The sequence below is a fragment of the Rhynchophorus ferrugineus genome, unplaced genomic scaffold (genome assembly GCF_030347505.1).
Source record: "Rhynchophorus ferrugineus isolate W39M unplaced genomic scaffold, kcgeb_rfMv2 rfM1, whole genome shotgun sequence".
Classification (NCBI taxonomy): domain Eukaryota; kingdom Metazoa; phylum Arthropoda; class Insecta; order Coleoptera; family Curculionidae; genus Rhynchophorus; species Rhynchophorus ferrugineus.
In genome coordinates, this window is record NW_027472580.1 from 95,758,400 (window position 1) to 95,989,536 (window position 231,137).

General features: G+C 33.7%; 15 protein-coding genes and 3 long non-coding RNA genes across 28 annotated transcripts; 12 read left to right on the forward strand and 6 right to left on the reverse strand.

Annotated features, from left to right (window-relative positions):
• The first annotated feature begins 48,337 nt into the window (after positions 1 to 48,337).
• LOC143193212 (baculoviral IAP repeat-containing protein 7-B) lies at positions 48,338 to 63,539 on the forward strand. 4 transcript variants are annotated; one of them, XM_076399272.1, is made up of 4 exons: positions 48,338 to 48,469; positions 53,637 to 53,652; positions 53,741 to 53,865; positions 62,295 to 63,539. In XM_076399272.1, exons 3-4 carry the CDS (start codon positions 53,837 to 53,839, stop codon positions 63,289 to 63,291), a joined length of 1,026 nt encoding a protein of 341 aa, XP_076255387.1. In that variant the 5' UTR covers positions 48,338 to 48,469; positions 53,637 to 53,652; positions 53,741 to 53,836; the 3' UTR covers positions 63,292 to 63,539. The 4 variants fall into 4 exon arrangements, with proteins under 4 accessions (XP_076255387.1, XP_076255397.1, XP_076255378.1 ...); XM_076399282.1 differs by lacking the exon at positions 53,637 to 53,652; XM_076399263.1 differs by lacking the exons at positions 48,338 to 48,469; positions 53,637 to 53,652; positions 53,741 to 53,865 and adding an exon at positions 61,112 to 61,345.
• On the reverse strand, positions 52,483 to 53,112 carry LOC143193253 (uncharacterized). The gene is made up of 2 exons (XR_013004973.1): positions 52,839 to 53,112; positions 52,483 to 52,740 (listed from the first exon to the last, which is right to left on the reverse strand). It is a non-coding gene; the product is annotated as an uncharacterized LOC143193253 (long non-coding RNA).
• Positions 63,540 to 64,397: 858 nt separating the features above from the next.
• Positions 64,398 to 68,729, forward strand: in (inturned planar cell polarity protein). Of its 3 annotated transcripts, XM_076399047.1 has the most exons (11): positions 64,401 to 64,716; positions 64,766 to 64,995; positions 65,043 to 65,359; positions 65,410 to 65,587; positions 65,644 to 65,724; positions 65,803 to 65,995; positions 66,051 to 66,261; positions 66,314 to 66,577; positions 67,582 to 68,046; positions 68,108 to 68,377; positions 68,436 to 68,729. In XM_076399047.1, exons 1-11 carry the CDS (start codon positions 64,598 to 64,600, stop codon positions 68,682 to 68,684), a joined length of 2,577 nt encoding a protein of 858 aa, XP_076255162.1. In that variant the 5' UTR covers positions 64,401 to 64,597; the 3' UTR covers positions 68,685 to 68,729. The 3 variants fall into 3 exon arrangements, 2 of the variants coding, with proteins under 2 accessions (XP_076255153.1, XP_076255162.1); XM_076399038.1 differs by having other exon boundaries at positions 64,398 to 64,716; positions 65,644 to 65,995; XR_013004938.1 differs by having other exon boundaries at positions 65,644 to 65,995; positions 68,113 to 68,377.
• Positions 68,730 to 69,904: 1,175 nt separating this feature from the next.
• Positions 69,905 to 71,955, reverse strand: LOC143193272 (uncharacterized). The gene is made up of 2 exons (XR_013004978.1): positions 71,314 to 71,955; positions 69,905 to 70,100 (listed from the first exon to the last, which is right to left on the reverse strand). It is a non-coding gene; the product is annotated as an uncharacterized LOC143193272 (long non-coding RNA).
• Positions 71,956 to 75,752: 3,797 nt separating this feature from the next.
• Mms19 (MMS19 nucleotide excision repair protein) lies at positions 75,753 to 79,456 on the forward strand. The gene is made up of 10 exons (XM_076399028.1): positions 75,753 to 75,911; positions 75,967 to 76,169; positions 76,227 to 76,407; positions 76,457 to 76,662; positions 76,713 to 76,856; positions 76,906 to 78,148; positions 78,449 to 78,692; positions 78,750 to 78,894; positions 78,948 to 79,118; positions 79,171 to 79,456. The coding sequence occupies exons 1-10, from the start codon at positions 75,812 to 75,814 to the stop codon at positions 79,357 to 79,359; spliced, it is 2,826 nt and encodes a 941-aa protein (XP_076255143.1). The 5' UTR covers positions 75,753 to 75,811; the 3' UTR covers positions 79,360 to 79,456.
• A 2,876-nt stretch (positions 79,457 to 82,332) lies between these two features.
• Positions 82,333 to 87,742, reverse strand: GCS1 (mannosyl-oligosaccharide glucosidase). Its single transcript, XM_076399060.1, has 8 exons — positions 87,398 to 87,742; positions 87,182 to 87,339; positions 86,950 to 87,127; positions 86,555 to 86,890; positions 85,058 to 85,720; positions 83,262 to 83,395; positions 83,016 to 83,204; positions 82,333 to 82,960 (listed from the first exon to the last, which is right to left on the reverse strand). Exons 1-8 carry the CDS (start codon positions 87,614 to 87,616, stop codon positions 82,375 to 82,377), a joined length of 2,463 nt encoding a protein of 820 aa, XP_076255175.1. The 5' UTR covers positions 87,617 to 87,742; the 3' UTR covers positions 82,333 to 82,374.
• A 294-nt stretch (positions 87,743 to 88,036) lies between these two features.
• Positions 88,037 to 90,400, forward strand: LOC143201558 (nicotinate phosphoribosyltransferase). Its single transcript, XM_076412684.1, has one exon. The coding sequence runs from the start codon at positions 88,379 to 88,381 to the stop codon at positions 90,035 to 90,037; it is 1,659 nt and encodes a 552-aa protein (XP_076268799.1). The 5' UTR covers positions 88,037 to 88,378; the 3' UTR covers positions 90,038 to 90,400.
• A 1,358-nt stretch (positions 90,401 to 91,758) lies between these two features.
• Pdhb (Pyruvate dehydrogenase E1 beta subunit) lies at positions 91,759 to 97,479 on the reverse strand. 2 transcript variants are annotated; one of them, XM_076399241.1, is made up of 9 exons: positions 97,274 to 97,479; positions 97,091 to 97,216; positions 96,800 to 96,972; positions 94,163 to 94,316; positions 94,020 to 94,104; positions 93,783 to 93,963; positions 93,621 to 93,726; positions 92,174 to 92,346; positions 91,759 to 92,115 (listed from the first exon to the last, which is right to left on the reverse strand). In XM_076399241.1, the coding sequence occupies exons 2-9, from the start codon at positions 97,201 to 97,203 to the stop codon at positions 92,012 to 92,014; spliced, it is 1,089 nt and encodes a 362-aa protein (XP_076255356.1). In that variant the 5' UTR covers positions 97,204 to 97,216; positions 97,274 to 97,479; the 3' UTR covers positions 91,759 to 92,011. The 2 variants fall into 2 exon arrangements, with proteins under 2 accessions (XP_076255356.1, XP_076255365.1); XM_076399250.1 differs by having other exon boundaries at positions 97,091 to 97,231; positions 97,274 to 97,412.
• A 1,887-nt stretch (positions 97,480 to 99,366) lies between these two features.
• LOC143193243 (glutathione S-transferase D1) lies at positions 99,367 to 100,828 on the forward strand. Its single transcript, XM_076399326.1, has 3 exons — positions 99,367 to 99,497; positions 99,645 to 99,795; positions 100,127 to 100,828. Exons 2-3 carry the CDS (start codon positions 99,655 to 99,657, stop codon positions 100,634 to 100,636), a joined length of 651 nt encoding a protein of 216 aa, XP_076255441.1. The 5' UTR covers positions 99,367 to 99,497; positions 99,645 to 99,654; the 3' UTR covers positions 100,637 to 100,828.
• Positions 100,829 to 101,556: 728 nt separating this feature from the next.
• Positions 101,557 to 104,505, forward strand: LOC143193130 (uncharacterized). Of its 2 annotated transcripts, none has more exons than XM_076399110.1 (8): positions 101,557 to 101,780; positions 101,910 to 102,532; positions 102,589 to 102,967; positions 103,029 to 103,182; positions 103,239 to 103,446; positions 103,570 to 103,748; positions 103,809 to 104,000; positions 104,059 to 104,505. In XM_076399110.1, exons 2-8 carry the CDS (start codon positions 101,914 to 101,916, stop codon positions 104,182 to 104,184), a joined length of 1,857 nt encoding a protein of 618 aa, XP_076255225.1. In that variant the 5' UTR covers positions 101,557 to 101,780; positions 101,910 to 101,913; the 3' UTR covers positions 104,185 to 104,505. The 2 variants fall into 2 exon arrangements, with proteins under 2 accessions (XP_076255225.1, XP_076255234.1); XM_076399119.1 differs by having other exon boundaries at positions 101,615 to 101,754.
• Positions 104,506 to 105,365: 860 nt separating this feature from the next.
• LOC143193117 (uncharacterized) lies at positions 105,366 to 108,014 on the forward strand. 2 transcript variants are annotated; one of them, XM_076399097.1, is made up of 8 exons: positions 105,366 to 105,465; positions 105,645 to 106,267; positions 106,317 to 106,695; positions 106,750 to 106,903; positions 106,959 to 107,163; positions 107,356 to 107,534; positions 107,595 to 107,786; positions 107,842 to 108,014. In XM_076399097.1, exons 2-8 carry the CDS (start codon positions 105,649 to 105,651, stop codon positions 107,974 to 107,976), a joined length of 1,863 nt encoding a protein of 620 aa, XP_076255212.1. In that variant the 5' UTR covers positions 105,366 to 105,465; positions 105,645 to 105,648; the 3' UTR covers positions 107,977 to 108,014. The 2 variants fall into 2 exon arrangements, with proteins under 2 accessions (XP_076255212.1, XP_076255204.1); XM_076399089.1 differs by having other exon boundaries at positions 105,378 to 105,495.
• Positions 108,015 to 109,271: 1,257 nt separating this feature from the next.
• On the forward strand, positions 109,272 to 174,329 carry LOC143193104 (soluble guanylate cyclase 89Da). Of its 2 annotated transcripts, XM_076399069.1 has the most exons (14): positions 109,272 to 109,428; positions 112,898 to 113,097; positions 131,983 to 132,176; positions 132,286 to 132,422; positions 137,938 to 138,090; positions 138,917 to 139,009; positions 153,055 to 153,311; positions 154,355 to 154,462; positions 168,019 to 168,187; positions 168,245 to 168,388; positions 170,716 to 170,869; positions 171,208 to 171,317; positions 173,943 to 174,035; positions 174,110 to 174,329. In XM_076399069.1, exons 1-14 carry the CDS (start codon positions 109,387 to 109,389, stop codon positions 174,170 to 174,172), a joined length of 1,917 nt encoding a protein of 638 aa, XP_076255184.1. In that variant the 5' UTR covers positions 109,272 to 109,386; the 3' UTR covers positions 174,173 to 174,329. The 2 variants fall into 2 exon arrangements, with proteins under 2 accessions (XP_076255184.1, XP_076255193.1); XM_076399078.1 differs by lacking the exons at positions 171,208 to 171,317; positions 173,943 to 174,035; positions 174,110 to 174,329 and adding an exon at positions 170,961 to 171,094.
• Positions 118,564 to 192,583, reverse strand: LOC143193260 (uncharacterized). Of its 2 annotated transcripts, XR_013004974.1 has the most exons (3): positions 192,443 to 192,566; positions 191,736 to 191,779; positions 118,564 to 118,881 (listed from the first exon to the last, which is right to left on the reverse strand). It is a non-coding gene; the product is annotated as an uncharacterized LOC143193260 (long non-coding RNA). The 2 variants fall into 2 exon arrangements; XR_013004977.1 differs by lacking the exon at positions 191,736 to 191,779 and having other exon boundaries at positions 118,743 to 118,881; positions 192,443 to 192,583.
• LOC143193142 (soluble guanylate cyclase 89Db) lies at positions 178,460 to 192,506 on the forward strand. Its single transcript, XM_076399132.1, has 11 exons — positions 178,460 to 178,623; positions 181,893 to 182,286; positions 182,348 to 182,484; positions 184,150 to 184,389; positions 184,444 to 184,637; positions 184,694 to 184,801; positions 186,926 to 187,094; positions 187,147 to 187,290; positions 191,871 to 192,024; positions 192,079 to 192,188; positions 192,246 to 192,506. Exons 1-11 carry the CDS (start codon positions 178,582 to 178,584, stop codon positions 192,378 to 192,380), a joined length of 1,827 nt encoding a protein of 608 aa, XP_076255247.1. The 5' UTR covers positions 178,460 to 178,581; the 3' UTR covers positions 192,381 to 192,506.
• A 215-nt stretch (positions 192,584 to 192,798) lies between the features above and the next one.
• Positions 192,799 to 194,461, forward strand: Ugalt (UDP-galactose transporter). The gene is made up of 5 exons (XM_076399305.1): positions 192,799 to 192,972; positions 193,030 to 193,100; positions 193,198 to 193,320; positions 193,393 to 193,791; positions 193,844 to 194,461. Exons 2-5 carry the CDS (start codon positions 193,091 to 193,093, stop codon positions 194,302 to 194,304), a joined length of 993 nt encoding a protein of 330 aa, XP_076255420.1. The 5' UTR covers positions 192,799 to 192,972; positions 193,030 to 193,090; the 3' UTR covers positions 194,305 to 194,461.
• Positions 194,449 to 195,558, reverse strand: LOC143193231 (peroxisome assembly protein 10-B). The gene is made up of 3 exons (XM_076399317.1): positions 195,193 to 195,558; positions 194,898 to 195,140; positions 194,449 to 194,844 (listed from the first exon to the last, which is right to left on the reverse strand). The coding sequence occupies exons 1-3, from the start codon at positions 195,454 to 195,456 to the stop codon at positions 194,509 to 194,511; spliced, it is 843 nt and encodes a 280-aa protein (XP_076255432.1). The 5' UTR covers positions 195,457 to 195,558; the 3' UTR covers positions 194,449 to 194,508.
• Positions 195,559 to 195,590: 32 nt separating this feature from the next.
• Vang (Strabismus domain-containing protein Vang) lies at positions 195,591 to 200,068 on the forward strand. The gene is made up of 2 exons (XM_076399145.1): positions 195,591 to 196,056; positions 197,146 to 200,068. The coding sequence occupies exons 1-2, from the start codon at positions 195,929 to 195,931 to the stop codon at positions 198,686 to 198,688; spliced, it is 1,671 nt and encodes a 556-aa protein (XP_076255260.1). The 5' UTR covers positions 195,591 to 195,928; the 3' UTR covers positions 198,689 to 200,068.
• Positions 200,069 to 201,351: 1,283 nt separating this feature from the next.
• Positions 201,352 to 204,465, forward strand: LOC143193198 (uncharacterized). Its single transcript, XM_076399227.1, has 2 exons — positions 201,352 to 202,544; positions 204,094 to 204,465. The coding sequence occupies exons 1-2, from the start codon at positions 201,409 to 201,411 to the stop codon at positions 204,347 to 204,349; spliced, it is 1,392 nt and encodes a 463-aa protein (XP_076255342.1). The 5' UTR covers positions 201,352 to 201,408; the 3' UTR covers positions 204,350 to 204,465.
• Positions 204,466 to 231,137: the final 26,672 nt, after the last annotated feature.

The following is a 231,137-nucleotide window of genomic DNA, read 5'->3' on the forward strand; positions in this document are numbered from 1 at the left end:
GAGCTCATTTTTGACCGAGAACAACGACGAGTTGATGATTCGGAGCAGTGTTTGGAGATAACTAAGCGTAATAAACCAGAGTTTTTGCGTCGATATGTGACAATGGATGAAACATGGCTCCATCATATCACTAAGAAGTCCAATCGAGTGGACTGTATACGAGAAACCCGCTCCAAAGCGTGGGAAAACGCAACAATCGGCTGGCAAGGTTATGGCGTCTGTATTTTAGGATGCGCATGGAATCATTTTCATTGACTACCTTGAAAAATGAAAAACCATCAACAGCGACTATTATACAGCGTTATTGGATCGTTTGAAGGACGAAATCGCCGAGAAACGGCCGAATTTGAAGAAAAAGAAAGTGCTGCTTCACCAAGACAATGCACCTTGTCAAAAATCCATGAATTGGGCTTCAAATTGCTTCCTCATCCACCGTATTCTCCATATCTGACCCCCAGCGACTATTTCCTGTTCTCAGATCTCAAAAGAATGCTCACTATGAAGAAATGTTCGTCGAATGAAGAGGTGATCACCGAAACTGAGGCCTATTTTGAAGCAAAAGACAAATCGTACTACAAAAATGGTATCGAAAAGTTGGAGGGTCGCTATAATCAGTGTATCACCCTTGAAGGGAATGTTGAATAAGAAGAACTAATTTTGCCAAAAAAATGTGTTTTACTATGGTAGGCCGGTTAAAATATTTAATATTAAAAAATATTGTCTTATCATTGTACCACAAAATCCGACAGTCTGTTGTTTCAATAATATTGGAGAAACCAAATCCAAGACTGAATCTTTTTGACTGTGTGTATGGGTACAATGTTATATTTAAATATGGCACTGTTTGGAAGCCATATATATAGAACTTCGGCCATTGATGTGAATGTGACAACGAGCTGAATACATAATATTGCCCCCCAAACTATAACAGAGATTCCCTCACGCTTGACTATAGGAAGCAGATAGTCCGGATCATAGGCTTCATTTGGAGGTAAAATAAGTAAACCCAGCGGTTTGTCAGAAACAACGTAAACCATGATTCACCGGAACTTGCTCATTCTTGCAATCAACAAGTGTTCAGAATTTATGATCATTGTACCACTTCTTCCACAACTTCACGCTTGTTTCCGTTACAAAAGGTTTCACAATCTCAACCGTTCGATTAATGTTAGCTTTATGGAGCTATTAGTTAACTTTGTGTTTCCATATTGTCGCTCTTGGAACGTTAAATAACATCTGAAAGATTACGTATATTTCACAAATCATTTATTGTCAGCATATGTGGTGATCATTTCCTATTTCTGCTCTACATGTCACTCTTGTGTTCACTATATCTCTCGTGTTTCGTCTTTATACCAATGTCTTCTACGATTGAGTGTTCATTTCTGCCTTTTAGTAACGACAAAGGTCTTTTACATTATCACTTACGTGCAGACACAGTTACTGAAGCCTGAAGTGATTCTACAGCAGCATCAATTAATGTTAAATAGTGAACATTCATTTAAATTTCAATCGCAATAACTGAAAATTAATTCTAAATGAGTTCATCTTTTAGTGAGCAAAGTATGATGAAAGGGAAGTTATACTATTTTCATCGAATTTCCTGTTCTGTCATAAAACTTCTCCGGATGTGTGGATGAACTAATTAAATCAAATAAAAGATAAATCAATCTACTAGCGTAAATATCAGTGAGTAATTAAAATGAATATAGGTAATTTTTTACATTTTAATATTGATTTAATGGAAATATTTATATATATTAAGGAAACTTTCATCAGGAGCTAAACTGAAAAAAGGCATTTTGTTGGTATGATGTTCACAAATTGATATTCTAAATTGTAAACAGCGATGAGTACAAAGGAAACGAAGGTTTTGACATTATTCTAAGAAGTTGGAATTAAGTTTTTAGAAAATGTGCTGGGTTGTTTGTAAATCAATTATTTTTTAATGTAATTTTTAATTAGTATTGAAAAATACAAATACTTGACGCACTAAGACAAATTTCTGCCAACTTCAACAACCAACAACCAGATTAGATCGACTACAGGATTATAATTTGAAGCATTTTACTGTTAATCACAACTAAAAGAGAGCTTAGAAAGAAATTAATAAGATATCAAAAATGGAGTTTGAGTTAGTCAAACGAAATGCAAAAAACTTTTACGCTAAGTTTGTTTTCTTTAGCAAATTTTATTTATTCCCCAATAAGAGACTGTTTCTTTGATTGGGCATATTTAAAAATGTAGTGTACATAAAAGAAAATTCTGATTAAATAATAAGCTGGGCTGAATTAGTTCTGTTCTATTTACGTAACATCCTGACACATGACTGTATTTTGTTGTTTGATTGTAAAATAGTTAAAATTACTGTATTTTGTTTTTTTTCCTTTATATTTCGAATATACGACTCCTTATAAGGAAATATTGCACCAAAGAAGACAAGGACTAAACGTAAAAAGGTAAATATGCTCTCTAATGAAAGTAAAATACATTACTTATTAATATATAAAATTGTTAATTATAATCTATCCAAAGTTTCTTTGCATATACGTCATCAAGTTGTTTAATGCATTGCCTGTCGCAATTTGAAAATTTGTTTTAAAATCAGACACTATTTTCTTTTCATTTTATTCTAGTTAAAAAGACACACAATGTTGTCTGATAAGTTTGAACGCGTCAAATAACTATCCTGTCAAAGTCGTCCTGTTGTTAAAGGTATGCAAAATTCTTCAAAATAATAGTGATAAGAGATTATAAAGAAGCCAGACATAACAGATTGCGTCTCTAATGAGTTACTTTGAACAGGAACGAGATGATGGAGGGCCTCTCTTACCAGTAATCTTCATTTGAGAGGTAAGCATTTTTACACAACCCTAACCTACCTACTACAACTCTGTACTTAATTGTAGTTTTAAGTCCTTTGATAATATATGCATTAGATTTACTATAATATTAAAATAAATTATGTTTGATAATAGTATTTTTGTTTAATTATTTTATTTAGATTAGAATTTGGTTGTATGTCCAAGCCAAACTAAAACTCAGAGTTGATAGGGCAACATTGCGATGTTTTGACGTCACAAATTTATGTGACGTATGTACAAAATAACTTTGGATAGACTATAGTTGGATTGCGTCCGCGGTGGATACCACTACATAAGAAAAAGAACATGTAAATGTAAATATAATAAAACATAACTTTAAGTTTAAGTGCTTCAATAATATATGGAATAAACGTACTATAATCTTATAATAAATTATATTTGACAAAAAAAGTTTCATTATTTTATTAAGAATAGAATTTCGTTATATTAGAGTGAACTAAATTTAGACGACGTAAGTTCACTGTTTTATTGACCGGACTATATAATAAAATATATTTGGATCTATAAATATTTACAATTGTATTGACGATAGAAAATTTAACAAAGTTCATTTTTCAAAAAAAATTTAGATTAGTTTATCTCTTATCTCTAATAAAATGTGTTGCGTACGATTCGGATTTGCGGACCAGAATGAAAAAGAAATGAATATAATAGTGGCATGAACACATAGTGGCACAATGGTCTGTGCCAGTTGGTGCGAATAACAGATCGGAAGGGCCCGAAGGACCAAAGGCGACCGTCTTGAAAAGCGTCAGATGGCGAGGGGCAGCTGCGCCTCCACCTGCCCAACCATCTGCCCGGCCGGCTCGTGCCTGTGGGAAGGCATCGGTTACCCCACCGGAATTTTCAGACAAATTTATTTCACCATTTTCGAATCGTGTCAATTTGTTTCAATAGAAAATACTTTCTCGTCAATTAATTCTTAAAAATAAAAACAATAATAAATTACTTCACAACATTTCTACGTATTTATCTAAGAATAATCGTGTTATCTTGAAAAAATAAATAATCTTGAAGGAGCTATAATTTTAATGGCGCCTGAGCGTGATTTAACATTTTCGTAAACACTTAAAAATTTGTATGTTTACAAGTTTGTGCTGATACATTATTATAATAGTAGCTAGTTCTGGAGAATCCCAACCGTATTCGGTACACTTCGTTAGTTTCCGCCTGATTGTCCGACGTTGCCATTTGCAAGCAATCGAGAGATTATAAATAGTGAGCTGTAATGGATAAATCATCTATTTGTGAATATTATAAAAAACTATTATTACGATACTTTTAATCTGAACAGACATAACTTTGCAAATTGGATTCTATATCGAATTATTTATATTTTATTAAATATATCTCATCAGAATCACTGCTCTTAGATTATATTGTCAATCTACAGCATTAAAATTGAACAAGAAACATTGAAGTTTGGCTCGCTTGAAGATTTTTAAAGTTCGGGGTTCCAATTTTGGTAAAAATATTACCACTTCTAAATTAGGAATTCATAAGAGTGTATCAAAGAGTAGAACGTGAATGTTATTAAAATCAAATTAAAATATGATTTCAACTAAACTAGCTGCTAAAATTCAGATGGATGCTATTATATAGGATGAAACACGAGCTAATTTAAGTAGTGGAAATTGGAAAAAACTAGATTTATTGACTCATAAAGATTTATATAATACTAGCGACCCGCCCCGGCTTCGCACGGGTGCAATGCTGATACTAAATTAAGTACACTACAGAAAAAATATGAACGTTGTATATAAAAACATAGCGGCCCGCTCCGACTTTGCACGGGCATAAAATATATATGCCTATGTCACTCAGTGAAAACATGATTAAAATCGATCCAGTATTTTTGGTTCATTCATTACTGCCCTTGGCCTGCACGCATTAAATTTGGAGTAAAACAATTCCTCTTCCCCTATACTTACTATGGAGATTTCCTATCTTTGGAATATCTAAATTCATACAATTTTTATTACATTACACATTTTTAAACGCAAATTTTAAATTTGTAATATCTCCGAAAATATTTGTTTAATTTACATGCTGTAAGGAACCATATTGATCTATATTAATTGCACACTGTATTTAAGGTACTTAATTCGATAAGGATTAATGCCGTATTGCTTAAAATAGCTTCGTAAATAAGCCATTTTCTCACGTAAAAAGTAAACAATAAAAATGGTTAATGTGGGTTATCCCTAAAAGTTAAACATATACCATCACGGACTTTTTTGTAGACCTTTTTATGGTGTACAATACTGTAGTACATTAATTTGATCTAACTCGTAGGGTTAGGCAGCGTTTTTGCTAATTGCTAAATAAGCCTAAAAAAATAGGTTAATTTACGACATCACGTTAGAAACCTCTAAAATTAGCAATGTTGCCTTAGTATATTATGCATGTATTATACATATAAACCTTCCTCTTGAATCACTCTATCTATTGAAAAAAACCGCATCAAAATCCGTTGCGTAGTTTTAAAGATTTAAGCGCACATAGGGATATAGGGACAGAAAAGGCGACTTTGTTTTATACTATGTAGTGATTCAGCAAGAAAACGAATTGAATTTCACAGGTACAAAATATATAAGTGACGATGTGGTGTTGAAGCATGGATATGCATGGCCCATAATCATGGGAGGTCCAAAAAATACAGAATGTGATAAGAAATAGGCTGAAAACTCTCTCTTTTTTCAAAACTAGCTTTATTCATCAAACGTAATCTCCATCAAGAGATCATCTAACATTTTGATACCACTTTTGTAGAATGATTTATGTATCTATGTATCTATCTATATATTTATGTATGTATTATGCGTTTGCTCACTACATTAACTTAAACTTAACCGGCTTAACCGAAAACAAGAGCATATTGATGATTCTGAGCAGTGTTTGGCCATGTTTAAACATAACAAACCAGAACTTTTACGTCGATATGTAACAATAGATGAAACATGGATCCATCACCTGGCTTCACCCCGGAATCAAAATAATCCTCATCTGAGTGGACAGCAACTGGTAACAGACCTGCCTTAAGCAAAAGATAAATCGTTTTACAAAAGTGGCATTGAAATGTTAGAGCAGCGCTGAAAAGATTGTACGGCTCTTGATGAAGATTACATTGATGAATAAAGCTAATTTTGAACAAAAGAAAACGCGTTTTCTTCGTTACACCCGCGACTATTCAGTCCATGTCTTAATATGGGATGAACCTAATAGATGTTATGGAAATTCTTATAAAATCAATGGAAAATACTAAACTCCGAATTCTTAAATAACCTAATAAAACGAATGACGAATGGTAACGAAATGAAATGAAAATTTGTGAACAAGTAATTTTTTTTTATTATTTAGAATATTTAATTTGTTATCTATTTTTACAAGATATATTTAAGTATCTTCAAGTAAAGATTTGACTGGAATTTGAATGTATGAAGTCATAACTTATCTATTCTATTGTTTTTTATAAAATTGTTTTATTGTTTCCAACATTCTGAACAATAATATATTTACAAATTATTGATGTGGCGTTTATGAAAACGTTACAATAAGGATGCCAAAAAATATTGATATATCGATTTTTTCCAAGAAATATGGAAATTTTTGAGCAATATTTTTGGCCTATATATCGTTATTTATTTTAAAAAAAATTAAAGGTATTTCTTAAGCATTATAAAAAAAACCTTATTTATTTTAAAAATTAATTTTAATGAACTTTAATTTATATATGTTAATAAAATGCCAATATATGTTAATATATATAATGTTAATATATATAATGTTAATATAAAATGTTTGAAAGTCAGGAATGTATGATAATTGCTTTGTTTTCCACTAAAATACGTTTTAAAGTAATTATACGATTATCATTGTATGCATTATTGAAACGTGCGCTTAAATATTAATAGAAATGCATTTGTACTGATCCCCCATCTCTGTCGCCTAGTAACTAGATTAATTGATAAGTTTGTTTTTTCGCAAATAAATATAATACAATGGAACAGACTCTTGGAACTGTGCACGATTAGAGATTAAAATAAGATTGGCAGCGTTACATTGTGTTTTTGGAGTGCATAGAGTATCTCATCAAGATAAAATTTCGTAAAAGAACAAAACACATAATCAACATAGCCTAAAATGTCAACGAATATCACGTTCTTTTAAAGCCAATCAGGATCCACTAAGGTCGAACTTTCGTCTCGTCTATCGTGTATATTATAGACATTTGCAACCTAAACAAAACGACGGTTCGGTTGGCATTCCCAAGTCCAGACAGCAATCCAGAAAGGTTCGGGGATAGCAAACCTGCTATCTTCTCTGATCTGCCCTTCTATCAGACTTCCCATCTCCATAAAATGCTTATTTTACAAGATGTAAACTCGGTCCGTACTCCTCTACGGATCTAATGTCTACTTCAAGTTTGTTACATCCAACCAGGTCAAACGGCTTCAAGTTTTCCAAAATAAGCTCATAAGGAGAATCTTAAACGCTCCATGGTTTGTCAGAAATAATCGAATCCATAGGGAAACTGACACTCCAGAAATCAAGCACTTCATGTCTCAATCATTCCACAAACAACAACCGAGCTCAAGTTTTTCTGAAAGTTGGGAGCTAACCGTCACCGCTAACCTCCCCCCCTTTCCAGGCTAAAACGACCTCATCCGTCGCTGCAGTCGCAACTTTTGCCGCCATACGACAGTATCCAGTCGTGTGTTAACTCAAGTTCGCGAGTACCCAATAACGGCTGCCCGATCAGCGGGTGCAATATCACCAAATTTAATGCAGTAGCAGTAGCGATCCACAGGGGTCAACTGTGAGGCCGTTTGGGTTTAGTGTATTGTAAGCCTAGAGGCAGTCGCGTATAACCCAGTCCAACTTGTCACTCCGGGGCAAATCTCTGCGTCATGCATTCCACCCCCCGATTTTAGGCCAGAATAAAAAAAAGACACTCTAATATAGCTATGTTTCTTCCTATCCTTGATTGAAGCGTATCAATTCATCTGCCTAGGTCTCAAATTGCCTTTGAAAATTATTTTTGCCATCAAATGTAATATTTTTAACCTTTTCTAAATCACTCACAATTTCTCCCTTTCATATTAATCTCGCCAGAGCTTCTATGAAGCAATGTTGATGTGCTTCAGTTTGCTTTAAATTAAATGACACAAATATAGACGGTTTTGAACACGAGCTATCAAAAGGTATTTATAAGATAAATAGGGGGACTGATTCCAAATCAGCAGGCCGTTTTTAAAATTGGTTCTAGTTTTATAAATATTTAATAAATGAAATATTTTACTATTTTTCATCATTAAAGGCAATTTATTGAATTAAAAAGTATAAATCGGAAATGTGCCGCTATTTAACTGAGTTTTTTATACTGGTCGGGATGTATTGACCAGGTTGCGTGGGAAAGAATCAAGTTGGGAATGGAGAAAATCTATTTTGAGAGACATTCAAGCTCCAATTTGGTGGAACGATGCCCATGCTGCTGTTTCATCAAGCGTTAAACATTTTGTCAACATTGCATGAGCCATTACTTCTCGAATATCAGGTCCAATAAGTGTTCTTTAATATAACTAAATGCTTTTTTTATAACGAAATTATTTTCAATGCTCACCGGTGATGAAGACGATGCATTTTTGCACTTTTACCTATACAAATTGGCAAAGGATCACTCTCCGTACATGCAAGAGATTTATATATATATATATATATATATATATATATATATATATATATATATGTCTATATATATATATATATATATATATATATATGGGCACTTGTTTTCAGTAATATTAATCTCGCAGTTCCCCAGTGGGGATTATGCTATTATTGTTTGCATTTATTAATTTTCTTGTCAAATGTTATGCTGTTAGTATTTTTACTTAATTTTCTTCAATATTATCACATTTCATAGTTAGTGTGTCTTCTCTTCTAGTATTTTTTTAAAGTTATTATTTCATTTATGGTAACACAGTACAGTCATTATCGACGAATCGATTGTCGGCAAATTTAGGTTATTTTCCTTCATAAATCAGAGTTCAATTTATCTTTTGTTCTTCGTAGTGCTTCTGATAGGTGACTTGACAAGGCGAATTTTGAAATTATCCGTTTGTAATTCCGCAAAAATCTGTGATTTTCTATTACAGCATCTAGCTTATTATACTAAAAAAGAGACCACGAACAAAATCAAGCTATACGTCAACGAAAACACCAACTTTTCAGCAACTAACGTTGGAGAAAACTAAATTAAAATATTTTGAAGAAGGTTATGATCCTGGTAACTCAAGTACAAAAAAAATTATAGCTGGACTTGACAACGAACTGGGCAAAATAATACAAATGCTTCATAAAATGAAGAAAAATTAACTGTTAGAAACACCGCCAGTAGATTGAATATACAACATAATAAGCGTGAATCATTATGTACTCAGGAATCCTATAAATATAGAGATAAATATAAAATTTATTGTGTCTTTCCGCGTTTAACAATTCGCAAAGAATGACACAAAAACTCCCTCCGCTTTGTAGATGACGTTCTCGTGAGACAGCTGGCATATGCGACCTTTGTCTCAAGATTTTACGGTATCTACCGTTGTTAATACCAATTCCTTGCTCAATTGGGAACGAAGAGTCTCCGGTAACTGGCAATTTCACGCGTAATTTCGCGAATTTCACACATTACGAAGATTCGACGGTATTGTATGGGAAGAAGATGGGAACGACAGCTCTTAGGGAACGCGTAAACGTTTTGAAATAATCTTCGGCAGTGGCAAGGTAATATTTCGGTCTAGAATAGGCTAAATTACTTTATGACCTACGTAGACTATTTTCTACGTATTTACTTTGCCCAGGATAAAAGTTATAATTGACGTTTGAAATAGCGAAATTTTAAATACCCTCGAAAAGGTTTCAAATCTGCGCGTGACGTACTTCTTTTAGTCACACTGTACGATTTACCATTGCAAATCCTATATATACAACATTTTAATAACTTTATGTTATAAATAGACCCTTTATCTTGTATCGATAGTGTCAGGGCGCCTAATGTAATTATACATCGCTAAAAATCCAAACAAGTTGTGTATTTTCGTTCCAAGGCAAGAAAATTTGGAAGGCAAGACACATGGGCTGAAAAGTCCCAGCGTTTTTTTTTTGTTCAAAATTTTCTTCATTAATCAACGTAATCTCCTTCAAGGGCCTCACAATTATTCCAACGTCGTTCTAACATTGCAACAGCACTTTTGTGGGACGATATAATTTTTGGACGCTTTAAAATAAGCCTGTCATCAGTTGCTGTCTACTCGGATGACTGTCGATTGGACTTGGAGTGTTTGTGTGGATCCATGTTTCATCCATTGTCACACATCGACGCATATATTCCGGTTTGTTACGTTTATAAACATGACCAAACATTGCTCAGGATCATCAACACGTTCTTGTTTTTGACCAACAGTGCCCAAACTTTGAATAGAGCTTTTTATTTGTCAAATGCTCATACAATATAAAACCAACATGTTCTTTTAATATTTTTACGATGTTAGGTAATACAGGCAACTTCAAGTTTTGATCATTAAAAACGATTTTGTAGTTTTTTTTAACGTTTACGTGTTACCCCCTCATTTGGACGTCCACTGCGTTCTGCATCATGATGTCACGTTTGAAGTCATCAATCAACGTTTGATTGTTGTTTCTGATGGGGCGAAGGTATCTGACGGTACGGTGTTTTTTCTCATCAAGAAGCAGTGTGAAATTAAAACTAGTGTAGAACGAATTTTATTATGTGGGCGTAAATAAAAAATATAAATTATTTTTCAACGATATTTGTTTATTTTAGTTACAAGAATATATATACACAATAAAAACACACATCATATAAAGTAAACAGGTGGTAAACGTCTATTGAGGAAATAGTCGGGCGACAGTTCTGAAATAGATAAAAAAGTACCTGAGCAACCAATTTTCTAGAATAAGAGTAAGATATAAAGAACTTTAAATCAACCGTATAATTAATAAAGGAATTATCCGCCAGGTTGATTACCAACGGTGATGATACTGATAATTAAGGCCAATCGACTGGTAATTGAATTTGTACGTCGATCTGTTGAGTTTTCAATGCCGATAGTGACAACAATGCTTAAACGTGTCATTAGACAATAATGATAAAAGACAATAGCGATATCTGATAGCAGTGATGAAGTATGGTCGGATGAAGTATGACATGTGCACACGGTACGAAGGGATAGCACGAGACGTACCAACTTATGTCCCACTATGTAACACTAACAATAATTACGTGCAATGTGATCACGGGATAAAGCGCGAGATCTACTGTCACTAAGGTTTGTAGGCCTCGCTAGGATTAAGCCGTATTTTTAAAATAACTAAACAAATTAACAAATGAACAGTACTGTTACTAGTGCACTCACTTCTCCAGCTACAGCTACGATGGACGTGCAATGCGTACAAGGAAGAAAGCTAAAAGCCACACGCTTGATACGCTGCCATCAAGAGCCAGTAGAAACCACTTTCGGTGGCGTTCATGTATGCTTCAAATTATCCATAGATCATAGCTGTACATCAGAAACTCTGGCCACTATGGCATTAGTTTCTGGTTTATAAAATAGCTACAATTTATATTTACAGTTGCAAACATAAAACTATTATCTTTGATTCATAGTGATTATGAGTTATAATAATTAAATAAATAAATAGCGGAGAATAAATTGATAACTGAATAAATAAATGAATAGATAACTGAATAGATAAATGAATAGATAACTGAAGAGATAAATAAATAATTAAATGAATAGAATAAAAATAAAAAGAAAACTGGAATACTCTATGAAAAACTCACGGTTTTGAAAACTCGGGTTGTGCAACATAAACTAAGTTATCACATTTGGCAAATGCAGTTCGAGGAGAGGGCTAAACATGTTGCCAATTATGGCAATTGTTTTTTGTGCTGGGTGTCTGCAAGGGTGGCAGATCCCAATCGAGCAGAGGTAACAACCTCGCTCTTTTAGTTTCTTTACCGGTATCTCAATTTTCCCAGAAACATAAAACACACCAATAAAATATCAAATTGCCCTTAAAATATGATCGATGTTTTACCGTTAACGTAAACTTTCTAACGGTCGATTCTGGGATTTCCAATTCCTCGAGCCACAAGTGTTTCTTTTTGGTTCGTTTTTTTAGAGATGAATTTAAAAAATTATATTAAAAAATAATTCGCTTTTACACTAGAAATTGTTTTTGATCCATTGTTTTGAATAACAAAATTAGAGCCACTTTTAGCACAATAACTCACAATCTTATGAGTACAATATCATGAAATTTTAACAGCTCTCTTTTGAAGGTTAGTACTAACTAAAAAAGCGACGAATGCAATAATTTTCAGCCCATGTCAATGTATTTTTGTTTCATTGCTAGCGCATGCAGTGCCTGAATATAAATGAATGTTGTTCGGTTGAGATAGCACATTAAATGTTGTTAAAAGCTTACAATGGATGTACAGTTTCAATAAAAATGTGTGATTAATTTAAAATTGGTGCTATCAATACAGATCACAAGGAATTGATCCGTAATCGAGAGAATAATCCTTTCAGTTAATACTCAATCCTTATATTGAAACAAAGCATTAAGTATTTACGTGTATTTTTATCAGAAATATATATATAAAATGCGAATTAATAACTCAGTCAATGACTGTTTTCCATTTAATGTACAAATGAGTTACGGCATACCATAGAAAAATTATATGATACTTAGAGGGGGATCTTAAATGAGTGACCGTGGGAATATGTTTGTATATACTTCAAAAACCAGAGCGTCGGAGACATAAAGGGCGACACAATTGACAGATTTATCTTATTTTGTCCTATATTTTGGTCTGGAATTTAAACGAAGATCTTGTTTTATTAGAATTTTGTTTTATATGATCGTTTTGATATATTTTGTATTATTTATTAATTTTACTTTATATCTTTTAGTAAAAATTATTACTTGAAAAGAAATTATTATTATTATACTGACAAGAGATTCTGTAGGGACTAAGCTTTTAGGAATCAACAGTTTGTTTCATCACACCATTTTTTGCAGCAGTTACGGTAAAAATGATATATTTTAGTGGAAAAATGAAACAAAGATGCTCCGTTCAAAGATAAAAAGGTTTCAATAAGACGCAAAGATTAACAAACGGTCCTGATATAAGCTTGAAATAGCTTTTTTTTTAGAGGACTATAAATCCAGATGTGGAGCATTGCTTAATAAAAATACAATTCCTAACTGCATTTTAAATAGTAAGTCATTCACTATGGTCTAGGTACATTCAATTGAAATACATAGACTGTATTTATTCACCAGAAATTCTTTCCACACTAAAATCCTTTAAACAAAATTAGATTTTTTAGTTTATTCTTATTTATTAATGCCAAGCTTTAATGCTTTAATATTAAACCATGATGCCACACGTGGAAGGCCCAAATCAAATCCAAGAACACTGGCTCCATGGAAAGTACGTTTTACTTCGCCTTGGCACGAGATCCAAACTGCTCATCTTGGATGAAGTTTTTCGTTTTAGCAGCTTCAATGAAAGCGTAGACAACATCTCTAGCCAATTTTTGATACTGAGTTCAGAATGCTGATTGGAGGGTAGTTGGAGGATTCCGATTTGTCTCTTTTTTCGAACTAACAGCAATATGGACGTGTTTCCAGTTTGTGATGTTGGTTCGGTGAGTCGTTTTAAGGACTTTGAAGTTGTTGGATGATAATACCCTCGGGACCAGGGGATTTTTGAAGAGTGAGCTTCTGTATTATTTTGACGATAAATTCATGTCAAGTGAAAGAACGGTGCCCACAATGACCAAGCAAAAAAAGAATGAAATTGAAATGAAAATTGAGTATGTGCTACAATTCCAAACGCAAGCAGTCATGAGTTAGTCCAGGGCAGCTAATTACTAAGCTTTTGCTGAGATTAACAGAATATAGTGTATTTAAAACTTTCCACACTGAATGAAACTATTATTGCGGATGTTTCTACGAATTTCTGCTATAAATACTAGCAAGTGTTGCGGATTTTTTCCTCTCGAATGTATAGAGAAAAGCTTGGAAGTAAAACTACCTTGTTTAAACTAAACCTAACTTACAAAAGTATAGATGGATACAATCTTGACATTATCAAGTGACACCAATTGTGCGTTTCCTTGATTAGGTATTTAAATATTGGGAATATTGTTGAAGACTGTGGGGAGACTCGGAAAATGATCCCAGTCCCGCCAGTAACCAGGCTAGGTAAGACCGGACGTTTCCTGGGATGATCTTCAAAACTGGTCTCTCGTCAGTCGGTACGATTAATGCCGGGGACCATGGTTCAGAGCCAACGTTAAACAGTAGGTCCAGTACAAATAAATCCTAGTTGTTAAACAGGGGACGTAAAAAATATACAAAAAAAAGAACAGTAGTATAAATTAATTTGTAAATTAAGGTTATACTAACTATATCTAATGTAAGTTGTAACTATTAAAAAAATGATTATAAAATTCTAATATTTATATTTCGGAATACCGTTTTATTAACGTCAATTTAAAAGTCCCCGGCCTACCATAGCAAAACACATTTTTTTGGCAAAATTAGTTCTTTTATTCAACATAATTCTCTTCAAGGGTGATACACTGATTATAGCGACCGTCCAACTTTTCGACACCATTTTGTAGTACGACTTGTCCTTTGCTTCAAAGTAGGCCTCAGTTTCGGCGATCACCTCTTCATTCGACGAAAATTTATTCCCAGCGAGCATCTGGAGGATATGGTGGATGAGGAAGCAATTCTAAGCCCAATTCATGGATTTTTGACACGGTGCATTGTCTTGGTGAAGCAGCACTTTCTTTTTGTTCAAATGCGGCCGTTTTCGGCGATTTCATCCTTCAAACGGACCAATAACGCTATGTAATAGTCGCTGTTGATCCTTTCCCTTCAAAAAGCAATATTTTATCAATACGCGAAATTCCTTTTTATCCACTTTTTTCACAATAGCAAAAGTTGCTTTACTCAAAATACTATAATTCACAAACTAATGATCCGACAGCTGTCAAATTTTTACACGCATTTTCTGAGGGTTAGGGCTAACTAAAAAAACATATGGATTTAATTTTAGTAGCGCCATCTATGTGTCAGGCCTGGGACTTTTCAATTGACCTGTTATATCTACACTTTTGTAACTTTATGACGGTACGTTTGGGTATTCATGGCAAATTGACAGTCATTGTGTGATTACGTTTTATTGCCGGTGTCTGACCTCTAGTTTATTTAGTACATTGGAAAACCCTTATAACTGTCTATTAATGAGAAGGGAAGATATCGGCAGGTACAGTATGGGTTTAGAGTAGAAAGAACAGAAATCAAACTCCGCCAATAACCAAGGACAAATAGTATACTTAAACTTAAATCAAACTTTAACTGACCTTAAAGCGTGACTAAATCGTTCCGGTACCGTCACTAAGAGCAAAAAAATCCACTTGTACGGTACCCCTCAAAAGTGGCTCAAAGTCCAACGCGTGTACCGGTACCATCGAAAGAAAAAAATAAAACTATCGTAATAAAATAGGAATGTTAAAGAGGTCGCTGCTGTGGTGGATTTTCTTTAATATTATAATGTATTCCTCAAGCTATGCTATAAATAAAAGCGGGCATTTTTCCATGTAGGTGAAGGCAATTTAGAAGGACATTTTAGTATGATAGAAGATTGTAAAAGTATGAATGAACGGAGACGGTGACTATTAGCACCGAATCATTTCCACTAACGTATCGAGAATGTTGTTCCGAGTCGAAAGCGCGACACCGCCAAGTAGACTAGGCGGTGATCTGATTAAATATTTATCATCCATGGAAAAAACACTATAATAAAGTTAAAAATGAATTGTTATCTGGAGTCAGACCTAACATGACAGACCCTCATTATCCTTCTAGCTTAATTTGAAGAGAAAACAATTGCAATCACTACATAGTATAAAACAAAGTCGCCTTTTCTGTCCCTATATCCCTATGTGCGCTTAAATCTTTAAAACTACGCAACGGATTTTGATGCGGTTTTTTTCAGTAGATAGAGTGATTCAAGAGGAAGGTTTATATGTATAATACATGCATAATATACTAAGGCAACATTGCTAATTTTAGAGGTTTCTAACGTGATGTCGTAAATTAACCTATTTTTTTAGACTTATTTAGCAATTAGCAAAAACGCTGCCTAACCCTACGAGTTAGATCAAATTAATGTACTACAGTATTGTACACCATAAAAAGGTCTACAAAAAAGTCCGTGATGGTATATGTTTAACTTTTAGGGATAACCCACATTAACCATTTTTATTGTTTACTTTTTACATGAGAAAATGGCTTATTTACGAATCTATTTTAAGCAATACGGCATTAATCCTTATCAAACTAAGTACCTTAAATACAGTGTGCAATTAATATAGATCAATATGGTTCCTTACAGCATGTAAATTAAACAAATATTTTCGGAGATATTACAAATTTAAAATTTGCGTTTAAAAATGTGTAATGTAATAAAAATTGTATGAATTTAGATATTCCAAAGATAGCAGGAAATCTTCATAGTAAGTATAGGGGAAGAGGAATTGTTTTACTCCAAATTTAATGCGTGAAGGCCAAGGGCAGTAATGAATGAACCAAAAATACTGGATCGATTTTAATCATGTTTTCATTGAGTGACATAGGCATATATATTTTATGCCCGTGCAAAGTCGGAGCGGGCCGCTATGTTTTTATATACAACGTTCATATTTTTTCTGTAGTGTATTTAATTTAGTATCAGCATTGCACCCGTGCGAAGCCGGGCCGGGTCGCTAGTAAGTAAAAAAATACAGTTTTCTGTAACTGACCGTGAAAACAGGATCTCGTGTAACAATCTAGAAATAAAAAACAATGTTTAGTCTAGAAAAACCATCTGTATGCTATCAAAAAATTGAATAAACACGTAAAAGACATAGTTCTCGCATCATGGTATTGTAGTGTCGCCAGAGAGATGAAGGAATTATGGAAATATTTTTATTACATCTAAGCTATATCATTTTTTCAAAAAAACATAATATAAACTCACTATCATTACGATTTGGCGAGTTTTGAAACGATAATGCCCGAAATAACGTCCGATATGCAAAGACAGTTGGTTACGTCAATGGTGCAGTGTTAATGCAGCCGGTACCTTGGTGAGATGGGACCAGGTGGGAGAGGGGGGTTTATATAATGGTTCTCATATTCTAAGAACAATCATTTTTTCTTCCAATCCCTGTTTTTCATTGATAGGAAATATACTAGGACCGATGAGAAAATATTGATATTTGAGGTGAATCTTTTGGTGAAAATATTGAATATATATCATATATCATTTATTGAATGAGGAATCTTCGAAGCTAGATTCTTTCAATTTTATTGCTTGGCAAAATTAGCTTTTTATTCAACATAATTCCCTTCAAAGGTGATACACTGATTATAGCGAACCTCCAACTTTTCGATACCATTTTCTAGTACCATTTGTCCTTTGCTTCAAAACAGGCCTCAATTTTGACTATCACCTCTTCATTCAACGAAAATTTCTTCCCAGCGAGTATTATTTTAAGATCTGAGAACAGGAAATATTCGATGGGGCCAGATCTGGAGAATACGGTGGATGAGGAAGCAATTCGAAGCCCAATTCATGGATTTTTGCCGTCGTTTTCACTGACTTGTGACATGGTGCATTGTCTAGGCGAAGCAGCGTTTTCTTTTTCTTCAAATGCGGCCGTTTCCATTACGATCCAATAACGCTATGTAATAGTCGCTGTTGATGGTCCTTCCTTTTTCAAGGTAGTTAATGAAAATTATTCTATGGGTATCCCAAAATAGAGATGCCATAACCTTGCCAGCCGACTGTTGCGTTTTCCCACGCTTTGGAGCGGGTTCATCATATGCGGTCCATTCGGATGACTGTCGATTGAACTTCGGAGTGAAATGATGGAGCCATGTTTCATCCATTGTCACATATCGACACTAAAACTCGGGTTTATTACGCTTGATCATCTTCAAACACTGCTCCAAATCATTAACTCGTCGTTGTTTTTGGTCAAAAGTGAGCTCGCGCGGCACCTACTTTGCACAGAGCTTTCTCATGCCCAAATATTCATGAATAATATGATATAAACGTTCAGTTGATATCTTTAGAGTGTTTGTTATTTCATTCATTTTCAATTTACGATCATTGAAAATCATTGTGTGAATTTTTTAAATGTTTTCGTCGGTAACAACAACATACATTTACAACTACACCCCAGCAGGATTCGAACCCACGACTATCGCAACACCAGGAGGATCGTCCTGTGGCCTTTACCACTGTGAGAACCAAGCTGGCAAATAATTATCTATTATATAATACATTTTTATGAATTCTTTTAAAATTAGCTTTTCCTTATATCTAAAAAATTACTCAACTCAATCTATAGTTGGCATGCGTGAATTATTTTGTCATCTCCTTGGGAGAGTCTTCTTTAAGTTTCATAGCTCAAAATGTTTGTGGATTTATTAATTTTCAATGTTCTTATGATATTGTCTATAATGAAAGAATATGTTTAAAATTAGATATTAAAGTTAAATAAAAATGTAAAAGGCTCCTTTCTAATCATGCTTACATTGTATGTTAATCAAAATTTGTCAGTGTTAATCCCAATCATTATGAAGTTATTCACTGATTGTAAACAAAAAGTTAGAAGAACACTTTCAGAGTGTTAAGGAACTTTATTAGTTAGTCGAGAGATACTCCCTAATTGACCTGAGATTAATTGATTTATCTAACGATAATAAAACGTATTAAGCAGACTAGCAATTCAAGGCTCTTAAAACAAAATTCCTCGACTAATTATTAATGCTTACCGCTACGTATTCGACGAAGAACTAATGACCTTGAAATAAAATGGAATTTATTCAAAACTGCACCGGAATGAAGCTCACAAACATGGAAGCCATACAACTACTGGGTATCTGAAGAACCAAACCACACAAACTTGAATAAAGTTCAATAAGTGTTGTTATTAGTTACTAATATATTTATCATAATTTTTTGTTATTGTGTGTCTGGTTTAATTATGTTTATGTGTGAACACTACTGTTTTTTTTCTATTAAATGGCATACGTTATCGGAGGCTTGTACTACATCTAAGAATAAATCTAGACATAATTTTTTTATCTTCATAGGCTTTTTCAATGACATGTGTTATTCTATGTACTTGATCAAATTTTAAGAAATGATCCAATATAATACAGTGCCATATCTCCAGAAATACTTATTCTACAATATATAACGCATTTGAGAGGTAAGACTAATTAAAACATTGTAGATATAGAGGTAGGGCTATTCATTTACCCAGTCAAAAGTTAATGGGAATGGAAAAAGGAAAAACGTGAAGCACGTTTATTGAAAATTACATGGTATCACTTATATGAGACTGTATATCATAAAATGTTTTTAAAAAATTGAATCGGCTTGAAAAAATAAATAAGGATCTCACTAAAATATAAGAAATAATCAAACATAGATATTTAAAAAAAACGTTTTAAAATAAAATATATATATAATATTTATTATTATAACTAAATAAAAATAAACCTTATTTAAACTATCTACTACACGTATTTTATATTCCACTGTGTTATATATACAATTTGGCTTAATACCTACGTAAACCTATGCATTTATTTACAATTTTATTTTAACTGCTACCAAATGATTGGAATCGAGATGTTTGTACGCCTCCATAATATTTCAAGAAATATCTTCTAACTACTAACCATTGAGGTGTTGTGTTTTCCATCATAGCAGCTCAGCTAAAACATTATACACAAATATCTGAATATTCTATATAAAAAAATATGTGAAAACATTATAGGTGACTCTAAAATTTGAGGGTTTCCCTCGATTTCACCAGATTCGACCATCAGATCCTAACTTGGTCCCAAATGGACCTCGGAAGTGCACCCTTCCAAATAAAAAAATAATTTTGAAAATCGGCCAACAGTTAACGGAGAAATCGGTGATCATACATTAAAAAATACATATACAGTCGAATAGAGAAACTCCACCTTTCGAAGGCGGTCAAAATGAAGCTCGATGTTTGAATTTCACATTACACAAGAATATTTAATGGGCCAAGTTTACATTTGTTATCTGCTAGTAAATCGAAACGAAATGGAACCATTTTTAAAAGTTAATTGTGGGCCATGAGATGTGCATCAAAGAAATCTTACAAAAGCTTGTTAACCTATTCAGAGTAATGTCTGGCACTGTAGAGCTGTAATCAGAACTAGCTTTTGTACCGTTTGTAAACATGGATGCATACAAAAAATCAGTCATATATCCAAGGAATAATCAAAGTGGGTTTCTCCAAGTAAACATGCACCAGAATATGCCAAATTGTGTCTGTCGATCGGCCACAATACTTAAGGATGTACAGGATGTCATTCATATCAATTATCTTGAAAAGTAACAAAACTGTCACCGAAAATATTATTCAGAGCTTTTGGGTAGATTTGGTATTGATTTGAAGCAAAAAAATTACATTTGAATAAAAAAAAGTGTTATTCCATCAAGACAATACACGAATAGAGTCACCATGGTAAAAATTCATCCAAAGTCGGCCATGAACTCCAGTAAATTCTCCAGATTTAGCCCCCTGCGACTCTTTCCTGTTTTCAAACCTGAAGAAATAGCTGAATGGTAAAACACTTTGGTCGAACGAAGAGATCATCACTGATACATACGTTAAAAGGTGATTTTGTTGAAATCAATTCATTCATACTTTCAACATGAATAATATAAAGCAAAATAAAAATACTTTTCGACCAAAAATTCTAAAGATCAAACCTATCACCAAAATAAAACATATATTTGAAATAATTATCTACGTTGTTTTTTAAAGACTGATCACCTTATCAGTTTAATCTTTGTATTTAATAAGAGATAATAAACGTTGATACAAATTTCTTATCTAAGATCTATGTTATTTTTATAAATCCAGCGAAAATTGTTCAAATTCCGATCCGAAAGTCAGTTGCTTTTTAAATGATACTATCAAAATAAGACTTAATAGAAATGCTAAAATTTTCATTTGACTAGATTTTTTTAACATTTTTTAAGTATTCTAACTCACAATTCCTACTTCAATCTTACGTTCGAGTTATTTATAACCATTATTTTGGTTCCTGCGCATGCGCGAAAATACGGGGCACACTATGTTGCATAGAATAAATAATAAATTATATATAGTCTTCCCTTTCTAACCAGAGTCATGGAGTTAAAACAAGACGAAAATCTAGAATGTTTAAATTTTGTGTTACAACTTTAACTCTATAGGAATAAAGATTACCTTCTTTATTATTCTTAAGTTTTTGAAAATTATAAAAATCAAACAGCATCAATTTTGTTTATAATGCGAAAATGTATCCAGTGGCAAATGTGGATAAATCAACACATGCCAAAATTTCAACCCTAGACTGCAAGAGCTGCAGGTTTCAAAAAGATACCAAGAAGAAGAGAAGAAAATTATTCTTGTTCGCATAAACAAAAGGTTGAAAAGTGTATCAGTGAAATAATATACAATTGTGCTAGAAACGATACTAAAGGTACCTATTACTTTTATACACATGTTGTAATTAACCATCCATTCATTTTAAGTGAAAGAAACTAGAAGAAGTCAATTCATTAATAGACTTTGTCAATCAAGAATAGTATAATAGATATCCAGTATAGTAGAATAGTAGAACATCCAATGGGATTCTCTTTTTAAATATTTGGCCGAAACTATTCAAGAAAATGGACTGGAAAAAAATTGATACAGCTCTTAGGTTTATAAAAGACATCTACGACAAAAATAAATCTTTAAATATACAAAATTGAGGCATTATAATCTACAGTATAATAATACAACACTATAATCAAGCCAGAATGTTTTTACGGACTGAAGCTCTCATTTACAACACAAAGAGGGACATATATTAGACATTCGCGATATATTTTCGGATTTAAAAAACGTAGGCTGAAGTTTTATGGGTATACTAAAAGAATGGAACCAAGCAGATTGACCAGACAGGTGGTGGAATTCTATGAAGCTCGCAGTAAAGTTAAAGTCGAAGCAATGATATGGATCGGTGCAATCAAAGAGAATCTGAAAGGAGCCAAATTAACACAACAAGAAATATAGGATAAAAAGGTTATTAGACGGAAAATCTGAGACTTGGAGCTGAACCAGACAGGGAAACCCATGATATCTGGAACAAAGTGGTCAGATGAAAGAAAAAAAACCCCAGAGAATGAAAGCAATATGGGGCAAAAGAAGAGAAACAACAATACTAAAATATCCCTTTGTTGTACTTTTCGTGTATAATTAATATCCATCTCAGGTCTTGTTTTCTCTTCTTCTATTTCTTGTTCCACCAACTAAACTCAGTTACTACGCTAGCATATATATATATATATATATATATATATATATATATATATATATATATATATATATTCTAATAATAAATGAAGATGTATATATAAATAACGTATCTTCTCTAGAAGAACGAATAACAGTACTCATAAAAAGAGTTACAACCGATTCCACAAATTATATGCCATTTATCATAAATTCCTTAAAATTAAAAATAATCTCTTCTAATAATTAGTATCCACGACAACATAATATTCCAGCCAATAATCATAAAATTGTTAAAAAAAAGAATTCATCGGACTTAAAAAGCTTGTTCCCATCCATCCAACATCCAAACCTCTGTACCTAAGTGTATTTATTAGAAAATTCCTATGAGAATGTTACACTCAGTCGGCATGCTGCAAAAAGGTCTTCATTCAGTGAGAGGCAATTCCCAGGGCCTACATCCGGTACAGTCCGGTCAGAAACGGCCCCGACCGTTGCATTCCATCGCGAGGCTTCAGGGATTGTATCGAACGCGCGACGTTGCCGCCTCTGATCACAGACATTTTTAGATATTTTGCAGACGTATCAGAACGAACGGCCAGAATTTTTCTAAAAATATTTTACTGAAATTTCTATTAGCGCCTTTTTTTTATCAGACTAGGAGACAATATACAGTAATACAAGCTAAGATAATATTATAAGATGTAATTATCATGCAAGGAGCAAACTCATTTACTGGCCCACCAACTGTAATAAAATGCCAGACCTACTGGATTCTTAACATTCATTAATTCATTTTTTTGCCAAAATTAGTTATTTTATTCAACATAATTCCCTTCAAGGGTGATACACTGATTATAGCGACCCTCCAACTTTTCGGTGCCATTTTTGTAATACGATTTGTCCCTTGCTTCAAAATAGGCCACAGTTTCGTCGATCACCTTTCTATTCGACGAAAATTTCTTCCCAGCGAGCATTCTTTTAAGATCTGAGAACAGGGAATAGTCGTTGGGGCCAGATCTGGAAAATACGGTGGATGAAGAAGCAATTCAAAGCCCAATTCATGGATTTTGAGGTTAAAGGCTAACAAAAAACATATCGATTTAATTCTTGTAGCGCCATCTATGTATCAGGTCGGGGACTTTTCAATTGACCTGTTACATTTCGAAAGGTAATATATTTTTCATCAAGTCAAATAACTTGTCATAAATAACATCTGATCACACTCCAGAAATTTTAACACTATGTGAGATACTCAGGAATATTGCAGGGTAGTCTTTTCTTCAGATGCCTTTTCAACAACTGCTGTTACTCTATGTACTTGGTCGATTGTTGAGTGGTGATTTCGAAATATAAAATGCAAATCTACCATTTCTATAGATGTTCAATAAATTTTAACAGTTAAACAGTTTCTCAAATAATTTTGATATGTAGGTAAGAGCGAAATAGGCCTGTCAAAATTATTATTATAACCCTGATAAACCGACAAAACAAGTCGGATCTTACGGGCCTATTTCGCTGTTACCTACAATATCAAAATTATTTTAGAAACTGGGGCATTCTTAATACTTGAAACTCTTGTATCTGCTCTGCATATCTGATTTCCAACAGCAAAAGAAACAGTACTTAGAACATTTGCCAACGACTCAGTTATCATGGCAAAAGATGTATCTCTATCTAAGGCTGTAAAAAAAATACAAGCGTCAGTGCCAAAGACTGGAAAATACAGCTTTATATCTCCAAATCTATACATGTTAATACTGTGGCAAATTATCGGGTACCCGGGTACCCACCTATAGTATTAGTTACTATATATATATATATATATATATATAATATATATATATATATATATATATATATATATATATATATATCATTAGTGTACTGAATAAAAAAAATTTTGTGTATAAACTGGCTATGTGGCATATGAAAAAGCTATAGGAACACAGATTATAGTCCTCATAGAAATAACAATAGCGGAACGCCAAGCCAATCAATAAAAAGGCAATTTAAACATATACAAATTATAATGAAAAACATCCAGAAGAAAATCAATTGGAGTCGAAAAAATGAAAAATCTCGAGCTGCAGGAATTGTATGCATTCTTGGCTATTTTGATAACATCTGGCGCTAATAACTCCCAGTACTGACAATGCAAAGGAAATGTGGCAGCCGTATTCATATCTATTGTATCGTGCAGTAATGGGTATCAATCGCTTCTGGAATATTATTCATTTTATTCGATTTTATGATGCCAATACTCGAGCTCAGCGCTTGGAGAATGATCAAGCTGCTCCGATACGATACATTTGGACAGTGTTAAATAGTCATTTAGCAAAACATTATAAACCAACAGAATACCTGACAATTGACGAGCAACTTTATCCATACCCAGGTCGAATTAGATTCACTCAGTATATTCCGTCAAAGCCAGCTAAATATGGAATTAAAGTATGGTGGATATGTGATGTTGAAAATTCGTATCCACTTACTGGACGGCTTTACATTGGAAAATCGAAAGATGGTCGTGAGAAAAACGTTGGTGAAAGAGTCGTCAAAGACTTGGTGGCACCGTATAGAGGATCCGGTAGAAACATTACAATGGATAATTTCTTCACGACTCTTCCACTGGCAAAATTTTTACTATCTTGGAACTTGACAACTGTAGGCACCTTAAAGAAAATAAAGCATACATTCCACCAGCAATGGCTGTATCAAAAACGCGAGAAGAATTATCCACTGTGTTCGGATTTCATGAAAAAGTTACCCTATGCAGTTATGTGCCGACAAAAAACAAGCTAGTAAATACGCTATCATCAATGCATCATCAAGCTAAAATTAGTGACAGTGCAAATAAAAAACCCGAAATTATTGAGTTTTATAAATGGTCTAAAGCTGGAGTAGACAAGATGGATAAAATGCTTGGTAGATATACTACAAAAAGATCAACTCAAAGGTGGCCTCCAGCATTTTTTTACAATATTCTCGATATTGCCTGCCTTGCATCATATATTCTGTATTATGAGAATAATAAAATGATTGTTAAAAAATCGTATGAACGACGATTATTTTATCGGCAATTGGGCAGAGAGCTATGTACTCCATTCGTTGAAAGTCTTTCGAATAATGCACAAATCATAAGGCATTTCTCAACGAAAGTTGCGATTCTTGGTCGAGCAATCATGTATCATAGACTCAGACGCAGCTCGATTCAACTGGGAGGAAAAAGATTACTGGTGTACGCTGTGAATGTCTCCAAACTGAATTTAAAAAACGTCGCAAAACTAGAAAAATATGTTCGGTATGTGAGAACCCTATTTGTGACGAACACTGTATTATAACCACGACATGTGAAGGATGTACGAAATAGATTAATGTACTTCAATTTTTATATGGCATTGTATCATAATAAATAAAATAATGTAAATAAATAAATAGTAAAAGTAGTATCAAGTTTGATAGTTAATATTTATTAATTAATTAATTGTTAAAAATTTGACGAAAAATGGGTGTCAAATTATTTCAATTTTGGAGATCCAGACGGCCATAAAAAAATTTAAGGAGAATTTAATATATTTTACCTGGGGATTGAAATGGATACCCCGGTGCCCGGTCATTGACCGGACGGTTAATACCGCTGAATGCGATATTCGATAATATTAATATCGATATTTTCATATAGAACTCAAAGTTCGATACTCTATATTACAACTATCGATGCATCTGATTAATGTATTTAAAATACGAAATGCAAAATATTGTTTAAGCCACGTATTGGAAGTACGGTATTTCAACTGTTTTTGTTTAAAGCAGAAGATATAAATTGTAAAATACAGTCAGCTTGTTTAATAATTATTATTTAAAACACCAAAGTAATGGGTTTCCCGCTTTTACTAATCGTTGAGGATCACAGATTTCAGGAATCTCCATTTAAGTCAATAAAAAAAAATCGATTCGAAATTGGTTCGAGATATATTATGAAAATCGGGTCCCATATCCAGTGATACCCAAAATGCATACTCCCAAACCATATGAACAATCGAAATTCCAAATCGTTTAAGAGTGACTGTATAGGCAAAATTGGTTACAAATGATCGGACTAAGCTACTGGATACGATGAACAATGTCTTCCAAAATATATTTTTAGGATTTTTTTTAATAATAAAACAATAACTTGTAACGAAGGAAGCGAGAAGTTATTCGAAAATTCAGTCGCAATACCGTAAAAGTGAACAATGAAACGCATCGTTATTGGTGACATATTTACCTCTCTCGGCTTTCTCTTCTTGCTTTCTAATTGTCTTTGTTAAGATCCTCAACGGGGTTCACGATGGTGTTGTCTATGAATATAACATAAGTAAAAATTGGAATACTTGAAACGATATTACCCTGTGTTTAATTTTAAAGATGAATGGATTTGTGGATGTAAGAAAATATAATTAACAGGTCAATTAAAAAGTCCCCGGCCTGACACATAGATGGCGCTACCAGAATTAAATCCATATATTTTTAGTTATCCCTAACCTTCAGAAGATGAATGTAAAAATTTGATAACTTGTCGGATCGTTAGTTTGTGAATTATAGCATTATGAGTGAAGCAACCTTTGTTATTGTGAAAAAAATAGATAAAAAGGAATTTGGAAAAGGGAAAAAAAACAGTGGAGGCAAAAACTTGGCTTAATGCCGGGTTTCCGGACACTGTCCCAGGAAAATCAACCGTCAAGGATTGATATACTAAGTTTAGATGTGGTGAAATGAGCACCGAAAACGGTGAACGCAGTGGACGCCCAAAAAAGGTTAATACCGACGAAAAAATTTTAAAAATCGACAAAATAATTTTGAATTAACGTAAATTGAAATTGAATGAAATGGCAGGTACTCTAAAGATATTATCTGAACGTGTACATCATATCATTCACGAATATTTGGGTATGAGAAAGCTCTGTGCAAAGTGGATGCCGCGCAAGCTCACTTTTGACCAGAAATAACGACGAGTTGATGATTCGGAGCAGTGTTTAAAGATGATCAAGAGTATTAAGCTCGAGTTTTAGTGTAGACATGTGACAACGGATGAAACATGGCTCCATCATATCACTCCGAAGTTCAATCGACAATCATCCGAGTGGACTGCACATGACGAACCCGCTCCAAAGCGTGAAAAAACAGTCGAGTGGCAAGATTATGGCGTCTGTATTTTGAGATACGCATGGAATAATTTTCATTGACTACCTTGAAAAAGGAAGGACCATGAACAACCACTATTATAAAGCGTTATTGAGCAGTTTGAAGGACGAAATCGCCGAAGAACGGCCGCATTTGAAGAAAAAGAAAGTGCTGCTTCACCAAGACAATTCACCATGTCCAAAATCCATGAATTGGGCTTAGAATTGCTTCCTCATCCACCATATTCTCCAGATCTGCCCCCCAGCGACTATTTCTTGTTCTCAGATCTCAAAAGAATGCTCACTGGAAAGAAATTTTCATCGAATGAAGAGGTGATTGCCGAAAGTGAGGCCTAGTTTGAAGCAAAGGAAAAATCCTACTACAAAAATGGTATCGAAAAGTTGAAGGGTCGCTATAATCAGTGTATCATCCCTCAAGGGAATTATGTTGATTAGAAAAGAAACTAATTTTTCCAAAAAAATGTGTTTTACTATGATAGGCCGGGGACTTTTCAATTGACCTGTTATAGTTGTGATAAATTTTTGACGGAAAGCGTCTTTTGTACCATGAAGTGGTGTAAGTACTGGCATATCTAACTTAATTTATTCAAATTTTTCCTCCAGATCTTCGTTCTCACTCGTTAGTTTTGACATGTTCCACATTGTTATCCATACTTTTCTGATATTTCCGGTTTGTCACGTTTCCTGAGATCCGTCCTTCAGTTTCGTCACTAGACTCTCCAACTCTCTATGTCTCGGCATTAATAATTTTAACCTCTTGATTTACATGCCCCGTATCTTCACCATATCATCCCTCTATTTATTATCAATTTTCAGTCTTTACGGTTTGGACCTTCTGTTAACACTTTATTATTTATTTTTCCTTGTATTGAGCTCTGTTCCTTAGACATGTCCTTATTAATATATATTTATCAGTCAATTCTAAGGCCAATTTGAACTCATGGGATGTAAATATGGAGTTATACTAAAACATCAAATCAACTAGTAATTCAATGCCTACTGCTACGTAACCAACGAAGATGCCCTCGAACTTAAATGGACTTACGAAGTTAGCCAATACTTATCTTAGCTTTTTTATATTTTAAAGTCTCCTTTTTACCAACGAGGGTTTATTTGGCCTGGATCTACAGATTACGTGGTATTAACGGGGACTCCGAACCGTTGTCCATTCACCCTGAACTGCAAGTCTCTGTGTAAAGTCCTGCAAGCTACATTGGTTCACAGCAACTTTTCATTTTTTCAATTTCATCAATTGCCAATCCAACGTCAACCTGTCTTCTTTCCTTAATAATTAATTTGGTTCCTGTTAAGTGGATGAATTCAGAAGAGAACAGCTTTATGATCTCCACGAAATCCCACCGACTGCGTCCGTTATAAGGGGAAATGGGAACAAGACACTCGAGAGGAGGAGAGTTTAGGCAGCAAGAGCCAGATGAAGCAATGCATAATAATGAGATAAGTGGAATTGGTTAAGATTTCAACCCCTTGAAGAATCTGGTGCAAATAAATCCGTAGGGAATATGTAGGAAAAGTAAATCTCAGGGTATTTTTTAGGCCTGAAACCGGGTAGGGGTTTCTGTTACGGATACCTGGTCGTGGAGACGCGCAGGAATAAGCGGGATGGACTGCTTATGCGGAGATCGCCTCTGGGCTACCCACTAAACTTCACTCTATCAGCTGATCCAATGACCCTAACTTATACTTCTTACTGTGTCAGGGTATTTATGGGCGTATATATTTATGTATACAGGGAACTCAGGTCAAGTAGTGCGAGAAATAGTTAAGACAGCCTACACCATTTGCAGAAGGTACCCAAGGGAGGAGGAATGGGGAATAAAATACGTTGTAGCCGTCCAGTTAAGTACGAGTCTGCATACGAGTCTTTAAGAATATTAAGATACCTGGTCAGGGAAGAGTACATTTGTGTCACTTGCTAGAGTGAAGAATGTCGCCAGTAACCATTTGTACTCTATATTTTGTCTATTTTCTTATGATAATTTCATGTCATCTATTTTGTAATTTAAACTCCTCTATTTTGTATTAAATTTTTTTTAATTGCTCTTCGTGAGTCCACAATCTGCCCTATTGGCAATAAGTATTTCTTCTGCCTATATTATATATACATGGCATGTAGAAAATCACTTCATTAAGCAATCTTCTGTATAAAATATTATCTTAATTAATTAGTCTTATTCTAATGCTTATTCTAAAGTCTACATATGTCCAGTAATCAGATCAAGTGGTGTTAAACGTTTTAGTCTACGCACTTCACTATCACGTCGCATATTTAGCTGATTAGCGAGTACAATGGGATGCACTGACACTCTTTCGAAGTACTTCACACAAACACGTTGAATTACACTCGTTATAGGTTCTAGAGGAATATCGCGTTGTATCACTTTATTTGAAATATAGTACGGAGCATCAACAATGGCACGCAACACCTTATTTTGGAACCGTTGAATGATGGATATATTAGATTTGCTAGCGGTACCCCATAGTTGAATTCCATATGTCCAAATGGGCTTGAGTATAGACTCATACAGCAATACCTTGTTATCTAATGATAACTTGGATTTGCGCCCAATGAGCCATACATTGATATACTTTTAGTCCCAGTTGTTTCCGTTTAGAGAGTATGTGCTTCTTCCAGATTAGGCGTCGATCTAAATGCATACCAAGATATTTAACATGCTCTGCTTGGGGGAGTTGACGATGATTGATGTTCACTGTTCTTCTACGCAGGGTAAACGTTATATGCGTGGATTTTGATTCATTGGCTTTAATACGCCATGTCTTCAACCATAATTGTATTTGCTCCAGGTGAGTTTGTAGGTTTATTGATGCTGTGACTGGATCTTTATGGGATGCTAAGATTGCTGTATCGTCTGCATATATTGTCACAGCAGTTATTTTTGTAGTGGGCAGATCAGCCGTATACAGAAGATACAGTATTGGACCCAGTAGTGTACTTGCGGAACTCCTGAATATATGGGATTTAATTCGGTATGTTCATCGCCTTGATTTACAATAAAATAGCTGTCAGTGAGATACGATTTTAGTAGCTGATAGTCCGGATGAGGGAGAAGTTTATTTACTTTAACCTGCAAGCCCGTATGCCATACTTTGTCAAAAGCCTGAGATATGTCTAGGAAAGCAGCCGAACAATATCTTTTGGCATTTAGGTCAGCGTTTATTTTGTTTACCAGTCTATGCACTTGTTCTATAGTCCCATGCTTATTGCGAAAGCCAAACTGATGTTCTGGAATAATTTTTCTTTTTTCTATTATATAGTTTAGCTTTTTTATGTAATTTCTCGAAAACTTTCGAGATTATTGGTAATAGTATTAAAATTTGCCCGTTTATCATTAAACATTATTTACAACTATTTTACGACTATCGACCATTAACTACTACTGATACCAACTACAACGCTACTTGAAACTATAATTTAAAAAGCGTGTATTACTTTTTCAACCGCCTAACAATTACGGAGGTCTTTAGAGACCCGGAGCCATTACATTAAATGGGTGTAAATTTTGAATGGGCACGTTGTTTCTCATTATAAAGCAGAAAGAACGAGACCTATTGAATAGCTCGGGCACGGCGACGAACAACAGGCCGATAGGACCTGGAGGAGTTAGCGGGCGTACGGGCCGTTATGCGCCGGGGCCGCGATGGTCGTCTTCGTCGGCGGCGGCGGCATTTCCTTCGAGAAAAAAGCCGATTCATAATTGAAAAGAACCGAGGTTGAGAGGCGGTGGAATGCGTGGCCCGAGGCGCAGCGCTCGGTGCTGTGGGAATGTGGCCGACGCATTCGGAGACTCGAACCGCGTTCTCGTATTTCATAAGCCGGTGCTCGGGCCGAGGAAGAAGGAATGCGCTCCATGGGCGCAGGTACCGGTCCCTTCTCGGATTCTTCCCGCCACCGAACGCAAACTATAGTCTATTCTAAATAACAGTGAACTCACGTCATCAATATGTTTAATCTATTACCTGCCACAATTTGTAAATTCGTTTTACAATCAGACAATATTTTCCTTCACATATTGTTCTAGTTAAAAAGAGACACAATGCTGTCTGGTACGTTCAAACATATAACCGAAGCCATCCAGTTGTCAAACGTCTGCGAAATTCTCTAAAATGTTGATTATAGGATACATTATTCCTCAATATCTCCGAAATTGGCGCATGCCCATATTGGCTCCATTTAATTTGAATACAGAAAATAATCCGAGTTTGGCATATACAGCTTTATTTACTTATGTTTTATCGTGATTATTGGATTTAATGTTAAATATATTAAGCAGGTAAATAAAAATGATAACATTTTGATAATACCATATTTTATTTTAAAAAGTATTGAATAAAACGAAATAATAAAAATATAATTAATATATGTCCAACTATTCTATTTTTATAAAAATATCATATTACACATTATCATTATTTTTCGTAAATAAAAATACACAAATATGATAAATAATTGATTTAATGTTAAAACTATATATAAGGAGAGAGATAAACATTGAAAATTTTTTTGAAATAACACATTTTATTTAAAAAATTATGAATACAATGAAATAATAAAAATAATTTTTATATTCCTTTCTATTTTTATAAAACACCATATCTAAATTAATTTATACATTTCAACAATTAACAAGAGCTCCAAGAACCATATAAATAAACATTACCATAAAAAAGACCAAAGTTGTTTATATCAAATACAGCCAATATAGTTAAAACGAAAATCCCAATCCAATTTAACCTTATGTTCTGCACTTACCCTTGTTCTATCATATTTTAAAACCAATGTATGTAGACCATCATAACAATAACATAACAATTTAATTATTATTAGTATAGAATTATTTATGTAACACAAAATCTAAATATTCTAGATTTGTTTGTTGTTTTGATCTCGACCGTGCCGATCGACCCGAAAAGAATGGACCGCCGTTAGAAAAGAAAGACAATATAGTTTCATATAGTTTATTCTTTTCTTTGATTTATTCTATACAGGAGAGTGTGCATACGCCAAATCTGGAGATGTTGAGGAATAATGTATCATGTTAATTATAATAACTACAAGTTATAAATCAACAAACGTTGTTTTAACGCTTTGCTTGTTTTTAAATTAATTTACAAGACAGTTAGAGTGGTAAGCATTTTTACTGTTACTGTAAATAGTAAGTTACTGCGGTTTTTATTGAAAATATTTATGAGCGTAATGCAGTTACACTGAATATTAGTAGTCACTGAAATATCTTAAGAATCATTTCAGACGAATCAAGATCAGCTTGATGTTAACTCTCTATCAGAGATTAAATATATGAAATATATAAAAACACTGAGTGGTTTTATCAATATAAACATAATTTAATATAATTATTTGAAAGGAAAGTGTTAGTCTGGGAAGTATCCATAAAAAAACTTCAAAAGATGCAGCTCTTTGAGGGATGTAGAACATCCCTTCATACACTGTTGTGTAATATAGAATTTAAATGGTGTAAAGTTAAACAACGAAGAAGTCTAGTGGAACTTCCAGGTATTGAATACAATTTTGAAAAGCATATAATAAAATCAACGAAGACTTATTTCAATTTGTGTATTTAGATGACATAGATATCATATTATGGCAGGATGATAATAACTGTTGATGAAATAAAGTGAACGTTGAAATAACAATTCATTGCAGGTATATTCTGTTGTTCTTATGCTGAAAACAGGAAACTTTCTGAATATGGGATTATGATTCAGATTATGATGCAATGCTGACAATTTGCAAGATAGGATGATGAGAGTGGAAACAACTAAAGGTGTGTATATAATTAATATACGATAACTGTAGGAAATCTTATTGCAGAGTGTGAAAGATTTGTGTCCACAGATATGTGCGTAATTTTTCAGAATATATATGCTTGTGTATTGTGAGGAGATAAATAATACTAACAGTTTTGTAGATATGGCAAACGCATTAAGGATAATGCGGTAACTAAGTCTAGTTTTATCAAGAAAAATGTATACAAGTAGTAACAGAATAAAATAAGGAGACATACAGTGATATCAAAAACTCATGGGTGGTGTGGAAAAGAGTTCAATGTAAATATAATAAAACTCAAACCTAACCTTGAAACTATATATAAAACTAAATATATAATACTAAATATTAAATTAAATTATATTCGATAACAGTATTTTTGTTTAATTATTTTATATGGATTAGAATTTTGTTGTATGTTAAAGCCAAAATAAGTTAGAATGGATGCGGCAACATTGCGACGTTTTGGTGTTATCAATTTAGATGACGTATATTCGCTGTTTTATTGAACAGTAATCCGGATGTAATTTTCGGTTTAGAACATGCGCATTTTACAGAGTTACTTCGAAAAATATGTGGGTGAATTAAGCCCGAAAACAGACAAAGACTACTCGCTATGGAAAGCAACTCGGAATTTTAAAGTACAAATTATTAGAGTACTGCCTATTAAGAAAAATCGAAATGAATGGGTTGGACACAACGATGAAAAAGCTGAGCTATTCACAGAATATTTAGCTAACGTATTCCAGCTGAATGATATAGAATCTACAATATTAATATTCAAAGTCTAGTGTTACGGACAGCAACATATTGGTTCAAAAGTAGATATTCCCCCAGGGCCATAGGCTATGAATTGCTGATGGTGATGATGATGATGAACATGTGTTTTATGAACTGATGTTGTAGTTTGATATGGTTGTTGTTTACAAATAAGTTACTAGTAAAAATGCAAAAGATTGTGAATTACATGATTTTATGAAAAGTAATGTGGCCCTCAATCAGTTCAATTTAATTTCGCCAAAAAATAATCTTTTTATTGATTTTATCTAATTTTCATGTTCTTTTTGTCGGAACAAGGATACTTATTACTTAAATAATTCGTTAAACAAAACAAATATATAATCAAAAATACAATATTTGCGTGTATATATTGCGATGACGATATTACCTGTTGTAGCGATTGAAAAAAACAAGAGATAACGTAGGTAATTAGCAGTAAAGCCAATATTGCATCTATCACGTTTCATTCAGCTTACAACAAACCTACGCTCTATGCCAACGCATTTACGGGCTCGATTATCTTTTGTTTGCTTAGAGCCACGTTCAATACCCGTCCCTAATATTTGAATTATAGCAGATATAAAGTATCTGACGAGATAGCGTAGTTAGTAACTGAATGACGCCATTCAGTCGCACTACAGGTAGGTCTGTCTCGCCCATGCAACTAAGATATTTACTATCAACGCCTTGTCGTATACGTACAATTTGTCAAAAAATGACTGGAAATTGTTCTATAAACTTTCTGCAGTATTTTCATATATTCGACATACCCAAAATCCCGTCTACAGTTCAAAACTTAAGAAAATGGCTTTGTTCGACGAAGATCATTGCACTGCAAATGATCCAAATGGCAGATGATGTCCAAAATCTACGTCAGTGTAAGTCTTCTCGCCGAATACCCGCACAATTGAATCCCATATGGGTTTTATTTAGTGTTGGAAACTATCGACTGTTTAGTAATTGACTACTTTTTACTATCGACTGTTTCGGTCGCTATTTTTGGTTTGACTGATTTTACTACTTTTTGTTACGAATCACTTTTGATTCGGGACAGGACGTCATTAATAACACTGGCTCTTGTATCAACACAAGTCATGTATTTAACACTTTTTACCAGTGACTGGTTCAGTCGACTGTTTTCAGTCACTATTTTCGGTCCGACTGATTTTGTTACTATTTACTATAGACAGTTTCAGTTGTGTGATCATTCGACTGATTTTAAACGTACTGGCTATGGGCGTTTTCACATTTGCCGGCACCGACACGACTATGTCCAAGAATATAGCTGAGCAAACTTATTACTACTTATTTTCTAAGCTTTTTCAATAATATCTGTCATTCTATGTACCTGGTTAATTATTGAATGGTTCTTCATAAAACTAAACTGATGTGTTGGTGTTTTTGTTGTGGATATTGTCTATCAGTGACAATGAACGTTTTTAACAAAATCGATTAAATTAGTCGACGATATTTTACGTCATTTGGTGGTTTCTAGGTTTCGGAATCATAGCTTCAGCCATTTTATGAACATCCAAGACACTCTTCATTAAACAAGTTGGTGAGTTTTATAATTCTCTTTCTTTTTTCAGCACTTGTCCGTTTATTAACTCATAACCCAGCGCTTTCCTTGGGTTGGTGTCACTTTTCAGGACTTTGGAACCTTCTTTTGGTGTAACAAATTTAACGGGAAAATGTTCGAACTCACTGGTTAGGAGATTATAATTGTTCTAAATGATCTATGAATATATCAGCGTTTTGTTGATTGTTGCGTGTCCAATTTCCCCTTAGGTATCTTATAACATTGACACTGGCCCAAGAAAATAAACCATTAAGGATTGGTATGCTAAGTTTAGACGTGGTGAAATGAGCACCGAAGACGGTGAACACAGTGGACTCCCAAAAGAGGTTTTTACCGACAAAAACATTTTAAAAATTCACAAATTTTGAATTATTGAAAATTGAAATTGAATGAAATAGCAGATACTCTAAAGATATCAACTGAACCTGTACATCATATCTTTCAGGAATATTTGGGTATGAGAAAGCTCTTTCAAAATGGGTGCCACGCGGGCTCACTTTTGACCAAAAACAACGACGAGTTGATGATTCGAAGCAGTGTTTGAAGATGATCAAGCGTAATAAACCCGAGTTTTTGCGTCGATATGTGATAATGGATGAAACATGGCTCCATCATTTCACTCTGAAGTCCAATCGACAGTCATTCGATACGATGAACCCGCTCCAAAGCGTGGGAAAATGCAACTGAGGCCTATTTTGAAGCAAATGACAAATCGTACTACAAAAATGGTATCGAAAATCAAACAAAAATTGTATCACCCTTGAAGGGAATTATGTTGAATATAAAAAACTAATTTTTCCAAAAAAATGTGTTTCGCTATGGTAGGTCGGGGACTTTTCAATTTACCTGTTATAATTCGCAAACTAATGATCCGACAGCTGTCAAATTTATACACGCATCTTGTGATGGTTAGGGCTAACTAAAAAATATATGGATCTAATTCTAGTAGCGCCATCTATGTGTCAGGCTCGACTTTGATTTCCAATAGTTCTCTTTTCAATATTTGTGTTATATTGTTCCATATATTTTATTTCAAGTGCCTAATTCCGACTATTTTAATTTTTCTTAGTTTTCGTTTTTCAGTTACCATTTGCTTAATTTCTTTGGGATTAGTGAATGACGATTATTCAGAAAATATAACCACATCCTCAGAGTGAACTAAATTAATCATCATTAATCAAAAAAAATTATTAGTACCTGATAAATAGCTTGTCACATTCCCTGAGTAGTTATCGAGAAAGCGCTATAAAACATTTGTATTATCAGCTCAGAGATAGTTAGGAATTGTCTGTATCTATTGACGTATCTATTTATAACACGCAATAATAATGAAACATACAATAATTTACAATTTTGAAATGGATATTATAAACTGTAACATATATATGACGATATATCGCATCATGCAACCGCGAAATGATACAACAAACCACTTTATAAACAGTTAAATCAACAATATGAAACATTTTAAACAATATGAAAGCTTGTGGAATTTATTCATAGGCTGCTATTAGTTATAGAACTGGCGATTAAGCCAGTAACAAGCATTTTGAACGGATATTTCTCCTGTATGTTGGTTTCAAGATTGAAAAACTCTTCTTCTTTGGGCCTTCCTCTTCCCTTTATGTACATACGATATGGTGGATGTCGATTATATTCCTGCAGAGCAATTGATGCAAGTATCATCAGAAGCTGCATGCTCAATACGATCGACAATGTGAGTACCATATATTATATTTTTACTATTTATAATTTAATTACTTATATTATCGTAGAGAGGTCCGACAGGGGCGATCTCTCAATTTTTAAATTATCTAATATATTGAGAGGTGCCAAAACAATTTTGAATGATACTTTTTTTGTTCATTGATTAATATAAATTTAGAACATTAATCAATGATCAACCGTTTTGATGACCTTTTTGCCACTTCTCTTGCCGAGAAACTGAACCAAATGGTTTTATCAAGCATCTTTGAAATCACCAGTAACATAGATTTGTAAAAAGCAATCGAACGGGGCAAAATCCGGTCTATATGGCGGATGTAACAAAACTTTTCGGCCAATCTCTCTCAATTTATGCCGAGGCGGTAAAGGTATCTGTAATCCTTCTTGTTGATCATATCAGGACTTTTTAATAGCCTGTTTCAATCGCATTAGTTGAACATGAAAGTAGAGACTATTCCCATGTCTATTTGCGGTTATTTTAATTTCCTGAGTAACAGTCAGTATCTAAAAGTCTCGATGGACCTTGTTCTGATTTTTTAATTTTATTCTCCATAACTAAATTCCATAGATCCATATAGGTTTCAGAATCTGCTAATACAACAGCAACTTGTTATATACGGATAAATAAGATATTCTTCCTAGTAACCAATGCATTTTTTATATTTCAATGTCACTTATTTTCTTTTCCAAAGAAGTCTTGTTCACCCATCTGGCCGCACACATCCATCATGCTATTGGCCAACGTAAAAAGCTCGGAACAGTCCTCCTGAACCTAACCAAAGCTTTAGATAAGGTCTGATACGACGCTTTGATCGCAAAATGCGTGCAAGATTTCATTTCATTTGGTGGTTATTCTGATTCTAGAATCATAATAATTTCAACCATGTTCCAAACATCTGGGACATATCTTACACGAGTATTTAGTCTGCGGCATTAACCAAGTTAGTAAGATAAATAATGCCATTTCTTGGTAAATTTGGTATCACTTTTTTGGGTTGATGTCAGTTTTTTAACATCGCTAAGTCTAATCGTCTCCCGGTCATCTGCTAGATCTTGCAGATAGCTAGTTGTTTATGAATTCGTCCTCAACTTCCAACATTTCTCTTTTTAATATCTATTACATTTTTATTTTCCGACATTCGGTTTTGTTGACATTTTTTTCTACTACCACATCATTCCGCTACCATTTCCTTAATATTTTTAGAATATGTAACTCCGTTAATTATATTTTTAAAAACAGCTTACTGAATACCTACAAGTTTCTCTACTCCTTAATGTAAATCTTCGGAAAAAGATCTTGTAATAAGGTCTTCATTTCATTAATAAATTCGCGTTTTATATGGCATTTGTTATTTTTTTTAAACAAACAAGATATAATAGATTAATATGTTGAAGCTTTTGATATGAAACACTCATTATTTTTATTTGCTCTACGGATGTCGGGCCGCTATTATGGAGATAATAAGGAGATAAGAAGTAAGGTTAACTTAATAATCAGAAGACAAATATCAAGTAACGTGTATTAAAAACACATAACACATATATGGCGCTAGTTTTATTGGACTTGGTTATAAGGACTCTACTCCATCAGAAATAATAATAAAACGTTGATTCGCTGACTTCAAACGTGATCGTAGAGACACTGATGATGCAGAATGCATTGGTTATCAAAAAGAAATCCAGAAATTATCGAAAGAACTTGTTGGTTTTATATTGCATGAGCATTTGACTATGAAAAAGCTCTGTTCGAACTAAGTGCCGCGTTTACACACTGTTGACCACAAAGAAAAACATGTTGATGATTCTGAGCAGTGTTTGGCCATGTTTAAACGTAACAAACCGGAATGCGTCGATATGTGACACTGGATGATATATGTATCCATCATTTCACTCCGGTATCAAAATGATCGTCATCTAACAGGACAGCAACTGGTAAACCTCGTCCAAAGCGGCCGAAAGCACAATAATCGGCTAGAAAACGTTGACAAAACTACATGAATTAAACTTCAAATTGCTCTCAGATCCATCGTATTCGCCAAATTTGGCTCCCAGCGATTACTGGATGTTCGAAGAGGTTATCGCTGAAACTGAGGCAAAAAATAAAACGTCCTACAAAAGAGATATTGAAATGCTAGAGCGGCACTGAAATGATTGTGTGGTTCTTGATCGAGATTACGTTGATGAATAAAGCCAATTTTGAACAAATAATAAACGTGCTTTCTTTTTTACGCCCGGGATTTTTCAGTCCATGTGTTATACTCTCAAAAAATCGACCTTTCTTGTAGTTTCTTCTCATAAACTATTGCTTAGATTTTAAAATTTTAGAAATATTAATGCTTTAATGCATAGTTCTTTAATTAAATCAGTTTGTGAAATGTGATCGGTATTAAATTTTTTAGTATTTCTATTTTACTTTAAAAACGATTTTATTTTACGCAAAGAAGTAGCAAATATTAAACGGCGAGTATAAAACGATACTGAGGTTTAAATATATACTAATCTACCGGTTCATCACCTGAGAGACCACCCGAGAAGGCATTCGGTCTTACCCAGCTTGGTTACTGAAATACTTAATACTTGACGGATTTTACACTGTTGCCTAGAGAGAATTTCAATCACAAACATGTCATAGTTTCAAAGTTGAATCCTTTAAAAATATACCGTTAGGAAGATAGTTCAAAATATAAGTCATTTTCGGCTGTTTTAGGTGAACCTTCCCTATTTTTTTTCATCCAATTACGGCTTAAGTTGGGTTTTTAAAATATGAAAGACTATAATAACCTCTTAAATAATATTTTTAAAAAGAGGTCATGAAACTAAAATTCAACATAATCAAATAACATAAGACATGGATCACTTTTTGATGTTTCGTTTTCTTATTGCTCGGCTCATTCTTCAACTTGTTTCCCTAGCCGCATAGTAGGCACTGGAATATTGCCCAACGTTAAATGTGGGATTTAATTGAAAACGTGTGTAGTAAAATTTTATTGTCCCATAAAGGTTGAGCGGCAATTTTACAATTTCACCATTGTTCCGATGTCGTGATTAAAGTTCGACAATGGAAAGCGAAAATAAAAATTCAAACGACCTGATATAATACGTAGTTCTATAAGTTTTGCGGCTTTATAGATTATACAATAGAAAAAAATGACCGTCATACTGCAATAGAAAATAGAAGAACAAGGAAGTTTTTTTAAATAAAATCGCAGTACAGATTATTCATTGTGGAAGGGAACACGAAAACTCCAAAGGCCCCAGCAGCATAACTCTCCTATTAAAATAGATAAAAACAATTGGGCTGGAAACAATAAAGAAAAAGCCGACATCTTCGCAGAGTATTCAGAAATGTCTTTAAACCCTTCCCGTCCGAGCTATCTCAAGATGATGAAAATAAAATTACTAGCTTCCTAAATTCGCCATTTCAAGTGGAGTTACCACATAAAAAATTCGCCGTCAAAGAATAGGATCTGGAAAGGATATGGTCTAATAACCGGAAGAATAATACAGAAACTATTAGGGAAAGGGGTAAAAATAGTAACAGTCATATTTAATGCTATGTTACGAAGTAATTATTTTCCTAGCATCTGGAAAGTAGCTTAAATAATAATGATTCTCCAACCAGTGAAAACACCAGAAGATGTCACATCCTACCGGCCTATAAGTTCATTACCGATAATCTCAAAAGTTTTTGAGAATTCAATTGTACTATAGAAAAAAAATTGAGTTTCGCAATAAGCATGGAACAATTGAACAAATGCATAGACTTGTTAACAAAATAAATATGGACTTAAACGCCAAAAGATATTGTTCAGCAGCGTTCCTAGACATATCTCAGATCTTTGATAAAGTATGGAAAACGGAATTGCAGGTTAAATTAAATAAACTTCTCTCTCATCCGGATTATGAGCCACTAAAATCTTACCTAAGATCGTCATTTTACAGTAAAATAAGGCGATAAACGCACCTAATTACATGCAATATATTCAGGAGTTCCACAAAGTAGTGTACTGGGTGCAGTACTATATCTTCTGTATACAGCTTATATACCTACAACAAAAATAACCACTGTGACAACATATGTAGACGAAACTGTCGCCATGAACATCCAGCTATAGCATTATAGCGACCTTGAGGCATGTCGAATTTTACATCGTGGAATAACTGTCTACAAAATACCCAGAAATATAATCCTAGATGTTAAACACAGGGTGCCAGCAGCGCCAACTAGAATACGATAACGAATATCTGGCAACCCCGAGACGTTTATCTGGAAGATTATTGAAGGGTACTTTGGATTCATTCAGTAACCGACAATCGTTTGGTTTAAACGTACCACCATGGACTGCCCATGCCTAGTCACCAGGTAACACCGCTGCCAGCCATTTTCTCATCACTTGTATTTTCACATTTTTATATTACTTCAATAAATAATGGTCACATAATGTAAACACCACGGTTTCATTTCGTTTTACTTCCATTCGCCGAGTCATTTACCCTAAAGCATCAGTTAACCTACAAATATATAAATCAAATACTAATGTAGCTGAAAAGATGACGTATAAAAGCCGACGAAACAAAATCCAGTAATATAACTTCTACGCTGCGTAGAAGAACATGTCCACCAGTCTATATCAATAATTGTCAACTCCCGTAAGAGGATACTAAATGTTATATGTATGTACCTAGATTGACGCCGAATTTGGCAGAAGCACATACTTGCCAAACGGAAACCACTTGGACATAATCAAATGTATTGGCTTATCGGGCACAAATCCAATTTATCATTAGATAACAAGTTATTATTGTATAAATCTATAGTCAATCCTATTTGGTTATATGGTATCCAATTATGAGGAACTGCTAGCAAGTCTAATATATCCATCATACAACGGTTCCAAAATAAAGCGTCACGTGTCATTGTCCATGCTCCGTGCTGTGTTTCAAATGAAGTGATAGAACTCGATATTCCTCTAGAACCAAAAATGAGTGTAATTCAATGTGTTTGTGTGAAGTACTTCTAAAGTGTGTCAGTGCATCCCAATGTACTCGCTAATCAGCTAAATATACGAAGTGACAGTGAAGTGCGTAAACTAAAACGTCTAACACCATCCCATATCATTATTATACATATATAGACTTCAGAATAAGCTTTAAAATAAAAATAATTAATTAAAATAGTATTTTGTACAGGAGATCACTTAATGAAGTGATTTTCTATATGCCATGTATATATAATATAAACACAATAAATAGTTATTGCCCGCTGGGCAGATTGTGAAACTACTAAGGGTGATAAAACAAAATTAAAAGCACATGGCACACATATTACAACTGGTTATTAACTATGTAATCATTTTTCCTTCATATTGTTCTTAAAGTCCAGATATAAGATTTTAGACCTAATAAACTTAATTAATAATTGATGGATATACTCCACATTCCTGTTTTTTTCAGGCAATCTATGAGGGGGAACCGGAATATATACGGTATTTAAATTTTATTATTTAGCTTAGCACGTAATTCCGATCTAGAGGATTCGATGCTCGAATGTCCTTTGGTTTATGAGGAGGGAGGAGACTGGTATGAGTAGTAGCTGTGCTCGGTTCTGTCCGCAGTACAGCCATGACTTCGTATCACCGACAAGAAGAGGAGGATTTTTTGAAGCGTATTGTCACTTGTGATGAGACGTGGTTCATCATTGCACTCTCGAATCAAAGGTAGAGAGTAAGGAGTGGAGAAGAAAGGATGTAGGCTGCCCATTCAAAGCCAAAACCCGTCCCCCAGCCGGAAAGGTGTTTGCGGCTGTTTTCCTTAACTCAGTAGGAGTTTTACTCGTTGATTTTCTTAAATTCTGAGTTATTACAGTCGACAAAAATCGTGTATCGAAGCAAACCACGGGGTATACCCATTCGAGACGTCATAATCCATCATGACAACGCCTGGCCACACACCGCAATTTTACGTATACCACTGATCAACTAATTTTGTTGATCAGTTATATTTGATTCCCCCTCGTATCTTAGTCGTTTTTTTTTCGGGAACCGTGTAATTTCTTCCCTGACCGTTGGTACCATTAGATCTTTTATGCCCTCTTACCGTACCTGTACCATTGGACATCAAGAACTTTGTTTTGATAAGTTTGGATCTTGTTAACAATGTAGGTCTACAATGTCTTAAATAATAACACTTTATTGTAGAATGTTAATTTGAGTTGTCTAGTACATTTGTTTAAGCAAATTGTTGAACCAAGTTCTGCTCGTTTCTTTTTAACATACTCTTTCCACCTGAACCTGCTTGGTTGATTTAGGGATATCACTATCTTGTAATACTCCCTCATAGATGAATTTAATATCTGACTATTCATCACTATATCTTATTCTGAAGTATAGGATTTGAGGATCTGGTACTGCTGGATCTGCCTAGGTAATTTGTTCGTCTATAGGTTTGTATTCGATGCCGTCGCCCGTTTATCAGAGGCTTTGGCCAAATCTAGAAATATGGCTGAATAAACTACCTTTTTTTTAAGATTTCTCAGTTACATCAATTGTGGAATACTTTGTTTCTAAATCCATACTAACAAGCCAGAATGAGATGCTTTTCTTCAATAATTAGTTTGATGCCTTTTAAGAATATCTTCTGGAATCAGTTAAATATAATTGGTAGCAGTGATATCAGTCGATATGATGTTTTATCGTTGGGCGATCTCCCACTGCATAGATACATATTTCTACTATCTATTTAGTAGTTATTATGTCCTTGTCTTGACAGTTGTTTAAGTATTTGACCACTTACATATTAAAACGTACTCTGGAACTTTTCTGACATTGAAAATGTTCTGAATTTTATTGGTGATTTCCTTCGCAATTGTTGGTATATATCATATCGGCCAGCAAGGTCCTCAGTGTTCCCCATGGGAATATATTGGTTAATTTTTTCTTCTACATCCCTCGTCAATCGAACAAAACGTTCTACAAGACACATATGTTTTGAAGTTTGTGAAATAGACGACAAGACTTATTGAACAACCTCGTAGAACGTAATGAAATTAAACTTTGCCCGGCGTCGAGTTACTCGCGAGGTATCACATACACACACACACACACGTTCACGCAGAATAAAAGGCAAGCCTTTTCGACGCCAACTTGGTATATTTCTTTCCTTTTTTTATTCGTCTTACGACAATAACGAACGAAAATATGTAGATTACCTTTTGTTTTACACTGAAACAATACAATTACGAGAATAGTCGGCGCTGTTACCACCGGTTCGAGTTTTGGTTGGTTGAACACACGAATTGTTTGTTAAAATTTCGCTACAGAAAAGAAACGAATTATATATAAATAAACGGCTATGTCTGTAGATGTATGTGTCATCGTTTCGACGATCTTCCGTTTTTTCTGTTTTCGTTTAGAACAACGACTTCAAACTTTGGTCACTGCGAACAAAGCATGATACGACACACCAAGGATAATTAGGTTTTTTTATTCGATAAATGATGCGTCTGAATCTCTACTACGGAAATCTCTAAATCTGCCAGGCTCTGCTATTAACATGACTAATATCACGATTAAACCAAATTGTTAGTATTTGTGTATTTGTACATCAGTGTTGATCACCATTATTAATCCACAACCGATTCTCGAAGAGAGTATCCATTTCTCAACTAATACTAACAGGTGTCAATTGGAACGTCCCCGGCCTGTTCATAATACAGTTGAAGCAAGAACTTGGCTTGATGGCGAGTTTCCGGACACTGTCCCAAGAAAATCAACCATCAAGGATTGCTACGCTAAGATTAGAAGTGGTGAAATGAGCACCGAATACGGTGAAGTCCGGCACACGGCAGTGGACTCCCAAAACCGCTTATTACCCATGAAAACATTTAAAAAATTGTCAAAAAATTTTGAATGACCGTAAATTGAAATTGAGTGAAATAGCAGACACTCTAGTGATATTAACAAGAACAACGATGAGTCGATGATTCGGAGCAGTGTTTGAAGATGATCAAGCGTAATAAACCCGAGTTTTTGCGTCGATATATGACAATGGATGAAACATGGCTCCATCATTTCACTCCGAAGTCCAATCGACTGTCATCCAAGTGAACTGCAAATGATGAACCCGCTCCAAAGCGTGGGAAAACGCATCAGTCAGCTGGCAAGGTTATGGCGTCTCTATTTTGGGATGCGTATAGATGAATGTGAATAATTATCATTGACTACCTTGAAAAAGGAAGGACCATCAACAGCGACTATTAGATATTTGAAGAAAAAGAAAGCGCTACTTCACCAAGACCATGCACCGTGTCACAAGACAATGAAAGCGACGGTAAAAATAAATGAATTGGGCCGAAGCCATTTGAAAATTGCTTCCTCATCCACCGTATTCTCTAGATCTTGCTCCCAGCGACTATTTCCTGTTCTCAGATCTCGAAAGAATACTCCCTGGGAAGAAATTTTCGTCGAACGAAGATGTGACCTCCGAAACTGAAGCCTATTTTGAAGCAAAGTACAAATCGTATTACAAAAATGGCATCGAAAAGTTGGAGGGTCGCTATAATGAGTGTATCACCCTTGAACGGAATTATGTTGAATGAAAAAAAAATTTGCGATAAAAAAGTATTTTACTATAGTAGGTCGGGGACTTTTCAATTGACCTGTTATTGTTTATATCACATGTTGGAAATCTGTGAGAAATTCGTCCACCTTTCATTCAACAGACATGTCAAACCATTGTAAGCTGCATCTCTGAATTTCTTCCTCTATTGTGCAATTGTCTTATTTTAAACGAATGACTTCGTTTCTAATATGATTTGGAAGAGAAATGGATCGGATTCCATTTACATTTATTAATACTTTTTACGTATTTTCCCTATTAGCTCCTAATGTTTAAGTTTTAGGTTTACACTGTTTTGGACTTGAATCAAAAGCTGTTTATAACTAATTGTAACAAAGTCAGCAACTCATTTTTAAAAATTGGTTTTTTCGAACTATTCATTAAAATCATTATTTTACTATTATTGACCATTAACGTCCATTTATTGAATTAAAAAGTATAAATCAGAAATGAATGGTGAACTAACTGGTCTTTTATACTGCTTGAGATTTGTTTTGTATATTTTAAATTCCCCTATTTTACCTACTAGGGTTTATCTGGACTGGACCTACTGTGGAGTTTGTAGATCATCCCAGAAAACATCCGGTCTTACCCAGACTGATTACTGGCGTGAATGGTATCATTTTCCTTTTCGGATCTTGCACTCTTTCCTAAAGACAATTGCAAATGTTAAACAATCACAAACATAACGACCATACCACAGCAGGATTTGAACCCGCGACTATCGCAACAGCAGAAGGGCCGTCCTGTCGCCTTTACCACTGCGCCACCAAGCCGTCCGCTTGGGGCCTGTTTTACGTACTAGGCAACAGCTACTCCAACAGCAATCGTTATCATGCTTTTTTAATTTCGCTATATGATGGTATAGGCTCGTCACTCGTATCTCCTAAGTTTTGTGGGAAAAAACAAGATGCGAATGTAGACTTTTAAGACACCTTCGAGCACCAATTTTGTGGTAATTAAGCAAAAAAGTATCGATTACGTTATTGTAATCCAGTAATCATCCAAAACACCAGAACAGTAAAACATCAGATCCGACAAATATTTCTTCGTTGGTTTTTGAAGTTTTGGAAATAACTTGGTTAAGTACTGGAAAGCTGGTTTGACGAAATTCTTAAAAAGGTCAAGTTTAATATGAAGACGTGGCAATAAAACGTTCGCACCTTCTTCACATAATGATGATCAAGTGTACGGCAGTCCCACGGACACAAGAAGCAACAAACTGTAATGAATAAATAAATGTAATCAATAAACTGTAATGAATATATAAATCAATTAGTATTTTAAATAAAATATTTCTAACAAACTCAAATAAATAAGGAGCTCACTAAAAATAATCAAACTTTTAAACACAAAATAAAAGCTTTAAAATAAAATTATGTACATATAATCGTTGCAATAACTAAATAAAAATAAACAAAAACTTATTTAACCTATCTTAAAGTAAGAGGAAAAATAGCAATAAAATAAACGATGATTAAAAATAAGGAACGCTTCAGGACCCGGGGTCCACTACCTAGTTTAGGTGATCTGACAAATTTTCCACCCAAATTAGAACAAAAAAAAGTTGCTGCCCCGGTGAGAATCGAACCCCCGACCTCGGCGTGTGAAAACAATATTCTAATCGTTACCCTGTACAAACAGTTGCCTACTTTGTTTCCACACGTCTCTCATATCATAAGGTTAGTGCTTAAAAAGCAAACTGAATGGTTTTTACACTAAATTACTTCCGATTTTTTGGTCACATCAGCTCAGCAATAACATTATAAACAAATATCTGATTATTTTAGATAAAAAATATGTGAAAATGTTGTACGTGCCTTTGGAATTTGAGTGTTTCTCTCAATTTCTCCCCCCCTTCCCCCGACACATCCTGATATTCGTCCAGTGGGATTACCTCGGAAGTGCACTCTTTCGAATAAAAAAAGAGTTTTGAAAATCTTTGAAAAAAAATATTGGTTCTTGGTTTTGTCCAATGCCCGAATACCCATAGTTTGAATTCATAATAGAACTTGAAGATATTTTAGAATTGTAGACCGCCATTTATCTCGACTGTCAATGATGTTCATTTATGGTTTTTATTCAATAAAACCACACATCACATGGTTTTTTTTGTAATCACAATTATTGCGTTACATCCTAAAATAATAATTTATCGTAAACACTTGCCAAACGATTTTTATATAATGTTAATTGTATTGTTATTACAAACAATGGTTGTTATATATATTATAGACTATTGGACAAAAATTAAAGATAAACTGATAGATAAATATTAAATTGTTGTAATTAAAAGGTGCAGTGCTTTATCTGAGCGCGTCGGTTTAGTTTGTGAAGTCATCGTGTTTTTTGTTCACGATCAAACAGTGCGAGTGAGAGATGAGACTGGTCGAATAAACGTACGTACAAAATACATACACTAGAATTGTAATTAGGGTTCACTCTCCTTATTCGCTAGACTTAATAATGTGTAACTTTTTCAATTGTATATGTACGGTATAAAGAAGAGACTAATATTACCATTAGTTTTTGGAAAATAAAGTATTATTCGATTATATTCTATATCAAACGATAATATCAAACAAAGCCAGATATTAAGATACGTAGCGATTGTATGTGATGGAAGTACAAGTACATTGAAACAAAATACAAAACTACTGGAAATGGAAATTTTAAAGATGATTTTGAGGAACCTTGATCTGATATAAGCACTCATAATATTCATATTGTGACTAGAATGCATTTAGTAGCCCAGCAAAAAATTTAAAAAATATAACCATGAAATCGTTCATTAAACCTAGATTGTTACACTTTGCCTTTCAGCCAACTCCTGCTGAAGCTATCCTTTCTTTATCTACTCTATTATAGTTTATAAATTCTTGGCCTCGTAGTACATAGCTTAGGAGCCTATATTTGGTTTAACTTTTTTAAATTCCAAAAGATCTTTCCAAACGCAATTGTTCTCATTGATGTAATAAAAGTTACACCATATTTTGTAAATTCCTTCAATTTGATATCGGAATAATTCCACAAAACTAAGGCAACAATTCGTCTTTATTTTTGTGAGTCATACTCAAATGAAAATGACAATGATAACAGTTATTATATAGTTAATGTTTTCTTAAATTCGTTGCAGTAAATATTTATTTCCTTTTCATATAATTTCTTATCTCTCTATTAATATTGACGGACAAATAATAATGTCGTTTCTTCTTTTGGTCCTAATAATCTATACTACAAACTAATATATCATGGAGATAACAGCAAGAGAACTATAATTTTTACCAACAAATACAAATAACGAGACTGACTTCACGGTATGGTACATTCTTGTACATTGATTTGCAACCTGATTACCAAGATAATAATTTAGTTCATGGAGTCTGATCACCCAGCTGATCAGAAGAAACTATACGGCTATATGTTGGTCCGTGAAAATGCTAGTGCTGGTCTTTTTGCAACAATACTGATATCTAGACATTTGCAACAATTTAATTCATTATTTACAGGCTATTAATTTACAATGCACATGGCTATCCTGGAATGACCCATGAGTTTTCATTTGAGATTGTGTTAATAGATACATTTTTCATTTCCAGTCACCATCACAAAGAACTCTTATTTTTTGCCTCGCAAGCAATGAAACTATTATACTGAAAGTTCCCTGAGAGTTTGATCTGGGTTTTCGTAAAGTAAATCTTGCAATATATTGTCTTCAAGCTTTTTGGTCATCCAGGTCTTCCGACATCAATATCACCACTTTTATGACTTTGAATCCAAAACAGACAATAGAGATGTGACTATAATATAAACATAAGTCTCTAAAAGTGTTTGATGGGCTTCGGCAACAGATTCCTTCAAATAAAACATCAAAAATAATTAATACGGAAAATATTATTTAGAGTCCATGGAAATATCAACAATACTAAATGGAAAAACTGTTATTTTCAGTAAGGAAGTGTTAAAAGCCGTTCAATTTAATAGTTAGGTTAGACCGTTTAATATTTGTTCCGCATATATTCGCATTTTCACCTATAGACATCGGTAATATCTATATATCTATGTACGCACGTAACAAATTACACCATATTTAATAAATTCCTTGAAACTAATTTATAGCACTTGCAACATGACGTCACAATAATTCCATAAAATTAAGCAAACAATTTTTATTTTAATGAGTCATACTGCACCAAAACAATAGTAATAATAATTCCAGATTATTTTCAATTAGCTACTGTTTTGTGGAACAATAAATATTTACTGTTGATAGAAAATGTCCGTATAAATTTCCGAAGAATCTATTAGTCCTATCTCTCAGTAATTAAGGAACAATAGGTTATTTATAATCAACAATGCTAAATCGTATGTTAAATAATATATCAGATAATATATAATATCTTGAAGATATACTAATAATTTTTAGTGTTATCTATGATACACGAACAAATACTACTAGCAGGACTGAATTCACGATTATATGGTTTACATTCTTTGGTTTACTGATTTAGTTTCCGACAAACCTACTTATTTTTACAATAACAATTAAAACTAGGTATATATCCTGAAGAGCCCATCGACCGTTGCTTAGTCTCTATACTATTAATGTTTACATATCAACACCGTTTTTTTTTCTTTTAAATACAATTCCCTGCACTAGATCAAGTTGTTTGATCCTTGATCAAATGATTAACAGATTATTTGTTTGATTTTCTTGAGCCTATATCTGAAGATTTCGGTGCTGAACCCAAACAATATAAAAATGATAATATAATTTTGTGACATATACACAAAATCAAATTACCAACGGAAATTCTTTTCATAAACATTTCGGTAATTGAGATTTGGAAGATTGGGAATCGTTCTCAACATCTTATTTTAGAACACTTTCTTTATTTCTAACATTTCTTAACATTTTGTTTTGTTTCCTTTCAGTAATTTATGCGATTAAATTCCATTTGATTGAATGTTATTTGAATGTACGTTGTCAACATCTTATTTTGGAACACTTGTAGTTTTCTTTATCTTGGAATGACCGGTTTTCCATGAGTATATTAGGTTTACGAGATTACTAGGAAACCAAGCAATGAATATTACTTTGTCGAAGGCCCTAGTTACAGAGGAGATGAGTTCAGCATTATGAAATTTTGTTCATAGTGTTATATTGACACGATTTTTTAGTTTCCTATGAACATATTGACTATTTACTTATTTTACCAGATGTTGAAAGAATTACACTGAAGTTTTAGCTCTGTTTCCGATATTTTTAAAGCAATGGATCAGAGAATTTACACTAATTTTTTTATAAAAATGATACGTGCAATAATATCTCGAAAATGTTAATTGTTAAAAGTTTGAGAATAGGATAAGCGTGTTCGAAATGAACGCCAAAACACGAAAAAAATTAATGAATTGAGATCACAATTAAAGAAGCTTCTGATGGTACTGGAAGCTTCCCAATTGGCTCACGTCATAATATTTGTAATGCACCTGCTGGCACTTCATTGCTTGTTCCCACATTTTTAACAAAAAAAACTTGAAGGATTGCCGTTTTGCAAAACGCAGATAAGATCGAACAGTTTGAAACAGAATAATATCTATGATTTCGTAGAATGTATGTTGAGTAACCGAGTATGTCACATATTGATTAAAATTTAGAAGCTATAAATAATGTCTTAGACGATGTCTCGATAACGTGAAATAGTTCAATAAAACTGATATAAAAAAAACTACATTCAAGGCTTGATGGGATATTTTGACTCCATGCTTTCTAAGTAATCTTAAGCCACACCTCGGATTAGGACACTTATCTAAACCATATCCAAAGTTTTTTTAGTAATGCGTCATGGATATTTGTGACGTCGAAACATTGCAATGTTGCCGCATCAACTCTGAGTTTTAGTTCAGTTTGATTTTGACATACAAGAAAATTTTAATTCAAATAAAATTATTAACAAAAATGTTATCAAATAAAATTTCTTTTAATATTATAGTACATCTAATACATATAGTATCGAAGGACTTAAGACTACAATTAAGAACATAGGTTTGAAGAACATTTGTTTTGTTTACATTGAACTCTTTTTCCACAACACCCATGAGGTAGAATTTCTAGGCGCGTTTTTTATGTAGTGGTATCCCCCTGGATGCCTAATCCACCTAATTAACAATGGTGTATCTGAGAAACGTATTTTACATGTTTCCTTCGATGGTGTGTTTACTTGTCAAGTCATCTTGGTATCACTGTATATTTTATTTCTTCTGCAACTATCGGTGTACACCATTTGTTTACCTTTTATTAAACATTTAACAAAAATTTTGTTATATTATCGACGTGGCGACATAGCTCAAACACCTTCCTGATTCTTGCCTCAGATCAGTCTCAATTTGTGGGTCTACTGATTTATTCATAATTGTATGTAAACAAAAATCACACTTATTTCTTTTTTTAAAAAGTTTTACTAAATAACCTGTGATGTACACTACTGTATAACGTAAAACTTTGTTTGCTCTTATAGGAACATCTGGACTGAAGTTATAGAATCAAGTAATTAACGGTAAGAAAGAGTAGAAAGGGGCATACTGACTGAATGAATACAAACTTTACCATTACCTTCTGGACTTTGTTCAAATGTCGATGATATTTCCTTCGAACACCCTGGTTGTGGGCCTAAAACGATGAAAATAGCCACTACAAATATACTAAGACAGTTTAGAAATTAATGGTAACAATTATGAACAGAAATGTGACTGACTCGTTCAATTTACCTTCTATATCAATTTGATTTTGATCCACTTCCACTTGTACATATTCTGGACTCGTGGCATTATTTTGACCATCACTAAATTGTTCATAAGTACTTAAAGGAAAGTTTAAATGTACTACAAAAATGTCTGACATGGTAACGATCATAAATCTGTTTCATGTTTAACCCAACCTGTTTAGGATTTTTAATGTTTTCTACTCATTTCTTATAGACCGCCTGGTATTTTTTAAACCGAAAGCAATGATGCATTTCCTCACTATCTGTGCATCCGGGCACACAACACTTCCTAGAACGAGAATGCATTTCAACTACCAACTTGTATATACTAATAAAATAATAATTATTTTATATAATAATAATATATACGTTATAACAATCTAACCACAGTGTTTTCTATATAGGGCACATTGAAAAAGGCGTGCAAAATAAATAAACCATAGAAGTACTATGTTAAAAGTAGTGACATCTATTCATTAGATACGAAATTCTACATATTTAATTTTTATGCAATAGTAACAATATATAGAATAACATATTTTTTAAATAGTCAGGAAGTTTTATATTATTTAGTCTGGAGCTACTGATTCACAATGAATGATATTGTCACATGACGATTAAATCTGTTACAGCTTATCGTGTTGTTATTCATACACTAGCGCGACCACAGTTCATTATGTCAATTTCTTAACATTTTGTTTTGTTTCCTTTCAGTAATTTATGCGATTAAATTCCATTTGATTGAATGTTAAACCAAAGAACAATGTTTCAAACTAATATTAATTTCAATGTTCTTTTACAGATCTATTCCGTAGAAAGTGAGTTCTTGGCGGTCTGAGTTGTTAATTTCTACACGATAAACTTGTGGATTAACGGTTGGTTTTGGTATATTTTTTCTTTTATTAGGTATTCTTTCTACGCCTTTACCTTTGCCTTTGCCAAGCTATTTCCATTGACCAGGTCTGTATTAGGAGGTCTGTATCGCCATCGATCCGCTGTTTGATGTCTCCTGAGGAAAAGAATTTAATGATGTAAGTACCTTTTCTTGAATTATTATTAATTTTTTAACCGACTTCGAAAAAGAAGGAGGTTCTATGTTCGGCTGTATATTTTTTAAATGTATGTTCGGCGATTCCTCCGTCAACCGACTTTCAAAATTATTTTTTCACTCGAAAGAGTGCACTTCCGAGGTGATCTCATTGGAACGAAATCAGGATATGATGGGAGAAAAGGGGGAAATCGATGGAAACGCTCAATTATCAAAGGCACGTACAAAGTTTTCGCGTATTTTTTATCTAAAATAATCAGATATATTGGGGTATGATATTACTACTGAGCTGATGTGACCGAAAATCGGAAGTCCTTCAGTACAAAAGCCATTCAATTTTCTTTTTAAACACAAACTATAACGTATAAGACCTCGTAGAAATAATGCAGCCTATTTCTTCTATGGTGTAATTGTTAAAGCATTCAACTCTCAGTGGTAGATCATGAGTTCGATTCCCAGCTGGAAAATTTTTTTTTTATTTTATTTTTTATTATTTTAAAAGCCCATCAGCCTCTTGGGCTATTTAGGGTCGGGTTACAATGTAGTATTTAAATAAAGTAAAATATGACATATAGTAATTACATAACATACGGTCGATAATAGTCTGATTTCTCTGAAGATATCATAAGAGCTGTATCATCCCCGCCGCTCTCAAAAAGCTGATACGCATGTCCAAGTGCTTTGGTTGGACCAGTTGCTCTAATGACCTTGGCATCCCGAGTTGCTGTTTTAGTATTTCAAGCGTTCTACAGTCCAGAAGGATGTGCTTGACTCTTCCTTTTAACGAATGCTCGAGTTAGTCTGCTATGTCCTATTCGCAGCCAAGCAAGGATCCTCAGTTGCAACATGCTAAAGTTATTAATATTAGGAGATTGATGAAAGACCCTCTTGATCTCCCACGACTTGTTATTTTCCATAAGGAGATCCCAATTTAGTTGATCCATTTTTTTATATAGAGTCCCTATGTATGTTTTAGCAGATTCCTTACTAAATAGAACGCTTAGTTTAATTTAATCTTCCTGTCAGCTCTTTCGTTACATTGTATTCCCCTATGAGGGGTAATCCACAGATAATTTATCCTTACTCCCCTCCTCTCCAGTGCTGTATGTAGCTCTCTAATGGCTATAACTAGAGGGTAGACTGTCTTTATTAAAATCAAACTATCCAAAGAACTCATTGAGTCCGATATTATAGGTATTGGTGCGCCTATCCAGGCATAAATGGTCAAAACCTCCACAGAAAAAATGCTTATAATAGTAGGAAGCCAAAAGTGCTGCTCTAATAAACTTGAAGTGTATGCGGGCACCGACGAATTCTTCCTGTTTAGAACCATCCGTGTAAATGGTAAGGTGATTTGGGTAATTCTCCTGAAGTGTCTAGGTGAAGAGTTGCTAAACAATATATAGTTTAGTACCTTCATGGATACGTATTGAAGTACTGCCAGGGTAGTATTGCCGTAGTTCTGTTGACTACAGTAGGGATTGTTGTTTTTAGTCGATCGCAAGTCCTACGAAATATTAATGATGGACTTTTTTCAACCGTTTTGGTACAAGAATGGGACAACAATCCATTGAAAACTATTCAGATATTATACAAATCTATTAGCGCGAAATATTGTCTTGAAATCAAATCATAACCTCAACACATGTCAAATGTTATTACGTATAATTTTGTTCATCCCCTGTAGCATGGATTCAATGAATTAGTGTCAATATAGATATGCGGAGTTGAAAAGGTCTATTAAGAAAAACCGCAAATACTTTTACTCCAACCCTATCATATTTCCGGAAAAAAAAACAAATGACAAAATTTACTTCCTAATAAAACGCAAGTAAAATCTATTTTTCGCGCGACACAATATTTCGAAATTCCAAAACGAATTAACGATATTCGCAACGTAATTGTTGTTGTTGGTCGTAGAAAACATGATTTTACGTAAGTGGCGTGCGCGGGTTACGAAATCGCCGCATAAAAACCAAAACTAGTCGTCCCTCACGGCCGAATTGCCGAAATCTACGCGCGCGGGCCTCTTTTCCTCATGGCCGCCTGCGTCACTTTTACTTTTCGCGACGGAGAACCATAATAAAAACGAGACGGGTATCCGATTCGGATCTTCACTTGGTTTGACGCCGATCCCATGTCGCTGCGTTTATTTAAATCCGACCATAAAGGAGCGGAAACTCCCCGCTATCGGCGAGGGAAAATAACAGGCTTCCGGTACTACTATTTACAAACAAAGCCCGTTCTATCGTAGACTCGTTTATAATGGTTTTAAAATTATCCAGCTGATGTTGAGAAGCAGGCCTTGTTGGATAGTAACAGGGCATTTAAAAAGTAAAACACTTTTTTTGGCAAAATTAGTTTTTTTATTCAACATAATTCGAAATAGTCGCTGGAGGCCAAATCTGGAGAATACCGTAAATGGGGAAGCAATTTGAAGCTCAATACATGGATTTTTGCCATCTTTGTCTTGGTGAAGCAGCACTTTCTTTTTCTTTGTCCAATGAAAATTATTCCATGCGCATCCCAGAATACAGACACCATAACCTTGCCAGCCGATTGTTGCGTTTTCCCACGCTTTGGAGCGCGTTCATCGTGTGCAGTCCACTGATGAGTGAAATGATGGAGTCATGTTTCATCCATTGTCACATATCGGCGCAAAAACTCGGGTTTATTACGCTTAATCATCTTCAAACACTGCTCCGAATCATCAACTCGTCGTTGTTTTTGGTCAAAAGTGAGCTCGCGCGGCACCCACTTTGCACAAAGCTTTCTCATACCCAAATATTCGTGAATGACATGATGTAATGACTTATCTGCCTGACATCCTGAACGCTCAGCAATATTATAATGCGTTAAAATACAGCAGTGAATCTATCGGGTTATTTTATGCCGGTGGAAAAATAAAATGATCACAAGCGGTCACCATCAGATGGGATAGGACATAATTCTAACCAACTTCTTGACCAACATTCAAAAATATTAGCGTTGGGAAATATCGACTGAAAACAATCGAAACAGTCGATAGTCGTAAATCACTCGAAAAACAGTCGATAGTCAAACTAACGACTGAAAATAGTAATCACTATACTAACTGCACGTTTCGACTGTTTTTTTTTTTCAATTCGTAAAGTCAGACGAAGATGTACGAAAACTTTCCTATCCAAATTGTGAGAGAGGGCAGGACGTCGATAATTGCTTGAATCAGTTAATTTTATTTGTGCTTATATTATCCAACGAAGTATAAGCGAGACGGATATGTACATATTCCTTCACGTACTAACTTTAAAAAAGAAAAGGAAAAAAATACTGAATACAATTAACATGCAATTAATAATTTAATTTTAAAGGAAATAGAATTACTTTTATATTTGAATGTTCTGTGGAACTGTAAAAAGGAATGGAATTTTTCTATGGAATGGAAAAATACCCCACAAATGTTTTATCATATTTTAATATGTTAATTGCTATTTTTAAATAATATACTATAATAAATATAGACAATACAGTAGAACTTAAACAAATGCTTAATGTGTTATTGAACGGAAATATTTTTTAACAAAAATCGAGTGAGTAATCGAAATATTACCTATTATTGCCATAAAAACCGTCAAAAGTATTTTATTAGCAATAAAAGGATTTTATTACATTAACAATCTTGAAAAATATCGTTCCAAAATACTGCTCTATTAATATACAATATATTGTTGTAAAGAAACAAACCACCAAAAAAATCATAAAACTATACATATTACATATAAATTTATTTAAGCATAAATTGGGTACATTTTTGTCAAGGTCGCGGCTAGAACGACGGAGCCAGAACATTAACAATCAGTTGAATGAAACTAGCAAAACTAAAAATAGGGACTGAAACAGTCGATAGTAAAAAGTAAATTACTAAACAGTCGATAGTCGATTTCAGTCGATAGTTCCCAACACTAAAAATATAATAGTTGTTTCCATATGACGTCGTTTGGCACAACGCATATTGTACAGGACAATATCATGCGCACTTTCAAGAGATTATACCATAAAACTTTTTTGGTAACATTCAAATTTATATCAGAAATAAATCAACAAAATCTTAAACAATTGCAAATATAAAAGCAAATGTTAACAATTCCTAGAAGCGGTTAACAATTACAATTACTCATGCGGAAATTGATAAGAATTGTGGTCACAATTCAACAGTGAAGCGAACTACTAAGGTTCAAAAATTACAAACGTTTCTTCACCCGAACAACGATTTAGTCAAAAACTTCAAAATAGCATTGTATCGAATGTCATCTGACAATCATAATATCCCTGACAAAGCACCTGCCGGTGAGCACCCAAGAAGGTTTCATTCACCGACAATCGATGAAGTGGCTTGGTCAATTGTTATTGTCGGAGAAAATTTGCTAAATAGATCTAGACTTTAGAGTCGCATTTTTTAATAATACTTATTCAATAGTACGCTTCAAAGGCAACTAACTATTGCCCAAACATTGGCTTTTTATTTGGATAGATGAATATTTTTTAACAAAAATCGAGAGAGTAATCGTAATATTACCTATAATTGCCATAAAAACAGTCAAAAGTATTTGACTATTCATCAATAACAATTTTAATCTTTTTGACCTATTACATTAACAATCTTGAAAAATATCGTTCCAAAATACTGGTATATTAATATACAATATATTGATATTTACAAGCAAACTACCAAAAAATCATAAATAATAAAAAAATACATATAAATCTATGTAAGCATAAATTGGTTACAATTTTGTCAAGACCGCGGCTAGGACGACAGTGCCAGAACGTTAAAAATCAATTGAATGAAACTAGTACAATCAAAAATAGTAACTCAAAAGTTCACGACTGAAACAGTCGATAGTAAATAGTAACAAAATCAGTCGGTTCGAAAATAGTAACTGAAACGGGCACTGGTAAAAGGCAGTAAAAGCAGTCGAACCAAAGATAGCGGACTGAAACAGTCAATAATAAAAAGTAGTCATTTACTTTTCCCGACTCCTCCAAGTACTGAAATGGATGACAAGCTTCTGTTTCAGATATATGATCGTGTAAAAGTCACTTGTAAAATCACTTGGTTCATTTTTTGTCCAGAACCCCAACAAGTTCTAACGATAATGATTCCCATTTGGCTTCAAGGTTCAATAAACTGTTATCAAACCGCACGATAAAGATCGAGATAGTAAGTGACGCATTAAATTATATTCAAAATTCTCATAATGGCTTAGTGATTGACAGTGATCATAGTGAAAAAAGATGTTAGTAAAAAACATATCATCTGGTTCTATGAAAAAAGAAGTCACTTACGATTCGAGAAATCACTTTTTGAAGTCCTCAATGAGATAATCAGAATACAATTATTCGTAGAAGTATTTTGTCATTCTGACGTCGATGCAATTCTTTCAAGTCAAATATTAAAGGGCAAAGTTAATCGAAATAATAATTTAAGTGACGTATTTTATTATTTGCAAAAGTATGATAACAAACGTCATAATTTGACCAAGCCAAACCAAACCAAACAAGATTTTAATTTAAAAAAAAAACATGTTATATTGTTCTATGAAAGGAAACAATTATATGCATTTGAGAAACCAGACTTTGAGCAATTAATAGAAGTACTTTGTCATTCTGACACCAATTTACACAACGGCTGATGCAATTTACAATTTTCTTTTTCAAATGTTGAACAACAAATATCGTCGAAACAATAAGTTAAATCGCTTCATAGAGTAGAAAGACTATTTCTATTATACTATTTCGCTATTTTATGAATAGCTTTTCAGGTTATTATAAAATTGTCATGGTGACAGTGGCCAATATCCGCGAATTATGATAAGATTTGTTTGAAAAAAGTCCACAATAATTGAAAAGATGAAAACAAAACACGATAATGAGGTGAAACAGATGTAGAAAATGTATGGGAGATGTGTACATTAAATGGAAATTATTTAACGTTGGAATAAAGGCTTCTGAAAAAAAAACATATAACTAAAAACAGGTAACTTTGTGTAAAAAATATAAATATAAATTCAAAAGTATATGTCACAACTTATTATCTTTAATATCTTATCTGGAAAACAATTAGCACGAAAATCATCTAATATAATATAATAAAAGAATTTTGTTGGAGTGTGGATACATGATATATTGCCTCACTTTCTATATAATTAGATGAAAAAACGTACTTATGATGAGGGCTTTAAATTATTTTTTACATATGCTTGTTGACGGACGAACATTTTCCTGAAACCATAAGCTCTAATAGATCCAAAAATATGTCCAAACTATCTCGGTTAGGTAACTTTAACCCAGTATATTTATTCGGATACTTGCTCAAAATATTAAACCCCCTCAAGATAGTATTATAAAGTTGAATCTCAATTTTCTCTGAGACTATAATAAGCAAGCGAGAAATCACAGTAGGCTATTGCAATCATTCAGAAATTTTAATACAGTGTTTGATGATGTATTACCATCGACACTAGCACACGGCAATGGAAAAAAAACGTACTCTATTTCAGCAAACGCAGTCAAAACGAATTACTTAGAAGGAATGATATTTTCTACGATAAAGTCTGCTAAATACTTAGCAAATGTTGTCATTAAAATTGTCTATTCAATTATATTAAACAACTGTTAAATTATCTTGGATCATTGACTAACGTTTCCATACGTTTAAGTATTGAGAATCATCGTTGCGCCTCTGATGTTTTCCTAGCCGTTGTTACCACAATTTCCAACAATTTTCTACCATCATTCAACGTATGTCCTTCCGATACTTGGAATATAGAACTAATAAAAACTGATTGTTTGAGGAAATCGATATTTTTTCAGTAACCCTACAAAAAGTAGTCTAGTACAGCTGTTCATTAGCAGGTCTGTTTTATTGATATTTCCCATAATACCACCGAAATATCCCACTGTTTAAAATTAAATAATTTTTTCCAGTCTCTAATCAATCGATAATAATACTATAGAACCACCGAAATGTCCCACTCTTTAAATATTTTTTCAAGTTTCTTATCAATCAATAATAACTTAACAGTAATTATATATTTCAAAAATCTTAAAATCCAAATCAGTCTGGTGATATGCTGTATTAATAATATTAATTAAAATCCTAATATCCCAATATTTCCATTCAATTACGGCACCAACGCATACCAAACCAATGTGATATGATCATCCCCACCTAATTCCCGCCATGAAACTACACAAACCAAACGGCTGCTCCGCAGTTCACGACGATCTCTCGTGTTGTGTCATAAAATTGTTTGTACTAGTCTAGCGTTTTTCGAGCAGTTGTATCCTAGTGTTCGAATCGCGTTTCATTCATTCATAAATAGAGACGGTGTATGTGCGTGAGACAGAGAAAGCTATAGACGAACTACTCTGTTTTCAATTCTTCCACTTATGCGGGATATATTGATTCCAGGAAAATATGCGTAAGTTTTATTTATTTTTCGATTACCTACCGCCAACCCCAAATAACGTATATCGCAAATAAAAGCACATTTTAATATAATTCTCCAGCTGACAATAGAGTTAAATGACGTGACGTTGCCAAGTGTTTCCTATTTTTATCGATGTATTCGAATTTCGACGAAAGCTAATCATTCTGTAATCGTTTTAACGGGAATCGATAAATACCTTAATTTTCGATAAAGAATATCTACGAAACGAACGTTTCAGTTACGTTAGCCAAGTAAAAAACGGGTTTCACGAGTGAAACTGCTCGATTGATGATTTGGCAGCCCCGCCATATTAGTTGGCATATTGGTGCTGAGTTTGCAGTTTGTTTCGAAGTGTTAAATCGAAAATGTTCAAGAAACAACCACGATGAGGCAATAGTTTTCTTGTAAAACATTTCGTTCGATAGTATCGCAGGTCAGTAATCGTGTAAAATATGGCATTTTTATCGGTAAAATATCCAAGCTGTTGAGACCATATGTTGAAATTTATTGGATTACTGTATGCCGTAAAGTCGTTATGCGTGGGAATAGTTTTAAATTGCTATACGAAATAGCTGGCAAGAGGCTTTTTAGGCCTTGTCTGTGGTAGGTACTCGACAGCCGGCTTTTCTAGGAATCCGTCTGGAAGGCTCTAGCCGTCTCCGTCTTCGACTAAGGCCCTCTCTCGCTTCCGGCCGCCGGTCATTGATGTGATCTCGTTGGAATGTGGTAAGGCTGGTTGTGTGGCCTGTAAAGTCGTGCGGGGAGGCGCGGGTTCATTGGAATGCTGGAAGTCGTGAATGGTTTCGAATTCCAACCGCACAAAACACCATAGTAACACATCGCTCTAGCGACATACGGCCTAAAAATGTTTTTCCTTACATTTACTAGATATATTATAGATATCGATGATGAGTGTTAATGTTTATTTTCCTTGTTTCAGGTCATTAGTAATGATGTCATCGTGTCTGCAAACGTCTCATACACAGACTGATAATCCTACAAAAGCTGCCATTTCTTCCAGTTCTCATCCCCCCTATCAATCGTACACAGAAAGGCTAAAATCATACGACACTTGGCGCAGCCTACAAGTACCTAAAGAAGACCTAGCCAGGGCAGGATTTTTTTACAAGCAACATAGTGATGTCGTGCAGTGTCCATATTGCCTGATCGAAGGTTATAATTGGGTGAAAGGCGACGATCCTATGAAAGACCACAGGACCTGGAACCCAAACTGTCCATTCGTCATGAACAGTATAGAACACGATAATCAAATACCGACAAACGACACGTGTGGCTTGTATGGAATACAAATTTTACCCAACTCGGAACCAGAAGATTTAACGCAACTTGGAATCAAGAGGACAAACGGTCCCGTACAACCATCAAAGCACAGTATAGAAAGTAGATTAGAAACCTTTAAAGAATGGCCCAAATCAATGCGCCAGACACCGCAGCAATTAGCGGAGGCCGGGTTTTATTACCTCGGCGTCGGCGATCAAACGATCTGCTTCTATTGCGGGGGAGGTTTGAAGAACTGGGAGGAGACCGACGATCCCTGGGAAGAGCACGCCAAGTGGTTTCCTCGTTGTTCTTATGTCTTTATGAAAAAAGGCGGCGAATATATAGACTTGATAAAGAAACAAATGCAGGCCAGTGTGGCCGTGACAGAAACCAAAGAAGCTCCACCTGCCGTGGTCGCCAGCAGTTCCATCGCGGCCGAATCGCAGTGTTACGCGAAAGACAGCCAAGAATGCCCCTCACCTACGCCTCCCAGCGATTCCAAATCACTGTGCAAAATATGCTACAAGAACGAGGTGGGAATTATTTTCTTACCTTGCGGCCACGTGGTCGCGTGTGTGGACTGCGCTACAGCTCTAAGAAGCTGTCCCATATGCCGAAAACCATTAGAAGCTACGGTTCGAGCGTTCCTATCTTAATCGCAGATGAAGTTTCTGTATTCTACTATTTTATTTCCATAAAATTTAGTCTAGTCACAGTATGTATATATAGTATTACAAAAATTCGCGTGCGTTATTTTTTTACAATGACTTTGGGATTTAGTATGAACTTTAATACTTTGTCCAAACTTCACCAGCTGAAATTGAGAAAATCTTGTACAGTAAACATTAATATTAACTTGATAATAGAATATAAACGTAGAATTTTAATAAAAATTATTTATTCATTTGTACTTTTCTATTACCCCATCAATCTTACCTGTTTTCTGTCAATAGTTTGTTCATTTCTATGATTTATACGTTATATATATTATAAATCACTTATATATCCAATAAGACTTGATCTATACTGTTTTAGTAGAATCTAAACAATTTTTGAGGCTGATTTAGAATTAGTTCTTTAATAAATATTTGTATATTCTACTTATTTTCTTTATAGCCAGTCAAACTTTCACATATTTAAAAAAAATTTGATTGTCAGTATTACTGAAGCTAAAATTTTAAGTCAACCGAGATTTGGTTTAATTATCTTATATTATTTAAGTAAAGTAATTACTATGACTTATCTAATTAAACAATTTAAAAATAGCGTAAATCTAATTTATTATGGAATATTTATCAAACTATTCCAAGTATTTTACATACCACTTTAATATCTTGCCTTACTTTTTTGTTGTTATTCTGAACACTTCAAGAGAAATTATTGAATATGGAAAAAAGTAGGTTTACTGTCACAATAACATGTAATGAAAATTATATAGAATACAAGCAACTTAGAAAACCATAAATAATTTAAACAGAAAATATATATTTTACCAATTATAAGGCATATTTATTATGATGCAACACAAATATATATAAAAAAAAACCAAAATTGGTTTACAATATTCACCAACCTTTAATGAAATTGAAATTATTTTAAATATTAAAATAATCAACTGTAAAATTTTGAGAAAGTAAGTTTATTCTCACATTAATATATTATATCCAATATAGGCAACTCAATAAACGAAAATATATTAATGCTAAAAGTTATAACCTTTAGCATTACAAAATTATCTTTACATAATAAAAATCTTTTTAGTCAAATTAATAAAATCAGTTTAAAAGTCAACATATTTCATTATTCTTTTAGCCAACGATTGTCGACCTGGCTGTCATGAAATGTCATCTACTGTGTTTTGAGAAAATATTTATACACTTGTTTAGCAATGTTTTCACGTTAAATTAACTATCATGAAAAGATCTGTCGGTATTTTGTTGTCCTTGCTAATACAGAGATGACATGGAGTCCCAACGATTGCTATCGTCTAAAGAAATCGTCGACACCCAAGACGATGAAAGTTTTGATGAAGAATGGATGGATGGTTCCAGTGCAAGTTCTTATTATTCAGATTCCGACAGGTACTTCAGTAAACTATAGTACATTGTAGATAAAACTTTCTTGTTTTAGTACCGTTCCTGATTGGGAACCTTATATAGATGATACATCAGGAGAACTACTGTATATTGATTGTCATCCATTTGTAACCCATAACAAGGACCATATCAAAACAAATAACAAAACTGAGCCTTTCTCTAAAACTCAGTTGCGACGAAGCACCCGTGGAAAATTTCTTAGATTGATCAGAAGGAGAGAAAGTGGAAGAAGAAGTAAAAAAGGTGTCAGGGCATCAGATGAAGGTAAAAGTGCATGAGGTTGTAAACTTTAACTGTTCGTTGTTTTTTAGGCAATGATTTCAATACTCAGAAGGTAAAGTTTCAAGATTTCCAGGAAGGTGAACAAAAAATTGTAACATTAGAGATTGACTCTGAAAACAGATACAATCTTTCAAGTGACAAGTCCCTTGCAGAATCGCTACTGGGTCTGATTGTTAGTACTTTATCTGATGGTAATAGAGTTATGGTTGCTGGATTTTCTTTTGATAGTAAGGCGAAGCATGAAAGAAATATAAAAATTGGAGACTGGTTGAAAAGTATTAATAACATTGATGTAAATGTACACAATCTAGATGATATTTTGCAAAAGTTTATTAACCATAATGAGGTATTAAGTAAAAAAATTGTTTTTTCCTAAATTAATGATTCAATTTCAAGGTATTATTAACTCTTCAAAGGGTGGCAGCTACAGAGGTCACCAAAGATCCCCCTATTAATGAATTGAGTGTGGAGTCAGATTTTGTTCGAGAATTATTAAGTTCTGGAGGTAATGATGGTGACCTCTTATCTCAGAGGCTATCCTCATTGCCTGTTGGGGTTGTTTTTCTAAATACTGGTGAGTTTTGGTCATATAAAAAATTACTTTAAATAAAGATGATGCTCTGTTACCAGATAATTGTAATGAAAATAATAGTGATGTTTTATATTTATATCCAAAACCCTTACATCATAACTCTTTGTGTAACAGCAGAGGTATGTATATAACATTAAACCATCTACTACAAGATCTAACTGATAACAAACCAAGAACAAGTTCAGTTTTGTTTAAAGATAAACTGGCTCATGTTGTTTACACACAAATTAATAATCACTTATTACTGTTAATGCTTCCTGATATGTGTGTTAGCATTAAGGAGGTAACTAAAATGAACCAAGAATTAATTCGATATCTGGAGTTTATTTTCGAGTCAGTCAGTCGATGTTTTTTACAAGATGTTAAACAGTTGGATTCTTTATTTTTACGGTAACACATGAAAATTAATTTTATCGAATTGAATATATATATTTTTTTAATATAGGTATTTCGTAAGGATTTTAAACGGTTGTAAGTGGACGACGACCAAAGATTTTTTCGAGAATTTCGATGTCGTCGAGAGAGATTTAAAAAAAGCCGAGTCTTTTTTCGATGAAGTGATGCTGGTAGTACCTACGCTGAGCCTACACGATGACGCATTGATGCAGATTGACGATGCTTTAGCCGAACTGGAGGCGAGCGATTACAGGGAATGGGTAAGTCGTTTTAAGTTGCCTCTGAAATCAAACTGACACGGATATGTTGCAGAACGAGGAACCACTAGATTGCCAAAGACTGTTTACCATACTGGGCAGTGCCATCTTTCATTCAGGATATCTTTTAGCTTCTCATCTCGTGTACGAAGATTTGGTGGATGTGTATAACTTTTGTAAGCACCAAGGCATTCTTCATTTGTCCAAAACGGAGCCGGTGAAGTCGTTGATCATGTGGAGGGAGGTGTATCCGAAATCTTGTCGTTCACCGCACGCCATCGACGGTCGAAGATATCTACTTGTTGTCGGCGCTGGAAAGGTAATATCGACGATGTTTGGTGCACGTAATCCTCGTTTTTGATATTAGACTTTTCGGTTTTAAATCAACGAATCGTTCTTTTTTTGAGACTGAGAGTGTGATTTACTTGCCCGTTATATCGGTAACGTTCAGCTTGATTGATTGAACGTCCGTCCGTTTTGATAAGAAATCGATAGTTTTCCATGGTTCACTCGTAATTTTCAATGATTGACATAAAAACATATTCCATCATCACTGTTTACAAACAGTACGCCACAGAAGTCTCCCAACAAATCAAAAAACGGTTTAACAACTATTCATCTCATTCATCAGCTTCAACCTTGGCTGTCCAGGGTGGCGCAAAATTGGAAGCAGCGTAAGTCACGGCGATATTTTGTGATTTTATGCATGATCCTGCGAAACGAAGCGTTCTTATCGCAGTTTTTCGCCTAAAGTCACGGTGAGTGTTCAAAAATGGAAGGAGAATTAATCGATGCTGTGCGGACTCGACAAGATTCTTACGATACAAGTCATGTAGACTACATGAGGATTAAATTATTTCATTAAAATTCTTCACTAAATTATATAGTTAAAGTAAATTCTTCGCGAGTCTTTCTTTTTTTTAGATAAAACTTCTCAGTTACCGATTACTAGCAATCTGGGAGATAAACATTACCATATCAGATTCGAATTCGTCTTCCGAATCAGATTCAGAACTAATATCCAGTTCAGTCGTTATTAGTGAAGTATGAATTTACATTGTCCAAGCTTACTACTGTGTACAGCTTTACTGCAAAGCGAGAACTGCAGTCGTATTTGCGCGGTTTCGGTGCCTGGCAGTTTTATCCCGCGTACACTCGCCGAGACCCTCACTACGTCATTTCACCAAGCGGCTTCCCATATTGCGCCTGGCCTAAACCACCGGTTATGATCATCAAATATATAATTAGAAAAGCAACAAAATCCTTTGACTGACGTTTTTATCATTTCCAAACATTTAATTTCCTACCATTTCACCATTTCAGGATTTGCTTGTGACCATAATGGAAGCTGGTGGCTGCACCGAACCCCCCGAAGATAATCTGGGGCCGGACGCCTTTTACGTAGAAGAGGCCCAAGCTACGCTGGCTCACGTCCAAGAATTGGGCCTAAGCGTCGTAGCGCAGAGAAGTTTACTGGCCAATGGTGGATATGAAATAGCCTCTCCCGCACCTTTCCTAAACAAAAGAAAATCTGATTTTAGAGGCTCCTTGAACTTGTCGAAATCGACACCGCCGCCTCCGAAGGATTGCGCGCAAGGTGGCAAGAAGAGCGAGGTTACGTCGATTTTGAAGAGGAGGAGCGTGGAACAGCATCTGGCGAACGACGACGTGTACGACGCTTATTCCGAGGAGTCGACGGTTTATAGCGAAACTAGCGATGATTCCGGCAGCAGGAGAAGACAGCGTTACGATTCGAATGAAGACGAATCCGACTTGGATGATTTTGGGGTAATTTCCGAAAGCGAACGTTATCCTCGACCATCAAAATCGTAATCTCTGTTACTTTTAGGGCAGCAGTCAGATGAGCGGAAGTAGTTTCGATATATCCGAAGTACGTCAGGCTTTGCTATCCGATTTGGGTGATTACATGCCGACACAAGTGACCTCAGGCCCTCATAACGTTCTCTATCACTTCATACACCTTGATTCGACCGAAGGGACACTAATCAGTCCCGTAGAGTATACAGCACAATCCCAAACATATGGCCTTATCTTAAACAACTTCAAAAAATGTTGTCAGAATATCCACACCATATTCCAAAACACCCTACGATTCAAAGTATATACTCCGCCCCTCATTTATCGAGATGCCACCGTTAAATTCCTACTTTTTTTAGAGTATGCCCGCTCAGGATATTGCCAAAAGCTTAATGAACAAGAGCCTGATCGCCATCAAGGAATACGGGATGTTGTTTGAGTGTTCTTACCTAGACGATAGAGACAAGAAAGGGCGGGTACCTTATTGGGTGGTCGGGAGACTGTTTTACATGCCCCATCCTAAAGAATTATATGTGTGCTATCAGGACAGCATACCTCAAAATATCGTGGAGCTAGCTTTTAAAATAAATTTACAAAATAAAATCTAAAAATATGTTTTGCTAACAAATTGACAATAAATATTTTTTATACTACTTTGGTATTTTCGAAAATAATCTATTATATCAAAACATATCACTTGACCAAAATAATTATGATTTATGGTGATATCATAACCAAATGGTGAAGGCGATAAACATATTTGAAAATGATTAACCTTTGGAATAAATTTTATAAACACATTAATTTTCACCAGTTATGTAATAAAAAAATGCACTTTCACGGTTCTAAAACAGTTTCACAGTCTATATCTAATTCATCAGTCGTAAAAAAAATTTCAGAAAAGGTGAAGGTAAGTAAAATATTTCGAGGTTCGGCGATTAAAAGCCACAGATTAATTTGATTTAGGTAAAGTTCATAAATAAGTGTAGTTCTATTTTTATATTAGATAATTGCAGAAGGAACTTGAAGATCAATCTCAATCTTAATATTTTCTTTCTCTATAAACGTATTCGCCAGGAAGCTAAATAAAGGCAGAAATAAGTTATACTCGTGTGTAGTATTGTCCCAACAAAATGGTGAAGGTAATTAGACAAATTTCAATGTTTACATTTTCCTTACTTTAAAGCAATATTCTTAAAACGATTTAAATTTTTAGTATTTTAGGAAAAGTAACCTGAAATAAATTAATGTTAATCTTTTCATCACTTTTCACCAGAAAGGTAGAAAATAATAATAAATACCAAATATTGAGGGTACACTTATTTAATTTTGAACCAATTATAAGGATCAAACCTAAAATACGTCAAGACTACAGCGAAATAAAGTGGTTTATAACCCTATATAATTTTTGTTAATGTTAATTAAAAGATGCCTTAATCTTTGTATATATGCTAGTAAAAAAACTGAGTTAAAATGTATTAGAAAAACTTACTCTCAAAAAAGATACATACAATTCTATTTAAAAATCTAAAAATCCTCTAGACAAAGTTACAGTTTTCTACTTGATGGAAACATATTTACAGGAATCTAACATCTTTTATAAAACTAAGACTCCCTCCCACAGCGCCATCTGTTATATGAAACCTAAAATAACTCTGAGAATCTTTTCAATGGAATGGAATGTAATTTTAATTGTAAATACTGAGACTAATTAAGTCATTAATTGTTTAAATAGTCTTATTAGTTTTCCGTGGTGTCAGTAAATTTAACAGGGAAGCACTGTAAAATTATGGATGTTTGGATGGGTTTGAATTCCTCTATAGGAACGTTATTATCTAGATGGTCTTTATTGATTGATATGTTTATTATCCAATTATATATTGTTAAAAAAATTAAGGAACACAAATAATTGAGGACATGCCTGGTCCATCCAATAAATAGTATGTCCCGTTCGCATGACGTTCCTGAAAATATTCCAAAGTCAATGTAAAAATTCTGCCACAGTTAAATTTTCAGTTGGGTGCCTAAAAAAAGCAAATTTGTTGGTAGTATTTCGAAAACAACAGCTTCGGTTACAGACTTCATGGATTAAATAGAAAACTGAGTTTAAGAATAAAAGAATGCCTGGAGAATACGAAAAGGCAATAGGGAAAATCAGCCAAAAGCATTCACACTTCTTCCTTATATTGTTAACTCTTTACATATATTATGACCAGCGATAATTATTGGGAAAAATTCGAAGGACTAATGGAAGGAATTGTTAAACAACTTAACCTAACTATTAAATTTTATGGTTTTGACATTTCCCTACATAAAATAACGGTTTTCCGTTTAGTATTTCATTTAGAAACGCCAAACGTCCGAATTTGAGTACTTTCAGCAAAGCAAAACTAAACCAATCACCGATTCTCTCCAGATTTTGCATACAAAATAATCAAACACTAGTACCAAATTCCGACAAAAATAAACAACTAGTGAAATACTCATGCACAAATCATCGTAACCAAAAAAAGATTCATCAACCACATCATATAGTCTCCCAAAAGAAAGAAATAATAATGGCATAGGAATATTGGCTACTCTAACGGGCGCCTAACCGTTATTCAGTAAACTACAGCAGTTTACGCTGTATTTCGAGGCGTTGCCATTTTACATATACTGTTATATTACGAGTTAATTGATTACTTTTTCATTGTATAAGTAGGGTTAAGAAGTTAATTAAGTTAAAGAAGTTAAGAAGTCGATTGTTATTTGTTCTTTACCGTTCTATATTTGATTGACATCAATCAGGTTTTATAAGATTATATCAAAGGTTGGGATGCGTTTAAAACTCCCCAATGGTATTATGTATATATCTATAAACATATATACATATATTTATATGAAAAATAATTTTGGTTTATCATTGTAATGTTTATACATAGATAAATACATTATCTTTGTTATACTCTACATATCGTTTTATTTTCCTTTTTCCAAATAATAAGAAATAATTTTAAAAATAAATATTTTTATAAAAATTTACATAAATTTATCAAAATTTGGACATGAATTTAGGAGGGATATTTTAGGTTGATCCAAGGTTTGTATCCAAGAAGTATATTTTATATATATTATATTCTTAAAATGCATGTATAATGTAAGCACACATGGCAACGTCGCAAAATCATTTTAGTTAGGCGTCCCTATGAGTCGACTCTCACAGAAATATTCTCCAGGCACTGTCCCAAACCTTACCAAGACTTTCGAAAAGGGTTCCTCTGATTATTAAAAGCGAACATCTGATCTTGTCACACTAAACTGGTCGAAATCAAAATCCTAGAGCACTTCCAAAGCTCTCTCCTTATACTGACTCGATTGACGGTTACCTCATGACGAGAAATATGGTTACTGCTCCGTATATCGCCAGTTATCACCACTCAGGCCTTAGACTCCATTGATACTGTTCAGTAGCTCAGATTCTGTGGATTCCATATTGGGACCAACACACAAGCACTTGTCGCTTATCCCTAAACTTAAAATACTCATATTGTTTATTTATCCTTTAATGCTTCTAAAATGATCATCCTATATATCCCTTTCTTCAACAGAAATACTATTTTCATAGCATCCCACCCCAAATGTTAGTCGATTTACTAAATAACACACCATCTTGGTTTATGGGAAGAAGGATGTTGAATTGAATGGGCTATCAATCAATTGATTATAAGGTTACTAAAGAAGCCAAAGATTTAACAGTGCAGTGTTACAAAATTAAAAATACAATAATGTCAGTGCTAAAGTGGTGCTAAAATGTAAAGCTTAAGTCAATGCTAAAATAGTGAAGCGCTCTTAATTAAGATCAAGTATTTTTTATCTCATTTGTATTAAAATAATAATAATAGTAATAAAAACAAAATAGAAAGTAAGCTGCTCAAAACCCTACGGTAAAAAACAGATCTAAAGATGATGCATCAAGTAACTGACCGCCTATTATAACACTTCTAAGTAGATGAGTGGTTAAAATACATATGATAGCATAATTAGGGGATATTCTAGCCTTGAAATTTGCAGGATTCTTCAAAATTTAATCTATTTTCGGAGATATAGCTGTATAGATGACATGGCGTCTAAACCGGCTCGGCCGGAACGGATCGAATCTTACGTACTCTTTTTTTCTTTTATGTATTTTTAAAACGCTAACAAACATCTACAACAGTAAAAAAATTGATAAAACTCTAGACTGGAATAACCCCTTAACAAAAACTGCAATAAATAGATAAGGTCGGGGGAAAAATTATCTTCGTTGTTTCCTAATCGATGGCTTTCAAATAAAAGGATTCATGAAGGCCATAGAATATTCTAGATATAATCGAGTTTCCATTTGAGACGAAACCAAAAAAGGGTATTATTTTCCATCATGAGAATGCTAGAGATATAAGAGATATAGCTGAGAAGATCTGATGGTTCCACCGTATAGCCCTGATTTTGCCCCGCCCGATTATCATTTGGTCCGATGTCCGCAAATTATATTAATGGTGTAAAGCTTCAAAACATATTTACAAAAACTTGTGAAAATCTCTTGGAAATCTTAGAAGTTCTACAGCGACAATAACATGAAAAAAGAAACCGAAAAAATTTTTCCCCGACCGTTTATTATGACCTCAATAAAATTACCTCATAATGTTCGCTTATCATCTGTAAAAGATAATTAATTAATGTTATATTTCATGGTATTATTTTATATTATTATGCTAATACTATTTTGGTTCATAATGTATCAGGTAACACATAAATAATAATGTGTTGAACGCCTTCTATTTAACTTTTTTATTATGCATTTCTTTAAGATATTACTATGTATAAATATTAATGTTACCTACACATTATTCGCTTATGATCTGCTAATAAACTTAATAACCAATGTTGCAATTGTATTTTTAAAATGATTTATGTGAGTAAAAATTATTAACCAAAATAATAAAACCTAGATAATAATAAAGATATTTAGACAGAATACAGTTTGTTTTGTAGACTGCATAAGCTTCGATAAAAGATAATATTAAACATTGATAATACAATAAATAGATGCACTTAACATCACGGGATGGCAGCACTTTATCGGATCAAACATGTTTCGCAATATTGCATCATCTCCAAAATGGAATACGCCAGAACGGGAAAAAATGTCACATAGAAATAGATTCTAGAATTTGTAATAAAAAAAAAATCTCACCTATGGAAGCGGCGAATCACAACACGGATGCTTTGTAAATATATACATTCCCTTGTATCCCTTTCGGTAATTGTGATACTCATATTCCAGAACATTTCTTGTAACTCGTCACTATTCACATACAAGACTAGACGGCTCGCCCAAAGAAGCAACGAGCGATAAGTAATCAGCGATGATAATATTTTAGAGACAACACAAGCATTAGAACAATATAAATCGCTTTTATACCGAAATATCTCGCCGGTTGCTTATTGCTTTTATCTAATTACTTCAATTTGAGACCCGTCTTAAGAGTTTATAATGTTTCTTTCACTTGTAACACTTTCTAGGTAATAAAATGGTTGCACGGGAAGAACAACACATTAAAATCGATCGATTTGATAAAATAGGTGGGCCTCGGGTTTACCGGCACAGGTAACTCATCATTAGCCGAATTATCTTCTTTATCACGGCCACTGATTACTCAGAAGATGTACGTCGCAATAGATAGGTGGTACGATACTGCCCTCTTATTTCTAGAACTCTCGTCGGTACTATGTATCAATCTGTTAATCAGCAAAAATTTGACAGATAACTTGCAAAAAAAGAAGAAAAATAATTCGCTAAGACGATGATGCGCGAACTCCAATCTCCCACTCGTTATTGCGATAGAAAAGGCAAAAGATAATTGGGTATATTAAAATACCTAATAAACTAAAATTCAATATATATTCTGGCGTGAGATTTGAATATTTTCAAATGGAATTTTTAGTTTTAAGGAAAGAAGATAACATATACAAACAAAATGCGTTATTACAATGTATTTGAGACCTATGATATTTATTTCCTTTATATAAAATTAAGAAATAAATAAAATATTTTCATTTTTAAAATATAAAAGTATTATTAAATAGTTCTCCTAATTAGTAGGTGCCATGATTGGCAAACCAACGAACAATTTTAGTGGCTTTTGGTGGAAAATCTCAAGACTTCTTTTGAAAGGTGCCTAGTAGTCCTTCCATTAAAACAGCTAATGCGGGTCATGAACTTTTATAATGCAACGTTGTCGCACCAAAATTAAGTTTTCGTCTATTGTGACTCTGACAACAAAATACTAATGTAAATAAAATAATGAAACAAATATAACGTTATAAAATACTACAGTAAATACTTTGTTAATTCTATGAATCTACAGTTAATTAAACAGGCATAATAGTTGTATAGGTTGAGTTCCTTATTATATTGACATATGATAAAGGTGTCGACCAGTAGCAATACAAAATGAACTTTATGGACCCATTTGGTGACATTTTCTGACGCTTTAGACTTTATTATGCCTCTATTGAACTAATATAACGCTAATTAGTAAATGAGAAGAACTCTCCGAGTTTGAAAAGGAATTTTACGTTTTTATAAACTGAATCTAGAAATACGTTCAACCGTGTTGATGACGTACATTGGCTGTTTTAGAAAGGTTCTGTAATTACTCTTTTTTCAGCACTAGTTGTGACAAGTTTTAGAATATTCTTTTTTTACGATTAAATTTTATTATGATTAAATTTCGATTTTTATTGAAAGCAGAGCTCGAAGTAATTTCAATGAACGTCTAGTAGTATCGCTGCGACCTATAACCTGCCTAATAAAACAGCCAATGCACGTCATCAAAATGTATGACGTCAGCACGTCGCAATCTTGCCGCATCAACTTTGAATTGACTGCATTTTCAGAATATTTGCAAGAAAATTAAAGAATTTTGCAAACATTTCGCAACATGGCCCATCGGTTACATGTTCCGACTCTCTGATACCATCTAAACTCTCAATCTCATTTAACTAGGATAAAATGACTACCTTTCAACACACTCTCCACTATTAGCATTTTTACTTTTACTCAAAACTTTCTTAAATATCTTCTAATATGTAGTTTTTTTGAGAGTCTATTACCTATTTCTTCTAGAGGAACTTCAAGAATCCTTAACTATTACCCCTTTCATATTTCAAAATTTGAAAACATTTTGACAGAAGGGATTGTGGAAGTGCCGATGTCTTTGAATGTTATCACTGGAAATAGGTATTCTTTATATTACGCAGATATTAGTATTATGCATTTTATTGTTTGCAAATCTAGCCTTAGAAATTATAGTGGTAGACGAAAGCAAAGAAGATCTCTATGAGCAACGCACTTGCAACTCTGGAAAATCTTTTATATCACTATCCTTAACTTAGACAAAATTAACTCCATATATTCTCAGAAACTCATTTCAAAATATGAACATTTTGGAGGTCACCATTGATCATCATATACATTTTGCTGCTGCATGTATATCCTGCTGTTTATATATTTGATAGTTGATGCTTTTTTGATATATTATTCCTGTACAATTATTTTATAAAATATATTAAAAATAAATTTTATATTTAGATTGCCTTAAAAACAAAAAGAAAACGAACATATGAGGTTAGTGTCTCTCATAGAAAATGATAGATGATGTCTCTATTGAGATGTTTGAAAAAAGTCAGGTTAGAATAGGACATTGAAAATATGGAAAATAATTTACTTGGTTACCTAAACAATGAAACTTTGGAGAATTTGGAGAAAGAAGAAAAAAAATATCTCCAAATTTCAAAGGAGATTACCAGAGGTGGCTTTCGATATTTTTATAGACTCGGAAAAAATCAACTTAATTTTTATTTTAGATATCAAATGCAATACATTGTCTATAGTTAATTTAATAGAACATTTAAGATGTCTTTTACTAAATAATTTGTATACTAGACGTGAAATGGGTGTTTTAATATTGTGTGAAGTTTTAAAAGGATTGGAAACAAATATGATAAATACGGAGTATATTGATGTTTTGTCTTCATACTTTGCCGAGAAACTAAAAGATCATCATCAGGTATTTTTACCATTTATTAATACAAGTAGTATTTTCTATATGGTTATATTTTATTAGGTAGCAACTTCAGCGTTACAAGGGGTATTAACTCTAATTAGTTTTCCAAATTGTTCAAGTAAATCTGTAATACAACTAATAACTAGTATTTTTAACCATATTATGTGTCAACAGCAGCAACAGCCAGATAGATATAAAATATATCAAATATATGAAATGGTTTTAACACAACATGGACATGGTTTGTTTTTTTTTGAAAATGGTTGTTGGGTCTGATTAGTGTTGTTTAGTTGTAGACACAATGCAAAACGAATTTGTTTATGGGGTAATATCTTCAATTGATGGTGAAAGAGACCCCAAGAATTTAGTATATTTATTTAAATGGATTCAACTTTTCCTAAAAAAAGTTAAATTGGCCCATCTAACCGAAGAAATGTTTGATGTTCTAGCTTGTTATTTTCCAGTTGACTTTAAAGCTCCACCAAAGGATACTAATGTAAGTAAAAATGTGTTATTAATAGCAGAAATGAGCAAAATATTTTATAGAAAATCACCAGGGAAGATTTGGCCCAAGGTTTATGTGAATGTTTAACATGCATACCAGACTTTGGGCCCCATGCCATTCCATTAGCTCTAGAAAAACTTGATTCAGCATTAAAAATTGCAAAAGAAGATGCCCTCGAGATATTGGTAATATAATTATTGAAAGTTATGCAGAAAATTTGTAGTTGTTTTTTAGAGGAAAGGTTGTCAAAATTATATGGTTGAGACCTACAAACAGTTTTCTCTGGAAATTTTGAATCAGTTACAGAAAGATATATTTACGGTTGATGATGAGGGCTTGAGAGAAAATTGCAAGGAAACATTAAAAGCTATCATTAATAAACTGGAGTCGGACCATGATTTTAAACAATCTATTTCAGATTTAACCAGTTCGCTAAAATCAAATCTGGCACCTGGTTTAAAAGTCTTCCATAGAACCACTGAATTTCTCTTGGCTATAGCTGAAGCTACGGCCATTTCATCTCTTGTCGTGGTGCAAATAGCTGGCGGCTTTTTACGGGATTCTTACGAAAGCACCACAGATTCCGCGGATAAATCACAGCAACTCAGGGCTTACATCAACTTTATCAAGAGTGCTATGAACAATAATTCAAAGTCGATTCTCCATGATATTGAAGAGATTCAAAAAGCGCCGCTATTATGTCTGGATGCTCTCTTAGAAGGCGATGAAATACTCAAAACCGAAGGTCTCAAAGGATTTTCTGAAATCGGCGGTTATATATCGGAAGATGTCAGGGGAATTTTGTTTAAACATATTAAAGAAAATATTGTCGTAACTCAAAGTGACGCGACTAGAAAAAGTGCTTTGTTCCTTTGTTTTGCAAAAATGTCAGAACAATATCCTGTGGAAGTTGACAATAGTGTTTTATATAAGAATAAAATACAGTCCTGTGAAGAGCTAAATATATATATCGAATATCTATCACATAGTTTAGTAAATGTACAATATTTTGAAGATTATTTAATTAACACTTTTATTGGTTACGCTGTGTCCGACGTGGATTGTAGTAAAGTAATTTTCGATCACTTACGATATTTTTTAGAGCAAAACACCAGGTTTATAGGTGTATTAATAGAAAAACAGTTTATACCAACATTAACCAACTTCTTAAGCAACATTGATAACCCAGAAGTTAATTGGTTATTAAATATTAAACACGTCCTGACAGTGATCTTGCGAGATCAGAGCACCGAAGTTCAAAAACAAATTTACGAGAACGAGACCATTAAAGTTTATCGAAATGAATTGATGTTCAACGCTGTCTTGATCGGAATTATTGTAGGACTAAAAAAATCCGTTTTCATAGATTCAGACAAAATTGATTTTCTGTTAAATAACGTTTTGAACAGTTCCGATTATTTTATAAAAGACGCGTCTTTACAATGTTTGGCCAGCATTTTGAATAAAATCAATCAAGGTACTCTAATTAAGGTGCAGTTGTTTGAAAGTTACATTTTGGTTTGACAGCTAAGAAAGCGATCCAACCCACATTTACACCGGTGCAATATACTCTAACTCATCAATAATTCTGGAGTAAAAGAACATGAACGATGTATTTTAACAATAGTATATTTATTCAATACCATAACAAATATAAACATTTTTGTTTCTGTTTTTTTATTATGTCAGGTTTTATGGTCGCGGTGTAAATGCATCAAAACGTATTTTTCAAACAACTGAATTTTCGTGTAAAATGTTTCAAATAATGGAGTTTCAGACCTACTGGAAGGATATCTGAATAAGATTCAGCAGTGTTGCAACGTAATAACGGGAGACGATAAAATTTTGCTGATGTCTTGGGTGACGAAAAGTTTAGTTACCAGAAATCATTCGGCTGGATGGAACTGGACAAATGAGCTCGTCAACTTGTTGAATGATAATATAGATTGCTCATCGGGGTTTAGATTGATTGTACGAGATGAACAAAATCCATTATCCTTGCAAAATGACTCCATTATTATGTAATAAATGTGTAATTTTTTTCGTGACTTCAAATTAAATTGGTCGTTTTTTCTCAGGCCTTTGTATAAACAAAAGTTCTTTGTATATGCGACAAATAAACTTTGTGAAGTAAACAATATCGACAAAGCCCCGTATTTCAAGACTGTAGGATATTTAATAGAGAACGCTCCAAGGCAAGCAGTGTTAGGACAATTTAAGAAGGTATGTCAAACGCATTTGTTTCACTAAGATAATGAATTCTAACGTTATTCCAGGTAACTAGATTAGTATTTCTATGTCTTGAGAAATCCACGGAGGCGGAAGTCCTGGAAATAATCCTGTTACGTTTAACCGAATTTATGTCCAGTAAGGAATCGGTGATCGAAAATTGTTTAGAGGACGTACTGCTTCGAATTCTAGATTTAACTACGTTCGAATCATCAATGGTACTGATAAATAGGAGAGAAGGATATCGGTTAAATATACATGTGTTTTTAGAGGGTCCGAATAGCTGCGCTTAGAGGTTTGAAAGAGATCAGCAGGAATTATCCGATTTATAAACTGGTACCTTTGCAACAGAGGGTAATACGGAAATTGGGTGTTTGCATAGATGATAAGAAGAGGATAGTAAGACGAGAAGCCGTCGACTGTAGAACTTTGTGGTATTTGCTTGATGCCGATTTATAGACTTTCCATTTTTTAATGTAGTCAATATGTTATGTAATTGTTAAATAAAAACACAAAAACATCTGAATTATGATATATAAAGTAAGGAAAACAGTAATTTCAGTTTTTTTTTAATACATAGTTTCAAGTGCATTTCTCAAGTAATTGTTTGAAGAAGCCACACAGTTTGAAATATAATCCATAGGATGTTGTAGATGTCAAGGTAGAGGTTTTCATAGATTGAGTTAAAAGTTATCCTAGAAAGCCTTTTCCGAAATGAACGATGAAACTAACTAACTGACTGAGAACTGCTTGAAGTTTTTTAAGTTTTTGCCTTGTATCATACATTTCCTTCTATTGTTCCAACTTATCTGCCTCCATTTCCTTGATATTTAAACTTGTTCTAACTCTTGTGCACTGCCAAGAAAGGGTAATACCTTTTTTTAGAGTCATTCCAACTCTCCTTACTTCTATATCTTTTATTATTCTGTCCCAATTTTTGTCATTCTGTTATTATTTTAGCTTATTTTCTAGACGTGTTCTTTTAACTATTACGACTACGTACACATAAAAAAGAAACAAAGTTTGTCAAAAAATTTTATTGGAAAAAGTTTTGTACAGTATCTACATTTTATTTATGAACCCCGAGAATTACTATGTTTTGGAATCTGTGTTCAAAACGAAAACTGGAAGACTAACTTGAACTGTTAAACAGCTAAATGTTTTAAATTCAAAGTAAGGGTCTATCCCAAAAGTTTCCAGAAATTTTAGTTATTTTTTTAGACAATCTGTTGTAGTTACTTCTGATTCTCTCTGCTTTTAAAGCCGACAGATGTCCAGTGCGGTTGTGAAACTGGTATAGACTGGGCTATATAATTTCGCCACCGAAACCATCTCTAATCATAGCTAATTCTGAAAGCTTTCGAAACAGACCGTGTAGGCAATTCCAACCTTTGTAAGATGAACAATATTTTTATACCACGAAAAAATGCATCTGTCTTTTATACAGTCAGGTGATTAAGAACTCTGTACACTTCTCTACTGTTTCCATAAATAAGAGTAATATCTTTCAGGAATGTGAAAGTCTTGTTCCTAAATAGGATAGTGTAAGAGGTGAAATGGGACAGTATTATCATCACCAATTAGCATCGATAAGAGTTTGCGTAATATCTCTGAATTCTCTCTGTGAGTTTCCATTATGATCTGTTGTTCTGTCCTGCTCGATGCTCGAATACAATTTCCTACAACACACTTAATACTCGTTTCTACTTCAACAACTTTCTAGTCCATCGATTATCATGTATTCAATACCTGATTTCATTAAATATAAACGTTAAAAATGCGGGTAACTTTTTCACGTACTAACAAAAATTGTGCCATATTTCGACAAATACAAGAAAAAAAGTGTCCAATTTTCTTTGTATAGCTGCCAGGAAAGAGAAAGATCAGTTATATGAAGTTAAACATCAGGTAGTATAAGTGAGCTCTTTTTCTGTTGGATGAAAATGCAGTTACTTTAAATTTATCGAGTCGACCAAAATATAGGGTTGTGGAGCCAACAACGAATCAACAACTAGAAGATATTGAGAGTTTACAATTTAGAATTTCCTCAATTAAATCCCCTATGATTCAATTGAATTAGTTGAAGAGTCCTGGTATGGTCTGTCCCCCATAGCCATCTCAAATATATGTTATAAATAGAATAGTATTTTCATGCAATTGAAATATATTAAATAGTTCAATGAATCAATGTGTTCTTGGAAATAAAGCTAAAAGGGCCCTGTTGCTGGTCTATTTAGAAGCTATCGTGGATGTTCTCCATAGTTGGAAGGAGAACATATTAGAGAAATATCCACGAGAATAATTTTTTTATCAATGTAGCATATGTGCATCCTGTTGGTATTGAGAATAACCAACTGTAAATTCAGACAGAACTGTTACAATTACTACAGGTACTTGGTATTATAAATACAGAAGAATATAACAGCATTCACGACTAAAATAGTTCTACCTATTTGCTACTGAAACCACAATAAAAACGAAGCCATTCCAATCAAAGCATAGTCCAAGTCTTGGCCATTTTTGGATACGGGATGCAACGATAAACATTTCAAGAATAAAAGATTAATAATCTGTGAAGCCGCAGCAGTTGCGCTACAGGGTTTGGTGTAGAATGTTTCTCCTCTGAGTGCCAATTAAAGTTTGATAAAAATTATAAAATAACTAACGCAAGTGGACGACAGATTTCAAACTACAAGGAAGTAATCGTTGAAATGCATACAATGCTAGTAAAATACTACCAAATTAAATATATACAGTCATCCGATCTGTTTAAAGGACAGATATGAATCTTACTCACACAATAATTTTACGTATTACTTACACAATAAAAATCACAAGAAACATTTAAAAATTACACTGCCCAACAATGAAAATGTTTCAGACTTAAAAATAGCTTGTGTTGATCTTAATTAAAAAATTATCACAAAAATACCATTAGCTCTAGTGTTAGAGATACTAGTGACATTATATATTTTCTATGTTTAACATTTTCAATTTCTGGGAAATTTGTTAAATTAAAAAATATAAATAATCTAACTATAGAGATATAAAAGGCAATATTATTGCTTAATGGTAGATAATATATTTTTTGTTGTAAATGGTGTAGAATACCTTACAAAAAAGAAGTAAAAGATGGTGATTTCATGAGATACCAATTTTATTATTATTTTTTAGATGCAATTAGATGCAACATAAAAGAACAATAACCTTTTAAATGTTGTTAGCATACCTATTTAATAATTATCATTATTTTAGGCGACAAATTTTCATCTATTGTATATCAGAACAACTAGAGCTAATAAAATATTGTCTTTGTTATTTTCATTTCTCTTAAGGCAACATTAGTAAGAACAACTAAAGCAAACAGTCTATTTTTTCTGTTGGGCAATGTTACCTACTGGACCTAACTAAAGATAATAAAAAGCGTATAAATAGAAAGAAATTATTGAAATTTATCTTAATAAAGAAACTAAGTTAAAAACGCTCGCTCATTAACAAGACAGTTAAAGCTGACCATCCGGTGAATGGTCTACAACCACTGCCCTCGCCACTCTTGTCACTGTACTGCTCCCATATATACCCCGTTCTGTAGTACTGCCTAATGACGTTGTTGATGACGTTGGATCGCAGCTCCCCGTACACTCTCCGCGCCTGCCTCTGATTGGGTCCCTTGATTTTCGAGTAGTGGGCCAACGCCTGCACGGCCAGGAAGTTAATATTGATCCACACCTGTCCCCGCCAGTAGGGGGGATCGTGCTCGGTGTTTCTCGTCATGTACAGCGGGGAAGTCTTGGCCAGCGACCTGAGGCCGTAATCGCTCCACAACAGGTCTGGATCGCGGATGTCAGTTAATATCTTGGAGAGTTTCGGCGAATCGGCGTCCAGGATTTGCAGTAGAAACGGGAAAATGTTGACGTAACCGAAGGTCGTGTCCACTAAGCGGTACTCCGGCTGCTTCAGTACTTTTCTCGTCATTTCCAGGTTCTGATGTTGTTGCCGCGGTAGCGGTTTGGGACGTACCAACTTAACCGCGTCGGTATGAAGTCCATAATCTGCATAACTATAAGAAGAAGCGAAATTATCCATAACTGTTCGTTACCATTCAAACTTCGTACCTCTGCGAAAAGTTAGACCAATGCAGTCTGTCCATCATATCGTTATTTAATAAATAATCAGCGGTCTGTTGATACTTTAGATATGAGGATCTTCCCAATAGCAGTCCTAGACGCGCCATAGCTTTGGACGCTACCGCCATCCAACAGTATATATCGATGTGCATTTCCAAGTCGGTAGGATGAGAAGCCCTGTGAGACAAATATCAGTTTTATTCATTGACCTATCACGTAAAATCTGCAAATGACCTTGGGAAATCATCTAATCCAGAAGTGAGAGTTTTGGGATTCAATTCTCTCTGTGCTAAGGGATTGCGCCCTCTCCATCTATACGAGCCCGGGACTGGTCCAGTTTGTGTTGTGTTGAACCAATAGTACCAGGCCTGAAAATATCTGTTCTTATAACAAATTCCTCTAACAATTGGAGAACGCACGATAAAAGCAGTGTGATTTATTAACATTAATGTCCACTGAGAACCATCATATTTGAAACTTAGAATCAGAGATACAGGTCTGATAAATACAGCTCATCCCTAAAGATGGAACACCAAGCGTCGTATCAAGGTTTATTTCTTTCATCATCTTCGGACCATTGGCTGCCGAAGGAACGACAAATATTGTGGATATTTTAAGTGTCGGTATTTATTAAATTACATGGATATAAGTATGAAAATGAGGAACAAAATTTAAATAAAATGAACTTAATGGATTCATAGTAAAAATGATTTGTATTATAACAGGTCATTTGAAAAGTCCCCGGCCTACCATAGTAAAACACATTTTTTGGCAAAATTAGTTTTTTTTATTCAACATAATTCCCTTCAAGGGTGATACATTGATTATAGCGACCCTCCAACTTTTCGATACCATTTTTGTAGTACGATTTCTCCTTTGTTTCAAAATAGGCCTCTTCATTCGACGAAAATTTCTTCCCAGCGAGCATTCTTTTGAGATCTGAGAACAGGAAATAGTCGCTGGAGGCCAAATCTGAACAATACGGTGGATGAGGAAGTAATTCGAAGCCCAATTCATGGATTTTTGACATGGTGCATTGTCTTGGTGAAGCAGCACTTTCCTTTTCTTCAAATGCGGCCGTTTTTTCAGCGATTTCGTCCTTCAAACGGTCCAATAACGCTATGTAATAGTGGCTGCTGATGGTCCTTCCTTTTTCAAGGTAGTCAATGAAAATTATTCCATGCGCATCCTAAAATACAGACGCCATAACCTTGCCAGTTAACTGTTGCATTTTCCCCCGCTTTGGATCGGGTTCATCGTGTGCAGACCACTCAGAGGACTGTCAATTGGACTTCGGAGTGAAATTATGGAGCCATGTTTCATCCATTGTCACATGTGTCAAAAGTGAGCTCGCGCGGCACTCACTTTGCACAGAGCTTTCGCATACCCAAATATTCATGAATGATATAATGTACACGTTCAGTTGATATCTTTAGAGTGTCTGCTATTTCATTCAATTTCAATTAAGGTCATTCAAAATTATTTTGTGGATTTTTTAAATGTTTTCGTCGGGAACAACCTCTTTTGGGCGTCCACTGCGTCTAGAGTCTTCGGTGCTCATATCACCACGTCTAAACTTAGCATATCAATCCTTGATGGTTGCTTCACTCAAAATGCTATAATTCACAAACTAATGATCCGACAGCTGTCAAATTTATACACGCATCTTTTGAGCGTTAGGGCTAATTAAAAAACATATGGATTTAATTCTAGTAGCGCCATCTATGTGTCAGGCCGGGGACTTTTCAACTTACTTGTTACACCAAAAGATGAAAGTGGAGATAATAAATCACCGTTAAAAATAAAAATGAATTTCAAATATATGAAAACTAAAAAAAAATTTAGTGTCTATTTCATTGTTTATGAAATGCTCTCTTAAAATTGCGAAACCCAATTAATTCACCAACCAATTATGCTTGATTTCACAATCAAAACCAAAAAAATCAAAATATGTACACCTGGATCCAATTATACTGCTTTTACCTTACGTTTTCCTGACGCCACTATCACACTGTTTATCATGACAATACCTGTAGCCTTGGATACAATCTTTCTAACAACGCAAATCTCTCATAGGACAAGTCCTCTTCGTATCTATCTAATATATAGTCCAGTGTAAGGAAGAAGGTTGGTGGGTTAGCATTTGTGTTACGCTGAACTATAAATTCCGAGGGCACCTTCGCCAAAGACTCCACTCCTAAGATTTGTTCTCTAGGGATCCACCCTTCCACGTTCATCAAATCGAACCAGTGTCCCATGATGTCCAACTCCGTGTCCAAATCCCACTGGCAAATCAGCAGTCCGTGGAACCCCTCGTCCCAAAGGAATCCTCTGGGGAAAAAGCTTCTGGAAGGCACCGCAGTGAACAGCGGCGCCATCCAATAATTTACGGGGTCACTGGTGTAATAGCTTTGCACCTTCGAGCACCCGTAAAAGTATCCTATGCCTCCGACCAGATTACTCAGCGCAGCTTGGGCGAAATAAATTTCCCGTTTTTCATAGCCTTTCGATTTTAATCCGAAGGTAGCCTCGAATCTCTGATTAAATCTGTTTTGGTGCCACTCCATTGTTTTTGTATATACATCTCCTATTAATTTTTCGTTTATATTCAAATTACTTTTAGATTCGTACGCTACATCAACGATAAATGGAAGCTTGGCTGTGAGCTGTACTGCTACGAAGTTCGTCTTTTTCTACAACACAAATACATTAGAAGACTTTTTTTGTTAACTTTATTAATGCTACTAAATGCCGAGACAATGAAAACGCTGTAATTTTACTACGGATATACCTATATATGTCTATTTAAAATGTCTAAATTATATATGAGAGGGCAATAAGATAAAACGCTAATAATTTCAATAAAACTCCAGGGTTTAGTTTTTTTGAATGTAGAAATCGACAGGCCAGTCATATCTTGGGTAAACATTTAGCACATCTTTATCGACCATCCCACGTATATATTTGTTATAGTTGCTAAAAGCGGCAAGAATATCGATCATATTATAATGTCGATAATACGTATTTATTTCAAATATTTACTACTTGGACGATCAAAAAAAAATCCTGGGTATGAAAATATGTTTGGATTTTTACTCTTTTTAGATATTCTAATTTTTATACCAAAATATGAAAATAAAAAATATTGATATGAAGATATATTTCAACAACATTAAAAGCAAAGTTAACTCTTACTTACACGCCTAATTATTTATAAAAAACATTTAAAAATCAACAGTTATTAAAAATGTTCAGTATTGAAGCATATATACAATATATCTCTAGTACCCTCTCAAATATTTAAAATGAGTATTACAAAAAAACTTTAGTGATGAAGCTGTAATTTTTATTAATATATTTTATTTATTATTAATATTTAGATTTTATTAATATAAGCTAATTCAAAGTATTAACTTGTATTAATAAAAATTTAACCCAAATTTAAAATTCTCAGCAAATTTCTGGCCATATTTGGAATATTTCTGAATGACTCGGCATTTAGTAATATTTCGGAAGTTTTAAAATACCTTTTCTGTTCCAACAGGAATATATTCACCACCTAGAATTAATTTCTTAGGCGATGTTGGATTGTCTTGAGCAATTTTTAATGAAGATATCACAGTTTCTTTTAAGTGGCTAAGCCCAGGAGCTACAGTACTTAAGAAGGATTCATGATCAACTGAACTTTTGTAGGGATACAATTTCATATTAAATTGCCCTAATAATAATGTTTCTCCCCTTATACCGGTAATATCAGTACCTAAATTGGTGGGAGCTATATTGCTTTGGGTTTCTTCATCCAATGCAGCATACCAAATAAGGGACACTTGTTCATTTACATTAACTTTTCCCTTGTGTGAGGGCTGAATTAAAATTATCACCAGTCTTAACTACTAGTTTACTATATTTTAATAATACTCACATGAACATCCACAGATATTCGAGCTGTCCATTCTCCCCCATTATCACCACCTGCCCTTTTTACAAATGATGTGTTTAAAATAAAAGGACCATCAAGAATTTCTTGCAGGCCAAAGTTATTACCATCATGTTGTAACCATCCATATTTACTTAAATTATCCCCTTGTTCACACCAATGTCTAATAATTTAATATTCATCCTTATCAACCTTAGGATAAAATAAATGTACTTACCTTATGCCATCACCACCTACTTCTAATCTATGAGGAAAATACCACATTAAACCAGTAACTAAAGAAAATGGATCCCTAGTTTTTAAACCAAAGTATGTTCCGGGCCTGTAAGACCCCCAAAATAGCTCTGGAACACTCAATCCTCTTTTCGAAACTACCTAACAAATATTTGTTTTTAACATTGGTAAATGAAATTTTTATCATATCATTTATCACCTTTTTACTATCAAAGGGTGTATTTACTCTAGTTTCCAAATATCCTATATATCCAAACACTACTGCGATACCTATAACTATAATTAAAAGTAGTTGTCTCCAATAGAAATAATTCTCCTGCAGGCTCCTAGCAATCGACGAACTACTACCGCTACTACTACTATATCGGCCTTTTCCTTCTTTATTTGCTGCTGACAAATGTTTTCGTTGTCGAGCCATTTTAGAATTGTTTTACTTAAAGTTCGAAATTAAAACTAAGTGATCTTATTCATAAATAATAGAGGTAACGATTTGTAACATGTTAAACAGACTTAAAATCCAAATAGGCAACTTAATTAGTGTTGTTGGATTAAAAAATATCGATGCGATCAAATATCATTCGGTTATAGTAAAAGAGATGTTCTGGTTTGAATTAAAATGTCAAAATTATTGTAATATGTTCAAAATACAAGATTTCTAGAATTGATGAATTAAAAAAGTATTCTGTACAAACTAAATTAACATCGCTAAAAATATGGCTAAATTGAGCGAATATTACGTTTAGTATTCCGACAATATTTCTTAGATTATTTAATATATCGATCAAAACATTACTACTTATTTACCCATCACTACTGTCACTAGAAATTATTTAATGTCAATTTCACCCTTCAGAATATCTACAATCTTATTGCAATCTCAAATGCTAATAGTTTAAATGTATTTTGTGACAATGGCCTCAAACTAGAAAGAAGATTTTGTGCTTTATCTCTTTCCAACTTGCATAAAGTATCGATCAAACCTATTTTTCTTAGTAAATCCCTAAGACATTGATAAGCGCTTCGGGTAAATTTAATAATGTCAACACAATATATGTGTTTTCTATTTTAAAATGCCGAGTTCCTGTTTGCGCGGTCATTTCATTTTTAAACTGTTAGGTCTACGGTATTTTTAGCCTGATTCGTGCTCCGCTTATCGCCGTTATCAGATCAGATTAAAAATATGTCGACTGATTTAAATCACAAGAGTGAACAGATTCACGCGAAAAAAATGGGTCAAAACGGAATTGTGCAACCCCTTCTAACCGATTTATATCAGATTACAATGGCTTATGCTTACTGGAAAGCTGGAAAAACAGAGGCAAATGCAGTCTTTGATTTATTTTTCCGCAAGAATCCATTCCATGGAGAATTTACGATTTTCGCTGGCTTGGAAGAGTGTTTGAAGTTCCTGGAGAAATTTTGTTACTCACACAGTGATATTGAATATATTAAACATATTTTACCAGCAAGCATTGAACCGGAATTCTATGAGTATCTGGGATCTTTGACTGCAAAAGACATCAAAGTGTATGCTATAGAAGAAGGGACAGTTGTTTTTCCCAGAGTTCCTTTATTGAGAGTAGAAGGACCACTCATTGTTGCACAATTACTGGAAACTACTTTGCTGACTCTGGTTAACTATGCTAGTCTTATGGCTACTAATGCTGCGAGGTATAGGATGGCTGCAGGTAAATTAAAGTTATTTGAATTTGGTCTTCGAAGAGCTCAAGGGCCTGATGGGGGGCTCTCTGCCTCCAAATATTCATATATTGGAGGCTTTGATGGTACCAGTAACGTTCTGGCTGGCAAGTTATTTAATATTCCTGTTAAAGGAACCCATGCTCATTCATATGTAACATCATTCAGTGATTTTTCTGAGCTCACAGCAAGAGAACTGCAGCCTAAAAATGGAGGATTTCCAAAAAATTTACTAGAGCTGGCAGTACATTTCAGGAAACGTCTTGTCTCAATTTTTAGCGTGCTTCTATCTGAAGTTAATGATGGTGAATTAGCGGCGTTTGTATCGTTTGCGCTAGCTTTTCCTGAAAATTTCATGGCCCTGGTGGATACATATGATGTTAAGAAAAGTGGGCTCATCAATTTCTGTGCTACAGCATTAGCACTGCATGAATTGGGATATAAAGCTGTTGGTATTCGACTTGACAGTGGAGATTTGGCATACCTTTCTGTTGTAGGAAGGACATATTTTAAGAAAGTCCAGGAAGAATATGGCATTCCTTATTTTAGCAGCCTGATGATTATGGCATCAAATGATATAAATGAAGAAACAATTTTAAGTTTGAATGAGCAAGGGCATTGTATTGATTCCTTTGGTATCGGGACTCATTTAGTTACTTGTCAAAAACAACCAGCTCTTGGATGTGTTTATAAGATGGTGGAACTAGATGGACAGTTGAAAATTAAATTAAGTCAGGATGTGGAAAAGGTGACGATACCTGGAAAGAAAGATGCCTATAGATTGTTTGGTGAAGCGGGTTTTGCTCTGATCGACATATTGCAGAAAAGTGAAGAAGACGCTCCTTCGATTAACCAAAAGGTGCTTTGCAGGCATCCTTTCCAGGAATCGAAACGAGCCTTCGTGAAACCATCCAAGGTAACTAAGTTGCATGTCCTATGTTTCGACAAAGGAAACATCTGTCAGCCCCTGAAAAACCTGCAAGAGATTCGGAAGAACGTAGAAGACTCATTGAAGATACTAAGGCCTGATATCAAAAGAAATCTCAATCCTACTCCATATAAGGTATCGGTGAGTGACAATCTTTATAACTTCCTCCATACCTTGTGGCTTCAAAACGCTCCCATTGGAGAACTCTCATAGGATTAGGCGGCCTCGATCACGCACATATTTTAACGCTTTTTTGTTTGTTTTATAATTTAATGTTGTTATCAAAATGTTATGTAACAAAAGTGTTATTTTTATTACATATATTTTATATTTACAGATATTAAAAGTACATATTTGATTAGCGTTATGCTAATATTTTTTTGGTGTAATGTTTTAGACTGTAAGCGAATATTTTAACTAACAAGCATTTATATTATATTTTACATATTTTTGTAATCATTCTTGTAAGGCATCTCCAATAATTGCAATACATAAGATAGTACAAATTTATAATGTTAACAAATATATAACGCTCTTAATATATATTACTCGAATAAAAGTAGTTTTCAGCACAAATATGACCTTTCTTTCATCACCAAAAAAAAAAAGTTAAAAATTATATCTTTTAAACCTCCACTTTTTACTATAAGGTGGCTTTTACTATAAGATTTTAGGTAACTAGGAATTTTAGGCCTACTATAGCGCTTTCAAACACTTCATATGCGTCTTTACTAGTTTATTCTATGAACACTCCGGAGAAATATACATATATAGCTTAAACAAATTTACTGCTCTAGTTTTAGTCTTCCCAAAATATTACAATCGGAAAAGGTTTAATCACGAATCAACGAAGGAAAGAGATTCACAGATGATGTGAAATGAATTTCATTTATGATGACTTCCAGTAATAAAATGAATGAAAAATTTAAACGGCAACAAATAAAAATATATATCAAGTTTGGAAGAAAATAATGGCAATAATATACTAATTTTAAATGCCAATTAAAGCATCATTAACCAAAAGCTATTACTTGATTTGCGCTGATCATTAACAAAGTATGCTTGAAATGTCTCAGAATGATCAAATCTGATAATAAAGTCTCGCATTCATGCAAATACTGATGATAACAGAACAAATATGTATTTCCCTATTATGAACAGTTTTTTTGAAATAATTATATAAAACAAATAAACGTTTTATCATATATTTACGATGAAATGGCGGAGGATCTCATGGAGTAAACAATCTGGGTTGTTTACATACATTTCCTTTTTATTATTATCACACATTATCTACAGGGCCTTAGATAGTCGGCGTTTCTGATTTTTTTTTTAAGTTTGCAACGACGTAGTAAGTTCTTCGACCATCTTCAAGAATCGCCAATCGATTATGGTAGAGATCATACGGATATGACGTATTATACAAATTAGGTGACTTTTTAAATTATTTTTTTGCTTACAATTTCCAGTATTTAGGAACATAGTTTCTCTGTAGTTTAGGATTTTCATATAAAAGAGAAACTAAAAGTTAAGAATAAAACAGTTGGCGAAAGTGGTTAAACCTACAGAAGAAAGCAGTGCATAGAAGTGATAACTAATATTACAGTTTTTGAAATGAATGTAAAAAATAAACAAATGATTTACTGGATATTTACCATCAATTGGCGGAGGAGCAAATTAACTAGAGCAAGCTCTCTGGATAGCTTTTCATCGAATTTAGGTTTAGTATTTATTTATAACCGTTCATTTTGTGGAGGGTCTCGGGTAGTAAGAATCACTAACTTTTAATCAATTTCATAGCGACTTGATTAATTCTTAGGTCGTTTTCGAGAAAAGATCATCGGAAGACGTGTTAACGTTGTCGGAGGGTTAATAGTAACCTGTAGACTAGGTGAACCTGAAAAAAAATTAGATACATCGAAGCAAAAAGCCAATTATAACAGAACAAATATATATTTCCCTATTTTGTACAGTTTTTAAAATAAATATATAAAACAGATAAACCTTTTTACAAAATCGATCAACAAAAAGAAAGTGTCGGGACACCGTGATTTACATGTAGATTAAAAAAACAACAGTATTAAAAAAATAATAAAATATATCGTATTGTCTGGACAAATTATGGGACCCTTATTGTATCGTGCTGTATTCGTGAGTTGTTAAAGGAACTGTGTCGGGATGGGTGTCTCATTTGACCTTGAGGAGTCGTTTCACGGCGTCGACGACGTCTTCGGGGCGAGGAATAGCGGCGGCTTCCAAACTCTTGGTATATGGCATGGGGATATCGGCACCTGGAACAATTCGAATAGTACAACTAGCCATCTTAGGGAGATACGAACGGGTTATTACCAGTTAATCTGACGGCAGGTTGGTCCAGGTGATAGAAGATCTCGCTTTCCATCAGTCGGGCTAAAATTTCAGCGCCGATACCGCAAGTTGGCCATCCTTGTTCAACGGAAAGCAAGTGGTTGGTCTTGGCTACAGACTTGGTGATGGACTCCATATCCAGAGGTCTCAAAGATCTATTTGGGTTATAATAAATATGTTAGGGGAAGGAGCAGCTTAAGTAATTAGAGAAACATATATTTTCACAAATTTAATTCAAGTGCTTATTTTTATTTTAATGTGAAATCCCAAGTCTGTATACAGCGCCATCTTTGAATTAGCGAATTAAATGTGAAACTTGAACAAATTTGCCTAAAATAAATATATAAAAAATCCAATTACCGAACTATTTATCGCTACATAAAGTGAAAATATAACCATTTTTCTAGTCATTGACAATCATTTACTTAATTGGCCGGTAATATGTAAATGATTTAATTAGTTTATGTGATAATTGTCCAATAATAATATGAGCAGTAGCAAAGCTAATTGATAAGTAGGATTAGAAAGTCGTTGAAATGTATCTACATTATACAAGTCAAATGAGAAATATATTTAACAAAGTTAGAAAATAACGGGAAAAAATGCTGTAACTATACCGGCTGTCTATATTATTATGGATAGTTGAAGAAACCAATTAGAACAAAGAAAATTAATAAGATTTTAATGATCTTTTTATTACGAATAAAATACTAAATTACCGAATAAATTATTATTCAATTATCAATTATTCTGAAATTATTTTGAAATATGGAAAAAAGGCTACAGACACATAAGACAAATTAGATATTCCGATGGATGATTTATTTTTGGTCAATAAGAACTTTCAGAGAAAGATACTGTTGAATAATGACATTGTTTTTTAAAACTATATATAATAACTTATTAAATGCTAAAAAATATTTCTTATTGAAATTCTATTCATTTTTAATTTTCATAAGATAATGATTTTGAAGTGACGAGAAAAAGAAAACAGAAACTTCAAATGAAATCGTAGGGCTTTGTAACAACACTCAGTACATATTCAAGATACTAAATTATTAAATTTGAAAAAATGTTTTATTTTAAGACGTTTTTTTTTTCAAAAAATTGATAACCCCAACTAAACAAAACTACTTGCCAAGAAATGACGATGGGCAAAATCTAATTTCTTCATATTTTAATAATATTTAGTTAAGTTTGAATAGAATTAGGATTGATAACTAGATAATTGATACTAGATCCTATCATGGGTAGATCTCAGATTATCTATGGATTTTATTTCCTTTTCTAATGGTCCAAGTGAAGCTTGGACTTGTGGTAATATACATGGACTCCCATGTATTATTTTTGTATAATATTTTTACCAGATTGGTGAAATTATACATAGAAATATTTCCAAGAACGCTAGACTAGATAGAAAAAAAATTACCTTAAATTGATAACTTCTGCTTCAATACCTTCACCAGCCAATAGTTTAGCGCCTTCGAGAGCCGTCTCGACTGCTTTAGAGTGGGCAGTGATTGTGATGTGTTTACCTTTAATACGATTCTCATTAAACAACATTCTACCCTAGTACCACGCTAGATCTTACCAGGCTTTTCGATTTTGGCTTTTCCGATGGGGATGAGGAAGTCTTTCTCGAGGGCTTCGTCCGACATGGGGAAAGCAGTACCGTATAAGATTTCGTTCTCGAGACACACCACTGGATCGGGATCTCTGATGGCGGTCTTCAGGAGACCCTTGTGGTCTTCTGAGGAGTATGGCGACAGTACCTGTTGTAAAAATACTGTTTTGATGCTATGTTGAGGGGGTTTATTAAAAGGCTTACTTTCAATCCTGGACAGTGGGCGTACCAGGCACCGAAACATTGAGAATGTTGTGCAGCGACACCGGAAGCAGCGCCGTTGGGACCACTATGAAAAAATATGATTCGTGAGAAGTTGATGAATTTGGATTCCGCGGTGTACATACCGGAATACAATGGGTACATTAACTCTACCAGCGGACATGTAAAATGTTTTACCGGCTGAGTTGATGATTTGATCGATGGATTGCATAGCGAAATTGAAGGTCATGAACTCGCAAATGGGTCGTAAACCGGCCATGGCTGCACCAGCAGCAAGACCTGAAGATGACAATACGAAGTTAACAGACGTAGCAAACGTTATCTTAAATAGCTGATTTGACACTAGTATAATTCATATTCACATCCATCAAAAGATATCCTGTTTTATCAAATAATTAATTATAATTTCTCTTATTTGTTATAACATTATATTTATAATGTCAATTATAATCTCTCTCACCAATTGTAACCACAAACAAGTGACCAAAATAAGAATTTAAGTCATTATAATAAACGAACGTTTATTCGAAACGAACTATTTTCATCAACAGTGAAAAAACATGTGAAATTTGTATACAAAAGTATATGAACTCATCATTTGATACCCTGGAGCCGTTCCAAAATATACAACACGATTTTATCTACTTCAAGCGTATTATTAGGTGTAACTTAACTTTTAAAGCGCTTAAAATTTTTGTCATTTATAATAATAAATGAGATGTATAAATTACTATATAAACAGAACTATAAAATGTAAACAAATAGTTATAGTTGTATAAATAATAAACAAATTAATTATTTCCAAAGACGCTTTGACGAATATCTCTGAGATTTCTCAAAATGAATTGAATGAAAAAAAGTTCTATTTCTCAAACTTCTCTGTAACCTAACCTAACTTCAATGCAAAACATCAAATGTCCAAAATTGACACGCTAAAGGTACTGAGTTAAAAACCATATATTTTAGTTCCAGACAAAACCATTTTGTGAGGCCCAGTTTAATTGGTTATTTTTAAATTGTATTAAATTAAATCTCTGTAAATTATGATAAAAATTATCTGTCAAACGTCATGTTGAAATATTGGACATGTGTCAACAACATAACCTTAAAATATTAATGACGAGCCACCTACATTTTTTATCACAAAATTGTGGAGCCTTTTTAATTTGTACGAGATTTTAAGTTAGGTAAAAAAAAAATAAATTTGACATTGAAGTTAAAGATCGTAAGGAAATACGCTGAAATTCCTGCTAAATACAAAAGGAACCCGCATTTAGATTAACTGTTACCACAATACTGTCCAATACATGGGAACAATCTTTTTTGCAATTGGTGTCCGATTTTTGTTAAATCTCTAATCCCCATATATTTGATACACGTTAATTAGTCTATGATAGTAAAACATCATTTTCATATTCATATAGATCACTCAATTAAAACGTGGTAAGTCGACGATAACAAATAAAATTAATTTTAGAAATTATTTTTTTAAAGATGTTTTTCTTTAGACCAGTTATCTTCCTTATTCTAATTTTGTCCAAAAATGTAAGCACATTTCCAAAAAAAGAGAAAAACAAGTCAATTAATAGGAAATGATAAAGCCGGCTTATTATTCTTAATTTTGTTGATATTTTGAAAAATATTTTTCGACTAGATAGCGGGCCTAAAAATAATTAGGGTAGATAAAAAGCCAGAGACATGAACTACAAACCATTTAAATATATAATATATGTAAAAAATATAAACACGACCTGATAGCTTTAAATGTAAATATAGATAATAAACGTATGTGTAACGTTATTAAAAATAATAACAAGTTTGTTAACTCGGTATTGTGATAGTGATTGTTTTTATCTAGTAAAAAAATAATTGTAATAACATTATTATTTGTGTTATTTAATTTGTTATTGGACGCCTAGTCTAAACTATTACTTAACAAAAATCTGAAAACAGATTTTTCAATTAAATTAAACGGTAAACGGAATAATGACATAATTGTCAATTTGACATTGACAGAATAAAACAGTGATCAACAATTATACATCTAGAGCGCCATCATAAAACTCCGCTTTATAGTTGCCATGATATCGCTTTGTTATTCTTATTATAAAGGCCAATGATCTTCCAGGGACGGTTTATTTAAAATCGAATTTTATAAAACATATATTAAAGAAATTATATTAATATATGAGTTTAAAAATTACTGTATTCACAAATACTTAACAATAAAACAACAGTTACACATTAAAATAGATTGTTATGAATTAAGTCTCATTAGATATAACTTAGAGGAGATTTATTCTTCAAAATAGGTTATATTATCTGTTTAAGACTGGAAAAATATGTAAGATGTATGATCAATATTGTCAGAAGGTGGCGTTTAATATTCGCCGTATCTTCTTAAGCACGTATTTTTTTGATAAAAGTATAAGCAAATATTGAAAACAATTGTTGAATGGTGAACATCATTTTTGTTTTCAGTTTTTCTACTTTGTATTTTTTTCTACAAAAATTGAAGGTATTTATACCGCGTCAGGATATAAATAAAATATTAAAAATTAAGTAATACATCCCTGACATTCTGTTTACACTGTGTTATTATATAATCAATGTGAAAATAACATTTGATATTTTATTATTCCTATTCCATAATTAAGCACCGTTTTTTATGTCATTTTGAAATTAATGCCCTAATTCCAGATGTCCAGCGTTTCGACATTTTTGAAATTTATTTTTATACTAAATATATATGGTTTTCTCACCTGTGAATCCCATTTCGGAGATGGGAGTATCAATGACCCTTTTGTCACCATATTTCTTCCATAGTCCTCTGGTAACCTTGTAAGCACCATCATACTGAGCGACTTCTTCACCCAAAATGAAAACTCGCTCATCCCTTTCCATTTCTTCGTCAATAGCTTGATTCAAGGCATCTCTAAAAAAATATCGGAAATTAAACCCACTTACGTCTGGCAAAGGGTTTTTTTCGACGCATATTGAAACTTAGGTTATACCATGAATGAAAGTGAATGTAAAACAAAAGGCAGCTTTACCTTACGGTCATTTGCTTGGCCGCCACAGCCCTGGAGGTGGAGAAGGCCCTCCTGGCGAGCATTTTTCCGAAGCCACTGGCGCTCAACATAGTCAAAGTGTTTCTCGATGCCATGTCTTATGGATCTCTGTAAGAATGAAGTCTTGAAAGAAAAAGTAGTGCTATTTAGCTTTATTATCACTACTTTTTTTCAAGGTGACTGCGGACGACTTGAACTACTGTTTATCGACGGAACGGCTTAAGAACTATGTGAATGAGAATACGTAACCGGGCATGTGACGTTATCACAATTTTCATGCGTCAACGGAGTGCTTTTCAAAAAAAACCTGCTGCCAAATTTAGGTTATAAGAAAATTCGTGTAGCCTTATTTACTACCACCCGGTGACTATAAATATTAGTTTTTTTCTAAATATTGACAATAGGAAAAATATTATTTAACATAATTCCAAATCTTTAAGATAAAGATAACTATACTCATTTGACGTGGAGCCATCTATCCCGGAGAACATGAAATAGAAACTAAGATTGCTATATTTTCGTCGGTGGTCCCATCTATAATAACTATAATCAAATGATATTACAGTTTTCTTTATTATTCAAGAGTAAGTTTTATTTTTATGTGTGTTATGGATCAAAATAAATAAATACATAACAATAATTTACTTGAATATTATTAATTATTTAATTTTAGTAAACCATAACTTTGTTGATTTTGAAATTATCGTTTACACAGATATCTGTAATCGACTTATAGAGTGTCATCTGTTATAGGAAGTGAGAAAGGTGGACTAAGATTCTTATAATTGATTCGGTATTTGAATAATATATAGAACCTGATATTACAGTTTTCTATCAGTGAAAAGACAAATTTATATCAATTTTTTATTGGATGAATTAAATTAAAAACGAACTATATATCTAAAAAATTATTTCTGTTTATCTATGCAACCAAATATACGATAATAGATTTTCTGGAACACATTATGAAATAGTTAATATCCTTAGTAAAAGTAATGTAAATAACTTTGATGTTTAAAGGATATATTTCTAGGAATATGACGTGATCTTATCAAACAATTTTTCGAACTGACCTTAGCCATGCTTGTGATAACTCATTGGCTTCATTTTACAAAGAGTACTAAATATAAATTATATCAGGGAATAAATACATATAAAATATAAATCCATTATGCATCTATTAAAATTAATTGTGGTTATAAAAATACATATTAATATCAAGTTGTTTTATATATGTAGGTTTTCTTTGTAGGATATTTTTATTTATATTTAATACAATTTAAAATTTTTAAGGAATAATAATAATGGAGATATACTTGTTATATTTATTAAAATAAAACGTTGAATATAAAAAATATAATAACACAGTGTTCATATTTACATGTAAATTAAATAGATATTAGAAATAAATATGCAGAGGTGAAAAATAGTTGTTTGCTTTTGTTTTGGTTATTGATAAAAAAGAATGTAGGTAACGTAGGCATCCAGTCTATAAAGTTTGATCGATTCGTAGGTTTTCAATAGGCGTAAACAGGTCATTTTCCAACACAAACAATATTTTTTTCATTTAATTAAGAAAATAGCGTTACAGGGCAAGGTCTCGCTCGGCCAACCATGAAAATACCTTGGCGGTTAACTACCAGCCGGAAGGTGGAAGAGGGATTCATAATTTCTTAAAAAGTCTTATATTTCCGAATAAATTATTTTGTAATATAATATAACATCTTGTTTAATAGTTAAAGCAAAGTCGCCGCAGTGACTAGGCATAATTTCGTATTTGGTGGTGGTGTAATAAGAACAAATTGATGATTGGTTTGGTTCCAAGGTCGTTCTTATTGAAAGTTGTACTAGATCTAGTACAAAATAATGCGATAAAAACCCTCAGATTTTAAAACAGTTTAGAATAAATCTCAACTACTTTCAGGACTTAAATTAATAAACACGAAATCAGCAGTGTAATTATATGTATACATTTTTATTACAAATGTCATGTTTTATATGTGTGACATTCATGTATAGGATTTTATATTTTATGAAGTTGTTATTTTTTAAGAACACAACATATAATAAATGGTTACACTGTGATAAGTTAAAGTCATTCTGATCTTAAATTAGGTGTATAACAATATAGTTATTTATATTACATTATTATTATTGGTGTTAAGTGTTGTTTATAATTTGTGACACTAAAAATCAAAAATGTACTAACATTCAAACCAATGTACTAAAAGTAGTACAAGTGTAAAATAGTTGCTGTGATGTCAACCATAATGGAATGCGACTGGAGGGGTTTCGTATAAAAACAAGTTTCGATATACCGGCCGGTATTTTAAAGTTTGTTGGGCTCAGGCGGTGTCAGTCTGTATATCCACTGAAAATATACGCTCTGGTAAGCCGACGCCTATATAATCTTAGTTGGCTATCTAGCGAGCTCCCGATTTTTCTTTACTCTCATCCGAAACTCCCACGGCCTCCTTTCCCGAAACGATCGCCAAAATAAGACTACCGGACGCCAACGATTTTATTTCGTTTTCAGATCTAGCATCATGACTATCGATTTCTATTACTTACCCGGATCAGCCCCCTGCAGATCTGTACTTCTCACCGCCAAGGCCCTGGGTTTGGATTTGAATCTGAAACTCACCAACCTTCAAGCCGGAGAACATTTGACCCCAGAATTTTTAAAGGTATGTTTTCAGTTCGTTTCACGCCTTTGTTATTTTTAACTTAGTTATCTACGACTTTCACAGATATAATCAAAACATTTTTTCAAATAAATTTTTTTAGAAGTTGATGTATGTTGGGTTGCGTTTTATAAAGTTTTTGTGGTTGTTTCTTTTGAATCAGAGATGCGGAAATCGTTATGAGTTGATTTGGTGATAGTAAAGTTAATACTCACTTCCTGTTTGGAAGAACGAGAAGTCAGGACAATATAGTGGTTGATAAGTGCGTCTAATTACTATATTAAGTCGATTTAATGAAATCACATTGTTAACAAATTTTTTTCCATGCTTATAGATTAACCCACAACATACCATTCCTACCATTGATGATAATGGGTTCTCCTTGTGGGAGAGTCGTGCTATTATGGGCTACTTGGTGAACGCTTATGGCAAAGATGACTCCCTGTACCCCAAGGATGCTAAGAAGCGCGCTCTTGTCGACCAAAGGCTGTATTTTGATATCGGCACTCTCTATGCCCGTTTTGCCGACTACTATTATCCAGTTTTCTTTATGGGAAGTTCCTACGATCCCGCCAAGTTGGAGAAAATCAACGACGCTTTTAAATTTCTGGATACCTTCCTGGAAGGACAAGATTTCGCCGCCGGTAGCAACTTAACCATCGCCGATCTGGCTCTGGTAGCCACCGTTTCCACCTTCGACGTGGTCGAGTACGACTTGTCGCCATATAAGAACGTCACCAGATGGTACAACAACATCAAAGCAAAGGCTCCGGGCTACAAAGAAGCCAATGCCGATGGCTGCATTGCCTTCAAACAGTTGGTGGATAGTCTCACCAAGAAATGAGTGATTAATATAGAACGATATTATTCCGCTGTTTTGTATCTACTCGATTTTTCGCACCTAGAGAAGACTGTCCAAAAGTATTCTGTGTACAATTTTATGCATTTTTATCCACGAATAAAATTGTAAGCACCGTTTTGTAACTGTACCCCAATATCAAAAAGAAATATTAATAAAAGGCTTGATTCATATAAATTCTTGGTTTTATTTAGTCTGTTTATCTGTTAATAAAGGATAGATAATAAGAAATAATTATTTAAATAAATGTCCGCAATTAGAGGGCACAACAACATAAAGCGCATTGTACATAATCAATATTATTAGTGAGAGTAATCCTCAAATATCAGTGCTTAAAAAGGGTTCATACCCATACATTTTCTATCTTACTTAGCTTAGCTATGGTTTTCAAAATAATAGACATGTGACATTAGTCGTACGAATAAATATAAATAGCTTGTACGAATAAAAAATTGCTATGGTTAGTACCTTTAACGCTTTTTTGTTGCTAATTATATTATAATATAATCCTAACTAGTTAATACCATGCTACCATGCCAATCAGGATATGAGCAATTATTTATGCACCTATTTAAACAAGATATATATGAGGGCTATATTTATGAACCTGAAAGAAACTAGTAAACATAGACGAAATTATTATAGAAGAAAATACTTATACAAATGAAAGAAACAACTAATTATATATGATGATATCTATAATCTTTTTTTATATCTCCTTACATAGAAAAGACCATCCTTAAAAGATGTCCTTCGTTTTATGTATTTTATATATATCATACAAATTACACATCATCAATTACATCATTACATTCGCATTATATCTTTAATCTTCTCTAATTTATATATTAATACTCTCGAAATATATTGGCAACGTTGCAAACAAGTTTTTCGGGGAAAATCGCACTGTATTGCACAATGTAAAACTATCAAATATATATAAGCACTGTTGACAAACAATATGTTTAGTTATATAAACCAGGTGTGTGTGTGTAAACGGATTATTTCCGTTTGTTTTCACGTCTTTTAATAATCTGTCAAGAGCTTGTTTTGTTGATATAAAATAGTGTTTAGCTACTGGCGCATTCACCATTCTCTATTAGGTTATTTAACGAATAGAAAGTTTTAGGTATATATATATATATATATATATATATATATATATATATATATATATATATATATATATATATATATATATATATATATATATATATATACTAAATATATGTGTATATACAGAAATATTATGTTTTAGAGCCATGGCTGATGATAATTCTCAAGATGTTCAATTAATTAGAGAAGAAGCTATATATAAACTGATATGGCTTAGTGCCCAAAATAATAACGATTTTGAATGTTACATGAAGTACTTTCACGACGCCATAAGAGACGATAGTGAATATACTTACCTGGCGTGGTTGAAAGATGAGCGCTTTAGTTCACATGTTAAACTCGCTATATATGTTGAACTATTCAACCCTTGTCTATATTATCTCGCTGAGACAAGGCTGGATCATGCTCAGGCAGATCAGGATATGAATAAATATTTGTCTGATCATCTCAATGCTACCAGTTATGTTGCGTATAGGAATATGTTAAATAGTTTTCTAGAATTGATGGGGAAGCTCATGTGTTTTGATTATCCCACCAAAACTTGTCAGAAGATCGTGGACATAGCTCAGAATCCTGAATATTTTAACAAACATCAAGTGTGCTGTGCTTTGGATGTTTTACGATGTTCTCATTATAGATTCGAGGTGACTTGGTTGAATGGCGGACAGTTTTATAAAGATATGGCGGAAAAATGGAAAAACATAATTTTGGATACTGATGATGTAGATATATGTACTGAGGGCCTTTTTTATGTATTGAATAAAGGTGATTAAATTAAATATATGAATAATATGGTATAGAGATGGAAGATTGTTTTTTAGGCAACTTGGAATCAGCTGATTATAGTGCTTTAGTTGAAAAGTTATGGGAAAAACATCCGCATGATGGCGTTAGCGTTGCCTTGTTTAAACGATATTTAAAACCTTGTGTGATGTCGTTGGCTTTTGATTGTTTGAATCCTCTAAGGAAACATGATACTAATCTGAGTGAAGAAGCTCTGAGATACTTTTCAAACTTTGTGTCAACATCAGAGTTCTTACACAGTGTAGATTTTGATGTCAACAACGAACTGATACAGTTTTGTATCTCTAACAAGGAAACTCTGAAATATTTTGTTAAGGGAATGGACGAACACTATTACAATGAAGGTTATTTCAAAATAATTGATATAGTGCTCAGCATATATTTAAATCTGGAAAGGTATCTTAAATAGAATGGAATAATCACCGTTACTAATACATTTACATACATTTTATTCCAGCTGTTCTCAATTAAAAATAACCTGTTTAAATATAATGACTAAAACTGTTCGTAATCACAGTTATTCGAAACGAAAGAATGCGTTCGATGCTTACTTGGATATGTTGAACAGTTATATTGAAAAAATAACAAACAATTGTATCTCCAGTTCGCAGGTAACACGCACATGAAGTGCATTATTCAGATTCACTGAAGCATGTTGCTTTTATAGAATGTTACGAAACAGTTACGATGTGCTCAAGCGCTGGCTTTGTTTTTCCGCAATATAAAAATCCACGATCGGGTCAAGAAAAAGTTAAAGGATTCAATTTTTTTGATATTGTCAAAGGAAGCTAAATTTAAGAGAGGAAATATTGCAGTTAGACAAATTTTATTGTACACTTATTTAGCGATGCTCAAAATTCCTATAAAGTATGAAGGTAAATTAAAAGAAGTCACTGCTAAAACTCTCTACAATGTTTTGGTGGTTGTCTATAAACTGGGTGCACAAACGTACACGTTTTGCTATTTACAAATTTTGTTTTTCATTTTTTTATAAACAGATATTGAAGAGCTATTGGATAAAGTGAAGAATACACCTGAACTGTACGAAAGTTACTTGCTAGTTCTCTACCACGTGTTGTCCAATTTGAAATGCTCTGAAGAGGAATTAAACTCGCTATTTTCCGTAGTCGGCGAACATAAAAATGATACCAACATCAGCAATCAGGCACTGACTCTGGTAGTGTTTACCATTAATTGGGTGTTAATAATGATTTTTATAATTTTTGAATTGTCTTAGATTTTGCGCAATAAACTTGTCGCTTTTTGTAAAAGGAAACCTTTTAAAAATGTGGAATTGCTACAAAATGAACTTGATGTTGTATCGAATGAGTCAGAATTAGGGCCGGATATTGTGTTTCTGAAGAGTTTGAATCCATACTCTGGCGTTTCAGTAGAAATAGTTCTGTATTTGATACCAAAATTGAACAAGGTACGTACATTTGCCATTGGTGAAAGAACAATTAACATTCCGAGGTTTTTCTTTTTAGATCGACTGTGATGAATGGAAAAACAACTTGAATGATGATTATTTTTTTATTGGATTGAATAGTAAACATAGGTCTACTGTGGATAACTTCAAAACATCAGTAGATCAATTTCTTTTGAGCAAGTGATTCTAAATATAGAATTGTGATTTAAATAGGATCGTATCGTTCTCATATCTTTTAATTTGTGATATTTTTAATTTGTGATAATTTAATCCTCATTTTTATGACACTAAATTCACAGATTAAATTATAATTACTATTTTGTTTGATTATACAGTTGACATAGATAACCTACATTACACATAACTATATCTCTAAATTATAAGTCTTGGAACTGATATGGATGGCGCCACCTAATACGTTTTCCTTAACTAACTTAACCTAGCGATTTTAACCTTTAAGTGACAGGTGTCAACATTTCATAACAAATTAGAGTTTAGTTTAAAAGTCTAGTAGTTTTAATAAAAATACCCTTTTATTTTCAAAACAATGCTCGGTATTACTTGACATCCAATAAAATATCAAAATTTTACCAGTTAGTTTCCGGTTTTTCTTAATTTTTCAGGGAATTATATTAAAATGTTTTCGATATTTTATTATGACCTTTTCACATTGTCGATATGATTGTGGTATAAAGTTTAAAAAAAGTAAACGTACCTTTTATGGAAAAAATAGAGTACAGATGTTCGGAAAGCAGGTTATAATAATTTTGAAATCCTGGAGATATTGTAATAATTAAAATAAATATGTAGAGAAGTCACCAATGAATTGTAACATAAAATGACTGTGATAATTAGTGGAAATAATTCTTACCAACATTCACAGTCCAATGTGAAACACTGATGATACATGTGTATCTTTTAAAAGTTAACCCCTAAAAAGTATAAAAAAGTGGGTAGGTGAGATTCCCATCAGAAGACAGAATTACAATGCTTATTTCTGCAAGTTTTACAAGAGAAAAAGTAAAATTAGTGGCTATAGGCAAGGAAACAAACCAAGGTGTTTTCAATTTTGTCCAATTTGTGTTCCAATTTGACGCATGAACAAAAACGCCGAAAATCTTCATAGATTTTTTAAAAAAATGAAAATGAGGCCATCAATTAAAAAATTATTTCAAAAAAGATAAATTTATTAATTCGTTGAATTGTCCAGCTGGTCCTACGTAAATTTAGGAGTTGGCATAAAATTGTCATAACTTTTCATAATGGCTATCTTATAATTATTTTTTATTTATAACTCGACACCAATTTACTCAAAAATATAAAAAAGTTAATAATTTTGAGGAGTATCGGCAACATCGTATCTGGCTGGTTTCTCGGGGGGAATCGCGTAGTATTGTGCAATGTGAAGTTATTGAATATATAAAACACATTGTCGTTAAACGGTTAGTTTAGTTTTATAAGTCAGGTGTGTATTTATAGATTACAAGTGCAAAAGGTAAATATTGCTATCATAATCTGTCATAGCTAAACGATTATTGATTAATGAGCCCGGCGCATTCACCAACCGATAGTGAATTGGTCGAAATAAAAATACTTAGTCAAATATAAATATACGTGTTTATAATGAAATATTATTTGTTTTAGAATCATGACTGATAATAACTGCCAGGAAGTTGAAACAACCAGAGAAGAAGATATAGAGAAGCTGTTAGAATTGAGCGCACAAAATAATAATGATTATGATTGTTATATGAAATACTTTCATCACGCTATCAAGGGTGATACTGAATATAGTTATCTGGCGTGGCTGAAAGATGAACGCTTTAGTCCGCATGTTAAACTCGCTATTTATAAACAACAATTCACTTCCGGTTTATATTATATTGCTCAGACAAGACTTGATCAGGCTCAGACTGATCAAGATATGAATGACTATTTGTGCCACCATCTCAATGACACAAGTTACGTCCCATATAGGGATATGTTAAATAACTTTCTGGAATTGATGGGAAAAGTTATGTGTTTCGATTACCCGATAAAAACGTGTCAGAAAATCGTGCACATTGCTCAGAATCCCGAGAAATATAATAAATATCAAGTGTGCTGTGCTTTAGATGTATTATGTTATTCCTATTATCGATTTGAGATCACTTGGTCGAACGGTGGACAGTTTTACAAAGATATGGCGGAAAAATGGAAAAAAATTATCCTAGAAACTGATGATCCTGATATATGTACAGAAGCTCTTTATTATGTATTGAAAAAAGGTAATTGAATGAACTCCCTGAATGATATGGTATAGAGATTGTTTTTCAGGCAACTTGGAATCAGCTGAATACAGTGACTTAGTTGAAAAGTTATGGGACAAACATCCGCATGATGGCGTCAGCATCGCATTGTACAGGCAATATTTAAAACCCCGTGTGATGTCGTTGGCTTTTGATCGTTTGAAACTTTTAAGTGAATGTGATACGGATCAGAATAAAGAAATTTTGAGATATTTTTCAAATGTTGTATCATCATCAGAGTTCCTACACAGTGTAGATTTTGATTTGAGCCATGAAATGATACAGTATTGTATCTCTAACAAGGAAACTCTGAAATATTTTGTTGAGGGAATGGACGAACACTATTACAATGAAGGTTATTTCAAAATTATTGATATCGTGATGAACATATACCTAAATCTGGAAAGGTAACTAGAGCGAATTACCATAACCATTAATGTTTATTAAAATTCTACTTGCAGTTGTTCTGAGTTAAAAATAATCTGCTTGAGTATAATGATTAAAATCGTCCGTAATCACAGTTATTCCAAACAAAAGAATGCATTCAATGCTTACTTGGATATGTTGAATAGCTATATCGAAAAAATAACAGACAATTGCATTTCCAATTCGCAGGTAATAGGCGTAACGAATTATTGTTACGATTCACTGATTTCTGTTGTTTTTACAGAATGACATTAAACAACTGCGAAGCGCTCAAGCACTGTCACTGTTGTTCAGCGACTTAAGGATCCACGATAGCGTCAGGAAAAAGTTAAGGAACTCTATTGTTTTGATATTGACGAAGGCTGAAGTTAGTGGAGGACATTCAGCGTTCAGACAAATATTATTGTACGCTTATTTGGCGACTCTTAAAACTCCGATAAAATATCAAGGTAAACTAAAGATAATCAAGTGGTTTGAATTGTAAAACTTGGGCTTTAAAGGTGTTTTGGTAGTTGCCTATAGACGGGGTGAAATTTTAATCAAAATTAGAGAATTATATACTGTACGATATTTACCAATAATTGTTATGTGTAAACGATTGTTTTATATATTTTATTTACTATTTTTTTTATTCTAAATAGAACTCGAAGAGCTGCTCAAGAACGTAAAGGATATACCCGAATTGTATGAAAGTTACTTGTTAACTTTGTATCATGTGTTATCCAATATTAAATGTTCCGAGGATGAGTTAAACTATTTATTTTCTGTAGTTGTCCAACGTGAAAATGATGATAATATCAGGATTAAGGTATTGACTAAGGTAAACTACAGGGTCTACACATTTTTAAGTGTAGTTTATATGGCTTTTTCATTATGTTAGATGCTGTATGACAAACTTGCCGATTTCTGTAAAAGAAAACATTTTAAAAACGTGGAATTACTCCAAAGTGAACTTGATGTTGTCTCGAACGAATCGGAATTAGGATCAGACACTGTGTTTTTGAAGAGTTTAAATCCATTCCCCGGTGTTTCTTCGGAAATTGTTCTACGTTTGATACCGAAGTTAAATCAGGTTTGTGAATTTGTTAAGAGTCGCAGATTAATATTTCCGATGTTTTTCGTTTCAGGTTGATGGTGATGAATGGAAGAGCAACAACAACGATAATTATTATTTTATTGGATCGAACAGTAAATTTAAGTCTGTCGTGGATAATTTTAGTAAATCTGTAGACGAGTTTCTTTCGGACAAATACTGTAAATAATAGTATTTTTTTATTTAAATAAAAATATTTATACGTTTCCTATGATGTTTCATTATTCCTATGTGTTTAAGCAAATTCGAGGGTTGTCTTTTATATTTCGGAATTGTTTGATGCCATAACAGGTGGCCAGTTGGTTGTTAATATATTGGTTTTTCCATTTGCTGTGAAAGGTGCTTGAAATCTCAACATGTATATCGGAATATAGCGCTATCATCAACATACATCTGATCCGTGAAGAAGTGTGTAGCATTATACTGGATGTTTTCTTTTATGAATTTTTTGACGTATGAGCGTTAATTGTTTTTGTGGTAATTAGAATAGAACATTTGTGGATACTACGCCGCGATACCGTTACTGAGATTGAATCACACCAAATTAGAACATTGTCTTACATATCTTTGCACGGCTCATAAATTAATAAAAAATAAAAGCCTTCCGATCGTTTTAACCTAATTTTTGGATTTAATGTTTTGAGTTTCGTCTTTCGGAAAAGACAAAGGTATGCTAAAGGTATACCAAAAACCGTGATAGGTGAAGTTAACTTAAACTATCAGGCGTTTGCATGCATTTTGATCAGCGAGATATATTGGTGAAAAGCGTATTAATATTGTATACAGATGCTAATTATGGAACGCTCAAAATTACTTTTTCGACATTCATAACTTTTGTTTTTTTTTGTAAGCACGTAACATCAGATTTTATTCAAGCTTGGATTTATTTTGTTATAATTCAGTTTTTCGGTATATTTATTAACGCATATCTAATCACTGTAATCTACTTTTTGGTAAATATGAATACATTTAGGGGAGGATGTGCTTACAGTGGTACCGATCTATTGTGCGTGTGACTTACATCCACCTACAACTTTCCACTGTTGTTCACCGTAATTTTTCCATTAATGAAGACGATATCATTGTTTGATTGTGAAAGTTATAGGATTTTGCCAATTAATGGTGAAATAGAGCTCACAGTGCCCTGTACAGAGTGGGAAATTAGATTTATTAAAAAGATAATAGAACGAATCCATCGACCTTGACTGTACATTCTTATATTAAAAACTGCCACAGCGTTTCGCGAAAGGAGTTATGGTGGATCGTAAAAACGTTCGACACCCCCGCCGGCCCTACCCCGAAGCGGTTAACCAATTTAACAACAAAAAAGTGATTCCTTTTCTTAAGCCGGAACCCGCGAGGCTCTTATTGGAAGTGCGAGATCGCGGCGCGACTTTTCCCGCCCTTTTCCGCAACCTGTTGAAGGTCGTCAAACGGCAGGAAACTCTCGGCGTCCGCACCATTTGCCTCAGTTCCTCTCCGACTTTGACTGTGAGGACGCGGCCAAGAGAAGACAGAGTCGCGAATATCGTGTGGTTTTTCGCGAACTTGCAACGCGGGTGGAATTGACTTCACCACGATGTACGGCATGTTATTGGAGAGCGTACAGCATTTCGTACAGGTAGGTAATTATTTTCTTCTTGGAATAACTAATAATTTACTCAAAACTCAAGACAAGCGACCTTCGTATTTTAGGGGTACTCTTTTGAGAGTTACAGAACTTTGACGTGAAATAAATCAAGTTTAAAGCAGGGTATTGTTTTTTATTTATACGAAAACGTTAAGACATTTACATCATGAGCATAACTTCCACTATATATTAACCAGGACTAATTCTAAGAACAAGGTTTGATCGATTAAATCTTGAACAACTATTTACAGTAATTCTTGCGTTATTTCACTAATTTCTTTAATTATTTCGGCATCATTTCTAGTTTTTATTTCAAACTATTGATTTCTCTAGATGGAACTGTCGATTCTTACTTAGCCATTACTAAAATAATTAATTAATTAACACTTTGTCGTGTTCGTTTCTATTAAATACATGAATGATCTTGTCTGGTGCCTCTATGATATTTCTTAGGATTTTACTCTTAAACAATTCGAGTTTCACGGTTATTGGCATATACTACCGTTGAAAAGTTTGGAAATAACTTATTTTTAGTCGACATAAAAATACTGCAAAAAATCTTTAAATAAACATGTTAGCATTTGGGTTTATTATTTTTGCGGCTGTGATTATAATAACAATCAACAAATTTACTAGTTTCTTATCAATTGTCCCTTATTTTACAAATACTGACACACGTGTATTATAGCTATAAAAGTAACTACATTGTTAATTGTTGATTTCTTACAATTGGCGACTTTCATTTAATCATTTTATCATTTCGATCATTTTAATCTTTTAAATGTGGGTTTATCATATCAATAACTATTAGTTTTGAATTTATTGTACTTTTTGGTCTTTCATGTAATAGAACAGCGAAATGCTCTGTGTAATGTAATTAAGCAAGAATACCAAATTGCTCGATTGCTGGAGAAAATGATGGAGTTTCATGTAAAAGTGTACGTCATATTTTTATACGAAAACGAGATGCTTGAGAAAATCAAGATCATATTATATCAGGACGTGTCAGATCTACAATAAACCAGCAAGATAAGTTCGTTGTAATGTTAAAAAAATTAAATCGACATACGCGAAAATATAGTTTCAACTACAACTGTGAAGAGAAATTTACTGTCCTAAGAGGATGCGCGCGATGCAGAAAGATAGATTGGAGAGGCCTGAAAGACATGAAAACTACTGGAAAAAGTCCTGTGGACGGATGAGACCAAATTTCGAATTTTTGGATCCAATAGATGTATTTTTACAGTTTCAAAAATGTGTACTGTACAGACTTTTAAATATGGTGGTGGTAGTGTGATGGTTTGAGGCCGCTATGGCAATGATTTGATTAAAATTGATGGAAAACTGAATGAAATATGAAAATACTTCAGGAAATTCCTTCTGGAGTTGACCGAAGTTTTATTCTTCAATAAGACAATGATCCTAAATGTTCGTTAAAATTAGGTCAGGGATTCCTAGAGCAAAAGACATTTTGTAAACAATAGCCATCACAATTGTCAGACCTCTTTCCTCGCATCGAATTAGTATGAGATGAACTTGACAGAAAAGTGAAGAATCGATAGCCATCGAGCTCAGTATTATTCTGAGAATATTTACAAAGTGAATGAAAACATTAGATTCGAATACTTAAATATGATAATAAAAAGAATGGTAATGCCAACATTTTACCATATTACTACTACTACTTACTAACTAAATATTGGTCTAAGGTTTTAGGATCATAAATTATAATTTATATAGATCTAATAGGTCAATTGAAAAGTTCCCGGCCTACCATAGTAAAACACATTTTTTTGGCAAAATTAGTTTTTTTTTATTCAACATAATTCCTTTCAAGTGATACACTGATTATAGCGACCCTCCAACTTTTCGATATCATTTTTGTAGTACGAATTGTCTTTTGCTTCAAAATAGGCCTCAGATTCGTGGATCACTTCTTTATTCGAGAAAAATTTCTTCCCAATATACACTATTGAGTCCTGCAGTTTCCCCCAACGAAATTTACGAAACGGAGAAATTTGTATATTATGAAAACTAATAAAACCTTAGCCTACTTCTCCGTAATATCATTTTATGTCGATTATTTCTAGACCAAAACAAAAGAAGTTAATACCTAATATCGTGTTATAGCCGAAGACGTGGGGAAACGCACACGCTGTTTTATTAAAAGGTTTATACGTCTTTCAGACCGCGCGTATATGTGTGCGTGTGGTCCAAATACGAGCCCATATTTGCCACGGCAACGTAAATGGACACGGGAAGCAATAAAATCAAAAATCATTATAGCATTACGACCTAGGGGGCTTCTATTAGGACAAAGGCTCATTAGAAAATTGTTCATTAGCTAAAATCTTAATCGGAACGATATTACGAAATAGTTTATGCCGACCATCTACAAAACATAACATTGCTTCTATCATAAAAACGTTTTATACGCTCCCCCGGGAATTTTAAATGTTCCTTTTCGGGATTTATTGGTTAGTAATTCATGTTGTTTCCAAAAAAACAGCCAAAAGAACGTTGATTTATTTTTTTAATATATGGTGTTTTTTTGTTGTTGTCTAGGGTGAACGTTTTATAAGGTTAAATATAATTTAACAATTGAGAGAGGCCCTTTTTATTTCACTATACAATCTAATACAACGCAAATTTCGTACCCTAGTGTTCTTAAGTGAAAAGAAACATTATGTTGTTAGAAATTTAGAAGAGAAAATACCTAGATCTGTACCTTCATATCCTCCAAGCTTAATCCTTTTCACACTTCTATCTAACTGGGATAAGTTAATATTCCCTTTATAAGAAATCAGGGAGACTTCTGGCTAATTTTTTATTTGTTTTTTAAATAACGAAAAAAAGGCATCAAGCAGCGTTGGACTAAATAGTATCGCTCTTAAAGAAGAATATCCTGATGGATGAGTGTTATTATTTTATTAAATATTAATGCATTTTGTCTAAAAGTTGTTTTATTAACTTATATCCTTGGTATGTATATTGGTTCTTATTTCCGTAAGTATAAAATATTACTTTTAATAGTGGTCATTACAGATCGTTGATTATTCACATCAACAGTTATTTGTTCTTATATATAAATAAAATAGAACTGGAAGAGTTTGATGTCTTATACTGTCATCTAAACTTTACACTATTATTAAAACGTTTGGAAATAATCAGTTAATTAAACAAAAACGACAATAAATCAAAATAGTTATGTTTTATTACAATAAATCGAGTCGATCGTCTAGCGTCGAGTATAAAATGACAAAAAATGAAGTTCCAACGTTAACAAAATTGTTGACTATTTATATTTCCCTGATGATATATCAATATTACTGAACGTAAGTGTTTAAATAAGGGTGATCCCACTAACTATAATATGATAGTCAATCTTATCAACTCAAAAAACACGATTAAAGAGCTAAAGAATGAAGCAGTCTGAACGAATGAATTTCTTGTTTTTCAGAAGGAATATGGAGACGACGTGTGGAAAAAAGCACTGCAACTGTCCGAATGTAAAATAACAGTGTTCAATACTCACCAAGTGTATCCGGACCATATCATGAGCAACATTGCTTCAGCACTGGCAAAAATAACGTCCAAATCCTACGACAGCTTCATGATATTCTTCGGAAGATGCTTCGTTCGATTTTTCAGTAATTACGGGTAAGATATTTGAGATTTTACAATATTTATGTAAAATTTGTTATTCTGTCTATTATGCACATCCGTTAATTTTTATTTGGGTTATTAACCTGTTTATCTTCATTCAATAAAATATCGATTGATATAAATTTTGATTGTTTATTATTGGCTGCAAGAATAGTTCGCTCATGTAGCGAATCGTGATTCTTCTAGTTTGAAAGTATAAGGTACTTACATGTATTCTGATATTGTAATTCAATTTCCTTTGATGAACACTATGAACTAAAAAAACTGCCTACAAGTCCTGATGAGCACGAACTTGTAATACGTTGTATGGACACATTTTTATATTCGGATAGCGTTCAAGGATGATATGTTTTTTGCTCTTATCGTTTATCTTTGATGCCTGTTCTGACCGTCCCTGATCACAAAAACAGTAATTTTTTTTTAAGAAGTAGAATTACTTTTATATTTGAATGTTCTGTAGATCTGCAAGAATAAATGGAATATTTAATAACTCTATAAACGTTATATCGCATTTTAATATGTTAATTGCTATTTTTAAATAACATACTATAACAAATATAGATAATACAATAAATTGTTACAATTGTTACAATAAATTACAACAATTGTTAATAATATGGCCAGATTTTGAAAAAAAATGTAATGGTTTTCTAAACGTCCAATAAGTGGCATTTCCAAATACTGCTTAATTTGTAAAGTTGTTGTCGTACCTGGGGTAATTATTTCTTTCATTCTAGACTTTTATTAAAATGTCTTTAGATGTAATACATTCTTCGTTAGTATTTGTGCCTTGAATTTCGAGTTGTAGTACTATAATTGTATTTTTGGAAGTTGGAATGGATGCTATCTCTTTTGTGATAATTTCTTGTATCGCTTCAGCATTATTTGTAATACCACATATTTTTGTTGATGACATGACTCATTGCAGATAGCAGAAGTTTATGATTTTATTTCAAAGTATTCTCAAACCATAGGAAAAACTGAAAACTTATAAAATAATAAAAATAGATTTTTCTGTCTTACCTGCTGATAAGATAAATCTTAACTAAAAAGTGTCCTGATAAACATTATTTTTCTTGTATTTTTTAATAGCCAAGAAAATAATTTGTTGAATATTAAAGGATTTCTTACCAGAAAATGTATTTATTAGAAATAGTTAGTATAAATATTGAATATAATTTATCCTTTTATCTTTACTGTAATCTAAATTTAAAATAATTAATGAAAAAGCTAATCAAAAAATAAAAACAGTCAAAAGCACTTTACTATTTATCAAACACAATTTTAATTTTTTTGCTTTAATACATTAATAATCTTAAAAACAGCGTTTTAAATGCCCCCATATTAATATGCAAGCAAACTATCAAAGGGCATAAATCATAAATTTAGATATATTACATATAAATCTATGTAAGCCTAAATTCAGCAAATTTTTGTCAAGGTCGCGGCTAGGACGACAGAGCCAGAATGTAAAAAATCAGTGAAATGAAACTAGTAGAACCAAAAATAGTAACTAAAAGTACACGACTGAAACAGTCGATAGTAAATACTAATAAAATTAGTCGGATCGAAAATATCAACTGAAACAGTCGACAGTAAAAAGTAGTCAATTATTAAACAGTCGATAGTCAATTTCAGTCGAAAGTTCCCAACGCTAGCAAAAACTATCGAATTTAGCAGTTGTCTATGTTGATACTTATCATTTTCACGAATTTATATCGTTAATAAAATTCTTGCCAGTACGTAATACATTCGAGATGTTATGATTTGACGAATATTCACTTTTATATTTAAAATTTGCGTTGTTGCGTCACGTTGGTATATTCTACCATAGCGGTGGACATATCTTTACGTTTAAGAAAAATCCGATTTTAACAAGGCACAAAAATAGGAATCAGGTGTGGATATTTTTGGGAACTCGAGGTTACAATCTCATTTGCATTATTCCCAGTTAAGAAAAAACGGATTATTATTCAGCCTTTTCGGCTCCAGGGACTTATTTTTGTCGTCGTAAAGTTCGGGGTAAAAAAAGGCGTATCGAGCCGCTTTACGAATTCGGAAACGAAAAATAAACGTTGACTTTCTGGTCAATAAAAAAATTGATAAATCGACAAACACAGAGATCGGATGGCAGTGAAGTATCGAAGCCGTTGTAATATTGAGTACAGCGTAGATCTAGTAAATTATTCAATACCATTTACAATTTCAAAAGTTTCATGACTTGTTAAATACAGTACAGTTGAAAAAAACTGATGTATGTTAGGCATTTGTTATAATATAAAATAAGATTTGATTATTGAGCTTGAACATGTCCATCACTGCTGTCAGTAATATCTAAGGTTTTTGAAAAACTCCTGCTGAAAAGAGTGAAAATGATCATAGAGAGAAAAAACCTAATACCAATCCACCGGTTTGGTTTTATTAACAAGCATTCAACAATTGACCGGGTCCACAGAATAATAAACGTTATTGAAAAAGTCTACGAAATTAAAAAAGTATGCGCAGCTATATTTTTAGATGCAACACAAGCTTTCGATAAGATTTGGCACGAAGGCCCTATTTAAAAACTACAGAAAATGCTACCAAAACAACATGCCGAACTGCTAAAATCGTACATTATAGCCAGTTAGACTTAAACAAGAAGAAGCTTACTCTACAACAAAAGAAGCTAAAGCAGATGTACCACAAGAAAATGTACTGGGGCCAATGCTGTAATTACTCCACACTTGTGATATACCATTGTTGGAGACAATAGTGAAGAAGCCACACGAAAATTACAACAGGCAAGTGACTATATAAACAATTGGACACAAGCTTGGAAAATAAACATTAACGAAAGTAAATCTGTGCATGTGCAGTTTACTTCAGACCGTACAAGCACCAATAACATTAAATAATACTATCATTCCATATAGCAATAACGCTAAATATCTTGGAATGAATCTTAATGCAAAACTTCGCTGGAAGGAACATATAAAGAAGAAAAGAAAAGAACTGGAATTGAAATATAGGAAAATGTATTGGCTAATTGGAAGAAAATCACAATTATCAGTACACAATAAATTGCTATTATATAAGCAAATAATGAAACCTATATGGACATACGGAGTTCAATTATGGGGATATTCTGCAAAGAGTAAACGAATAAACGAAATAAAAAAAAATCAGAACAAAGTCCTGTGAAGTACTGTGGACGCACCCAAATACTATAGGACTGACTACCTACATCGAGGTCTTCAGATACCCACAGTCAGTCAAGAAATCAAGAGAATTGCAAGGGGACATGACGAAGACCCCATTCTCATGAGAATATTGAAGTATTGCAACTTTTGGATACCACCAGAGCAGAACACAGACTGAAAAGAATCAGACCATCTGATCTTGTGTAGTGAGGCACAATTAATAAAAAATACAGTAAGTTATCATAAAGTAATTATAGGTTAGTCGGAAACAACTAGTAACAATGTAATTATTAAATAATAAGAAAATTACTTTGTTGATAGGGGATGTCCCAGAGTTGACGTAGGACTTGAATTATCGACGAAGCGACAAGATGAAGCGACATCAGTAAAATACTATTTGGTTCTAGCTGGTCATTCTGGAATAAGAAAAAAACTAGACGGTCTCTTCTTCTCCGGTCTCCATCGAGTAGCTGTGTCGTCATCTGTAAATTGTCACTCACTCGAATAAATCATAAATAATTCCATTAGTTTCTATCACTTCACCACGTGCTCATCCTTCAATTCTCACATATAGTAAAATATTTCTTTAAATAATAACAATCTAAAATAGAATGCTGCATGTCATCGTTGGTGCCCCGTATTATGCCAGTTATTATTCAGCGTGACATCCCCTTGGAAAATATAACGAGTGTAATCTAAAATGCCAGTGTAAAGTACTTTGAAGGAGTGTCCACCTAATTCTAATTCATAGAAATTGTGGAATTCTAAGAGAATAAACAATAAAAACACATATATTAACAAGAGAAACATTAAAATGATAACTAGACGAGGTAGTACTGAGGAAATACATTTTTCATCTAAGATTTTAGCTGTTGAACGTTTTTTGTTTAAGTTCACTCACTGAACACCTTAAATTATTAAAATGTGAATTTTAATTAGTATTTAATTTAAAATACTTTATAAAAATTAATGATAATTTTCATATTACTATCTTGCTACTGTTTAAATGAGTTCCCAGCATTTCCATTACTATTGTAACATATGTTACGTTTCTACAGTTAAACTCAGACTATTAATTCAAATAAATGAAACTGCGCATGCACCAAACTGAAATGACCTGCAGTTTACTATGTCATCTGTTTGTACTACCCCGTACCTGGCCTTTAAAAGGAAATGGGACCATCTGTGATTGGAGGGGTTACTTACCCAATGGGGGAGGGGTAGCCTCTAACAATCTTATATATTGTTTAATATATTTAAAAAATTATCAAAATTATTTATACAGTACCGATTATTATCACTGGTTTTTTTTTTGTTTCCAAGAATATCATTCAGAGGGCGGGGAAAAAAATAAATGAAACTGGCCATGTGTTAAACTGAAATTACCTTCAGTTTGCTGTGTCCCCCGTTTGTACTATCCCGTACATGACCTTTTAGAGGGAATAGGACCATCTATGAGACTGGAGGGGTTACCTACCTAACGGGGAAGGGGTAGCATCTAACAATCTTATTTATTTTTTAATATATTTAAAATATTATCTATATAGTACTGATTATTATCAGTGTTTTTTTTTCTGTTTCCAAGAATATCATTCAGTGGGCGGGGAAAAAAAAATAAATGAAACTGGGCATGTGTTAAACTGAAATTACCTTCAGTTTACTGTGTCCCCCGTTTGTACTACCCCGTACATGACCTTTTAGAGGGAATAGGACCATCTATGAGATTGGAGGGGTTACCTATCTAACGGGGAAGGGGTAGCATCTAATAATCTTATTTATTTTTTAATATATTTAAAATATTATCTATATAGTACTGATTATTATCAGTGTTTTTTTTTCTGTTTCCAAGAATATCATTCAGAGGGCGGGGGAAAAAAAATAAATGAAACTGGGCATGTGTTAAACTGAAATTACCTTCAGTTTACTGTGTCCCCCGTTTGTACTACCCCGTACATGACCTTTTAGAGGGAATAGGACCATCTATGAGATTGGAGGGGTTACCTACCTAACGGGGAAGGGGTAGCATCTAACAATCTTATTTATTTTTTAATATATTTAAAAAATTATCTATACAGAACTGATTATTATCAGTGGTTTTTTTCTGTTTCCAAGAATATCATTCAGAGGACGGGGGAAAAAATGAAAAACTTGCGCCATTACGAAGTTTTATTTGTTTGGAATTGGTCTGTTTCTTGTTATTGTTCTATTAATGCTTCGCACGCGAAACGGCAACAATCAATTTCCTCGTAACATTGTAATGACACTAAATTTAGGCGGTGGAAAAAATGAAAAACGCCCGCGTGTCATATCGACGACCCTATCTGAACCGGGCCGGCTGCTTCCTGCTAATTGGAACTCTTCTACAATAAGGCTTTCGTGTCCGATATCGGGCAATATCCTCTCTCCGTTTCCCCGGCGCGTAGCGAGAAGTTATCGGGAGCGAAATTGTCGCAATTCGGTAAAATGATATTCTCTCTTAATGTCGCCGGCTTTTGTTCGCTCGTTATCGAGCCTCCACGCCGCTTTATTGTCTCGAATTCGGGGGAGGGAGGGTGTCGTTTTCCTCCGTCGGTCGTCTGTTCGAGCGACGTACGAGCTGAAACATACACAATAAATTAACTCTTACGATACAAATTTAACGAGGAAAAAGGAACAACAGTTCGTCGCGTGATATCCGACAGTTTAGGGTACTGCAAAAAAGGACAATAATTCCTCCTGCTTAACTACCGGCTGTTAATAATGATCGCGAAGCGTTTCTTTTTTAAACGACTTCAAAAAAGAAGGAACTTCTATGTTGGGCTTCTATGTTATATATATATATATATATATATATATATATATATATATATATATATATATATATATATATATATATATATATATATTTAATGTATGTTCGCCGATTTTTCCGTCACTTATGGACCAATTTTCAAAACATTCTTTTTTTATTCGAAAGAGTGCACTTCCGAGACCCATTGGAACTAAGTCAGGATCTGTTGTGGGGACAGGGAAGAAATCGAGGGAAAGCCTCAAATTTCAAAGGCATATACAAAGTTTTCACATATTTTTTAATCTAAAATGATTAGATACTTGTGTTTAACGTTATTGCTGAATTGATGTGACGAAAAATCGGAAGTCAGTGTAAATGCCGTTCAGTTTGCTTTTTAAGCGCTAACCATATCGTATCAGAAGTCGTAGAATTATCGCAGGCAACTTAAACCTTATTATATTATTAAAAAAAACCTTATTTAACCTAACTAATACACGTATTGTAACACAAGTTAGTCTAATACCTATCTAAACCTATTTATCTATTTACAATATTATTTTAACTAATACAAACTGATCAGGTTCGAAGTCGGTGCCGAGCCCAAACAAAACAAATGTTCTTTCCAGCGCAGTTTTGCATCAAGAATCATCATTAGCCTGTTGTAATTTCGATTTGCTTCTTCACTATTGTCTCCGACATATTTTCCTTTTGCTGAATTGTCTGTTTCCTTGTCATCTCTTAGATTTCACACATATTTATTTTTTAACCTTTGTGTCTGTCATTTTCAGGTATGTTATTTTGTTGATTTGATTGATTTAAAAATTCATAATGAAAAATAAACCAGAAGATCTGAAGATAATTTATCATCGTAATCGTAATTCTCAGATATTTATTTCAACAATATGTATGTGTTTCAAGAGCGGGGATTACTTCTTCAAGCCTCAACTATTTTCGAAATGTGAGTGTGGAACTTGGATCAATATCAATCAGTTTATTTAACGCAGAAACAAGAGAACATCGTGTATCTCCTCTTAACGGGCTTCCGGGGGCGAGATTTCATTGAGGAAATACAAATAGGCACAAATGAGGGGGGCCCTTTGTACTTATTTTATATAACTCAATTTATCCTCCATTAAGGACAATCTCGAAATTTTCCCGATTTCAGTTTATACAATGGTGGTATACTCGGTCTTATGGCTTACGTGACAGAAATGGTAACGTTAGAGAGAGGATTATAGAAGAGAAAGAAGTGTTATATATATAAAGGGCGTAATGATGAGGACTATAATTAGAAATGTGCCGTCTGTACGGCTCAGAACCGTTATATTTCATCGAACGACCGGCTAAAATGGAAGCAATAAAATATATTTTGTGACTTTATGATTTGGCGTTGACAAAAAAATCAACGCACCAACGTATAAAATAACATTTTCGTATATTGTTTTTTATGACGAATTTGTTACCGTTAGGTAGAAAATGAACGTTATTATCTTTAAAACTGCTATTAATATTAACGCTACACTTTAAACATGTGTCATTTTAAATTAATATTTGAATAGAAAAAATATTTTTAACAAAAAATTGACCGAACCGGAGAAAAAATAAAAAAGGAACTCAAAATTAAAAAATAATCAAACTTAGATTTTTAACACAAAAAAACATTTTCAAATAAAATATTACATAATAATAGTTGTAATAACTAAATAAAAATAAACAAAAACATATATACACACAATTTAGCTTAATACCTAACTAAAACTTATTTATCTATTTACAATTTTATTTTAACTACTACCAAATGATCACTTTCTAAGTTTGATTATTTTTTTATTTTCATAAGTTGTTTCAATTTTTTTGTTAAAAATATTTTATTTTTCTTGTTATAGTGTTAACTATTTACTCAATAAATTACGCCATTATTTTATTTAATATTACAATGGGAGACGAAGTAAAGGTGTATCCCCTATGAGGAAAAATAGGAACAAAGAAATAATAATTGAAAATAAGGAGCGCTTCAGGCTCCGGTGTCCGGTACTTAGTCTAGGTGATTTGACAAAAGTTCTAACTAAACTAGAAAAACAAAAATTTTTTGTTTTTTTATTAAACATAATTCCCTTCAAGGGTGATAAACTGATTATAGCGACCCTCCAACTTTTCGATACCATTTTTGTAGTACAATTTGTCCTTTGCTTCAAAATAGGCCTCTTTTGAGATCTGAGAACAGAAAATAGTCGCTGGGGGTCAGATATGGAGAATACGGTGGATGAGGAAGCAATTCGAAGCCCAATTCATGGATTTTTGCCATCGTTTTCACTGACCTGCGACATGGTGCATTGTCTTGGTGAAGCAGCACTTTCTTTTTCTCCAAATGGGGCCATTTTTGTTGCTTCACTTCAAAATGCTATAATTCACAAACTAATGGCAGCTGCCAGATTTATACATGCATCTTTTGAGGGGTAGTGCTAACTAAAAAACATATGGATTTAATTCTAGTAGCGCCATCTATGTGTCAGGCCGGTGATTTTTGCTCTTGTTAAAGCAGATAACGTACAGTTTTACCTTATGGATTCAAAATATCTACAGGGGATAGGTAGAATAATATAAACACCATGCGATATAGTACACCTTGTTACATGTATTATACGCATTTGTTCTACAACGGTTAAAACATGATTTCTCATATGCTGTTTCACGAGTATTCACGGTAATGACAGCATATACAAAATATGGTAAAACATCATCGGGGAAGAGGAATAGTGGGCGAAAGTCAAAGTTAACCCACAAAGATCGACGAATATTAAAAAGGATTGTGACCAGACACCATAACTACCGAGAGCAAAAGTGACAGCACCGCTCAACACTTACTTGAGTAACATTGTTTCGATAAAAACAGTACGGCGGAAGCTCCACAAAGCTAACATTCATGGAAATGCTGTGATTGTTAAACCCTTTTTAATGGAGGTCAACGGTAAACCGCAAAATGTACCGTAATAGGTACAACGACCATAAAATCCGAGCCCTTGATGATGGAAGAACCACATTCATTCTTAATTTTTTTATTGTCTATATCATATGGCCCAATTAATCATCATCATTTACATTGTTTCCTATAAATAGCCGGTTTGGTTTATGTATGGACAAGATTCTGTTATGATTTGGACGGATACCACAATATGTATTCAGCTAGTCCGTTCATTCATATCACTAGTCGGATTAGTATGAATGAATACGGGGGTCACTATTTATATTTCGGGAATTGGCAACACTGTTATCACGTTAAACCACCTGCCAGATCCATCGTAAAGTTTGACATTTTTGACGATATACGTATTCAGAAAATTTAGTCGCACGGGCGCTATTTGTTTATTTTATATTTAGTGGAAAGTTTCCTCTCGGTAAAAAATGGAACTAAATCGTGAACATTTTGGTTTTTCGATTGGTGCAAAAAAATGTTTAAGAAATTCAATCGCGGTGCTTCGAAAGAGGTTTATAAAATCGTGACAGGTGACGAATCATGGATATATTCGTATGAGCCCGAAAGTAAGCAGCAGTCGACTGTATGGATGTTCCAAGATGAACCAAATCCAACAAAAGTTGTTCGCGCACGAAGCACTTCAAAGAAAATGGTGGCCTGTTTCTTCGAGAAAACTGATCATATTGCAACAGTGCCTCTAGAGGATCGTAGAACAGTAAATTCTGATTGGTACACAACCATTTGTTTGCCAGAACTCTTCGATGAAATAAGGAAAACAAACAAGAAACGCCGGATTGTTCTTCATCATGACAATGCGAGCTCTCACACATCGGCTCAAATAAGAGATTATTTGAGCACTTAAAACATCGAATTGATGGGTCATCCGCCGTACAGCACTGATTTGGCAACCAATAATATCTTTTTGTTCCTATCCGTGAAGAATAAACTGCGCGGTAAACGATTTTCATCGCCCGAAGAAGCTATTGAAGCGTTCAAAAATCATGTTTTGAAGATACCTCATTTGGAATGGAATAAATGCTTTGAAAATTGGTTTAAGCCTATGCAAAAGTGTAGCGATCATCGCGGCGAGTACTTTGAAAAACAATAAAAATATATTCCCAGCTTAACTATTTCTTTTTTTTCCTGTTACCGAAATATAAATAGTGACCCTCGTATATACACCTTTTGAAGTTCTTACTGTGACTAGCATATTGCTGACGAATACTGTCATTGCAATTGGAGGATGTTTTGGTATAAGAATGTAATAATATTTCTTTGAAAACTCTACAAATCGGTTCTGCGAATAATCGCAGCTGTTTTAAAAGCAAATTAAGGTTTTTCTAGCTAACAACGTTTAAGAAAGTAGCCATACTTTCAACAAGATGGATCCATCAATTGTGTGATTGAATTCCCCCCTCCCCCCAAATTATATATCAAATATTATACAAAATTATATGTCGGAAGTTCATATTCTTTTATCCATATCCTGTATAATTCCCTGTACAATATATTGAATGTATGCCCAAATGTCCAAAATATATGGATAAGTAGTCAACCTATCCAATCGAAAACTAATTCGGAATCTGAATAATTTCAAATCATCTTTTATCCTGATGTTTTATTCAGTCAGTTCGGACCTTGTGGTTTCATTCTGTCAGTTTCAAGAGCCGCTAAAATGGAAATAGACTTTTTTGTTATGCTCATAGAGCGAGACATTGTTTTCGATATCTGAATAACCGGATTGCTGATCAATATGAATTAGTTTGAAAACAATTTAGATACTATTTAGTATTTTGGAGCCATCGGAGATTTAATTGGAATATACAGAGTTGAGCAATAAAATTTTTAAGGTATACTGCGAACCAGGGGAGATAAATAGAAATATAAATCGGCTTCTTAAAGATAAAAGTTGAAGAACATGGGTTGAAAAAGATGGAGCTATTAATTGGTATCAAATATTTCAAGACTGACTGATTTCGATTAACCTTTTCATGAGGATAGTTCGCCATAATATAAATTTATATTTTCCAAGAACTTGATGATTAAAAAAAGTGTTGGATGGGATGAACGTTTCACGTTTTTTCACTATTGCATAGGATGTTCTCCACGATTCTGCTGACTTATTTTGGGATTTTAATTTGATAATTTGCCTTTACTAATTCAGGAGAAGAAGTGTTAAAGTTAAAGACCTCTGCAGTAATAAGTTAACTTGGCCAAGCTGTAGAAGCTTGGCCGATATATTTGTCTTGAAAATCCAGCAGTACCAACAGCAGTGTATTGGTTATACGCTCAAGAAATTATTATTGATGCTTGTTATTTAAGTTTTTGATTTGTCTGATTCTGAGGAAGAAGACCAAACTGAAACTGACTTTGGTCTTGAGCATCGAAATGCTTATATAACTATTCACTAATAATTATAACTATTCAAACTATATTTCGTACTAAAATTGTATACTATACCTTTTAAACTTTAAATTATTTCAAATATATTGTTCGAGAGGCAAAATGCATTATTCTCTAGTAAAGTGCATTGATTTTAAAAATTCTGCTTTTTAGAATGTTTCCAGTTCAATTTTTTTAAAATTATAGGGTGTTGTGTAAAACATCAGAACATATTTAGAAATTAAAAAATAAAATATAATCCGTTCTAAAAACCAAATTGATTGCGTGTAAATTGTTACTAGTCCTTTCCGACTAACCTACAATTTGTCTTTATGTATATAACTAGGAGGACCCATCGGCTCTATCTCAGTCGCTGGTGAAATAATGTTTATACATATCACCGCTGTATTTTTTATTATACTACATAATACCACACAAGACCAGATGGTTTGATTCTTTTGAGTCTGTATCCTGCTCTGACGGTATCCAAAAGCTGCAACATTTCAATATTCTCATGAGAATGGAGTCTTTCCTCATGCCCCCTTGCAATTCCCTTGATATCTTGACTGACTGTGGGTATCTGAAGGTCTCGATGTAGGTAGTCAGTCAAAATTTGTATTTTGTTTATGTTACTGTTTATGTCCATATAGGTTTGAGTATTTGCTTATATAATAGCAATTTATTATGTACTGATTGTGATTTTCTTTCAGCCAATTACATTTTCCTATATTTCAATACCAGTTCTTTTCTTTTCTCCTTTATATGTTCCTTCTAGCGAAGTTTTGCATCAAGATTCATTCCGAGATATTTAGCGTTGTTGCTATATGGAATGATAGATTGTACATGCACAGATTTACTTTCGTTAATTTTTATTTTCCAAGCTTGTGTCCAATTATTTATATTGTCACTTGCTTGTTGTACTTTATGTGAGGCTTCTTCACTATTGTCTCCGACGGCTATAATCGCAGTATCATCAGCAAATGTAGCCATAGTAATATTCTCCATTTGTGGTCTATTACAAGTGTAGAGCAGATAAAGTATTGGCGCCAGTACACTTCCTTGAGGTACATCTGGTTTAGCGTCTTTTATTGTAGAGTAAGCTTCTTCTTGTTTAACTCTAAGCATTCTGGCCGTAATGTACGATTTAGGTAGTTCGGTGTGTTGTTTTGGTAACATTTTATGTAGTTTATGAATAAGGCCTTCATGCCAAACCTTATTGAAGGCTTGTGTTATATCTAAGAATATGGCTGAGCATACTTTTTACTTTCGTTTAACATCTGTTATTCTGTGGGCCTGGCCAATTGTTGAATGCTTATTAATAAACCCAAACTGGTGTGTTGGTATTAGGTTTTTCTCTCTATGATGGGTTTTATTCTTTTCAACAGGAGTTTTTCAAAAACGTTAGATATTATTGGAAGCAGTGATATAGCTCTATAGGATTTTACGTCGTTTGGAAAACCATCAAATGATTCGGATTTTTAAAAATGTGGAAACCTATCAAACACTTTTAGAGGCTTGAATGATGATGCTCCTGCCATATCCTTATTTAAAAGTAGCCATTTTGATGCCAATGATCAAAGAACGACCTGGATAATTAAACAAGTTCGAAGACTTATTTACTCGCCTTACTAGTTTTTAATAGTTTTTGCCTGTTTCAATATCGCGGCTTCATTGCTTGCCAGGTAAAAAAAATAGAACAGTTTTCTGTGGTGTGTAGTGACTGATGTGACACGTGTAAGTCCAGGAAAGAAATCCATATCGACATCGAAGCAAGGCATCGAAGGAATATTTACCACCCTAAACTTTTACTGTAAGTACTTCGACATTAACATTACCAATCACACTTGTTATGGGTTCTATGGGGTGATCGCGCGGAAAATCAGTTAGTTGGACACTTAATATGGAGCATCGACGATGACTCGCATCGCTTTATTCTGGAAACTCTGGAGGGTATCTAGTTAGATTTGTTAGTAGTACCCCCAGTTCAATACCTTAGGTCCAAATGGGCCCAATAATTGACTTATACAGTAAAACCTTGTTATCTAATGATAATTTAGATTTACGTCCTATCAGTCAGTACATTTGTCTTAGTTTAAGCCCAAGCTATTTGCGTTTTATAACTATACGTTTTTTCCGTGATTACGGCGTACTAAAACCGAATTAAACTGTTACTGCAGATATCTACCGATATCAATTGAACAAAGTGATATGGTATCACCATGCTGAGATGAAAAAAAGTAGAAAATATTTTGAATAATATATATTATAGCGATTTTTCTCAATAAACGCTTTTCTAACGTGAAAAATAACCAGAATATAGCCGGCTAGGTGACGCAGTAGTAAACGTGACAGGACGGTCCACCTACTGTTGCGATAGTCGCGGGTTCAAATCCTGCTGGGGCATGGTCGTGAGTTTATGTTTGTGTTAAAATCCGACAAGGAAAATGATCCCAGTCACGCCAGTAACCAGGCTGGGTAAGACCGGATGTCTGGGATGATTTTCTAAATTGGTCACTCGCCAGTCGGTAGGCTTAATGCCGAGGACCGTGGTTCCGAGCCCATGTTAAACTGTAGGTCCAGTCCAGATAAACCCCTAGGTAGTAAGACTTAAAAAAATTAGAAAACACGTAACCAATTAATAATATTGCACCTAAGACATAAAATTCAAACTATATTGATTCTTGGAACTTGACACCTACATGGACTCTAATCAGTATATGCATTTTTAATTGTATACCACTAATTGATGATAAAATATGATAGATTATCCATAAGGTACCTAAAAGTTAGACTCGATCCCATAAAACGGTAAAAGAAACGAAAAATAGAAGACAACGGCGGTTCAATGTTCAACATTAATGTGAAAAATGTTCGACACGCTGACTCGGATTTTCATGTGGAACACATCCCTGGTGTTCCGGAATAAGGCGCATTCCAACGATGGAAATAACCGGGTAATGGTTAAAGAACCGTGAAAAAGGTCGAAGGATCGGGCGCCCGAGGGGGCAACACAAATTAGCGAATTAAATTTAGCCGGCGGGGCCGAGGCGAGTGGGTGAATCGGACGGTATTTTTCTCCATTTCCGGCATCTTCTTTTTAATTTTTCCTCGAATACGTATTGGATTCGCTCTCGCGCCGATTTAAATTGATTTCGGTAGTGCTCGCCGCCCGCTTACCCTCCCAACCCCTCCATTCGTCGGTTCTTTTGCGGGGGTTATACGTATTCGTAGGTTAAATCTATTTCATTGCTTGCTACCTCGATACCTGACTATACAAACGGTAAAAACGAACTTAGAAAGATATTTCTCATTGTTCTTTATATTAGGATCGTATCATTTACACAAAATTTAACACATGTTGTTTAATTTAATATTATTATTTTTGTTGAATACGAGAAACGCGCACTTCTCTGTCTTTTTTGTTTCTTTAAAGATACTTTAAAGATATCAACTGAACGTATCATCATATCATTCACGAATATTTGGGTATGGGAAAGCTCTGTGCAAAGTGGGTGCCGCACGAGCTCACTTTTAACCAAAAACAACGACGAGCTGATGATTCGGAGCAGTGTTTGAAGATGATCAAGCATAATAAACCCGAGTTTTTTCGTCGATATGTGACAATGGATGAAATATGGCTCCATCATTTTACTCCGAAGTCCAATCGACATTCATCTGAGTGGGCTGTACACGATGAACCCGCTCTAAAGCGTGGAAAAACGTAACAGTCGGCTGGCAAGATAATGGAGTCTGTATTATGGGATGCGCGTAGAATAAGTTTCATTGACTACCTTGAAAAAGGAAGGACCATCAACAGCGACTATTACATAGAGTTATAGGGTCATTTGAAGGGCGAAATCGTCGAAAACGGCCGCATTTAAAGAAAAAGAAAGTGCTGCTTCACCAGGACAATTCACCATGTCAGAAGTCAGTGAAAACGACGGCAAAAATCCATGAATTGGGCTTCGAATTGCTTCCTCATCCACCGTATTCTCCAGATCTGGTCTCCAGCGACTATTTCCTATTCTCAGATTTCAAAAGAATGCCCGCTGGAAAGAAATTTTAACGGATAATTTTTCGGGCAACCTATAACAATACTTCCTTTGTAATGTTTACATTAGAAAATCATATCCGAAAAGTATACTTAGTGATGATTGATGTTTTTTTAAACGTGCATTAATTTTTCACGTTTATAAAATTTTTATTTTTATCGATTTGATAAATTAAGGGTGAAAATGATATTTTTAGTAATTAATTTATGTAAGTGGTTTAGAATGTGCGGAATTTAGTCAGTCGACCTTCGTCTGAAACAAGAAATACTTGCCGCGTAAAAAAGGGAGATCTTCGCGCTCGTTCATCCGGCACATCTCCCTTATTTCAAGGCCGCATTCCTTCATAATAAGGGTCAAACATCAAGGAAATCGTTGGGGTATCCGACGTCGACGTTCCGAAATTAAATTTCGGAAATTCGGGATTTCGACATCGTTTTAATTAGTATACGGTCGCGGGAACGGTTTTGATTTAAAGGTTATATTGCGAAAAACATGGGCTGTTGCTCTAATTGAGTCCCCAATCAGGCGTGCGCCCACGTGCCCCCCATTCATAATGAGGGTCGCGTCGATTTCGCGAGGGAAAATATTATTGCGTCCTGGGATTGATTAATTTTTTTTTAAATCAGCAGTTCAAAAGATTAGTAAATTCTCATTTTGTTTTTTTTTATTTACTAATTACAATACACCACCTTTCAAGCTTCAAACATTTGTGGAATATTTCCTTTTTTCCTAATATTTTAGACTCCTTTTAACCAACGAGGTTTAAATTTGGAGTGAACCTACAATTTAACGTGGGTTTCGAACCATGGTCCTCGGCATAAAGTCTACCGACTGGGCGGTGACTTAGAGACCATCCCAGAAGACCGGTCTTACCCAGCGTGGTTACTGGCGCTACTGGGATGGTTATTCCGTAATTTCGCTTTATGTATATGTCACAAAATTATATTATTATTTGTGTAATGTTTAGGCTCCGTACTGATTTGAAAAAATCAGTTGGTAGTGGTTAAAGTAATATTGTAAATAGATAAATAGGTTTATTAAGCTAAAGGGTGGGTATACAGTAGAAGATAAAATACGTGGAGTAGATGGGATAAATAAGTTCTTTGTTTACTTTTATTTAGTTATTACAACGATTATTATGTATATACTTTATTTTAAAACGTTTTTTTGTGTTAAAAATCTAAGTTTTATTATTTTTTACCTTTTAGTGAGTTCGTTATTTATTTTTTGAAGTCAGTTCAATTTTTTGTTAAACATATTTTAGTTTTCTCTTTTTAGAGTTAGTAAATATCTAATAATTACGCTTTTATTTACGCTTTTATCTCAATAAATTACGCAGTTATTTTATTAAGTATTACAATGGATAGCCCAAGTAAAAGTACAGTTCATATGAGGAAAAATATAGTTTAAGGGATTTGACAAATGTTCCAATCAAACTAGAACAAAAAATATTGCTATTGCCTGTTGGGAATCGAACACGCGACTTCCGCATGTGAGCTTAACGTTCTAAGCATTGCACCATAGAAACGGTTGCCTACAATATTACTACGACTTCATATATGATATGGTTAGTGTTTAAAAAGCAAACTGAATGTCTTTTCATTGAATTCCTTCTGATTTTTCGTCACGTCAGTTCAGCAATAACATTATACCTAAATATCTGATAATTTTAGATAAAAAATATGTAAAAGTTTTGTACATGCTTTTGAAATTTGAGGTTTTTCCTGGGTTTCTTGCCTTCCCCCAACAGATTCCGACTTAGTTCCAATGGGACCACCTCGGAAGTGCACTCTTTCGAATAAAAAAATAATGTTGAAAATGGGTCCATAATTGACATTAAAAAAAATATATACAGCCGAACATAGAACCTCCTCATTTTTTGTAGTCGGTTAAAAACTAGCCGACGTTTCGTAACCGTTGCATATTATATCTTCAGGGTGGGCTTCAGCTTTGATATCGAGGGTTTTTTAATGACTATTTTTCGTTTTATATATTTTCTATTGAAGAAGAAACTCGCATAATACTATTTTGCATTAGCACCATTTTACCAACTCATGAGACTACTCAACTCATGTATGCCCGACGTTCACACAGAGTAATAATCTTTGTTTGTAGCTATTGGTAAATTTGGCGAAGATTTGTTCAACAGTATCTATATGAAGGTTTCGCTGGATGTTTCTGTTTCGGTAGTATTAGGGCGCATCCGTAATGTGTCTTAGTCTTTATTCTGGAAGCGCTGGATCACTTGGATGTTGCTCTTGCTGGTGCAATCCCAAAGTTGAATGCGATAAATCCAAATCTTTTTTGAGATTTGCTTATATAAGAGCAGTTTGTCATATGTAAACAACTTGAAATTTCTTTCAAGTAACCAATAAACTCTCTCCAGTTTGATGTTAAGTTCCTCTCGTTTTTTTTGGCATGAACTTTTCAGCAGCATTTAAGACCATTTGTAGATACTTAGAGGAGTTAGCAAAAGGGATCTGTGTATCATTTAGTCTAATAGATAAGTACTACTTCTGTTTATTGGTAAAATTTATGTGTGCAGACTTTATTTCGTTCAACTTGATTCACCAAGTGTTAGTCAGTATAGACAGAAGTACCTTGAAATCCTAATCCTAATATTTCTTACGCATGTAAGTCCATAACTTTATATGAGAAGCTGTTGCATCTTAATCTTGTTCAAAGTTGATGGAATATATTTTAGTTTAAATGATTTTTCCATTAAGGTTAAAAAACTATTTTAATAATATAAAATAAACAAGTCCTCAATATCAAGGAGTCTTTCGATTACTTTACTAAATGCTATGCCTACAAATGATTAAGAGATAAAACGTACTACTAATATTACTTGTAATAAAATCGAAATATGTGACAAAAAATGATAAATAAATGATGAATCATGATGAATAACCTATAAAATGCAGTTCGACAAGTTCATACATTTGGAGCTGAAAATTTTAAAATATTAATTTACAGAAAAAGTGTTTATTATATTCGTCGTATTTATTAAATTATTAATATTTCTAATTTCTTTATTAACTTGTTATATTAATGTCTTTATGAAATAAAAATTGGAATTTATTCATTATTACAATACATTTGTTGTACAGTTTAAGGCTCTGTCATTTTTTCTGATAATATCAAATAAAGTGATGATATCAATAATCATCGATGTAAAATACCTTCAGAGTATGTTTTAATATTAAACTATGATTATATATAACTCCTAAATCTACTAGAATATTTTTTAAAAGAGACAATTATTTTTAACAGTTTAAGTGATATGTTTAACCATTTTTTTTCTAGAAACTGATAAAATTTACTGAAAAAAGTAGTATGTAAATATTCTTCATATAATTGTTAATAAAATAAGCTAACAGATTTTCATATTCAACATGTTTGATGGTACTTAATACTCTTCATTCATATTTTTTCGCATAATGACAATTTCATAAATTTATAGCAAAAATGAAACCTCATAAATTTTGAATTTTACTAATATCGATTAATGATTTACAGATATGACGCCACAATCAAAGCAACTGGTCGCAATTTCACGGATTTCCTCGAAAACGTAGATAACATCCACTCACAATTCAGACTGTCCTATCCGAAGATGAAAAGTCCCTCGATGTACCTGACCAAAGTCGACCAGCACGGCTGCGTGTTGGTGTACCGAAGCAAAAGGAGCGGCTTCACGCATTACCTAATGGGTATCTATCCGTAATATCTCGATGAAACTTTGTTTAAAGTTAGACGGCTTCGACGAGAGGCCGCCAAACTTTACGTTGGTATCGATTTGGGCGTTATTGCTTTTTGCAGGACAGCTGGAACAGATTGCCGCCGAAATATACCATCTGGAGTTGGAGTCCAATATACTGTCGACGGAAACTAGCCAAGTCGAGGGTAGAACCATTGTGATAGTCACGTTTAGATTGAATTTTGATAACACGCAGTATGTAAGTATTTTATTTAATTTATAGCTAATTGAGATAAAAATGGAGTCAAATATCATGCTACTTGAAATAATATCGAAAATAATCCTAAAATAAACAAAGTAACTAACTAAAATAAACAAACTAAATAAACAAAATATAAAATAAGATGTTCAGTATTAAATAATATTTTAAATTAAATATAACTACCATATTTATAATTATTCTCTATTAGGGTGTGTTTAAAATTAACTAGTTGATAGATTTACACGAGGAAAGAATCAATATCTTATTTAAAATCAACGAGTTCATATATTAGAAGTATGATAACAAAAGCAACAATTTTATTTAATTTATAGCTAATTGAGATAAAAATGGAGTCAAATATCATGCTACTTGAAATAATATCGAAAATAATGTCGGATTATGTATAAATCATGAGTAAATTTTTAAAGTGAATCCGACGAGTTCATATATTTAGAGTTCCCAAAATTTAAATAAGAAGATTTTCTTTTTGAAGAGACGCATTTGATAACATACAGTAAGTTAAGTCTAAAGAGTAGGGCCATATGATAATTACTTATTGAGATAAAAAATAAAAAGTTCAAAGTTCTACTCATAGTACTACTACAAAGTTCCTCTACATTTTTAGAATAGAGTATGATGAGTTTATACATTTAGAGTTATCAAAATTTAATAAACAAAATATAAAATAAGATATTCAGTATTAAATAATATTTTTAATTAAATATAACTAACATATTTATAATTATTCTCTATTAGGGTGTGTTTAAAATTAACTAGTTGATAGATTTACACGAGGAAAGAATCAATATGTTATTTAAAATCAACGAGTTCATATATTTAGAAGTATGATAACAAAAGCTGTGAAGGCTAAGAAAGAGCTTTGCCTTGATTAACATACTTTGTGAAATAGAAGAAATTTTAATTATCTGTGCTGTGTTCATGTTTTTGTCAAAAATATGACAACTAGTGTACCGCTGATGATTAAATACATAAACAATGGTTTTCTTATGCGTCGAATGAATCAATTATTTTCTTTCAAAAGTCTCGATTTCCAATTTAAAATCAACGAGTTCGTAGATTTGGAAGTATAAGAACAACAAACGCTTCAAGAGCCAAGAAAAGGCTTTGTATTGTTAGCTTTGAAATTACAAGAGGTTTTAATCTTCCGCTCGTGTTTTCCTGTTCTTGTCGCGGCCGTTGATTTCCTGTTATTTCAATATTAAATTTAATTCCCATTTTCCTGGAAAAGTTGGTGTCGGGCAAATATTTGCGAGTTTCCAGCAAGCGCAAGTTATAATGGCATATTTTACGAACTCATCGAAAAGAATGGGCCGGTAACAGTTTGCCGGAGGGGTGGAAAATTGACGAGAAAAATCGGGGCATTTTCCAACTTTCCCATACACAAACAGCAAGTTTCTATTAAGAAGTTGTTGGGGCTAAAGAGGCGAACATTCAAAGTGATACCATCGATCTTCCTCTTACGTTTATATGACGGTTATAAAGGGAGATATCGTCATTTTGATTGACGACTGTCCGACCGGCGGATGGGATACTAGAACTTTATAATTCACCAGGGAAATAGATCCTCGATGGAAAGATAAAAAAGAGATTTAGAATTGATTTTATCGCATTATTTGGTCCACATCAAATAGCTTCGATGCATGGAGAATTTGATGTATAACGTAAGCAAAACACTTACGCAAAGTTTTACATACTACCGTTCAACAGTTTGGAAACACTTTAATTTTAGTTTACATAAATTAGTGAAATCAATGTTGAAGTAAACGTATTAGTATTGGAGTCTTATTTTTAAGACCGTACTTGTAACATTATAGTGTCTTATTATTACACGCGTTTTATGATCAAAAAGGTTTTTACACCGCTAAATTGTTGGTTATTTAAAGTTGGTAGTTTTGTCACTAGGTTTTTGTATTAATATCCTTTAACTAAGGATTTACGATCTAAAAAACTATTAATTTATAGTTCAGTGTACTTTGTAGCGTTCAAATACGAGGGTGATCCGAGAAGTACTTCAAGAAGTTCTCAAATTAGTCTCCTTTTAGCTCCATACACTCCACTCAGCGAAGCTCCAACTTTTTTAACCCGTCTGGAAAATAGGTTTCCTTGAGGACTGCAAAGTGAACCTCTGAGGCGACGATGACAACCTTATTCGACTCAAATTTCTGCGCGACGAGTGACTTTTTAAAGTTCGGAAACAAAAAGAAGTCTCTCGGAGCCAAACCTGGAGAATCGATCGGCCATATGATTAAAATTTATGGGAAATTGAATAAAAACGCTATCCGAAAATACTTTTGGGGAATTCTAGAGTGAATCTAATTAGCCGAAGTTTTATTATTTAACAAGACAATGACTCTAAATACTTGTCAAAATCAGGCCAGGGGTTGCTACAGCAAAAACGAAACGAAAAAATGTTGGAAATCATGAAATGGTTATCATAATCGCCAGATTTCTCTCCTATCGAATTAGTATAGGATCCACTTGAGAGAAAAATGAAGAACCGATACCCTTTAAGCTCAGTATAATTGTGGGAATACTTATAAATGTGAATAGGAGATACTGGACCCCGAATACTTAAATAATTTATTAAAAACAATAACTAAACTTTGTGAGAAAGCAATTAAAAATAAGGGTGTTAAATTTCTTCTACCACATGTTAATATTCTCCAATCCCTGCAAAATTAGAAATATACAAGTATAAAGGTATACGAATACGACCACTTTCCATTGTTACCTCTACTGTCATCTTCAAACAAGTTCTTTTTTCATATTATTTATCTTAAATTCATAGAGAGAAAAAACCTAATACCAACACACCAGTTTGGGTTTATTAACAAACACTCAACAATTGACCAGGTCCACAGAATAACAGATGTTATTGAAAAAGCCTACGAAAGTCAAAAAGTATGCTAAGCTATATTCTTAGATGTAGCACAAGCCTTCGATAAGGTTTGGCACGAAGGCCTTATTCATAAACTACATAAAATGTTACCAAAACAACACATCGAACTACCTAAATCGTACATTACGGCCAGAATGTTTAGAGTTAAACAAGAAGAAGCTTACTCTACAATAAAAGACGCTAAACCAGGTGTACCATAAGGAAGTGTACTGGGGCCAATGCTTTATCTACTCTACACTTGTAATAGACCATAAATGGAGAATATTACTATGGCTACATTTGCTGATGATACTGCGATTATAGCTGTCGGAGACAATAGTGAAGAAGCCTCACGAAAATTACAACAGGCAAGTGACAATATAAAAAATTGGACACAAGCTTGGAAAATACGAATTAATGAAAGTAAATCTGTACATGTGCAGTTCACCTATAAACAGACCGTACAAGCACCAATAACATTAAATAACACTATCATTCTATTTAGCAACAACGCTAAATATCTCGGAATGAATCTCGATGCAAAACTTCGCTGGAAGGAACATATAAAGAAGAAAAGAAAAGAACCGGAATATAGGAAAATGTACTGGCTAATTGGAAGAAAATCACAATTATCAGTACATAATAAATTGCTATTATATAAGCAAATATTGAAACCTATATGGACATACGGAGTTCAATTATGGGGATGTTCTGCAAAGAGTAACATTAATAAAATACAAATTTTTCAGAACAAAATCCTGAGAGGTATTGTGGGTGCACCCAAATACTATAGGACTGATTACCTACATCGAGACCTTCAGATACCCACAGTCAATCAAGAAATCAAGAGAATTGCAAGGGACCATGAGAAAAGATTCCATTCTCATACTAATATTGAAATATTGCAACTTTTGGATACCACCAGAACAGGACACAGACTCAAAAGAATCAAACCATCTGATCTTGTATAGTGTTGTGTAGTGAGGTGCATATACTAAAAAATTCAGCAGTGACATGTATAAACATTATATATAACAATCAGAGACTGAGTTAGGGCCGATGAGTCCTCCTAGTTATATACCTAGATTTAGGTCAGCATAAAGACAAATTGTAGGTTAGCTGGAAGCGACTAGTAACAATGTATTAATTAAATAATTTAAAAAAATATGATAAATATCTCTGCGTTTGATAGCAAATCTACAAATGAGTGTTATTAATAGATAAATATTATAAATTATTTATCTAATAAAGTATGCCTTACACACGTATTTCCTACTGCTAGTTTTCTTTGTTAAATTTTCTTTTTTTTTGGCTAATTTTGGTTCTTAAATATTTGTAAAAGAATTTTGCTTTTCGATACAAAGTGTCATTGTCAATGTAATAGTTTGTTTCACTGTCGAAAAAGATCAAAACCGTAGAGTATATATTATATATTACTCTAAGATTAAAACCTTAGTTTTATTTGGCAACTATTTACGGAAATTTAGTTAAACTCATTAGGGATGGAAAATGATTCTAGCAAGTAGTGGCTAGATTAAAGAATATAATTGTTGTTTCCAAATGACGCAACCAAACAACGCATATTTTACAGGACAGTTTCATAAAATTTCATAAAAGCTTTTAACTAACATTCAAATTTGTATCAGATTCAACAGTGAAGCGAACTATTTTCCAAGAAGTACAAACAGCATTAGATCGCATTCCATCTGACGGCCATAATATCGTCATCAAAAATGCTTGTGACGTAGACGAACTTTATTGGGTTATCTAGTAATAAATAATGATATTATTTCATCAAACTAATGGAAGAATAACACATGGCATGAAAAGTCTCGGGCCTAACACATAGATGGCGCTAGTTTTATCGAATTCACCGCTTTTTTAGTTAGTGCTGACCTTCAAACGAAATCTGTTAAAGTTTCATGATATTTTACGCAATGTTTCTGAGTTATTGTGCTAATAGTGTCACTACTTTTGTTATTTATAAAACAATAGATCAAAGACAATTTCGTATTTTAATTTTACACTGCTTCTTGATGAGAAAAAATACCATTCAAGCGAAGCAATGGCTTGAAAAGTACTATAAGGACTCCGCTTCATCAGAAACAACAATAAAACATTGGTTTGATGACTTCAAACGTGGTCGTCTACTCACATTTTTTCGACAGAATCTAATTTGTACATCAACAAACATTAATTTTAAGAAAAAAATGGAATTCCTGGTCCTAATACTCGACAGTATTATATTTTCCCGTAATGGATTAAACAACGCGCAAATACCAAAATACTTTTCTCTCAAACCAAATTCAAAATCTAATGGAGGTTGCGGGATTTGCGAAAAGGTCAAGTGGTAAACCGAACCGAAGTTTACGCCTTGTTTAGTTAAAAACAAAATTATTAAAATGTTCTTCTCGCCCATGGAACAAAATAATCAATCATGCGGGTTTAAAAGTGGATGATGGAGATGCGATACGATGCGAGATAACACCGCGAGCAAAAAGAGAGGGAGATCGGTTCGGGGAAAACCATTTTTCTTGCATCAAGGGAAATATTGTGAGGCGATAAAAGTGATTAGGTTCGGTGTCAGGCTAAAAGGAAAATGAAATATTTCAGATTATCGCGAAGCGGACAAAGGAGGAGGCCCATCTGTTGACCATCAGCAAACTGCCCCCTTTCAATTGTGATTTGTTGCTTCAGCTCTTTCCGTTCGGGATTATTTTTAATCCCAGCCTGGCTATAGTGGGATGCGGAGAGAAACTGACACAAGTAAGTACGGTTATTATTCAAGTTTAAGTTCTCGTTTTTCATAAATTATTTATTTTGTGTAATTTGTCAGGCCCATAAATTATTTTTAAAGGATTTTCAACAGATCGTGTTACTTTGTATTAAATCGCATCGGGTCTATTGAAAACAACAATGAACTCACAACATCAATAAGTGCCTGTTGAGAGTTGTAAATTTGTTTTACAGCCAGACAATATTTTCCTTCTCGTTTTATTCTATTTAAAAAGAGATAGAATGCTGTTCGAACATGTAACCGAATGAGCCTGCAAAAGTCGCCCGTTTGTTAAACGTCTTCAAAATTCTTCAAAATATTATAATTACATTAGAAAGATGCAGCTATTCGAGGGATGTAGAACATCCCTTCATACACTGTTGGGTAATATAGGACTTAAGATGATAACAAATAATGTTATACAACACAACAGAACAAAAACAACAGAAGTTGACGGAAAAGATAAAAGTTGGAATAAGTATATTAGATCAATATAAATGCACTATTGAAAATGGAATATGTACTATATTCAGTGCAATATAAATAATGATATAGTACACTTTAAATTGATTTTGAATTAAAAATTAGACAGAAAACCTAAATTAGTTTTTCCCTAACCTTATATATTTAGAGCTGAAACATAACTTTAACAGTTGAACATTCTGCCAATAGTTAAATCCAAGCAACAAGTATTTTTAGACAATAAAACGAAACAAACCGAACAATAAAAATTAATTAAACCACTGGTTTCGCGGAAATTTATAACCGACGAGTTCGCACTTTTAGAGATGCTAATTAAACCGATTGAAATTTCAGGTAGCCGGTGGCCACGGGAAGCTGTTGGGTCAGCCGATCGTGAAATACTTCCGACTACGTCGTCCCAAAGGTATCACTTTCACCTGGAAGAACGTGAGTAGGCCATTTTAGAATGCTTTTCTGTGGTTCGTCGTAAATTTCGCCGACATCTCGTCTGTTTTGTCTCGATGCCACCCGAAACTATATTTAGTAATACGAAGGTCGTAAAATTTTATTCGGCCCGGGTCGCCCTTCCGCGGGAATTGACGCCATTTCCTTTTACTGCTGCCCCTTTATGAAGTAAATAATAGCCGGGAGCTGGTAAGCCCGGAAAATTTCTTGTTAATATAGCGGTAAAAATGCGCGAAACGAGCGCGAGAATCGTCATTAATTTTAAAAAGGACCAATTGGCTTCGTTAATTCCGCCGTGATTATGACGATTGCTCGAAAACAATTTTCCCTTGTTGTTAATATTGATGTAAAAAATACTGGAATACGAACATCAATCAGGCTTTTTCAAAGAAAGCGTTACTAATAAAACATAGAGAATATATAGAACAAAAACTGGCATACATTAATAAAGTACCACCAGAGGGAGCGACAGCACCAGGTATTCATATTTGACACCAGGGGAGTTTAAAATATAATAATCATAACGAAAACACAATAAAAGTAATAAAGCACACTTTATTTAAGTGTAGCGATCAGAGATTTTAAGCAAAATATTTTAAAATAGGAAAATACATTATAATTACAATTTGACAATATTTATATATTAGACATTTTTAATATATCAAATATAATTATTTTAATATAATAATTAATAATTTTAATATAATAATTTTTATATAATAATTATATACTATAAAAGTTACTATAAAAATGTCTTATTTAAATTATAAGTAGCAACCGCATCTTTGTTAGGCAATAGTCTTCCATATTTTGGCTGTCTAAAATAGAACCTACAAACCTGAAGTTTTTAAGCAATAGAAAAAACTTGGAAAATAATGCAAAATACTATACATAACCACCATTTTATGAAATGCTACTGAAAATATTTAAATACTCTAGGAAATACCACAGAATATATATATATATATATATATATATATATATATATATATATATATAATATTTATGATTATTATTTATAATTATTAATATTTATGATCGTCCTGCAAGAGTGTAAAATCCGTTAAGGAAAATGATCCCAGTCGCGCCAGTATGTAAAAACAACGACGAGTTGATGATTCGGAGCAGTGCTGAAGATGATCAAGCATAATAAACCCGAGTTTTTGCGTCGATATGTGACAATGGGTGAAATCATTTCATTCCGAAGTCTAATCGACAGTCATCCGAGTGGACTGCACACGATGAACCCGATGCAAAGCGAGGGAAAACGCAACAATCGGATGGCAAGGTTATGGCGTCTCTATTTTGGGATGCGCATGGATTAATTTTCATTGACTACCTTGAAAAAGGAAGGAGCATCAACAGCCACTATTACATAGCTTTATTGGAACATTTGAAGGACGAAATCGCCGAAAAACGGCCGCACTTGAAGAAAAAGAAAGTGCTGCCTCACCAAGACAATGCACCGTGTCACAAGTCAGTGAAAACAATTACAAAAATCCATGAATTGGGCTTCCTTATCCACCGTATTCTCGAGATCTGGCCCCAGCGACTATTACCTGTTCTCAAATCTCAAAAAGAATACTCGCTGGGAAGAAATTTTCGTCGAATGAAGAGGTGATCGCCGAAACTGAGGCCTATTTTGAAGCAAAGGGTAAATCGTACTACAAAAACGATATCGAAAAGTTGGAGGGTCGCTATAATCAGTGTATCACCCTTGAAGGGAATTATGTTGATTTAAAAAAACGAAGTTTGCCAAAAAATGTGTTTTACTATGGTAAGCTTTAAGTTAACAAATTATACCTTAAATTAACTCATTATTTATGTAAAAACATCATTAATAACCAGTAATAATGATTTTAATCAAATCTACAGTCATTAAAAATACATTATGAGATTGTATCGGTCTACCATTCCAAGATTCCATTATAGATTTATAAAATTGCATAGCGCTAAGACACGCTAAAGGTGGAGATTGTGAAATGTGTGAATAATACGCGAATTGGCATATTTAAAATAGACCCTACATCTCCGGAGACAAACGATCCTGTCTGAGTAGGATTTGATTACAAGGAGTCTTGCAATTTTTATCTTACTACTACAGCACAGGGACCTCAAAGGGGATAAGGTGATGTACCCTTAGATCGTTTCAAACGAGTTCAAACATCTAGAGTTTAAAATTCTGTGTAAACAATATTTTTTAGGAATAGTATTTACTAATAAATCCAAGAAACCGAGTCTAAACTAAAATCTATTCTAGCAGTGGTTCTGTTTTTGTTAAGTGATAGTTATGTCACGAAAATTAACAGTTCAACGTATTTGTACATCAATAGTATTCTAGTATGGAAAAATACATGACAACATATACATTGTAGACTAAATATAATTAATTGTTTATATCAAAGTTGAGGTTTTGAATTTTAATTACGAACCTATATTTGTTCTATGATAGGCAGACAGAAACAGAAAGCTTCAATTAACTTCTTTTTTAGCATTCATATAATAATTAATTTCAACGAATTTATACATCAAGAGTTTAATACAGCGAATTTAGATTTAGGTATGTAGAGCGGTTGTTTCCCAGATGATATGGTATGTTGTGTCATCCCAGCTGTCATCAAAACCTGACTTTGTAGCACATTCGAAAAACGGTTTCTAGTAATCAATTTGTTTTTATTAAATGATAGTTATGGCACCAGAGTTAACACCAATGCATTTTAAATGTTATATTCTAAATATAGAGTATTTGTAATAAGAAATTTATACATTTATATATTATACAGTTTCTGTTATTAATTATATCCGACACAGAGTTTACACATAAAGAGTGTAGAAATACAGAACTAAAATAAGATAAGAAATTAAGATTCTTAATGTACCATTTAACACAGCATTATGTATTTACATGAAAATAAATTGATAGGTGGGGCAAAAGTCCCGCTACCACTTTGCAATGACAATATTTTTACAGTGACAATATTTATTAAAGATAATCGTTCCATTATTGCGGAAATTACGTCAAAAATATCCTAATCGTTCAGTGCCTCACAAAACCACGATTTATCATTTACATGCGAATTTTCGACAGTATGGTATGACAGCAGAGAGTCCTCATTTTGGAAGACAACGGACGTCTTGTAACGCTGAAAATGTGACTCTGGTGCGCGATAGTGTTGCAGAGTCTTCAGAAACATCTATTCGGAGACATGGTTCCCAGTTACACATTTCTGCACGCAGTTTAAGACGAATTTTGAAAACTGATTTGAAAATGTTCCCGTACAAAATACAATTAGTTCAAAAATTGCTATCGAGAGATCTTGATCAACGAGTTGAGTTCAGTAATGCAATCCTAAGGCTGTCTGCTGAAATTGAAGATTTTTCGTCTAAATTGATAATGAATGATGAAGCCCATTTTCTTCTCAGTGACCACGTTAATAAACAGAACAGTCGGTTTTGGGGAACACAGAATCCTCAACTAACTCATGAAACATCATTGCATCCACTAAAAACAACTGTATGGTGCGGTATTCATGCTGGAAACACCATTGGTCCCTATTTTTTTGAAAATGACCAAGGTGTTGCTGGTACTGTTATTGCTGAACGGTACCAAGACATGATTCAAAATTTTCTTGTACCTAAAATGGAAGAGGAAGGACTAGAAGACATGTCGTTTCAGCAAGATGGGGCCACAGCACACACAGCTCGTTCAACAATTTAATTACTGAATGACGTTTTCCCACGAAGACTAATTTCGCGAAGTGGCGATTTAGTATGGCCAGCCAGATCTCCGGATTTAAGAGCACCAGACTTTTTTTTTTAAATCAAAAGTTTATGTGAATAAGCCCCAAACGATTCAACATCTTAAAGACAATATTCGTCACGAAATTGAAGAAATTCAGCCTCAGATGTTGCAGATTGTCATAAAAAATGCCTTAAAAAGAGCCGAAAGTTGTATAGCGAATCGCGGTCACTATTTAGCCAATATAATTTTTCCATCATAACGAAAAAAACGAAGAAAAGGAAAAAAAAGACCAAACGAATTTTTTATGAAAACCAAACTTACTTATCTTTTCTTTGAACAAAGTTATAGGTAATAAAAATGGTAGCGGGACTTTTGCCCCACGTTGTATATTCAACGAAGGGGATAAAGGAAAAGAGCTAGTACTTATAGAGAAAAACACTGGATAAAAGAAATAAAAAAAGAGATGACGAACATCATAGGGCTTTATATTATTTGCCCACATTGCTGCCACCTGCTGGCCAACAAGAAGGTAAAAATAATAAACAAGACACAGTGCTATGATAGAAAGAAAGAAATACTGAAACAATATATCCTGACTTCGCTTTACTTCACGAGACATTCGCCTAATACCCACAAAACCAAGCGCCTTCATTAAGTTGTTTAGTTTAGTTAATTAATACATAATTAGATCTGTCGTTTAGATATTTAACAGCTTATAAATTTATACTAAAATAATACTGACGCAATTTTCATTACGAACGATTAGCCGAAAGGTAAATATAAAACGAAGTTTCAATTAAAATCTGCTCAAATATTCATACAAAATAACGAAATACTATACCAAGCGAACCAATTAATTTCGAAAACGTTGTGCCATGATAAAGTAATTGAAAATAATGAACGAAGTGTCACTAATGAACGTTATATATAATTAGATATAGTTTTATTGGAACCTCATAAGATCTTAATTGGAGAAAATAAAGCAATTTGTCAGCTCAGTATTATTTTTAGACCAAAAGAAACACAATACTCTTGTTAAAAGCTCAAAACTTTGATATTGTAATTCCAACGAGTCCACATATCTAGAGACTTAAATTTCAGTGATAATTTCGGCGTACTTTTGATGCATTCTCAAACTTTAAAATGGTTTATTACCACCATTTATTGTTGAAGTTAGAATATTCCAGAGCTAGGAAAGGGAAACTTTCATATTAGTTTACTCATTATTGCAGGCAGTGGGCTGCCTTGCTAAATACTTTAAACCAAAGTCAAGATGACGTATATGCAGAGGGATTTAATTTATAGCCCACAATATATAACAAAGACTTAGATAAAATAGTGTTAAATAGTGTTCTCTAGTGTTAAATAGAAATAATAATCTATTAAACGGTAGTTATATAACGAAAATGGGTGCATTATAAATGTTATATTACAATAAGTTTCTATATATAGACTATTGCAAATAATATGTTTTAACATTTTTAGAATTAAATATGTTTGGACTGACTAGATTGTACTATTTCCAACGAGTTTGTATATTTGGAGTGTAAATAAATACTTTTTAAAAATATATTACTCTTTCTAAATTGGATAACAACGTGTGTTCTGTTCACACGACTTAAGTTTGACTTTATGGAAATTGAATATGAGTACTTCCCTAATACAAACAGACCAAGAGTATTCATTAAATTGAAATCTGTTTTAGTAATTAATACGGAATTAGATTCTCCGATTAAATATTTAAGGGTTTATATCAAAGTTGTGATACTGGCGTAATTTTAATTACAAGCCATTAGCCTAAAGGTGAGTTTAAACAGACGGAAATTCAAAGCCTCAGTTAAATTATTTTCAAATATTCATATATTAGTTTGCAGAATACTGTCCAATAATTTAAAATAATTTCTATATAGAATGTAATATATAACCAGAGAGTTTGTCAGAATTCCATAGGATGTTAATTTAAGCAAATAATATTTCTATGAAAACGCAAAATAATTCCAACGAGTTTATATATCTAGAGCATTCGATTTTTTTTTGTTAATTTCTGGATATTCTAGATGCAAGGTAGATTCAGAACGGCATATTAGTTTACTCATTAATGCAAAGCTTTAGGGCGCTTCGACAAACTGTTTAACGTTAAATCGAGTTCTGTGTGACGCATATGCATATGGTTTTAATTTATAGATAACAATGGTGTGCGGATGGAAATAACAGAAATAAAAACAAACTCTCCAGATCAATTTTGAGATAATGTAAATTTGACGAGTTCATACGTTTAGAACATTCGATTTACTTCATAATTTCCGGATATTTTCGTGGAAATACAAAAGCCAAATTTGCAATAACTCAATTTTGTTATTATTGTGCGGTTGTTAATTTTCTAGCCCAGAGTCGCAAACTTGAGCAAAACAGCAGTGAGTTTTTATACACTGATTTAATCGAGTTCCAAATGATGTATACACAGGGATTACATCTATAAGAATATAAAGTATTTAATTAATATACTCAAAATTGCTTCCAGAAATCAATTTATCTTTATTAAACGGTATTTGTATTAGGAAAATCAATGTTTCAAATATATTTCAACGAGTTTCTACGCGTAGAGTATTGCAAATAACAATTTTCCGCAATTAATTTTATTAGACTAACAGTTCCTTTTATTAATTAATTCCAACGAGTTTATACATTTAGAATGTAAAAAGATATTTCAGTATCATTAAAGACAAACCTAGAATAATAGGGATCGGATTATAGACGGAAAGAAAAATAATAGCAATTTTTTTCTACCGATTTTTCGAATTTTCTTTTGCTAGATAATATATAACTTGATTGGTTTTTGGCTTCTATTGTTCTCAGATACCCTTTAAAGGTATATTGTTACTTAGCGACTTCAAATATTCACTTATTTGAACACAATAATTTTGTTTCTTTAAGCGAGCGACTCCATGGCTACTCGATAAGTAAATAAGGAAATTTAAAAGCAGTGCTAGATGAAAAAAACTCAAATTATCAAAATTCCAACGAGTTCATATATTTAGAATATAAATAACCGGAAAAATTCGGTTATATTAGGGATAATCTAAAAGCAAAGCTAACAACTAGACAGTTTTATCTGGAATTTATTATCACTGTGCTCATTTATTGTTAAAGTTCAAATATTCCCGAGCCGGGAAAGGCAAACTTTCATATTAGTTTGCTCATTAATGCAAGGCAGCAGGGTGCTTCGCCAAACTGTTTAAATCGGGTTCAGGATGGCGCACATGCAGAGGGATTTAATTTATATCCGACAACGTTGCTCAGACGCAAACAATACGAATAGATCTTGTCAAAAAAAATCTAGCTGTGATATAGAAATAATATACTTTAAACTACTTACTTATTAAACATCAAGTAGTCATGCCTAGAAAATTCACTATAGTAATAAGATCAATTATATTTTAAGGATTTATATGTAGAATATCACAAATAACATAATTTAATATTTTCGCAATTAATTCCTTCCTGAACTAATGAGATGCTTTTATTTTAGGGGACCGAAAGCTTTTCGCTAAATCCCACCCGATGTAATAATAAAAAATTTCGACATCGACGTTTCCTTTCCTTCTTTAAAATGACTTCCACAATGCGAACTCGTTAGGGACCCTATATTGAAATATGAAATGATTTTTGTTGTTAATTTTTCAACGAGTTCGGACGCCAAGAGTTCGAAATGCCTTTAAAGTTTCATTAATTCAACGTAGATACTGCCAACGATATTATTTAGATGCTTACTTAAGCCTAATTTCGCTGTACAGTATTAAGTTATATTAACAGGTTTATTTGTATTAGAAGGGTTCGTTTTCGAAGGATATACTATATATTAGAGCTGACATAAACACGATCCTTTATTAACATCATTTCGGGTGATATTGGCGTCTGTTTTAGTTTGTGGGAAACATTATCCCTCGCTTAACATGAAATAGATATTTACTTGTTTCCTTTGAAATATTAACTCAATAAAAATATAAAAATAGATCGATAAGTTGGTTGCCATGTTGCTTCTCGGAATTGAAGAAATGAATGAAATGAAATGAAGGAAATGAGAAAGTTTTTTTTATTGTTTCCTTTCTTTTTCAAATAAACCTCCCCTAGTTGTATAAATTTATTAAATATTACAAAACGGCAAAAAAACAAATAAAATTAATAAACCGACGAGTTCGTTGGTTTAGAGGTAACGTTTATAAATATTTCATTTGCAGTAACCAGAAAAATAATTACTAGCAATTAGATTAATTATTAATTAGTTAATATTTACAAAATAAAGTTCTTATAATTGGTGGTGATTCACTGTCTAAATTGACAGGAATAACTGTAACACCAAACTGGGTAATAACCTTCTCAGGTGATCTCTATATGTTATACTCAGGTATATAAATTGCTAGCCATTAATAAGGGGTATTAATGATGCTATGGTTCTAATATTTCGTATTATCTAACGTGCCCACACTAATTACCCATAATTAATAATAATATAAATTCAACAAAATGAATATATCAACGAGATCAACAATTTAGAGTTTAGGGCTTATAATTTTTATTTTTATTTTAATTTTTTTAAAACTCATTGCTATATTTCATCAGTTGTCGGCCAATTTATGTAAACAATATACTAACGACCTAGAGTTGTAGAGCTCGTTGATTTAAACTTCGTGCCTTGAAAGATGAAAACTGAAAAAAATTAAATTAAATATGCGAAATAATTAATAATGTTTTTTGATTTTGGAATAAACAGCTTCTATTAACAATTTAAATAACGGAAACATATTAACAAGATTGATTTAGAGTCAGCATATTGATTCGAATATGATTTCGAGGCTTTGTTATATATATATAAGCATTTCTTATTAATACGTTTAATAACTACTAAATACATGACACCTAGAAAACCACTGAATGATTCCTTTTATATATATATATATATATATATATATATATATATATATATATATATATATATATATATATATATATATATAAATAAGACAAAATGTACGACCATTTCTATAAAATACAAACCCCGGCAATTTATCAACGAGTTCATGTAGATAGAGTTTAAAATGTACTATATACAAAGCTTTAACATACAAGTATTATTTAATAAGTTTTTAAATATTCAATTTTAAAATTAAATACCAACGAGTTCGTTAGTTTAGAGATAACGAAAAAAATAGATTTAATTTACAGCAATTAAAACGAAATTACGAAAGAGGAATGTCCGCAATTGTGCGGAGGTTCCATTTAAGAACGGATTTAACTAAGAAATAAGGGAAATTGACGAGACAAAACAATGAGAATACGCCTGGAGAAAACAACGAAAAAAAAAAGAAGGTGAATTAAGGCGCCATTTTCTGTGTTCCTCTTCGGCTGGCATAAAAATTTTCCCCAAGATAAATGTAAAGGTCTCGGTAATGAAGCGTCTGTTTTAAATGGAAATAAGATTACTCTAAGTTAATAATGCGTAATTGGATGGTTTTTCCGTCGAAATTCCTGCTGTTATTCAGCTTCATGCCATCACGGAATATTAAGGCAATTTATGTTATGAGGGTTGGACTTGGGGGTAAATTTTAACTGACAGCAACATGATCCGTCAATCGAATCTTGTTTTCGGAACATTGTTACCTCATAAACAGTATCAAATAAGCAATTTTAACCGTTTAAATATGCAAGATGATATTTATTAGGGTTTTATTAATTTAATTAATGTGTGTTCTGCGAGAACTTTTCATTTTATTTTTACGTATTCTACTTTATTCTTATTTTTTTAGTTTTCTTTTTTCACTTATTATTATCTAAATTGAATGAATAGTTTAACATACTATGAAGGGTTATAATTGTTTTTAAAAAATATTTATAGATCCTAGGTCTTTTAGATCCTAGATCCTTTAGGTCTAACTTTAATTATGTTTTTATTTTTTATATTTTTTATTTTATTTATTTTTTAATTCGCTCTTGTCGTCATCCTTCCTCACTTCTTTGTCATCCTTTCGCTTTATTCGTATTTAAATTCACTCTTTTTCTTTGTTTTTTTTTAATATGTACCATTAGTATCCTCCTGGCCCTTTGTTCGATCTACTCTATCATTCGATTTTTTTGCCACCGTGCATTCTGTCACCATTTTTCATTCCTTTGAATTTTTACTGTAATATTTTATTTTCTTTTGTTTCTTTTTTATATTCTCCATTCTTTCTCTCCCTTGCTAGTTCTTCCAATTTCTATCCCTGTTATTAGTTTCTTTCGCTAGCTCCTTAATTCTTCTTTGCATTCCTTTTAAACGTTTTTTACTGTTTAGTATTTCTATTGTTCTTACTTAAGTAGTTACGGATAAAACTATTAGTCATTATTTTTGGACTGACTAGATTGTACTATTTTCAACGAGTTTGTATATTCGGAGTGTAAATAAATACTTTTTAAAAATATATTACTCTTTCTAAATTGGATAACAACGTGTGTTCTGTTCACACGACTTAAGTTTGACTTTATGGAAATTGAATATGAGTACTTCCCTAATACAAACAGACCAAGAGTATTCATTAAATTGAAATCTGTTTTAGTAATTAATACGGAATTAGATTCTCCGATTAAATATTTAAGGGTTTATATCAAAGTTGTGATACTGAAGCCATTAGCCTAAAGGTGAGTTTAAACAGACGGAAATTCAAAGCCTCAGTTAAATTATTTTCAAATATTCATATATTAGTTTGCAGAATACTGTCCAATAATTTAAAATAATTTCTATATAGAATGTAATATATAACCAGAGAGTTTGTCAGAATTCCATAGGATGTTAATTTAAGCAAATAATATTTCTATGAAAACGCAAAATAATTCCAACGAGTTTATATATTTAGATCATTCGATCATTTTTTGTTAATTTCTGGATATTCTAGATGCAAGGTAGTTTTATGTCGCATTTATGCTTATGTATTGTTAAAATTTGAATACTTTTGAATTCAGAACGGCAAATTTTCATATTAGTTTACTCATTAATGCAAAGCTTTAGGGCGCTTCGACAAACTGTTTAACGTTAAATCGAGTTCTGTGTGGCGCATATGCATATGGTTTTAATTTATAGATGACAATGTCACTTCTTTGTCATCCTTTCGCTTTATTCGTATTTAAATTCACTCTTTTTCTTTGTTTTTTTTTAATATGTACCATTAGTATCCTCCTGGCCCTTTGTTCGATCTACTCTATCATTCGATTTTTTTGCCACCGTGCATTCTGTCACCATTTTTCATTCCTTTGAATTTTTACTGTAATATTTTATTTTCTTTTGTTTCTTTTTTATATTCTCCATTCTTTCTCTCCCTTGCTAGTTCTTCCAATTTCTATCCCTGTTATTAGTTTCTTTCGCTAGCTCCTTAATTCTTCTTTGCATTCCTTTTAAACGTTTTTTACTGTTTAGTATTTCTATTGTTCTTACTTAAGTAGTTACGGATAAAACTATTAGTCATTATTTTCGCACTTTACTTCCGTTATGTTTAGAACTATTTCGTTGTTTCTTCTTTTCAGCTTCATTTGTTTTATAATTATTCTTGTTATTGTGATTTCTACCTCATGCTCGCCTGCTCCAATATTTCCACATTTTCCTTCTTACTATCTCTCTAATTTTCTTTTCAACTCGTTTCTTATTCTTTTTCGGCTGTTTTTTCTTTATTCTTCGTTTATTTATTCTCTTTTCTCACAACTGCTTTGTTTTCTTCCAGAATAGGACTAGCTGTTTTATTGAATTCTTGTAGAAATATTCTACTCAGGTATATTTCGGATATGAACTTCCAAAAACTCTTAGAATTTTTCTATTTCTTTTTAACATTTAATTAACCATTCTAATTTTAAGAAATATTAGAAGCGATATTTCTAGTAATAGGAATTTGTGGTACTATAATAGGATCACAAATAGAACTTATGTATTTAATTGTTATTTCTATTTGCACTGTCTTGAATAATATGAAGAATGTGAACAAAGTTGTAATTTAGTTGTCCATGAAAGAGGAGCTGAAATGTAAATAACCAAGGTTATATAAGTCGATTTATCACAGATATAAAGATCTTCCTCAGTTACCAAATTTTGATTTAGAGATATTTTTGAGACTAAAAATATTTACCCCCCTGTAATAATGTAATACGAGAAAAATTTCAGTCTGAAGAAGATATACATTGCTATTAAGTATAATGTTCTTAGGTAGAATATTATTTGATTGGCAATTATTTTAGAGATATTTAAAATAAATATTCTGAAAACTCGTATCAATATTTCTGTTTTGAGTAATTATAGTTTGACCCTCGACAATGTCATTGTCGGAATATTGATGTTTACACCAATAGGCCAACTTCGTATTTATTTTAGTTTTGTTTATTTGATGACAGATTGGCAGAAAAACACCGCGACTCTGAACTAATAGATTAAACGATATTTTAAAAACACCTGATGATATAAAATTAAATCATCAAAAATATTATAACCTTAAACTTTGGGTATATGCTAAAGATAACAAATAACAAAAGTAAGTGTCATAAAATGATTGAAAACAATTTTCGTTCACCAATTCAGTTTATTTGAGTCTTTTACCGCAACTTGTATGACAGTAGCCTAATTTTATAGCACATAATTCATTGTTTATGGCTCTGTTCTTTTATATCTATCAATTGTTTGTCCCTCATTCCTGTAACAGCATTTCTTAAAATGATTACAAATCAAATGGTCTTTACCAAACTTAATAGTCAAAATATTCAATGTTTCCTAATATATTATTGGGTGCTTGTGTGTAACAGTTTTCCCTTCAGTATAGAGTCTGAACGGACAAAATTGTACTTTTAACATTCATTAATTTTATTGTTCGATCTGAAGAAATCTGTTACACAATCTTATCAAATACCTTTAAACATTTATGGTGATGTTACTCCGTCATATCCCAATTGTCGGTAATATTGATGTCAATGTTAAATAATGGCTAGGAGGGCCAAAAAAGTTCAAAGATGACGATTGCAAGAATTACTAGACAACAACTCAGCCCAAACACCCAAGGAACTTTCAGATAGATTAGCAATTGATGAGAGAAAACCGATTTATAGTCTATTCAAAGTTTTTTTGTACATACGTCATCAAGATGTTTAATGTACTGCCGCAATTTGTAAATTCGTTTTAGAATCAGACAATATTTTCCTACTCATTTTATTCTAGTTAAAAAGGGACACATTGCTGTCTGATTAGTTCCAATACGTAAACGAATGAGCCTGTCAAAGTCGCCCGGTTGTCAGACGTATGCAAAATTTTTGAAAGCAATAGTGATAAAAGGTTATTGTGGCTGTATAATTAACTGGAGTTTTTAGATGTACTATAAAGTTAAAATAAATTATATTTGATAATATTTTTGTTCAATTATTTTATTTAGATTAGAATTTTGTTGTATGTCAAAGCCAAACTGAACTAAAACTCCGAGTTGATACGGCAACATTGCGATGTTTTGATGTCACAAATTTAGATGACGTATGTACAAAATAATTTTGAACAGACTATATCAAGATACGAGCGCAATGAAAGTGTTGCTATATATGCTTATCGACGTCAGTTGGACGACGTATTGGTATAAAAAAACACCAACAGTAGCGAATAACAGAAGGAAAGTCATTCTTTTGCGTTACGTACGACTACACATTACAAGATTTGCGAAGGATACATTGTAGCAATTCGAATGGAAAATCCTGCCGCCCATACCGTGCTCACCTGGCACAGTGCCTTTTGACTGGTACTTGTTTAGATGTATGCATGGTTTCGCTAATACACGGTTCCGAATATTGAAGAATCGTTGTATGGCCATGCTAGAAAGAATTAAAAATAGTAGGAAATGATGGAAAATATATTTATTAATATATGTGGTATCAATTTTGCGCAATGAATACTTTTTAAACTGAAAAAATTATCATATGGAAGCACCTAATACTATTTTGTTAAAATAAACTAAATTAACAAGTCTAATTCATTTAATAAAATTCACAAAATGTCATTAATATATATTCGTAGAATCTCATATAGCTTACTACAAATTACGTGAAATTTCAGAGCCAACATAACAATTTTCTTCTATAGTTTTTGCTTGACTCTTTGCATCTTTGAACTAGTTACTGACAAGTAAAGTCAGGATAGTTCAGACGTATTTGGTTATAAGAAGATGCTAAATAACTCTAAAACATTGTAGTAACTATACACCGAGAAACTTTATTCTAGTCTGTTTAATTTTATTTTCAGTGTTTTTACTTAAAGTCGGTGATGTTCGAAGTGGAGGTACTGCGCGGAGAGCTGATGAAGAACGAAGAAGAGGACCAAGATCAGAGCCATTTAACCGCCGTCGAAAGCACCAGCGATTCCATAGAAATCGATGGAAAAAGTATATCGCCTTACGCCATCAGGAGAGACAGTCAACCCGGTCTCAAAAATATTCTTCTCAAGGGTCAGATGCATTATCTCAGCGACATTATCGCCATTATATACTTATGTTGTCCAGTGTACGTATTAATATTCTATTTCTATTAATCTTAAGCTAATTAGTACAGAAAATATGTGAAAACGTAAGGTTATGGACAAAATAATATTAACCCCTGGCATTTAAACTAGCTGCAGTTCTTCACGGAATAGATTCTCTATATAATCTCCAATGAAATGTTCTCCATTCCTGTACCAAAACATCCGCTAACAGCTTCAGTGTTATTGGATTTATACTTTGGTCTACAGTGCTAACCATAACTGATGTCCCGATACTCTTTAATTACAAGACTCAATCTTTTTGGCCGTGTATATGGGTATGAAATCATCTTGGCCAGTGATGTGAATGATAAGGTCAGCTGAAATCATGATATTGCCGCTCAACTAATAACGGAATCCCATGCTTGACTGTAGGAAGCAGGCAATCCTCCGTCATAAGCTTCTTTTGCGGTTCTCCATTCATACACCCGGCAAGGACACAGACTGTAAAAGCTGATTCATCGGGCCACATCACATGTTTCACAGTTTTGTGATGTTTGGTTACAATACTTTCAGTTTCAATCAATTCAGCTGTTTTCGTCATAGACATTTCTGTTAACCGAGCACTAACGACATGGCACCTTTCGAAATCTGAGAGATCACACATTTCACCGATCGCTTCTTTTAACCATCGTAGAACAACTCGTATAATAGAAACTGAGCAATATATACGCATCGCATTGTTTACTCGGTAACAGTGTTGTTAAAATGGAACAAGATGTACTACACATTCCATGGTGTTTATATAATTTTCTCTATCCCTTGTGGCTTAGAAATTAATGTTTTTTTATTGTTATATTTAAAGTACAGTGTTAATAAGAAGTTCGAATTTGATATAATGTAGTAGGAAATCGAAAAAACGTGGATTACATTTTCGCTCTCGTGTTAAAAAACCGACTTGAAAGTTTTCGAATGGGAACAGATGGTGAAGTAACAAGAAACCGATAAGATCCTTTGTGGGTCGTTAGGACTCGCCCGTACTTCTCCATCCTTTTCCACATGAAAGGTTATTTTTTTCTTATTTTAGGGTAAACGATATTGGTGAGCTGCCGGACCAGGGGCTGTACCTGAACGATATGAACCCCCACGGATTAGGGAAGGAAATGGTTCTTGCAGGATGGCAGAACAACTCGAAGTAGGTATTTTATATCGCGGTCACACGCAGACATACGTAACATATAGAAAGGAAATCATTCGGTTTGGCTCGTTTCGTACTGGCTTTACCATGAATCATTATCTTAGAGCCTTAACATAATTTTAGAAGGTAATCCTTTAAGGAAGTCGTTTTATTTTTAGTAGTCATATACAATGAATAGATGAAAAGGTTGAATTATCTATATGTTAATGGGCTTAGAGAAAATATTGCCTCCCTTTTTGAGGAAAACGGAGGCACCTGGAGGCGTGAAATTAGTAGAAAATAATTTTTAGGCTCAAACTTTTTGTCTAATATGCGTATAATAAATCAATTCTAATAACGTAAGGTCGCCGACATATATTCGTTTTTGACTAAACTACAATTTGTCTTTATGAGAACTTAAATCTAGGTATATAACTCTTATCGGCCCTAGCTTAGTATCTGGTGAAATAATGTTTATACATGTCACTGCTATATGTTTTATTAAATGCATCTCACTACATACCACTACACAAGATCAGATGGTTTGATTCTTTTGCGTCTATGTCATGCTTTGGTAGTATCCAAAAGTTGCAATACTTCAATATTATCATGAGAATGAAGTCTTTCCTCATGCCCCCTTGCGATTCTCTTGATTTCTTGACCGACTGTGGGTATCTGAAGGTCTCGATGTAGGTAATCAGTCCTGTAGTATTTGGGTGCGCCCACAATGCAGGCTTTGTTCTGAAAAATGTATATTTTGTTTATGTTACTCTTAATACTCTAATTGAACTCGGTATGTCCATATATTATGTATTGATAATTGGGATTTTCTTCCAATTAACCAGTACATTTTCCCAAGTTTCATTTCCAGTTCTTTTCTTTTCTCCTTTATATGACCCTTCCAGCGAAGTTTTACATCAAGATTTATTCCGAAATATTTAGCGTTGTTGCTATATGGAATGATAGTATTATTTAATGTTATTGGTGCTTTAGATTTACTTTGGTTAATTTTTATTTTCCAAGCTTGTGTCCAATTATTTATATTGTCACTTGCCTGTTTTAATTTTCGTGTGACTTCTTCACTATTGTCTCCGACAGCTATAATCGCAGTGTGATCAACAAATGTAACCATCGTAATATTCTCCTAATTTGTGGTATATCGCAAGTGTAGTTTAGATAAAGCATTGACACCAGTACACGTCCTTGTACACCTGCTTTAGCTTCTTTAATTGTAGAGTAAGCTTCTTCTTGTTTAACTCTAAACATTCTGGCTGTAATGTACGATTTTAGTAGTCTGGTGTGTTGTTTTGGTAACATTTTCTCTAGTTTATGAACAAGGCCTTCATGCCAAACCTTATTGAAGGCTTGTGCCACATCTAAGAATATAGTTGAGCGACATAAAATATAAAAACTAATATTTTAAGCTCTGGCCGACGCGCTGCCAGCTCCAACTCGATTATTCGTCGTTTCTGTCGTACATAAATCAACTACGGACGCGTAATTTCTGAAATCAAAATCTGGCAACATTGTACAGCCAGCAGGCTATTTCATTTTAAGTGGGGTAATTTAAGATTTTGTGGTAGTTTCGGTTATGCTCGTATTGTTGGAATTAAAGAGTTATGGCAAGTTTAGATAAAGAACGATTAAGAATAGCATAATCACGTGAAACTATATTTTACATTTTTTGTAGATAGAACAAATTAATGTCTCTGCTTTATCGGGAGATATATACAGCTGTGAAAGAAAAACCCGACCTATTGTCCTCTTTGTTTACGAGACATTTAGAATATCGATTTTGATTTAATTTGATGTCTAGTGAACAGGGAACAGCTAAGAAAAAAATGTTCTTGCTTAAGATCTGATAATAATTGATATGGTTCTAGAGACATAGTATATCATTGTACTAAAAGTAATTCTAGAGGTTACAACATTTTTCTGTAAATTTTAGTGGTATAAACTTTTGATTCATTTCAGGTTTCTTTAGTAAACGTAGTAATTTCTTAACACAGCACTAACCGAATATTGTAGGCAATAAGTTAATTTGTGCATCAAGAGTTAAAATTAATGTTGACAATTATAAAATAGCTTCTTAGAATTTCAATTACACATTCGTTGGTGAGTTGTTGGTGGGACATAAGACATAGTAACAGTAGATAAACGAAAGCCATATAAGGAAAATTAAAGATGAGCCATCTACAAGAGTGATATCGAAGAGTGGAATAAATAATCAAAGAACGATGGAATACCATTAGCGAACACCAGATCGACCAAATTGCTTTTAGCTTCTTATTGAACGCCATGTCTGTTTAAAAAACTATACGAGATACATAGGTTCTCTCCAATAGGCCTCAGCACATTGCAATAAAAGTGCCGAAAACAAATAAAAGTATTATTTTAAGTAATGGATACACCATGTATATAGTTGGTACGCTATCATTTGATATAATTTGATTGACAAACTTATCCGATATAAGATAATTGTATTACATCAATCATTTTCATCAATTAAGACACTTCCAAAAATACTTAAAGAATTATTTGAAATAGTATAAATATCACGGATATTGTTTTTAGCTTAAACTTGGATAATTTCAAAATTTGTTAAACGATATATTTCGATGGAACTCGGTTTTGGTTACGGGATTATTGGGTCAGTTCCCCCGGGAATAAAATTGATTGTCAATAAAAGTTTCTCGCTTAAGTCTTGGTTAGGGTAAAGGGGTAATCCATTTAACACGTAGAACTTTTAACTAACTCCTAGTCTGAAGGATTTTTAGAGGGTATTCTCGTTGTATTCTATACTCTGATTAGTACTATTCTTGAAATTAAGAGCAAATATTTTATTTATTTTGCTCTTTGAAGTACGATTCGGTGTTAATATCTTAAACAGGACAAAAACGATTATTCAAAGCAGTTTTTGAGTTAAGGAATAGGTAAATACGGGGGTTGCTAAATGGTCTGTGTTCAATTTTTAATTAGAATCTCGCGAAAATCATTACTGTATAAGATCCAGTACGTAGAAACAGATAGCTTCAAGTAAAAGATGCCTAGCACTCAAATAAATTATCTTGATGAAGCCGTGACCTGGCAGAAGAAATATATAACGAACAATACTATGATTCTTGAATTTTATAATTTCTTGATCAAATAGGTATGTCGAACAGAATCGAGAAGTTTTTATATTACCAATAATTCAGATAAAACGATTCCTCGAACTGTTGCCTAAATATAGAATGGAATCTACCAGGAGATAAAACAAATATATCAGACAAGTCAAAAATACTGTAGATACTTTGTAGATATTTGGTTTTTTGAATAAAGTCCAACTATTCTTCTTTTAAGACTCTCTCTATATTTTATTTAGGGTCAACGATTCACATCTATGAACAGACATGATGGAAGATCTGGTTAGTGTGATAGATAGGCAAATAACTTTAATTCATTTTGTTTAGTTATTGAGTGTTAGTGAATGACACCATCGGTGTTGCATGCAATATCAACGGAGCATATCAATGGTGATTGGTTTCTTTTTGATATGGCAATGTTTAATTACTACATGAGTAATTGTTTTATTGTTTTGAAAAGTGTAGATGTGTTGAGGTTTTGATTTCAGTCAAATTTCTGAAAACTTACTGCAGTTGGGTTTAAATATTAGGTGCTTAGCGATATCTATTGGTGATAATGCACAATATCAATATAAACAACATTTAAATAACCAAAGTTAACTGATAAACTCGATGGTTTTGACATTTCTCTATATAAAATAACGTTTTTCCATTTAGTATCATTGAGTTATTCGATGCATACACACGTTTGTTGCTTGATTTTAAGAAAAATATTATTGGAGCTCATCAAATACTTATGGTTTATGGCGATAATGCTCCTTTATATTCCAACTGTGGGTTTTAGTTTTAACCAGTTAGAAGTCGTGATTTTGATATCACTGATGGAGACCGGTCCGGATGACCAAAAAAGTTCACAGTAAAGTGTAAAATTTGTTGAATGAAAACATATATCAAAATATTAAATAACTTCCAGACAATTTAGCAGTTAAAAGCAGATAGAGGTATCTAAAAGTAGGGGCATGAATGCAAAGAAAAATATTTTTCTGTGGCGAATTGTCATTAGCGATAAAAAGTGGATCTACTACAACAATTTCAAGCGATATCAATATCGACACCGAAGCAGAATATTTATGGCCATTACATTTAGTTGCATATATGATGAAATGAGGAAGGTGTAGATTATTACGGGCTGCTAGAACCGAAATAAACTGCTACTGCAGTTGTCTACCAATGGCAATTCAACAAATCGAACAACATGTTGTGCGACAAAAAAGACCAGCAATAGCCAGTAGCAGATATAAAGTATAAACACTTTCTGATATGACAATGTTCGGTCGTACGCTGCAAGAGCTGTGAAGGATTGGAATTGCTGTAACAATTCAATTGAAAAGTCCCCGGCCTGGCACATAGATGGCGCTACTAGAATTAAATCCATATGTTTTTAGTTAGCCCTAACCCTCAAAAGATACGTGTATAAATTTGACAGCTCTCGGACCATTAGTTTGTGAATTATAGCATTCTGAGTGAAGCAACTTTTGTTATTCTGAAAGAAATTGATAAAAAGGAATTTCGCGTGAAATGATTTTGAATGACCACAAACTAAAATTGAATGAAATAGTAGACACCCTAAATATATCAACTGAACGTGTACATCATGTCATTCACGAATATTTGGGCATGAGAAAGCTCTGCGCAAAATGGGTGTCGTGCGAGCTCACTTTTGACCAAAAACAACGTCTAGTTGATGATTCGGAGCAGTGTTTGAAGATGGTCAAGCCTAATAAACCCGAGTTTTTGCGTCGATATCTGACAATGGATGAAACATGGCTCCATCATTTCACTTCGAAGTCCAATCGACAGTCATCCGAGTGGACTGCACACGATGAACTCGCTCCAAAGCGTGGGAAAATGCAACAGTCGGCTGGCAAGGTTATAGCGTCTGTATTTTGGGATGCGCACGGAACAATTTTCATTGACTACCTTGAAAAAGGAAGGGCCATCAATAGCGACTATTGCATAGCGTTATTGGACCGTTTGAAGGACGAAATCGTCGAAAAACGGCCGCATTTGAAGAAAAAGAAAGTGCTGCTTCACCAAGACAATGCACCGTGTCAGAAGTCAGTGAAAACGATGGCAAAAATCCATGAATTGGGCTTCGAATTGCTTCCTCATCCAACGTATTCTCCAGATGAGGCCCCCAGCGTTTATTTCCTGTTCTCAGATCTCAAGAGAATGCTTACTGGGAAGAAATTTTCGTCGAATGAAGAGGTGATCGCCGAAACTGAGGCCTAATTTGAAGCAACGTACAAATCGTACTATAAACATGGTATAGAAAAGTTGGAGAGTCGCTATAATCAGTATATCACTCTTAAAGGGAATTATGTTGTATAAAAAAAGCAAATTTTTCCAAAAAAAATGTGTTTTACTATGGTAGGCCGGGGACTTTTCAATCGACCTGTTAGCTGGAATGGAAAGTTCCGCCGCACCCAGAGTTTATCCAGACATGGTTTCGAAACGCTGAAGATATGAAAAAAGTCGTTTTTAAAAAGTAAAAAATATCTAATAACTATCTTGAACTTTCATCTCTAATTTCACCCAATAGGCTAATGTCGATGCAATATTTATCGGTGTAGTTCTTCAGACACGTTGGTCATTACTTTTAGCGTTTGATAAATGAGCAACTATTACACGCGCGTTATTAAAATGAAGGCATTCGCTTCAGGAATGTTCCAATTAAAGTTCCGATGCTTCGCCGACGGCATCTCGATTCTGATCCCGATCCTAGGCCGTTATGCGTGCCGATACAAACTGTCATCCTCGGAGTTTGCGGACTTCCGGACTCGGTGGCACCGGCTGAGATGGAGAAAAATCGCAAATCGTCCCAGGTTTTTGGTTTACGGCGTCGTTCGTTCGGTTCGGGAAGCGGCCGGGATAAACCACGATCCGTCGTGGCGTTTCATTTTCCGACGGTGGCGGCAATCCGGACCGAAATAGGAAAATTTAAACGATTCTCCGGCCGGGATTTATTACTCTAATTAATTAATAAAATAGGGGGAGGATAATGAAGGGTTGGCCTTTAATGGTCCCGTTATATAGCTCCAATAAAATATATTATCTCGGTCTTGGTACATGACGGGCGATAAGATTTTTACGATGGTTTGCTCTTTGGAGGTCAAATTTTATAGTTATTATTTTGATTGAAAAAAAGTGAGGGCGGCTATGATGAGGGACTATTTGTTTCCTATGAGGGTTACTATTTATATTTTAAGCCTTGGCAATACTAAGCGTTGTCACGCTCCATCTGCCGTTTCCAATTGGTAGTTTGATCTCCGCAGCCATAACCATTGCAGAAAGTTTGATCATTTGAGTATAACGTGTTGTTTACGGTGACTTGAAAGTCAGTCTTTCCCTTGTCTTTTGACTTATGACGCGAATTGCCAAAACGGGAGATTATTGATCAATTTGATTCGACTTTTGGCGATGAATCCACATTCTTATTTACTGTAAAACTTCGATTTTTTTTAACATGTTTATTAGATACGCTTAGTACAATCTTAATTTACAATTAATTTATTACTACTTTTCCTATGTACTTGGATTAATTAACAAGCAAGACGAATGCGAGAAAATACATCAGTAAGTATTCCTCAATTATAAAATTATAATTATTTATTAATTATTAACTTATAGCTATAGTTTACACTAAATGTATACACTTTATATAAGTTCGTATGGTTTTGTTCGCTTCAATCTTCCGACATCCTGCGGGCGGTCCAGCAGTTAGTATGATTTAGTAATATTCTTTCGTGTTTCAAGGCGAAATCTTATATAACTTCGCAAATCCATTTGATTTCCAGGTCATCGTGCAGTTCTTCGTTGGTTACATAACGATAGGCATTGGTAATCAATCTAAGAACCTTGTTTTGACAGCCTTGTATGGCTAGTTGATTTGAATTTTTAATGCAACCCCATATTTGCACCCCATAAGTCCAAATTGGCTTTATAATTGTATTGTAGACCTCTTTGATTTTAGATCAAGCTGAGAGTATCTTCCGACTAACCAGTATAGTTGTTTTATTTTGGTTCTAATGTGTTTTGCTTTTTGTCTAACGTGATGCTTCCAATTTAATCTACCGTCAAGCTGGATTCTAAGGTATTTAGCTGAATCTGCTTGAGATATCGGGCATCCATTAAGTGATATAATTAAGTTTTTATTATTTCGCCTCAATGCAAAATTAACGTGGAAACTTCGATATAACGAATTTAATCAGGGCTGCAGTTCGCTCAGGGCATGGAAAATCGTGAATTTCGACCAAAATAAATTGATGTGCCAGTAAACATTGACGCTATGCGCGAAATGATATTGCAACCCCGTCATGTAACTTAGGGTGAGAATTATTCATCCTTGAACATCAGTATGACGAGCACCAATAAGATATTGCATCAACATTGAGATGTAAACAAATATATGGCAAGAAATAAAATCACGGTGAATGAAAAACTGTGCTTAACATCTACACAGGTGACGAATCTTGTATCTACGCGTATGAGTCTCAAATAAAACAACAATTCACTGTATGGGTCTTCTAAAACGAGCCAATCCGACTATTGATTCGTGCGCGAAGCACTTCGAGGTAAATGATCGCCTGTTTCTTCGAAATAACTAAACATGTGGTAACCGTGCCATTACAATAATGTATAACGGTCAATTCTGGTACACAAACATTTGTTTACTAGAGGTACTGTTAATAATTCAAGCTCTTACATCGGCTGAAACAACCACCTATTTGTCGTTAAATGACTTGTTTATTCATATCAAGAATAATTTGCATGTTCAAGGATTTTTGGTGCCTGAAGAAGTCGTTGATGCGTTCACAGAAAAAAGCGACCGTTTTTCCTTCGTTCCTAAAAATTTAATACTAATATAGGCTGTAATCTATTTTCCTCAACATAGTTTTGTATTAAATACATTATCGGTTAATGTTGACTGTATCTCATGGCTTGGTCAATTAACATTTTCCTTAAGGACTATCGTTTGTGAACAGTAGTGTAGCAAAAATCACATATATTCATAAAAACTATTCCAACACTATCAAATCGTAACCACGAACTTTCATTTCGCGATTAGCCGAACTCTAAATCACCAATAACACCGAATAAGAACTCTTCAAGTGCTGTTTATTTATGTTATATAAGTGTTCATTCCATAAAATGCATTCATTTTATAAAAAATATTGCACTTTCTTAAGCTAATTAAACTAAAAATAATACTGAATATGCGGATATTTACTTATTCTGATTTATACAAGTAGTACAAACAGTGCGCTTTTTGTGCTGCTACTATTATATACAAGTTATACTCTACTTTGCTGTTGATGATAATCTTGTTTATTCTTGTTGCTGTTCCTTTGGGTTCTTCGTGGTGGTTCTGAAGTTTGGACCAAACACCCCCTTCTGGCAACTTGATTCTTCGTTTTTTTTTTGAGACACAGACAATAGGTATCAGGCAGAAATAGCAAAACTTCACTATTCTCAACGTTTAGTTTGCTCTTGTCGATAAATTTGGTATATGTATTTCTCTATAATACTTTTTGTCGCATATAATGCAATATAATTATTAAAAAAAATATAACATTTTACTAAGAATCACTTAAAACACATATTAGCAGATTAGATCGTTATCAAATGTTAAACAAAATGTTAAGTAAATACCTGGCAAAATTGGCAAACAACGGAAAATAAAGGCAGGTTTAACAATGTATTAAGATCTAACACGAGATCTAACAGGTGACAAAGAGACATAAGATAAATTCCAAACAGCCATAAAAACATTATATTTATTAATTATCACTACATAGTATAAAACAAAGTCGCCTTTTCTGTCCCTATATCCCTATGTGCGCTTAAATCTTTAAAACTACGCAACGGATTTTGATGCGGTTTTTTTCAACAGATAGAGTGATTCAAGAGGAAGGTTTATATGTATAATACATGCATAATATACTAAGGCAACATTGCTAATTTTAGAGGTTTCTAACGTGATGTCGTAAATTAACCTATTTTTTTAGGCTTATTTAGCAATTAGCAAAAACGCTGCCTAACCCTACGAGTTAGATCAAATTAATGTACTACAGTATTGTACACCATAAAAAAGTCCGCGATGGTATATGTTTATCTTTTAGGGATAACCCACATTAACCATTTTTATTGTTTACTTTTTACGTGAGAAAATGGCTTATTTACGAAGCTATTTTAAGCAATACGACATTAATCCTTATCGAATCAAGTACCTTAAATACAGTGTGCAATTAATATAGATCAATATGGTTCCTTACAGTATGTAAATTAAACAAATATTTTCGGAGATATTACAAATTTAACATTTTCGTTTAAAAATGTGTAATGTAATAAAAATTGTATGAATTTAGATATTCCAAAGATAGCAGGAAATCTTCATAGTAAGTATAGGGGAAGAGGAATTGTTTTACTCCAAATTTAATGCGTGCAGGCCAAGGGCAGTAATGAATGAACCAAAAATACTGGATCGATTTTAATCATGTTTTCATTGAGTGACATAGGCATATATATTTTATGCCCGTGCAAAGTCGGAGCGGGCCGCTATGTTTTTATATACAACGTTCATATTTTTTCTGTAGTGTATTTAATTTAGTATCAGCATTGCACCCGTGCGAAGCCGGGGCGGGTCGCTAGTATTATATTAAAACATAATGAACTCTAGATATAATAAACACTTACCCTATATAAAAGAATATATAAGATTAGCAAATAAATAATTACTTATGTCATACAAATCTGTTTTTATTTTAGCCAATCACTCAGTAATTTATCATTCAGAAATCCCAGTACTCTAGATAATCAGATAAATTGAAATTTTCAGGCGAGTAGTCAATTACTAGACAGTTACAAGGAATTAGGAATAATGACCTTACAAGCATCTAACATAAATAATTTAATACCACACCGTTGTTTTATTGTAATTATTATCGATTAATTATAATAAATTATTAGAAATTATTAGGTTATCAATTATTAAAAAGAAACTGTACTCTCAATATTTGAAAAGTGAGTTTCACTCTAATGGTTCTATATTATTGTATTTTTAACATTTATTTAATTAGATTCAGTTACTTACAAAATATTGGATCTGTTTCATGAATATTTATATCCTTTTAAAAATAAGTTCATTAATTTCCAGCTAACGGTGTTTATTTTTGCCTAAATTCTTATCCACGTTTCGGCGAAAGTAATAGGATTTTGGTCCATTTTGGATATTCGCTTTTATCTTGTCTGCATTACCACTGACAGGGCAATTTTTCTCATGCCTGTTTCCTTCTTTCTCAGGTAGCAAAGAATTTTTTACAAAAAAACCTATGAGTTCAAGGATTACTGTTACTATAACATATAGTATTTTATAATTTTCTAATTATAAATGCGAAAAGGGATCAAAAATATGTTTTCATTTGTTCTGTTTTCTGACATCTGACATACGGATGACTCTCATCTGATAATCTTCCTAAACCTAATTTAGTAGTAGTAATCTTAAAATGACAAAATCCAAGATAAAAAAGTCTGCTCAGCTTATTCTTAGATGTAGTCCAATCTTTTCAGAAAGTTTGATATGGGGACTTGGAACAGGAAGCTTATTTTAAGCGTATTATTTGAGTGCCATTATTATTGAGGATTTGAGTCCTGAGGGCAGACTCCATTTTAATGTTAATAATAAAGTAATGCAATTCTTGGATAAAATCTCAGCAAGTTTCTCAGCACGGACTGAATAAAACCATTTGATCTTGTAGTGTAGTGTATTTAACAGAAAAAAAGCAGTGTTAATTAATAAATGAACATTATTACTATAGAGACTAAGTAAGGTCCTCCTTGGTATATATTTACATTGTAACGAACTACGCTTCGAACTGCTTTGCAACCCACTGTATAGTCATGAAGAAATAATGAAAAGAACCCCAAATGAAGAAATAATTTCCACAGTTAAAGTTTAAATGGAGTGTAAAAACAAATCGTTCCATGAAAAATGTAGAAAAACATGGGAGAAGTGGCAGACTGAATGTATCTTATCTTGTAATTATCTTATAATCGAAGAGTTTAGAGTATAAGCATTCTAATATTGTGGTTAATAAAATATTTTTAACAAATAAATTCAACCAGTGTCAAAAAATAAATAAGGAACTCACTAAAAATTAAAAAATAGTCAAACTTAGATTTTGAACACAAAAAAACACATTTTAAAATAAAATATGTACGTAATAATCGTTGTAATAATTAAATAAAAATAAACAAAAACCTTATTTAACCTATCTACTACACGTATTTTATATCCTATATATATACAATTTAGTCTAATACCTACCTAAACCTTTCATTCTATTTACAATATTATTTTAACTACTATGAACTGACTACTTTGAAGTCGGTACCGAACCCAAACAGTTTTAATTTTTTGTATATGTCACAAAATTATATTATTATTTTGGTATGGTTTGGCACTGAATGGTTTTTGCAGCCAATGACTTACAATAACATTACATAAATATCTGATTATTTTAGATAAATAATATGTAAAAATTTTGTACGTGCCTTTAAAATTCTTTCGATTACCCCAACAGATTCTGGTTCTTTCATCAAATACTAGAAAAAGAGTTGGCATGAATGTATTGTATTTATGGGAAGTTGTTTTGAAAGGTACAATATAAGTGTAAGAAAATAACACAGTGTGATATATCAAATTCGTAATTTTTAGGTGGATAGAAATTATCAACGCATATATTTACTTGGAGTAAATGATTTCAAATACAAATAATGGAAGTTTTAAAACTAGGAACAACAAAGAACCTATTTCAAAAGCTGCAAAAAATTATATGAAACTTCAGGAGATGGAATTTCTATTCAATCAAATTATCGAGCTTCCGAGGGCGGTAAAATAGCTACTAAAAAAACCCAAACATAAACGAATAACGATCTTATCAGTCTTTATCAGGGTGTATATATAAAAAACCGGTAAACAGAGGGAAAATCCTCAACTAGCTTTCAAGTATTCTCGAGAAACCCTAAGAAATAATTCACAGAAGAGTTTGAAAGTCCATAAACAAAAAGTAAACGGTTGTAGGGTCAAAATTAAAGGTTGACTTGAGGGTAGGGGGAGAGTTCGTTTCTATATAGGGGATGCGTGAAAAATTATCTACGTTTCCTCAATTGTAGTTTGCTGAAATACATTTCAATATATTACATATGTCATGGAGTTTCTTTGGGGTTTCATCTGCGTCTGGCCCTTAAGAGTACAGTTCCAGTCATGACGACATTTCAGCATAATCACATTCTGTCATCTTCATGTATAGTTTTATCTTTCCCTTTATAAGTCATTGCTTTATCGAAATTATGCCTTTGTACGTATTCAGACCTTTAGCAACGAGTCAGTAGCAACCAAAAACTGACCTAAGCATTTACTGCCATTTTACTTTACATAACATATATTTCCCTCAAGACGCTTAATTATGTTCCGTTAAAATAACAGTAGTAGAGCTAAGTCACAATTTGTGTACTATTATAAGCGATGGGAAGATGGATGCTACATGAAGTGAGTGACACGAAAATTGAAACATCATCAGTGAAATTTTGAAGAAAAATTGATTTATTTAAAAAACCCCAAGCTAGTCTATCGACTGCAAGGCCAACTAGCTCTTGTTACAAGACCATGTTATGTGTCTGATGAGACCAGATCACATATTATGAATTGTTGAAACCTGGAGAAACATTTAATATCGCATGGACATCAGATGATCAATTTGAATTGGGTATTGATCGAAAAATGTTCATCGAAATAAGTGTTGAAATTGCTTGGATGGGAACCGGCCCTACTCTCCAGACTTGGATCCATCCGACTACCATCTTTACGCGTCGGTGGGGCACATATTTGCAGATCAGCACTCTGTCGGCTTCAAAGAAGTTAAAAAAATGTCTCGATGAATGGTTTAGACCACAGGAGAAATTAAATAAATTTGTTGAGATCATTTGCTTGAGAGATGGGCAAAATGTATATAATCAAATGGCTAATAATATCAATAATAATTTGAAATACGTGTTGAATATACATTGTAATTAATGTGTAATCTTTAACGAAAAAAAAACTATTACTGATACATCTGGTATTTAGGGCCTTTATAATAGAGAGCTCTTCTGTAAGAATGTCAAAGCAGTTGCAGTATTTTTTATTCTGTTAACTGTTAAATATTCTGTTTTCTGTTCTGTCAAAAAATATTGTGATCAATTGTACTTTTAGAGGTTTTATTATTTATTATTATCTTTGTCTAACTTTCTGGCTCCATTAAAGAATTCGAAAAGGACAAGTTTGTTCCTAAAGTTCTAAGAAAGTACCATTTCGTATTCAAAAAATGGTGGTGGATGCCTTGTTGAATAAAAATTATTTGGAAAAATATGCTTGGCTTTACAACATGAATTTACAACACATTATTCCAGATTAGAACTGATGTTCGATAAAGCGGAACAAAGAGCCAGTGAGCTGGAAAACAACTTAAGTTTGTTGGAGATATGGAAGACGAGAGGCGACGAATTACTCTACTCCATGATACCGAAACCTGTAGCTGACAGACTTAGATCCGGTGACAGCCCACTGAGTACCTGTCAAGTAGGATCATCGATTTTAATTTTTTTTTTGAGCGATTAACAAACTTTTCTTTTTCAGAATTTCGATGCGGTTACTGTGATGTTTTGCGAGCTGGTGGGATTCAACTCATCGACGGTGGAGGACGCCATGGAGTTGGTCAGCACGATGAATGCGGTATATTCCTGTTTCGATTCGCTAATGGACACTTTTAATGTATATAAGGTAAACAAGGCTAATTTATTCCTACCCTTATTGGCCCAATAATGTGCCCAATGGGCAATAACTATTTCTTAGGATAATTATTATATATAATACATGACATGTAGACGATCACTTCAGTAAGTGGTCTCCTACGTAAAATATGTTATTCTAAATCTTGCTCTAAATTATATATCTGTCCATTGATCAGATCGGATGGTAGGAAATATTCTGGACTATGCACTTCGCTGTTATTACTAATTTGGAACCGTTGAATAGATTTGTTAAATATCAAATATCCCATAATTGGATTCCGTATGCCTAAAGGGGTCCAAATTATCTATTTGCGAAGCAATAGACTGTTACTTAAAGATAATTTAAGATAATTATATAATAAGCTATATTTTACGATACGATAAAGATAATTTACTGTGATGTTGTGTTTCCTTCATACCTTGTTAATCGCTCTGCTGTTCTCTGAAGAAACGATACGACTGCTAGGGAAATTAATTTGGTCTTATTTGCTTGGTCTGGTTGACCCTTTAATTTATATATTTACATATATATTCGAATATCAGTCGCTTAACTGTCAAGTCTAACATTTATCCTGCTGGTTTCGATTCATCAGGCATTGTCTCTATTAATTTTTATTGTTTGTAATGGGTGCTAATTAATTTAATCACTCAAATTAAGTGCTACTAAATGTTGTTCGATAGAGATTAAAAGCTAGTGGCTAACAATAGACAATAAAAAATAATATAGCACTTTTTCAATATAAAATAAAAAAAAACAATTCTAAATAATTTAATGGATGTATATTAAAAACAAATGGCTAAGGAATAACAGAAATTAAAACACAAACAAGGTGAAAATATATCCAGAAATATTGTGCTACAAGTAGTAAAAATGGGTCAATGTTTTTAATAACTAGATCTTCCTCTAGATCTAGATCTTAGAAATTTTATTTAAAGCACTGTCTAATGTTGGCTACAATTGAACAAGTAGAATTCTGTTGAAATGACACATGTTTTGTAACTTTTTGATGTTAGTATTGTGTACTTTATTATTACACAAAATAAATATACAATTAAACTGAGAAGTCCCCGACCTACCATAGTAAAACACATTTTTTTGGCGAAATTAGTTTTTTTATTCGACATAATTCCCTTCAAGGGTGATACACTGATTACAGCGACCCTCCTTTTTCCTTCAACTTTTCAATGCTATTTTTGTGGTTTAGTCCTTTGCTTCAAAATAGGCCTCAGTTTCGGTGATCACCTCTTCATTCGACGAAAAATTCTTCCCAGCGAGCATTCTTTTCAGATCTGAGAACAGGAAATTGTCGCTGGAGGCCAGATCTGGAGAATACGTGGATGAGGAAGCAATTCGAAGACCAATTCATGGATTTTTGCCATCATTTTCACTGACTTGTGACACGGTGCATTGTCTTTGTGAAGCAGCACTTTCTCTTTCTTCAAATGCGGCCGTTAGGCGATTTCGTCCATCAAACGGTCCAATAACGCTATGTAATAGTCGCTGTTGATGGTTCAGTTGATATCTTTAAAGTGTCTGCTATTTCATTCAAATTCAATTTAAGGTCATTCAAAATTATTTTGTGGATTTTTTAAATGTTTTCTTCGGTAACAACCTCTTTTTTGCGTCCACTGCGTTCACCGTCTTCGGTGCTCATTTTATCACCTCTAAACTTAGCATACCCATCCTTGATGGTTGATTTTCCTGGAACAGTGTCCGGAAACTCGGTATTAAGCCAAATTTTTGCTTCACCTGTATTTTTTCCCTTCAAAAGGCAATATCTTCTTAACGCGAAATTCCTTTTTATCCATTTTTTTCACAATAACAAAAGTTGCTTCACTCAAAATGCTATAATTCACAAACTAATGATCCGACAGCTGTCAAATTTAAACACGCATCTTTTGGGGGTTAGGGTTAACTTAAAAAAATATGGATTTAATTCTAGTAGCGCCATCTATCAGGCCGGGGACTTTTCCATTGACCTATTACTTCCAAAGATATAATTGATGACTATAGATATAGATGAAAATTATAGTTTTTGAATTATTACATCGTGCATTATATATGTCTAATACAGTCTCTGTTGTACGAAAGTGGGATGAGTGTCTCTTAATAATAAGTGAATATGTGTTTCCCAAAATAATTATGCTTTAACATAAATATGTCATTTTAAAAACGAGCGTTACTGTTTTTGCACGTCTAATATTGTGTTGTACGATTTCTCGACTAGAAGATTTCTAATATTAATTAAGTTAAACCGTTATTCGAGAGACTAAATATATTTTAACTTTTTTCAAGCGACATTAATTATGTTTTAGGTAGAGACCGTTGGTCAAATATACATGGCAGTTTGTGGAGCACCAGAACCGACATCCTTACACGCCCAGAACGTTTGCGACGTCTCCTTGTGCATGATACGCCACGTGAAACAGCTCCAGATACCATCGGGCACCAAAGTGGATGTTCGGATAGGTATTACGTTAATTAAAGAAACTTTCCGAATTTTAAACATTTTTCTTCGTGTACATTTTCCATTTCAATATAATTTACATTATTATTATAGGACCGTAATTTAATCTTGGCCAAGAAAAAACCTTCCTCGCATCAATCCGGTTTTTGATTGGCGTTTTTCCAATTTCCAACGGGATCGGCGGCGGTGAGCGGGGGAAAGGGACGAGGGGCAGGGGGTTCGCGTTAAATTGGGAAGATCTTCAACCACACGGAAAATTCGTTTAAGGAGCGGGGGGTTGGGGAACAGACCGCATTTTTCCGAGATAAAACCGTCAGCATTAACATTATCTCTTTTGTAGGGGTTCACTCGGGACCAGTCGTGGCGGGGATTGTGGGCATCAAGGTGCCGCGATACTGTTTCTTTGGCGATACCGTCAACACCGCCTCCAGGATGCAGTCCACTAGTGCGGTAATAATTTTTCATTGATTCGATGGAGTATTTTCGGATTATTTATGCCGTTGGTTGATTGGTGATAAGGTTATTTCAGTTTTAGAGCGAATTCCTATGAAACACCACGTAATTCTGTCTGTAGTTGCTAGTTGAGAGTCAATTTTAACTATATTAAGGGCAATATTTGTGTTTGGAGCCTAAAACATGTTAATTTGTCATTAAAAATTATTTTATTGTTCCTAACATTTTATTACAATTTATACCAATTTATTGGTTTATTCAATGTACAAAAATTGCAATTACCGCTAAATTCCTAACAGGTCAATTGAAAGGTCCCCGGCCTAGCATAGTAAAACACACTTTTTTTGGCAAAAGTATTTTTTTTTATTCAACATAATTCCCTTCCATAAGGGTGATATACTGATCATAGCGACCCTCCAACTTTTCGATACCATTTTTGTAGTACGCTTTGTCCTTTGCTTCAAAATAGAAAAATTTCTTCAGAGTGAGATATGAGAAGGAAATAGTCGTTGGGGGGCAGATCTGAAGAATACGATGGATGATGAAGCAAATCGAAGCCCAATTCATGGATTATTGCCATCGTTTTCACTGACTTGTGATACGGTGCATTGTCTTGGTGAAGCAGCAGAAAGTGCTTCAAGTGCATTTTCTTCAAATGTGGTCGTTTTTTGGCGATTTCGTCCTCCAAAGGTCCAACAACGCTATGTAATAGTCGCTGTTGATGGTCCTTCCTATTTCAAGGTAGTCAAGGAAAATTATTCCATGCGCATCCCATAATACAAACGCCATAATCACCACCTTAGCATACCAATCCTTGATGGTTGATTTTCCTGGGGCAGTGTCCGGAAACTCGGCATCAAGCCAAGTTTTTGCTTCAACTGTATTTTTTCCCTTCAAAAAGCAATATTTTATCAACACGCGAAGTTCCTAACGGGTGAGGTAGTACTTCCCATTTTAATGTTTCCGAGTATATTTTCGCAGGTTTTGCAATATGTGCTCAAGAATAACATTGTTGTGTCTTTTTCCGGCCGTTTTTTTTGCACAATGCTGGTCTCAAATGCATCAATTGTAGTCGATAGAGATCCCCATTGATTGTTTCATTGAGTAATGCCATCAAATCCTCGTCTTCAGGTTTTTTTGGCTGCCCAACATTCTCTATGTTTTCGGTATCAAAATAAACACTTTGAAAACGTCAAAACCACTATTTACATGTTGAAATCGATGAAGTATAGTTGTCATAACATTTTCATAGCATTCACTTTTTCTTCATAATTCACCTTCAGCCACTTTTTCCTTTTTTTAATCTGTATAAATTGGGACATTTCCAATGCAATGAAAACTGTTTGTTCTTTTTGTTGTGAAAATGAAAAGCTTTCTTCACGCTTCGACGAAATGATACATAATGAAAACCGAAGCCTGTCAGTGAGACTTCAACTTGAAGTTGGTTACAAATGTACCCGATGAGATTTAATAACACTATCGGCTATAAATCCTTGAAAATTAATTTATAGGCTTGATTCTTTGGAAATGTCAGATAGTGTCTCAGTGATGACTTAAATATCAGTATGTTGATTTACTACTCAATTTTATGCTATTAGAGTGTATTTATGTAGTACGTTGATAACATCGATATAAGTGATATATTTCGTATATATATATATATATATATATATATATATATATATATATATATATATATATTAGTATATATATTATTAGTATATATATTATTATATATATATTATTAGTATATTATTATAGTTATTATAATAATAATCGTTAAATAAGAGAAGACTCGAGCAGTTAAATAATGTAAAATTGTCTGATTTACAACATGACGACCTAAAATGTTGGGATTAAAAGATTGGGATAAAAATTAAAAAATTAAATTATTATTAAAATTATTATTAAAATTATTATTATTATTAAATTAAAAGATTAAAGGATTAAAGGATTAAATTAAAAGATTTGTCAACAACATAACGTTCAAGTAGTAGACATTTTGTATCAGTATATTTTTTCCTTAACTAAATAAGCATCATTTGAAGGGTAGTTAAGTTCCAAGAATTTCGAAGCCAGGTTTATAAGTACGGCAGGTGCGATAAAACTTCTCAACCAAGTGATTTTAACACTTCTTTGACTGATTTTACTGTACAATACGTTAACTGTTTCTCCAAGTTTAAACAGTTCGTAATATACGACACCAGTATATCCTCACTAGATAAAGAGCCTGGTATTGTGAGCAAAAAACCTACGAATAAGCGAACGTTTGTTTAAATTTTTGTTTTATTTTGTCAATAGAATAAAATGACATGTATCAAATCATTGCTTACTCATCGCTAGTGGAATCTGACACATCCAGTAAGCAATATTGTTTATACTTAATTTCTAATAGTATAAATCTACACCGCGCTTTTCTTCTACGCCAAAAAACACCGAATTCAACAGCGCACTAGGAAACCGAAATTACTTTCATGCCAATCCCGTATAATTCCGAAAATGCTCCATACGAAGAGCCCGTATGAATGATTGAAAAGGGGGGAGAAAGACGGTACAAACAAAAGAAGAGTAGAAAAAAGCGCGTTAATAAAAAATAACGGTTTTATATTCTTTCTGTCCCAGCCGGGAATGGTCCATATCTCCGATTCCACGAAACAGTCGCTGCTTCCCGGCGACAAATACATCATAACGACGCGGGGCGTCGTGAAACTGAAGGTAAATCCTCCCGATTTTATCATCCGGTCCCGTTTGTTCCAGCTGAAGCTCTCTTTTTTCTGTTTTCGATCCAGGGCAAGGGCGAAGTCGAGACATACTGGTTATTCGAGAACGATCTCACCGACGGCATCGACTAGTTGCGGACGCGGCGATGGCCCCACGATACACATTCCTTGTCATTAAATATGGAAAACTATTTGGAGCACCCTCGGCATAATAAAAAGAGGACAAAAAACGATATTATTAACGTACACAGCACCGATGTAACTGCTGAAATAAAATATTTTAATAACACCCATTGTAATTTATTTTTACATAGTTCCTACACATTACACAGATCATCTATCGATCACAAAAACCATTCCTCAACAGCCTCGATATAACACGAAGATCCAATAACAGCATCAAACAAATTTCAAACACACTTGAATAAAATATAAAGTAACTGAAAACATGGCAAATCAAAATAATCTAAATCAGTTAATATTAAAAATCTGCAACTTTTCAATACGAAGGATGCCAAATGTCTTGACGTGCAGCTAGATCGATGCCTATCTTGGAAGAAGCACAACGAGCAAAACGAAAACAACTCGGAGTTAAACTAAAGGGATAGGCAAAATAACATGAACACTATGCAATGAGAAATAGTCTATTCAAAGTTTATTTGTATATGCGTCATCAATCATGTTGTCATGCGTCAACGTCTTGACGTCACAAATTTCGGTGACGCATATACAATGTGTGGCTGTCGATGCGATTGTTGGAAGGAATTTGCACTGGAACTGAAAACACTGGTTGAATAAAATTGGTTTATTTCGATATTGAATTGTGGTGATGTCAGGCCTCTTCTTCTTATCGCGAACTGGCCACAGAATAAGACTGACCAAAAACGATCAAGGGCACGTAGAAAAATAGACAGCAGATTCATATATCTTTCGACGTCCAAGCATCTTAATTCAATCAACAATCATCTATTCAATAATCAAACATTCATACATTTTCATTAGTTAATTAGTTGTATAATAGTTAGTGTTATTAATAAAGTGTTAAGGAAAAATAGTTTCATTCAATAAATTACACCAAGAGCTCCATAGAATGATACATGTGGTCGACGGGAGAATGGATAGGATATCAGGTTAAGGTAAAGGAAGTACGGTAGCGCTGTGGAAATGGTACTGTTACAAGGGAATAGAGAAAAAAAGAAAGCGAGACGTTGTCGCCACCATTGCCAACCTTTGAACTTGCTGTAGATGAATGCGTGGTGGCCTAAAGGGTCGTAGTGGTCGCTACATCACTCCCCTCCTAGTGGAGCTGCTGTGGAATGTACCTCTATGTGGTGCAGGTTCCGGAGTGCACCCGTAATCACGTACTGAATCGCATAGTGACTACTTATGAGATGGGGATTCCAACCTGAGTGAGGAGTTTTACGGGATTAGATGCCATCGAAGTTGTAGCAGGACGTCGTTCGTCTTAGGGTGTTCCGATTTGTTTGAGGGTACCTATAAGAGTGGTGCCTTACGTGTCTCGTTTCGTGATGCAAGGATGTTCATGTATTAATGTTATGCATGATGGGCTTCTGTGGTTTTCGTCCATCGCGTTAGCCTCGTGGGATAACGTCGACCATGTGATGTTGATGGGTTCCGTTCCCTGTGCTATTCTTCCATGCACGTGTCGAGCACCTGTTGAGTGGCTTATGTTGAGCTGGTTTGTCAGTTAGGCACTTCGATCATGTCGGGGTCACCAATTGTAGGAATATGTGGCTTATGTTGATGCTTTTGTTTGTCCAAACACTCACTACTATTTTATGGAAGGAATTTGCACGGGAACTGAAAATACTGGTTGAATAAAACTTGTATACTTCGATATTGAATGTTACATGCGGTCGACGGGAGAATGAACAGGATATTAGGTTAAGTAGAGGAAGTACAGTAGCGCTGTGGAAGTAGTACAAGGGGGTAGAGAAAAGAGAGCGAGACGTCGTCGTGGTGGCCTTTTATAGCCGAGAACCGCATGGTACCAATCCACCAGCGTTGCCAACTTTTGAACTTGCTGTAGATGAATGCGTGGTGGCCTAAAGCGTCGTAGCGGTCGCTACAAACTTTATAAGAAATTTTGGTGAAAAGTTTCGCGACGTCCAACATCTAAATATCGCCACAGTGTTTCTGTCACCGCAAATTTAATCACTACCTTGCGGGGGTTGCAAGAATATATTGGCTTAAAGCTACTTAACAGATTATTTTTATATAATTTATTGAATTTTACATAATAAATTTATTTCATAAATTAAATTGTGTTTTACTTAAATTTCATTGGTCAATTAAACGTGGTGTCAGGACTGTCACATATCAAATTTTATCAAAGAGTCAATCAAATGTTTTCGAAGCAACATGTTTTTCTTATAAGTGCCTATAAAGGCGATTTAAATTGACCAATTGAATGGCAGATATAATCCCATCAGGATGTTCGGCAAAGTAAAACTTTTCTCCAGAGACCCTTATTGAATGTTTTCTCTATTACACTATCTATATAGTCAAAGATTATGTCAATCATAGTGCCAATTGTAGTTTGTAAAAATGTAAAATTCGTAGAGCGGTTTACTTCTCATTTTATCTTAGTTAAAAGATATAGAATGCTGTCTGATACGTCCGAACATATAACCAAATCAGTGTTTTGATATGGTTATTGGATTTGGATTAATACTGGTAGGCCAATGTTGCCAAATGTTGACAAGACAAAATTATTCAAAACATTTGAGATAATAAATAGAGGTTATAAATTGGCGAACGTTGTAAACCAAAAGTCAAATTTGATGCAGCAACATTTGGATCTGCTTAAGTCATACATTTTGATGATACGTACTACTTTGTGCACTTTATTGTATGTTAGCAATACTCCAACCGTTAACAACAGAGTAACACTGTTTCGACAAAAATAGTATGGTGGGGGCTCTATAAAACTAAGATTTATGAAATGGCTGAAATTGCGAAACCCTTTTGATTTTTGAACCTTTTTTTGATACGAATGCATATCATGAAATTGTCAAGCTCATTGATGAAGCGTAAATGATAATGCATCCATACACACAGCCAAAAAGGTCCAGTCTTGGTTTGAGTTCAAAAAGGTTTGAGGAGCATTAGAATATCCCCAAATATCTTCACTGGCTAGCATAATCACAAGACCTCAACACAATTGAATCATTATGGGGAGTGTCGTCTAACAATAATGAAGTAATTGGCGGATGTATCGGTACAAGAATGGGACAATATTCCATTGGAAACCATTCAGGCACTCTACCAATGTATTTCGCCAAGAATCTTATTATTTTGTCCATTTCCTGTATGTCCTAATTGATATAAAGTTCAAACATTTTCAAAAAGCTATTCTATATAAAAATATTTTCAGGGTTTCATCATTTACCACAAGAAATATTACTTACAACACATTGAAACGGTTTTTACTGGCGATAAAAAAAATTACTAGATATGTTGAATGGTCAAAGTAACAGTTAACATTTTAACTTGAAAAGAGCCCTGAGAACTGTCCGAAGGCGCTATGACCACCATTTGGATAACAAGGGCTAGGCATATTTCAGTTATTTATAACTTACTAGGTTCACTGAAGTTGTAAAGTGAGTTGAGAAGACGGTGAGCAAAGAGTGTTGACTGTATGTGCACATTTCCTGGTTGATTAAGTATTGCTATACGAGCATACCCTGTATACATCAGATATGCTATAATATATACACAGTATTGATAAGATTCCGTGAAATTTTGTAATTATGTCACATCAATCATATTTATCAATAAAAAATATTTCCAAGAATATTTAATAATAATTATAATTATATACATATATTTTAGTCAAGCAGCTCTTGTAACATACAACTTTTTATCTCCTTAGCATCTCTACCTACGATTGTTAGACATATATCGATATTATTTATATTTTCATGTATCGATTTTTTATTTGATTACTTTGGCTATTATTCTTTGATCTTCAAAATAATAATTGAAAGATTGGAGTCTTTTCTCCAATAACCAATTATAATCATGAAGACTCATAGCCAAATTCGAAGCACCGTCATGTCTGGCAACGAAGCGAGCGGTCTAACCACTTATCCCCCCCACATCACTCCGGCTTGTTTAAAACGACAACGACGATCAAACAGCAAAAACACTCCAAAAACAATTTATGAAACAATTAAGTAATGGCCTTGACTTGTCTTAAATTGATTTGAAACACGACGCCTCCGAGCTCTCTCCCCTTCCCTCCAAGTGCCCCATCGGCCGTCGAGAGGCCGCCTCGATCTCGATTGCGACCATCGATGAAGGAGATCGCGTGACCACCAACTTTGGGGTGGACACTAATGGGCTTTTTGTTCTATTGTCTTAATTAATGTTATTTTACTGCTGGGGGGAGGCGGAATGACGCTCGGGGGGTTACGTGATCAGTCGGCCGGTCGAGAAGGGCTTAAACGCGCTACACCAACGCAGTGTTAGGGTGCAGATTTTCGGCTGGTCTTTCGGGGATATATCTCGTCGCGAACATGTACGGCATGCTGCTGGAGTCCATTCAGCACTACGTTCAGGTAAATATTGAGCTCAGCAACTATGTGTCAGTATCGCATTGGTTTTCTATAATTTCACTTATTCACTCTGGACTTATAAGGTACAAGTTTTATACTGGATTTAGTTTTCCTAGAGTCTTTTGGTAAAGATATTTGTTAATTGGTTAAGCTCTATTTAAATGATACTGTTAGGTACTTGCAAATATTTTTATCGGCAATATTTATTGGTGAATATGTAAAGTATCAATGTAAATAACCTAACTACGATGGTGTTGACTGTTTCTATATAAAATAACAGTATTCCAATTAATATTGCTGAGTCATGGAACGGCCAAAAATGTATTTTTAACATTTATTAATGAATTGTCTAGCTCAAACTCTGAGACAGCTTAGCTTTTGATAAAACTACTGTTTCCAGACGTTTACGTGCTATGAGAACGATCCAAAAACATAGTTAAGCCAGCCTACTCTATAGATATAGGAAGGAGAACCGAAGATGCAATAAAATTGATATAATCTGTTTAGTTAAGCAGAAATCTTCAAGAATATTCTGATAGAAAAATATCTAATGAATGGAGCGCACCGTTTCTGTCACTTAATGGTGTAGAAGATTGTTATCATCCCCCCCCCCATTTGTAATTTAAGTTTAGTTAAATAAAGTAGTTTTAAACTTTGTTAAGTTATCAGTCAAGTATATTACAAGCTATTAAAACCCAATGAAACTGTTACGGAAAATGTCTACCGATATCAAGAGAACATCAATAAATAGAAAGACAAATTGCTGTGAAAAATAGCACCTCATGCTCTTGCATGACAACGTTCAACCAGACGTGCGTTGGGTTCTGAAGGATACATTGTTGCAGTTTGAAAGGAAAGTTCTGTCGCACCCAGTGTATTCACCAGACATAGCGCTGCCTGATTACCATGTATTCAGATCGATGCAGCATGGCTTCCCTAGCAAACGGTTTTGAAAGGCTGTCCACGGAATTTGGTCCGCCATATCACAAAAAGATATTCGGTCCATGAATATTTGGCTTTGACGTGGATATGGGAACGTGCCCGCGATATCTCCACGATTTATTCCACTTGGGGTTGTTGTCAACGTCTCTAGGCGTTAGTCTACATAGTAGCCAATGTCCATCATTTTGAACCACTCTTAAGGCATTTAATTGACGGAAAATGGTTTCTTGAATAACTTCTATGGACTTTAGTCTCTAAATCCGCGTCCTCAAGTTTCTTTACTAGCCATACTTACTCGCTTCACTACATAGTATAAAACAAAGTCGCCTTTTCTGTCCCTATATCCCCATGTGCGCTTAAATCTTTAAAACTACGCAACGGATTTTGATGCGGTTTTTTTCAATAGATAGAGTGATTCAAGAGGAAAGTTTATATGTATAATACATGCATAATATACTAAGGCAACATTGCTAATTTTAGAGGTTTCTAACGTGATATCGTAAATTAACCTATTTTTTAGGCTTATTTAGCAATTAGCAAAAACGCTGCCTAACCCTACGAGTTAGATCAAATTAATGTACTACAGTATTGTACACCATAAAAAGGTCTACAAAAAAGTCCGCGATGGTATATGTTTATCTTTTAGGGATAACCCACATTAACCATTTTTATTGTTTACTTTTTACGTGAGAAAATGGCTTATTTACGAAGCTATTTTAAGCAATACGGCATTAATCCTTATCGAATTAAGTACCTTAAATACAGTGTGCAATTAATATAGATCAATATGGTTCCTTACAGCATGTAAATTAAACAAATATTTTCGGAGATATTACAAATTTAAAATTTGCGTTTAAAAATGTGTAATGTAATAAAAATTGTATGAATTTAGATATTCCAAAGATAGCAGGAAATCTTCATAGTAAGTATAGGGGAAGAGGAATTGTTTTACTCCAAATTTAATGCGTGCAGGCCAAGGGCAGTAATGAATGAACCAAAAATACTGGATCGATTTTAATCATGTTTTCATTGAGTGACATAGGCATATATATTTTATGCCCGTGCAAAGTCGGAGCGGGCCGCTATGTTTTTATATACAATGTTCATATTTTTTCTGTAGTGTATTTAATTTAGTATCACCATTGCACCCGTGCGAATCCGGGGCGGGTCGCTAGTATATCTATATATCGCTGTGTTTAATTTACAAATATAATGATGGGGAATTGTGGTCAGATGTTTTGCATTGACCATACCGTTTTTGACACGGTATCGCTCTGTTGTCAAAAAGTTAGGAAGAAGTTAGAGAAACTAGGCAAAAAACTATATTTACATTGGTGTCACATTATCCACTACACGTAATGAAAATAAAAGTCTAAAGAGTGGTTTTCTCACATCTCAAAAAAAATGTTTATTGGAAAACCACTACAGGGAAGAAAATGCGATCAATGCACAACATTCGTATCCCATTATCATATAACGTCATCTTAATTTGAATAGGTTATCAGAGAAAACATAAAGGCCAGAAAAACAGCGAATAACGTTTCTATCTAGTACAATATGCTAATGGCTCATACAAAAAAAAAATCAATGAGAATAGAAAAATATGCGCTTAAAAACTTTAATATCACCGTTGATTATGATTGTTTAAAAATCACAGTTGGTATATTCCTGAAGTGGTTTCACAAGCGTTTTGATCCCCAAGTACTATTCATAATTTAAAGATAAATATGTACTTAATTTGCAGGTAAAATATTTTATAAAAGAGTTTTTACTGTTAAATCATGCTTAATCATCCTTCATAACAGCAAATCAATAGGCCAGGACATTAATACTTACCAAACTGTACTACCAAAAGTTCCTACATTCACCTGTCCTCTCAAATAATATTGAGAACATACCTGAAGCTTTAAAACAGATGACATTACGAGAAGCTGTTTTAAATTTTCATATTGCTTGGAATATTTTTAATCAATAAAATTTAAAAAAATGTCAAAACAAAAACTATTCAAAAATGTTGAAACAATCTCTTATGTACCTATGATGAAGAAGACGATATCCCTTTACGCGTAAGCAGGGAACAATATGAATGATAATAGAGGAAGATATGGACAATGAGGACCTTCCCATTGAAATTAGAAATGTAAAGATTTAGATTCTTGGTAAATTATGGATGCAGGCATGTTCTAATAGTTTCTTTTAATAAAGCGTTTTGTTACTTAAATCGCGTTCATTGACGTAAACATTTCGATAATGAAAACTACATTTGGTCTGAATTAGTTCATCGACGACGAACATCTGCATTTTAAACGTTTTAATGTTTTATGTTCCAGATGGAGTATGGAGATGAAGCCTGGAAGGCCATCTTGAAAGCTGCGAACTGTAAACACACGGTATTTAACACTCATCAGATCTATCCCGACTCCCTGGCACTGGAATTAGGGCAAGCTTGCGCCACGGTGATCGGTGGCAACTACAACGACTACATCAGCTTCTTCGGCAAATGCTTCATCAGATTCACCGCCAAGTTTGGCTACGACGCCACCGTCCGTGCGACGGGACGTTACTTTACCGAATTCCTCGAGAGCGTCGATAACATCCACCACCAGTTCAGCTTCACCTACCCGAAGATGAAAAGTCCGTCCATGTACTTGACCGAGATCGACGAGAACGGATGCGTTCTGGTTTACCGAAGCAGTCGTACCGGGTACACGCATTACATCATGGGTGCGTGACTGGAAGCTTGCTCGTGTGTTGTCGATTTCAAAGGTCGCATCGCTGATTTCAGGGGTCCTGGAGCAGTGCGCCAAAGATTTCTTCAAGCTGAAGCTGAACATCAAGGTTCTGGAGGAAGCCAGCTCGGCCACCGGGTCCCGAAAATACGTCCTGGTTCATTTTAGACTTGATTTTAAGAACCAACCTTATGTACGTTTTTTATATGCGTATATATTTTAGGAATTCGCTGTTTTTTTTTATCAAAAATTGGACATTTTTTGCAAAACCTTATAATTTTAAATTTTCTTCAAATTGTCTATTGTTAGCCAATACTCTTCCCATCTTTCTGGAAGGATATGGTTAACACTTCGAAATAATTCTTCCTCTTTCGAGGCTAGGTAATTGCTCAAAACAATCAGAAAGAACAATATTTGATGAAACTCCTAAATAGAAAATTTCCAAGATATTGGCGTTGTAACATGTCCATAGGCATTTTTATATTCATATTCATTTTCAGTCATAGTGGTACGATTTGATGACAAACATTCAAAAAATATTATTATATAAATCCTGCGGCAGCAACTGCGGCCTTATAGATTGATGATAACAACTATGACCATAAAACTACATAGTTTATAATTTTGACACAGCACTAAATCAAGTCGAATTGTTAGTATATCTTCTTTGTTTGGTTGGATGAACTTCAAGTTAAGATATTGATACAAACCTACCTCATGCCTCTGGCTAAAGCGTCTGCATTTCTTCAATTTCGTGACGAATATTGTCTTTGAGATGTTGAATCCTTTGGTACTTATTCACATAAATAATTTGATTTAAAAAAAAACCCATAAGAAAAAGTTGCTGGCCATGCCAAATCGCGTCATTCAATAATTGAATTGTTGAACGAGTTGGGTGTTTTGTGGCCCCATCTTGCTGAAACCACATGTCCTCTAGTCCTTGCTCTTCCGTTTTAGGTACAAGAACATTTTGAATCATGTCTTGGTACCGTTCATCAGAAACAGTAACAGCAACACCTTGGTCATTAAAAAAAAAAGAGACCAATGACGTTTCCAACATGAATACCACACCATACAGTTGTTTTTACTGAATGCAATGATGTTTCATGAATTAATTGAGGATTCTGTTTCCTAAAACCGAATGTTCTGTTTATTGACGTGCCTACTGAGAAGAAAATGGGCTTCATCGCTCATCATCAATTTAGATGAAAAATCTTCAATTTCGCCAGACAGCCTTAGGATTGCATTACTGTACTCAACTCGTTGATCAGGATCTCTTGGAAGCTATTTTTGGACTAAGTGAATTTTGTACGGGAACATTTTCAAATCAGTTTTCAAAATTCGCTTTAAAATGCGTGCAGAAATGTGTAACAGGGAACCACGTCTCCGAATTGATGTTTCTGGAGACTCTGCAACACTATCGCGCACCAAAGCCTTATTTGCAGCGTTACCAATATTATCAATATCACTCTATCAAATCAATACCGGTACTCAATCAAATTTCGATAATACCGCCAATCCTTTATTATTATTATTATTGTAACATTTTTTGTCAGCTAAAATTGCTTTTGAAAGAGGTCAGCAAAAATGATGTCCTATCTCAAAGAATAACTTAAATTTGTACAATACAATCAGCCATTTTCTGCATTCACTCAGAGTTAGTTACTAATAGAGTTATCTTTAAAATATTGTTTAATATAATATTACTTCCTCGTAATAGTAATCAAAATAAAAAGAATAAAATGTAATTAATTATACGTAAATTTGACAATAAATAATCGCAAACTTTTTTTCTAGATATATTGCTAGATTTTTCTAGACCGTATTATAAAATAAACCACAATTTTTTGTTATTTAGATGATTCAGAAACAGTCAAAAGAAAACATCTCCCGATTTGCCAAGCTCTCTCCGTTTTCGTGTGACCTCTTCGTCACGTTGTTCCCATTTTCCGTGCTGTTGGACCGTAACCTGAACATCATAGCTGTGGGAGAGAACTACGGTATGATCTGGAACCCGGACAACCTCTGTATCAACAAACCGGTAGGACACTACTATAGACTGAGAAGACCGAAAGGAATATCGTTAACTTGGAAAAATGTGAGTCCAAAACCGCGAGCTAATCTTGAATCAACAAGTTTGTTGCATTCGTAGTTAATGAATCTACAAGCGGTGGTGTTTGAGATGGAATGCAATCGAGGATACGGGACCTACGACGTCGCTGTGGTCGGCGATGAAATCAAGGATATAGACATATCGAATCCACCCACCAAGAATTTTCTGTTACTCAAAGGGCAGATGAAGTTCATCTCGGACATCAATGGTATTATTTTTCTGTGCAGTCCCATGTAAACTTGGCCCACGTAATAGCGATTTTCTTGGATTAAATAATAATTGATTACAGAATCAATGACATAGGCGAACTAAATCTGCAATCCTTATATTTAAACGATCTCAATTCCCATGGATTGAGCAGAGAAATGGTCCTAGCTGGTTGGCAACACAATTCCAAGTAAGATATAGATATTTCAGGTTGGCAAAAACAACAGTTTTGATTGGTTTGGATGCCATTCAAAAAATAACGGGTTTCCCTTGGAGCTAAACTATTCATCGAGTTGTTGTTTAACTTCATCGAAATTCACTTTCATCTTCTTGATCGATTCATCCAAGTGATTTCAACACTTCGTTGACTAGTTTTGCTGTATGATACGGCTCTTTTTTGAGAGCATTATTGATCAAAAAATACCAATGCACATTTCAAATTCATCATTTGTTCAAGGTGGCGATCAGCATTAACTGCTTCTTCAGGTTTTAACAATTTCACTGGCAATTTTTCCAATCTTTTGGATCTTTCCAAAATAATCGCGACTCGGCTCACATTAAACTTTTCTGACAATTGTTTTTGAGTTGTGTTGACTCTTCATTCAATAACTCTTGCATTCCTTATCTTCAAACGTTTTGGGCTAAGGGCGTTCTTAGCTTTGAACATTGAAGTTACCACATTAGAACTGTCGAAACCATGTTTCACATGTTCTTATAGTTGGACCGAATTCACTGTAAATCTCTAACATTAAACAATGACTTTTAGCGCCTTCCTTCTTTTATTAAAACAATAAGAGTAATGCAAATTTCCACGTTTTCAAGTCACAAAACGCTGTTATTGTGTAGAGCAAAATTACATATAGTCTATACAAAGTTTTTTGTACATAAATCATCAAGATGTTTAATGTATTGCCTGCAGCAATGTGTAAATTCGTTTCAGAATCAGACATTATATACCATCTCATCTTATTATTATAATTAACTGTAGTTTTTAGATGTACTATAATGTTAAAACAAATTATATTTGATAACATTTTTGTTCAATTATTTTATTTAGATTAGAATTTTGTTGTATATCAAAGTCCAACTGAACTAGAACTCAGAGTTGATGTGGCAACATTGCAAAGTTTTGACGTCACAAATTTAGATGACGTATGTACAAAATAACTTAGATTATATGTATCAAATCGCACCATTGCATGCTTATGGTTAGTAAAATCTGTTATACAACTCAACACCCGGTATATAACTCAGCTACTACTTGATAGCTTTAATACAAGAATGATTAGCGTAGCAACCAATGAAGGGGTATGGGTGCTAATGAACAAGCTTTCAAACTTGAAGAGACGTCTAGACCATTGGACAAATCCATCTGACTACGGACCCACCAACCTTCTCAGTACCATTTCGAAGCTTGCCGAGAGGGCAATACTCAACTCAACTCTTTCACAAAGGAACATCATTCCTGATGAGCAATTCGGCTTTCGCGCTCACCACTCATCCATCCATCAGACTACCCGTCTGGCCGCACACATCCATTACGCTCTAGACCAACGTAAAAAGCTTCGAGCAGTCCTTCTGGTCTCTGGTTAGCAAAGCCTTTGACAAGGTCTGGTACGACGGTTTGATCGCAAAATACCGCTCTCATCAAGTCCTATCTCTCGGACAAATCTTTCCAGGTCAATATCAGGAAAACACTTTCCAGTCGTAAACAAATCGACGCTACGTACCTCAAGGTTGCGCGCTGGCCCCAGCCTTATATAACCTCTTTATTTCAGATCTTCCAACAAAAGAGCACATTGACGTCGCGTTTTACGCTGACGACACTGCTTACTTCACGGCCGCCAGGTTCTAAGTTACAATTCATGAACGTTTACAGAGGCAGCTGAATCATGCGGTCAAGTGGTTCAACATCTGGAGGTTGCAAATCAACCCCCTGAAAATCCAGTCCATCATTTTCCATAAGAAGCGTTACGCACAGCGCGTCTCGCAACTTAAGATCGACACCGCAATAATTCCGTGGCTGGATAAGGTTACGTACCTAGGTCTCCACTTCGACCGGCGGTTCCGTTGGCATTCCCAAATCCAGAAAGTAATCCAGAAAGGTTCGGGGATAGCAAATCTGCTATCTTCTCTGATCTGCCCTTCTAGCAGACTTCCCATCTCCATCAAATACTTATTTCACAAGATGTTAATTCGGTCCGTATTCCTCTACGGATCTAATGTCTACTTCAAGTTTGTTACTCATTAATACACTCTTTCTAACACACGCCTAATACTCTCCTGCGATCCATTGCAAAATAACAATTTCTAGGCTTCAAACCATGTTCGATAAAGCGGAACAAAACACCGAAGAACTGGAACAGAGTCTTGAGCTTCTGGACCAGTGGAAGAAACGTAGCGATGAACTTCTTTACTCCATGATACCGCAAGCCATAGCTGACCGGCTCAGGTCCGGAACCTCCGCTCTGGATACTTGCGAAGTACCCGCACCTCATATATAGCACTGCAAGTCTTTATACTAGTCAATTTCAGTCTTTCAGTTCCGTAACTATATTGTTCTGTGAATTAGTGGGACTTCAGTCGCAGACGGTGAAGGAGACCATGGGTGTGGTGACGACTATGAACGCAGCATTTTCCGCGTTTGATAAATTGATGGACACGTTCAATGTGTATAAGGTAAAATCTCACTTTGGCTCTATGTATTTTTACCTTACAAATTAGAAAATCATCATAAACAGTGTGATTAGTACGAATAAATGTCAAGGTGTTTTACGTCACAAGAAAGTCATTTCATAAGCTGTCAATTGATTCTTTGCAGATACAAACATTTGATAGATCTCAATAACTTAGGGTTGTAAACGTCATTACAAAAAAAAAGAATAACCATATTGTAAAACAACGTAACATTTTATTTTATGTTTTGTTCGAGTCATCTTTTTCTCATATCGATCAACATAACCTTTTTACTATATATCATATAGTAAATTAATCTAGGAAGCTAACCTACTATAACTAAAACAATGAGTGTTATTAAATCGTATTGGTCCACATATAGCTTCTACCATCTTCGCCGTGTATATATAACAGGTCAATTGAAAAGTCGCGGGCTTGACACATAGATATTAGGCGCTACTAGAATTAAATCCATATGTATTTTAGTTAGCCCTAACCCTCAAAAGATGCGTGTATAAATTTAACAGCTGTCGAATCATTAGTTTGTGAATTATAGCATTTTGAGTGAAGCAACTTTTGTTATTGTGAAGGATAAAAAGGAATTTAAGAATAAAAAGTCGAAGAAAAGGGCAGTCACTCCATTGCACAATGGGAGCGTTCACAGATCAACTTAAATAATAGAATTTTTGACCAGCGAAAATGTCAAATTAATGAGTCATTGGCTTTATAGTTTTGATTTTGGCTGATAAAAACAAACGAGGAATGTGGCTGATGAGTTCAAAATGTGTACTTTGGAGTCGCGGTAGACCACCTGCTACGAAAATTGGTTCCAACGCATAGAAAAGTGCACTGATTTTTATAGAGAGTGTTTTTTAAAACAATATCATTAATATTTGCATTTTCAATATTAGGCCAAAAATATAGGGACCACCCTCGTATTTCAATCAATAAATGTTAACAAAAGTATTGGCTTTGATAAGTCGATATGAACAAATAATAATACAAAAGCGTTAAGTTTGGTAGAGTAGATTATATGGATAAGCATAATGTTCTTCTTATCGTCATATACGAGGGTAGTTCAGATGTGACGGATACAGACGCTATAGATGTTTACCAGACTAGAAATGTATGTTTCGAAGGTCGTGGCTTGAGTATGCGATAGCTGGGTCCCTTACGAACAGTGTAGCATAGTTTTCGTCGGGAGCGCATGTTTTACAAGCGTGCTCGACCATGAGTGCCGTGGCGCAACGTATTGTCATTCGTTTTTTAGTGTGGGAAGGCATTAAACAGACAGAAATTTTTCTGCGTTTGCGAAATCAGTTCGGTGGTGAGTGCCTGAGTAGGACATTCGCCGCGTAGAACAACTCACTTTGGATGACCGTAGGATGAATCCTCGAAACATTTCGCCTGAACTCGGCAGGAAGCCCTCGGAGGTCAGAGATTCAACACCGACGACGAGGTAGAGGAGTTCGTGCGCACATGGCTGTCCGAGTTTCCCAAGGAATTCTCCGATACCTGCAAAAAACTTCCGGAAAATCGACAAAATGCGTAACTAATGAGGGGAAATACCTCACAGAGTATTTGTCTCGATCATATTTGAACCACACTCGTATATTTAAATCAATGTCCACAAAAGTCGAGTATGATTCCATAAAAAAGGGGATTTAAATCAGTTCGTGTTTTCCTTTCCATGATTTGACAAGTATCGCTTTCGAATATCCCGCTAAGTAAACAGCCCTTTCTCAGTTATTCACCCCCTCGAATTCGGTCGAGAATCATTTATATTCGGTTATGTTTCCGCGCGAGGATGCTTTGAATATGCTCGACGGTCCAAAAATGTATTTCCAGATGGGAGGTGGAATTTTCGCCAAATTGAATTTGTGCTCTTTATTGCCGTATCATTTTTCGAGTCCAGACTAAGCCAGAAATTAATTCTTATTATCTATTGGTCGTAACTTCATTGTTATGAGGTTTAACAATGGTTTATACCAGGGGTTGGCGACTAATTTTTAGTCGAGATCCTGTTGAGATATTTTCCCGACGTCCATAAAAAATCCCATAATGCTTTCTAGTTTTCATTTTGTCTCATTTAAATAATTATATAAAACATAATGGGTAACAATAATGGAAAAAAATACACTAAACATATCATTCAGTGTGGTTCACGCAGAGAACAACAGATGTGAAAGCTCTGAGAGAAGAAGAAGAGCGAACAGAAGACATTTTATTTCCTCTCTAGCTTTTCTGAAACATGTTTATTCCAAAATTCTTCCCATCATGTTCCACAAGAAGCGTTAATTCCATGGCTGGATAACGTCACGTACCTAGGTCTTCACTTCGACCGGCGGTTCGGTTGGCATTCCCAAATCCAGAAAGCAATCCAAAAAGGTTCGGTGATAGCAAACCTGCTATCTTCTCTGATCTGCCCTTCTAGCAGACTACCCATCTCCATCAAATGCTTATTTTACAAGATGTTAATTCGGTCCGTACTCCTCTACGGATCTAATGTCTACTTCAAGTTTGTTACACCCAACCAGGTCAAACGGCTTCAAGTTTTCCAAAATAAGCTCCTCAGGAGAATATTAAACGCTCCATGGTTTGTCAGAAATAATCAAATTCATAGGGATACTGGCACTCCCGAAATCAAGCACTTCATATCTCAATCATTCCACAAACAACAACTCAGCTCAAGTTCTTCTGAAAACGCGCTTGTTCGCGAGCTGGTCGACAAGCTGGGAGCTTAGCACCGCGTCACCGCTAAGCTCTCCCCCTTTTCCAGGCTGAAACGGCCTCATCCGTCGCTACAGTCATAACTTTTGCCCCCATACAACAGTACCCAGTTGTGTGTTAACTCAGGTTCGCGAATCAATAGAATCGCCGGGCCCTCGTGCCCAATAACGGCTGCCCGATCAGCGGGTGCCATATCCCAAATTTAATGCAGTAGCAGTAGTGATCCACAGGGGTCAACTGTGAGGCGGTTTCGGTTTACCCGGTCCAACTTGTCACTCCAGGGAAAGTCTCCGCGACCAGGTATGCGTCATGCATTCCATCGCCTGGGTTTTAGACCAGAACAAAAAAAAAATCCAAAATTCTTCAGTGGGTGAAATTTTGTACATGTGGACAAATTCGATACGATAGTAAAAGTGTTACGAATTACTTTTAATCCTTAAGGAGAGAGACACTTTATTTTCTCTTCCATCTTGCCATACTTTTGAATTTTTTTTTACTCTTTGTGATTCCACAATCTGCCCTAAAGGCAATGAGTATTTCTTATGTTTATATTATATTTACATGGTATGCAAAAAATCACTTCATTAAACGATCTTCTGTATAAAATATTTAACATGCTCTGCTTGGGGGAGTTGATGATGATTGACATTCACTGGTGGACATGTTCTTCTACGCAGGGTAAACCTTACATGGGTGGATTTTGTTTCATAGGCTTTAATGCGCCTTGTCTTCAACCATAATTGTATTTGATCCAGGTGGGTTTGTAGGTTTACTGATGCTGTGACTGGATGCTTTTGAAATAATGTTCTTTTATATATACTAGGAATGATTAATAAAAAGAACAGCTGCCATCTTTAGAAATATCCCTTTTTTATTCAGTAATTGATAGAAAATTGTCTTGCAATATCAGTTTGAAAGTTATCCAAGATCTGAAATAGAATTGATCTAATAGCCCTATTCTTTTTTTGAGATTATTTCCGTTTGTTAATATCAAAACCCTCTTGATATGTTCCCTCAAAATAGCATTGTTGAGTGCCTATCATGTCGATGTTATTGAACCGAATATTGTGGTGAGCACCCATCCCGTTCAGCTAAGGCTGATAGTGTGTCCATATCTACAACATCATTGATGTTCGTTAATTTGTATGTTTATCATCGTCCTAGTTTCTCCTGTGCTGTTTCCCCTGCAATCACAAGATATTTTGGGTTCTCTGAATTAGCGACAAAATTTAACGGTACATAAATCTTTGATCAGTATTTGAAGTTTATAGGAATAAATTCGTTTTAAAAAACATTAAAAAAAAACGAACGAACCCATTGTATTTTCGAATATCAATCTGTATATGTGGATAAATATATCAAAATTCTATTTATAACAGAAACAAGATAAAAGCAAAACTATTCCTATTAATCAAATCATCCGTGAGACTTTCCAGGATTTACAAAAAATCGCAATAATATTTATACCAAAAGGAAAACATTCCTGTTTTGAACGTAAACACATTAGACGTGATTTATGTTCATTTCGCTTCTGTAATTCGTGAAAACCATTCATACAGCTGAAAAACTAAAAAACAATATCAACAGTAAATAAACACATTTTCAGTAATAATTCTGACGGCCTTCGCATTCATAAATACTTTAAATTCAATAAAATTCTGCATAAAGTACATCAACTAATATCAAATTAGTACAGTTAGCATTAATAACTCACCTACCTATTTGATTTTCCACACTCTGTCGTAAAAGCAAAGAGTAACCCCTAAAATAACAAAAAGATATTCGACAACACTCTACAGTCGTTAATAATTATGAATTTACTTGAAATACAATCTTGTGAAATATAATTTTAGGTTGAAACAGTGGGTCAAGTATATATGGCAGCCTGTGGCGCACCAGAAAGAAGAAAAAATCACGCAGATATCGTAGCCACGGTTGCAATAAATATGGTCAAGGCCGCCAAGGAAATAAAAACTCCTACGGGGCAAGGGGTTGATGTCCGAATCGGTGAAATATCTCCGTATATAACAAACGCTTTGCTAGCATAATTATGTATTTTAGGTATACAGTCTGGACCGGCGGTTGCTGGAGTCGTTGGCATTAAAGTTCCGAGATATTGTTTCTTCGGGGACACTGTTAATACTGCTTCTAGGATGCAATCTAGTAGCGAGGTGGTCCGATATATCAACGTCGATGACAACTTATACTTACTGACATTCATTTTTCAGCCAGGAAAAATACAAATATCAACGGACACCAAGGACTTATTACCCGAGAATAAGTTCAAATTAGAACCACGGGGATATGTTAAAATAAAAGGAAAAGGTGACATGTTCACTTACTGGTTAATAGAACAAAATTAAAACATCAAAAAAAGTTAGAGAACCGTTTCTATACAAAACGAAATAAATAGCATATCACTTACCGTTAACATAATTTTTGCTTTATTAATATTAACACACTGTTCACTTTAAAGAGAAACATGAAAAACAACCATAAAAATGCAAAATTACCCCTACACACTTTAATGTTTTCTTCTATTTAAAAATATAAACAAACAAATGACAACTACACTGACAGACTATAATGCGTTCCATAAATAATAGTTTTATTTCCCATAGAATATCAATGCAGACTTTGATTAATTATAGAATAATAAAATAACATTAAAATTAGTATGTAAGAATGTTTTTGTTATTCCCTTTCTTTTATCTATAATATACTTCTCAAGAAGCGAACACACTCAACTCAAAATACGTCATCAGTAAAACAGCTGAGCGCATAGATTACCAACATTTCGACGTGTCAACAAAATATTTCAAATAGTTTAGGTTTGGCTAGTTGTAAGTTAAAATGTGTTAAATATAGATAGTAATAGTGGATTATCGTATTTACTTATTACTGGAATTACTATAAATGTGGCGTAACTTAAATACTTAATTCAACATATAAAAGGTAAGCCCCTAATTTCTTAATTTAATTTTTGAATATTTAAATAGGTCATATTTATAGATTTTTACTACCGGTGTTAAAGTAAATAGGATTAGAATTGTTGATAAGTTCCCATTGCAAAATGAAGAAAGGTAAATCGAATCTATGTTCATTTTTGGTGAAATTACCTTGAATCCCATTATATACAAGGCTGAAGATGTCATCATTTAACTATTTTACTTCTTCTAGGAGATAGCGCCAATACATTAAAATATGTAAGCTTAGTAACCTTGACCTTGCAAAATGCTATTCTTGGACTTAGTATGAGGTATGCAAGAACTAGGGATGGAGATATGTTTCTTTCATCTACAGGTTAGTATAGAAATGAGATATGGGTTGTGATAAGAGAGATATAATTTATATGATATAACTGAATTTTTTTAGCCGTTTTGATGTCTGAAATTGTTAAGTTATTAACATGCCTTGCGCTAGTGTATAATGAAGCGGGCAGCTTTAAAGGGCTTTTAGATACATTAGATAAACAAATCATTAAACAACCCATTGACACCCTGAAGGTATGTGTCCCTTCATTCGTTTACTTGGTTCAGAATAATCTTCTCTATGTGTCTGCTTCTCATCTCGACGCAGCCACCTATCAAGTGACTTATCAGCTTAAGATTTTAACCACAGCGATGTTCTCTGTGTTTATTTTGAAACGTTCCCTGTTAAAAACGCAATGGACATCGTTACTTACCTTGATAATTGGTGTAGTTTTGGTACAGCTCGCGCAGGGTGGGGAGCACACAACTTCGAAAAACGCCGAAGGGCAAAATAGATTCATAGGTTTGTTATAAAGTAACTAAAATGATTATATTGAGAAAAAAAATCTTTTTAGGTTTTATGGCGGCATTAACAGCCTGTGCTCTGTCGGGTTTTGCGGGAGTGTATTTTGAAAAAATTCTCAAAGGCAGTGATGTCACTGTTTGGATGCGCAATGTGCAGCTGTCCTTGTGCTCCATACCATTTGGCTGGGTTTCCTGTTATGTATACAATGGTGATGCTATTAGAGAAAAGGGTTTTTTCTTTGGGTATGATAAATTTGTGAATTACCTCATTGTATTGCAAGCAGGGGGTGGCTTAATTGTCGCTGTTGTTGTTAAATATGCTGATAACATCCTCAAAGGTTTCGCAACATCCTTAGCTATAGTCATATCGTGTATAGGATCCATTTATTTGTTTGGTTTTGAATTGAGCCTGCAGTTTGTGTTAGGCGCAGCCTTTGTCATATGCTCAATATTTTTATATGGATACCAACCAAGAAAGCCATCAGATCTTCCAATTTCACATAAAGTTTAGATTTTTAATTTAGAATTCTATCCTGAAAAGTATTATTTATAAAAGAGTGAAAAAATTGTCTCTTAGATGATGTACTTAAAGTATTTTATCAAAAAATGTATATTTTTATATTAAAAAAGGGTCAGGTGCTAATAAAGATACACATAATTTTAAAAAATGTATGTTTCTACTTTGATACCTCTCCTATTATCCCTTAAATATAATTTACATGTAGTTCTGTAAAAAGATGATTCTATTAGGTCTAACTTCCTCCCTACAAATTGGACAGTTCTTCTGGTAGCTCAAACTATCCTGAATACAGTCCCAGCAAAATATATGCCCGCATGGAGTAGAGGTGGGTCCTTTAATATTCTCTGTACATAACACGCAATATTTACTGGATGCCACAACTAGACTGGTTGTTTTCATATCCTTTAGATTAAAGTTTTTACTTAACATTGCCTGTACTATGTTGAACAGTATATAGAATAATGATATTTTACCAAGGAAGTTAAAACTTCCTGTGAATGAATTGTCTTGCATCCAGTGCCTGAGCAATACCTTAAAAATTAATCTTGTCATTTAATCATACTTAAAAAATAACATAAACTTACATAACGGATTCCTGTAAATCTATTAGAGAGGTTATAATAATTTCCTGTTATATAAAACAGGGAATGGTGTATTCTTCTTAAGAAGAGTTTTTGGTTTTTAAAGATCTGAATCAATTTCAACAGCACTTCCTTGGCATTTGAAGTTAGAGAAACAGATCTGTTTATTTGTTTCTCAGCTGCAATTAGGGCTCTGTCAAACAAAGGCTCTCCTCCTATGTGTAGCACTAACCATAATATTTGTATCTATACAGAAAATACACTTCTATAAGTTTAAATGCTAGTAGCACTTCCTTACCAGAGTTGATGGTATTTTGTTGTTTTTTGTTATTCGAATGATTCCAGCATATTCTTCTCCTAACGTTTGCAAATTGCTCAATGAGGTCATATAATAATACCAGACATTCGCTATCAGTGGAATTGACTGGCGAATACGATGATAACTCCTACTATTAATATACTTCAAGAATGAGTGTAGCTGACTCTCCAAATCACTAACAAATGCTTCATCTCTCTGATTACAACGAAGAATATCCGCTATTTGGGCGTTATAAAACTGCATTTTGTTGCACAAAATACGGAAATACTACTATTATTGTACTACTTATTGTGTGTTTTGTTTATTAAAAACTATGATTGACTTAACCTGTCAGAATCTTCTTATTCAATAAATCGGACTTAACCGTTTTAGTTGACATTGACACTGACAGCACGGACAGTTGGTTACATTGACCGGCGATGCAGTTAAAACGGTAGCCATATCTTTCTTATCCTAATTATTTTTTAAAAATGTATAATTTACCGTTTTATATTGAAAGTGTAGTTAAAAATGTGTAACGCAATCGCGGTTCTATTACCTCAGGGAGTGAAGTTACTAGACCATTTGTTATCTAGTATTTTAGGAGATGATTAGATTGTTTACATCATGTCAATACACACCACAAAGTCATTGAACTTGAAAATTAACGAGTATTAAAGAATTTTCGCAACTGATTGTGGCAGTGTAGACCTATGAGGTAGACGGGAAGATTTTTATGGGTAATGAAACTGTTACCATCATGGAGACTGAATCAGTAAAGTCTGAAAACAGTTCAAGATCTAGGAGGTCTCGAAGTCACAGGGATAGAAATAATTTTAGGCAGCATTCACATAGAAGTACAAGGTGAGTTGTTTATTTTTAATTATTTGGGTTAATGGGGCTATTCTTTTGTTTATTTTAATTGGAATAAGACTTTTATTGTGGATAGAGTGTAAGGTTTCCAACTATACTTTCTAACATATCTTACTTTATTTTGAATATATTTTGCATAAAAATCAAATATGCAAAATTATTTTATTTCCAATCTCTATTATGGAGAAAGTATCTAGTCCATTTTAGTTCTAGTGACAATATTTCTGCAACATTTTGCATATAGTTGATTTTATTTACAGTTAACAATTCTTATTTTTATTTATTTTTGATGTAATTCCTTGGTTTATTTTGCTTCTTCAACATTATTATTGGATCAAAGCCATCATTGCCATCATAAATCAGGTATAAATAGAGACTGAATTATTTGAATGTTAAACGGTAAAGTAGTGCCAGATAAGTTAAGTTTATATGTGGGATCAAATTATCATATTGGAATGGATTTCAGTTAAGATAGAAAGCGATTGAAGCTTTTCTACTAATACAGTATTACTTATACTGTAAATTAAATTGTCAATCTGATTTACTTTTTTTTTGCATTAGAAAACATTAGACAAGATGAGTTCCATATCTTGTAGAAAATATTCCTTTTCCATATGACTATTTTATAAGTTCATATTTTTAATGTCTACTTTATATCATTGGTTTCTTTGATCAAAAGCCACAGAGTATAAGAATATATTTAAAGTTAAACTCTGCAAGTAGCTTGTACTACACATTACACATTAATGAAATAATTATTAACACTATACACGTGCTGAAATTTGTTAATAAAATGGTGAATGCGACATGGTGTAATAATTGCTGGGCCATATAATATTATTAGATTATTGATTCTTATTAAAAGGGAATCCGAAGTTTTCGCTTCTCATATTAATATATATACATATATGTAGTGTTTTTCTGTGGTCCCTTCAAAATAAATTGTGGAAGGCATACATTTTTCTTCCATATCTTTTTTTTTTCTATTTTCAAAAAGTTGATAATCCAAGTAGTGTGTCGTATTTTTTTTTATATATTTTGCGAAATTTAGCATCAATGTAATAAATTTTTCTCGTTTAGGAGCAGTAAAAGTAGAAAAAACGACGACATGGCCCCATTCCAAACTGCAGTGACACTAACTCCCGACAATCGCGATGGACAGGAAGTTATTGAAGTTCAGATTTTACCTCAAGACGACAATTGGGGTGAAAATACGACGGCAATCACGGGAAACACTTCGGAACAGTCGCAATCCACGGAAGATGTCAGTAACTGGCCTGGGGAACCAGACACGGGAATCGGGTTTATGTGTCAGAGATACGTGGGTGCGGTAATTACCTATGTGCTCTCAACGGTAGCCTTCCTTAGTCCCCTAGCAATGGTGGTCTTTCCGAAATTGGGATTTTTCCCGGCCCTATCAAACCGCCTGGGTCTCGCGGATGGAGACAGGCTGCTGGCCTGTGGTGCCGAGTGTAAAGGTCAGCTCGTTTCTTTGGCATTTAAAATGGCGATCCTAGCCATAGGAGCCTGGGCGGTGTTTTTGAGGAAACCTCATGCGACTCTGCCGAGATTCTTCATGTTCAGGGCTGGTGTTTTGGTTTTCGTTCTGGTGTGTAGTTTCTCGTATTGGTTGTTTTACATAGTACAAGTAACTGAGACTGCCAGGGCAGCTACGACTCCCGAGGAAACGGTCGACTACAAGGCATTGGTCGCCTATGCTTTAAGTCTGACTGATACTTTATTGTTCATTCACTATTTAGCTGTAGTTTTAGTGGAAATTAGACACCTTCAGCCGCTGTACTATATAAAAATCGTCCGAAGTCCTGACGGCGCGAGCAAAGCGTATGGCATAGGGCAGCTGAGTATTCAAAGAGCAGCTGTATGGGTTTTGGAGAAGTATTACACAGAATTTCCTATCTATAATCCGTATTTAGAACGTATTCCCGTTTCGAAGTCGAGGAAAACTTCGACGAGTTTTAAATTTTATGAGGTGGATGGTGTTAATAACACACCGATGCAGCAGTCGCAGTCTAGAGCTATGTTGGCGGCTCACGCTCGTAGACGTGATTCTAGCCACAATGAGCGGTTCTACGAAGAGCATGAGTATGAACGCAGAGTGAGAAAACGCAGGGCCAGGCTTGTAACAGCCGCAGAGGAGGCCTTCACTCACATCCGACGTTTACACCACGACCAAGTTTCCGCGATTCCCATGGATCCGCACGAAGCTGCACAGGCTATCTTCCCGTCTATGGCGCGCGCACTGCAGAAATACCTTCGCATAACGCGGCAACAACCCCGCCATACCGTCGACTCTATCCTCGGCCACCTGGCGCATTGCTTGAGCAACGATTTGACACCTCGCGCGTTCCTTGAACAATTCTTAATCACTGAACCCGTTTTGCAAAACGACAAAGAGCAAAAGGAAGTGCAAACTTGGGCGCTTATATGTGAAGAACTACTCACAAGGCCTATCACGGACGGCATCTCTTTCCAGCTGCGACAGAATGACGTCTCACTATTGTGTGTCATTAAAAAACTCCCTCACTTCAACGTCACCGAGGAAGTCGTCGATCCCAAAAGCAACAAGTTTGTTTTAAGACTCAACTCCGAGACGTCTGTATGACCATTGTATACGTCTTTGGACCGACTGATTTAGCCTAGAGTTCTTCATGATAGAGAAAAGCGTTTACGTTTTCTTCTTCCCATATTACAGCATGCAGTATATCCAGAGCCGATTTATGGCGATCTATGACGTTCGGAAATCGTCGGCTTTTGATGGGTGGTGTCTATTTTCTAACAAATTAATTTTAACATTTATGTAATAACTAAAGCAAAAGAAAAATTAAGTTTGCTTAACTTCATACTTCATTTTAAATTTATAATTGGCAAACATGTCGTTTATATATTTCTTATCTAACGCTAAATAATTTAAATAAGGTGTGATGACGGCTCCAGAGATTAAACACTACCTGTCAAGAGTTTATTTCCGGCGCCGTAATGAATTACTGTATTGCTAGTTGCGGCAACTTAGGAAATTTCCGTCTCAAATATCTCCTTCTCAACTACGATCTCAATATTTACTTAATTTTAAAAACTGAATCTCTACCACTATGGAAATGTCTCGGAACTTATATATTTGGAGTACATTTCGACAATCTTTTAATCTTCTTTACATTCCTTAGTAACTAAATTTTAGATTATACGCGTCAAAAATAATTGGAACCCGATTTTTGACATATCAGTGAAATTAACGATCGATGGGAAATTGCAAAATTATTTGTTAGGATACGTTTCTCGTCGACAGTTTTTAGATTAGAAATTTTCATAGAAGAATAATATCGTGTACTTATACTAAATGTTTGACCAAAGAATTGGATTGAAACAGTCAAATAATGTGCCTGTAAACTGTAAACTTATCAGTAAGGATCTTTTTTAGTTGATTAAGGTAAGCGCACCGTTCTCGCTGATGTGAATGATGAAGCCTTCTGTTTGGAACTGTGTTGTCGCCGACGTCATGTGATATTCTTTTATTTAATGCTCAATTTTTATATTTCCTTATTTCATTAATTTATTTTATCATTTTCGTTTTGCAACGATGCACAAATATTTATAGGAATCTCTACGAATACGGTTGTAATACTCATAATCCAGTACAATTTTTGAGGCAAATAAAGGACGTTATATATTTTAGGAGGAAAATTGATAAAATAGTTTTAGGATATATCGTTGTAAATATAGTTAATCGAGTATTCCAGGGCGATGTTCATTGCCGCACAATTAAATGAAAGAGGTTGAAAAATCCCGTGCAATTGTTTTTCAATATATTGCCTAGATGTATATATCGATACATTCGATAATATATTGTGTATTATATATATTGATTATGGAATCATACTAGTATTAATATACATTTTTTGTAACTTTTTATAAAAAGTTTTAACATTGTAACTATGTAAGATATTTGTATTGAATTCCTTTAAAAAAAATAAATTTATCCTTCTGATGTTCATTTGTTTTTGTGCCCGTCACAGTACGTTTATTGTATTTTTATTTTATTTGTGGACAATATAGAATAGTTTTGAACGCAAAAATGAATGTGTACACTTCCAAATCTCTAATTTTGTAGGATGATAATATAACAACTTTGATTTACAATGTATGCTCAAAAAAAAAGTATTCTTTATTTTTCAGCAGTGATGCATGCAATTATATAAAATGTTTTAATTTAAAATTGCTATATCACACTGGCATTGAAATGATCAATCAGCTCTGTATGTGTTATATAGGGTTGAGAGAAAAGTAACGTCGCTTTTTCCTAATAGATAGTTTTAAAGTCGTGTATCTAGTAGAACCTTAAAATTAAAGTCAAGCTGTAGCGCATTTGAAAAGTAATATCCATAGAGCATTTTCGATATACAAGTAATGTGATTCGTTTACTCAGTCAATAGTTATTCCAATTTGAAAACTGTTATTTCAGATATTTATGAATTTATATAAATTTGTATGAATAAATTCTTTTTGAGAAACATATAGCTTTTTTCTCAATTCATTATATAAGCCTAATTCCTTTTTAAATTTTTGGTATTATTTTTAATTAGATATTTTGAATACGTGATTTCTTGTTGCTTATAAATATTTCCGATTATTTTAAAGTGTGTATGTATAAAAACTAAACAGGGACTCAGACTCTCGGTCAGATTTCTGCTACTATTTCATCTTGGCCCGGTGATTTTGTATTCTTCAGTTTCCTCCATACAATCTGTAATTCTATATTTATCTTTTCTCTACCATCCCTTTCCTCTCTAATAAGTAGGTAAGTTTTTTTGTGCATGTTTGAATTACTTTGTCCCGCGTACAACATTTCTTGTAGTGTTGATTAGTGTAATATATGGCCGTTTGGCGCATCCACCAAATAGTCCATAAACTTTTTTTATGTATTTTTAAAAAAAATTTGTTTAACTTTCTATCGCAATAAGATAATGTATGAGACAAAATAAATAAGAGTGAGATAGACCAAATAAGGTTGTCGTTACTTTTAGAACCTGGTTTTATCTAATTGTCTACTTTATTTAATTGTCTAATAAAAGTCATTCTAAATAGGAAAGTTAGGATGTTTTATATCAAAAAGTTAAAAACTTTTATTACTTTTGCTTATCTAAATAGTAACGTTATGGGATTTTTATTAATCAGTCCGAGTTCTCACCGTTCAAATTACTATTTTCATCCGCTATTTACTTCTACAAACAGATAAGTAAATGATAAGTTAACATACTTGGCTCATATCTTTATTAATTTTTCATAAAGATAAAATTATTTGCCAATATTATAGTGTCACCGTTAGGCATGATGTTTCTGCGTTTATTTTCATTTATATTTCTATTGTATTTTCGCGGAATTTTCGCCAACGATTTGCTTTGTTCTAACGGAACGGTGTCCGGCAAGTGTTTGTGCGTCAAAGTCACCAATCGCGAAACCCAACTTCCCTCCACCCGGGTGGATTGCAGCGGATTGGACTTGAAGATCTTTCCTAGTTCGTTTCAATTCCCCGACGATCTGTACGACCTGCATTTCCTGGATCTGACTTTGAACGAAATCGAGGTCTTGCACTATCCTTCCCAAGCTCCATCAACTATCCGCCATCTGACCTTGGCGTACAACAAGATAAACTCCATCGCAGTTCAATTCTTCGATGATTTCACCAACTTGCGGCATTTAGACCTTAGTCACAATGACATCAGCTCCTTCGAGGATAGCGCAGTATTCTCCCAGCTTTACGAGCTGGCGTATTTGGATCTCAGTTTCAACAACATCAAGGATCTTCCCAATTCCGCCTTCGAGTCGGCGCCGTTGAGATACCTGGATTTGAGTTACAATAATCTCGGTTTATTTCTGACTTTGTCCAAGGATGTATTTAGCACGACGTTGGGAGTCAGCGCCAACATCACGCACTTGAAGCTCAACAACTTGGAGTTGAACGATTTGCATCCCGAATATTTTAAGTCATTCAATTCGCTGAAGCACCTGGAGATTATGGATAATAAATTCAACGATATACCTCCTGTTCCCTACTCAGTGGAGCACCTAGATATCTCCGGAAATAATATCAGTTATTTGTCCGCGAGGTATCTCAACTACCATTCGCTCAAGGTCCTTCGAGCTAGTCGGATGCCCAGTTTGACATCCATACACCATTATGCTTTCTACAATTTACCGGCCCTGGAGAAGTTGGTCGTCACGGATTGTCCGTACTTAACGGAGTTCACCGAGCTGGCCTTCGGACTGGCCTCGAAGGCCTTAACCACACGTCTCAAGTCGTTGATTTTGGCCAGAAACGGAATCACCAGTCTGAATGCGACTTACAAGTATATATTCAGGCACTTGAACGAGGTGGATCTGCTATACAATCCGTTGAAGTGCGATTGCGATCTGCTTTGGTTGCAGGAATTCGATAAGGAACTGTTCAATGGTAGAGAGATAAGGTGAGATCATTTAATATGTTGTTTAATAAGTTTTTTTCCTTCAATTATAGAGTACGTCTTTTTAACATTGTCAAAACTAAACTATTTTTTATTATCTGAACGTTCAGCAATCGTATTAATGTTAGAAAACGTAATAAAAATACGCAGTGTCCATTGTAAAAGTTTTTTTCATGTTTTTCAACGCTAATTTATTAATTGTAATTTTTAAACATTGATCAATGATATATTTATTGGTTCTGATCGCTGACCTTTTACTACTATCTGGTAAGACCATAATTTCGTTATTACAGAACTATATAATATTTCCAAAAGGTCTGTCAATCTGCTTGACATGCGCACTAAAATTGATTTTTGATGCGTTGCCAGTTCTTGTAAATTACATGTATCAATTAATTTTGGTTTATATTCAGTTATTACTTATAAAATGAAAAATTAATTAATAAACTCGGCCCATACAACAGTATATGTAAAACATCGTTTAAATCAATTTAGGAAAATATAAGTAATAGTTTTAAACTCGATATAAACAACCCGGTGATAGTAGAGATTCTGCTGATTGGATTACACTACAGCGATGTTAACAAAATGTAGTATCTGATTGGTTAAATGAGCGCATGCGCAATTAACTAAAATTAATAATATATCAATTTAGTTTAATTAACGATTAAATTTAACGATATTGTGTGTCTCCGAAAACAATTCATGGCAATGCGATTAAAATTATCAATATTTTAGGACAAGTAGTGGAACTGAAGGTAGGAAAACTTATCTCAAATTAAATTGATGCCAAATACAGTATATTTCAATATCAATTTCAAGTAACAGCATCAATATCTTCAATAATCCACATTTATTTAGTATAAATGTATTTCCCTTGCGTTTGTTTTTTTTTCACATCACCTATGTGCTGTAAGTGTTCCTTGTATATCTAGATTCTTCTCTTGTAACTTTATTTTTGATCTAATAGTATCTATGCACAGTTTATACTTCAAACATATACAATATTGTCTGCAACATTATCTAGGTGCATATAAAGATACAGGCACAGGTTCCTTAAATAGTCTTTTTTTATAAATCGATTCTGTTTATTTTGAGTGGATCTCCAATTAATGATTTTACCCTGTTAAAGCAGCGCGTGACAAACAATTCCTTTCAAATCTGAGGAAGCACTTTGCGTCACTTTCCTTCGTGTCTATGCGAGCTGTGTAACAGTCTGTGAGGCTTCATCACATAAAGTATCTATATCTGTTCACATCAAGAAGGTGTTAGTGTTGGTTTATTTAACACTAGAAGACTTTTGTCAGTGAGTTACATCTAAATTCATTATTACAATAAATTCAGATGATTATTGGAACTTTTTAAACTAGCTGAATGTAAAAATTCGTGAAAACCTGGTCCTGGTTTGTATATAGAGATAAACCATACATTGTAGATAGAAAAACACGATTTAGTCAGAATAATTTAATTTATTTCGAATGACGAAATCTCCTGAATAACTTTGCGTGTTTAGTTTATTAAGGCTTGATTATAATTTTGTTTATCCTTTCAGATGTGCTTCACCGTCAGGTCTTCGTGGCAAGAAGATATTGAGTTTACAGGAAAAGGATTTGATACAATGCTATCCCGCGATATATGGGAAGTCTTCCCACAGGGTCGTGATAGCGTTACTGATGATCGTCATAGTGTTCCTTATTGGGTTAATATTTTATCTAGTCAAGTATCCCAGGTCGTGGTTGGACCCCAAACACATAGGCATCAGTCCTCAGTCGCCGTACAGCATCGCTCCCCAGGAGGAACGCCATTAGAAATAGTTTATTCTTCAGCTTATTACGTTATATTTTATACTTTTTCAATACTCTTTAAATACGCGTTATATTTTGATAAAAGTTGTGCTTTTCTTTTAATAAAGGGTTACATATGATTTTGATTGAACCGTGTTTCGAAGTCGGCGTTATGAAAACTGTACTAAACTACTAGTACAACCATGTAGCTGTTACGAAATAACTGTTTTCGGGACGAAGATAAACTTTATTTACATCTATGCTCTTTTAAACACTTTTGTATAGCTTCGATACATATTAATGCGCCCTCTACTAGTTCTTCTTCTTCTTTTTTTACACTGGCTTTTGTATCGATATAAATAATATATTTAATAGTAGCTTGGTAATAGATTTAATATAACGATAATGCATCTGCCCAATAAAACAACCGATATACGTCATCGAAAATTATCATGTCAGCACGTCGCAATGTTGCCGCAACAAATTTGACTTTTGGTTTACCACGTACGCCGGTTTATAATCTCTAATTAACAGATTTTGTAAACATTTTGTAGATATTTCCGTTCAACCGTTCAGTTAAACAGCCTAAACATATAAAATTCGTTTGAAACTCAGAGCGAATTGTTCTTTCTCATTTAATTCTAGTTAAAATAGATACACTGTTGCCTAATGCGTCGTAACACGTAACCGAATCAGTCTGCAAAATTTTATTTGGGTTGGTACTGTTGGGCCATGTTACCAAATGTCTGCGGAATTGTTCAAAACATTAGTGACGATAATTAGACGTTAAAAACAGGCTAACGCTGCAAACCACAAACCACAAACCAAAGGTCGATATGGCAACGTACTAGGGAAGTATGTACTGTATTATTGAAGGAATTTATTACAAATAAAAAGATACATAAAGATGTAACTATCGGTAGATCATTGTTGATGAAGTATTTTTAACTATAGAATAAGAAATAACTTATGGATTTTAAATTATAATAATATGGCGGATGCGCTAGTACTTATAATTTAATTTATTATTAGTTTTATATTAGTTTCTTTGGTAGAAGACGGTTTTTCTTTCTTGTATTGATGCACTTAAAATATTTCTCGGGCTAATCGTTCGCCATTCCAATAACCAATTCGCCAGCTGGTCGACATGCTGGGAGTTTAGCACCGCGTCACCGCTAACCTCCCCCTTTTTCTGGCTGAAATGACCTCATCCGTCGTGTCGTAACTCAAGTTCGCGAATGAATTGTTAGTTTCACTATCTGTGATATCGCCGGGCCCTCGTGCCTAATAAAGGCTTCCCAAATTCCCAAGGATCCCCAAATTTAATGCATTAGCAGGAGCGATCCACGAGTCAACTGTGAGGCGGTTTCGGTTTAGTGTATTGGTAAGTCTAGAGGCAGTCCCACATAACCCGGTCCAACTTATCACTCCGGGGCAAGTCTCCGCGAACAGATATGCGTCATGTTTTCACCGCCTGGTTTTAGGCCAGAACAAAAAAAAAAGAAGTAGCGACCCACAGGGAGTTTCGGTTTAGTTTAAGCATATCTAATGTAAGATGTAATCAATAAAGAAAGCAAAGCGTGTATTTTGCCTAGTTCTGGTTAAAAGTAGAGAACGTGGATTACTTTTAAGCTCCGACATAATTTTTTCGGATTCTTCGCCGTTTAGTCGGTCGATTAGCGATCGATGCGTGCGACACGACGCGAATTGAGTTGCACAAGGCCGATTCGTGGTCGTTTTGCGCCAGAAACCGATACCGGCCCGCTACGATTATCGAACGGGTCGTTAGGCACGGCCGGCTCCGATTTCGGCTCGCCTGTCAGGGCTCATCTCCGATGCTCTTTTGTTGCCGAATTATCGCGGGTAACCCGATCCGCGTCTAGATGACGAACAAAACGAAAAATCGGCGATTTCACGCTGCCGTTGCTCGGTATCTCGGGTATCGCGACCGCAAATCCCGGTCCGTACTTCGGTCAGGACGATTTTACGCCTTGTTAAGACGTCAGCGGTATCGGTTTAATGCCGCTTACGTTGGATGGCTTCATATGCCCCATGTTCGGCCGTGGCCGTGGTGCCTTAAATGTTCTCTCGGTCTCCCAGTCGGCTCAGTCACGGGTATTGGCTTTAGATCTGAATCAGTTCTGTAAAAAGTTATCTATTGTATAAGATTATTTGCCCCGAATCAGCGTAATGTTTCGTCAAGTTAAATAGTGTCTCAAAATTTACGCACTTTTTCCGGTGATCGGAATTATTCTCCTAACACCCTTTGACTTATTTTATGGGATAATTGAAAAAGATCAATGCTAAATAACTCCACAACTATCTATGTATATTGACGAACCTTAACACTGCATAAAAATCTCAATTATGTTTATGTAAAATGGTTCAAAACAGTGTGGGCCATTTGCTTGTTGTTGCCATTTGATTTTATACGTATTGTCCATCTTTCAAGTAACTTATGGATGCCATTTGCCATTTATGAATTTGGCTTTCGAAGTCACCATTTTTGAATTTTCGGAACCACGTAACCACCGTAAATTTCTACCAGTAAATGATGACTTTCTTCAAACAACAGTTTTCCGGCTCGAAACTAAGCTCTAACTTTTCTAAGAAGTATAAATCTATGACGGTATTTTTTTTAAATATAACGTTTACAGCTTTGAAGCTTGATGTCGGTAGAATAAAATGACATATGTATCACATCATAACATTGTATATTTAAGCCTAGCGATATCTGTTAGAAAAACCGGTAATGACTTTCCGGTACACCTGGTAGCTCTATTCTATAATCCATCCTATAAAACAACTAATGAACGTCATATAAATTCATGACCTCATTCATGTCGCAATGTTGTCGCATCAACTTTACTTGAACATATAACGTATATAATGATACAAAAATAATATTGCCGAATATAATGTATTTAAACATTACAGTACATCTAATGCATATGTTATCGAAGGTTTTAAACTACACTTAAATTTCCTTTTTTATTATATTTGCATTTATGAGGCAGCGTTCTAGGCTCCTTTTTATGTATCAGTATACCCTGGACGCCTAAACTACCATTCTGGTCATTCTACCATCTAGTCATCTAGTCATTTTCATATCACTGTATTTCTCCTTATTTATTTTGGTTACTAGCTATTTACATATTTTTTGATAAAATTTTACAGATTATCTCTATATCTATATCTTCTGATGTAATAATTGTATTTCCTTAATGCTTTGTCATATTATCTGTAAATCAGTTAGCATCCATTATTTCCTCATACATTCTAACCAAATGCCCATGATTCATCCAAACCAAAGGTGTTAAACCAAATATTGTAGAGAACACTTCTTTGCATATATCCAAACAGTTCTTGCTTGTACATCTTTCTAGGCTTGCATGTCTATTGTAGCTATTCTTTGCCATAAAGTGGTAGTAAAAAAGGTGTACATTTTGATATAGATCACAATTATTTAAAATAATTTACTCTTCAAAAAGGTATCTGCAAAGCTTAATTTATGTTTTGCAAGTCTTATTGTTTTTCTTTATATACATGCTTTGTTGATACATTAGTTGATATCAACTGAAGGTTACTCCATGTTCTATAACAGATGATTTTCAGTCTACTCGGATGACTGTCAATGTGTTTCATTCATTGTCACATATCGACGTAAAAATTAGGTTTTATTACATTTGAAAATCTTCAAACACTGCTCCGAATCACCAACTCGTTGTTTTTGGTTCAAAGTAAGCTCGCGTAGCACCCACTTTACACAGAGCTTTCTCATGCCCAAATATTCGTGAATAATATGATGTAGACGTTCAGTTGATATCTTGAGAGTGTCCGCTATTTCATTCAATTTCAATTTACGGCCATTCAAAATCATTTTGGGGATTTTAAAAATATTTTCGTCGGTAACAACCTTTTTTATGCGTGCACTGCGTTCACCGTCTTCCGTGCTCATTTCACCACGTCTGAACTTAGCATACCAATCCTTGATGGTTGATTTTCCTGGGGCAGTATCCGGAAACTCGGCATCAAGCCAAGTTTTTGCTTCAATCAATCAATTTTTTCCCTTCAAAAAGCAATATTTTATCAGCACGCGAAATTCCTTTTTGTCCATTTTTTTACAATAACAAAATTTGCTTCACTCAAATTGCTTTTTTCTAGTAATTTGTAGGAATGTTCATCTGGTTGGTCGGTCGATCGAAATGTATGGCTGTCGTTACGATTGTTTGTCCGAACACTTACTACTATTTTTGGAAGGAAGTTGCACGAGAACTAAAAGCACTGGTTGAAGAAATACTTGTTTATTTTAACACTGATTGATACATGTGGTCGGCGGGAGAATGGACAGGATATGAGGTTAAGGTAAAGGAAGTACGATAGCGCTGTGGAAGTGGTACTGTTAGAAGGGGGTAGAGAAAAGAAAAGAGAGCGAAACGTTGTCGGGATGGTCTTTTATAGCCTGGAACTGCATAGTACCAATCCACCATCGTTGCCAACCTTTGAACTTGTTGTTGGTGAATGCGTAGTGGCCTAAAGGGTCGTGGTGGTCGCCACAAATTTAAATCTAGTAGCGCCACCTATGTGTCAGGCCGGGGACTTTTCAATTAACCTGTTATGTTATTAGCAACTCTGGCATTAAACACGAAGGATCAAATTTGTACCCTTAATATGCCAACAGAGATTAACTACCACAGCAACACATTAAACACTAGCGGCACTGAAAGTGATGACAACGATCACATTTACTGATACACATTCGAAACAAACCCAACTGATCGCAATTGGAGCCATAAGGTACAATGAATGGGATTTAAATCCGGCCTGTGCGAGGGTAACGTCGATTTCACGGCTTGTTAAAACACCGCTGACAACAGATTAGCATTTTAATCCCAATCAAATAAACCCGGCCGAACGGACTACAACGATAATTGTAACAAAACATGGATCCCGTTCAATGGACACGAAAAAGAACGGGGAGAAAAAAACGGGCGAGGGTGAAACCGTTCTCTATCGCGCGGGGCGGTGGCGGTAGAGGGCGCGCGGAGCAATCGATATTTGCTTTAAAAAAGCATTAGATTAATCCAGGGTCACGCTGTAATCTTTGCATTAAGCTTTTCGGGGATGTTTTTTGGCGCTATGAACAAGGGGATTTGTTTGTAATGCATCGCGCGAGGGGGTCGTCCCGCTTCCCGAGCGAGGGTGCGTCATACTTAAAAACAATTTTGCGCGATACTTCCGCTCGCGAGTGTCAGGTTTCCAGCTTAAGAGGTGACTCGGGAGGCTTCGTAAATTAACCGACAGCTAACATTGTAATCGGGGATCGATTACACTATGTGACAACTTTTTTTTGTTCTATAACATTATAACACTTCAACTGAAAAGTCCCCGGCTTGACAAATAGATGGCGCTACTAGAATTACATCCATATGTTTTTTAGTTAGCCCTAAACCTCAAAAGATGCGTGTATAAATTGACAGCTGTCGGATCATTAGTTTGTGAATTATAGCATTTTGAGTGAAGCAACTTCTGTTATTGTGAAAAAAATGGATAAAAAAGGATAATAAATGGATATACATACACAATACCTGATAGGTTAGAGTTATAATCTCTTATCACTATTGCTATCAGGAATTTTGCATACGTCTGACAACCGGTCGACTCTGACAGGCTCATTCCTCTACGTGTTAGAAATAATCAGACAGCGCTGTATCTTTTTTTAACCCGAATAAAATTAGAAGGAAAATATTATTTGATTCTGTAGCGAATTTACAAATTACGGCAGGTAATACCTTAAACATCTTGATGACGTATATACAAAAAAACTTTAGGTCAGAAGTTTGAAGTAACACAACGCTAGCTTATTCACTAGATATTTTCATCTTTGACTTATTATTTATGTGTCTGAACTATTTTTATTGCTTTTTGGACTACACGGATTGTTTTTCATCATTAATATTAAAATTCGTTAAATACATACTAGGTATTGATTACTATTTGACAGGCTATGTTTATGATGAATCAATTTCGTACTCGCCTGTATTTGAATGCAAGTATAATAGAACAGTAGTAATACATTAATTTGTAAATTAAGATCATACTAAGCGTATCTAATGTTACATGTAATTAATACAAAAATTAACATCAACATCAGTGGTTTCAAATTTTTGAAATCAAATTTGGCAAGTTGAAGATTATTCGGTAGTATTTTCATAAATTTCCATCATGGTCCGGTGGATCTAGATTTCTATAGATTAAACAGGAAACAGTTAAAATTTCTAAAAAAAAAGTAAAGTAAAAAAGTAAAAAGTAAAAAAATCTAGTCTATTCAAAGTTTTTTTAGTAATGCATCATGGATTTTTGTGACGTCGAAATATTGCAATGTTGCCGAATTAACTCTGAGTTTTAGTTCAGTTTGGCTTTGACATACAAAGAAATTCTAATCTAAATAAAATAATTGAACAAATATATTATCAAATATAATTTATTTTAACATTATTGCATATCGAAAAACTACAATTAATTATACAACCGCAATAGTTTACAGGTTAAAGTTAAAATCTCTTATCACTATTGCGTTCAAGAATGTTTCATACATCTGACAGCCGGTCGCCGTCTGGTTGTCAGATGTACGCTAAATTATTGGAAATATTAGTTTTAATTATTACAGGTTATAAACCGACAAACATTATTTTATCCCTTTATTAGGGACATGCATCTTTTTGACGGATGTAAGACCTCCTTTTATACACTCTTACAGGGTATAGGGTTTAAATGGTGTAAAGATAACCCTTGGAGAGGTTTAATAGAACTTCCAGACATTACCTTGAAAATAATTAAATTTTTAAAGGCATAAAATAAGACCAAGGAAGATAAACTATTTGAATTTGTGTATCTTGATGAAACTTGGATATTTTAAAATGGTTCATTGTGGCACCCTTGGCAAGACGGTAACAAAAAGTGTAAAGACAACAAAAATTGATGGAAAAAGGTAAAAGCTACAACAGCATTCGATTAGGTTTTGTTGATCATTATATTTATTAATAATTAACTGTAGATATATTGTTGGTCGAGAAGGATAATCCTTCAAAAACTGTTTGGATATGTGGAAGGAAGCATTGTCAACCATAACACCTTGGGTTTGGATGGACTCGATTAGACATACAGAGGAGGTAATTAATAAATGGTGGAATTGTGAACATGTTTTAGACAGATTAGAAATTAACAGTTTAGTGATTGAATTGGACAATGAGTGGGAAAGTGAAAGTGACTGAAGGAAACTTTCAGGATATGTGATAATGCTGTGCAATGCTAGAAATTCCTGAGACAGAGTGATGAGAGTGGAAACAACAAAAACTAAAGATATGTACATAATTAATTGAATATAACTGTAGAAAATGGTATTGTAGGGCGTGAAAGATTTATGTGCACAGATATGATTGTAATTGTTCAAAACTAAACATGAGCATTAGGTTACAACATATGAGGAGAAAATGAATACTAACTGTTTTGTAGACATGGTAAATGGATTAGACAGAATTCAGTGATTAATTTTATGAAGAATGATGTACATAGATAGCAGCAGAAGAAATAAAATATACAGTAATACCAAGATGACTTGACAAGTAAACACACTATTGAAGGAAACAAGAACTAAATGAAAAAATAAATATGCTCTTGAATGAAAGTAAAATACGTTTCTCAGGTATGCAATTGTTAATTAGGTGGATTAGGCCTTCAGTGGGATACCACTACATAAAAAAACGCGCCTAGAAACTCTACCTCATGGATGGAGTGGAAGAGTTAAATGTAAACAAAAGAAATCTAACCTACAAACTGTTATAGCTGTGTCTTAATTGTAGTTTTAAATCCTTTGATAATATATCACAGACATCACAAATATCCATGATGCATTACTAAAAAACTTTGAATAGACTATACATATATCTAAGGATGATTCAGTCATTATGGTAAAAGGCATACCTCTGCCTAGAGCGGTGTAAAAGTACAAGCGATAGTCAACAATATCATAGCTTAATAGCTTCAAATCTATGCCAAGTCGAAAGGACCAAAACATATGCAGAATCAGTAAAACACCTCGGCATCCATCTTGATGGTAGATTAAATTGGAAACACCATGTTAGACAAAAAGCAGAGCATATTAGACTTCAAGTTAAGCAACTGTACTCATTAGTCGGAAGATATTCTCAACTTAAAATTATCCTAAAACCAAAGACATTATCAGCCAATCATAAAGCCAACTCGGACCTATGGGATGCAAATATAGGGTGGCACCAAAACACTAAATCAAGTTATAATTAAGCGATTCCAAAACAAAGATTCCTCATTCTTCGGATTAATTACCAATGCTGAGTGACCTCGAAATCAAATGGATTTACGAAGTTATCCAAGATTTGGCCTTATAACATGAAACAATATTACAAAATTTCGACATAGAGGCAATACAGTGGCTGGACAACACACAGGGCATTCGAAGATTGAAGCGAATCAAGCCACATGAACTTGTATAGTGTGTTTGCTCTTAATTTTGGCTGAAATAGTCTAATTTAATTTTTATTTGGTAAAAACATACTGATGTATTTATTACGCACTCGTCTTGCTAATGTATTGATGCAACAACAGATGACAATAGAACAATATCATATTATAAAACAATACATATTTTCATAACGATACATTTTCGAAGCGTTCAGATATTTCAAAAATACTATTTAAATAATCTGAGTACAAAATACATGCAAATTTGTACCTTGATATCTTTATAATGATCTCTCGACGCCACTATAATCTTTAATAACATAAAATCGGTGCAATAATGCCCAAATATTTATTGTTACATTATCTTACGCGTGTATTCTGACAATGAGGCAATTAAATCAGACTGTATCAAAGTCTTCCAACCCGTCCATTGTCTCTTGCCTATGTTCTAATCGATTTTTAGTTGACCGCAAATATCTCCTGGGTTTTCCCCACGTGTCTTAATGGACGGATTCTTATTGCAATACATTTAGAATGGATCAAAGACAATAATATCGCACGGCATGAATGAAATATCTCCTACAAAGAGTTGGGTAAACCCAAGGATAATAAGGCCATTAGGACACATTAAGCTATTGAAATATTTAGACTGAAGACGACCACCTACCTACGGGATTAGGCCGGAATAGGTAATAGCGATGCGATCAAGACGGCTAAGCCGTGGCCCAGACATGACTTGTTCCGAATGAGCGGGCTTAAAGATCATCGGGGCACGTTCGTCGAGCCTCTATTAATTAGTTATTATGGAGGACCTCTGCCGTCTTTTATGGCTTAAAAGTAAAGTTCAAATTTCTACTTCGTTATCGGTCCTCGGTCGTCATTTGTTTGTACCTTTCAGTCGCAGGTGTCTTGACGCCGTTAATAATTTTAAATATGTTAGTAAGTTCGGTATTAGACGTCAGGCACGTTTAAATCCGCCGACGTGCATTAGCTGAAAAATTTCCGGTCTTATTTATTATTAATATCAGAATATAATTAATACCAATCTTTTATATTCTATTATAATGATGTTCAGAATTGTTACTTTTACTGGTAAATTCATAATTCTGTTATTAGAGATTTTTAAATCTTTCTCGGCAAGAAAAACCAATAAACTAATGTTTTTACATGCCTCTTTTGATGAACAATTTCTTTCCAAGCTTGTCAAATATATAAGTGTGGATAGAGTTTTATAGATTTTTTCTTCATCATACGTAATGATTCGTTTTAAAAATGGATCGATTTTCTAGTGTTTTAGCAGGGATAGCAGGAAGTAGTTAGAAAATTATATTTTTATATTTTTTAAATTTCATTTATTACAATGTTATTAATCGTTACCGAGTAACCTACAATTTGTTTTTACAATAACTTCAATCTAGTATATATATATATATATAAATTTTGAATTGTTTCAATATCACGATTTCATTGCTAGGCCAAGAATGAAGAGTTTTTCGTTGTGTATTGTGACAGGTGACTACTAAATGAGCGAATACAACAACTGTAAGCATAAGAAGTGATTTGTCAGTTCACAGAAGTCATGTACACCGACAGCAAAGCGGAATATTCATGGCAGTACATTCTTGCTGTGGATATGGTGAGATCAGCATACAGTGCATTAGAACCTGCTAAAACCGAATGAAACTGTTGCTATATGCCTATCTACGTCAATTGAATAAATTGTTGCAAAGTCGTGATAACATTCGGATACATGTTGACAAATTTGTGAAGATTATAGTTTTGCAGCATCTCTCATACTGAATAAATAGATCCTTGTGATTACTATTTTAAAAAATTAATTAGTATATATCAAATCATCTAATAAAATACTATTACATCTTCATAAATCTTTGAAAATCTATAATTAAATACTTTACTTTAGACGAGGAATTTCTGCTGTTGCTTTTGATGGAAATTTTGGAAATGGTGTACAGAACAACAAATCTTGACAAACAACAAATTGATCTACCTTCAATATTCATCTATAGGTTGCATTAATTATAGTAAAACGATTTATTTCCTTTTTCATACTGACGCACACTTTTATTTAATTATATTTCTTTTAAACATGAATAATTGTTATTTTCACTGGACTAAACTCTATTATTAAAAATTTGTTTGTGAGTAAAACCATATTTGGTTAGTTGGTAAAACATTCCATATTGGGTGCTAATTAATCGGAATAAAATAAATATTAATTGGAATTGATGGAGAAAATGTGATTTTACGATCCACTAGCGATGGGAAATTGATATTAAGGGAGTTCTAAGGGTCAAAGCTATTGGACATAGAAAAATAAGTACAGGTAGGCAGACAGGCACGGCAATAAATAATTGAGAAAGAAACATACAACTTACAATACCTGTTTTTGATGAGGTTGCGGTTTAAACTAGCATATAGCGACTATAAAATTTTTAAAAGATTAAAAATATAAGAATTAAATTGATTTTAAAAATTAAATCTATTACTGTGTTAGTAGGTATAATTCCTAATTCTTGTCTTTAGTTGTTATTAGAGAAAATTCGTAGTATGTGTTTGTAATGAGTTGTGTACACAAAATATAGAAGTACCACGTGTGCCGGTAATTACTTTTCGGTTTTTCACCCAAATCTCACTAGCCATAATTATGAAATATTATGATTTGATATATGTAGTAATTTTTTATTCTGATATTAATCTCAAAACTATACAAGTTACTTTCCGCCGAAATAACAGCCTTATAGATTTATAATTTTTTTAGTATATTGAATTCGTAGCTATAAACGTTCATTTGCTGTGTATTGTGCATTTTGGAGGTGATTAAAGTTTTGCTGGGTAAAATTTCCAATGTTCGAACTCGTTGTACTCTCCAGATCTGGCTCTTAAAAGGATTAAGCTGGTTCTTCTGGCTTAAAAGTGGCCCGATGAATGGTCTAGTTCAAACAAAAAACTTTTTTTTTAAACTAAATCCATAAACTGTTTTAATAACAGCTTATAGATTTATAATTTTTTTTAGTATGTTGAATTCATACCTATAAACGTTCATTTGCTGTGCATTGTGCATTTTGGAGGTGATTAAAGTTTTGCTGGATAAAATTTCCAATGTTCGAACTCGTTGTACTCTCTAGATCTGGCTCTTAAAAGGATTAAGCTGGTTCTTCTGACTTAAAAGTGGCCCGATAAATGGTCTAGTTCATACAAAAAACTTTTTTTTAAAACTAAATCCATAAACTGTTAGATGAAAGAGCAAAATGTTTAGAATCAAAATGGCAATACTTTGAATAAATAAATAGTAACTATATATAGTAAATAATGTATTTTATTTAGCGAAGAAACCCTATAGTAGTCAACGACACACCTGTAGTAAAGGCCAGGTGGTGGAGAAATATAAATTTAAAAATTAACAATTTATAATCAGATTAAATCATTACGATGTTAGAATTTAGAAGCTGTATTTATTCTTAAATAATTTCTCTTCTGGAAACAGCTCAGAAGAAGCCAATCTAATAAGAATAAAATCAAACTTTCATAGACTATAAACTTAATTTATGTATTTATAGCTTTATTATAGCTTTATATTACATTTTATCATATGTGCTGATAAAATCGTAGATATTTTGAGTTAAGGTGAAAAGGTTTACGTTAAAATGCCTGGAAATCCACCCCATAAATTGTTACGAAATAACTTTGTAGGCGATAGATATTATTTAGACCAGTTTTGTTAAAGAAAATCGACGATCAGTATGTCGTAGATTGCCCATATAAGTGTAATAAAACAGCAAGTTTTGAGATTTAATTTATAGCAACAACATAACGAACAGATCTACAAAAGATAACTTTTTCTTCTAGAACTACATTATTTTATAAAGACGATTTGATGATCTAGCAATCTGTATTATATTGAGAATATTTAAACGACAATTACAATATGTAACAAGTTGATATCTGATCTGTGTGCTGTATAATAATGATATATTTTATATTTTATATGACATTTGTAAGATAAAAATTGGTATAACTTGTTCTATGAAGTGATTTTTTTATAGTTCACATATCAAAATTTAATACAAGCCCAACTTATGAAGGTTGAAGAAATGATATCAAATTTGTGTCTTTACTTATCAGAATAAACTAGACGATGGAGTCAAAATCTAGCTCTATTTTCAGTTACTTTGAATTGCATTTTAAAGTCGTAACCAATATGTGAGAATTTTTAATAACAACTGTTGTTTAAATACAGCGGGGAAAATCTTGAATGAAAAACGCGATCCATTCTCCTGGTAGTATTTCAAACCCGGAGATCGTATCGCATGGACTCCGTCCATTTTTCTGGTAGGTAGAAATAGATTGGGGAACAATGAGGAGTCCCGCAAATCTGATCTACCGATTCGGGGTGTCAATCACTGACCGAAAATCCGCTTTCAGCGCCGGATTACCGAGTACCCCGAAAACCCGATACACCAATCTGCTGTTTGCGTGTTTTAGGCCCCGTTAAGACGATTAGACGGCCCTCTCGTGGTCTATTTATACACTACGCCCGCGCCCGTTCTCTTTATTCTCCTGGTTCGATTCCCACCAGCTCCGGATTAGGTGTCCATCACCGTGCGTGGCGGTTATCCGTTTCGCGTTTACCCACTGACTGCATCAATTATCATCGATGGATATCAAATAGCATTTGATTCAAATATTAGGTTGAAAACGTAATCCTCGTTTTTATGGTTTAAATAGGACATATACCATTCAAAATTTCTTTACAATAGCTTTTATTTCACGAAATAATCACTACTGGAAAGAGTCTCTTCGTCGACACTTATCATTTAACAAAAGTCACGTTGGTCTTTATACATTCACGACAAAACTTTAGCACACTAGACATTATTCTTTACAAATTTTAATAGAAATTATAAGTATTCATGGAAACATTTGCGATAAAGATGCCGCTGTTGCCTATTTGTAGGTTGTTCTACGTGACAAAACTATAGCACACATGTAGTTGTCCAACGAACGATTTTTAGTCATTTTGTAAATACCATATGTATTTCAAAATATTACGTGTTTAAAATATCAGTTTAGGTTTTCATCATGTTTTGCGAAAAGAAACTTAGTTTGGGTGAAATTAATGTTATCAATAATCTAAAGAAATAAAAAATTATGTACCACAAATAGCAAATATAACAAGTAGATCTATATAAGTTATCATGAATTAATTAAAATATTCGAAAAATTATATAAAAATCACCCAACTAACAGTTCATTTGAAAAGTCTCCGGCCTTTACTATGGGTAAAACACATTTTTTTGGCAAAATTAGTTTTTTTTATTCAACATAATTCCTTTCAAGGGTAATACACTGATTATAGCGACCCTTCAACTTTTCGATACCACTTTCGGCGATCATCTCTTCATTCGACGAAAATTTCTTCCCCGCGAGCATTCTTTTGTGATATGAGAACAGGAAATAGTCTCTGTGGGCCAGATCTGGAGAATACGGTGGATGAGGAAGAAATTCGAAGCCTAATTCATGGATTTTTGCCATCGTTTTCACTGACTTGTGATACGCCGCATTGTCCTGGTGAAGCAGCACCTCTTTTTCTTCAAATGCGACCGTTTTAAATAATATATATTATATTCGAATAATAGAACGAATAATATCGTATAATTCACAAACTAATGATCCGACAGCTGTCAAATTTATACATGCCTTTTTTGATGGTTAGAAAGAGTCATCTGAGTCACCTCTTAAGCTGGAAACGCGAGCGAGCGGAAGCATCTGGCTGACGTGTTACTCTACCGCGATAGAGGTAGAGGAGCAATTTTGAGAGTTGCTTGAAATTCTGTGTTATCAACGAATGAAATCGTTTATTAAGCTAGCGACAGAACAAATTTAAGAAATGTTACCCTTACATGATGCACGGAATTTAAGAAGAATTTTTAAGTTTTACAGAAACCATTTTTAAGTGAAAAACACAAGAAAGGATGTTTACATTTGGACGAAGAGTATATCTCCGGAAAAAAAATGTGGCGTCATATAATATTTTCGGACGAAAATAAATTTAATTTGAATAATCCTGACGGATATAACTATTAGTATTATAAGTATGATTCAACAACAGATCTAGATGATTTTAAGTCGCAGACAGGTGGGCAAAGATGTGTTGAACTGCTATAGATTTTGAAGAAAATACGAAAAATTATGGGAAAATTAATTGTATAAGTTATAGTAAAACGATTAATGAACAATTAGCTAAACAAACAGCACAACTTCCGGGTGGAATTGTATTTTTCACCAAGGCAATATATTTCAAGAAATATATTTCAAAACTCATTATTCAAATTTTAAAGTAGGTAATGTGCTTCTCTGTTTTGAATGTTATTGAAAATTGTTGGGGTCAGCTAGTAAGTGCCGTGTACTGAAAGAACACATAATTTGAAACTGAATGTTAAAAAAATGAGATTTATGAAAGTTGTGAAAAATAAATAAGGATCTATTCATTACTGAAATAAAAATTTAAAATAATGATTACAAAATCGATGGTGACACGTTTAAATCCCAAAATGTTTTAAAAAGTGTGAAAATATTAACAATTATGATTTAAAATGTCAATTAAAATTCTAATAAATGTCAACAATTTTTGAAAGAAGTAGCTAAGATATATATCGTAACTTATAACAAATTGTTGTTCACGAACACAATCACTGGGCATCCTTCTTATAGATTTTATCTGGCGCCATTTATTAGACATCTAAATGATAAAACTTTAAATAAATATAGTGACGTAAATCACAACACTGTTTGGTTTTTTGATAATAAAATGAGCTAATGTTGCTAATATTGAAAATATTTTCAAACAAATATTCTTTGCATAAAATTATCGATATAGATAATAGCTTTAAATGTTATCAAAATGTATGCTAAAGAGCCTACTGTTACGGCCAATAACTACCTGTTGTACAGTAACGGCAAAGAACATTCATATGTAGAAGAAATATGAACAATTAAATTCCAGATCCTTGTGATAAAAAACAGTAAATAATAGTAGCTCCAACTTCAGAAATTTGTTTTTCTGAAGTCTATTTTGATGTATTCATTATTTCATTAAAAAATATTTATTATCATGTGATTATAGTTTAGTTTTATAAGCAGGCCTTAAGTATTGTGCATTGATACAAGATTTGAATGCAAACGAGACAGAAGAAGCTTTTAACACTATCGAGTGATATGTTCTAATAAAATAAGAAAAATATTAATTGAAATACAAATTTTTTAGAAATGTCAACAACAAACAAGTCTCATCATGTTCATTAATGGTATATCAAATAGTTCGATGAATTATACTTCAGTAGATTAAGGATATTAAGTTTTTTCGGCCTGGCATGTGAGCGTTATAGTGTATAATTGTTAAATGTTATCGTGTAAGTCAAGGAAATTGGTTTGAGTATATATGTTCAAAGATAATTAGACTGTTAAGATAATTTAATATGTTAAATAATGTCTAAATATAAATTTTGTAGAAAAAAGAAAGTAGAAGATCCACAACTAAATGCGTTATATAAATAAATTTATAGTCAATTCAAAACAGTAGTGACACATGTGTCAATATGTGTCTGTCTAAAGTTGTAAAGTTGTTTTACAGTCGGAAAATATTATCATTTTATTTTATTTGAAAATAGATAGAATGCTGTTAGAGAAGTTCGATCATGTAACCGAAAGAGCCTTCAAAAGTTGTTCGTTTGTCAAACGTTTGCAATGCTTTGTATTAATAAATTGCAAATCGCCGGGGTTTTAACTGAAAATATTTTTTGCACGTTGCAGCTGCATTGAATATTAGTACGAGCACATATTATATACAGCTATTTGAGGGATGTGGAACATGCCTTCATACACTATAGGGTCATCTAGGATTTAAGTGGTGTAAAGAGAACCCCCGAAGGGATTTAATGGAACTTCCAGAGATTTCTTTTAAAAGAATACAGTTTTTAAAAATATAAAACAAATCAAGGAGAATTATTATATCAATTTATATAATGGTACATTGGGTTGCTCATGGCAAGATGATAATAAATATAGTGTAAAGACAACAAAAGTTGATGGAAAAAAGTAAACATTGGAATAACTATCGATCAGGTTTTGTTAGTCATAACATTTATTAATAATTGTAGACGTATAGTTCTTCTTGCAATAAACAGAAATGCTTTTATTCCCGGTGCAGAATTAGTGTTGTCCTCTAAATCCAAGGGTGACTACTATGGAGAAATGAACCATAACTTGTTTTTGCAGTAGTTTGAACATCAGCTTTTAAGGAACATGGAGGAGCTATCAGTAATAGTTATGTACAATGCACCATATCTACCATATATATAGTACGCTGGTGGGGAAAATCCCAACAAGTGCACCAACAGAGGCTACAATTAAGGAATGGCTTAAAGTACATAAAATCAGTTTTGAGGAAATCATGTTAAAGAATGAAATATTTCAAATTGTTACTCGTTAAATATATATGAAATATTTAATTGTATTTTATGTAATTTACTTTTTTAGAAATAAACCTGAGGAAAGATACATGGTAGATCAGATTACTGAACGTTATGGCCACAGAGTACTATGTCTTCCTCCCTATCACTGCATATTTAATCCAATAAGCACTATGCGTAAAATGTAAATATACTCTCTAATGAAAGTAAAATATATTACTCTGATATATAATTGTTAATTAGGTAGAACAGGCCTGCAGGTGATATCACTACATAAAAAACCGCGCCTAAAATTCTACCTATACTAGTGTGGAAAAATGTTCTGTATGATTAATTGTAGTTTAAAGTTCTTCGATAATATATGCATCAGATTAATAAATAATAAATTATAATACAGAAAATTTTTGTATATTCTTGTCATTCCTTAATATTATTTTCATGATCATTTAACCTAGCTGAAAGAATTTATAATTAATAGCAGTATATATTTTTGGCTTTATTCAATTACAACTCATTATTTCTCTATGTAAATTTAGAGACTGGTACGACTATATATAACAGCCTAACATCGGAAGAAGAAGATATTAAAAAATTATCAAAAAAACAAATTGATATTTAATGTAATTTAACCTGACATTTTCACAAAAAAAACTTTACTTTCTTGTCTCTTCAGCATCGGTCAACATTTAACATCGACTGGTCTTGATCCTATTCGGGACAAAAACTTTTACAAAATTACCTCAACACTTCCAGGCAACATAATCGGAATTTCTTGTCACAATCGTCGAGAGATAGGCATCGTTCGTTTATCTGTCCATCTTGTGGGGTTACGCAGACAGAGAAATGGTGACAGAAGAGGCATTAGAAAAGGCGACGAACCGCACGGAGATCGCAGGCGATACCATTGTCAACCGGCGATAAATGGAACGAACAGATTTCGACAGCTCTCAGATACGCAAAACGGTTTTTAATTGATGTCAAAACCATCGGAGGTTGTTCCGATAGTGTTGCTTCGGAATTTCGATAGGAGAAATGGTTTTTCCTTTTTTTTTGTGCTGATTTTGGTCTAAAATTCCCAATGTCTTGTTATATCTCTATGATTTTTTTATATACTTTTTGCTTTTTCTATGTTGGATATTTATTTGTCATTAATTTTAAAATTACATTATTTTGTCTTTTATTTATTCTTGTTATTCGTTTTTTATGGACTGCACTTATAACGTGTGGGACAAAAGTCCCGTCACGAAATTGAAGAAATTCGGCCTCAGATGTTGCAGGATGTCATGAAAAATGTCTTAAACAGAGCCGAAAGTTGTTTAGCGAATCGCGATCACCCACAACGAAAGAAACATGTAAAGATCAAATAAACTTTTTATGAAAACCAAACTTACTTATCTTTTCTTCGAGCAAAGTTATAGGCAATCAAAATGGTAGCGATACTTTTGCCCCACGTTGTATGTTGTATATATTTTCCCTGTCCCTGTTTGACTATCGATGCTCAAGTATTAGAAGTATCAAAATTATTTTTCAAATAGTATACAATAATTGATATTTCTAAATTTGCTATTTGCTATATATAAAAATATATAAATGTTGCTCAATTACTCAGCTCAACGATGAAAAAACTTTTTCAACGATTTATTATTAATACTAGTGCCCTGTTTTTGTTAATAATAATGAAAGTCCTATCACTCATTAATTCTTCATATGTTAATTATCATCATCATCATAGACCCATATGGTGCTGTTTGTGGCACCCAGCTGTTCTGATCTCGGAAATATTAATCTAATTTTATCTCAGATCGCTTTCTATGATTTTGGCCCATGTTTGTTTCGTAGATCTTCCATTTCACTACAGAACTCTGGTAGGAATTCGTTCATTTCATTCGACAGACATCCATGTTAGTTTGAGTTTTTGAATTTCTTCTTCAATAGTGCATTGAGGGTCGTATCTTAGACGAATAAATATTGATACTATCTCATAGTCGAACATATAGAATTTTCCTTAAACATAACACGTGAAAGATCTCAAGCTTACAGATGTAATACTGTAACAAGTTTCAAGTTTTGAAGCCATACAGCACTGGTAATATAAGCGTTTTGTAAGAGACGGATTTTAGTCTTAATTGTGATATTTTGTCTCTTCCACATGTACCATCTTACAGAACATTGCAATATTCTAATATTACATAATGGAAATACATATGTCTTTATGATACACGTGATATTGTCTGTCGTTCATTAAGTCTATATGAAGGGAACTTACAAGTACAATTTTACAGAAAATATACAGCATAATAAGGATCATGGTTGGACATTGAAGAGAGATCTTAAGTTGTCTCCATGACTCCCTGACTTTTGGTTTCCATGAACTTGGGTTTAATGATACACTTTTTAAAAGCTTTATGAAAGGTTTGGTTTCAACTATGAAACAACGATTTGTACATGGGAAAAGGTGGCTGTGAACGTCAGTAGTTATAAACTGATCCTATCTAAAATGATATGCAAGTTCAAAACTGTTGTATGAATTTTAATGTCTGCTGCTTACATAACTATTTCCTGAAAACCTGTGGAAGAAATAGTACTTGTAGAAAGTATAGATCCAAAATTGCTTAACCAATATGTTATTCCTAATGAGAGTTTAAATAGTAAGTTGTTTATTATGCTTGTTGTTTATAATTGAATTAGAAAAGTTCAATTAGAAGAATTTGTTCAGTTCATATTGAAGTCTTCGAAAAGATAAACGAAATAAATTGAGTAATTTGAAAACTGAAAATTTAACATGAGTTTTATTCCGCTCCATAGAAGACTCTATTGCTAGATTCCACAGAAGGTTACTAAATCATAGCAAAGTACAAGCTACTGGACAACACACAGAAAATCAGAAGATTGAAGCGAGTCAAACTACATGAACTTGTATAGTGTATAACTGTTTAATCTTAACTTGTCTTCTTTTATGATGATTCAAGTCCAACAGGTTAATAGTAATAGATGAATTTTATGAATTACTAGCGACCCGCCCCGGCTTCGCACGGATGCAATGCTGATACTAAATTAAATACACTACAGAAAAAATATGAACGTTGTATATAAAAACTTAGCGGCCCGCTCCAACTTTGCGCGGGCATAAAATATATATGCCTATGTCACTCAATGAAAACATGATTAAAATCGATCCAGTATTTTTGGTTCATTCATTACTGCCCTTGGCCTGCATGCATTAAATTTGGAATAAAACAATTCCTCTTCCCCTATACTTACTATGAAGATTTCTTGCTATCTTTGGAATATATAAATTCATACAATTTTTATTACATTACACATTTTTAAACGCAAATTTTAAATTTGTAATATCTCCGAAAATATTTGTTTAATTTACATGCTGTAAGGAACCATATTGATCTATATTAATTGCACACTGTATTTAAGGTACTTAATTCGATAAGGATTAATGCCGTATTGCTTAAAATAGCTTCGTAAATAAGCCATTTTCTCACGTAAAAAGTAAACAATAAAAATGTTTAATGTGGGTTATCCCTAAAAGATAAACATATACCATCACGGACTTTTTTGTAGACCTTTTTATGGTGTACAATACTGTTGTACATTAATTTGATCTAACTCGTAGGGTTAGGCAGCGTTTTTGCTAATTGCTAAATAAGCCTAAAAAAATAGGTTAATTTACGACATCACGTTAGAAACCTCTAAAATTAGCAATGTTGCCTTAGTATATTATGCATGTATTATACATATAAACCTTCCTCTTGAATCACTCTATCTATTGAAAAAAACCGCATCAAAATCCGTTGCGTAGTTTTAAAGATTTAAGCGCACATAGGGATATAGGGACAGAAAAAGCGACTTTGTTTTATACTATGTAGTGATGTAGTGAAGATTGTATTAAGTATGTTTGTAATTAAAAAAAATACATGATAACCCTTATGGAAATTAATTAATTTTGATAGATTTACGTAACTTACAATATATCATATTACGCATCTTGCGTCTTGTATGTAATTTTATATTAAATTATAATATATAATTAATACAGAACTCAGTTCATAACATAATAAAGAACACAACTTACTTTTTCATGCGCCTATATTATTTTTAACTGGTGCACTTATATTGTATTATCTGTAATAGATTCGTCTTTATTGTATATTTCGAACCCACACGGATTAAATATCACCAGGGATCTATAACAAAATGGATCGGAGCTGGTGTAAGAAACATCTTGAGCTGAATCATCTGTCCGGGTTCCCTGAAATATCATTGATCCTTTTGGTTGTTGTTTTAAGTTTTCTATTTTTTTAACTTTTTATAGATATAAGTATCTATTTCGGTTTTTTAAAGTTTAACATGTTGTAAACAGAATATGTAAGAAGCTAATAATAAATTAGTTAAATGATATAACGTGTAGTAGTAAGTATGTATTATAGGTAGTATATAATGAAGAATCATGTCGACATTGGAAATGTTATTGTTTAAATCTTCCTTATAAGAAAACATCATTGTCAAAGTTTAGTTATGTAGTTATTTATTTTATTTTATATTTATATCTGTTTCTTTTCGTATGAAGCTTATTTTTATCTTTTTTCCTTTTTCCTAGCTTGGTGAATATTTGAAATTTTTTGATGACTATTGGGATTTGGACACACTTTTAATCCAATATGACTTATTCCAATATTCCAATATATCCACATTAAAATGAAATTAGACTAGTTAGGCCAATGTTCATGTGGTTTGGTTCACTTAAATCTTCTGACTTCCTGCACGTTGTTCAGTAGCAGTATTGCCTACGTTGTTGGGATTTATTGACTTTAGTTCATGTTTTAAGGCAAAATCTTGAATAATTTCGCAAATCCACTTGATTTGGAGGTCACTGGGTAATTCTTCGTTTCTTGGTATCGTTGGATCACTAGTTGGATAAATGTTTTAGCACAATCTCTTATATAAACTCCATAAGTCGAAATAGCCTTTCTAATATGCTGATAAACCTCTCTTTGCTTTTATAGGTTCAGTTGGGAGTATATTTCGACTAACCAGTAGATATCTTTGATTTTTAGTATGATCTGGTCTACTGTTTCTCTTACGTGATATAAGTGTTGCTAATAATGAACAATTTTTAAAATAAAATGTATTCTGCCAATTCTTTCAAAGTTACAAAAAAAATACTCATTGTACATTTGTTCAGATTTTTTAAATTTATAAGCATCAGTAGCATTACATTTTTATTTTCTTAACAAGTACTAAACAAGCAGTTATTATTTTAGTCAGAAAAATTGGTACACTCGGCAGCTTTCTTATAAAAACATCCCAGTGAAAAGAATATGGTTTCCTTTGTCATTGTGCTTTATTATTCCTTTGTTTCCGAACAAAACAAGGTAAACGCTAAAGTCTTCGATGTTTATTTATCCGCAGACCACTCGAAAGGGTTGAAACATCGAGAGCAGCGTCTTATTTACGCTTGTCTGACGTCAGAAGAGAGCTAGCTCTCTTTCGTCGAAGGGAGGAAGAAGGGTCGCAGATGCGCCGCCGTCTTTTCGACGTTACGGATTCGTGAAAAAGTTCTGCGGTTTTGTGTTACGGAGGAGAGCCTGAAACATAATGCCGCTCGGTTCAGCGAATTAGTACGGTTTTTTGGGTTTTCGATCACGGATGCTCCCAGCCCCGCTTGGTGAACACATAAACACACACACACACACTGAAACCGCTGGCTCGTAAACAGATAAATGGTGAGGTTTTTATTACGTGATTGTTTCGTCGAGCGGGGTCTCCGGGAGGGTCGAATACATCACAGGTGGCTTATCGGAAAACAACCGTGAAGTTACTTATATTGAACGTCCAATCAGGTAATACGTCTCGGCTTCATATGGATATTGAATTTCCTTCGTATTATATCTAGTAATATATTTTAAATTAACAACAGTTACCCTTGAAATGAAATAACGAGGATATGGATTCGAGAATGAGTATATTTGTTTATATTATAGACTAGAACGACAATCAACTGTTTAGTAATTACTATTTTTTACCACCTGATTGTTTTATTCGACTACTATTTTTGTTCCACTAACATGTCAATCGAAAAGTTCCCGGTTTAACATATAGATGGCGCTACTATAATTAAATCCATATGTTTTTCAGTTAGCCCTAACCGTCAAAAGTTGCGTGTATAAATTTAACAGCTGTCGGATAATTAGTTTGTGAATTATAGCATTTTGAGTTAAGTAGCCTTTGTTATTGTGAAAATAATGGATAAAATAGAATTTATATTATTTAATATATTATTTAACATATCCTTTGTTCCATAATAATCTACAAAATTAATGTTATAAAATGATAATATTTTACTAACAATTCATACCTTATACCAATTTCGCTTTATCGGCCGCTAATTTTGTGAATGAAATAATTATTTGTCCTCAACAAAAAATATAAATAGAAAATTAACCTAAAAATGGCTATATCCTTTGTTCCATAACAATCTACAAAATTAGTGTTATAAAATGGTAATATTTTACTAATAATTCATACCTTATACACTTATTTTCGCATTATCTGCTGCTAATTTTGCCTATGAAATAATTGTATTACCTCAGCAAAATGTAAATACAAAATTAACCTAAAAATGACATCTAACCACAACTGACTGTAGTACGGAAGGCGTGGTAGAAAAAGACGCGAGTTGTGGAAACTGTCAGGTTAGATTAGAACAAGTGCGCATGTGCAGCCCTAGCCAATAGAGACTTGTATAGTCATGGATGGCGAGGTCTTTTATTGTTGTTTTCCTTATACTAAAAGGGGTGACAAATCAAAATCAGGTTGATGTTCTATCTGAGCTTAAATATTTGACATGTATACAAATATGTGTGTAATTGATCACAATGTACATGAGCACTTGGTTAATGTTTGAATAGAAAAAGATTACTAACTGTTTTGCATATAGCAAACGCATAAGAGGAATGCAGTGGTTAAATATAGTTTTATCAAGAAAGAATACAGGTAGTGACAGAACGAAGTAAGGGAATATACATTGATATCAAAATGATTTTATAAGGAAACACTGTGCCGAAGCAAATAAGAACAATTTTATATTTTTGTTCAATTATTTTATTTAGATTAGAATTTTGTTGCATGTCAAAGCCAAAATGAACTAAAACTCAGAGTTGATGCGGGAACATTGCTACGTTTTGACGCCATCAATTCAGATCACGTAGGTTAACTGCTGTTTTGAATTGACTATACGTAACATACTATGATTGATAATTGAGTTTTCTTTCCTATTAATCAATATATTTTTAAAAAAATTATTGCGAGTTTATTTCATTGTAATTTAACCCATACTTCTAAATGATCATAGCAATATAATTAAATTTATATATAGTAGAAATTACACAACAATAAAAGAAATAAAGTCCTAAATAGGGTCACACAATTAACAATTCAATCGGAATGACTTCTTCTGCCGTCGTTCCGATCGCATTCGTATTCATCCCGTTATATTTCCTGCTAAAGAAAGTCGCTAGTCCCGATACGGAAGGGTTGGATCAGTCCCAGAAGGGGCCAGGAACCGTTTACCTCCCTCTCCCTATCCGACACGTGTCCCCTGAATAACCAATAATTGAAACGATCTATTATAGATGCCGTTTAGTGCATTCACGAAGACGCCGACGTATCTACGCGCTATCGTCACCATAAATATTGTAATTCGACTTTTGAGACGCGTCCCCCGATGGAAAATTGTTTTTCATCCTCGTGTCGCCTCGATTCGCAAGTTCGTTCTCGACGTTCCTGATCCGGGAGTGTGGAAAATACGTTCGTTCGAAGTTCTTAGAGGAGCTTGACGATCGCCGATCGTGGGGAACAGAGGGCGGGAAGACGAGGGGGGTTGTGACTGCGGATTTAATCGAAGGTCTCCGACTCAATTGCTCGTAATTGGGTTTTCGGTTTCATTCGTTCAAGAAAAATACGTTCTTGGTATTGATTGCGTTAAAGGACGAGTTTAATGGGTGCTGTCGATGTCACTATTTTTTAAAAATATATTCCTACAGTTACAAAACTGATTTTTAAAATTCATTGCATTTATAAAAAAACTAGCCGACCTGGATTTAAATTTAGGATTTTATTAACTTAATAAAATCAATAAAAAATGTATTGAGTTCAATTACTTATTAGGATAATGTATATTATATATATATATATATATATATATATATATATATATATATATATATTTATTGTATATATATATATAATATATATAATATATATATATATATATATATATATATATATATATATATATATATATATTTATTGTATAAATATATATAATATATATAATATATATATATATATATATATATATATATATATATATATATATATATATATATATATATATATATATATATATATATATATATCTACATAGTATAAAACAAAGTCGCCTTTTCTGTCCCTATATCCCTATGTGCGCTTAAATCTTTAAAACTACGCAACGGATTTTGATGCGGTTTTTTTCAATAGATAGAGTGATTCAAGAGGAAGGTTTATATGTATAATACATGCATAATATACTAAGGCAACATTGCTAATTTTAGAGGTTTCTAACGTGATGTCATAAATTAACCTATTTTTTTAGGCTTATTTAGCAATTAGCAAAAACGCTGCGCCTAACCCTACGAGTTAGATCAAATTAATGTACTACAGTATTGTACACCATAAAAAGGTCTACAAAAAAGTCCGCGATGGTATATGTTTATCTTTTAGGGATAACCCACATTAACCATTTTTATTGTTTACTTTTTACGTGAGAAAATGGCTTATTTACGAAGCTATTTTAAGCAATACGGCATTAATCCTTATCGAATTAAGTACCTTAAATACAGTGTGCAATTAATATATATCAATATGGTTCCTTACAGTGTGTAAATTAAACAAATATTTTCGGAGATATTACAAATTTAGAATTTGCGTTTAAAAATGTGTAATGTAATAAAAATTGTATGAATTTAGATATCCCAAAGATAGCAGGAAATCTTCATAGAAAGTATAGGGGAAGAGGAATTGTTTTACTCCAAATTTAATGCGTGCAGGCCAAGGGCAGTAATGAATGAATCAAAAATACTGGATCATGTTTTCATTGAGTGACATAGGCATATATATTTTAAGCCCATGCAAAGTCGGAGCGGGCCGCTATGTTTTTATATACAACGTTCATATTTTTTCTGTAGTGTATTTAATTTAGCATCAGCATTGCACCCGTGCGAAGCCAGGGCGGGTCGCTAGTATATATATATTTATATATATTGCTTGCACCCGAGTGTGTCTATGCAATGAAAATCTTTGTACGAGTAATATACGACATTTCCGTTTCGTTATCATGCAAGAACAAGTAGAGCGGACAGTTACTACACGTGAACATTCTACGTACAATTAACAATGAGAAATATATCTATTTTTCAGATTCATACCACTAAAACTTAAGGAGTGGCCTTGTTATTTGTTAATCGTCATAGCGAACACAAGACGATTCGGAAATTGAATTTATTTAAACTCATTAAGGATATATCGGTTAAGAACATCGGAATTCTGGGAATGATAGCTTCCTCGTGTATGAATTGTGAATATATTCGCATGAATTACATTGTTGATGAGTTGCCAAACACATCCCATTGCATAGTTTGGTTTAAATTTCGAAGCATGATGACTACCGGGCGAAACTTCTGTTGTAAATTGTAGTGTAGTTAGTCAGACCTAGTAGATATATGTCTTTTTTAGTACGTTCTCTTCTTGGTTTATCTAGACAAAATTCA

What these genes read in the sequence shown, in the direction of transcription:
- LOC143193212 (XM_076399263.1), top strand. Translation starts at nt 61,314, where the DNA reads ATGCGGGATATATTGATTCCAGGAAAATATGC. An exon ending in TTGATTCCAGGAAAATATGC is followed by an intron (nt 61,346 to 62,294) that starts GTAAGTTTTATT and finishes TCCTTGTTTCAG; the next exon opens with GTCATTAGTAATGATGTCAT.
- in (XM_076399038.1), top strand. Translation starts at nt 64,598, where the DNA reads ATGGAGTCCCAACGATTGCTATCGTCTAAAGAAATCGTCGACACCCAA. An exon ending in GGTTGTTTTTCTAAATACTG is followed by an intron (nt 65,588 to 65,643) that starts GTGAGTTTTGGT and finishes CTCTGTTACCAG; the next exon opens with ATAATTGTAATGAAAATAAT. An exon ending in TTGGATTCTTTATTTTTACG is followed by an intron (nt 65,996 to 66,050) that starts GTAACACATGAA and finishes TTTTTAATATAG; the next exon opens with GTATTTCGTAAGGATTTTAA.
- Mms19 (XM_076399028.1), top strand. Translation starts at nt 75,812, where the DNA reads ATGGAAAATAATTTACTTGGTTACCTAAACAATGAAACTTTGGAGAAT. An exon ending in TTCAAAGGAGATTACCAGAG is followed by an intron (nt 75,912 to 75,966) that starts GTGGCTTTCGAT and finishes TTTTTATTTTAG; the next exon opens with ATATCAAATGCAATACATTG. An exon ending in CTCCACCAAAGGATACTAAT is followed by an intron (nt 76,663 to 76,712) that starts GTAAGTAAAAAT and finishes AATATTTTATAG; the next exon opens with AAAATCACCAGGGAAGATTT.
- GCS1 (XM_076399060.1), bottom strand. Translation starts at nt 87,616, where the DNA reads ATGGCTCGACAACGAAAACATTTGTCAGCAGCAAATAAAGAAGGAAAA. An exon ending in CACCCTTTGATAGTAAAAAG is followed by an intron (nt 87,340 to 87,397) that starts GTGATAAATGAT and finishes AATATTTGTTAG; the next exon opens with GTAGTTTCGAAAAGAGGATT. An exon ending in GGATTAGATGATTTCCCAAG is followed by an intron (nt 83,205 to 83,261) that starts GTCATTTGCAGA and finishes TTTGTCTCACAG; the next exon opens with GGCTTCTCATCCTACCGACT.
- LOC143201558 (XM_076412684.1), top strand. Translation starts at nt 88,379, where the DNA reads ATGTCGACTGATTTAAATCACAAGAGTGAACAGATTCACGCGAAAAAA.
- Pdhb (XM_076399241.1), bottom strand. Translation starts at nt 97,203, where the DNA reads ATGGCATCGAGAAACACTTTGACTATGTTGAGCGCCAGTGGCTTCGGA. An exon ending in CCCACTGTCCAGGATTGAAA is followed by an intron (nt 93,964 to 94,019) that starts GTAAGCCTTTTA and finishes TTTTTACAACAG; the next exon opens with GTACTGTCGCCATACTCCTC. An exon ending in GCAGAAGTTATCAATTTAAG is followed by an intron (nt 92,347 to 93,620) that starts GTAATTTTTTTT and finishes TAACCCAAATAG; the next exon opens with ATCTTTGAGACCTCTGGATA.
- LOC143193243 (XM_076399326.1), top strand. Translation starts at nt 99,655, where the DNA reads ATGACTATCGATTTCTATTACTTACCCGGATCAGCCCCCTGCAGATCT. An exon ending in TGACCCCAGAATTTTTAAAG is followed by an intron (nt 99,796 to 100,126) that starts GTATGTTTTCAG and finishes CCATGCTTATAG; the next exon opens with ATTAACCCACAACATACCAT.
- LOC143193130 (XM_076399110.1), top strand. Translation starts at nt 101,914, where the DNA reads ATGGCTGATGATAATTCTCAAGATGTTCAATTAATTAGAGAAGAAGCT. An exon ending in TTTTTATGTATTGAATAAAG is followed by an intron (nt 102,533 to 102,588) that starts GTGATTAAATTA and finishes ATTGTTTTTTAG; the next exon opens with GCAACTTGGAATCAGCTGAT. An exon ending in ATTGTATCTCCAGTTCGCAG is followed by an intron (nt 103,183 to 103,238) that starts GTAACACGCACA and finishes TTGCTTTTATAG; the next exon opens with AATGTTACGAAACAGTTACG.
- LOC143193117 (XM_076399097.1), top strand. Translation starts at nt 105,649, where the DNA reads ATGACTGATAATAACTGCCAGGAAGTTGAAACAACCAGAGAAGAAGAT. An exon ending in TTATTATGTATTGAAAAAAG is followed by an intron (nt 106,268 to 106,316) that starts GTAATTGAATGA and finishes ATTGTTTTTCAG; the next exon opens with GCAACTTGGAATCAGCTGAA. An exon ending in GGATTAAGGTATTGACTAAG is followed by an intron (nt 107,535 to 107,594) that starts GTAAACTACAGG and finishes TCATTATGTTAG; the next exon opens with ATGCTGTATGACAAACTTGC.
- LOC143193104 (XM_076399069.1), top strand. Translation starts at nt 109,387, where the DNA reads ATGTACGGCATGTTATTGGAGAGCGTACAGCATTTCGTACAG. An exon ending in GCGGAGAGAAACTGACACAA is followed by an intron (nt 138,091 to 138,916) that starts GTAAGTACGGTT and finishes TTGAAATTTCAG; the next exon opens with GTAGCCGGTGGCCACGGGAA. An exon ending in GGATGCAGTCCACTAGTGCG is followed by an intron (nt 171,318 to 173,942) that starts GTAATAATTTTT and finishes TTTCTGTCCCAG; the next exon opens with CCGGGAATGGTCCATATCTC.
- LOC143193142 (XM_076399132.1), top strand. Translation starts at nt 178,582, where the DNA reads ATGTACGGCATGCTGCTGGAGTCCATTCAGCACTACGTTCAG. An exon ending in GTACACGCATTACATCATGG is followed by an intron (nt 182,287 to 182,347) that starts GTGCGTGACTGG and finishes CGCTGATTTCAG; the next exon opens with GGGTCCTGGAGCAGTGCGCC. An exon ending in ACACGTTCAATGTGTATAAG is followed by an intron (nt 187,291 to 191,870) that starts GTAAAATCTCAC and finishes ATATAATTTTAG; the next exon opens with GTTGAAACAGTGGGTCAAGT.
- Ugalt (XM_076399305.1), top strand. An exon ending in TATGTTTCTTTCATCTACAG is followed by an intron (nt 193,321 to 193,392) that starts GTTAGTATAGAA and finishes GAATTTTTTTAG; the next exon opens with CCGTTTTGATGTCTGAAATT. An exon ending in AGGGCAAAATAGATTCATAG is followed by an intron (nt 193,792 to 193,843) that starts GTTTGTTATAAA and finishes AAATCTTTTTAG; the next exon opens with GTTTTATGGCGGCATTAACA.
- LOC143193231 (XM_076399317.1), bottom strand. Translation starts at nt 195,456, where the DNA reads ATGCAGTTTTATAACGCCCAAATAGCGGATATTCTTCGTTGTAATCAG. An exon ending in ACAAAATACCATCAACTCTG is followed by an intron (nt 195,141 to 195,192) that starts GTAAGGAAGTGC and finishes TTTTCTGTATAG; the next exon opens with ATACAAATATTATGGTTAGT. An exon ending in GATTTACAGGAATCCGTTAT is followed by an intron (nt 194,845 to 194,897) that starts GTAAGTTTATGT and finishes TTAATTTTTAAG; the next exon opens with GTATTGCTCAGGCACTGGAT.
- Vang (XM_076399145.1), top strand. Translation starts at nt 195,929, where the DNA reads ATGGGTAATGAAACTGTTACCATCATGGAGACTGAATCAGTAAAGTCT. An exon ending in CATTCACATAGAAGTACAAG is followed by an intron (nt 196,057 to 197,145) that starts GTGAGTTGTTTA and finishes TTTCTCGTTTAG; the next exon opens with GAGCAGTAAAAGTAGAAAAA.
- LOC143193198 (XM_076399227.1), top strand. Translation starts at nt 201,409, where the DNA reads ATGATGTTTCTGCGTTTATTTTCATTTATATTTCTATTGTATTTTCGC. An exon ending in TTCAATGGTAGAGAGATAAG is followed by an intron (nt 202,545 to 204,093) that starts GTGAGATCATTT and finishes TTATCCTTTCAG; the next exon opens with ATGTGCTTCACCGTCAGGTC.